The sequence below is a fragment of the Hyperolius riggenbachi genome, chromosome 12, assembly GCF_040937935.1.
Source record: "Hyperolius riggenbachi isolate aHypRig1 chromosome 12, aHypRig1.pri, whole genome shotgun sequence".
Taxonomy (NCBI): Eukaryota; Metazoa; Chordata; class Amphibia; order Anura; family Hyperoliidae; genus Hyperolius; species Hyperolius riggenbachi.
In genome coordinates this window covers 14,645,993-14,934,350 of record NC_090657.1, presented here as the reverse complement: position 1 = coordinate 14,934,350, position 288,358 = coordinate 14,645,993, and the positions used below count along the sequence as shown (strand labels likewise).

At 45.6% G+C, this 288,358-nt stretch overlaps 2 protein-coding genes and 1 pseudogene across 5 annotated transcripts; 1 reads left to right on the top strand and 2 right to left on the bottom strand.

Moving 5' to 3' along the window:
• Positions 1-71,757: 71,757 nt before the first annotated feature.
• COL1A1 (collagen type I alpha 1 chain) lies at positions 71,758-105,881 on the top strand. The gene is made up of 51 exons (XM_068263285.1): positions 71,758-71,975; positions 74,090-74,278; positions 74,409-74,440; positions 74,570-74,605; positions 75,824-75,916; positions 76,009-76,077; positions 76,324-76,368; positions 76,465-76,518; positions 81,292-81,345; positions 81,987-82,040; positions 82,574-82,627; positions 82,730-82,783; positions 82,872-82,916; positions 84,089-84,142; positions 84,251-84,295; positions 84,494-84,547; positions 84,802-84,900; positions 84,986-85,030; positions 85,231-85,329; positions 85,830-85,883; positions 85,973-86,080; positions 88,137-88,190; positions 88,353-88,451; positions 89,131-89,184; positions 89,267-89,365; positions 89,532-89,585; positions 90,298-90,351; positions 90,438-90,491; positions 90,823-90,876; positions 90,960-91,004; positions 92,460-92,558; positions 93,583-93,690; positions 93,977-94,084; positions 94,820-94,873; positions 94,959-95,012; positions 97,014-97,121; positions 97,216-97,269; positions 97,761-97,814; positions 98,563-98,724; positions 98,969-99,076; positions 99,238-99,345; positions 100,507-100,560; positions 100,663-100,770; positions 101,723-101,776; positions 101,862-101,969; positions 102,803-102,856; positions 102,963-103,070; positions 103,194-103,461; positions 103,579-103,769; positions 103,953-104,195; positions 105,249-105,881. The coding sequence occupies exons 1-51, from the start codon at positions 71,894-71,896 to the stop codon at positions 105,393-105,395; spliced, it is 4,338 nt and encodes a 1,445-aa protein (XP_068119386.1). The 5' UTR covers positions 71,758-71,893; the 3' UTR covers positions 105,396-105,881.
• A 12,498-nt stretch (positions 105,882-118,379) lies between these two features.
• On the bottom strand, positions 118,380-119,353 carry LOC137541098 (microfibril-associated glycoprotein 4 pseudogene; annotated as a pseudogene).
• A 47,579-nt stretch (positions 119,354-166,932) lies between these two features.
• On the bottom strand, positions 166,933-268,966 carry SGCA (sarcoglycan alpha). 4 transcript variants are annotated; one of them, XM_068264524.1, is made up of 10 exons: positions 268,911-268,966; positions 257,206-257,328; positions 253,165-253,313; positions 253,010-253,082; positions 246,685-246,883; positions 207,894-208,053; positions 190,921-191,120; positions 184,393-184,419; positions 173,532-173,750; positions 166,933-167,080 (listed from the first exon to the last, which is right to left on the bottom strand). In XM_068264524.1, the coding sequence occupies exons 1-9, from the start codon at positions 268,939-268,941 to the stop codon at positions 173,561-173,563; spliced, it is 1,152 nt and encodes a 383-aa protein (XP_068120625.1). In that variant the 5' UTR covers positions 268,942-268,966; the 3' UTR covers positions 166,933-167,080; positions 173,532-173,560. The 4 variants fall into 4 exon arrangements, with proteins under 4 accessions (XP_068120625.1, XP_068120623.1, XP_068120624.1 ...); XM_068264522.1 differs by having other exon boundaries at positions 268,887-268,951; XM_068264523.1 differs by having other exon boundaries at positions 246,685-246,880; positions 268,887-268,951.
• Positions 268,967-288,358: the final 19,392 nt, after the last annotated feature.

Below are 288,358 nucleotides of genomic sequence, written 5' to 3'. Positions count from 1 at the left end.
TATCCGTGGCTCCGGTTTTGATCAGGTTTTAAACAGAGCCACGGATACGTTTCCGGACCTATTGTGAACTAGCTGTTACTAGGCAGATTATGTTATATTTGACTAATGCAAATTTTTGCGTACAAAAATACACATAAAAAATGCAGAATCTTACAAGATTTTTTGAACACGAAAACTTCACGCTACAGTGGAAACATAGCCTAAGTCATTCCCTCTTTATCTAAAGAAAAAGTTGTGTTTACAGTATGTGTATCATTCAGCAAATCGAAGCCTAGATCATTGAGGCTGTGTACACAGACGAGTGGTTCCTGCAGCCTCTGGTAGACGATGGCCCTTCACGCTGGGGAAATCAGCACACACAGATGTGATGCCTGATGAGTAAGCTCGTGCTAGAATATTTATGACGAAGGATAAAAATACTGGCACTGATAATGGTAGCCAGTGGGTTACGTATGGAAAGTATGAGGTCATCTGAAAGCATCAGACACCTTTCCACCAGAGATGTCTGAAGCAGCAGTTATATGTGACGGTGAATGTCTGATTACTTTTGTCAAAATAATAATCACCATCCATCATCATCATCAGAATATATTAATTAATAATCATGCAGCAATGTGTTTGACAACAGAACTTCCTATTCATATGTTCATTGTCCAGGTCCATAAAAGTTGGGTCTTGCAGCATGTTATTATTATTATTTATTTATTTATTTATTTATATAGCGGCAACATATTCCGCAGCGCTTTACAAAGCACAGTAAGACAACACGGGAACATGGGTAAAACCAAAAAGTGTACAGCAGAGTCTCAAGCAGTACAAATATTGAAACAAAAACAGTAAACATTAGGAGGATGACCCTGCCCTTGCGAGCTTACAATCTAACGGTAGTGGAAGACAGGGCCGGTTCTAGCTACAATGGGGCTCCCAGGCAAAAGTAACTTGGGGGCCCTAGCAACACCCCCCTGCAGCCCTGAGCCGGCTCCCAGGACCCATCCCACCACCCTCCCAGCCACACAAAATCATTAGGTGTCCACCATGGATCCATCTGAAAATGGCGCCTGCGAATAATGGCGCACGGTGTTGCCGCTAATCCGTTTGCCTCTTATCGCTGTTTAACGTTAAAACCTTATTGTTATTTGCGTTAAAGCCTTATCGTTATTTAGCGTTAACACACAGAACCCTCTCTGTACCTATCCCTAACCCCTAAACCCCCCTGGTGGTGCCTAACACTAAGACCCCCCTGGTTGGTGCCTAACCCTAAGACCCCCCTGGTGGTGCCTAATCCTAAAACCCCCCTGGTGGTGCCTAATCCTAACCAACCCCTGGTGGTGCCTAACCCTAACCACCCCCCAGGTGGTGCCTAACCCTAAGACCCCCCTGGTGGTGCCTAATCCTAACCAACCCCTGGTGGTGCCTAACCCTAACCACCCCCAGGTGGTGCCTAACCCTAAGACCCCCCTGGTGGTGCCTAATCCTAACCAACCCCTGGTGGTGCCTAACCCTAACCACCCCCCAGGTGGTGCCTAACCCTAAGACCCCCCTGGTGGTGCCTAATCCTAACCAACCCCTGGTGGTGCTTAACCCTAACCACCCCCCTGGTGGTGCCTAAACCTAAGAGCCCCCTGGTGGTGCCTAACCCTAAGACCCCCCTGGTGGTGCCTAACCCTAACCCTAACCACCCCCCTGGTGGTGCCTAACCCTAAGACCCCCCTGATGGTGCCTAACCCTAAGACCCCCCCCCCCCTCCCCCCCCAGTGGTGCCTAACCCTAACCTTGACAGTGTTACATTAAATCCATTCACCGTTTTGCAGTTAAATAACGTCGTAGGGCGCTATTGATAAATAACGTTACTGTGTGCAATAACGTCTGCTGTTTGGCAAATGAACGGCACTATTGCTAAATAACGTTAGTGTGTGCCACTATTGATAATTAACGTTAGTGTGTGCCGTTTTTCTTCTTTTTTTACCTGTGCGCCATTATTATGCAGTACTAACGATAAATAGCGATAAGCGTATCTTTTTAATGCGGCGCCATTTTTATGCATAGGCGCTGTGCGCCATTATTCACTGATCCGGTCCACCATATATCCCCAAAAGCATTGTTGGGTTCGTTCTCATTATTCCCCTTCTTCTTTCTTTTACAAATTCAGAGTTTACATACAGCAGAGTCTTACATAATCCAGGCAGGACACGAGGCAGCACTGTGCTCTAAACTTCTCCCCACCAACCCCTCTTTTCCTCGTTCTCTGCCGGCAGGTATAGGATGCGGGGCCCCTACAGGCTCTGGGGCTGTAGGGCAATTGCCCCCTTTGCCTTTATGGTAGCGCCGGCCCTGGTGGGAGACACACTAGGTAAGGAGAACGGGGGGGGGGAGATGAACGAGGCAGTGAGCCTTTGCCTCTGATTACATTGGGAACAGATAAGTAAACAGGGTCTAAAAATGTTATAAGCTTGTCCAAAAAGGTGTGTTTTAAGAGTGCGTTTGAAAATGTCCAGGTTTGGAGCATGACAGGTTGTGGAAGAGTGTTCCAGATGAGGGGTGATGCTCGTGTAAAGTCCTGGATGCGAGCATGAGAGGAGGTGATCAGCTTAGAGTGCAGGAGAGGAGCTCCAGGAAGAGCATGTCTCTAAATCTAATAGAATTGGCATTATGTAACATGGCTATTTGTAAAGCTGAATACTCACCATAGTGACGCAGGAAGATGGATCCAATGACATCCCTCAGCAACGAGTGTTCCCCGATCCATCTTCCTGCTGGTGGGCCGGGTATGCGCAACATCACGTGACGTTACTTGACGGGCACAAACGGGATGTCAAACTATCGTGTTGGTCCTCTGTGACGGTCATTATAACCCTGCATCGCTAAACAGCGATCTCATGATCGTGCACCTGCACCCACGTCGTGAGATTGAAGAAACGGTCGCTCGTCACGCAATAAAATGCTGGTTGTTGGAAAAATTGATGGGAAAATTGCATAGTGGGTACAGGCCTTAAAACTGTTCCTACCAGGAGTGTTCCATCCATAGGGCACCAGGGGGAGTGGTGCACCGGGTGACTGACAGGGAGTGGGATGTCAAATGGGCCTCCCACAGAGGCCATGAGCAGGAGGGGGAAGCAGCGCAAGAAGGAGGGGCAGCGGGGACAGCGGCAGGGAGGGAAGCCAGAACCCCCCCTCACCTGGGTCCCCTCCTTCCGCACTCTCCCCTCTCCAGATATGCCGCAGGGGCGGTGGGCGGGGAATCACTCACCTAATTCCTGCATTCCAGGCGCCGGAGTGCTGCATCACAGTCTCATGCCACAGGTCTCCGTCTTCAATGTCGCTCACTGTACTTCCTGATTAGCGTAAGCACAGTCGCTGGGAGTGTCCTGAGCAGGCGCAGTACTCAGAAATCTCATACTGCGCCTGCACAGGACGCTCCCTCCTGGGTCGTAGTGGTGGAACAGAAACAAGGTGCTCTCTTTATTCTTCTTCCACATAGTAAAGCACCAAAGGTGGTGTTTTTTGACACTTATAAAGTAACAGAAGACCTATGGCTATGCTGCCATTTTCTTTTAGAATGAGAAGAAGGAAGGACCATAGATTGTTTGAAGATGCCAATATAAGCTGTGTATGGCGGCATAACATAACTGTCCCGATCATCCTCCCCCCTCCGCGGCCCCACCTTAAAACGTGGCAGCCAGGCCATCCTCCCGCACATAGGGCTTGATTCACTAACCGGCACTAAGTGTTAGCGCCGGTGTGAAAAGCCCTTTTTGGCCGCTAGTGTGCGCAAACCTACTTTGCGCGCGGCCCCGTGCACTGCGCTCGCAGCGCGGGTGCGCCGATATTAGTGCACGGTGCGACGATAACGTTGTACCCGCTGGCCCTTAAAGGGGTTCTGTGGGGGTTGTGGAAGAGAAAAACTGACACTTACCTTGGGCTTCTATCAGCCCCCTGCAGCGGTAATGTCCCACGACGTCCTGCTCCCATCCGCCGTTCCCCGCAGCCGGCACCGGGCTATTATTCGTCTGACATACAGACAAATAATGCGCGTTGCCGTGCCTCTGCTCGCGTCATCTGAGGCTTACTGCGCAGGCGCAGTACAACGGAGCCTTGTACTGCGCTTGCGCAGTAAGCTTCCGATGACGCAGGCGGAAGCGAGCGGGTGCGCGGCCACTCTAGCGCAGCCGCAGTTGGATCCCATGCCGCTTAGACCGGGGCCGGCGGCGGAGAACGGCAGATGGGAGGAGGACGGCGTGGGACATTACCGCTGCACGGGGCTGATAGAAGCCCAAGGTAAGTGTCCGTTTTTCTCTTGCACAACCCCCACAGAACCCCTTTAAAAGTCGCACCCGATGCGACGAAAATTGCACATCATAGCGCTGCTTAACGGGCACCCGGTGCGTCATTTTCGGCGCTTCGGGTGCGACTTTTAAGGGCCAGTAATGCGCACTATTATCCACGCTGCGTGCTTCGCGCACAGTGAGCGGGAATATTTCAACTGTGTGGGCACAAACCACCTAACGCCGTGGTTTGCGCACACTAACACTTGGGGCACACTAACCGGCTTAGCGCCGGTTAGTGAATCAAGCCCATAGTGTTTTGCATGTGCTCACGACTCCCAACATTGCATGTCTTGTGAGAAGAATCGGAAAACGTTAGTTAATTAGCTGCATGTTGGCCAGACTGAAGTATAAGTTAGAGGAAATGAAGAGGACCTGTCTGTGCTTGGACCCCGAGGTACATACACTACATTATGAAGCTCCACTGCGGCTGCTCTGCACCCCAGGACTGGGCCCTTAGCCATTGAGCCACCCCTGCAACTGGGGGGGGGGGGACATGGGCGCTAAGGCGCCATTGTTTCGCCCCTGACTGTGCATTGTACTCTTATATGAACTGGAAGCTTTCCGCCTGTAAAGTGACTTGAGCTTGTGGACCTTCCAGAAATGAAAGCCTGCTAAGTCACCATCAACAATTCAACCTGGTGTAATGAAAGATTTTGCAGCCCGTTATATTTTGCAACTTGAGTTGCCATAGAGGACAGTGTATAACTGCGTAGGTGTGATTTCTCTCTGTTAACACGCCGGTAATGTTTTGCAACCACGGATCCAATTGACCTAGAAGGGGGATTGTTCCCTCCAGGGGGAGTTATTAGTTGAGCAAGAAGGGGGGATTGTTCCCTCCAGGGGGCGTTATTAGTTGTGCAAGAGGAGGGATTGTTCCCTCCAGGGGGAGTTATTAGTTGAGCAAGAGAGGGGATTATTCCCTCCAGGGGGAGTTATTAGTTGAGCAAGAGGAGGGATTGTTCCCTCCAGGGGGAGTTATTAGTTGAGCAAGAGAGGGGATTATTCCCTCCAGGAGGGTTATTAGTTGAGCAAGGGTGGGATTGGTTCCTCCAGGAAGGGGGGGTTAGTTGAGCAAGAGGGGGGATTCTTCCCTTTAGGGGGGGTTATTAGTTGAGCAAGAGGGGGGATTATTCCCTCCAGGAGGGTTATTAGTTGAGCAAGGGGGGGATTGTTCCCTCCAGGGGGGGGGTTAGTCGAGCAAGAGGGGGGATTATTGCCTCCAGGGGGGGGTTACTAGTTGAGCAAGAAGGGGGATTATTCCCTCCAGGGGGGTTATTGGCATTATTAGTTGAGCAAGAGGGGAAATTATTCCCTCCAGGGGGCGTTATTAGTTGAGCAAGAGGAGGGATTATTCCCTCCAGGGGGGTTAATAGTTGAGCAAGAGGGGGGATTATTCCCTCCAGGGGGGGTTATTAGTTGAGCAAGAAGGGGTATTGTTCCCTCCACGGGGAGGTCATTAGTTGAGCAAGAAGGGGGATTGTTCCCTCCAGGGGGGAGGTTATTAGTTGAGCAAGAGGGGGATTTTTTCCTCCAGGGGGCGTTATTAGTTGAGCAAGGGGGGGATTATTCCCTCCGGGGGGTTATTAGTTGAGCAAGAGGGGGGATTATTCCCTCCAGGGGGGTTATTAGTTGAGCAAGGGGGGGTTTGTTCCCTCTAGGGGGGGGGTCAGTTGAGCAAGAGGCGGGATTGTTCCCTCCAGGGGGGAGGGGTTATTAGTTGAGCAAGAGAGGGGGATTATTCCCTCGGGGGGGGGGGGGGGTTATTAGTTGAACAAGAGGGGGGATTGTTCCCTCCAGGTGGGGTTATTAGTTGAGCAAGAGGGAAGGGTTCTGTGTGAGAATAGGGTTTGGTTGGGTTGAAATCAATGGTCAGGTTGCACTTTCTGATAGCTATAACTATAAATAAGTGCGACCGGTTGCAAAATGTGATAAAGCTGTAAAAAATGCCACTACACTGGAACGCTGGCTTCTGTATTTTCTGTTGTGTGGGGAAGAATGAATAAAGAGAGAGCTGTTTGAAGGGTTAAGTTCCACAGAGCAGGTGGGCGTCTGTACAGAAGCCTGAAGGTTAGCTGCTGCCGCATCTGTGTAACAGGATTCCCACATGGCAGGACCAGGAGTGCAGGGGTTAAAGCTGCCTCTGGGAGAATTCCTCAGAGAGTGAATTCCTCTTGAGCTTCTTCTCTCCTCCTTCAGCAGTGACATAATGTCAGAACCTGCTTATTCACACTCCAGCCTGATTAACAAATGCAGGAGCGCAGAAAGTTTCGCAAATGGTGAATCTGCTGCTCGTAGCAACTGATCAGACTTCATTGTTCAAATGCGTCAAGCTATCTGCAGTGGCGTAGCTAAGGAGCTGTGGGCCCCGATGCAAGTTTTACAATGGGGCCCCCCAAGCACTCTACACATAACAATTGATACGGAGCACCAAAACCTGCCAATGGCAACTACAGTGTCAGAGGTGCAAGAAGGGGATGGGGAACAGCTTGTTAATGATTACCACTATTCAAAGCATCTACAGAAGTGATTATTGCCAACACAGGACCAATAGAGAGCTAATACTGTAGTTGAGAGGGGGCCTTTCGAGGGCCCCTTTGACCCAAGGGCCCGGATGCAGTCACTACCTCTGCACCCCTATTGCTACGCCCCTGGCTATCTGACCGACTGCTTGGATTCTGATTCTGGTAAATGATAAAGAGGCCCTAGTGGTTTCTGGTTCCTGCAAATGTTAAAGGGACCTTGAGCAGTGACTGAAATTAAAAGATTTCACTTACCTGGGGCTTCCTCTAGCCCACCGTAGGCTGCGAGGTCCCCCGGCATCCTCCTGGCTCATCTCCATCTGCCTCTGCCGGCTCCCGTTACCGGTGACACCCAGGATGGCTTTTCCTGGATCCTGACACATGGTGTCATCACGCCGGCCACTACATGTCATCACGCCGGCCGCCATGATGCACGTAGTGGCCGGCGTGATGACACCATGCGTCAGGATCCAGAAAGAGCCGGCCGACACCCGGCCGAGTGTCACCGGTAACGGGAGCCGGCGGAGGCAGACGGAGATGAGCCAGGAGGACGCCGGGGGACCTCACAGCCTACGGTGGGCTGGAGGAAGCCCCAGGTAAGTGAGATCTTTCAATTTCTGTCACTGCTCAAGGTCCCTTTAAGGTGGCCACACATCTATCGAATCGTATGAGAATTGGTGCCACCATTGGTGTTAGCCCATCGGCCTTGGTTTACTGTTTACACCCAGACAATGTACATCATTGCTCATTACCCATTGTTTTTGTTCTTCTCTGTCTTTTTGACTATTTGTGGCATTCCTTACCCCAATTCCCCCCCCCCCCCCCCCCGGTAATGCCTAACCCTAATGCGTGCATACACGGCTCATTTAGTGCGCCGGATCGAGCCAGCGGCTCGATGCCGGCGCATCCCCGCTCATCCGCGCGTGCACACGGATCGATTGCCGCTTGTCCCCGCCAACGCTTCCTTATCACCGCTCGATTCCCTGCCATTGTCTGCTGGCGGGAATCGAGCCGGCGCGGGTCGAGCGGCATGATCGGGCCAGCTGAATATATTATCAGCTGGCCGGATCAGCTGGACGATACACGGTACAGAAACGTACCGTGTATCCCCAGCATAAGACCCAGTGATGCGAAATCCTGAGATCCCTCCTGCTGCTGCCTAACCATAATACACTCCAACCCCTCCCCTTCCAGAAGCCAAGTCTTAAGACCCCCCATCTCTATCTACCATTAATATGGCAGCTGGATAATATGGGAGCTGGTAGATAGGTAAATTGTAGGTGCAAAGCAGTTACAAATTGCAGGCATCTCTGGCAGCCAAGTCACCTGTAACAGCGGCTATTAACATAGTCGCCTATGACTGCGCCCACTTAACCTGGATGCCTCCAATGCCAAAATTAACTGCTTTGCTTTAAAGCGGGATTGTCACCATAAAAATAAAATTTCAACAGCAACTGGTCTGAGTGTATTAAATGATAAAGATGCTAATCCTGCATTCAAAATTTTCAAAACTTTTTCTGCTGTTATGGTTTGGACTTATCACATACTTTAGGAGCACTGGCCCTTTATTAGTCAGTGCTAAACAGTTGCATGCTGGGGGTTCTTTTTATCTATAATATATTCCTCCTCTTCCATTTATTTCCCTGCCTAGCTGCTTATCTGAAACACGATCCCCTGCTCACTTGTGTTTACAAGCAAGGCTGAGGTGACTCAGCGATTGGAGGAGAAAAGAAAAAAAAGTTAAGGGCAGAAATGACATCACGAGTTAGCCTAAACTGTGGGCAAAAGACATGGTTCCCACCAGGAACAGAATTCTCTTCATTTTGTATATAAAATTCACTGAAATCAAAACATGGACACTACAGTACAATGTATGTGTTATGTAAGTAGATCAAGTATTTATCTACTTATATATGTGTTTTTTCCCTGGCATAGTATGGCTGATCCTACTGCTTTAAGGTGCCCATAAACATCAGAGAGCATAGGTGTATTGCGGGAATGATAAGACTCTCCTTGGAGCAATGCTATGAGGCCTCATTCACACTCAAGAGCTTTCAGCACATGTTTCGCACTTTGCTGATCACCAAGAACAGCACAAATAATCCTCTGGGATTACTCACAATGCAGTTTTTTTTTTTTTTTGCGCATTTACAATTTCCGCTGATTTCAAATATGCTGCATGCTGCATTTTCCTGGCGATTGTATCATGAGTGTCATTCACTAGAATGAGAATCGCAAAGCTTAATTTCTAAAAAAAAATCACAGAAAATAGCAATGGAAAATCACAACAGCTATTTGCACTTCTGAGTGTGAATAGAGCCTTACTGACACACACATAAAGAGGAACAATATCATCTATTATCCGAGGTCAGCCTCAGTAAGTTACATGAAGGTACAGATACAATAGAGCAGATCGATCAAACAGACAACTATTCCAGAAAAGTGGAGCTTAGAGCCTCCAAATGTTCTTGCACTGGTTTTGATAAATCTGATAAATGTGTATGATATGGACTTGCCTGCTTTTTTTATGAACCTTTCACACCACATATATGACACGTCTGATCTTTATGTGTGGTCTGAAGTAAGTACTTCCCCTAGTAGTGAGCTCCTCACTGTGATCAGAAGACCCTAGCTAAGCTGAAACTGGGAGATTTCTGAGCTCTCTCAAATTCTAAGGTTCATACACACCAGAAACAGCCTTATCAGTCTGCCGACAGCGCGCACACACGTGCAACTGTCGGCGGAATGTCAGCCTAGCGGGAGCGTCTGACGGACCCCTCGTTGCTGGCTGTATGGCGTCTGTACGCACCTTTAAGTCCCATACAACTTTTGTTGTGAAACAAGTTGTAACAACTAAAAAAAGTCTTTTGCTATATATGCTGATAAGACTGATAAGAAGTCAAACCAACTGTTGGATGGACTTCTTATCAGTGTTATCAGCTTTTTGAACAATAGCAAAATACTTTTTTTAGGTTTTTCAACTTGTTTCACAACAAAAGCTGGTTGACAATTGTGCTGCATAAAAGACCGCAGTTGAGCGTGTGAATGGGGCTTAACAGACAAGCTTGCCAGATAGTTGGGCAGATAGTTGGTAGGTGTGTATGAAACTCAAAGGACTTATCAGACATGGATGATCAGGAGTACAATACTCTTCACATGAGATAACACCCAAAGGTGAATCTGTTAATGCTTTCTTGTGACTTAAGGTGCGTACACACGCACTACTGTAATGAACGATGTGGAGTGGATCGTTCAGAAACAGCCTTATCAGTCTGCAGAAAGACTGTACACACGCACTACTGTCGGGAGAACACCCACCCAGCGGGAGGGTCTGACGGACCCGTCGTTCATTACAGTAGTGCGTGTGTACGCACCTTTAGGGACCGAAACTACTAATTTTTCCTTCCCCCGATACAGGGGACTATACTTCGGATCAGGTGTTTTGTAGCTACACTTGTTATGGGTGTGAAAATCATGATGGCCACACCTGTTTTATGACTCTTGTAAGATGGACCCCCAAGGCCGTGATGGGCGCCAAGGGGAGACAAGGGAACATTGGGGGCCTCCTGATAGTTTCGCTGGGGGGAGGACATGAAGTGTTGTTACTCCACTGGTCTGCACTATCTAAAGGCACCAATCCAGGGCAGATGTCTAAACTAAAAGAAAGTAGAGGAGTTCCCCGTATCCACCAATCATATGTAAAGCATGGATTAGCAAATACAAGATAATGGTGATTGGTTGCTAGAGACACCTGTTTGTTAGAGATGTAGCGAACGGTTCCAGGCGAACTTTGGGGGTTCTCGTTCGCCTGGTCCAAGCGAACTTTTGCGGAAGTTCGATTCGCCCCATAATGCACTATGAGGGTAAACTTTGACCCTCTGCATCAAAGTCAGCAGGCACATTGTAGCCATTCAGGCTACACTAAGCCCTGGAGCCACTCCCCTCCCCCTTATATAAGGCAGCCTCCGGCGGCCATTACAGTCACTCGTGTGCCTGCTAGAGAGAGGAAAGGGACAGCTGCTGCAGACTTGTTCTTCTAGGGACAGATTAGTTAGGCTCTTGGCTTGCTCCTGGCTGATTGTTATTGCTAAAATAGCACCCCTCAACAGCTCTTTTGAGAGCTCTAATGTTTTCCTGATGTGTTGTTTTTTTTGTGTGTGTTGCTCACTGACATTATACAGCCCTATCTGTTGCAGCTGGACCTTGGTAATTGTTATTACTGTGCCAGCCAGGCCCTGCCTAACTATCTATACTGGGACACCTACCTATGCCTACCTAACTACTGGGGCACCTACTTACCTATACGGGGACACCTACCTACCTATACTAGGGGACCTACCTATGCCTGCCTACCTATACTGGGACACCTACCTATGCCTACCTAACTACTGGGGCACCTACTTACCTATACGGGGACGCCTACCTACCTACCTATACTAGGGGACCTACCTATGCCTACCTACCTATACTGGGTCTCCTACCTATGCCTAGCTAACTACTGGGTCTCCTAGCTTTGTCTAGCTAACTACTGAGGCACCTACCTATGCCTACCTACCTATACTGGGACTTCTACCTATGCCTACCTACCTATACTGGGACTCCTACCTATGCCTAGCTAACTACTGGGACACCTACTGTACCTATGCCTGCTAACTACTGGGACACCTACCTATGCCTACCTACCTATACTGGGTCATCTACCTATGCCTAGCTAACTACTGGGACACCTACCTATGCCTACCTACCTATACTGGGACTCCTACCTATGCCTACCTACCTATACTGGGACTCCTACCTATGCCTACCTAACTACTGGGACACCTACCTATGACTAGCTAACTACTGGGACACCTACCTATGCCTACCTACCTATACTGGGTCTCCTACCTATGCCTAGCTAACTACTTGGTCTCCTACCTATGTCTAGCTAACTACTGAGGCAACTACCTATGCCTACCTACCTATACTGGGACTTCTACCTATGCCTACCTACCTATACTGGGACTCCTACCTATGCCTAGCTAACTACTGGGACACCTACCTATGCCTAGCTAACTACTGGGATACCTACCTATGCCTACCTACCTATACTGGGTCTCCTACCTATTCCTAGCTAACTACTGGGACACCTACCTATGCCTACCTACCTATACTGGGTCTCCTACCTATGCCTAACTAACTACTGGGACACCTACCTATGCCTACCTACCTATACTGGGACTCCTACCTATGCCTACCTACCTATACTGGGACTCCTACCTATGCCTAGCTAACTACTGGGACACCTACCTATGCCCACCTACATACAAGAAGATAATAAGGTCGTTGCTTCATTGTGGACAGACCAAATTTGATCAGCTGGACAGTCACTGTTGTTCTATCATTGAGCTACCACAGCCCGGTGACCATATGGGCTTGAAAACTGCCACGGCCTACACTCTCGCCATGGTGCGCACCAGTCCAGCATGGCCGTCACTACACAAACAGCTGTTTGCGGTGCGTTACACAGTGAGTTTAGAGTGTCATTGTGAAGCGGTACTCTAATTACACTCCCTGATTGATGTATACACATGCAAGATGTTTGAAAGCACGTTAGGCCTGCAATTTAGCATTCAATGTCATTTCTGCCCTTAAAACGCTGCTCTGCGTCACATCCAGATTTTTCCCCGGGACTTTTGGCGTGTATCCCACTCCGCCATGCCCCCCTCCAGGTGTTAGACCCCTTGAAACATCTTTTCCATCACTTTTGTGGCCAGCATATTTTTTTCTATTTTTCAAAGTTCGCATCCCCATTGAAGTCTATTGCGGTTCGCGAACTTTTCGGCGAACCGAACCTTCCGCGAAGGTTCGCGAACGGAAAATCGGAGGTTCGCGACATCTCTATTGTTTGTTTGTTTTATGCCTATATCAAGTCTCTCCCATAAAGATTCTGACTGCTGCTCTATGTGATTGTTATAGTCTATATGCAGTGCGGACATCAGTACACATGGCTAGCTTGATACTGTGATTTATGGAAGTCTGTTTACTGCCTGATGAAAGCAGATGTTACAGCAGGCAGTGATATTTTTATTGTGCTTTTCAAGTCCCTCCCGCGGTGTACAGTTATGCCTTTGAGAATTATAGTATGGCTATTAATATCTATGCTGTTCTAGTAAACAGAGAGCATAGCCAGCAGAGCGGCCGGGGTACGGCCTGTACTGGAGGCTTCATTGTTTTCTCAATGGCTTCTTTTTAAAGGGAACCTGAAGTGAGAGGGATATGAAGGCTGCCATATTTATTTCCTTTTAAAGCGGACCTGAACTCAGAACTTCCTTTCTGCTCTAAAAGATACGCAACAGCATAATAAGTTTTAAAGAAAAACATTTATGTGTTACAGCCTATACAAATCCTGCAATAAATCTGCAGTTTGTCTACTTCCTGCTGTCATGGAAGCAGACATATTGTTAACATCCCGTGTTTACAAATTAGCTGCTTCCTGAGCTGACACAGCTGAGAGATCAAATTACAACTTGAGATTAGTCACAGATGAGGGGGAATCAGACAGGCTAAACTCTCTAAATAAATATGGGGTGCATTTCTCTGTTTTCCTTTTGTCCTGTGCAGGTCCACTTTAAAGAGGACCTCCATGCTAATAAAAAAAAAAAAACCTTCAGTGGCAGTAAATTTAATGCTGTAAATAACTTGGCTTTTTTTCTCGGAGGAGAGAGGGGAGGCGGGGCCAAGCAGCGGAAGTGCAGTGATGCGGGGACTTCGGGGCGGCTTCATGGGACAAGACTCCAAAGGTAAATATAACATTTCTATACAGCAGCGCTGACAATTTTCTTTTATTTATTTATTTATTTTTTTGCACGGAGATCCTCTTTAAGTCAAACGTCTGTTCTGCATATGCTTGCTCAGGGTCTATGGCTAGAAGTATTAGAGACAGAAGCAGGTCAGCCAGGCAATCTGCATTATTTAAAGGATACCGGAAGTGACATGTGACATGATGAGATAGACGTGTTTAGGTACATTGCCTAGCACACAAATAACTATGCTGTGTTCCATTTTTTCTTACTCTGACTGAAAGAGTTAAATATCAGGTATGTAAGTGGCTGACTCAGTCCTGACTCAGACAGAAAGTGACTACAGTGTGACCCTCACTAATAAGAAATTCCCCTTTTTATCTCTTTCTTGCTCCCAGAAGCCATTTTCTGCTAGGAAAGTGTTTTATAGTTGAAATTTCTTATCAGTGAGGGTCACACTGTAGTCACTTCCTGTCTGAGTCAGGATTGAGTCAGCCACTTACATACCTGATATTTAACTCTTTCAGACAGAGAAAGAAAAAAAGGAACACAGCCTAGTTATTTGTGTGCTAGGCACGGTACATACACATGTCTATCTCATCATGTGACATGTCACTTCAGGTATCCTTTAAAAGGCAATACATATGGCAGCCTCTATATCCCTCTTAGGTCAGTTGTACTTTAAGTCATTTTCCTCTATCAGAATCCGAAACATTTATTTTGCCAAGCATGATGGAGTCATGACTGGAATTGGGTTTGGCACAATACATAGCTCAATGTGGAGGATAGAGGTAGATAGATAGATAGATAGATAGATAGATAGATAGATAGATAGATAGATAGATAGATAGATAGAGAAAAGTACATTATTGCAGTTAACAGTGCAAGGAGAGACAACCTAACAAACAACTATAAACATCACGCAAGCATTACCAAAAAGAAAGCGTCTAATCAGTTAGTCATTGGGCCGGCTGACTCTTTCACCCAGCCCTGTTGGGGAAGGAAGAATGTGGAGGGAGTTCAGGGAATTTCAGATGAAATTCAATGTTGACAAGTGTAAAGTCATGCATTTTGGTTGTACCAATGGTCTAGCACCATACAAAATAAATGGGATACAGTTGGGGACATCAAACTTGGAGAAGGACTTAGGAGTACTCATCGACAACAAGTTAAATAATCGTACTCAATGCCAAGCCGCTGCAGCTAAAGCTAACAAAATTTTGGGATGCATTAAAAGGGAAATAAAAACTTGAGATGCTAGCATAATATTGCCCCTGTTTAACTCTCTAGTAAGGCCACATCTGGAATATGGAATTCAGTTCTGGGCACCACATTACAGGAAGGATATTGCAGTTTTAGAGCAGGTGCAGAAACGAGCAACAAAATTAATACGTGGGATGGAAGGTCTCACTTACCAAGAAAGGTTAGATAAACTGGGTTTATTTAGTCTAGAGAAAAGACGCCTTAGAGGAGATCTAATTAACATGTATAAATACATCAGAGGACAATATAATAGCTTGGCGGATGAGCTTTTTGTCCCTAGGCCTTCTCAAAGGACTAGAGGACATGATCTGCGCGTGGAGGAAAAACGTTTCAGCCATTTTTTTTAGGAAAGGGTTCTTTACAGTAAGAGTGATTAAGATGAGGAATGCATTGCCACAGGAAGTCGCTATGGCAAACTCTATACCTGCATTTAAAGGGGGCTTAGATGCTTTCCTTGCGTTGAAAGACATCCATGGCTACAATTACTAGGTTATGCCTAATGAGGTTGATCCAGGGATTTTATCTGATTGCCATCTGGGGAAACAGTAAAAAAGGGCGCAGGTGGCTAGTGGACAAATCGGGCGCCGCCATTCACTCCCATATTAATTATCGTTTACTGGGCGCCGAACAGGAAAAAAGGGCGCCCGAGAACAATAACGTTTTCCAACGGCGCCCGAAGATTTTTCATGTTTTATAACTGCTTGTGATGATTTACGTTTTCTATTTAAATAAAACATTATTTTAAATGTTATTCCTTACTGTTTGTAAAACATTATTATTCACGAAACAAAGCGATCAGTACGTAACGTAAATTGTAATATATTTTATGTGATTACTAAGGAGAGGGTCTTAGGTTTAGGCACCAACAGGGGGTCTTAGGTTTAGGCAACACCAGGGGGGTCTTAGGTTTAGGCACCAACAGGGGGGTCTTAGGTTTAGGCACCAACAGGGGGGTCTTAGGTTTAGGCACCAACAGGGGGGTCTTAGGTTTAGGCACCAACAGGGGGGTCTTAGGTTTAGGCACCAACAGGGGGGTCTAGCGGTTAGGGGTAGGTACAGGGAGGGTTACTTAGTATTTTTTTTTTAACGTTATTATACGTTTCACTTTTTAAACGGAAGATTAACGTTTTTACAATTGCCGATTTCATGCACATTATTTAATGATTTATAACTTTATAAAACATTCATTTTAAACGAAATACAGTACAATATATTTTTAAACGTTATCTATGCTTATCGTTTAAAACCCCGCGCCCTTTTTTCCCAGCGCCCCTTTTTAACGTACGCGCCATCTGGAGTCGGGAAGGAATTTTTTGCCTTTTGGGGCAAATTGGACCATACCTTGTAGGGGTTTTTCGCCTTCCTCTGGATCAGCAGGGATAGATGAGGGAGCAGGCTGGTGTTGTACTTTGTTCTTTGGTTGAACTCGATGGACGTATGTCTTTTTTCAACCCAAATAACTATGTAACTATATGTACAGCAAAGGTAGCACCAAACAATCATATGGTAAACATGTAACAGAGCACATGACATAAGTATTAGTGCACTAGGTATCTGCAGAATCAGGGAGGGAGGAGATGAAATAGTCCTATTTAGTTCTAAATAGAACTATTGACCTTTCCCTATCTCCCTCTGCTCTAAGAAGTTGTATTCTGCCAGGAAGACTTTTATGACTGTAATTTGCTTATCCGTGATGATTACTATATTCCTGACCAGGTACCAACAAGACAGAAGCTGTCACTTCCATGCCTGGAAATTAACGCTTTCAGGTAGCAAAATAATACAAGTAAAACAGCCTGGTTATTAATGTTTTGCACTGTACATGTAAAGAATAGCGGAGATGCCACCGCATGGGCAAGCGACATGGCGGCCATCTCCACGTTCCAGCCGGCGGCTTCTGCCGCGCAGCTACATGCTGCTGGTTCGCCTGGTCCTTCTAGTGCACACAGATTAAGAGCTACGCAAGCGCGCCAGGCGACAGGACCTTTATGCAAGTAGAAGGGGAGTCAGCTGATCAAGCCGATCAGCTGACTCCAGCTATGCTCTGGATTGGCTGAGTGACTGGGGCGGCGCTGTAGAGCTCCCTCAGGAGATCATCTTGCAGCACAGTCAGTGGTCCCTGCTTCTCAGGGGTCCACAGGCTGCAGTACAGTCTGATTCCCTGCGCCTCAGGGAATCCTTGGCTGTAGTACAGTCATAAACACTCATTCCACCTGTGACCTCACTTGCAGCACAGTCAGTGGTTCCTGCTCCTCAGGTGTCCACTGGCTGCAGTACTATCTGAATTCCCTGCTTCTCAGGGAATTCTTGGCTGCAGTATAGTCTGTATTCCCTGCTCCTCAGGGGATCCAAGGCTATTGCTTAGTCTTGATCACCTGTCCTCCAGGTGATCATACTCTCTAAAACCGTCAGTGGTCCCTGCTTCTCAGACGTCCACTGGCTGCAGTGCAGTCTGCATCCCTTGCCCCTCAGGGGATCCTTGGCTGCAGTATTGTCTGTATCTCCCGATCCTCGGGAGATAACTTCTCTTATTGCTGTTGCACCAAACACAATACCACATTAGGTGTCCTGTGTCTAGCTATACTAGTATTATTGGTGATTCTGCAGGTCACCAATAATCAGAAAAATCTGTGTTGCTGACACCAATCGTTACAGTACATATGCATGTTTATCCCATCATGTCACATGTCACCTTTGGTACACTGTAAGTAAACCAAGAGTCTTATCTATATGCCATACATACCTCACAATCCTTGCAAGATCCCTTGTAATGAATGTATCTGGATGACACTTACACTTGCAAAAAATATCTCTACCTCCTTCTGATTGCATTGTCAGTCAACAAGAATAGAGTCTGAAGAATATTTACTAGATGAAAGCTTACTGTTTTTCTTTTAAATTAGCTTATAAATGGTATTATCCTGATTCAAAACTGGTAGAGTCCTCAGACACAGGCTGGGGGCTGGAATGAATTGTCTGTGATCTGTCCACACAAGAGCAGCTTGCTAGCAAGTAAAAGATTAAAGCATGCCAGCCAAGTACATCTGTTGGTAATTTTTCTTCCATAATAGCACCATCATTTGAACAATCTGCTCTGCTCAAAAGCCTCTGAGTTCTGTTGGTAATGTTTATATATTTCTATCTTTGCTACTATCACTATGTTCCTAATCTATATATGCACCGTAGGGCGTGACGTATGCGGAAGCCGGAGCGGTAGCCCGGCATTATAAATTTACCCGATAACGGGCTTAACACCGCGCACGGAGCCTCGGAAGAAGCTCATCTCTGAGCGAAACAGCTGTCAGGCGGACCGCTGCTCCCACACTACCCCACAGCTAGGAACAGTAAAGGGTATGTCATTGCATGTATAGAATTGATGGACCTGTCTGTATGATCAGGTGAATGGATACAATAAATGACAAATATGCTTAACCTTTACATGTAGTGCCGGATGGTTCAATCTTCTTGCTATATATACATTTGATGTTTACTTCAGCATCCTGAGCACACAGAAGCTAAATACCCTGACCCCTCCTGATCTAACTGCCACCTCTATGCTTGTCCCATGACCGCAGTGCCAGTCTGTCTTTTTTTCTTTATTTTTTGAAAGTAATTTTGTTGTGTTACAGGATGACAATAAAGTGCTTGAATCAGCGCATGCGCTGGCGTACACACACGCCACTTGCAGGTGCACTCCAGTGGCTGGGAGCATTCTGCCCAAGAGCAGTGCTAGTGCGCCTGCATAGAATTCTCCTGGCCACGAGAGTGTGACCGTGAGCAGTGTGTGCGCCTGCACATGCGCAGAAGAAGCCGATCTGGCCAGGTTCCCGCCCACTACGAAGGGATCAGCTGATGAGTGGGTCAGAGAGAGGGACACAGGGATTTCTAGGGACTGGAAGAAGCTACAGGTAAGTCAAACTTTATTTTTTTAGGTTCCTTCATGTATCCTGTGAGGTCCTGAGAGAATACTAATAAATATAGGATGTAGGGAAGTATCTTCCTGTAGTACTTCTTTCTAATCGATAAATACACCTTAGCTTGGTAGTGGGGTATTAGTAAAAATGAAATATGTCACTAGAAAATACCAATCACATAGCTCCGTTATGTCACTAGAACGTACCTATCTTCTTATCACTGGCATTGTTTGGCTGTATTTGATATTCCCTGGCCTGCTTGTTGTTCATAATATCTGCATGTTATATCTGTATCTGCATGTTGTTGATATCTGCATCTCATTGATATCTGCATCGCATTGATATCAGTATCTTATTGGTAATATCAGTAAATCATTGGAATTTGCCTGACTTGCTTGCTTAGCAAATTACTGTATATTGTTGGCCAATGTTTTTCACTTAAAGGATAACCGAAGTGACGTGACATGATGAGATAGACATGTGTATGTACAGTGCCAAGCACACTAATAACTATGCTGTGTTCCTTTTTTTTCTTTCTCTGCCTGAAAGAGTTAAAAATCAGGTATGTAAGTGGCTGACTCAGTCCTGAGTCAGAGACAGGAAGTTACTAAAGCGTGACCCTCACTGATAAGAAATTCCCCTTTTTATCTCTTTCTTGCTCTCAGAAGTCATTTTCTCCTAGGAAAGTGTTTTATAGTTGGAGTTTCTTATCAGTGAGGGTCACACTGTAGTCACTTCCTGTCTGAGTCAGGACTGAGTCAGCCACTTACATACCTGATATTTAACTCTTTCAGAAAGAGAAAGAAAAAAAGGAACGCCGCATAGTTATTTGTGTGCTAGGCACGGTACATACACATGTCTATCTCATCATGTCACATGTCACTTCGGGTATCCTTCAAAGGGACCCTGAACATACAAAAAAATGAAATCTGAACTTACCTGGGGCTTCCTCCAGACCCCCATAGCCCATGAGGTCCCATGCTCCGGGTTCCCTTTGGGCTCCCGCTGGTGGTGCACAACTCTTGTATCGCCCAACTTTGCCGGGAGTCGTTCGCAACTGCGCATCCAGCTCAATCATGCGCCTATCGCAGTAAGCGTTCTGGGCAAGTGCCCTTCATTCTTTCAAGAACCGCACAGAAAGTTCACAGCGACAGCCACGTGATCGAGCTGGGCATGCAGAAGGGCCATGCATGCGCAGTTGCACACAGCCCCCAGTGAAGTTGCACCGTACCGGAGCCACCAGCAGGAAAACGCAGGTGACCCAGAGGACGCCGTGGGCCCTCACAGGCTGGGGGGGGGCTGGAGAATGTTCCAGGTAAGTTCAGATTTGTGGTGTTTTTTTGGCTCTTCAAGGTCCCTTAAATTGAATTGTCTTGATGTGGGATACAGTGGTATAGGGAGCAGTAATGCTTGCACGTACCATTGCCTGGCGCATCTAATCCATGTACAGTGACCTTTACAAACGAGTGCAGAGACTATGTTTCCCTTCCATCGCACACAGGTATGGTGCAGCACTTGGGATTTATCTGATTATCCTTCCCTGCTACTGTACTACTTTACGCATTGCTGCAAAATGTGTTTTCAATGTTCTTTTTAACAGCCTATCTCATAAATCTACGTTTATAAAATGCAGAATCATAAAATTCAAGCAGCAAGCCATTCTCACACAAAGACTTCCACAATTGGGATTTTTAAACACCATTTAACAAGTGTATCCTACATGATCCGCTGGAATGAGTTAAAGGTTTGGCCTACATAAAACCGATCTTTCAGGTATGGATGAATGTCGGTGTACTGAGCCACGTGCTAATTCATTCAAATATATTGACGGTCTGGTCTCCTGGTTCATTCTACCTCTGCACAGAGCATGCCTGGGTAAAGGGGAAAAAAATCAGATATACTATACAGGATCTTCTCAAAAAATTAGCATATTGTGATAAAGTTCATTATTTTCTGTAATGTACTGATAAACATTAGACTTTCATATATTTTAGATTCATTACACACAACTGAAGTAGTTCAAGCCTTTTATTGTTTTAATATTGATAATTTTGGCATACAGCTCATGAAAACCCAAATTTCCTCTCTCAAAAAATTAGCATATTTCATCCGACCAATAAAAGAAAAGTGTTTTTAGAGCAAAAAAAGTCAACCTTCAAATAATGATGTTCAGTTATGCACTCAATACTTGGCCGGGAATCCTTTTGCAGAAATGACTGCTTCAATGCGGCGTGGCATGGAGGCAATCAGCCTGTGGCACTGCTCAGGTGTTATGGAGGCCCAGGATGCTTCGATAGCGGCCTTAAGCTCATCCAGAGTGTTGGGTCTTGCGTCTCTCAACTTTCTCTTCACAATATGCCACAGATTCTCTATGGGGTTCAGGTCAGGAGAGTTGGCAGGCCAATTGAGCACAGTAATACCATGGTCAGTAAACCATTTACCAGTGGTTTTGGCACTGTGAGCAGGTGCCAGGTCGTGCTGAAAAATGAAATCTTCATCTCCATAAAGCTTTTCAGCAGATGGAACCATGAACCCACTTTTGAACCAAAAACAGCGGCAGAAGTGCCTGACCTGGGCTACAGAGAAGCAGCACTGGACTGTTGCTCAGTGGTCCAAAGTACTTTTTTCGGTTGAAAGCAACTTTTACATGTCATTCGGAAATCAAGGTGCCAGAGTCTGGAGGAAGAGGGAAATGCCAAAATGCCTGAAGTCCAGTGTCAAGTACCCACAGTCAGTGATGGTCTGGGGTGCCATGTCAGCTGCTGGTGTTGGTCCACTGTGTTTTATCAAGGGCAGGGTCAATGCAGCTAGCTATTAGTAGAGATGTCACAAACCTCCTATTTTCGGTTTGCGAACCCCGTTCGCGAACCTTCGCGGATAGTTCGGTTCGCGTAAAAGTTCGCGAACCGCAATAGACTTCAATGGGGAGGCGAACTTTGAAAAATAGAAAAAATTATGCTGGCCACAAAAGTGATGGAAAAGATGTTTCAAGGGGTCTAACACCTGGAGGGGGGCATGGTGGAGTGGGATACATGCCCAAAGTCCCTGGGAAAAATCTGGATTTGACGCAAAGCAGCGTTTTAAGGGCAGAAATCACATTGAATGCTAAATTGCAGGCCTAACGTGCTTTCAAACATCTTGCATGGGTATACATCAATCAGGGAGTGTAATTAGAGTTCTGCTTCACACTGTCACACCAAACTCACTGTGTAACGCACCACAAACAGCTGTTTGCGTAGTGACGACTGTGCTGGACTGGTGCGCACCGTGGCCAGAGTGTAGGCCGTGGCATTTTTCAAGCCCGTATGGTCGCCGGGCAGTGGTAGCTCAATGATAGAACAACAGTGACTGTCCAGCTGATCAAATTTGGTCTGACCACAATGAAGCAACGACCTTATTATATTTTGTGTGCCACCCCCACCCGAGACACTCAAATAGCCGGCGGTCATTGCTTCATTGTGATACGCAAGCCCCTTCACCGCGGCAAGGTAATGATCACGAAGGGGGATGAGCACATGTACATGCCTTTTGTTTTTTTGTTGCAGCCGCCCGCAGTGCAGCCAGAAAAATTAGGCAGGCATGTACACGCACCAGAAAAATTAGTGTAGCGGCCGCTGCTAGCAGCGGCCTTAGAAATTCAGGAAGCCTAGAGTCCTGGACCCTGTTGGTGGTGGCGGAGAAGGCAAGCGGCCTGCAGGCAGAGATGCTGTGTGTGGGGACTGACTTAGTCTTCGGTCGTGCAGTAGCCCTCCGGGATCCATTCCTCATTCATTTTGATAAAGGTCAGGTACTGAACACTGTCGTGACTTAGGCGACTTCTCTTCTCAGTAACTATGCCTCCAGCTGCACTGAAGGTCCTTTCTGACAGGACGCTTGCGGCAGGGCAAGAAAGAAGTTGTATGGCAAATTGGGACAGCTCTGGCCACAGGTCAAGCCTGCGCAACCAATAGTCCAAGGGTTCATCGTCGCTTTTCGCAGTGTCTACATCCACACTCAAGGCCAGGGAGTCGGCTACCTGCCGTTCCAGGCATTGGTGGAGGGTGGATCCGGAAGGACTATGGCGAGGAGTTGGACTAAAGAACGTCCGCATGTCCGACATCACCCTGAGATCGCTGGAGCGTCCTGTCCTTGCCTGCGTGGACTTGGGTGGAGGAGCGTTACTGCCAGTGGTACCTTGATTGCGTTGTGCAGCCACATCACCCTTAAACGCATTGTAAAGCATCATCGACAGCTTGTTCTGCAAGTGCTGCATCCTTTCCGCCTTGTGTTGAGTTGTTAACAGGTCCGCCACTTTGTGCCTGTACCGAGGGTCTAGTAGCGTGGTCACCCAGTACAGGTCATTCGACTTGAGTTTTTTGATATGGGGGTCCCTCAGCAGGCTGGACAACATGAAAGAGGACATCTGCACAAAGCTGGATGCAGACGTACTCTCCATCTCCTCTTGCTCTTCCTCAGTGACGGGATGCAACTCCTCTTCCTCCCCCCAGCCACGAACAATACCACGGGAACGTGGAGCAGCAGAAGCCCCCTGTGACGGCTGCCGCGGTTGTTCTTCTTCCGCCGCCTCTTCCTCCTCCACAGAAACACCTTCCTCATCATCACCATCATCAGAGTCTGACTCCTCTCCTTCCCCACACGACTCCTCTTCTTCCTCCTCCTCCTCCCCCCCTCTGTGCTGCCACAGGTGTTCTGGGAACATCGGGTTCGGGTGTAAATGGCTCCCACGACTCCTGCTGCCGTAACTCTTCTCGTTCACGCTCCTCCACAGCTGTATCCACCACTCTACGCACGCCACGCTCCAGGAAGTAGGCGTAGGGGATCAAGTCGCTGATGGTGCCCTCATCGCGACTCACCAGTTTGGTCACCTCCTCAAAGGGCTCCATGACCCTGCATGCATTTTGCATCAGTGTCCAGTTGTTGGGCCACAGCATCCCCATCCTCCCAGATTGTGTCCTTGTACTGTAATGATACAGGTACTGGGTGACGGCTTTCTCCTGGTCTAGCAGGCGAGAGAACATCAGCAGGGTGGAATTCAAGCGAGTCGGGCTATCGCAAATCAGGCGTCTCACCGGCAAGTTGTTTCTACGCTTAATGTCCGCAAAGCGTGCCATGGCCTTGTAAGAGCGCCTGAAATGCCCACACAACTTCCTGGCCTGCTTCAGGACGTCCTCTAAGCCTGGGTACTTGGACACAAATCTTTGCACGACCAGATTCAGCACATGTGCCATGCAGGGTATGTGTGTCAGCTTTCCCAAATTCAACGCAGCAATGAGATTGCTGCCGTTGTCACACACCACGTTGCCGATCTCAAGCTTGTGCGGGGTCAGCCATTGCTCCACCTGTTTGTTAAGAGCAGCCAGGAGAGCTGCTCCAGTGTGACTCTCGCTTTCAGGCAAGACATGTCTAACACTGCGTGACACCGTCGTACCTGGCATGCAGCATAGGCCCTGGGGTGCTGGGGCTGTGTAGCTGGAGAGGAGATCACGGCACCAGCCGAGGAGGAGGAGGATGGCGACAGCGAAGCGGTGGTAGCAGGTGGAGAGGAGGTGGCTGGAGGCCTGCCTGCAAGCCGTGGAGGTGTGACAAGTCGGTCCGCTGCGCAGCCACGTACTCCCTGCTTGCTGCCATCGGTCACCAGGTTGACCCAATGGGCTGTGTATGTAATGTAGTGGCCTTGCCCGTGCTTGGCAGACCAGGCATCCGTGGTCAGGTGGACCCTTGACCCAACGCTGTGTGCCAGAGATGACACCACTTGCCTCTCAACTGCACGGTACAGTTTGGGTATGGCCTTTTGTGAAAAATAATTGCGGCCTGGTATCTTCCACTGCGGTGTACCAATGGCCACAAACTTACGGAAAGCCTCCGACTCCACCAGCTTGTATGGTAATAGCTGGCGAGCTAATAGTTCCGCCACGCCAGCTGTCAGACGCCGAGCAAGAGGGTGACTGGCAGACATTTTCTTCTTACACTCAAATACTTCCTTCACGGACAGCTGGGTACTGCTGTGGGCAGAGGAGAAGGAACCGCTGAAGGGAAGAGGCGGTGTGGAGGAGGGTGGCTGTAAAGGTGCAAGGGAGAAAGTGGATGAAGACGATACACCAGAAGGAGGAAGAGGAGAAGGAGGGTGGCTCGTCTTTTGAGGGGTGCTGCTTTTCCTCAGGTGTTCTTGCCATAGCTGTTTGTGCCTTCTCTCCAGGTGACTTCGTAAGGCACTTGTCCCTACGTGAGAGTTGGCCTTTCCACGGCTCAATTTTTGCTGGCAGAGACAACAGATGGCTTTGCTCCGATCTGAGACACACACGTTAAAAAATTTCCAAACCGCTGAGCCCCCCTGGGATGATGGCGCTACGGTGGCATCAGCAGCTGACGTTGAAGGGCATGTTGGCTGGCTGGCCATAGCTGGCGATACATGGTGCCGGACACTGCCCACAGCTGTTTCTGAGGACGAGCTCCCTCTGCTTCTATCATGGAGTCGTCTGCTCCTACTCCTCTCTGACTCCTCCTCTGAACTGTCCCCCTGGTCATCTCCTCTACCGGGAACATATGTGGTATCCGTATAATCGTCATCATAATCCTCCTGGCCAGCTGCGCTTTCCTCAGACACCTCCTCAACTGCACCAACTTCAGGTGGTTCATCATCCCCCTCCTCCATACTATCGCCACCTAACTCAGACGTATGAGGTGGTGTACCTGCGCCTTCTTGTTGTTGTTGCAGTAGTGGCTGGGAATCAGTGATTTCACCACCACCACCAAATAACTCCTGCGAAGTGTCAAATGCAGCGGATGTGGTGCTTGTTGTAGCGCTGGTGGCTGCGGGAGATGAGGTGTTCTGTGTTAAATACGCAAGCACCTCCTCGCGATTTTGGGAAGTGATGGCACGTGCCTTCTTCTGAGCACTGTATTTTGGGCCAGGTCCGCACGAAATCACAGCAACATCACCTCGCACAGCCACAGACCTGCCGGTGCCTGGTGGACTTCCTCTGGGTCTGCCTCTACCTCTTCCTCTACCTGGTTTGTCCATTTTGTCCATCTCGGGGGTATGCTAGCTATATGCAGTGAGGTGGGTTCACTCAACACAACAGGTAGTTAGATGCAGTGAGCTGGGTTCACTGAACAGTAAAGGTACTTAAGATGCAGTGAGGTGGGTTCTCACTCAACACAACAGGTAGTTAGATGCAGTGAGCTGGGTTCACTGAACAGTAAAGGTACTTAATATGCAGTGAGGTGGGTTCTCACTCAACACAACAGGTAGTTAGATGCAGTGAGGTGGCCAGGTGGGTACACTCAACACAATAGGTAGTTAGATGCAGTGAGCTGGGTTCACTGAACAGTAAAGGTACTTAAGATGCAGTGAGGTGGGTTCTCACTCAACACAACAGGTAGTTAGATGCAGTGAGCTGGGTTGACTGAACAGTAAAGGTACTTAAGATGCAGTGAGGTGGGTTCTCACTCAACACAACAGGTAGTAAGATGCAGTGAGCTGGGTTCACTGAACAGTAAAGGTACTTAAGATGCAGTGAGGTGGGTTCTCACTCAACACAACAGGTAGTTAGATGCAGTGAGGTGGCCAGGTGGGTTCACTCAACACAACAGGTAGTTAGATGCAGTGAGCTGGGTTCACTGAACAGTAAAGGTACTTAAGATGCAGTGAGGTGGGTTCTCACTCAACACAACAGGTAGTTAGATGCAGTGAGGTGGCCAGGTGGGTTCACTCAACACAACAGGTAGTTAGATGCAGTGAGCTGGGTTCACTCAACACAAAGCTAGGTATATGCATTGATGAGGTGGGTTAAGTAAACACAACAGGTACTGGGGTACATGCAGTACTGGGTAGTACAATGTGCAGCTCCCTGTCACACACACAGGTAGTCACTGAATGTGCTGGGCTGCTGGCAGTGGCACACACACTATCAATTAGCAAGGCTGTGCATGCAACAAAAGTGTCAGTTTGACACACAGAAAAAAAAAATATGTACAGGATGAGCTCTGAAAAGAGCTGTTGCTGTTGATGGGTGCTTTAAAAGCAATAATAATCAGTCAGGAGCAAGCAAAGCAGCCTAGAACCTAACTAACCTGTCCCTAGGAGAAAAAGTCTGCAGCAGCTGTCCCTTTCCTCTCTCTAGCAGGCACACGGGTGAGTGTAATGGCCGCCGGACCCTGCCTTATATAAGGGGGTGTGGGGCTCCAGGGCTCAGTGTAGCCTGAATGGCTACAATGTGCCTGCTGACTGTGATGCAGAGGGTCAAAGTTGACCCTCATAGTGCATTATGGGGCGAATCGAACTTCCGCAAAAGTTCGCGCGAACCCCCTAAGTTCGCCTGGAACCGTTCGCCGGCGAACCGTTCGCTACATCTCTAGCTATCAGGAGATTTTGGAGCACTTCATGCTTCCATCATTTTTTGAGATAGGAAATTTGGGTTTCATGAGCTGTATGCCAAAATCATCAATATTAAAACAATAAAAGGCTTGAACTACTTCGGTTGTGTGTAATTGAATCTAAAATATATGAAAGTCTAATGTTTATCAATACATTACAGAAAATAATGAACTTTATCACAATATGCTAGTTTTTTGAGAAGATCCTGTATATTCCAGCGTATAAGACAACTGGGTGTATAAGACGACCCCCACCCAACTTTACCAGTTAAAATATAGAGTTTGGGATATACTCGCCGTATAAGACTACCCCTCTTCCAACGCCCACCAAATAAAAAATTAAAAAAACATCATATACTGGTGCTATGTATGAACAGATACTGGTGTTGTACTGTACGTGGTACCCAGTATATAATAGTATATAGGCGATTGACTGGTTGGATTGGTCATCTCTCCCTCTTCCTAAGTGGATTGGTCAGCTCTCCTTGTCTACCTGTTTATCAGAGCAGTATGGAAGAAGAGATCGCGCTGTGCCCATAAACACGCCTCTTTCACTCTTCTGGCCCCGCCCTTGTATCCTATTTACTTCCTTCTCCACCTCTCAGATCTCGCACTACAGTCCTCAGCAGCGAGATCTGAGAGGCGGTAACAGGATAGGGAGTATCACCCGGCATCAATGACAACGGGCGTATAAGACGACCCCTGACTTTGCAGAAGATTTTCAAGGGTTAAAAAGTAGTCTTATACGCCAGAATATATAGTAAATACTATTTTCATAACTATAATCTTATCAATCCCCCCCCCCCACCTTCCACCACCCACTCCACACACACTTCCTAAGGTGGCCACTAATGGTCCAATATCATGCGAAAAATTGTTTGAGCGATCAGAAATTCTGATCGGAAGAAAAATTGTTCACTACACCATCAACTAGTGTTGGGCGAACAGTGTTCGCCACTGTTCGGGTTCTGCAGAACATCACCCTGTTCGGGTGATGTTCGCGTTCGGCCGAACACCTGATGGTGTTCGGCCTTTTAAGTTCGTGTTCGCCCCGAACTTCTAATGGCCGCCGAACAGGGCCGAACAGGGCCCCTGTTCGGCCGAACAGGGCCCTGTTCGGCCGAATACTGCCCCCCTATGGGGTCGCAGGCATAAGGGGGGAGCATGCCCCGATCGCGGGGGGGGGGTCGGAAATTCCCCCCACCCCCTCCGCTAGCGCTCCCCCCTCTGCCCGCTTCCCCATACAAAAGTTTAAGCAAAGTACCTGTAGTGGATGGCCTGGCAGTGGGCGGCACTGTGGAGTGAGGAGGAGGAGTCCGGAGAGTGACGAGTTGAGGGAGGCCGGGCAGCGGGCGTGAGGTCAGAGAAGGGGCGGAAGTACCACAAGGGTACTTCCGCTGAACCGCCCGCTGCCCGGCCTCCCTCAACTCGTCACTCTCCGGACTCCTCCTCCTCACTCCACAGTGCCGCCCACTGCCAGGCGATCCACTACAGGTACTTTGCTTAAACTTTTGTATGGGGAAGCGGGCAGAGGGGGGAGCGCTAGCGGAGGGGGTGGGGGGAATTTCCGACCCCCCCCCGCGATCGGGGCATGCTCCCCCCTTATGCCTGCGACCCCATATGGCCCCCAAAAGATGGATGTTCGGAAAGTTCGGGGTTCGGCCCGAACATGCCGAACATCTCGGCCATGTTCGGCGAACTTTCCCGAACCCGAACATCCAGGTGTTCGCCCATCACTACCATCAACAAACAAATCTTTGCTTCCTATCTATTACAACCAATCAAAAAAAAAATCCAAATTTTGGTTTGACCAAAATCCAATCGGATCATGTGAGACCTTTCAACCCCCCCCCCCCACACACACACACACACACACACACAAACACACACACACACCACCATCACCACCACTGTCTTCTTCCGCGTCATGTGACTAGTCACATGACGTGCAGTGTAGTCACAGTGGAAGAAGAGGAAGCCTCTACCGCCAGCTGCTACTGAAGATTAGGTATGTATCGCTGAGAGCAAACGGATCCGATCAATCATTGATCAGATCCGTTTTCACTATGTGAACCGGGCCACGGACTGAGCCATCCGGAATCCGGTGAAGTGGAGACCGGATCCACTCACCAGATCCTTTTGGCTCAAAAACGCAATGTGAACTGGGCCTAAGACTACACTGGAAGAGCAAATGCCATGTTGGGTGATTAGTTGCCTCTGCACATTGCTATTATGATGATGTAGATGTCTAGAGGCTATTTTGTATGTGAAAATCAAAGTTATTCATGTGTGATGGCATCATTGCAGACATCCCACTGGCTCCACTATAAGTACCACAATAAGAATTACCCATGGAACAAAATCACACTCAGTTACGAGTTTATTCTGCACAAGCCATGAGCAACGCATAAGCAATGTGTTCCAGCTCTGTAGGTATTTCTCGTTCTTGATCAGCCCTTGTTAAGCAGAGGTGTAACTCCTGGGAGAGCAGTCCCTGCACCTGCAGGGAGCCCAGGGCTGGGAGGGGGAGGTGCAGCTCTGACAAAGACACACCCTCCACAGCTTCCTGTTATCCCAGAATGACAGCCCTGCAGAGTTGTGCAGGCAAGCTGGTCCTGTTATTATTGGTACCTATCTTGGCATACACTGCATTACCTCTTATCTCACCTGCCTTACTGTCCTAACAGCTGATGTCTCCTCGCATCAGTCACCTCTAATGCTCCTCCTACTTCAAAATACTGCTAGGTGGAGGTGCTAGAAGAAAGGATTTCCCAGGAAAACAAAGCAGGCAGAGTGGCTGTCATTTGCTTCCATGCATTGTTCTGGTCTGGAGGGGGGGGGGGGGTCCCCCATCATCTACCTACACCCCTACTTGGAAGCAAATTAACGGTTCACTTATTACAATGCATCATGTTTTTTTTTTTTTTTTTTTTTTACTGGACTGTAATACGCTCTTCTTGATCTTGTCTTCAAACCTAATGGTGAGCGAAAATAGCCTTCTCCATTTTGCCATGACTTTGGTGAAAGTTTTAGATTTTTGCCAAAATATATGGGCATGAAAAAACACATTCAAATTCATTCAGGTCATTAGGGATGGGGAAATGCATTTCCATGAAAGTTCTCATTTTCACACAAAAAGTTTAACTTGTGAAAAATCTTTACATTTTTATATAATTTTCAAGTTAGACGAAAATGCAAATTTCAGTGCGAAAAATGACTCAATTTCATCCCTACTCAAACCCCACTGTCTCACAGGCCAAATAAGCACTGGCCAGGGGCATAACTAGAAATCACTGAGGCCCCCTGCAAAACTTTGGAAAACTGAGGACCAATGTGTTTTCCCCATGCAGATAAAAACACTTAGAAAACACTTAGACTTAAAAGGAAATGTCAGGCAATCTATGCTACCCTCAGATCTACTTACCTGGGGCTTCCTCCAGCCCCTTGCAGCCGACAAGTCCCTTGTTGCAGCTCTGCTCCCAGTACATACACACACACAGAGCTGTACTATTTTACTACATGAGAGCACATGCTATATGGAGGAACAACAATTACATGCTGAACATAAGATATAGTATCAATGAATGCAAAACATTCAGAATGTCACTGATTGATACTGTTATTACGGGATCTGGGACTCAGTATGAGACAACAAGCTCTCAATCAGGCAGCCACAGTCAGACATCAATCTTACCCACTCCACTGTGTCCGTAATCAGACACCATAAGGTCACTAGCCTGTGTGTGATAAGAATCTAGGAATCTCTTCTGAGGAATTGCTGAAAAAGGGCCAGTCTACATGTAACATATGCTGAAGAGGCAGCTGCGGTGAACAGCACTACCACCGCAGCTGCCTCCAGCGCTCTGAGCGGCAGCGTATCCGGGCCTCAGGCGTCTAGCACGCCGAGGACGGAACTGTCAGTTGCACATAGGGTTGCCCTGTCGAGCGCGCGCGTAGACAGGACATTTATGCAGGGAGGAGGCGCGTCAGCTGACCGGCTGGTCGGCTGACGTCAGTGGGGACGCTCGCCGCTATCCATTGGTAGATCGCTGGGGGCATGCCAGGAGGGTCTCCCTCTGCTTCATAAGCCTTGCTGTGTCACTCGCAACTTGTCTGCTGTTGCGAATACTTCGTGTTAGCGCTCAGACCCTTAGATAGTTCCGGTGTGCTTTGATCCGGGAGGAAACCGGGGATTTCACACAAGATAGCAATTGTTTTACTGTTTAATATTGTATATGACTCTGGCTCGTTCTGACCACTCTCTTGCTAAGTGATTCTGTACCTTTGCACATCTGATCTTGTTGCCTACCCTGCCTGTTTATATCTTTCTGACTCTGCCTTCCGATTTTGTACTGCATCTGTCTGTCTGTTGCCAAACCCGATCTGTCTGACTACTCTACTCTCACCAGAGGGCCTTTGTTTTTGGTGAGAGGCTCTTTACTGAAAGTACCCACCAGCTCCTCTGGTGAGGTACAGCTCTTATCAGTATTACTGTTGCACCAAACGCCATCTGTATTTGTTGTCACATCAGCTTCTGATATACCAGTATTATAGGTGATTCTGCAGATCACTTTATAATCAGGTATATATCTGCATTATAGGTGATACTGCAGATCACCTAATAATCAGAATTCTGACGATTGCTGACACAAATCGCAAAATTCTGCAGTGTGAGACGGATGTTTTTTTATGAACCCTAGGAAGCGGGGACAGTGTACAAATTCCAAAGTGTGTATGATTCCATCCTTATCTGTGTGGTGGACACATGCAGTCAATATAACAATGGTACGAGAGCAGAATACGTTTTCTTTCCATGCCCTTAGTTGTCAGTCTTTAAAACTTTTCCCCCCACGGGGCCCCTGTGGCTTCTGGGCCCCCCTGCAGATGCATCCCTTGTGGGGTCTATTGTTACGCCCCTGGCACTGGCTTAAATCCTTCAATAATGTAATGTAGTGTAGTAGGGGTGTCTTGGAACCCTACAGGAAAAGGCACAGGACACAAAAGCCGTCTTTTGTGTCCTGTGCCTTTTCCTGTAGGGTGCCAAGACACCCCTACTACCAGTATTGTAATATGTCAATTGTGAATGTGAAAATAAGTAAGTAAGGTACTACTCACAAAGGAGGGTTGCAAGGGGCAACCGACCACAGGAAGCAGGTGGAGATGTATAACCCTGACTCCACTCGGGGTGGTCCTCGATGGACCCGGATGTGGTCGCTCTCTTGAGGAAAAAGGAGGACAGGTGTCCACCGTGGTATGAACCATGAGTGTTCTGTCTCCACTACTCGGAAATGATGTGTACTGGGGTGTACTATGCACAATAAGGGAAAGAGGCGCCCTGGTTGTATAAAAGCTTCTAAAAACAGTTTAAAATTGAGAATGGAAACGAGGTAGCTTACCTCAATGACGAAAAACTTTGTAATTTACAAAAGATTTTTATTTAGCACAGGAGACGCATATCGCGGGTCAGAGCCCGCTTCCTCAAGCCAATAACAGTGCCTATAATAGCAAAGAAAGCTCCCCAGTACAAAAAAGATATGCACACATCAAAATAAATGAATAGACGAATGATGACTGTCGCACATTGTAATTTAACATGTTAGCGCACATAATAGCAGTTGAGGTTATGCTACACATCAAAAATTACAAGTACTGTATGATCTCATACCTACCCCTAGTGCCTAGCTCACCCTTAGGTATGAGATCATACAGTAATTTTTGATGTGTAGCATAACTTCAACTGCTATTATGTGCGCTAACATGTTAAATGACATTGTGCCACAGTCATCATTCGTCTATTCATTTATTTTGATGTGTGCATACAGTGGTGTGAAAAACTATTTGCCCCCTTCCTGATTTCTTATTCTTTTGCATGTTTGTCACACTTAAATGTTTCTGCTCATCAAAAACCATTAACTATTAGTCAAAGATAACCTAATTGAACACCAAATGCAGCTTTAAATGATGGTTTTTATTATTTAGTGAGAAAAAAAAACTCCAAATCTACATGACCCTGTGTGAAAAAGTGATTGCCCCCCCCTTGTTAAAAAATAACTTAAAGGTGGTTTATTACACCTGCGTTCAATTTCTGTAGTCACCCCCAGGCCTGATTACTGCCACACCTGTTTCAATCAAGAAATCACTTAAATAGGAGCTATCTGACACAGAGAAGAAGACCAAAAGCACCTCAAAAGCTAGACATCATGCCAAGATCCAAAGAAATTCAGGAACAAATGAGAACAAAAGTACTGTAATTGAAATCTATCAGTCTGGTAAAGGTTATAAAGCCATTTCTAAAGCTTTGGGACTCCAGCAAACCACAGTGAGAGCCATTATCCACAAATGGCAAACACATGGAACAGTGATGAACCTTCCCAGGAGTGGCCGGCCGACCAAAATTACCCCAAGAGCGCAGAGAAAACTCATCCGAGAGGCCACAAAAGACCCCAGGACAACATCTAAAGAACTGCAGGCCTCACTTGCCTCAATTAAGGTCAGTGTTCACGACTCCGCCATAAGAAAGAGACTGGGCAAAAACGGCCTGCATGGAAGATATCCAAGGCGCAAACCACTTTTAAGCAAAAAAAACATTAAGGCTCGTCTCAATTTTGCTATAAAAACATCTCAATGATTGCCAAGACTTTTGGGAAAATACCTTGTGGACCGACAAGACAAAAGTTGAACTTTTTGGAAGGTGCGTGTCCCGTTACATCTGGCGTAGAAGTAACACAGCATTTCAGCAGAAGAACATCATACTAACAGTAAAATATGGTGGTGGTAGTGTGATGGTCTGGGATTGTTTTGCTGCTTCAGGACCTGGAAGGCATGCTGTGATAGATGGAACCATGAATTCTACTGTCTGCCAAAAAATCCTGAAGGAGAATGTCCGGCCATCTGTTCGTCAACTCAAGCTGAAGCGATCTTGGGTGCGGCAGCAGGACAATGACCCAAAACACACCAGCAAATTCACCTCTGAATAGCTGAAGAAAAACAAAATGAAGACTTTGGAGAGGCCTAGTCAAAGTCCTGACCTGAATCCTATTGAGATGTTGTGGCATGACCTTAAAAAGGCGGATCATGCTAGAAAACCCTCAAATAAAGCTGAATTACAACAATTCTGCAAAGATGAGAGGGCCAAAATTCCTCCAGAGCGCTGTAAAAGACTCGTTGCAAGTTATCGCAAATGCTTGATTGCAGTTATTGCTGCTAAGGGTGGCACAACCAGTTATTAGGTTCAGGGGGCAATTTCTTTTTCACACAGGGCCATGTAGGTTTTGAGGTTTTTTTCTCACTAAATAATAAAAAACATCATTTAAAACTGCATTTTGTGTTCAATTATGTTATCTTTGACTAATAGTTAACGGTTTTTGATGAGCAGAAACATTTAAGTGTGACAAACATGCAAAAGAATAAGAAATCAGGAAGGGGGCAATTAGTTTTTCACACCACTGTATCTTTCTGTACTGAGGAGCTTTCTTTGCTATTATAGGCACTGTTTTTGGCCTGAGGAAGCGGGCTCTGACCTGCGATATGCGTTTCCTGTGCTAAATAAAAATCTTTTGTAAATTACAAAGATTTTCGTCATTGAGATAAGCTACCTCATTTCCTTTCTTGATTTTAAACTGTTTTTATAAGCTTTTATACAACCAGGGAGCCTCCTTCCCCTTATTGTGCAATAATGAAAAGTGCATGTTACATTCGGCAGTGCAGTCGTATTTCACGCACCCTTATCAGTATATTTGTCATCAGGCTATCAAAGCGCAATGGTGTGAGAAAACGCGGAAAAGCCGCTGCGAGTATTCAGAGTAAGGCGGCTGATTCCGCGTTCAACATGGCAGCTTGCGCGCATGGGCCTGCATCCACTAGCCTGACGGAGCGCGGAGAAACCGCCGCATGCCCAGTGAACAAGGCGGCGGATTCCGCATCCGACACGGCGGTTTGCACGCATGGGCTTACCACTAGCAGTATGGCTGAACGCAGGGAAACCGCCGCATGCTCTGACAGTGGTGCGGCTGGTCCCGCGTTCAGACCAACAGATGCATTGCAACACATGTCTGGTGTGGCTGGGACTGATAGTCCACACAGGTTCAGAAGGACGCGTGCGCGCGCTGAGAGGCAGAGCCTTTATGGCAGTCAGAAGGGTGTCAGCTGATCTAGCTGATCAACTGACAATTCTATCAGGTTTCATTGGTCCAGCACTTAGGGGAGGCGCTGGAGAGCGCTGGTGTATATATACTGGGTGCTGGTCATTTCTCTGGTGTCTGGTGTTGCGATCACTACGTGGTAGCACTCAAGACAAGACAACACACGACAAATAACATTTATATTGCGCTTTTCTCCTTGCGGACTCAAAGCGCCAGAGCAGAGCAGCAGCCACTAGGGCGCGCTCTATTGGCAGTAGCAGTGTAAGGGAGACTTGCCAAAGGTCTCCTACTGAATTAGTGCTGGCTTACTGAACAGGCAGAGCCGAGATTCGAACCCGGGTCTCCTGTGTCAGAGGCAGAGCCCTTAACCATTACACCATCAGCCAACTGCACTCAGACCTTGTCAGTATCTGTGATATTATCTGTGTTATTATCTAGACCAGTTCCTGGGTGTTGATGATCAAGGACCTCACACCTCAGTCTAGGGAAAACTGTATATTATCTGTGTTATTATTTATACCAGTTCCTAGGTGTTGATGACCAGGGACCTCACACCTCAGACTAGGAATTAGCTTTTCCATCTAGTTATACTCAGACCAGTTCCAGGGTGTTGATGATCAAGGAGCTCACACCCAAGACTAGGCATTGTTTATTATTTGTTATGACCTTCTGCTTTCCTGACTACTCTTCTGATCTCTGATTAGGTACTTCGCTATATCTGATACTCTGTTGCCGAACTCTGCTTGTCTTAGGATTCCGCATCTGTCTCCTGTCTCTGTCCCTGATCTGTCTGTCAAGAGATAGCTCACAGACCTGGGGGTGACAGCCTTCCTTGGTGTCACTCATACTCTATCCTTCCTACTCCTAGCCTGACCCCTCCCTCGGGAGAGTCTCAGGCTTGCGGAAGGAACGTGTTACTGTGCAGTACTCCTTACTCCTTACTGCTGGGCACCTGCACCTCAGGTGCAGTCCTCAAAGTATTTCTGTTGCACCAAACACTCTTATTACCCAGGTGTCCAGAGGTTAGAGATATATCTGATTATCGGTGATACTGCAGATCATCAATAATCGGGTATATATCTGTATTTTCGGTGATACTGCAGATCACCGGTAATCAGACCCTCTCTGTGTTACACCGATCGTTACAAATGGTCCTTTCTCTAAAACACAAACAGGGGTGTGCTCACAACTAAGTATGGCAAAATATTTCACAAAACTGTTTATCTATAAGTCCAGCGCACCACCCCTTATCAGTATATTGTGTGAAGGACAGGGAAATCTCCTGGCAGAATATTTAGCAGAAAACTTCCCCTCAACTTGTCCCACAAAGTTCCTTTGCCCCTCTCTCTCTCTCTCTCTCAATATTTAATCTGAATACCCAACTCCCAGGCAAGCCCAGCGATTGGACAGCAGCCCAGGCCTCACAGCTCACACACAACTCTCACTCTTTGTGACGGTTGCTAGAAATGTTGTGCCTATATCGATAGCACTGCCATTACAAACATTCACAAATGGCAGAAAAGAACACACTGTTCATTATAAACTGTTTGTGTTTTCCTGTGGTCTAGCTACTCTATAACAGTTGTTACATTAGCGTACAGTATTACTTTAAGTTTATATGTAAAAGTACTAATAGGCTTTCCCTTGGGTGTATCCCAGAGAAACCCTTTATTAGGTTACCTTGGGGGTCTAGTTATTTAGAAATTGTGAGTTTATGTGTCCATCTCTCATAGGTTTAATCAGGCAGAGAAAGAAAATCAGCGATACATTAGATTGTTACGGCAACTAAAGTGCGCGGAGATTTGGGCACCGGCATGCCTCTAATGTGATTTCTCTATAAGGACAATCCTGGCGCACACTGTTAAATTTGGGTGCAGCGTCCATAACCAGTGTGCTGTGCCCAGTGTTAACAGTATGCGCCAGGATTCTCCATATAGCAGAGCAATTACATTAGCGGCAATGGGTGCCCATTAAGATATCGGCGTTGAGGGGGAATTTGGGCTCCTGTGGTGCCCGATAAGTGTAAGACTGGGGAGGGGGTTTTAAGAGTTAGATGGGGAGGGGATTGGGGGGATCTTAAGGGTTAGGCATGGGGAGAGAGGGGTCTTAAGGGTTTGGTGTGTGTGGTGATATATTGGGGTGCTGATGATGTTAGGGAATACAGGAACATATTTCTGTCATTTTTCTGTCTACTATGTCTGCTAAAAGCTAGTCTGGTTCTTGAAGGTGCCACCTGGGCCCAGGAAACAGTTACTGGGAGCCTGTATGTACATGTAAATTCTGTATTCTAATGTAAATGTACATTACCTCTGCCCTCATGGTCCAGCAGGGGAAGAGGTGTCTACTGCTAATTAGCTGCCAATTGAGGAAGAATAGGCTGGTCAGACTGGCTTTTGAACTCTAGAGTCAGCCCCATTATACAAAGCAAGACTACCAGAGTCTTGGGGACAGGAGAAGTTGACACCTGAAGGTTTGAAATTTACATGACAGCCGGCTGGAAGGGGTTGGAAATCTCTGCAGACTTTAAAAACGGAGACAGGAAAACTTTGATGCTAGGAAATAATGTTGAGAAAGCCTTTTGATGTCTGTTAGGATACAATCTTACCTGTTGAATTCTGCAACCTTCAAAAAAGCTAAAACAGGAACCCTTTAAAGTTCGCATATCACAGGAAGACTAGGACAAGCGTTCGGTGATGTCACAAACGGGGAAATTGCATTAGTTCCTGGGGGCTGGACATTAAGTGCCCCAGGGGACACTTCGGACTATTTAAGTTGGACCAGGACAGTCACAGGTATCTTCTCCTGGAGATAGCGCATAGCTAGGGGATGATCTCGACTCCTGGTCGAAAAAACGGCGTGCTCCCGCCAACAACGTTTAGACATTCAAGTTGGTAACGTTTTAACCCCAATTTTATTTTACGCAAATATCCTTGTGTGTATTTTTGTAACTTTTATCTTGTAACTTTTACTTTGTACTTTTTTACTTTGTTTTTGTACATCTTTTGTATATATTAAGTTCTGCATTGTTCCATGTTTTTTCTGGAATATTAAATTGTTATTTAAATAAGTTTGACTTCTGCTGTACTAAACTAACACTCATAGCCTAGAAGAGACTGCAGTGTAACTGTGTATAAGTCCATGCCTAATTGTATGCTTGAACAACACTACCATATGAAATTGTAATTGCATTGTGTGTATGGGACACTTCTGCGCTCGACAGCAGAGTGGGAGTGGCTTACAGTATCGTTCGGAACGACTGTTAGTGGTTTTGCTGCACGACAGTGTAACTTGCATTATGCAAGTTACACTGTCGTGCAGCAAAACCACTAACAGTCGTTCCGAACGATACTGTTAGCCTGCATTACAAGTCAGTGCCTGATTGTGCTGTGTTACTGTACAACTGTACTGTGTGTGTGGGTGCGTGGCGTTCCCGTATTCGGCCTAAAGCGCAAAGCTGATCCGAATACAAAATTGCGGATTGCGCGCTGGGGACTCAACAGCAGAGTGGACGTGTCTAGCAAACCGCTAGTGGTGGCAGTAAGAAGTGTTCTGAGGGGTCACAGTCTTGTTTGTAGCTTGAATAAGGCTGCTCCCCGCTTGATCTGGTCAAACCCGCAATCAGGAACCGTATACGCAGGCGTGCCGCGGGCCGGTTCCTGACAGTGTGCATGGGGTAATCTTAACCACTTCAGCACCACAGGGTTTTTTGCTTAAAAACCAGAGCAATTTTCACATTTCAGCGCTCCTCCCATTCATTCACCAATAACTTTATTGCTACTCATCAGATGTAAATGATCTATATCTTGGTTTTTTTGCCACAAATTATGCTTTGTGAGGGTGATATTTGCTTTTAGTAATTATGTTATTATCTGTGCATTTTAAAGGGAAAAATGAGAAAAAAAAAGAAAAAATACACTATTTCTCTATTTCCATGCACTATAGTTTTCAAATAAACAATGTTACCATAGGTAAAACCCACACATTGTATTTGCTAATTTGTCCTGGTTATCTCAACATTTAAATAATGTTCCTAGTACAATGTATGGCGATAATAGATTAGTTTCTGGTTTGTGTTTTTTGTTTTCTCATTGTACTCTATCAGTAATTAAAAGCCCTTATCTTCATGATTAACAGTAATACACTCTCATGGCATACATATTTTAAAAGCTAAGTCCCTAGGGTAACTATGTATTCTCTTTTCAATGCTGTCACTTTTGTTTTTTTTACAAGTATTTATTTAGGGGTATAGAGTACATGAAAATAACAGTTTTATTGCTTTTCATTCAGTTTTCCGGTAAAAAAAATCACATGACTTAGCCCTCAGTTGTCAAACAACACAAAATCTATTCTCTCACTTGTCACGGTTATTATGATACCCTATATACATAATCAGATAGCTTATTGGGCATACAGCACACTGTTTACCACAAGTACGCCTATCTACTCCCCTGAGCTTCAAGTAAAGTTTTGTGGGGAGTAGATAAGCGTAGCAAGGGAGGTAAAGTGGTTAAAGGGATACTTTAGCCTTACATAAAAAAATCAGTTTTACTCACTGGGGGCATCTACCAGCCCCCTGCAGCCGTTCCGTTCCCTCGCAGTCACTTACGGATCCTCCAGTCCCCCGCCGCCTGCTAGTTTCATTTCACCGACAGGCCTGATAGGCCTGGCCACGCGTAGTCTTCTTTGCGTTCCCGTCCACAATAGTGTCTTGCGCAGGATGCTATTGCAGACGGGAACGCTAAGAAGGAGACGTGTGGCCAGGCTTGCGCAGGCGCAGTGAGCCTGTTGGCTGAAAACGAAACTAGCAGGCGGCAGGGGACAGGAGGATCCGCAAATGACTGCACGGGACGCCTGCATGGGGCTGGTAGAAGCCCCAGGTGAGTAAAACTGATTTTTTTATGTAAGGCTAAAGTATCCCTTTAATGGTCAGACGTGGGGGGGATCTTAGAGGTTAGGTGTGGGGAGAGGAGGTGTCTTAAGGGTTAGGTCAGAATCAGAATCAGAATCAGAATAACTTTATTTCGCCAAGCATGACTGGGTCATGCCCGGAATTGTTATTGGCACAATACATACATCACGCTCAGAGAGAACATAGAGACATAGATAGAGACATCGATAGATAGCAGCGAGCCGTAGGGGCATCGGATAGCATGAGTTAACATTACATTTCGTTGCATTCCACTATACATTGCTCTGTACATTGCATTGCACTATACGTCATATTGCAATTGCCCTATACATCCCTAAGTATCCCAGTCCCCACGTGTATCAAAAAAGGGCGCCTGGAAAAAAGGGCGCGGGGTATAGACGAAATTTTAAGTTTTAATGCAAAACCATATTTTTCTTTTAAGGGGTTGTAAACGAAAATTTAGTGCTAAATAGGTTAAATAAACGGAAATGAAATGGCAAAATACCGTCTATAACAACAAACGAATTCTGAAAAGAAACGTCAAATATCGTCTATAACAAAAACGATATTTACACTTGTATTAAGCATAGCAATGCAATGGTAGGTTTTACAGATATTTGACTGTAATTATACCTAACTGTAGGCTCACACAGATCTCTCCCTATCCCTATCCCTAACCCCTAGACCCCTCTTTGTTTAAATATTTATAATTTAATAAATTGTATATATTACATATATTGTGCTGTAACTATACCTAACCTTACTCTCACACAGAGCCCTCCCTGTACCTATCCCTAACCCCTAGACCCCCCTGGTGGTGCCTAACCGTAAGACCCCCCTCGTGGTGCCTAACCCTAAGACCCCCCCTGGTGGTGCCTAACCCTAAGACCCCCCTGGTGGTGCCTAACCCTAAGACCCCCCTCGTGGTGCCTAACCCTAGGACCCCCCCTGGTGGTGCCTAACCCTAAGACCCCCCTCGTGGTGCCTAACCCTAAGACCCCCCCTGGTGGTGCCTAACCCTAAGACCCCCTGGTGGTGCCTAACCCTAAGACCCCCCTCGTGGTGCCTAACCCTAGGACCCCCCCTGGTGGTGCCTAACCCTAAGACCCCCCTGGTGGTGCCTAACCCTAAGACCCCCCCTGGTGGTGCCTAACCCTAACCACCCCCCTGGTGGTGCCTAACCCTAACCACCCCCTGGTGGTGCCTAACCCCAACCACCCCCTGATTGCATATATTATACTGTAACTATACCTAACCCTCCCTGTACCTATCCCTAACCCCTAGACCCCCCTGGTAATGCCTAAACCTAACCATCTCCACCGCACAAACACCATAAACACATATAAACAATAATATATTTAATCCTTAAAATACTTCTCTACAAATAACATGAATAAAATAATTTATATATTTGTAATAGAATAAATAGCCTTAAAATAGCCTTAAAATCAATTATACATTAATATTATAAATAGAGAAAAGTATATATAAATATATACAATACAATAGATAGCCTTACAAGCATTAGAAATCTTAAAATAAAAGTAACATTAAAAGCGATATTTTAGTAACTATAATCAACGCATTATAAGTGTAAAAAAAACCTTAAAATAACAGTAATATTAAAAGCGATATTTTAGTAACTATAATCAACGCATTATAAGTGTAAAAACAAAGTTAATACCAAAAGCGATGTGATTCTAATACAATAAGGTTGAAAACGGTATTTACGCATTATACATATGAAAACAAATTTTTAAATGATCAAAGAAGTATAAACGAAATTTTAGTTGTTATACTTTTGTAAGCGAAATTTTTAAACTAAATAATAAGTATAAAACTGATATAAGCGAGATTTAAAAACAAAAAAATAAGTATAACACAAACTCAAAACGAACTTGTAAACGATATTTGTTATAAACCTTATTCTGTAAACGAAAAAATTTGTTAACACGATCCCTGTAACCGCTATTTCTCAGGCGCCCTTTTTTCCTGTCGGCGCCGAATAGCCGATATTTTGCATTGCAGTCTATGGCGGCGCCCTTTTTGTCCACTATCCCTGTGCGCCCTTTTTTACTAGCACCTCAGTCCCCGGTGTGACACCGAGATGTCTGGCAGTTAGTCTAGGGGGCTGGTTGGTGCAGTTGACTGATCTGCCATGGCACAGGCCGCCCTGCAACTCATCGAGGCTTGCATTGATGGTAGTATGTGGGGGGAGTTAAGGAGGATGACCGCCGGGGGGAAGAACAAGATCCGATGTCTCGTGGTCTTTGTGGAGATGGCCCGAAGCATCCGGCCCAATGGCAGCAGGCTGAAGTAGCGGTGGCCTGGGTGAGGGGGATCATTTGCAATCCTCAGAGCCCTGGATTTCAGTCTATTGTTGTGTAGCAGGTCAAGAGAAGGGAGCGGGAAGCCAACGATCCTCTCCGCTGACCTGATGACCCTCTGAAGTTTGTCCTTGTGTGGGGGGTCTCAAGGGTTAGGCATGGGGGGGGGGTTATCTATAGGGTTAGGTGTGGTGGGAGGGGGGTCTTAAGGGTTAGGTGTGCATGGGGAGATCTTAAGGGTTAGGCATGGGGAGAGGAGGGGTCTTAAGGGTTGGTGTGTGGTGGGTCTCAAGGGTTAGGCATGGGGGGGGTTATCTATAGGGTTAGGTGTGGTGGGAGGGGGGTCTTAAGGGTTAGGTGTGCATGGGGAGATCTTAAGGGTTAGGCATGGGGAGAGGAGGGGTCTTAAGGGGTCTTAAGGGTTAGATCTGTGGGGGGGTCTCAAGGGTTAGGCGTGGGGGTTATCTATAGGGTTAGGTGTGGTGAGAGGAGGTCTTAAGGGTAAGGCGTGGGGGGATCTCAAGGGTTAGGTGTGGGGGGGCTGCCTATTGAGTTAGGTGTGGGGGGTCTTAAGGGTTAGGCATGGGAAGAGGAGGGGTCTTATGGGTCAGGTGTGTGGGGGGGTCTCAAGTGTTTGGTGTGGGGGGGAGGTCTTAAGGGTTAGGCACGGGAAGAGGAGGGGTCTTAAGGGTCAGGTGTGTGGGAGGGTCTCAAGGGTTTGGTGTGGGGGCCCCTTAAGGGTTAGGCATGGGGAGAGAAGGGGTCTTAAGGGTCAGGTGTGGGCATTAAGGTTAGTGTTGGGTATTAAGAGGGGGGTTCTGTGTGGGAATAGGTTAGGTTAGGACATACAAAATATTGGTAAAGTTACTGATATTCTAGTATAGTGGATAACAGAATATCGGTAAAATTACCGATATTCTATTGCCATTATTTTGCGCCCATTTCTACATGCGGCGCTGTCAGAGGTATCCTACATCAGCTAGCGAGGGACAGGCAGCAGCCAGCTCTCCAGCCTCTGTGCAGGCAGGCTGCTAGTGGTGAGGTGGCAATGTCTGTTTTCTGCTTCTACATATAGAAAAAAAATAGCATTCTTTTCTTTGCTGTCATGCTTCAGAAATGAAAGACACATCTCTGGCCTGGACAGCTTCCAGCCGCACAGAGATCCCAGAGAGGGAAGTGATCGTGCAACGTGTCTGCATGGATGTGTGGGGCTGGACCAAATTCCACTTGGATGGGATTTCTGGGCCGTACTGTGGTTCTAATTACACTTTAAACTGTCACACAATAGAGCACCATCCCCCCAATACAACGTGTCAGTGAGAGGGGGAGAAGCAGCTATGTTTCTTCATAGGAAGTCTATGATGTGCCATTCTATTTTATTCTATTCTCTTAGGCTCTATTCTGTGTTTATACATCTTCCATCTATCTATCTATCTATCTATCTATCTATCTATCTATCTATCTATATATCTACCTGTAGCTACTCTATTATCTATCTATCTATCTATCTATCTATCTATCTATCGATCAGTCTATCTACCTGTAGCTACTCTATCTATCTATCTATCTATCTATCTATCTATCTATCTGTACCTACTGTATCTATCTATCTATCTATCTATCTATCTACCTGTAGCTACTCTATCTACTTATCTAGCTATCTATCTGTAGCTACTCTATCTATCATCTATCTATCTATCTATCTATCTATCTATCTATCTATCTATCTATCTATCTATCCGTCTACCTGTACCTACTGGATCTATCTATCTATCTATCTATCTATCTATCAATCAATCTATCTATCTATCTATCTATCTACCAGTACAAACTCTATCTATCTACTTATCTAGCTATCTACCTGTAACCAGGGCCGGGCCAAGGCAGAGGCACGAGAGGCTCCAGCCTCAGGGCACAGTGTAGGAGGGGGTGCACAACTCACTCAGCTATCATTTCCCTATTCTGTTTGAAGCAGAGTCAAATAAGAAAAGGGGATACATGGCAGAGGCTGCAAGCCAGATAACTAGAGATTAAGGTGTTGGGGGCCCTGGGGTGCCTCTTAGTCTAATATCATCCATCCATCCAGTTATCTATCTATCTATCTATCTGTCTGTCAAAATCTCTAAATGTATGTATACGCACGGTGGCGTAGTGGTTAGTGCTCTTGCCTTGCAGCACTGGGTCCCCGGTTCGATTCCCAGCCAGAGCACCATCTGCAAGGAGTTTGTATGTTCTCCCCGTGTCTGCGTGGGTTTCCTCCGGGTACTCCGGTTTCCTCCCACATCCCAAAAACATACAGATAAGTTAATTGGCTCATCCCTAAATTGGCCCTAGACTACAGTACATACATTACATAATACAAACATAGACATATGATAATAGTAGGGTTAGATTGTGAGCTCCTTTGAGGGACGGTTAGTGACAAGACATTATATATATACTGTACAGCGCTGCGTAATATGTCGGCGCTATATAAATACTAAATAATAATAATATATCATGCATTTATCTTTCATCTTTTGTACCTATCTATTGTATATCTATATATGTAGTAGCAGTAGTGTAAAACAACAAAAAAATAAGTAAGCCTTTAAATGGTATCAATCTTGTTTAAAACTTCTATCTCTCTATCCGGGCCAGTAAAAAAGGGCGCACATGGCTAGTGGACAAAAAGGGCGTCGCCATAGACTGCAATGCAAAATATCGGCTATTGGGCGCCCGACAGGAAAAAAGGGCGCCCGAGAAATAGCGGTTACAGGGATCGTGTTAACAAAAGTTTCCGTTTACAGAATAAGGTTTATAACAAATATCTTTTACAAGTTAATTTTGACTTTGTGTTATACTTATTTTTCGTTTTTAAATTTCGCTTATAGGAGCTTTTACTTATTTTCCCATTTTTAATTTTCGCTTACAGGACTGTAACAAGTACATTTTTGTTTACACTTATTTTGTCATTTAAAATTTGTTTTCATAATATCGATTGCAGGGATCGTGTTAACAAAAATTTTAGTTTTGCTTAAAGGACTGTAACAAGTAAATTTTCATTAACACTTATTTTGTCATTTAAAATTCATTTTCATACGTATAATTCAAACTTATTCTATTACAAATACATCGCTTTTGGTATTAACTTTGTTTTTCACACTTATAATGCGGCGATTATAGTTTTATCAACTTACTAATATATCGCTTATAATATTACCGTTATTTTAAGAATTCTAATGCGTACGTGATTGTAAGGCTATTGATTCTATTATATTCTATTTATTCTATTATATATACTGTATATATAGTGCTGCTTGTTAATTTACTGTATGTGTTTATACATTAGGAGTTAACATCTATATATGTATCTGTTTATAGGTGTAATTATCTTTATACCCAGCTTCCTATGCATTTGTGTCTTTCTGTATTATTTGATATATTCGTGTTTCTCCTGCGCACCATTGGCTGGATCTGAGGCTAGCTTGCTTCCTGGGCTGCTGAGGTGGCAGCAAACATAACCACTGCTATAATTACCCAGCTATAGCTGTACAGCTGCAGCATACAGTGAACTGGCCATGACCGAGCACGTTACAAGTTACATGAACTATGACTATGACTATGGACCTCAAATTCCTTCATGGACATAGAAAACAGCTGGAAGAAAGATTAGGTTATTGGAAATGATGTTAGCATGTTAAGTGTACATGTACCTGAGTTTTCTGCCCGTGGCCTGTGTTTGTGGGAAAATAATGCTATGTATAAAAAATGAAAAAAGTGCCATTATTATTATTATTATTATTATTGTTGTTGTTGTTGTTTACTGTGTATAGCACTGACATCTTCTGCAGCATTTAGTACATAGTCTTGTCACTGACTGTCCTCAGTGGAACTCTCATCTAATCCCTAGCATAGTCTGTCTAAAGTCCTGCCATATTATTATTATTATTATTTATATAGTGCTGTCATCTTTCATAGCACTTTACAGAGTACATAGTCATGTCACTGACTGTTCTCAGAGGAGCTCACAATGTAATCCTACCATAGTCATAGTGTAATGTCCTACCATATTATTATTATTATTATTATTATTTATATAGCCCTGACATCTTCTGCAGCACTTTACAGAGTACATAGTCATGTTACTGACTGTTCTCAGAGGAGCTCACAATGTAATCCTACCATAGTCATAGTCTAATGTCCTACCATATTATTATTATTATTATTATTTATATAGCACGCCACTGACATCTTCCGTAGCACTTTACAGAGTACATAGTCATGTCACTGACTATCCTCAGACGAGCTCACAACATAATCCTTACCATAGCCATGGTCTAATGTCCTACCATATTATTATTATGTATTTATATAGCGCTGACATCTTCTCTAGCACTTTACAGAGTACATAGATATGTCACTGACTATCCTCAGAAGGGCTCACATTCTAATCCCTACCATAGCCATGGTCTAATGTCCTACCCTGTTATTTATGTATTTATATGGCGCTGACATCTTCTGCAGCACATAACAGAGTACATAGTCATGTCATTGACTGTCCTCAGAAGGGCTCACACACCTCTCAACGTCACTATGGCCGTGCTATATCATAGAATCATAGTGAGGAAGAATGGTGTTCAGTGGAGAGCAGACCAAGTGGCTGGAGTGGTAGAAGATGACTACCCTGGCCACACTTCAAGTGTACTCTCTGAAGGAACTATGCTACACTCAATAACTGTGTTCAGAAGGAGGACATTGTAATGATGGGAACACTCTAATGGGGGCACTGTATGTCTAAACCAACATATGGGGAGAACATTACAAATTAGGAACCATATGAGAGGTGCACCATAAGGAGAGTACTATAAAAATAATTATACAAGTAGAACATCATAAAACAACATAAAAGGGCCACCAAAATGCAGCATGTGTGCAATGTTTCCATACAACGTAATGCTAAAGCTTCATCATATTAGATTATCATCGCCTGAAAAAAGGCATGTGTGCAGGTAGCCTCTGAACAGTGGTGATAGGACATATTGACAAACGTCTTCTAAGCATGTTAGTTCCTCCTTGTATTTGCATAGAAGTGATGCCAACGACAAGAGGAATTAGATGCTGGAACCAAATGTGATATAGCACATGAATCATACCACTTGTCTGATGCATCACAAGCTACTTAGACATCGAAGAATCTGGGCACACAGTCAAACATGTCGCGGAAACGCCACAGTAGATGAATATTGTGGGCACTGCATCCTTAAAATTCACTGCAGTAGACAGTTATGGTGGTAATGATGGTATTAAGGTAAAGGTGGGTGTACTTTCTACATTGGCCCAATGGTGGCTTCGCAAGAACACTCGCTTCTCCAAAGGCAGAACAGGTAGTGGATCTGCAAAACGGCTGTCAGACCTGTCTATCGATCAGGGGCGTCGCTAGCCCCAAAGATCAGTGGCACGTGCCCCGGATCTATTCTGGGGTGCCCCGGGTGTCCCCCAGGCAGAGTCAGCTGTGGTGCCTCAATGACGGGCATGCTGGGAACTGTGGTGCATCAATCAGGGGTATGCTTGGTGCTGTGATGACTCTATGTAGGCATACTGGGTGCTGTGGTGCTATGCTGGGCACTGTGATACCTTTATGGGGCATGCAGGGAGCTGTAGTTCTTCTATGGGGGCATGCTGGGCATTGTGGTGCTTCAATGGGATGCCTGTGGGAACATGGGAGAGGGTCCACTAGAAGGTCAGGGAATGCTATGGGGGACTGACAGATAACGTGACGGCAGGTCAGCCCGCCCAGCAGAAAGCCAGACCAGCCAGCACAGAAGCCAGGTAACTCTGCCTAGTTATGTTTAAGTGACTATTTATGTGATATCCTGCATTTTTTTTTTGTATTAATGGAGAGGGGGCTTCATCCAACATTGTGCTGAGAAGGCCTACTTAGACCACTGTTAAGTTCATCTAAATTTGGCTCCATCCATGACCACACCCACACCCCCATTCTGGTATGTGGCCATGCCCATTTTCCATCTGGAGTGCCCAAAGTGCCCCGGATCTCTTAGGATCCTAGCAACGCCCCTGCTATCGATTAAAGCGGACCCAAACCAAACCTTTTTTTAATTAAAAATATTTAGTTGCATGCCTCTGACACATACAAAGATAAATAAACACTCCGTCAAGCCTATGAGCATTTCAGTGCATGCTTTCACCCTTCTCTTTGCATAACTAGGGTTATACAGGTGGCAGCCATTAGCAATTCCTCCATTGCCGGACACCACCTACTCCACCAGTCTGCCGGATTCTGTCCCGGCAATATGAAAGGAAGGGAGGGGTTCCTCCAATAAATGTAAAATATTGTATATTTGTCATCATGCAGCTGAAAAAAGGATGCTATTTATTATTATAATTTAGAAAATAGATTTTATTTCTGAACTCTTTTTTTTTTATTTGGGTCCACTTTAAACAATCTGGTTTCTTTTTATTTATGATTTTTATTATGTTGAAGAAACAAGTTAAAGGGAACATTAATTCGGAAAAAAAAGTCAACATTTACTTACGTGAGGCTGCTTCCAGCCCCCTGCGGTCTATCTGGTCACTCGCGGTCCTACTGGTCTGCATAACAGTGTTGCTGTCACCCTATTCTCTGTCCTGATTACACGTGCCTCCTCAGCCAAGCTCTTGTAAACAGTAAGGCTCTACACCTGCGCTCATACCTCCCAACTTTTTGAGATAAGAAAGAGGGACACTTACGACACGCCCCTATCCCACCTCTAACCCCGCCCTACCACCACACCCCTCATCACACCTATCACAAAGAATTCAGACTCAAAAGCTGTAGTTTTATCATTCAAACCCAAAAGGTCCTATCTATCATCAGGGGCATTGCTAGGTACCCAAGAGATCCGGGGCACTTTTGGGCCAGACGAAAATGGGTGTGGCCATGCACCATAATGTGGGTGTGGTCATGGGTGGGGCCAACTTTACATGAACTTTAACAGCGGCTTAGTAGGCCTGCCCATAAAAAAATAAAATACAGGATATCACTTAAATAGGCAATGTCACATATGTCACATATGGGACCTGCTGGGTGCTGTGCAGTGCTGTGCTGGGCACTGTGGTTCCTCTGTGGGGTATACTGGGTGTTGTGGTGACATGCTGGAAGCCGGGGTGCCTCCATAGGGAGCATGTTGTGTTGTGTTAGTCCTCACTGTTCCTCCTCCTTCCCCCCCCCCCCCCCAGCAGAGAAGCACAGGGGGAGGAACTACTTATCTCCTCCATCCGCTCTCCAAGTCTGGAGACATCCTCTGTATCTGGCAATTCTTCCCCTAGCATCCAATGATCAGACGCTAGGAGCTCTAGAGTCAGATTCCCTCTCAGACACTAGGGGGAGAAGCCCGGAAGAGAAGATGTCTGCAGAATCTGGAGACCAAGCGGGCGGAGGTGAGTACTGCCGCTCGCTGCCTGGGGGACATCCGGGCATCCCAGAATAGATTCGGGGCATGTGCCACTGATCTTTGGGGCTAGCAATGCCCCTGTGTATCATCATTAGTTTTTCTTTATTCTAACATTTGAAAATAAGAAATATAGCGACTTAATTGATGTGAATAACGTTTAGACAGGGCCGGATTTCCCATAAGGCACTGTAGGCCATGCCTACAGGCGCCTGATGATGGGAAGGGGGCCCTCTCTCTCCCCTAGTGCCCACTCCCTCTTTCCCTATGCAGAGTCCCGAGCAGAGCGTAAATGAGAGGTTACTCACTCAGCTCTCGGCATACCACTGACGAGATCTCCCTTCAGCACCACTAGCTACTTATTACTAAGGGTACCTCTGGCTACCTAATGCTAAGCAACACCTGTAGCTATGACTGGCAAGGAAAGTCAGGGAGAAGTGACAGCTGCGCTAGCCAGCATACTTGTGGTGCGGTTCGGTGGGGGTTTGTGGGCTCATGGAGGGCGGAGTCTAGGGTGCAAGACATCTGTGCCTATAGGCTCCTGTGATGTAAATCTGGGCCTGCATTTAGAGTCAATTAAACACATTTTTCAGTAGAACAATACATATTTTTACATAGATCTGTTACTGTACATGAGTCCTGAAAGAGGGACAAAGAGGGACATTTGGGGGTAATGTGCACAGTTTGCTAGGACTCTATCGGCTATGGTAACTTGATCAAGGAGGCCCGCGACCAGGGCCATGCATGCATACCAGTCCCCGACTGGCTTAGTCAGGGGCTTTACCAGCAGCAGAACGGTGCAGATCACAAGGACGGTGAGGGACGGCTGCAAGAAGCCCAGGTTAATAAGAATCAACTTTTCTTTTCTCTTAAAGTGGACCCAAATTAAAAATACAAGATTTCAGAAATAAAATCTATTTTCTAACTTATAATGATAAATAGCAGCCTTTTTTCAGCTGCATGATGACAAATATAAAATATTTTACATTTATTGGAGGAACCCCTCCCTTCCTTTCATATTGCCGGGACAGAATCCGGCAGACTGGTGGAGGAGATAAAAAACAAAACACAGGCTGCTACTGATGATGTCACAGGGGAGGTGATCTCAGCTTGTGTGAGATTTCACATAGACGACGCCCCTGGGAGGGAGGGTAGCTTATGACAAACACCCCCATAATCTAAAACCTCCTACTAATCTCAGAAGTAATGGCTGCCACCTATATAGCCCTAGTTATTAAAAGAGAGGGGGGAAAAGCAGGCACTGAAATGCTCATAGGCTTGAAGGAGTGTTTATTTATCTTTGTATGTGTCAGAGTGGTGCAACTAAATATTTTGAATTAAAAAAATGTTTGGTTTGGGTCCGCTTTAAGGTAAGGCATACAGCATTGAAGTGCACCCAAGCCAAAGCTCAGGTACAAAATCCTATACTTGCCTAAGAAGCGGGAAGCCTCTGAATCCATATGTGGCTTCCCATGACGTCAATGGGTCCCCTGTTGCCAATTGTGGACCCTCCAAAGATTACCCACAAGGGCTTGTGATCGGGGCCATGCTCCTCTTCAATCACGAGCACGGCCGTACTGCACCTGAGCAGGTGTTGTTGCAGCATAGCATGCTCGTGCCAGAAGAGGAGCGCGGCCCCATTCAGATAAAGGGACTGCTAGTGGCATCAGGGGACACAGTGGGGATCCGCATTAGGATCCAGGGGCTTCCCTCTCTTTAGGTAATTATGTGTTTCTGAACCCAAGCTTCGGCTGGTTTCACACTTGTAGCGGTGCAATCATCCTGCAGCTGGAGAGCCTGGAGCAGGACAATCACACTACCCCATTGCTCCATGCATATTACACTATGGCTAAGTCTGCCGACAGGGTAATAGTCAAAACTCTACCCCCACTCAGTGACATACTTCCTGCTGGACAGGAAGTACATCACTGCCTTACCTTCCCAAGCACGCAGCTCTGCGATCTCTCATTTACACTTACCATGTAACCATAGACCTGCATTGCTGCATAATCAGTGCTGTAGGCATGGATCATGCAGGGACGCACTGCAGAGTTTGCAGCTGGCTTTCAGCGATTTTGCTACTTCCGTCCCTCACATAGCATCGCAATAGTGTGTAATTCTCCATCGACCTACATTGCCCTCACAACAAGCTGCGGCGGGGAGAGTACCGCGAGGCATAGCGACATGTTAGTGTAAAAGTAGCCTTAAAGAGACTCTGAAGTCTCCAAAAATTCATCTTTTTATTGTAAAAACCTGTTCAACATTATTGCCCTAACTAAAACGCTACATCCCCGTGGCTAAAATCTAACTAAATCCCCCCAAACTCCCCTCGCAAAATCCAAGACTTTCTTGGTCGTGGATTTTGCTGCCCCGGGAGGCAGAGCTTTCAGCTGCCACTCTGCCTCTATGCGTGTCAATCCACGAGTATCTCCGCCTCTTCCCCGCCCCTCTCAGTGAAGGAAGACTGAGAGGGGCGGGCGGAGGCGGAGATACGCGTTGATAGACGTGTGTAGAGGCAGAGCTGCAGCTGAAAGCTCTGCCTCTCACGGAAGCGATCCCCACAGTGTGCCCTGGGGAGTTTGGGTGCACTGGCGTAACAATAGGGGATGCGACCCCTGACGTTGCGGGGTGGCCCGGGCCCCCCTAGGGCCCGCTCAGGGACTTTTGGGGGGCGGGAGGGGTCGCAGCATAAGAGGAGAGTGTGGCAGATCGGTGGGGAGGGGGGAAATTCCCCCCCCCCTCCCTCACCTCGGGCGCTCCTCCTCCTGCAATCATTGGTGGTGTTCGTGGCAGCAGCGACAGTGGTGGCAGGATGACTCATTACCTCCTTCTCACCGGAGCTCTTCCGTTCTCTAAGTGCTTAATTCAACTTCCTGTGTAAACAGGAAGTTGCACTTAGAGAACGGAAGAGCCACATTTGAATCCTTATCTCTTTGTTTACTGTTCTCTAATTACTTTCACAGCCTGCTCTAATCTGAAGCCAGAGTGAGCCATGAGGGGAAGAGAAAATATCTCACAGTGCATCTGTTAACTCTGTGTGTGCAGAGAGCTCAGAGAGTGTGTGGCAATTTTGTTTAGTAATTACCTTATTTTCAATGCATTTTAAAGGGAAAAGTAGAGAAAAAACACTGAAAAATACACTATTTCTTCATTTACCTCCACTATAGCTTTACAATAAACAGTGCTAACTATAAGTAAAACCCACTAATTTTATTTGCTTATTCATCCTGCTTATAACAACATTTAGATTATGTTCCTAGCACTATGTATGGTGACAATATTGTATTTGAAAATAAAGGTGTCTTTTTTTCTGTTTTTGTTTTCTCATTGTACACTATTGATGATTACAAGACATTATTTGCAAAAATAATAGTAATATACCCTCATGGCATACATATTTAAAAAGCCAAGTTTCTAAGGTAACAATATATGTTGTTTCTTTCATATTCTGTCACTTTGTTTTCATTTTACAAGCCTTTTATTTTGGTACAGCATATGCAAAAATGGAATACACAAGACATGGGCCTCAACCCTAAAACTTTCTCAACTCTATTCTAATATTTATTATCACAGAGTAAAATGTTACTACATATGTCTCTTGAAGTTTTGATAAAACTTTTCTAAATTTGTTCATAATTTAGAAAATGACTTTTTTATGTTGGATTTGTCCGTACCTATTTTTTAGGTGATGTGTGTCCAAGCTTTAAGACACACCAAAATGTATCCTACAACTCATCTCGGTTAAAAATGATACCATATGTGCCTCATTTAGTAACAAACTGATGGTGCACTCTCCACAAATACACTGGACGTTTATAAACGTTAAGTGGTTAAAGCTTTAATGAATGAAAGTGGATACATAGTGTAGTTTTTCACCTTTTTTCCTTATTTTCTTTTTAAAATACATAGAAAATAAGGTCATTACTAAAAACAAATATCAGCCACAAAAAGCCTAATTTTTTCCTAAATAAAGCAATATATAGATCATTTAGTTGTGATACATATTTATAAAGTTATTTACAAAGTAATCAGAGCTGAGCTGAACTGTAAAAATGACCAGGGTAGGGAAGTGGTTAAAGAGAATCTGAACTGAAAATTTGTGTCAAAAGACAAAATAAACATACTTACCTCCTGTGTAGTCTACTCAGCAATAGGGATGATCGGAACCAGCAAATTCCGTTCCGCCGGAAATCACGGATTCCGTCAGTGTTAAATTCCGTCGCTATGAAAACTCCGCTGGATTTGTACGAAATTCCGCGGAATTCCGGATTCCGTCGGAAAAATTAAAAAAACCTTTCTTTCTCTCTCTCTCTCTCTCTCTTCCTCCGAGGGTCTCATCTTCCAGGGAATTGTAGAATTTCAAAAGCCAGCTTACATACCATGGCTGGGAATTGAACCCAAGCTGGGCTGGGAATTAAACCCAGGTCTCAGTGTGTGGTAGGTAACTGACTTAACCACTATACCACCAACAACACTACATGCTGAAGCCAGCCTAGCATGTACCATTATGATCAATCCAAGAAAAAAGTAGCATGCTCAAGGATTTGTAGCATGTCAAAAGCCAACTCACCATGGCTGGGAATTGAACGCAGGTCTCAGTGTGTGGTAGGTAACTGACTTAACCGCTATACCACCAACAACACTACATGCTGAAGCCAGCCTAGCATGTACCATTATGATCAATCCAAGAGAAAAAGTAGCATGCTTAAGGATTTGTAGCATGTCAAAAGCCAACTCACCGTGGCTGGGAATTGAACCCAAGGCGGGGAACTGAACCCAGGTCTCAGTGTGTGGTAGGTAACTGACTTAACCGCTATACCACCAACAACACTACATGCTGAAGCCAGCCTAGCATGTACCATTATGATCAATCCAAGAGAAAAAGTAGCATGCTCAAGGATTTGTAGCATGTCAAAAGCCAACTCACCATGGCTGGGAATTGAACCCAGGTCTCAGTGTGTGGTAGGTAACTGACTTAACAGCTATACCACCAACAACACTACATGCTGAAGCCAGCCTAGCATGTACCATTATGATCAATCCAAGAGAAAAAGTAGCGTGCTTAACCTATTTTGGTTCCTGGACGTAGCGCGTTACCGCGCGCTCCCGCGGCCGATCGCGCGCGTGCACGCGCACTCCCGGCCGCGGATTCGGTAGCCAGGGAATCAATGTATCGGGCTATGGTGCCTGAACATTGATTCCTCTCCCCCGCTGAAAAAGAGACAGCTTCTCTCGGAAGCTGTGCCTTTTCTGGCCGTTCCCTTCCCGATGTGTCACTGTAAGAGTATGTTACGCTTAGAGTGACGTCATGTAAACAAACTCATGGCCACCATCTTGTGGCCAAAAAGTAATACTACACCTGTAAAAAAAAAATTAAAATTAACACACATTTACATTATAAATCTATTGTTTACCTCCCACCCTCCCAAAACTACCCAAATAAAATGTTTACTATAAAAAAAACAACAACATTACAATAAAAAAAAAAAACATGTAAATATTTACCTAAGGGTCTAAACTTTTTAAATATCAATGTAAAGATGAAATATTTCTATATTTTTTTTATTTTAAACTTGTAAATAGTGATAGATGCAAAACGGAAAAAATGCACCTTTATTTCCAAATAAAATATTGTCGCCATACATTGTGATAGGGACATAATTTTAACGGTGTAATAACCGGGACATATGGGCAAATACAATACGTGAGTTTTAATTATGGAGGCATGTATTATTTTAAAACTATAATGGCTGAAAACTGAGAAATAATGATTTTTTTTCAGTTTTTTCTTATTCTTCCTGTTAAAATGCATTTACAGTAAAGTGGCTCTTAGCAAAATGTACCCCCCAAAGAAAGCCTAATTGGTGGCGGAAAAAAACAAGATATAGATCAGTGCATTGTGATAAGTAGTGATAAAGTTATAGGCAAATGAATGGGAGGTGAACATTTCTCACGTGAAAACAACGGAACCTGAATGGGTTAAGGATTTGTAGCATGTCAAAAGAGAGAGAGAGTTTTTCTTAATTCCGGCAAATTTCGCGGAAATAAAAAAATTTCTGCGGAATTCCGCTTTAGAGCTATAGCAATTCTGTTCCGACTGCCGCCAGAATCGGAATTGGCCTAATTCCGTCCGGAATCGCAGAATTAAGAATTCTGCGGAACCCAGCGAGCATCCCTACTCATCAATCTCTTTCTCCTCTCCCGCGTCCCGCATGTTTACTGTGATCAGTGGAATTCTCTGTCCTCCATTTTGAAAATGGCCATTACCCCATAACAGCTTCAAACTGTCAACACTGTCAAACTGTAACATCGCCCACTTGAGCCATAGGGAAACATGGACATTGCCTTGCACATTCAGTTGTAACTGACAGCAGCCCATATATAACTGACAGCAACTGGTATATTTCAGTTCTGACAAAATATTGTCAGCACTGGAAGGGATCGCTGTAAGAAGAACATGGTGAGCTTCTGAGAGGAACTGACGGTGAGGATAGAATATATTATTAATTTGCAGCTACGTCATGTGTTTATTTTAAATAATTTTACTCAGTTCAGGTTTCCCTTTAAAGGATATCCAAGGTAAAATAAAAAAGTTAAGCTTTACTTACGTAGGGCTTCTTCCAGCCAATAGAAGTCCATCTGGTCCAGTGTTGAAGTTCCGCTGTCCCCCAGTGCGCCGCTGTCCCCTCCATAAGACCGCCGACACCAGCTGGGTCTCTAGCTTTTGCACATGGGTGGTCGTGCCCCGCCTCTCTTGGAATAGATAGATAGATAGATAGATAGATAGATAGATAGATAGATAGATAGATAGATATTGCTCCAACCAGTCAGTCAGGTTTCAGCTGTTTAATGAAAGAAGGATTCTCATTGGTTGCTCCAAATAATTGTCCCATTTTTCCTCCGCTCCTCTTTTCACCTGTCTAAAGGAGGTACACCTTTGCACCTGTCTAAAAGAGGTGGAATTATACCCCCCTCCCCCATCTTCCTTTGTTAAAGGGATACTTAAGTCAAAAATAAAAAAATGATTTTTTTACTCACCTGGGGCATCCCTCAGCCCCCTGAAGCTGTATGGTGCCCTCGCAGCCTCGCTCCGATCCTCCTGTTCCCGCCGGCGGCTACTTCCGGGTTCGGCGACAGCCGCTGACAGGCAGGGAACGAGAGTGATTCTCCGCGTTCCCAGCCGCTATATCACCCTCTATGCTGCTATAGCGTAAATGTTATACGCTGTAGCAGCATAGAGGGTGATATAGCGGCTGGGAGCGCGGAGAATCAATCGCTGCGAGGGCACCATACAGCTTCAGGGGGCTGAGGGATGCCTCAGGTGAGTAAAATTCATTTTTTATTTTTGACTTAAGTATCCCTTTAAGGCACAGAACAAACAGGTCCAAGGAACTTTAAAACACTGAAACATTGTCTTGTATAGCTTGATAAATCAGTACTTTCCCAGTGAACAGGCACAGGTGAAACACCTAGCCCAAAGATAGTGAACCCAGCAAGAACTGTAGTCCCCCAGCTGCCCTTTTTTATTCAATGGGGTGTGACTAGCACTACTCTGATGTGTTGGGACATCTTATCCTGGGCCAATTGTTCTACGGGAGGGAGAATCTTACATTTCAGGTTTAGGGCTTTTCTACTATTTTGGGATTTTACTGCTGTGTGTCTCTCCAATGCAGACTGATTATCATTTAGGTCCTTTTCCTCAGAAAATTTTATGTTTACAAGCCATTTCTTTGTGCATTTTGGTGCAATTTTCATCCAATTGTGCATTTTTTACAGATTTAAAGCGGACCCAAACCAAACATTTTTTTTAATTCAAAATATTTAGTTGCACCACTCTGACACATACAAAGATAAATAAACATTCCGTCAAGCCTATGAGCATTTCAGTGCATGCTTTTCACCCTTCTCTTTCCATAACTAGGGTTATACTGGGGGCAGCCATTAGCAATTCCTCCTTTGCCGGACACCACCTACTCCACCAGTTTGCCGGATTCTGTCCCGGCAATATGAAAGGAAGGGAGGGGTTCCTCCAATAAATGTAAAATATTTTATATTTGTCATCATGCAGCTGAAAAAAAGGCCGCTATTTATTATTATAATTTAGAAAATAGATTTTATTTCTGAAATCTTGTATTTTTAATTTGGGTCCACTTTAATGCAAATTTTTGAACAGAGGCGCCAACTAGAATAAAAACATCTAAAAAACGTTTAAAAGAGGGAAGTGAACTTACCTCCCTTGTAGATAAACAGTTATTTTCAAACAAAAGAACATTTATTGAGTGCTCCCAATTGCAACGCGTTGCGGTGGTCACAAACCTGCTTCATCAGGCAAAAAATGGAGAGAACAAGAAGGGCCTTACAGAGGCGCTTGGCCAGTATACCCTAGAGCACCCTAGAATGAAAAAACACAGAGACAATGGGAGCCCAAATGGTGCAGTACATCACAAAAAAGTTGCAGAAAAGCTTGAGGAGAAAATTGGGTACTCACAGCAAAGGAGGGTTGCAAGGGGCCAACCGACCACTACAGACAGGTGGAGATGAACCCGACTCCACTCGGGGATCCAGGCAAGCCGGAGATGGTTGCGCTCTTGAAAAAGACCCAAGGGTGCCAATGGGATCCAATGGTATACCCCTTCCACTATGGGAATGGGGAGGGGGAGTGGAAATGGCACAAAAGAGAGAAGAGGCACACAAAAAGAGATAAAACTATGTTGGAAACAATCAATAAAAAGAGGAAGGTGAGGTGGCTTACCTCAATGAAGAAAAATTCCTACGTTTTATCAATTTTATTGCACTTGCAATAAAATTCATAAAATGTATGAATTTGTCTTCATTGAGGTAAGCCACCTCACCTTCCTGTTTTTTTTGTTTTGTTTTGTTTTATCCATTTTTGGGTGCCTCTTCTCTCTTTTGAACCGATGTAGGTAAGCTTTCATACTACATGAATGTGGTAAAATTGGCAGGTCATAAGCCAATCAAAATTATATGCGTGTAAGCAACTTAAATCTTTCCAATCAAATTCAAGCCCTCAAAATTACCTGAATCTCCTGTCTTCAATTCATTTAATGAAATCGACACATTTGTATAGTCCTTCTATAGCTGATTGCTTTGTTAATATTCAATTAACTTTTTCTCCTGAGTTTACTCCTAGGAGATAATTTTTCATCTTCTGTTTACAATTAAAGATGGCCCGAACTGTTCCCGGCGAGCGGTTCTCGGTGAACTTCCGGGTTCGCTATCGCGGAGAACTGCAAACCTTTCCGGAAGTTCGGTTCGCCCCCATAGTGCATCATGAGGGTCAACTTTGATCCTCGACATCACAGTCAGCAGGCACATTGTAGCCAATCAGGCTACACTCCCTCCTGGAGCCACCCCCCCCCCCCTAATAAAAGGCAAGCAGCGTCAGGCTTTTCACTCACTCTGTGTGTCTGCATTAATTAGAGAAGGGACAGCTGCTGCAGACTCTCATGGGGAAAGCTTAGTTAGGCTCTTGTAGGCTTCTTAGCTTGCTCCTTGCTGATTCTTATTGCTAAAATAGCACCCCACAACAGCTCTTTTGAGAGCTAATCTTGTTCTTGTGATCTATTTTTGTGTGTGTGTGTGTGTGTGTGTGTGTGTGTGTGTGTGTGTGTGTGTCCCACTGACACTTGTGTTGCATAGAGAGCCTTGGTAATTTCTACTGTGTGTGCCACTGGCAGCCAGGCCCAGCACATTCAGTGACTACCTGTGTGTGTGACAGGTGCACATTGTAATACCCATCACTGCATATACCTACCTACCTGTTGTTCCAAGTGCACCCACCTACCGGCGTGAGTGCATGCAGAGTAACTGTGCCTGTCCGGTACCTGTCTGTGTGTAACAGGTGCACATTGTAATACCCAACACTGCATATACCTACCCACCTGTTGTTCCAAGTGCACCCACCTACCGACGTGAGTGCACGCAGTGTCACTGTGCCTGTCCAGTGCCTGTTTGTGTGTGACATGTGCACATTGTAATACCCAACACTGCATATACCTACCTATCTGCTGCATGCTTGTTCAGGGTCTATGGCTAAAAGTATTAAAGGCAAAGAGGCAAAGGATCAGCAGGATATCCAGACAACTGGTATTGCTTAAAAGGAAATAAATATGGCATCCTCTATATATCTCTTTTTACTTACTGTAGAAGTCCAACATAGCAGTTGTATTATACCGTGTCCATTGCCACCCCAATTCAAATTACCTTAATTACATTCCATTTTGACATTTTCACTAACAGGGACTGACTGTTACATATTGAGGCTTTTAGCATTCTACAGATTTGCACCCCTCTGACAGGTGTTGAAAAATACATTTATTTACTTGTTTAAGACACTGAGGTGTTGCACAGTGCTGCAGCAGCACTGATCACACCAGATAGTTGTTGCAAAAACAATTGGGCATTCATTTATTTTACTATTTAAGACACTGGGCTTGATTCACAAAAGAGTGGTAACTTAGCCCGGGCGTTTTCGCGCGAAGTTTTGCATTTGCGCGCAATCATGAATTTTCGCGCACAATTAACCAATTTTGCGAATTTACGCATGAAATCGTTATCGGTTTCGTGCACAAACGATAACAATTTCTTACGACAATTCGTGTTTGCACGCAAAACCGGTTAATTGCGCATGAAAATTTGTGATCGCGCGCAAACGCGAAAATCCGCACGAAAACGGCCGTGCTAACAGTTACCACTCTTTCGTGAATCAAGTCCACTGTGTTGTTGGCTTGCATTGCAGCAGAAGTGATCGCACCAGAGAGGTATTTAAAAAGGAATTGTACATTCATTTATTTCACTGTTTACGACACTGATGTGATGAACAACATTACAGCGAGTGCTACTCGGATACCCCTTTTCAAAATCCGAATTGAATTCAGATCCGGATACCCAGATATCCGAATCGAATATCAGAATCCGAACTTTTTGGTATCCGAGTAAACTCAGATATCCAAAAACAATATTCTGGATATCCGGCCGGATTTGGATATCCGGATAGAAGACCGGAAGTGACCTGAAAATGGCTTAAAATGCTTCCAAAAGCCTCTTCAAATGGCCAAAATCAAGGTCTCTCTCTCTCTCTAGCAGTGCTGCTCAGATACCCCTTTTCAAAATCTGGATTGGATCTGTACCTGAATACCCAGATATCCGATCCGGGTTGGATATCCAAGTTAAAAAGTTTCCAATCAGGATCCGAATCGGATATCCGACCCTAGTATCCGGGGTATCCGGCCGGATTCGGATGTCTGGATAGAAAAACCGGAAGTGGCCTTTAAATTGCTTTCAAAAATTTTTTTTAGGGTAAATGAGGCATGTAGCATCATTATTTTGTAAAGGGGAAAACTAATTGATGATGTGGGGACTTTAAACCCCCCCCCCCCACCAAAAAATGGCTGTCAATTAACATCAGGCCTAGGTTCCAGACAGCGGTCGTGCAGCCCACATTGTGTCCAAAGTCCAACCGCACAACGGGGACATGGCAGTTTTCAGCCCAGACACCTCCAAAAAATTGTGTTTTGGGATAAATATAGGTTGTATCAGCACAGCAGCTGTGGCCTGTGGCACCCTGGCGGTGGGAGCAGCAAAGGCAGCAGGAGCAGGGCAATGCAGCAGCAGCAGGTGTAACGTCTGCCAGGAGCATGCCGGAAGTGGCACTTGGCATGTGGCATTTGGCACTTGGCACGCGGCACTTGGCACGTGGCACTTGGCATTTGGCACTTGGCACTTTGCATTTGGCACTTTGCACGTGCCACCTGTTACCTGCAACGTGCAAAGTGCCACGTGCAAAGTGCCACGTGCAAAGTGCAAAGTCACGTGCAAAGTGCAAAGTGCAAAGTCACGTGAAAAGTGCCACGTGCAAAGTCACATGCAAAGTGCAACGTACAAAGTGCCACATCACGTGCAAAGTGCCACGTGCAAAGTCAAGTGCAAAGTGCCACGTGCAAAGTGCCACGTCACGTGCAAAGTGCAAAGTGCCACGTGCAAAGTGTAAAGTGGCACGTGACACTTTGCACTTTGCACGTGGCACTTTGCACTTTGCACTGGGCTTTGCACTTTACACGTGGCACTTTGAACGTTGCATGTGACGTGGCAGTTTGCACTTTGCACGTGGCAGTTTGCACTTTGCACATGGCACTTTGCACCTTGCACGTGACTTTGCACTTTGCAGGTGACTTTGCACTTTGCACATGGCACTTTGCACATGACGTGGCACTTTGCACTTTGCACATGGCACTTTGCACCTTGCACGTGACTTTGCACTTTGCACGTGACTTTGCACTTTGCACATGGCACTTTGCACGTGACGTGGCACTTTGCACGTGGCACTTTGCACGTGTTTGCATGTGGCACTTTGCACTTGGCAGTTTGCACGTGGCACTTTGCACGCGTTTGCATGTGGCACTTTGCACTTCGCAAGTGCCACATGCCGAGTGACAATCAGACAGCAGAGGACACTAACAGACACACTGGCACTGCTCAGCAGCACAGCAGTTCTGTAGTAAGCTAACACAGTAGTACTACTACTCTAACAACTACTAGCACTGACTGCAGTACTAAAGTACTAACTAGTAGTAACTACACAATTACACAGTAATGCTATTCCCTAATCCCTAACCTAAACTGTAGCTAGCTGGCTCCTCCGTTCACATCCCACGCCGAGGGGACTTCGGAAGTCTTTGGGAGCCGAGTCCTCCCGAAGACAGGCGGCGCACACGCGAGTGTAGAGCGGCCCATCTTCAGGAGCACTCTGGCTCCCAAAGCATTTCCGAAGCCTCTCTTCGGCCGGGAAACAGCGGTATTTGACAGAAATGGCCGAATACCGCTACGGGGGAGCCAGGACAGCAGCGGGCACCGGGAGAGGAGAGGAAATGCTCTATGGGACGCAGAGCCACCCTCTCCTTAGGTGAGTATCTGACTTTTTTTTTTAAACCGGTTCCCATTAGCTTTAAAGGGAATCTGAAGTAAAAATAAACTTATGATATAATGATTTGTATGTGTAGTACAGCTAAGAAATAAAACATTATCTGCAGAGACATAAATCTAATATTGTTTCCAGTTCAAGAAGTTAGGAGTTAGGAAAATCCAGTTGTTATGTACGCAAAAGAGCCACTGATCTCTACAACTTTCAAAGTCACAGAGTGCTCTGTCTTTTGAAGCTTATAATCTCAACTGTCTGCCTAGTGCACACCAGAGCGGTTCTGCTGCGCTTTGCGATCCACTTGCGGGTGCGGATACGCTAGGGTAATGTATTTCAATGGGCTGGTGCACACCAGAGCGGGAGGCGTTTTGCAGAAACGCATACTCCCGGGCTGTTGCAGATTTTGGATTGCGGATGCGTTTCTGCCTCAATGTTAAGTATAGGAAAAACGCAAACCGCTCTGAAAAACTGCTGTTCAGAGCGGTTTTGCAGGCGTTTTTTGTTACAGTAGCTGTTCAGTAACAGCTTTACTGTAACAATACATGAAATCTACTACACCAAAAACGCTTCCCAAAACCGCAAAATGCTAGCTGAAACGCTACAGAAAAAGAAGAAAAAGCGTTTCAAAATCTGCTAGCATTTTGCGGATCTGCTAGCGGTTTTTGGTGTGCACCAGGCCTATCTGTCAATGTATTGACAGACTTTTTCTCTGCAGAAGAAAGTTCAAAAGGTCACTAGCCTGCTCTGTGAAATCATTTAGAATGCTGCGTAGTGAGTAAACTGAAAATATTAGAGAATGATGAAATATTATAAAAAAAAGAAAAAACTATATAACTGAAAATAAAAATATGAGAATATTTTCTTTGCTACTAATGTTGTAGTAATTATCTGTACTACACAACCAAATCATTGTATCATAATTTGTTTTTGTTCCAGTGTCTCTTTAACTGTTTGCCGACAGTGTCACGCCGACGGGCGTGGCCGTGGCGGCAGTCCCAGGACCGCCTAACGCCGGCGTAAAGTCCTGGGGCTTCCTTCTGCAGGAGATTGTGCACATGCTGCGCGCGCATCTCCTGCTTGGTAGGCGGAGCTCCACTCTGCCTTCAGTCTCCCAGCAGCGATTGCTGCTCGGAGAATGTTAGACAGCGAAACCGCTGTCTAATTACCGTGTACAGCGCTGCGATCTACAGCAGCGCTGTACTGGGGACAGCCGACAGCCGTGTGACACGGCTGTCCCCTCCAGAGTCTCGGCGGTGATTGGCTGTCATAGGCTGAAGCCTATGACAGCCGATCACAGCGATTAGCTGGCGGGGGAAGAGAGGGAGGGTTTAGTTAAAAAAAAAAAAAAAAGGAAATTTACTTAAAAATAAATAATAAAATATTTACAAAACAAACAAACAAACACTGGGGGAGCGATCAGACCCCACCAACAGAGAGCTCTGTTAGTGGGGAGAAAAGGGGGGGTGGGGCGGAATCACTTGTGTGCTGAGTTGTGCGGCCCTGCAGCTTAGCCTTAAAGCTGCAGTGGCCTATTTAACAAAAAATGGCCTGGTGTTTCTGCCACCTTTTAGTATGAGTACTCCATTGATGCTATTTGTATTTACACTCCTGGGTGGCATTGCTGATACAGTCCACTCAGCTCATGCTGCCAGCTAGCAATGAGGTCCATGCTTCGTCTTGGGGCCCACATCCTTCTCCTGCTGCTGCCTTTCTGTGAAGTTGTCTTGATAATGTGACTCACCAGACCGACACAATTGTTTTGTATAGCGTGGTGGGGGTGTCTCGGCACCTTATAGGAAGATACACAGGAGACAAAAACGGGAGCCCAATAGTGTTGTATGTCAATCGTGAAAGTAAACTTAAGTAAGTAAGGTTCTGCTCACAAAGGAGGGTTGCAAGGGGCAACCGACCACAGGAAGCAGGTGGAGATCAACAGACCCGACTCCACTCGGGGAGGTCCTCACAGGACCTGGATGCGGTCACTCTCTCGAAGAAAAAGGGGACAGGTGTCCACCGTGGTGTGGACCTCGTGTGTTCTGTACCCACCCCTCAGACAAGATATGTACGGGGTGTACTGATGAAGGGAAAAGAGGCGCCCTGGTTGTATAAAAACTTCTAAAAACAGTTTAAAATCGAAAAGGGAAATGAGGTAGGTTACCTCAATGACGAAAATCTTTGTAATTTACAAAAGATTTTTATTTAGCACAGGCATCGCGTTTCGCGGGTCAGAGCCCGCTTCCTCGGGCCAATCACAGTGCCAAATGATGAAAATCCATGTAGTATAGGGCCTCAGAGAAGCCTCAGAGAGGCTCCCTATGCTACATGGATTTTCAGCATGCTATTTATTTATTTATTGTATTTATAAAGCGCCAACATATTACACAGCGCTGGTGCGTAATATGCTAGGCAGAATTTGGCTGAAGCAGGCATTTTGTTCGGTTCCATCTGTCTTGGCGAAGAATCTGGCGTATGTGCAGGTGTCACATGATAGATTCCTAAGTGAGACCATCCAACAACAGACAAGAGTTTCTTTCTTGCGCTTCTACCACCACCAGAACCCACTTCATTACTCATTGCTGCATCATCCCACCTTCCCTCTCCACTGAACAGTACATATCACTCAGACTATAGCCAAACAAAGTGTCTGTACACCACTTGTGCCTCACAGCATTGCCGTAAAGGACATCCGAGGTGAAAATAAACTGATGAGAAAAACAATTGTATCTATCCTCCTTTTCCTAAAAATGACTTTTAAAGGTATTCCACAGTTTTATTTTATGTTTAAATCTACTTTTAAAATGTTTAACTGTTTTATTGTTTTTGCTCAAAGTCACATTCATTGAAGTATGCCAGAGTGAAAATCTATGAACTATTGACCCTTTTTATCTCGTTCCTGCTCTCAGAAGCCATTTTCTGCTAGGAAAGTGTTTTATAGTTGGAATTTCTTATCAGTGAGGGTCACACTGTAGTCACTTCCTGTCTGAGTCAGGACTGAGTCAGCCACTTACATACCTGATATTTAACTCTTTCAGACAGAGAAAGAAAAAAAGGAACACAGCATAGTTATATGTGTGTTAGGCACTGTACATACCCATGTCTATCTCATCATGTCACATGCCACCTCGGGTATCCTTTAATAAACGTGAACAATATTCACAGGAGACACTGATTGTACATGTGTATGCACCTTAAAGCACCACTATCACAAAATGTGGTTAAATTAAAAGTGCATGTGTACATAGACTTACAACATTCTCACAGATTAATATGCACTATAAATTACTTTTTATCGATGTAACAGGTTTGGATTAGTCCATCTCCTTATGGGGGATTCTAAGTATTCCCTTATATTCGATATAAAAGCACTGCACAGAAAAGATCAATACAAACTTGCCAGCCCCCCTCATGGCTTGCACTCTATTTTGGCATTTGTACTGGGCAGCCGCATTCAGCAAGTGCTTTTGCAAATAAACACTACACTGAGAAGCTAGAATGAGGAGCTGGGCTAGTCCAAAACCTGTCTGATAGGTTACATTTACTACCTACTATGAATGACAGCGACATAGGAAAAAAGGTTATTTATAGAGCATTCTACTCTGGGGCAAATGTACATTTTATATATATATATATATGTACACACATGTATTTTACATTTTACAATTTTTCTCGATGGTGGTTTTTTAAAGTGAGTGTAAGGCCTAAAAAAAAAGTTAGATACATACATATAGACAGGAAAGGCTCTGAATCCTATAGAGAAGGGGTGTCAAACTCAAGAACAAAGTGGGCCAAAATTGTACAATGGGACCAAGTCGAGGGACAACCTCAATGTCTAGTGGCCACCTCTCTCCCTTATAAAGTTCCCAGGGGCCATATGCATTTCACTTTTTCACCTGAGTTTTCTCCTAGGATATAATTTTAAACTTGTCAGTAAAATGCCTTTTAATTAAGCCACCAGAAATCAAGACAATACTGTAATGATCTGCGCTGCTGTCTGCACGGGCAGACAGCTGTTTGGCCATTTTTTAGGTCTGAGTGCTGCAGGTCTCTGGAAAAGAGACCTGTCTTCACTCTGCAAGTTGCAGAGCTGCTGTTCTGGGGAGGAATTTGTCATACACTTGTCATGCAAATTGCTTAGCTGCTTCCTTTGATGGCTTGCAGTATAAATACCATTTCTTCCCAGAATTCCCTGCTGGTCATACTGGTTTGTTCCTGCTTACTTACCTGGAGTGTCAGCCTTTGCAAATCGTTTGCTAAGATTATCTTAGAGTAATTCCTTGGGAGTGCACTAGGCATTCCTTCTAGCGTAGTCAGGTTGTATTATCTGTATTGCCTTGTATTGTCTCTCTGTTGCGATTGTCTTGTCGCCAGCGGCGGTCGACAGGAAATCGCCCTGTCTCTTGGGATCGCATTCGCCCGAGCGGTAGTGGCGGTGGTTCCTTCTGTCTGGGAGTGTAGGCCAGAGCTGCAGTTGCTACTGGCTACTCCTTCTGTCTGTCTTGTCTGGAGCGAACGCTTGCTGTAGGCTCGGTGAGGCAACCGTTTAGCAAGCGTTCACGTTCTCTTTTCGTTTTTGTGTTACATCGGTTAGTTAGGGTTGGCATGCTTTGTCTCTGTTGCACTTTTCGTGCGGAGACCGAGACCATTAGCGTGCTTTGTCGCTGTTGCGCTTTTCGCACGGCGACCGCGCTTAGCGAGTGCGTTTGTTATTTTCCTTGGTGTTCTGATCATTGTTATTTGCTGTGTCTTTCTTGTCACTATTGGCAATCGCCACTCTTGCGATTGCATGCCCACTGCGTTTCCGCTGTTGTGTGTTCGCCGTCGCCAGGTGGCGACTAGATTGATGGACACACATACATTGTGTCTCTGTGCTCACTTTCTCTCTACAGGTGCATAGCACCAAAGCTGGGTTCTATCGTTTTATACACTTGTGGAGGACTTCCGCAGTGTCAGCTCACATCTTGTGCGCTGACCACGGAGATAATTCCGCAACCGTTACAAATACTCAATATAATTTAGATAGTACTTTTTCACCTACTTTTTGGTACTTTTTTAGTTGAAAAGTCATGGAAAGTTATTTTAAATAAAGATGAAAAATTGTCTCCTAGGAGAAAACTCAGGTGAAAAAGTGAATTGCATACGGCCCCCGGTGTCTGATCACCTCCCTTTCTCCCCTATACAGTTCCCTGGTGTCTAGAGGCCCCGCTCTCCCCTATACAGTTCCCTGGTGTCTAGTGCTTTCCCCCTCCCTCCCCCATATACCTTCCCTGGTGATCTAGGGTTTCACCTCCAATGTTGTTTTCCTGGTGGTCTAGAGGGGGCTAAACATAATGCAAAGTGGGGAAAACACTTGAGGGTCAAATTAAATGGCTCTGAGAGCCAGATTTGGCCCATGGGCCGCAGTTTGACATGTATGCTATAGAGCCTTCCTGCTCCTCTCTTGTACCCCTCGTTCCAGCACAATCACCATCACCCCCATTTCATTTGCAGCCTCAAGTGGCTTTGGACGCACACTTGTGTACCCGAGTACTTCCAAAGTCGGGCAGCTCTGTACTGTGCATGCACAAATGCGCTCGTAGGCGGGCTCACACGTGTGCAGTATGGAGCTGCCTGTCCTCGGAAGCACTCGGGTACACGAGTGCATCCGAAGCCTCCCAAGTGCTCACTGACTTGTATTCTACCACACAACAGGGGTGACAACGCTGGAATGAGAGGAGCAAGAGAGGACAGGGTAGGCTCTATAGCAGTGGTCCTCAAACTAAGGCCTGTGGGCCGAATGCGGCCCCCTGAGGCTTTTTTACTGGGCCCCCACACAGAAAATGTATTACTTATAGATGCGGTCAGCTACATTTTTAAATATTGGTGGTCCGCATATAGAATAGCAGTGCTGGTACCACCCATCCACATGGAAGCAAGAAAGAAGTAATTTCTCTGGTTTCCAATCAAATTCCATATCAGGTGACACTTCTATACAATTGGACTGCAGGTTGTCACCTGGGTATGCTTCCCTGTCTGGCCCTCAAAGACTTAATAATAATTCCTTTTTTTGTATAGCGCTTTTCTCCTGTCGGACTCTAAGCACTTGTGAGGCAGCCACTAGAGCGCACTCAGTAGGCCGTAGCAGTGTTAGGGAGTCTTGCCCAAAGAACTCCTTACTGAATAGGAGCTGGCTTACTGAATAGGAAGAGCCGAAATTTGAACCCAGTACACTATCCAGCCACCACTGGATATCCAGACAACCTGCAGTCCAATTGGACAGCAGTGTCACCTGATGTGGAATTTGATTGGAAACCAGAGAAGAGGTGACCCAATGCAGCGGGAGCAGGTAAATATTACTCTGCTCCCTTAGACCCCATAGAAATTTGGCTTGGAGGTCTGAGGACTCATTGTTACATACCTGGGTGGTGCCTCTCTTGCCTCTGCCTCGGCCCAGCCCTACAAAGGTAACTACAAATGTCGACTCCTGAATCCACATCCTCTATGAATAGTGCTCACAACGTATGACCAACATTTGACTATTTATGTTTGTTCATTTTAAGTTTTCATTCATCTCATAATCCTTTTTGTGTACATTTTTGGTCTCGGTTTGTCTTTTTTTTCTATTTTTGGTTTCAGGGACCAATTTGAAGCTCTGGGCCAAGGCCCGGATTTACCTCACAGGAGCCTATAGGCACAGATGTCCTGGCGCCTTAGACTTCACCCTCCATGAACCCTCAAACCCCCACCAAGCTGCACCGCAAGTGTGCTGGCTGGCCCAGATGTTACTTCTACCTTACTTTCCTTGCCCGTCATAGGTAGCTACAGGTATCCCTTAGTATTAGGTAGCTAGAAGAACACTCAATATTAAGTAGCTAGAGATGTCCCCAAGTATAAGGTAGTTAGAGGAACCTCAGTATTAAGTAGCTAGAGGTGCCCCTGATTAGAGGGAGGCGAGTGAATAATAACCTCCCCTTTTTGATTCTCATAAGGACTCTGCATAGGGAAGGAGGAAGACAGGCACTTGGCAGGGGAGTGAGCGCCTTTCCATCAACAGGGGCCTGTAGGCACATGCCTACAGTGCCTAATGGTAAATCCCTCCCTGTACCTGGAAACATAGGCTATTCACAATAAGATCACCAGCTCAGCCTTCCAAAGACATTAGAAAGGTTTTTAACTGCTTGTTGTTTGCATTAGATACAAATGGATCAAGAGAGGTGAGATTGCAGGGGGAGCTTTGTCAAGACAGGTGCATGAAAAACTGCAGCCAGAAACAAGCAGTTACCTACAGCAGCCAATCAGCTTTTAGCTGTTAAATGGAGCAGTGCTTCTGATTGGCTGTTCTGGGAAACTGCTCCCCTTTCTCTCCAGCCTCCTTTATACCTGTCTTGACAAATCACCCCCTATCTGAGAGGCGGAGCCAGGAATTAGAAGCGGCTCACCTGAAGTTATAAGGAACCAAAAGCTTATTCATCATTTTGACTTCCCAATAATGAAAAATATCTTGTTTAGGCGGAAACACCCTTTAACAGATATCGGGATAGGTCAATTGATTTTTAATGACAAGGCATGAGAAAAGATAACAGATAAAGTCACATGTATGTTTCGCTAAGCGGGTTAATGTTGTAGAATATAAAAAAATATATCCAGAAAAAGGGAGAAATGTGAGAGAAAAAATATCTAAACTCCTTTTTCCTTTTTCTTCAACTTCTGACTTTTTTTCTCCCCTTTTGAAGCGGAATTACAAAAATAGCCCAGCCTGAAAAATCTCCATTAATTCTATATCATTGTCCTGGCTTAAAGACCTCTCATTGCCTGGTCTCTGTACTCTTCCCCTCCTGCTAAACATATATTGCTCAGCCTAATTGCTGCCTCTAAAAATCAAATGACATATTTCATATATCACTGCAGATCCTCCAACGTGGCTTCTCTTAAACAGAAACAAATGTGGATTTCTGCCAAAAACTGTTTTAAAGGCAAAGGCTAACTTTCTCTAAACAGTGCAATAAAACATTATAACTTCCCTTTTTTATTGTTATTTTTTGCTTTTTTAAAAGAAAAAGTATTTACTGTTTGCAAACTCTAATAACTAAATCAGCCTGGCTGTAAACAACTGTGTCCATTTCATACTGTCCCTAGGTTTGTGTTCTATGTTAATAATAGCCATTAGCTGTATTGTCAAAAATATTTCTTCCTTTTTTTATTTTTTTTGCTGGTTTTGCATAGTGTTATTCTTTACTGAATAAAGTATGCAAACTTTTATAAAAGGGGTATTTAAGATGTGTCAATAAGCATCTCAGAAGTCAGAAGGTTTATATTTATAACTTAGTCTTTATGTATTTCAATAGACTGGGCTATAAAATACATTTATAAGTAAGAAAGTTAAACTTTAGGTTTATTTTTATACATTGTGGAAGTTTTGTTTTTATGAGAACACTTTGTTTTTTATAAGAGCTGAAATGAGCAGGTTCAGTCACACTTTGCAAAGTTTTAGAACTAGCTTGAGAAGTTGTTCATAGTTTTGTGCAGAGCTTTTTTTGTTCTGTTCTGTGTATTTTACATTTATATATTTTAAACTAAGAGTTTGTGCTGTTAAACTCTGTTACAATAAGCTATCTACGTAGCTTACAGCTGTGCATAGTGCTGCAGAAGCTCCTATTCTTTTGCAGGGAGGGGCTGGCTTTGTTTGAAGTGTTTTTTTTTTCTTCTCTCTCTCTCTCTTCTTCTGACTCTGTATGAGTTTTGGTATTGGTTAATGGGCTGGACAAAGTGTTGTTCCAACCTTAAAAAAAGTATAGAGAGTGCATGATCCCAGGACCCCACCTCTCTGGAGTGGTGGGTAGATATAAAAAGGGGGACTAGTCCAGCTGGGACACAGTAGGAAGTTTCTGCTGGGGTCTGCTCTGGAACTAAAACACTAAAACCTACCCCTGTATGACTAGGACCTAAGAAGATCTACCCCGGACCACAGAGAGTCTACATGTCTAGTTTCTAGACATGTTCAGCTTTGTGGATACACGATTACTGCTGGCATTAGCAGCAACGATCCTAGTAGCAAAATGTCAAGGAGAACATGACGGTAAGTGAACTTCCTGATGACTTTGAATTGTCCTCCAGGGATGCTCAGGCATTGGTCAGCTTCTGAAGATGTAGTGTGCACACCATGTACCAAGCTGGCTGCACCTTACATGTGCATTGAATGATGCCCTGCTGCATCACTTGTAGGTTTTATTGCATGCATCATTCTATCTGCACAGGTGTAGTGGATCTGCAGCCTCCAGCATGCCTTGCTAGCTAGCTGACAAGGCATGCTGGCGCTTGTAGTCCCAGAACATCTAGACAGCAAAAACTTGCATGATTTTTTAAACAAATGGAGTAATGATGCCAATGCCCAGTGAATGCATGGATGTAAGTTTTTAGGTGTTAGTATGGAGGAGGGGCTATAAAGTTACTTGCGTTGTATTTTGCTGGACAATGGGTGGGGTTACGACCACCTGGTCAAATTGGGGCTATAGTGAGTTAAATTGGGCAACCAAAAGCTCTAGAGGGGTGATGAGGGGGAGGGGGTGTAACAAAAGCAGAGGGTGGGATTTCTCTAATCCGGTTTTCCTGTATGGTTTAGCATGGGGTATTTTTATTGAAAACATATTATCTCATAATTACATTGGGAGAGGGGAAAAAGTGGGGAGTGCTGAATTAAAAGCCTGCATATGGTTTCCATTACATTCTGGTAAAGTCATCAGGTGGTGGAGGGGTGGGTGGGGGGCGGATTGGATCATAAAACATACGAAGGAATGATTCACCGAGGGATGTTTAACAGATTCCAGTTCTGAATGTCTAGACGTAACTTCAGAACTTGGAGAATAGGGATGCTAACTTTACATATTGGTCCAGAGTGGTGCTGCGCTGCTGCCACCTGGTGGCCACGGGTGGCACTTCACAGGTGATGCTAAACCCATTGTTACAATTTGGTTTTTGCTAAACACTACCTATCAATGAGGCTTTCTATTGTCTATTTTTGTAAGCTTTGTTGTTTAGTTTGTTTATTCATTAATAATATTGCAGAGGATGCAATGAACAAAATGTTACTTCGTAGGCATATATGTATTCTTTAGGATGATGAATGGGGACAATGGGGAACGCCATCTTGTGGCAAGAAATGGTTTTGCTTAGAACATCTGTATATGGGTGTGGTGCTTTTTGTTTTTTTCTATTATTCTTTTTCAATTCCATGTTTTGCCACAATAGTTCAGCATCTGTTCTTTGACAGTTGTTCCATATATTTCAAACAGATCCTCATTGCTAATAATATAATGCAGTTGTCCCCAAAATGCTACATTGAATTACAACTTACAGATTTTTTCTGTTTTGTATGTTTGATTCTTTATTGTCGCTGCAGGCACTGAGCGTATAACTGTCATTTATGTGCTTTGGAAACAATCCTTTCTGTCATCTTTCGCATTCTTCTGGTACCTGAGCATGTCTTATCCTGCACATCTCCAGCTGCTAAGTCCCCAAGTTCCTCCCCTCCTCCTCCTCCTCCTCCTGGTTCTCCCTCTCTTCCTCCTCCTCCTCCTTCTCATCATGATTACAGTACCAGTCTCGACTCCCACACCAAGCCCTTTCACCTTCTCAGGTTCCATGTCTCCTCCTCCTTCATGCCTGCTGCATTATTTTTCCCCCCTCTTTTGTCCCCCTTCTTGGATCAGCAAGCAGCAATGATGCACTTGGGCTTGGAAAAGACCCTAGCCTGGAAAATCTTGGTCTCTTCCAAGATATTTCATTTCTCCTGCCTCCTCCTCCCACCCACAGAACTTTTGGCAGCTTCCTCTCTTGTCACCGAGCCTGCCTGATGGGAACCAGATGAGCTTTTTAACATTTTTTTTTCCCTTGCTCCTTACTTCTAAACCAGATGTTGCTTAAACACGGTATAGAAAAAACACAGCTGTATCTCCTGCAGTTTTAACTCCTTCATCCTTGCCCTTGAACAGATCAGGTTAAGGCAAGTGTGTTTCTCACTTGTAGTAGGAAATTGACTTTGTTACAGATATAGCCTGCAACCTTTGAGTTTTGGTTAGTTTTTTTCAATTGCCGAGTGCAGCTATTTATAGCAATACCTTTGGTATATTCATAACGTTGGTTTGTTAAATGATCCTAATTTTTTTTTGCCTTGTTTTATGTTGTCTCCTGCAGTGGACTCATCAGGGTGCAATTACCTGGGCGATAGTTATAACGACAAAGATGTATGGAAACCAGAGCCCTGCCAAATCTGTGTATGCGACGACGGACATGTACTTTGCGATGAGGTGATCTGTGAAGAAATTGGTGATTGTGCCAACCCCGAAATCCCCATTGGAGAATGCTGTCCTGTCTGTAATGAAGGTAAGCATTAGAATTGGTCTGGTTTTTTTTGTTTAGGCAGTTGCCATAGATAAGATTCAGGCACTGCCCAATTATTGCAAGAATTTTTACGTTTTTAAACAGCCATTTAATTGATTCAATGTCCTTTCAGCCGGTCAATTCTCTGAAGGCCCCGTTGTTGAGGTGAGTAAGCCATTGCTAAACTAGTATCTGTGGGTTAATGAAAGCTGCTATAGACAGATAGTTATCAATCATCAATTTTTTTTCTACTGCTTTTGTTTTAGCTTAATTTCTGATTTTGTCTGTTTTTAGGGTCCCAAGGGAGATGCTGGCCCAAAAGGCGATAGGGTGGGTATCTGTCATTGGGCCTGTATACACCCCACTCTCTCTTATCTTGTCTGCTATAGTTTCACTTTAAAATGCATAGTAAAGGCATATGGATGCATGTATGACATATGGATGAGCGTATGACATTGCCTTCTACCACTACAACTTTCTTTTACGTTGTGACCAACTACTGCTGCTGTGATAGGCTTATGACATGATCCCCTACTACTACTACTGTACTTCGACCCACTACTACTATTCATACTTTCATAAGTGACCCTCTACTGCTGCTATAGGTTTACAGTGTAACCTACTGGTAATGCTTTAGATTTACGAAACAACCCACTACTACAAGTTTTGGTTTATGGCATGACCTACTACTACCACTTTATATTTATTAAGTGACCAGCTACTACTGGTGTGGATTTATGACATGATCTACCACTATTTTAACCATTGGTACGGCTGTAGATTTATGAAATGACACATGGCTACAGGTTTGGGTTTAAGATGTGACCGAATACTACCACTTTATGTTTACAAAGTGACCAGCTTCTACTATTGGTATGGATTTATGATGCAGCCTACTATTACTTTTGCTACTATTGCCGTGGCATGACCCAGGACTACAACTTTAGGTGTATCAAGTGAGCAACTTCTACTGCTACAGGTTTGAGATGTGTCCTCCTACTACCGGTACTTTATGGCATGGTCCACTACTAGCACTTTAGGCCTATGGAGTGAGCAGCTACTTCTGCTACGGATGCATGATGTGAGCTACTACCATTTTATTTCTACTATTTTATATCTACTGGAAGTTTAAGAAGTGACTGACTCTTCATGCTTGAGACTTTTGAAACAACTCAGTGCCATTGCTGCAGGTCTATAGTGTGGCCAACTCCTACAGCTGTAAATGTATGGTGGACCCTCTACTACTGCATTAGACCTATGGGCTGATGTACTGCCGCTAATGTGACCTACTATTACTGCTTTATTTAGATTTTTGCACAAGCTGTGGTCTGTAAAATGTCTCTGGGTTTGTGGCCTCTTAGGGTTACTTTCATGGTCAGATAAGAAGTGATTTGCCCCATTCGGGCCTGTACTTTGTGCACTAAGAAGATCTCAGTTGACAGCTGGCCTTTAGTTGCCCAATACTTGCTGATAGCTGTGTTCAAGAAGCACATCATTTGTTCAAGATTTTACTGTGATTATTTATGCTTGCATTCTGCTCCTACACAGGGACCTGCTGGCCCACCTGGCAGAGATGGCATTCCCGGAAACCCTGGTACACCCGGACCCCCAGGCCCACCTGGTCCACCTGGCCTTGGCGGAGTAAGTGACTTACCTGATCAGCAGAAACTTAGGAAGTCCATCATGGCAGACCTTTTATATCTCTAATTGGCATGACCTCTTTTGCTTTGCAGAACTTTGCTCCTCAAATGTCCTACGGTTACGATGAGAAGTCTGCTGGTGTCTCCATGCCCGGCCCCATGGTAAGAAGCCTGAACATTTTTTTGTCATAAATTGGCAGAACTTGGAATACTGCATGTCTACCACAAAAGTTGACCTCAGTAGGCTCTTACGAGGCCTACAGCTTAGGCTAGGAACATGGTTGACTTAAAGGAACATATTTAACTAGTTATTCACTGATTGAAATTAATGTTAAGGTAGCATGTATTGTCCTGAGTAGATGGTCTGAATTACTATTCCTTACTTTTGTTTATTTTTGCTTACGATAGGGTCCAATGGGTCCCCGTGGTCCTCCTGGCCCTTCTGGCTCACCTGTAAGTATCAAACTTGTAATCTACTTCAGAGCTTTCTTCTAAGCTGGAAGATTTTATAGACGATGAACCTAACTTGGCTATTTTTCCCTCCTCCAGGGACCTCAAGGTTTCCAAGGACCCCCTGGCGAGCCTGGTGAACCTGGTGCTGCTGTGAGTATTTTTTCTATCTAAACTATCTGGAACTTGTGGTTAAATGTGTTTGCAATCATCTTGTTCACCCGCATCTTCGTAACACTGTTCAAGTTGTTAGAAAAGACACCCTAAACCTGATAACTCTGTTAAGGTTATCTGTCTCTAGCTGTATTCTGTGGAGCCCAGGTCTAACCCCTACCCCACAGATATTTACTTTACTTTCAGTCTTTGGGCCCTTTCATGTATTTTTGACACAGCACTTTTCAGTATCTTTACGGCAGAAGTGTTACTAAGAATGATAGGCCCTATTCTTAAATTATGATGGGGCTCTGATTCCAAGCGCATTTGATGATTGGTGGGATCCTCCCCCTCTGTGGATGTAGGTTGGCCGTAGTCAACTTCTCCACCCATATATATATATTGACCAGTAAGGCAATGCTTACAGACACAGATCCCTGTAGGGAAGCTGTGCTGGGCAGTGAATATCCAGAATACACCGGCAGGACTACTGATAGCTCTCCTGCAAGGAGTTGAAGTCAGTGGCATAAATTCTCACAGGGCAATTACAGGGTGTGCATTCTGGAAGCACATTAACATTTTTTATTCAAAAGGCCAGGAACAGGGTATGGGACAAATGGCTCCCCCTTGCCCCTGGGCCCCAAAGCACCTACAATGGCTGCTATGGTTAAAGATAAGTCCCTGGATAGGAAATGATACCTCTCCCTAGTTTTTTTTTTATAATTCTTTAAACGATATCCCAAATACTTTGCTATTACTATAGCCAGGGCCTATTACTTGTCCTATGTACTCTTAACATTCAGATCTAGTTGATATAGTTCCCTACCGGACATCACTAATATACATCTAAAGGTAAAAACAAAGCATAATGCCCTTTGAGCAAGTATAGTTTTTGCAGTTTCAAAACATAAAAAAACCAAAGCAAAAACAAATAATTTAAGGTTATACATTGCTAGAGAAAGCAATTCAAACATGCTTACTTATGTGTGATGTTATATTTGTATAATGCTTTAAGCTTTTTACAATCTATGTAAAACAACATGATGAGTGAATAGCAAATCAGAATCAGATGGCCGAATTCTGAATTTTTACCTGTAAATTATTGAGACGATTTGCTAAAGGGAATGTTCAATATAAGTATATATATATATATATATATATATATATATATATATATATATATATATATATATATATATACATATATGTGTGTGTGTGTTTTAAGCAATCACGTTGGGGGTGATTTGTCAAGATAGGTACAAAGAGAACTGGAGCAAACACAGAACATGTCTCCAGGGTAACCAGTCATGTTTCAGGTGTTAAATAATGCAAGCCTTCTGATTGGTTGCTCTAGGCAACTGCATCTCTTTTGCTTTGAGTTTCCTCTTACCTGTCTTGATAATTTATCCCCCTTGAACCGAATTGTAATGGAGCCCTAGGCCTTGTAGTAGATTTGGTGCCTCTTGTGGTCCTTTGGATAAGCTGAAGTGAAGAGAGGTCAAAGAAGGAGGCAGGTGGGCTCCTTGACACCTACTAGGCCCCAAGTACCTGCCTAACTTGCCTGGTGGATAATCCTCCTACCGGTATTTAATTTTGAGCTGCCCCTAGAGCTGCTGCCACCCAAGGCCTGGGCCTTTGTTGCCCTTTCAGAAATCTGGCCCTGCCGCATCTATCTGGGCGATCAGCAGCAGACGATGATGAGATTGATGGAGAGTTAGGCGACTGTGAGAGTTCAGAACTAGTTCTTCTGTTTCACTGTATGTAACCCTACTCACTGATTGTTGATATGAGACCGTGAAATAATCTGACTAGAGTTAGTTGTGAAAAATGTTTTTCTGGTAGCTACATTGGCTTAAACTATGCACACACCTTAGATTTTTATTGCTCGAAACCATCTTTGTGATTGCGTCAGGTGAAAACCTAGAGTGTGTGCAGGTGTTTCCTGACATCTGGTTGTTAGTGTCCCATCATGTTGGAAATGTAATGACCGACCTCTATGGTTCTTGTTGCTGTTGCATAAACTTCTACTGATGGCCCACAGTGGAGCACCTCCCTCCTTTGCTCCTCCCCCTCCCCACCCCCACAGGGCAGAAAAGGCCAAGCCATGAAGTTATGATGTAAACTGTCACCTGAAATGATCAGGGACTTTACATTTAAAAGTGTGCATGTAGCTTTAGTGTTTGAAGCTGGACATTTGTCCTACATATGAAAGAACCAGAGTTATAGAAAAAATCCCACTTTCCTTATACAATTGCCATAACTATTCTGTGCTGTACAAACTATTTTAGAATTGTATTTCATTAAAAAATTACCTTTCCATTTTAAATTGTAGCCTATGACTGACAGTAAGACCCTATTGCAGTTCTTTACAACCATAGCAACAGAACTCTCTTTAGAATACTTAGTGCACAGACTCTCCCATTTAGCTGTATTAATAAGTAATTGCACAGAGCGGGAGCCATTGTTACTCATTTTCAAATCCTGCGCCAATGCATTGACTGTCGGTGCATTTTGACCCTTCTGCCTGCTAGTTCCTGTTAGAAGCACTGTGGAATGTTTGTGCTGTTTTATGCAAATAAAACCATATGGTTATTATTATTCCTTGCCATATAGATAGCTGAAGGTATTGAGAATAAGCAGATCTTGACTTTCAGGACTAGTTTGCTTCTCTCCCCCAGAATGACATGCCATAGTGGGTATGATAGATAGATAGAGAGATAGATAGATAGATAGATAGATAGATAGATAGATAGATAGATAGATAGATAGATAGAGCATTGTACTTTTAGAACCAAGTAATTCCCTTAAAGAGAACCCGAGGTGTGTTTAAAGAATGTTATCTGCATACAGAGGCTGGATCTGCCTATACAGCCCAGCCTCTGTTGCTATCCCAAACCCCCCTAAGGTCCCCCTGCACTCTGCAATCCCTCATAAATCACAGCCATGCTGTAAGGCTGTGTTTACATCTGTAGTGTCAGTCTCAGCTGCTCCCCCGCCTCCTGCATAGCTCTGGTCCCTGCCCTGTCCCTTCCCTCCAATCAGCAGGGAGAGAAGGGATGCAGGCGGGGACTGGAGTTCTGCAGGAGGCGGGGAGAGCAGCAGACTGACACTATAGAGCTAAACACAGCCAGCTCTGACAAGCTGTTTGTCAGCAGCATGGCTGTGATTTATGAGGGATTGCAGAGTGCAGGGGGATCTTAGGGGGGTTTGGGATAGCAACAGAGGCTGGGCTGTATAGGCAGATCCAGCCTCTGTATGCAGATAATATTCTTCAAACCCACCTCGGGTTCTCTTTAAATGCCAGGTGACTGTATTATTTTTTGTAACTTTCAGAGCACAGCTGCTGAGCAGATTACAGCAGTGCCTATAATCAGTGTACGATATGCAGGGATATCAGGCAGTGCATAGACAGCAGTGCTATGCACTGCACAGCAGTGTGTTCTGACAATGCACTGCTGCAAGCATCCCTAGAATGGGCTCAGCACTGCAACAGAGAGCAATGCTGGCAGCATGCACTGCAGAGCGATGTGACAGTGTAAACAGACCCTTTTAGAAAAAAATCCACAGATGTGTCATTGCATTAGGGCCTTCACTAAAAACAGGCCTGTTCATTCTAAATTATCTTCCGAGAGTAGACTGCAGCCTATTAAGAGACATGCAAAATGGACCCCATGCTTTCCTTAGATTCATTCATACACATCTGACATAGTGTGAACAAGGCCGTATCCATGTCAATGTTTTGGCCTCTTAAAGTTATTAGTTGCAAAACTTTTAAATATTTTAGACCATGTCTCCAGTGATTATTCCAACCAAGGCCTGGGACTTCTAGAGAGAAATGTCTAGAGTGACAGATTACTTGACTGACAGATGCATAGATTAGGGTCACCTCAAGGAACAATAGGTTCTGCCTGAGAGAAGTTGCTTTAGAAATACCTTTTATTTCTGCATCCCAAAAGTTAATAGCATTTCTTGTGCAGGAACCATTACAACTCCCTACTGCAGGGTAAACAATGCTCCCATTTCTGCTCCCAGCAGCTGCAGCATTAGCAGAGGGGCGGGACTTCTCCCTCCTGCACCCCAAACGTTAATAGCATTTTTTATGCAGTTGCCATTACAACTTCCTACTGCAGGGCGAGCAATGCTTCCATTTCTGCTCCTAGCAACTGCAGCATTAGCAGAGGGGCGGGACTTCTCCCTCCTGCACCCCAAACGTTAATAGCATTTTTTATGCAGTTGCCATTACAATTCCCTGCTGCAGGGTGAACTATGCTTTCATTTCTGCTTTTAGCTGCTGCAGCTCTAGGCAAGGGGCGGGACTCCTCTCTCCTGCACCCTTAAAGTTAATAGCATACATAGGCAGGAGCCATTACAATTCCCTGCTGCAGGAGGAACAATTCTCTAATTCCTGCTTCCTGCTGCAGTACCACTAGCAAAGGGTTGGGACTAATGATGCAACAGTCATTTTTCTCTCTTCTCTAGTGCTAGCTAGTGCAGCACTAACGCAGAGAGGCGGGACTGGCTATGTCACAAGCTATTATCTCTACAGTTCCATCCCAAGTGTCGTTTCCCTGCACTTATTGCAACATTGATACCAGATACATTCTGTCTTAAGCATTCTCTGCTATAGAACAGTGCTATATAAAATGCACGAGAAAAGTAGATTTTGTGCAGAATATATGCTATTTTTTTATGTGAAATGTATTTAATTAGTTTTTTATGATAATCAATTTATTCCAATTTCACAACTGATACATTGATGTTATTTTGTTTTAGGGTGCTATGGGACCCCGCGGACCCCCAGGACCTCCCGGAAAGAATGGTGAAGATGTAAGTATTTTAACGATAAACAGATGAAATATTTGGTTTAAAAGAAATGTTACTGGAGCACAAAAATAATGTTTTCAAGAAAAAGAGATGTGTTGATCCATAGATATGGTCAGTTGGTGCCCAAGCTTAAAATTATAGACATTATGGACCCAGGAAGATGAACCATTAGTCACTTATCTTGAGACTGCATTGATCTGCCTATTATTTGCCCCAGAATATAATGCTGTATAATATGATAAAATGAAAAGGTAATATAACATATACCTCAGGACTTGCCTCATGTAGAAAGTATAAATGATAAGGCTAGCAGAATCCCATATACAAGATTGTATAGCATTCTAGGAAATGCTATGGCCTGTTCTCAGCTTAGGTCACCTGTAGCTGTTGCAGGAAGGCATGCTGGGAGTTTCAATAAGTGGAAGGTCATAGGTTATCTGCCCCTGGCCTTGTCAGTTTGCCTTATCTGAACTAGCCATCTCAGGTCACCACCATTCCTTCCATGCATAAGGGCAGTCTGTGTGTTTACTAATGCTAGACTTGCTTAGCAAGACATATTTCATTAGATGAACCATATGAAGAAAATATTTTTGAGTTAGCCAGGATCTTTGTTTTTGTAATATCTTAATTTTCTTTCCCAATAGGGTGAAGCTGGCAAACCTGGCCGCCCCGGTGAGCGTGGACCTTCAGGCCCACAGGTAAGATGCTTCAAACCTTTTAACGTGTATTTTAATCATGTGCTGGGACAGGAGGGCATACTGAGGAACTACAAGATAACTTTTTGTGAACGGATAATGTTTATTGTTTGTAGACCCAGCTGGGGGAGGGATGGGCAGCAGCCTAGGGGTGCTGCAGTTATGGGCATAATATCCCATCATACATCTGGGCTATTGCCAATAATGCTTTAACGCTGAACAGAATTATTGATCTGTGTCCCCCACAGACAATAGTCGTGAAGCATACCACTAAATAAGCCCATGTGTTCCAATGTGCTTCGTCTTATACGACATACCGGTAATTCTGCTACTTCAACATAGGCATACTGAAGTTCCCCTATAGAGATATTAATAATATTGGCCCTAAAACCCCATTGTGGTTGCCCTACATGATCAGTTATCAGTCTTATTTTTATTATTATGCTGTAGATGTTAGCATCCACCAATCATTATCTACCTTCACAGCATCAAGGGTGTCCTCCAAATCTCACATTCTGATTATTTATCATTCTTAGGGTGCTCGTGGTCTCCCCGGAACTGCTGGTCTTCCAGGAATGAAGGGACACAGAGTGAGTTGTTTTCCATCATGACTGCATGTCTAGGACATCCATCCATCCATCCACCAGGATCAGGCCAAGATATCACTTTTTTTTTTCTCTCTTTCTAAATAGGGTTTCCCTGGTGTTGATGGTGCTAAGGGTGAGACCGGTCCCGCTGGCCCTAAGGTAGGTGTGACCTACAGGTGAAACACGGACTATGGCTCATTGACGATATCTTCAGGTGCTGATCATATTTCCCTATCACCACTTTTAGGGTGAACCTGGCAACCCTGGTGAGAATGGCGCTCCCGGACAAGCAGTGAGTAATGGTTCTTCTTTGATCATTCTATGGCCTCTGGTTACTAATGCTTGAAATGAACAGTGCTGAAGACATTTTAGACAGTGAACCTCGTAAGGCCTTGCAATATGTGATAAAGAGAGTACATGTATTTATCCTGCAGTATAGACCGTTAGGCTTAAGGCCTGCATCAGATGGCCCCCTTCCAGTGGTGTAGCTAAGGAGCTGTTGCCCCCCAATGCAAGTTTTATAATGGGGCCCCCCAAACACTCTATACATAACAATTGATACGGCGCACCAAAACCTTCCAATGGCAACTACAGTATGAGAGGTGCAAGAAGGGGATGGGCAATAGCTTGTTAACGATTACCACTATTCAAAGTATCTATAGAAGTCATTATTATGAGCACAGGACCAATAGAGAGCTAATACTGCAGTTGAGGGAGGGCCCTTCGGAGCCCCTCTGGCCCAAGGGCCCGATGCAGTTGCAACCTCTGCAACCCCTATTGCTACACTCCTGCCCCCTTCCATGAGTTGTGAGACACATCTCTGACTAATTTGATTTAAAAATATAGTGTAGAAAGCATTATAATGTTCAATACCTATAAATCAGTAGTATTTTTATATTGAAATCAGGCTATTTTACAGGCTAAGGTTTGGACTTAGGTGTTCCTTAGAATTAGAGTACTGGTTAAAGTGGTCCCCGGAACCACAGGCATAGACTACTGAAAGAGAAGTAATGCACAGAACATACACAGTACTGGCTGAAGACCAGACAAATCAGTATTATTAAATTAGATATCATTATACATTTGCCTTACCAGAGTATATATTCATTCAGAAGCCAGAATATGCAAAAAATGTTTACCTGTTCCTACCTGTGTTCATAGCTTATACTGTACCATGTCGTGGTAGCACCATGTAGCTTATATAGTACCATGTTCTATTGTTACCTGATCTGATAAACTTTGGGAACAGAGGAAAAAACGAAGACTGTGTCAAGTCTATGGCTGGCCTGTTGCTCAGAGTCATGTCATCATGGTTGATACATGAACCATGACTTTTTATTATGATTTTATACTAGACCTATTTCGACTTAGTTGAATGGAAATAAGGAGATAGAAATGCATTTAGATCAATGATGATGCTAGGCAGGAGGCTCTTCAATAATGTTTGCTCTTTTTATTTCCTAGGGCCCTCGTGGTCTGCCTGGTGAGAGAGGCCGTCCCGGTGCCCCTGGACCTGCTGTAAGTATATGGGCCAACCTAGCTACAATTAAACCAGGCCTGAATCAAGGATCTAGGAATGTTTTGGGAAAAAGAATGAATTTGAATGTTCTTCTTTATTTTTTGTAGGGTGCTCGTGGTAATGATGGCGCTCCTGGTGGTGCTGGACCTCCCGTAAGTAGCCCCTTTGGTTTAATACTGGGATTTACATGAGAAAATTGAAATGTTGGGGGGTAGTAGGGATAGTAAATACTTGTTCATGCTTGTATTCACATTTATAGTAGGTAGGGTTGGTATTTCTTGGGTGATGGGTAAAGACTGCAGAATAACGGAATACAGATTAAACCTCTTTGTTCCATCTCTCATTTTTAGGGTCCCACTGGCCCAAGTGGACCACCTGGCTTCCCTGGCGGTGTTGGACCTAAGGTATGATGCCACTTTCTTTACTTTAACTTCTACATGTGCAAGAATGCAAAATGGCAGGTGACAACTTTACAGTGTAGTGTCCAACTCTAATGTTTTACAAGAGCAGATACAGAATACTGAGATTTTAATTGAGATCTGTTCCTTTCTGGACTGTAGTCACTTAGTGGTCGCATGACTTCAATTTCATCCACTAGACAGTAGACATATATTTCATGACACTTTATATTCAGTGATGTATTATCTGTGTCCTACAGGGTGATGCTGGTCCCCAAGGATCCCGTGGTCCCGATGGTCCTCAAGGTGCTCGTGGTGAACCTGGTACTCCCGGTCAAGCTGGCCCTGCTGGTCCTTCTGTAAGTGGCCTTGGCACATCAGATCTGAGGTGTTCTCTTTGTCAGATGGACCATAGTACTCACTGGTATGTTCTTTTGATTTCAGGGAAACCCTGGTACTGATGGTCAACCTGGTGCCAAGGGTGCCACTGTAAGTATATTGACTAAATTCCACTTACTTCTTGCACTTTATGTCCCTTCCTGTTCTTATGCTGTCACTTCCCAATATATTAGCTTATACTTGTACCTTCATCCATCTCGCTACATGTTCATCTCTGCAATGTACTCTTAGTCTTCAAGGCAGAAATCCTTACCATGATGCTAACAGACAATCTCTCTAATCTTATATAGGGTGCTCCTGGTATTGCTGGCGCTCCCGGTTTCCCTGGTGCCCGTGGTGCTCCCGGACCTCAGGGTGGTGTTGGTTCTCCTGGTCCCAAAGGTAACAACGTAAGTATCCCTCTAAAATGTTTATTATTTGGCCCTGCGTGCATGTTTTAGACCTCAGAGACCATAATGTCCACAATTAAGGTGGCCATAGAATATTTTTCATTCATAGTCCATGTTCAAGTTGACCTGTGAAATGCTTCCCAGTTCTAACTTGAGTGACGATTGTTCTTGTTTAGTAGGGGATACATTATTGTTTTCAACCCATGCAGAGCTGTTTTTATTGGTATATAATATTAATCAGAAGAACTCATCACAAAAATGGTAGTATATAATTTCTACTGGTAAAAATAATGGTGATGTTAATGTAAGAAGAAACAAAATGGCATCATATTTCGGATGTGTGGTGAAGGTATTAGACAATGTCTCATTATAGGCCATATTCAAGGGCATCATGGCATCAGATATGATTTAGAATAAAGGAAGGACTCTGGTATTGCTAAACTAATATTGTGTCTTGAACTTTCTGGGGCACAACATAATATTGTATATTCTCTTTTTAGGGTGAGCCCGGTGGCCAAGGAAACAAGGGTGAGCCTGGTGCCAAGGGAGAACCTGTAAGTATTTTCTGCAGTCTCTATCATTGATAAAAAAAATGGTAATCTTAGTCTAGAGGCCTTGTTTCACCTGTTCCTTTGCTTTTTAGGGCCCATCTGGTGCTGCTGGACCTCCTGGCCCCCCTGGTGAAGAAGGAAAGAGAGGATCCCGTGGTGAACCTGGACCTTCTGGACCTCCCGGACCTGCTGGCGAACGTGTAAGTACCCCCAAAATGCCAACTTTGCCAGTCTTATTGGGATTTTGCCTTCAGTTACGCTTTTCAGGTGAAGGGAAGTAGGGAAAAAATCCATGAGGAATAGTCCTATTTGAGGGCATAGGTCACATGGTCTGTAAAACCGTTTGCCTTGTAGAATGTCCATGAGAACAACGCCAAAACATTTCATGTAGGCCAGTGGCCTGCATTGGAAAATGGTTTTCAGAAACGGTTTGTCCTGAGCACAAGGTGAATGCCTCAGACAAATATAACATGTCCTGGTGACAAATATAACATTATGCTGCATAACCATCTGGTGGAGGCTGCCAATGAGTGCTATACAAGCTGTATGTTAGGTTTAGGGCAGGGAAGTGCCTGTCAGAGAAATGACTAGCCAGGAATAAAGCTTATGACTCAGATAATGGCACCTTCCTTTAGAAATTCACTTAAATAAAGACTCAATGTCCTTCAAAACTTACCAAGCAGAAAAAATTTGAGCATTCCTACAACTCATGCTACTAGAATAATTCAGAGAGATAAGCAGAGGACACTTTTTTTCTGAATAGCAGTTCCATGCATAATAGCGTTAAAATTAAAGACAATAGGTTGGCTGGGCTCTACTTGGAAAAACTAGCATATCACTGTTTACACAGCAGGAGTTTTAAAACCATGTCTAAGCCAATAATAAGCAAGGGAAAAAAAGGCATGAAAATAGTTTCAGTAACTGATAAAGTTGGGTGGTGGGAGTTACTTTATTCTAATTATCTTGGTGTTCTGATTTAAATTGACAGTGGGTTCCCTATAGCATAAATAAGTGGGACAACATGGAAAATATCTGTAAATAAACAATAACTCTATGAGTTAGGCACCGGTTCACACTGGCATGGATGGAAAATTGATCTGTGTAAAAAGAGATCCATGGAACGGAATAGTTTTTAAGGGCATCAGTTTTCTACCCATGACCTTCCATTCCATTTGTGAGCGTTCAATGCTACGCATCCAAAGCAGACCCAAACTTGCGGTCCTTGCGTCGTAACGGATCGAGCGGATCTGTTTGAATGGACCATTGGATCCATTTACATCCATTCTCATCTGTTCCATTGTGGTCCGCTAAACTGTCCATTTTCTAGGCCAATGTGAACCATGCCTAATAAATACATTGGAAATATATACATATTGCAGTATCAGACTTCAGAACTTTTGCTTCAGAACACAAGCTGAAGGTGTACAGAGTTGGCCGTGGGCAGCAGGACTCCTAGAGAGGCATGTAAGCAACCTGATCAGGTGATGTGATCTGTAAGGCTCTGGTTTGCAGTGACCACTTCCTGCTTTTGGCTACACAGGAAGTAAAATAGGGGCACATGATCATGACCAGCAAATCAGAGCCTAACAAATTTATCTATCGAGCTGATTACATGTTTTTCAATGAGTTCTGCTACACACAAGGAAGTGGAAAGGTTAATAATAAAGGCTTAATCTCAAACAAGCATTGACAAATCAGGTTTCAGTTTCAGGCTGCATTTTTTTAGTCTGAAATTGTTGGTTGTATGGGTAACGCCTTAATTTTATCTACTCCTAATTTTTACTGATAGTGCTCATCTTTGGAGGCCATTTTGTGGGAAGGACAAGTGATGTCACTAGATGACAGATAGGCCGACCCAGCCCACAAAATGGCTGCTTCCAGTACAAGCAGGTTTGAAGGCATACAATTACCTTTAGTACTGAACTATAGAGTAGAATTTAGAATTCAACTACATATGACCAGCATGGAAAAACATGCCTTCATTATAAGAATAATAGCATTTTTTAGTAATTAAATTCATGATAATGAATATATACATCCAGTCAACTCTATGGACCCGAAGAGAGCAATTTGACAGATACACTTTTACATTTCTCAACTTCATAGTAGCTTCTTGGTTCTCTATGGTTGTAGCTACACTAAAGATCCTATAGACATTTAAAGGGAAAAGCAAATAAATATATAAACACACATTTCACTATTAATTTGCTGAATGTTTTACTGTAATGTTTGGTTGACCATGTCTTCTCTTGACAGGGTGCTCCCGGAAGCCGTGGTTTCCCTGGCGCTGATGGTGCTTCTGGACCCAAGGTGAGACCATCGGACAGCACTCAACATGCCATAGCATTGGCACTTTGGCTACTTCACAAGTTTTTCCACAATGACATAGTTTCTGACATCTTGCATTAAACACATAGCAAAGCCTCATTGGTATGGGTTATTCAAACCATCTCTTTTTCCCTTATTATCTAGGGTCCCCCTGGTGAACGTGGCCCCACTGGACCTGCTGGTGCCAAAGGATCTCCTGGTGAATCTGGCCGCCCTGGTGAGCCTGGTCTTCCTGGTGCCAAGGTGAGTTTCCAAACCATAGTAGAGTTAGTTTATTAGTTTGGTGTCCCTGCCTGCATTTTGTCTAGATACACTGCTGTAAAAAATGTAATCAGATTTTGGCCTTCAATACCCCCTATATTTCATTTGATTCCAGCACTTATTTAGGGCAACACTACTTAGTGTTGATGTACCTCATCACTTGACGCCCACAAAAAAAGTGGGTTAAAATTACTCCTAAAAAAAGAGTTTTACATTTCAGCAAAGGAACTTGTGTAATTTGCTGAAGAATCAAAGCCTATAGACCTGATCATTTACAAGTTAACAGCTAAAAATGTCATTATTCTGGTAGATTAGTGTTTTGTTATTCCTCCTGGAAAGGAAATATTTGATGGTTTTATTCCATAACCTTATTTTTACCTCAGATTCACTTTATAAATTATTGTTTTTAAAAAAGTGGTGCTCTAAGGCCCAACAACTTCAAGCTTCAAGTCCTATACAAGGTATAGGAGGCCTTATTTAACATGGAACAGTAATAGAGAAGGACTGCAATCATAGTCTACTAGAAAAAGAAGACATTTTAATATTTTAAATGTAATATTTAAATGTAATATTTTCTACATATAGATATTTGTTTGCTTGGTTTTCATATTGCTCCAAAACCATTTACCTGACTTTCTTCTTTATTTTCTCTCTCGTGCAGGGTCTGACTGGTAGCCCTGGTAGTCCCGGCCCCGATGGCAAGACTGGCCCAGCTGTAAGTAGGCTTTCTTCCTTTTGCAACCATCCATTCCTTTTCTCAATGAATTTGTTAGTGACCTGTTGCCTTTGTGTCATAGGGTGCCCCTGGTCAAGATGGTCGCCCTGGACCTCCCGGTCCAAATGGTGCCAGAGGACAGTCCGGAGTTATGGGATTCCCTGGTCCTAAGGGAGCTGCTGTAAGTATCTATTTCCTGTAATGTCACTACTTATTCCATAACTAGTACAATACCTCCCCTGACTACATTTTGAGATAATTATTTCCCACTAGACTAAATGATGCCCTCCACAAATTCTAGATGTAGCCAGAACAGTTATTTAACTATTTTCTACTTTCCTCCACAGGGTGAGCCTGGAAAGCCCGGTGAGAGAGGAGTTGCTGGTCCCCCTGGCGCTGTTGTAAGTATTGCAAACTTCACCTCAATTGGAACGCTCTAACATAGAATGCATCTTCCAATGGCCACATAGAAGAATGTAGATTTATCTAGTATGTGCATTGTTAGTGGAGAAAGTAACAGATACAGGAAATATGTGCTGGGTGTGCTCATTCCAATTTGCATAACAATGTCACATTTCTTCATAAAGAAAATATATCAGCCATTAGCAGCTCCATAATATCTGCAGAAGACAAAGCTATAGCTGTAATGATATCTAGTTGTGTTACAGGGTTCTGTTATTCACAATGTAAAGAACTCTGTAGTAGATATTGCTAAGCATACGATGTACAAGTGAGGCCTTCAAAAAGTCCTCTTACTGCAGAAGATTGTAATTACTTTTCGAGACCTTAACTGGAGCTAAGCCGCTCCTCAAAAAATATACTTTTCATCACTTCCTTTGTTGATATGATGATAGATAATACCCATAATAATAGGAAACCTTCAGTGCTTACAATGAAGTCCTGGGTGTTTTTGATATCTTTCTTGGTCTGTTTGATAAGACTTTGAAGTACAGTGCACCAAATCTAACCTTAAATGCATTCATTAGTGTGACAATTTCAGGTGATCTAGGGCCTATTTATTTTAGGATTGTTGCTGTCTAGTTGACTATGATAAAACTGGTGTGACTTGTCTAGGACTTCTCTCTTATGTTATCATTGCTATTTGCCTTGTAGGGTGCTCCCGGCAAAGATGGTGAAGCTGGTGCTCAAGGTCCCAATGGCCCTGCTGTAAGTAGCATTTCTTCTTCTGTATTGAAGACTTATTGCGTATTGGCTTCTTGGCAGACATAAACAGTACCTGTTCTGCTCTACAGGGCCCTGCTGGTGAGAGAGGTGAACAAGGTCCCGGTGGTCCTCCTGGATTCCAAGTAAGTAATTGTTCTTTTTCAAGGATGTTGCTAACCTTCAAAAATGTTGCCGACTTCATTCTAGCCATGATATTACCAGTGCCACCTGTAATAATATATTTAGTTATTTTCTCTACACTACACTATGTAATCCATTTAGTTTCATAGGTACTATCTGTGCAACATAACCATGATTAACTGCGAAATAATAATCAGTTAAATGCCTGCTTTAATAGTTTCAAATATGATACCCGCACATAGATAGACAACATTATCCATAAACCTGGAACTTGAACATCTTCACACTGGATTACAAGCAGTCAATAACATTGTCTATTGTTTTATCATTTAGGGTCTTCCTGGATCTCCTGGCGCTCCTGGTGAGAGTGGCAAACCCGGTGAGCAGGTAAGTTGAATTAATTTCCTGACCCCCATTCCACAGGCTTTGTATGAGATGATATTATATTAATCTGAATGTCTTTATTTTAGGGTGTTCCTGGAGATGTTGGACCCCCTGGCCCTGCTGGTTCAAGAGTGAGTATCTCATCCTACTTTACCCCACTTTTTTCTGCATTTGTATATTTTGCAGAAGCTCTGCTTTATTCTTTCTTTGGAGAATCTGATGTGTATTATCTAGATTAGAGGACCTCACTTTTTCCTTTCTAATGCCAGTTGGCCATTTTCTGAGTTCAGTATTTATACCCAATAAATGCCACTAGGATGGATATAGAGCAGATGCACCAAGCTAGTGGGCCCCAATAAATACTGTTGGTATTTAAACTGGATACACCAACCCTGTGTGTCCCAATACATCTCTCCAGAGTGTAAGGTAGATACACCAGTCTAAAGGGTACTAATAAATAACACTAGGATGTATGGTAGATACACCAACCTAGACCTCCCCAATAAATTGTGCTAGGATGTATGGTAGATACACCAAACTAGACCTCCTCAATAAATTGTGCTAGGATGTATGGTAGATACACCAACTTAGACCTCCCCAATAAATTGTGCTAGGATGTATGGTAGATACACCAACCTAGACCTCCCCAATAAATTGTGCTAGGATGTATGGCAGATACATCAACCTAGACCTCCCCAATAAATCTTGCTAGGGTGTATGGTAGATACACCAACCTAGACCTCCCCAATAAATCTCTCCAGAGTGTAAGGTAGATACACCAGTCTAAAGGGTACTAATAAATAACACTAGGATGTATGGTAGATACACCAACCTAGACCTCCCCAATAAATTGTGCTAGGATGTATGGCAGATACACCAACCTAGACCTCCCCAATAAATTGTGCTAGGATGTATGGCAGATACATCAACCTAGACCTCCCCAATAAATCTTGCTAGGGTGTATGGTAGATACACCAACCTAGACCTCCCCAATAAATTGTGCTAGGATGTATGTGCTAGGATGTATGGTAGATACACCAACCTAGACCTCCCCAATAAATCTTTCTAGGATGTATGGTAGATACACCAACCTTAGTATGCAAGGTACATCCACCAACCCAGGGGTCCTCAATAAATGTAACTTGGATATAAGGTCGATACACAAAGAAATCTCGCTTGGATGTAAGGTATATAAAACAACCTAGAGGACTATTCACCAATCTAGAAACAAAAAATATATTATTAAACTTTACCTGGAATCCTAATTTCTGATCCTATATTTTGATCGTTGATGAACTGCATTGTACATGTTGGATGAATCAAATGTGATCTCTGACTGTGACGATGTAGAAAAAAAACAAAAGATCTGTATCATAAACTTTTCATGTCCAGCCAAAGATATGTGGGAAGACCTCAATATCCAAAGGTCAAACAGGTGTGCCTATGTACACCAGAGCTGATAAATACTTATATAAAGTTTGATAGAAACGTAGTCACCATAACTCTGATTTTCCATTTCTTCTTCCTCTTGTGCTGCATTGTTCATTGTACTTTTTTCTGAAGAATACTTGTTTGACTTTTTCTAGGGTGAGAGAGGTTTCCCTGGTGAGCGTGGTGCTGCTGGACCCCCTGGACCTCAGGGACCTCGTGGTTCTAATGGTTCTCCTGGTAACGATGGTGCTAAGGTGAGTTGTTGTCTTCACACCACTGGGTACATCACTGGGTAAAGTCTTTTACAGATGTTTTATATAGAAACTGCTTGGTCCGTCTGGTGAATGGTCACCAATCAGACTTGTTTTCATTGCCAGGATAAGCCTAAAAATGTAGTTGAAAGTAATGAGCCATCAAAACAACACATCATAAAATATAGCTACATTACAGTAAGCATTGCAAGGTGGTAAACTCATAATATACCTTTCCAAGTTATGCAAATAGAGGCATCCTGACTTTATTTGCATAAGCACTAGGTGTCCACAAAACAATGCCTGCTCTTTTCCAATGGTGATTTACCAATCATTAGGGGCGTGGCTGTGTTCCCACATCAAAGAGTTTTAATGCCTACAGGTGTATTTTAGAACACTTGGTTGAGTAAAATAGTCTATACTGAGATCCTATATACAAGTTATCAGTCTTGATAAATATGTTAGCTGTTGATATTAATTAAAAAGTAGTGTTGATGATACAATTGAGAGTTAGGATCACTTTTGTTGTCAGTGTAGTTCCTGGATCTTGTATTCACTGGACCTTTCAGCTTTTTGCATTTGGGAAAACAGTTTACAATGATGTTCACCATACATGAGTTACTCTTGGTAGTAATGGCAAAGATAAGGATTCCAATTATAAAAGTTGGGTTGTGAATGGGATTTGGTGACTGAGTAGTGTTTGAAGAAATGCTCCAAGGTGCTTTCAAGTAGTCCCCAGTACCTAAAGGGAAGGTTCATTTCCCTACCTGTGTTACAATACATAGCTATTGAGTAGCAGCCAACACTTAGGAGGACAGAGTGGCTTCTCTATGGGCAAGCTTAGTTCTTCAAAGGTGTTCTAAAATATATGACATGTTTATATGTCTTTGACTCATACTGAAACTTTTTTGTTACCTTTATTTATATAATACACGCATATTACACAGTGCAATGTATGAATTCGTACATGTTCCTTTTCTTTTCTGAATCTCACAGTCTAACAATGTCTTATTTTCTCTCATAATAGGGTGAAGCTGGTGCTCCTGGAGCTCCCGGTGGCCAAGGACCTTCTGGTCTTCAGGGTATGCCTGGTGAACGTGGATCTGCTGGCCTGCCTGGTTCTAAGGGAGACAGAGTAAGTGCCAGTTCAAAATACCTCAACCACATGTGTCAATTTCCGAAAGTTCCTACCTGTTGTTCCTACTGAATCCACAATGGCTCCATTATTAGTCTCTTCTCATTCTTCTCATTCTATTCTTACACACCCTGTTGTTTTATTCCTTACAATCAGTAAAAGTTTCATTTCAGCTGTAGCTTGGAATTTTACGTCTAACTCTCATTGTCTTGCCTTAAATCTTGTCTCTCTTATTCTTAGACTACATTGCACTTCCTGCCGAGACTGACCTTTTTTTTCCTTTCAGGGTGATGCTGGACCCAAGGGATCCGATGGTGCTCCTGGCAAAGATGGTGTAAGAGGTCTGACTGGTCCAATTGGTCCACCTGGCCCAGCTGGTGCTCCTGGTGACAAGGTAAGCTGGGTATCATTTTTGCTCAAGATCACAACTTCTTAGCATTTTTATTCAAGCTACCAAATTCCACATACAAACATGTTTAAGGTACTATGATGTAAAGGAGTTGCTCCTGTTTCTGTGTTGTATTGTGACTTTAGAAGTAACATGACCAGACAGGCTTAGGCCTTTCAGAACTTACAAGAGGTAAACGTTAAAGAAATGACCTGTGACCCTCTGATACTGCTGTAGTATGCCGAGAGGGATAACAGGCCTCATTACATGCTTAGAGAGTATCTAAATAATGTCTGTTCCTTTCTCCCTATGAGATTGCTCCGTGGCGATTGTCATGAGCTGTAGGGAGGGATTAGTAACTGGGAATGTCTACACAGGATCATCCCAGGGTTGTGAGGCAAAATTTATGCAGGTAAACGTCAGTCCTCTTACAAGGATGTACACTAACGTATATGGGGGGTGCTAAAAGAGGATTCCTGCTTTCCAAGCCAAGCATGCAAGCAAAGTAATGGAAAATTGGAGTTTCCACTTGTTAAATGATGCAATGTTTCCATGGTTGAAAGGAAAAGCATCATTTTGGGATGTCTAGAAAAAAACTGCTGGCTGCAGACTGAAATAGAAGGGTCATTTTTAAGAGCTGTCATTTAGAAAATGTATTGTGTAGCATTGATAGATCGGGTGATCCTTGCATATTCCAGCCTAACACCACCTAATCCTTTTCCAATTTGTTCTCCTCTACAGGGTGAAGCTGGTCCCGCTGGTCCTGCTGGTCCCACTGGTGCCCGTGGTGCTCCCGTAAGTGCCTCCTCTTACTGCTCTCTGCTTTTGTTAAGCCCACCACAAAATGCATGCTTCTAAAGATCTCTTTCTATTCCCACAGGGTGAACGTGGTGAGCCTGGTCCTTCTGGCCCTGCTGGATTTGCTGGTCCTCCTGTAAGTACTGCTTTTAACTGTTTTAAATTTGTATGTAGCGGATAGTGATAGAGCCATTTGTTTGGAAACCATACTAAGCTGATGTTATCTACAGTTGAGGGGAGAGATTTGGAGACCTTCAATGGAGGGCATGACACCCTAGAAGCCAGGAAGTGTAGTATTAGACTAGAGCAGTCTAGTTTCAAAATCTAGAATACTCGTCAGACTACAGTCTGGCTACCCAGAAGGACAGGTGAACAAAATGTCTGGGTTTCTCTCAGGTGCCAGTCTCTCTAGAATTTTGGGTAGGGGTCACACTGCAAGGATCTTGCTGCGTAGTTGCAGATATTTCCAATAAATTGGATCAAGTCAAACACATTGTTTGGTGCTTAATGAGTTTAGTTTGCTTATGGCGTCTAGTTTCAATAGACCAATTTTTTAGTTTACATTCATAGGCTCCACCTACCTCTCTATGACCAGATAGTGTAATGGTAATGGTTGAGAGCACTGCCTCTGACATAGGAGACCTGGGTTTTAATCCCGCCTCTTCCTGTGCAGTAAGCCAGCACCTATTCAGTAAGGAAACCTTGGGCTAGGCTCACTAACACTGATACTGCCTATAGAGCGCCCCCTACTGGCTGCAGCTCTGGTGCTTTGAGTCCGGCAGGAGAAAAGCGCAATATAAATGTTATATGTCTTGTCTATGTATATCATCTATAGTTAGTACTTGTTAAGCCATAAAACTGCGGTCTGAGGAGTCAGTCATGGTATTATTATTATTGTGGATCTTTATGTGAAAGTATTTAAAGAAATTTGAAATGATAGACATAGGAGGCATTGCAGACTTCCTCACTAGCTTTGCTGTTGAGCTGGGCCTTTGCCTGTGATTCCTTCTGGAGTCACTGACCAAGAAAAAAGTGTGCAGATCAGGTTTTTATTGCTGTTGAGGAAAACTGTCCTAATTTCCCTGCCAGAGAACAGGAAATATCAAAGCAGGGACACCAACAGCAGTAAAACCCCCAAAAGTTATAACGTTATTAAAAAAATTAAAAGCTAGTGCTGATGCATCGCTTCTTATTTAGGCGATGGCCCTCCAGCAGCACCACTTGCTGGTGATATCTGGTATTGCTTTTTAATTCCGTCAGGTCAAGTTATTAGTCTAGAGTCGCAATAGTTAATTTGCAATGGATGTGTTATAGGGAAGATAATATTTTTTGTGCCCTACTTTGCAAAAACGTGAATTTAATCGATATCTGGTTCTTCAGGTAAAGTTCTAAACTTAGCTTGGCTTAGGCCTTAGCTCTTTCAGGTGCACCGTACATGGCTTAACTTGAAGCAAGCTGTGGAGGAACATATAAGATTTTGTGCCTCATGAATCAAAAGGGCCGTAAGAGAGAGAGAGAGGTGCCTGTGTTGTTCACAGCATGCAGTCTCACAATCTGAATCAAGCAAGTTGCAAACCGATGAGTGTGGATTGTTAAGGCCACAACAGATTTTTTCCCCATTTTTTGTAACCCATGCAGATGAGTGTTAATGAATTTCAACTGACACACTACATCAGAACTATAGTAAACCACAAGGCCTCAAAGCCTTTGTTGACCTTTAGAGGACTACAAACCTGGAATGTGAAAACATGCACTTCTCTTAGAGTCAACTTGCTGACTTGCTGTAGCTCTGATGATAACCATTAGACTTGTAGAGCAGCTAAAAGAAAGGCAATGGGAATATTATCTTAGAAAGCAGCATCTGATTTATTAGTCATTTCCAGGAATGCCATAGTTGACAGACTACCTATCTACGAATATGTGGGAACTGACTGTTACCATTAAAATAAATAGCACCCCTTTACCATGCAGTTAGTGTATGGTATGTTTTGCAGACCTCTTTTTATTATAGGGCAGGAAGTGGCAGGTGTGTTTAAAGGAAATGTAAAATTATGAAAAATCACAGTACACAGAGGTTTAGTCTCCACTAGTAAACACATCCATTGATCTTCTTGACTCTTATCTTTTCTCCACATAGGGCGCTGATGGTCAACCTGGTGCCAAGGGTGAACAAGGTGACAATGGTCCCAAAGGTGATGCTGGTCCTCCTGGCGCTGCTGGTCCCACTGGTGCTCCCGGCCCCGCTGTAAGGCCCTCTATAGACTCTTCAAAGCACATGCATTCATAATCAATATCCACCAGCAATATTAATGTGCCTTGTTTTTTTTTACCATTTCCAGGGTTCAATTGGTGCTCCCGGTCCCAAAGGTGCTCGTGGTCCCGCTGGTCCTCCTGTAAGTATGACTAATTTGTAACCATCTAAGAATTACATCTTAGAAGGGTTGTTGCCTTATTAGATGTCATGATGGGTAGTTTCTGGGCACCTAACAGGCTACTTTGTAAAGCAGGTCACAGTCATTCACCTTCCCCAGTTAAGTCTGCTTCATTTGCTCCTTTTTACAAATGTGGGCAGAATACAACCACATGTAAGTTCTTATAAGAATCAGATGTTCAGATGTTCCTCAACCCACACTTAGTTATTACTGGGTAAAATTCCAGATATGGATGGTGCCCATAGCCATGTCATAATGTTTATACAGACTTACCCCTGGGCATTTATTTATTCTTGACTAATGGATTCCTGTATATTAAGTACCATACTCAATATAGTATATATAATAAAGACAAGAGTCTAATAGTTATTTAATTATGATGATCCATTCTAGTTGATCACAAAATTCTTGTTGATCACAAAACGTATGCTCTATCCCTTTTCCATCTGTAGGGTGCTACTGGTTTCCCTGGTGCTGCTGGACGTGTTGGACCCCCTGGCCCCTCTGTAAGTATCTAAAGAATCGCAAATCATCTTACTTTCCTCAGTTCGGAAATTCGAAATACATCGTTCAGAGCCTTCCATTGCTATTTAATAATATGCTGTAAAGTGTCCAAGCTAAAATTTTATAAATTATGGTGCAAAAGGACTAAGCAATGTTTCCACCATTACTAAATCTACTGAGGGTTTGGGCTTTTGTCATTCAGCAGCAAATTCCATTAGCTTCGTTTTGGTTACACCTCCTCTAGGTTAATGCTTACAATGGATAGCTTCTCAGCTAATCGCCAGTAGGTCATTGCTTACAGAGTATATACCTTCTCAGCTGATCTCTTGTAGGTTAATGCTTACAGATACCTTCTTAGCTAATCTCCTGTAGGTTAATGCTTACAGAGTTAACCTACAAGTTTCTGCAAGTTTCTACAAGTATATACCTTCTCAGCTCATCACTTGTAGGTTAATGATGCTTACAGATTATATACCGTACCTTCTCAGCTAATCTCCTGTAGGTTCATGCTTACAAAGTATACCTTCTCAGCTAAACTCCAATAAGTCTACACTGTATACCTTCATAGCTAGTTAGACATTTATTTTAAGGGCTTCAAAGTCATTACTGAATCACCATAGTGCCAATCTCACATTTAGTCTTTTAACTAGATTTTAGAAGTTTTTGTTCTTTGATGAGGCAAGCAGTATGTAGTTGAGTAGTCCCTTGTCATTTTAGTGGCTTGACAAGTATTCACTTATTATTCTTTAGGGCAATGCTGGACCTCCTGGACCCGCTGGCCCAGCTGGAAAGGAAGGACAAAAAGGACCCCGTGGTGAGACTGGCCCTGCTGGACGTTCTGGTGAACCTGGTGCTGCTGGACCTCCCGGACCCCCTGGCGAGAAAGGATCACCTGGTAGTGATGGCCCTGCTGTAAGTGACCCTTTCCTACTTCTGGCCTTTGATGTTTATTCTGTTAGTCCCCTTTCCCTATCATTTATTAAGAAAAAAATACATGAAGTAATCCCTGGGATGACCCCAAGTGCACACATCAAGCACTGTGGGGTTTTTTTGTGCAACATTAGAAATAAATGCAGCTGTAAAATAAAAATGTACTTTTCTGGGGTGGGTTTTTATTGCAATATAGATACTCACATTTACTTTGACTCTTTCCCAGGGTCCCCCTGGTATTCCCGGACCTCAAGGTATTGCTGGAACTCGTGGTACAGTTGGTCTTCCCGGAGCAAGAGGAGAGAGAGGCTTCCCAGGTCTTCCAGGCCCCACTGTGAGTACCACCTTAGAATTTAAACAGCAACTTGGGACTTTGCATCTTGACACACAAAAGTCTTTATTTATAGCTTTTTTAGCTACTTAGCATGATATTACTTAGCAACTGTGCAGTTACACCACTTATGGTTTACTCTGTCCTCTATTTTAATCCTTTAGGGTGAACCCGGCAAACAAGGTCCTTCTGGCCCAAGTGGTGATCGTGGTCCTCCCGGCCCTGCTGGCCCACCAGGCTTAGCCGGACCTTCTGGTGAAGCTGGTCGTGAGGTAAGTGTTCCTGAATTTATCTCAGTATTAGTTTCCGTCATCTGAGACCCAATATCAGTGAGTCCTATGTGACTCTTTGGTGTGTTGTGATTTTAGCAAAAATCTGGCACCCAGAATAGCCATGCAGGGCACAACATCTTAAATCTAGAGTAAAATATATTGTGATGCAACCCACTGCAAAAGAAGTTCTGACTAAATGGACACCATCTTCTTAGTACCATTTAGACACAATCTATGTGTAATTAAATAAATGTAATGCTAAAACAACATTTTTCATGATGCAACATGTCTTTACAAGACTGGCATCATCAAAATCCACCAGCTTATAAGGTCTGAGATCAGGATTGTGGCTATTAACAACCCTGAAAAAAACCTAAATTACAGATATCTTAGTGCAGAGAGGGTTTTTGTCCTTCAATATAGATGGGTGATACATATAAAAATGATAATATCTGGGTCTGGAGTTTAAGCTTTAAACTCAAGAATACACTGCAGTTGAAGAGGTCTACTAAAATAATTGATGGAGCGGAGTGGTCTCTGTACACTCAGTATAACAAGTCTCTTTACTGAAGAAAAACATGCAGTTATATCATACCCCATCAGAAAATGCAGCTTATTTAGAACAGAGAGGTACACCGAGAGAATGAATACAGGAAAACACAATATCATAGAGATCCTCACTTCATTTTACTGACAGTGACATCTTGTGGTTGATTTACAATACTGCAGTTTAAAGTAATTTTGATACTGCCAACAATATTGACCTCTGCTTATAATGGTCCAATATAACCCCATGATAATATTAGAAGATGCACAATCCTTGGTGGTTATGACTAGTTATTTGTAGAATCTCAGCCTTCAGTCATGGTGGGATCATGAAGATAAAAAAAATGGGCACAGACCCAGACTTGTTTGAATCTATGTTGTTCTGTACTGAATATTAGCTGCTCTCCTGAGGAGTAAAATGTACTTCTAGTCACCTCCTTCTGTTAAAGGTAGGCATATACTGCATTATATTTTGAGGGCCACAGGCAACAGCAATGCACAAGTGGCTAGTGGCCACAGTGGTGCAATCAATATTAGACAAGATTTCTAATGAAATATAACATTTAGTGGTGCAAGGTGGCAGACCACTGACACTTGTCTTCTGCTTGTCTTCAGGGATCTCCTGGCTCTGAAGGTGCTCCTGGTCGTGATGGTGCTGCTGGACCCAAGGTATGTTATGCCAGCTAAGTTATGTTTTTGGTCATTTCATTCTGATATCCTCAACTTTGTGTTGCGATGAAGAAAGGGTCTCACCTAAATTATCATTTATAGGGTGACCGTGGTGAAGGAGGCCCAGCTGGTCCTCCTGGCGCTCCCGGTGCCCCTGGTGCTCCTGGCCCTGCTGGCCCCTCTGGAAAGAACGGAGATCGTGGTGAGACTGTAAGTATACCAACTTTTTTGTATAGTGAATTTTGTAAAGATTTTTGCATTCAGAACATATCTTGAAGCTGTTGAGAACTTTCAATATTTTATTACTATTGTTACTACTTCTTTAAAAACAAACCTGTCACTAGGTTGGGACACTAGTTTGGAGGAGTGACTGCTAAAGACACTTCTTGCATTCCAATCAATACATTGATTTAAGAGCTTGTTGGAACTTCTGTCCATGTATCTGCTTACGCAACAACATGACCCACTCCATTGATTTCAAATGAAATATCAGAGTAAGCAGTGAATCCTTATAAGTCCATGCATCAGTTGCAGTTGGAAGTGCTACTACTGTCATATTTTTACTCTGTCACTAGGTTAAGTACTTTAACCAGGTGGTAGGGGGACTTGAAGTTACACCAACAAACCCCAAACTTACCGACACTGTGAAATCTAACATTTTATTAGACCAGCACCTCCCTCCCCTCCTTCTAGCTCTGTAACCAAATTTCCCTAAATACTTTTTTTCTTGATGAGGTGACTGCAGCTTCATATTCTCCTTATTTCAGTGTACTGCTGAACCACACTGCTTTCTAGAAGGGTGGCATGGCTGAGCTCCTGTTCAACGCCTCTCTTAATTTGGATGCAGGAAGAGGTTATGGCTGAGCTGCTACTCCTCCTCAAGTTTTCTATAATGGAAGGTCAATGGAGCGGATTAGCATTGCCAGTGTTGGGGAAGGGGTTTGGACACAAGGCCCTTAGACTCTGCAATGATGAGAGTTAACAGTTAGGCCCAATTCTGAAAGTATCCCACATCCTACCACCATAAATGTCAGCGTAACTCATAGAGGTTGGTTATAAGTTACATAGGACCATTGTTGAGAGATCAATGGAGTTACTTGTTGAGAGTATTTGTGTATTCGGTGAATGCTATCTGTAACAAGTTTCTGTTTATCTTCCTTAGGGTCCTGCTGGTCCCGCCGGCCCTGCTGGTCCCGCTGGTGCTCGTGGCCCCTCTGTAAGTAGCCTTTTCATTTGCATGAACCCAAATTTTGGACAAGTTTTGAACTTTTTCTTAATGCCAGTATGTATACTTTGTGTAGGGACCTGCCGGTCCTCGTGGAGACAAGGGTGAGGCTGGAGAACAAGGAGAAAGAGGCATGAAGGGACACAGAGGATTCAACGGTCTTCCCGGACCTCCCGGCCCCCCTGTAAGTATCATGGGTTGTAGTGTTACCTGTATCCAACTTGGGGTTCTTCTATTAGGTTATATTTTTAATGATATTGTAGCATACAGTATACAGCCACTTGAGTCCCAAGCACACTTTTACCTTTCAGCCTAGTTCACAGTGCTCAGTTGCATTACAGAATAATCCTGCATGCAGAGATTGGACAAGGTCCTCCAGCACCCAAGGTTGAGACACCAAAGTGCGCCCCTCCAACTCCCACCCCAGTTGTCACACACTTACTGCTATTAGACTAAGAGGTGCCCCAGGGCCCCCAATTCCTTAATCTCTAGATATTTGTCTTGCAGTCACTGCCATGTACCCCCTTTTTTGTTTCTCTCTGCTTCAAATATGATAGGGGAATGATAGCTGAGTGAGTTGTGCGCCCCCTCCTACACTGCACCCTGAGGCTGAAGCCTCTCTCGCCTCTGCCCCGTCCTGCGCCCCCTCCTACACTGTGCCCTGAGGCTTGAGCCTCTCTCGCCTCTGCCTCGGCCCGGCCCTGCCTGCATGTCAACTCACTGCTCATACAACTCTATGGGTCTGTTCACAGTATTGCTCTGTAACTGATCGCGGTATTCTAACTCACTCACTGCATGCAGGCTTTGTATTAAAGTCTATGTCCAGACTCCATTGCAGTTCACACTCACGATAATGCATGCGTTATGCAATGCACCACTGTGAATCCAGCCTTCTTTTATATTGGGCTAATATACTTTTCAAGTGCAATTACAATTCTCATAGAATACCAACTCCACTACAAGTTTAGAGGACAATTTGCTTTCTTCAATGGCTTACTCAAACATTGTTTGTTTCAGGGTCACTCTGGAGAACAAGGTCCATCTGGTGCTTCTGGTCCCGCTGGCCCAAGAGTAAGTATTGTTTTATGTTTATAATAAGAGCAGAACAAAAATTTCTGTTGGACTGGAAGAACATACTCAAATTACTTTGATTAACATTGTATTTCATCTACCTTAGGGTCCCCCTGGATCTTCTGGCAGCCCTGGTAAGGATGGTGCTAACGGTCTGCCTGGTCCCATTGGCCCACCTGGTCCTCGTGGTCGTACTGGTGATGTTGGTCCCGCTGTAAGTATACATATTATGATTTCTTTGACTTCCACGCAGAAAATTATGTTGACCAATTCATAGAGCTTACCCTGTAAAAACTCCTCCATAATGGTCCATGACACTCTCTATCTTGTATTTTAGGGTCCCCCTGGACCTCCCGGTCCTCCAGGTCCCCCTGGCCCTCCAAGTGCTGGATTTGACTTCATGCCCCAGCCTCCTCAGGAGAAATCCGACAGACACTACCGTGCTGATGATGCCAACGTTATGCGTGACCGTGACATGGAGGTAGATGCCAGCCTGAAGAGCCTGAGCAAGCAGATTGAGAACATCCGCAGCCCCGAGGGTACCAGAAAGAACCCAGCCCGCACTTGTCGCGACCTGAAGATGTGCCACTCTGACTGGAAGAGCGGTAAGATCTCTTAGCGAATAAGCTGTGCAGATCTGATTGCCGTCTTTGTAAACGTTTTACAGTTTTTTCTTTCATGCTTACTTTCACCCTAATATAGTCCTTTCTTCTTCTCTTCAGGTGAATACTTTATTGATCCCAACCAAGGCAGTGCACTTGATGCCATCAAGGTCTTCTGCAACATGGAGACTGGAGAGACCTGTGTATACCCCACTCAAGCTACCATTCCACAGAAGAACTGGTACACTAGCAAGAACCCACGTGAGAAGAAGCATGTCTGGTTCGGCGAGACAATGAGTGATGGATTCCAAGTGAGTAAAGTGTAAAATCTAGGGCCTTTTTACAAAGTAGCCCCAGAACTACACTATGTAGTCAGATATAGTTGTATAGCAGATGTACACTGATAATTCAGCAACAGTGCATCTTAACATAATTCAGCAGTAGTGCATCTTACATTACAGAGTAGAAGAGTGATCTTTTTTTTTTCTTCTTAGTTCGAATATGGCAGCCAGGAATCCGACCCAGCTGATGTTGCCATTCAATTGACCTTCCTTCGCCTCATGGCCACTGAAGCCTCTCAGAACATCACCTACCACTGCAAGAACAGCGTAGCTTACATGGACCAAGAAACTGGCAACCTGAAGAAGGCCCTGCTCCTCCAAGGTTCCAACGAAATTGAAGTCAGAGCCGAGGGCAACAGCCGCTTCACATATGGTGTCACCGAGGATGGTTGCACGGTAAGCACTTGATTTGTATGCCCTATAACATATTGAGCCTTAAAATAAAAATGCAACTTCATTCTTCATAAAGACCTTTACCAGGTTTACGTTGGAGGAGAGGTGCCACAATATTTTAAAGTGTATTCACACTTAAGGGTACTTAAAATGTCTCAAATGGGGCCTTAATAAATAATATACCATGTAATGATTGATTTTTATCCCTTAGCTAAGATAGTGGTGTGCTACCTTTGTTATGTATAATGCAAACAAAGTGCAATTTCTATTGATCGCTGTTATTCTCCCTGCTTTATAATTGGCCTTACCTTTTCCCATTAGTCCTCTCTCTGGTTGGAAATTGTGCCCCTCCACTTCTTATCATCCTTGTGCAGATTGTATCAGCACTTCAGCAATCTCTCAGTAAAAGCTAGGGGTTGAGTCATTTTGTAATGTAAACAAAAGGAGGAACATACCTATTCTTCAAAACAGTTCCAGAGCCTCATTTTAAAGCAAACCTGAACTGAAATTAAAATGATGAGATAAACAATTGTATCTTTCATCCAACTCCTAAATATGACACTTTTTTTTAGAATCCCACAATTTTATTTTGCTTTTTAAATGCTAAAAATACAAGTAGGTTTATTGTTTTTATAGTTTTAGCTCAATGACACTGTCTTTTAGTGTTCCAGAACCCGAGTCCATGAACTACTGACTTTTTTGTCTATCAATTACCTGCAATCAAAAGCTGTCTGCCAGTCGAGTTTTATGGCTGGCAATTAGTAATAAGTGAGAATTAGGCTATAGTTCGACTAGGTCTGACTATAGAGAAACTGTCATTTGCATACCTAAATTCTTAACCCTTATAGCAAGGAAAAGTTAAAAAGGAACAGTTAAAAAAGAACACTGCTTAGTTTTATGAAGGCTTGGCACTGTACATACATATTTATTTCGTCATTTCACATATCAGTTCAGATACTCTTTAAGCATGCTCCAGCCCTCAAACATTTGACCTTAGACAGCTACTCTTCTAACTGAAATAAAACAACATATTAATGTTCTGTGTTCCTTCCACAGCAACACACAGGACAATGGGGCAAGACAGTCATTGAATACAAGACCTCAAAGACATCGAGACTGCCCATTACCGATGTAGCGCCCATGGATATCGGAGCTCCAGACCAGGAATTCGGAATTGAGATTGGACCAGTCTGCTTCGTGTAAAAACAACACAGAAATACTAGGACAGGAGAAATTCTCATGCGGACTTGAAATTGTTGTTTCTCTCATCTCTAAAACTCTTCTTGTTTCCGTAAGCATTACACGAAAAAAACAGATAGACATGCTTTGAAGAACATCTCTCAAAGGACAGACCAAAGCCCGTGTTTGTGTTCACGGGATGGAGACTTTTCACCTCTCCTGATATCTGTGCCCCCTTTGCTTACATGAATTGGCCTTCCTACGACCTTGAAGACGCCCCTTCCCCTATGGAGAAAAATGGGAATGCCCTAAATAAGACTGTCCCCGGATTTGAGATGATGAGATTGCAGGGTCCATGATCCTACAGTTCCCAGAGTCGAAGAGGAGTGAACCAAATTGTTTCATGTAATGCACCTTTTTTTTTTAAGAAAAAAAGATTTTTTTTTTTGTTTTTGTTTTTTTGTTTTCAATTGTTCAGGTGGCAAAAAAATAAATATGAAAAAAATAAAATTGAAGGTGTGTGGAGAGTGTTTTGGAATCTTGAAAGAGTTAGGTTTCTGTTCCTCTGGGTGTGAGTGTCTCCTTCTGTTTCCTCATTCCATCGTCCTTCAAGCTCCTCCTCCATACTGAGCTTCATCCTTGTCATACTGAAGGCCACAATGATCACTAAGGTTGAAGGCTCTTCCAGTCTTAGAAGGGTGAGCAGTGTAGAGTGTTTGATGTTTTTATTTTATTTTATTTTCTGAGACTACCTCACTGTCATGTCCCATTCCATTGGTGCTAAGGTTTCAATGCTTCTTTGACAATCTTCTCCACAGTAGTTTCAGTTTTTGGTGCTATAGAAAGAATCCATTTTCCATATTTATCCCCCCGTTAGACTACCACTTGAGGGATTTACGGTGCTATTTTTACAACTTCTCCCTTTCTTCCTGCTTCTCTAAACCCCATTTTCCCGTGAACACAAGGTCATGTGGTGCTGTCTGTGTTTGGTGTAATTTCCAACTTTTTTGCTTGGTCCTCAGTTTTCAGTCTTCAGTGTTTTTCCTTCTTCATCTCCTCCTCTTCCTCCTCCACCTCGTCTTACTCCTCCTTCTTCTTCCTCTTTTCTCTTCATGCTTCCCTTTTTCTATGTTCCACCTTTGTCCAACTCAAAACTAGACAGCAATACCATGGGGTTTGAACTGAAAACCAAAGGATCTGTACCTGTTTTGTAATTGTATAATAATTTGAGATGTTTTTAATTATTTTGATTGCTGAAATAAAGCATGTGATATGGTCCAAAACAGTCAATGTGATCGGTGGTCCTTCTCTATCCGATGTTGACAATGTAGTCCACTAACCCCCAAAACTAATTTAGAAAGACAAAGCATGCAAAACCAATGTACATGGACTACTAATATACCTAAATATGTGTAATAGTCTCGGTTTCAGAAATATTATGAAATACTAAGTAGGCACATTTCAATATTTTCAATACAATAATTAAAATACATTTTTTTATAACTTGATATGAGTAAAGGCTGAGCTGTTGGGACTGGAAGGAACTGAAACATTATTGTATTGCCCATAGCAATGTTTCCTGTCAGTGGTGTAGCTTATACAGTGACTAGGTCCTCAGGTCCAAGGACCCTGGTGATGTCACAATCTCTTGAAAACCACTTATCAAATTGATCAATACTTCTAGAGATAGATCATCCTCTATTAGAGTGAAACTCAAAATTGATGGGAGTTGACTGAGGTTGTGTAGTCTTATATGGTTAAAGCGGAATGAAACCCAGCATTTATTTGCTCTAAAAAAATATTTACAGCATATTATATACTACCACCATTTTACTAGTTTTACCAACTTTTTACTAGAACAGCATTCAATTAGTTAAACACAGGTCTTGAAAGTTCAGTGCAGAGAAATCTGGAAGTGTAGATAATGTTATCTTGTGTTTACTTAATTGTATCAAGTGAGGAATGTGACACATTCTCTGACTGTGCAGAAGCTCCTGGACACAGACAGAAACTCAAAGCATTTCTGCCTTCAATACAAGTTGAATAAAACCAGTTATGAATAAAATGCAAAGGCAGCTCTCATAGCAAAAAATTGTAAATATGATAACCATACGCCATATAAAAAGTAGGAAAACATGTTTTTATTGAATATTATGTCAGGGTTTTATACCGCTTTCATGAAGCCAACCTTTTAAGGGACTAATAAGGAATTGTGGGAGTCAGAAGGGGTAATGCAATCTCAACTTTTATAAAAAGTACACAATACTATTTAGCAGTTGGAGTGTTCACTGATCAGCCGATTGTAGAATTATTGCTGAAGGTAGCTGTTAATTACATCATATGCTCAGTTTCTGTTGTCCAGGTTTGTGACAAAATTAAAGTTAAGAGAAAATCACTTGCTACAATGACTTGCTCGTGTGTAGCAGAACGTAAGGAGAAGCATGTGACAAGTTTGATCAGATGACAAATTTGTAAGTCTCTGATTTGCTTTGATCACTTCATGCTTTATCCTAGACAGGAAACAGAAGCAACACATGATCATGACCAGCAAATCAGAGCCCTACAAATCTATCACGTGACCAAACTGATCACATTTTTCTCCATGACTTCTGATACACACAAGCAATAGAGTAAAATAGATCAGGATTCAGTATTACGTATAACAACAGGCATTTTGGAAGAATTCTTGGGGAAAAAAAGAGCAGTATTAAGATAGAAAGAAAGTTACCAGGAAACAAAAGCACAGAGGCTATATAAATGTCTACCTTTCATTGCCATATATTATATTAAAGAGGAACTGTCAGCCATACTATCTCAGAAAAAAACAAACACGTATAAGTAGATAAATACTTGCTCTACTTGCATAACACATGTATTGCACTGTCCACGTTTTGATTTTAGTGATTTTTCTACAGTAAAAAAAGAGAAAATCCTTCTTAGCATTTCCCATTCTAAGTGTGGCTATTTTGAGGCCAATTCTTATCTAATTTCCTCCCTTAGTCTCCTCTGCCTAATTTACCCACCCTTCACTATAGAAAGTGCATTGTCTCAGCATGAGAAATATTCGCCAATCAGAGAGGAACAGAGGTGTGGGAGGGGAAAACAGGAGGCAAAGAGGCTTCAGCCAATCAGGCTGCATTAGTTAAGTCTGAGGGGAAATAGAGAAGCAAAAAGGACAATCCAGCATGCCCTGCAACTTCCTTTTTGTGTACCAAATTTTGTGTGTACCAAATAAGAGTCAGGTAAACTGGGGAATGATCGTTTATCAACAAGAAAAGTAATAGTGATTTTAACTTTTAGATTGCCTGGTTAGAATCCTTATTACTTTTTTACCAGATAAAATTAAGAATTGATTTTTGATTTTATGTCCGACAGTTACACTTTAAAGTAAGCTAGTCTTTCATTTTAATATAGGAGAATGCTATCATATTAGTTCATTATAGTTGTGGAAGGTCACATTGGGCAGCAATGTCTATCTTGGTAACTAAGCGCAGGGGCGTAACTAGAAATCACTGGGCCCCCCTGCAAAACTTTGGATGGGGCCCCCTCCTGCCAACCTGGGGGCAGGGTGCTGTACAGAAGAGCCTGCTTCACACTGAATAGGGACTGTCTACAAATCTTTGTCTGCAAAACTTTGTATGATTTCTTATCAGTGCTTGGGCAGATGCAGTCATTAGAACAATTGTGCAGAGAGCAGAAAGTTTTTTTTTTCTTCATGCCCTTAGTTGTCTGTCTCTCTATGGCTTCTAGGCCGCCCTGCGGCTGCATCCCTTGCAGGGTCTTTTGTTACACCCCTAACTAAGTGGGTTTATTGAATCCATCTATGAGTGACACTGGGTAGTCCAGGAGACCCAAGACCCAGAACTATGGTACACAGATCCTTATTGAATGTTGTGTCTCTTATGTTCTGGGGGCCGTTTTGGACCATAGGAGACACATATTTATACTGCACTATTTAGGTTCTTCATACTTTTACAGATTATAATGATGTGCTAATATCTTCCCTAGTACCATAGAATCAATAGTCATGTCACCAATTGTCCCTCAGAGTAGTTTACAGTCTAATCCCAACCACAGTGGTATTCTGATGTTGCCCCCCCCCCCCCCAGCAAAACATTGATGGGGCCCTTCAATGGTCTCACCCTTCCCTTGCCTCCCCTCACACTTGGTGACCCTCACACTTGGTGACCCTCACAGAGGGGCCCATCTCACAAGGGTCATAAAACAAGTGTGACCATGAGGCCTGGATTTGTAATTTTTATTCACCCCTCTCCCACACCTAACAGCATCTCAAACAACACTCCCCTTCCCCCTTCACAATAGGTAGATAAATGACCCCCCACTTCCGTATAGGTAGCCAGATGCTTCTCTCCCCTCTCTCTCTCACTTTAGATAGCCAGATGCCCCACCCCCTCCCTCAATCCATGTAGATAGCTCCTCCCCTCTCTCACTTCCTGTTGATAGCCAGATGCTTTTCCCCCCTCTCTCCCTCTCTGTAGATAGTCAGGTGCTTTTCCCTCCTCCCTCCCTCTAGATAGCCAGATGCTTCTCCCTCTAACACCATCCCTGTAGATAGCCAGGTGATGCTTCCCCCCCTCTAGATAGCCAGATAGCCAGGTGTTACTCCCCCTCCCTCGCTTCCTCTAGATAGCCAGGTGCTCCCCCCCCCCCCCCCCCCGATAGTCAGGTGCTTTTCCCTCCTCCCTCCCTCTAGATAGCCAGATGCTTCTCCCTCTACCACCATCCCTGTAGATAGCCAGGTGATGCTCCCCCCTCTAGATAGCCAGGTGCTTCCCCCCCCCCCCCAGATAGCCAGGTGCTTTTCCCCCTCCCTCCCTCTTAGTAGCCATGTGCTTCTCCCACCTTTCCTTCTAGATAGCCAGGTGCTTCACCACCTCCCTCCCTCCCATTAGATAGTCAGGCGCTTCTCCACCTCCCTCCCTCCCTCTAGATAGTCAGGTGCTCCCCCCCCCCCTAGATAGCCAGGTGCTTGTCCCCCTCCCTCCCTCTTGGTAGCCAGGTGCTCCTCCCGCCTTTCCTTCTAGATAGCCAGGTGCTTCTCCACCTCCCTCCCTCCCTCTAGATAGCCAGGTGCTTCTCCCCCAGTTTCTAGATAGCCAGGTGCTTCTCCCCCAGTCTCTAGATAGCCAGGTGCTTCTCCCCTTCCCTCTCTCTAGACAGCCAGGTGCCTCTCCCCCCCCCACCATCCCTGTAGGGAGCCAGATGCTTCTCCTGCTGTTCATCACTCACCTTCCCGATCACCTCCAACACTGAAGCTTCCTCTTCCGCTTCCTCTGTCTCCTTCAGCTGCAGCGGTGTAACTCTCTCTCCAGCTGGAGATCGGGGAGGTGAGTGACAGGCAGAGGCAGCTGCAGCAGGCAACTGCAGCAGTTCGTCCAATCCCCGACTCTGTAACTGCCCATAGCCGCTATTCTTGCAAGCCTGCCAGTGACAATTTCACTTATCCCTATTCCAGAGCTACAATTTATGAACTATTGACCTTTTTTATCTATTCCCTGTATTTAGAACTTGCTTTCTGCTAGGCAAGAGTTCTATGGCGTGTAGTTAGTTATCAGGAGGGTTATGCCATTGTCTGAATACATATGAGAGAAACTGTAATTTGCATACCTTAATTCTTAACCCCTACAGTGGGAAAAATAAAAATGGAACACTGCCTAGCCTAGTACTATGCAGGAATATCACTTGACATACACATGTTTATGTCATCATGTCACATGCCAATTCAGTTATCCTTTAAAGATTGAAGCCCTTGCCCTGGTTGTAGCAGGAGGGTGCTGACAGGTAATTAAATTAGCAATTGTGTGGTTGTAGTCAGGGGTGGATTTCTGGAAAGGCCACAAAGGCCCAGGTCTAGGGCAGTTGCTGCCTAAAGGGCACATGAAAGAAGGAGCTACTGCCCAAGGAAGCTAAATATAAAAAGAGAGGGGCGGCTGTACATGGATGCTACACATGAAAAAGGGGTCTGCACTGGATCTGCACATAGTTCTGAAGAGATATCTGGTCAAACAGCTTTACCGATGGACATCGTTGTCCAGAGCCTTCCCTTTTGTGAGAGAATTATCAAACCTGAATTTTCTCACTTTGCTTTAAAAGTAGAACACTTTCCTCGATGGTTCCTAGACAAGACATGGATATTTAATCTACAGTGCTTAAAGGATACCCGAAGTGACATGTGACATGATGAGATAGACTTGTGCATGTACAGTGTTAAGCACACACATAACTATGCTGTGTTCCTTTTTTTCTTTCTCTGCCTGAAAGAGTTAAATATCAGGTATGTAAATGGCTGACTCAGTTCTGACTCAGACAGGAAGTGACTACAGTGTGTCCACCAGGGGACATATGGGGCACCCCAGATTAGATCCAGGGCACGTGCCACTGATCTTTAGGGCTAGCAACGCTCCTGGTGTCCCCCATCTCCAGGCAACATCTACAACAATGCCTGCTGTAGCTGAGTCTGAATAACCCTAATACCCAGAACAATTGCCCTAATGACTGGATCCCAATTACTCCAGGTGACAGTTATGGAGCCTACCATAAGTAGAAATTGCCAGGTATCCCAGAAAAAGTTTGCTTGGGCCCACTGCAGGTGAAGGTACTAATATTTGCTCACTAGCCTTTGTGACCTTAGTCCCCCAGACTTGCAGAGTGCCGGGAGCTGTAAACATACCCCACCTTCAATGCTGGGTCAGAACTTCTCTCCTCCTTCTACAGCACTGCCTGGTGCACAGCTGCAATAGCTCTGTACAGCTTCCACTCTTGGTGTTTCACCATGCCGTAAGACAGAACACTTGGGAAGCATATGGAGCTATACAGTCACACATCTATTTTTCTTCACTCTTAAAGGGACTTCGAGCACCTCTCATGGGCATGCCTTTAAGCCAGATGACTTCCAACAAAGTCGTGCTATGACCCCTCTGGAGGAGCCTCTTGCAATGGCCATGCGTGTCACTTCCTCTCCCTGCTTCATTCAGTGATGCACTTCTCTAACAGAGAAGACAGGGGTGACCCGGAAGTTATAACATAGCCAAGATGGCAGCTGCGATTTTTAAATTGAAATTGAACAAAAACTATTTGGTGTAGAACGGCGATTCAGGCATCAAATGAAAGAGGAGAGCACAAGCTACAGAAAGGTATGCATCTTTAAGTACTTTGCAGTACTGGTCGGAGTATTAAAGGCATGCCTATGAAAGGTGCTCGGAGTCCCTTTAACAGTCAACTTATAGAAAGAAGAGGAGATCTAATGTAGTGCAGGTGGAGCAGGTGGATATTACACAGCTACACTGCACTTACGCTGCAGAAGGAGGTGGAGGAGCTATCCCTCAAAGCTCCCAGGCTCTCCATTGATCACAGGGGTTTAGGCTATAGTTGTGCCTCTGGCTGGGAAAGGTAATGATCTGGTATGCTAGTCTGCAGATAGGTGAGGATGACAGGATTAGAGGTCACCTACTTTCAATTCATTTCTTGCAAAAGAGATAGAACTGAAAACCAGGCCCTCAAATGTGAACTTTACCTATGCTTGTTGGCCCTAGCAACTGGTCATAATCTCATTTCAGTTGAAAACCAATACTTTGGCAATAACAGTTAAAAGCAGGAGACAAATCTCAGAGGATACAGGGAAAGGACTTCCTGTGTCCATCACTTAAAGGGCCTCTGTCGCGAAAATCTTAAAATTTAAAATATATGTAAACATATACAATTAAGAAGTACATTTCTTACAGAGTAAAATGAGCCATAAATTACTTTTCTCCTAGGTTGCTGTCACTTACAGTAGGTAGTAGAAATCTGACATTACCGACAGGTTTTGGGCTAGTCCATCTCTTCATTGGGGGTTCACAGGGATTTTATTATTTTCAAAATGCACTTAGTGAATGGCAGTTGCTCCGTCCAACTGCCAAAAAAGTGTACGGTGAGCAGGGAGGCTGGTCAGCATCTTTGTATCAATCTTTTTTAGGGAGTGTCTTATAAAGAATAAAGGCCATGCTGAGAATCCCCTATGGAGAGATGGACTAGCCCACAACCTGTCAGTAATGTCAGATTTCTACTACTTACTGTAAGTGACAGCAACATAGGAGAAAATTAATGTATGGCTCATTTCACTCAGGAAGAAATGTACTTCTTATTTCTATGTGTTTTAAATTTTAAGATTTTTGTGACAATTCCTCTTTAAAGTGTACCTGAGATGGGGAGGGGGTAGTAAAAAAATGAAACATACCTGGGGCTTCCTCCAGCCCTCTCAAGGATGATCGCTTCCTCGCTATCCTCCTGCGATGCCTGCATCCTCCACAATTCAGCCCGAAAAGTCCTTCAGTCGGGGGCCAGTCAGTCACGCGCACTCCCCCTTCGCATTTCTGTGGCCGAGGAATGGATGGCGAGGGAGTGATCAGCCCCTGGAGGAGACTGGAGGAAAGCCCCCTTCCTGTTTGCAGACTATTCTGGCAGTTGTACTGAGCAACTGCCATTCACTAATTGCTTTTGAAAATAAGGAAACCCTGATAATCCCCCATGAGCAGATGGGCTAGTACAAAACCTGTCAGTTCTGTCCGATTTCTACTACCTACTTTAAACATTTCGGCACCCGGGGGCAGTATATCTATGCCCCTCCAAACTTCACTTCCGCTACCTGGGAAGTAGATATACGTATCCCCGCTGCTGTCCATGCTTCGGCTCACTTGTGCACGCGCGCGCGTTCCCGCACTCATTCACTGCACCGCCTGCTCTCCTGGAGATCAGTGAATGGGAATGCAGTTCCCATTCATTGGTCCAAGTCCCCGTTGCAATGATCGGTGGCTTCTATGAAAAGACGCGATCATTCTGAAAAAAAAAATTCCCATCCACCCTTCACTTTCTGTAAGCATAATATTACGATTACAGGATGCATAAAAAATAATTACTGAGGACAGCTTGTGGCCAAATAGTACAATTACACCTACATACATTGATTATTAGACACATACCCAGAATTACATGTAAAATTAACTCCTTTCCTCCCACACTCTACCCAAGGTACCCTAAACATTGTTTTGTATAATAAAACAAATGACAATAAAAAAAAATGCATAAATAGTTACCTTAGGGGCTAAACTTCTTTAATATTTTTTAAATTGTGGGCTTGCCAATAGTGATGGATTCAAAACTGAAAAAAGCACCTTTATTTCCAAATAAAATATTGGCGCCAGACATTGTGATAGGGACATAATTTAAATGGTGTAAATAACAATTTACAAATTGGCAAATAAAATATGTGGATTTTAATTATGGTAGCATGTATTATTTAAAAACTATAATGGCCGAAAACTAAAAAATATTTTTTTTCCAATTTCTTTCTTATTTTCCCTTTAAAAAAATTTAGAATACAATAATTTTTGGCATAATGTACCACCCATAGAAATCCTAAGTGGCGAAAAAAACAAAATATAGTTCATTTAATTGTGATAAGTAGTGATAAAGTTATTGGTGAATTAATGGAAGGAGCGGTGAAAGGTAAACATTGTTCTAGTGCTCAAAGGGTACAACCCCCCAGTGGTGAAGTGTTTAAGTGACAGCAACATAGGAGAAAAGTAATTTATACGCAGCATTCCCCAACTCTGTCCTCAAGGCCCACCAACAGTGCGTGTTTGTGGACATCCACAGAAGTAGTTAATTAATTAGCTCTGCTGCGGCACAAATTACCCCACCTGTGCATGTGTGTGGTTTACTGCAAAACATGCACTGTTGGTGGGCCTTGAGGACAGGGTTGGGGAACTATGATTTATAGCACTCTCTAGGAGAAATGTACTTTTTATTTATGTGTTTACATTTTTTTCCACGATTGGGGTCCTTTAATTATTGCTCCTTTTATGCCTACATGCAATTTTTTAAAACCCAGGTTTGCTTTAAGGTGAGCATTCCAGCACAAAGCAAGATCAGGCACAGGTGGGCTAGTACTGTGTTTTTATTAGAACTGTTTTCTTAAGGCTAATCATCATTATACAAAACTAAGTTAATCAACGGCATCTGCCTCTTTAAGGTATCTTTCATCACGTTTTCTCAGTTGTGATGTCTTTAAAGTGTCTGAAAACCAGCATTTTTACTCTACTCTAAAAGATTCCTCACAGCTTGAAAGCTACTATCCCAGATTTTTTTTTTTTTAGCAGAACATCACTGAAATGGTTAAACAAAAGCACTTTGTCCTGCTATTCAGCTTCAATCTGCATCCAAACTGTAGATAACAGTATCTTTGTTTACATTCCAATGTTGTTACAATTAGGGATGAGCGTAATGACCTAATTACGAATTTCCGAAATTTCGCGAAATTACTACAATTACGATTTTAGCAGTAATCGAAATTTCGTAATTTTCGCAAATTACGCAAATTTTCGTAATTACGATTACGAAATTTAGTATTTTAAAGTTTGCAAAGGTTTCTATCCCTCTAGATGCCTCTGTAATCGAAATTTCACTCCCGTAATGACGAATTTCGTGTCTTCAACCGAAATTTTACTGTTTCAGGTTTGTAAGTGTTTCTATCCCTCTAGATGCCTAAAATGAATAGCACAGCCAGCCAGTCAGTCCTCCTCCTCCTCCTCCTCCTCCTCCTCCCTCTCTCTCTCTCTCTCTCTCTCTCTCTCTCTCTCGTACTTCAAAACCATACTCACATTCATGACATGTCCAGGGATCAAACCCAGGCCAACCACATGGAAGACAGCTATGCTCACCACCATACCACCAAACACACACTAAATAGACTGCTAACCTAAATCTTACTTGTAGACAGTCATATGAGACACATGCTGGGTGCAGGGCTTTGTGATTGGACCATGCGATAGAGTGAGGTGCAAAAATGAAATCATGCCTAGCAGAGGATGGTTTCACAGTGCTAAATGCTAGGCTGGCTGTGGTGCAATTGGTTAGTGTGTCTGGCTGGTACAGCAAGGTTACAGGTTCAATTCCATCCAGGCATGTCTTTTCCTTTTGCGTTCAACAGTTGTCCAAACAGAGCCAACAGAGCCCCAGATAGCCATGTAGAGTTAGGTCACAGCTAGCCTGGCTGTGGTGCAATTGGTTAGTGCGTCTGGCTAGTAACAGAAGGTTACAGGTTCGATTCCATCCAGGCATGTCTTTTCCTTTTGCGTTCAACAGTTGTCCAAACAGAGTCACAGAGCCCCAGATAGCCATGTAGAGTTAGGTCACTGCTAGCCTGGCTGTGGTGCAATTGGTTAGTGCGTCTGGCTGGTAACAGCAAGGTTACAGGTTCGATTCCATCCAGGCATGTCTTTTCCTTTTGCGTCAACAGTTGTCCAAACAGAGCCAACAGAGCCCCAGATAGCCATGTAGAGTTAGGTCACAGCTAGCCTGGCTGTGGTGCAATTGGTTAGTGCGTCTGGCTGGTAACAGCAAGGTTACAGGTTCGATTCCATCCAGGCATGTCTTTTCCTTTGCGTTCAACAGTTGTCCAAACAGAGCCAACAGAGCCCCAGATAGCCATGTAGAGTTAGGTCACAGCTAGCCTGGCTGTGGTGCAATTGGTAGTGTGTCTGGCTGGTAACAGCAAGGTTTGATTCCATCCAGGCATGTCTTTCCTTTTGCGTGCGCGCGCTGCGCCATTGAACCCCATGGGGTATTTTGCGTGCGGTAAAACTTTACGCATGCAAAACTTTGTGCTCGGTGTTTGGACAACTGTTGAACTCAAAAGGAAAAGACATGCCTGGATGGAATCGAACCTGTAACCTTGCTGTTACCAGCCAGACACACTAACCAATCGCACCACAGCCAGGCTAGCTGTGACCTAACTCTACATGGCTATCTGGGGCTCTGTTGGCTCTGTTTGGACAACTGTTGAACGCAAAAGGAAAAGACATGCCTGGATGGAATCGAACCTGTAACCTTGCTGTTACCAGCCAGACGCACTAACCAATTGCACCACAGCCAGGCTAGCTGTGACCTAACTCTACATGCTATCTGGGGCTCTGTTGGCTCTGTTTGGACAACTGTTGAACGCAAAAGGAAAAGACATGCCTGGATGGAATGAACCTGTAACCTTGCTGTTACCAGCCAGACACACTAACCAATTGCACCACAGCCAGCCTAGCATTTAGCACTGTGAAACCACTCTGCTAGGCATGATTTCATTTTTGCACCTCACTCTATCGCATGGTCCAATCACAAAGCCCTGCACCCAGCATGTGTCTCATATGACTGTCTACAAGTAAGATTTAGGTAGCAGTCTATTTAGTGTGTGTTTGGTGGTATGGTGGTGAGCATAGCTGTCTTCCATGTGGTTTGGCCTGGTTTGATCCCTGGACATGTCATGAATGTGAGTATGGTTTTGAAGTACGAGAGAGAGGAGAGAGAGAGAGAGAGAGAGAGGGAGAGAGGGAGAGAGGGAGAGAGGGAGAGAGGGAGGGAGAGAGGGAGGGAGGGAGAGAGAGAGAGAGAGAGAGAGAGAGGAGAGAGAGAGAGAGAGAGAGAGAGAGAGAGAGAGAGAGAGAGAGAGAGAGAGAGAGAGAGAGAGAGAGAGAGAGAGAGAGAGAGAGAGAGAGAGAGAGAGAGAGAGACCCTTACAAACCTGAAACAGTAAAATTTCGGTTGGAGACACGAAATTCGTCATTACGGGAGTGAAATTTCGATTACGAAATTGTAAATTACGATTTGCAAATTAATTACGAAATTACGAATTTGGGTCGTAATGTTAAATTTCGCATTCGTAATAAAAGCAGTTCGAAATTTCGAAAATTTCGGCTCATCTCTAGTTACAATGTGTGTAAACACAGTCTAACAAGTGAAAAGAAACTCTCTGTGCTTCACACACAAACACACACAGACACACACACAGTTCAGAAAAGCTCAGTAGAAGATGTTAATATATAATAAAAAGCAGTTTGAATAAAATGCAATGCCAGCTTTCAGGGTACGATAAACTGCACTTTGGAAACTTGTAATTTGTAAACAGACAATATTACTTATGCACAAAAGCCAATATGATAACTGTATGGGTAATACAAAGTAGGGAAACACATTTTTATTGAATGTTATGTCGGATTTTCAGACCACTTTAATTTAATTATTCTGATATTGATTACAAACTGATTTAAGAGAAAAAAAAAAGAAAAAACAGAGTTAATACACATCACTTATTAGTGAGATATTAGGTTTCTCTAGCTGGAGCTATCTTCATCTCACTTCTCTTTAAGGAGTAGTGATATCCTTTCCAGGTTGACCACACAAGTCCAGTCGCATACTCTGTGCTGGTACCCTTCAAGTATTTCCCATTGAGATTGGCATTGTGACATGCCGTGTACCAGAAAGCTCCATAGTATGTCTGTGCACAGTTACCACTAGGATATTCATCTCTGTCCCGATCATATGTGGAGAACTGTATCCCAGAGAACCCTGCTAAACAATTCCCAGCAGGTCTGGAAGTGTCCCCCTCCTGAAATCCATCAATGTCGAGTCTGTAACCATCGTCCTCTGGAGAGATTGCTAGTGGTGAGAGGGAGAACTTGCTGTAAGTCACAAAGCGTTTGTCTTCCTCAAAGTCCTCCAAGTCTATCCTTAGACGACATGATTTATGTTGGGTGAGTAGATGAATGGTCTTCAAGCCCAACCAGTACTCTCTGTCGGCCCGTCCAAATCCAGCAGTATAGTCTGCCCATCCTCTAAAAAAGTTTACACTTCCATCAAACCTTTTCTGGATTACAGTCCAAGGGCCACCTTCACTGGTCATATCACAGTACACGGGTACTGGGGTAGAGGAACTACCAGCTGGATATATCAGGTAGACTCCATCAGACTTCAAACCCTGAGCAAACACATCAGCACAGTCATGGGGATGGCAGGTGTCTGTACAGGTGAGTATGTTGTCCTGGTTCTTGGGGGCCACATTTGTCTGGTATCCCCTGTCCAGAAGGAGAAACAGACTGAGCAGAGCTAAATAGTGCCACATTCTCATCTTGTAATACTTCCAGCCTCTGTGCTAAGTTCTCCGGGTTTCAAATACTTTGACCTGCTAGTATCTCTAGCTCTTTATATACATGCCTTCAGGATTAAGTCTGTTTTCTCAAGATTGCCCAATCGTGTCCTATGACTGACACAAACATGCCATGTGATGTTTCTATAAAAGCTTCAATTGTTTGGATACTGCTTATGTTTGAGAGATACCATCTTAGGTACACATGCTAGGTGTAATTCTCAATTTTCTGTTTATTTGAAAGAGGGATTATTGGTCAATTTATTTCCTTGAATTTGGACAACTCATCAATTCAGATTCTAAACACCCAGAGTTCAACTTTTACCCTAGTTTCTGATTTCTGCGGAGGAGGAACCCCTCAAGGCTGTTATTCTAGTGCTAGAGCTACAGACAAAGATGTTCCTGTCAGCTCTGTCCTATCTCACTCTGATGTGGGTGGGCAGGAGAAACTGAAGCAGGCAATACTGGAATCTGCTTATCAGAGGAATAGAAATGTGAAGGAGAGAGAATTTCCTACGTACTGAGCTGCTTGTTACTCCATCAGGGCCCTGGACTCTCACATGGGTAATAGCTGCTGGTGTGTTAAAGTGAATGTTAAGTGGAAAAAGACAAAAAAGAAAAACATACTCATCTAAGGAGAGGGAAGGTTCTGGGTCCTATTGAGCCTTCCTGCTCCTCTCCTGGTCCCCTTGCTCCAGCGCTGTCACCAATTGGTCAAATACTGCTCTGTGCCGCCATGGAAGGCTTCGGAAGTCTTCTGGAACCCGAGTGCCCCTGAAGACGGGCAGCTCCGTACTGCGCCTGTGCAAGCGCACTTTCTTACAAGCAGGGATAGGCTTTTGAGTAGCGTACTACTAGAATTCAGAATTCAAATGAAGTCTAATGACTCCATGTGTGACCGTGGGATGGGGGGGGTTAACCTACCCAGAAGTCTTTGGGATGCCTGCTTGGCACTCACGCATGCACAGCAAGGAGCAACCCTACTAGGAATCCTAAAGACTTCCAAAGGCTCCAGCGGCGGGGTATTCAAATGGGGGTGACATTGCTGGAACGAGGGGCCCGTGAGAGGAATGGGAAGGCTCTATAGGACCCAGAGCCTTCCATCTCCATAGGTATCTGTTTTGTTTTTGTTTTTATTTCAGTTGACATTAGCTTTAAGGTGTACTTGGACATAAATATCACAGTGCCTCTAAAGCACAGATAAATCTTCCCTCTTCTTGCTCTCAGTATTGCTCCAAACACCACAACTCTGTTATGCACATCTCAAAATTTTGGGGATTTGTAATATTCATAGTTGCCTTTATCCTCATGTAGCCTTTCTTGGATATAGGAATTAGTCTCTTGGGCAACATGTGCCATAATGGAGAGAGGTTTTTCTCTACAAACAGTAAGGAAGTATAGAGGGCCCAGAGGGTCCTTGAAGTGGCAATGGGAAGGCAAGCACATATTACAGGCAGTGAAGACCTAATGGTGCCAGCTGTGCACTGGGGGTAAAGGGAGGGTGTTGGGGTCCAATTTAAGGTAAATCTTGCATTGACCAGACAGCTATGTGGATTCCTAGTCAAGAGAGCAGGTATCACACGTCTAGTGATATGGGCAATATGGACAGTCCTGACAACATGATGACTCCAGTGGGTATAGTATCTGAACATTGTTAACTGAACCCAACAAGAAACATCCTAAAGCAATTAACAACCTGTGGCAGAAATCAGTGACAGAAGGCTGTAAGATCCTTATTGCCAGTGCTGAGGTAGGAATTCAGCCTAATGGCTCAGTTCACATTGCCATATCTGTAATATAGCACCACCCAAACATCATGTCACATTCAGGACGTCGCTAAGCTTTCAACAACATCGACCTATTGTGCCTTTTATTCCTCCCACACCTTCGTCCAACCAGGATACCTATAATCAGCCGCATCCTGCAGAGGGAACGCCAATGGACAGTGGATTTTTCATGCACTGCTTGTATGAATTGGCTTTTAGACATTGGCTTCGATTCACTGTTTGTTAAAAAATAATAGGTTGGTAAAATACCACCTTCGGTATTTTAGGCTATTTTTTTCCAAATTCACATGTAGGGTAATTTGCCGAAAAACGTCTTCAATTCACTAAGACCTGTTCAATAAAAAGTAGAAGTCCAACCAGCTGTAGATTAAGTCTACTCAGCAAGCTATGTTCTGCTACGGTGATGTTCTCCCACTTCTGGCCAGAGTTATGCTGTTTCTTCTGGTACAAGTGGTCTGCCTAAACCATGAGCCATTCCTTCCAAGTTGCTGCTTCTGTCCTCCTGTTACAGTAAGGCATCCCTTTAGATCTGCATGCCACCTCTAGTCTATATTAGTTTTTCCCTGTTTAGGTGTAAAGGGATACAGGTAAGCCTCTATGAATGTGCCCTGCTCTTGCATCTCATGTTTTGTGCATTTTCTGATGTTCCGCCCAACAGTACATCGGTACCAATGGAGTGAGTAGTTGGACAGGGCGGCTCCTCCTATTAGCTGGCTCTTTTGCCTTTCCATTTTACTAAATGGCTGTTTGTTAGTTACTGACAGTTCCAGGCTGCTTTACCCAATGCAGTAAGGCTTTGCGAATTGAAGCCAGGGTAAACAGGAGGCAGAGTGAGTCACTCTTTTTGCTGTTTCAACCACAAACCTCTCAACCTTTTAAAAGCGGGCAACACTGCTATAAGCCAGCTGGATGTAAGTTAAAGGGATACGCTATACATTGCTGGAACTGAAATGCCGATTGGAGTGCAATATATTACAGAGATGTACTGTGTTTAGAAAACAATACTCCCACTTAACAGCCATGCTTTTGGTGTATATGCAGAGCTTCTGTTTGGGTTCAAGGTGCGTTTGTAGTTCCTGGGGGGGGGGGCTCAGCGCATCTCTGATGGAGGCCATTCGGAGGCGGCCTGATGTTGCGCTGATCCACCTTTTGCGCAATTTTCAATTTTCGATTTTATTTGATTAGCCGCACCCAGGCTATGCATATACATAGGTTAGGATTTAGTTAGTGTTAGGCCCCTCCCATGGAGGATTGACTTCTTCGCAGTGGGAGGGACGAGTACTTAATAGGTTGCATGCAAGCTGTTAATGGAAACCAACATCCTCCTCTAGTGGTAGACAGGTCATGTGTATGCTCGGTGTGTATTATATCCCACAAGTGGGGCTTGCACTCTTTTGCAGGTAGGCACTTGCCTGTTTTTAAGTAGCGCTGCTCATTTCCTTGCTGTGTACTAATGTAATTCGTTTTTGGTCAACTGCTCCCACTTAACAGCCATGCTTTTGGTGTATATGCAGAGCTTCTGTTTGGGTTCAAGGTGCGTTTGTAGTTCCTGGGGGGGCTCAGCGCATCTCTGATGGAGGCCATTCGGAGGCGGCCTGGTGTTGCGCTGATCCACCTTTTGCGCAATTGTAGAAAACAATACTGATTGACACTAATGTAAAGTGTCATATATAAGCTGTGTGGTTTTGAGCCAGAGCAGCGGTCATATCATGTCTGTGAAGCTGCAGAGATATAGAACAAGAGAGCTAATTTCATGTGTCTATATTTAATTGTAAGATAGTCAGGCGGACTCTATTGGCTTTATGGCCATGGAGTTGAAGGTTGGTGCAATCAGGGTGCATTAGTCCAGGCAAGTTCAGGCAAGTAAGAAAAACCTTTTAATGTACCATGACATGTCCCTCGTCTATTGCAACACAGTTATAATAAAACATCCATATCCCTATATTGATCTTGGGACAGGATCCCAGTTTTCCTGTTCTGCAGTCAAATCATGCAATCTTTGAGTAGGGACTGTGTATACAACCACCAGGCAGTCCCCGCATCTGCTTCTGGCTGGGAATGGGGTTGGGTTTTCAGACTGCTTTACACTGTCTTTGAGTGACATATGGGTCTTTGAGTGATGTGCAGAGCTCTGATTTATAAAGAAGAAACCACTACTCTCCAGCTACTCAACTCAGCTCCTATCATGCTTTGCTGTATAACAGTGGAAAGTCTGACACCACTGTAGTAATTCAGTACACATTGATTACTAGTGTCAGTAGAACTGGAAAGAGGACACTTTGATAAAATTAGTCATTTTTACAACTTACATGTCAAAAATAGATACGCAACATCAAGGACAAAAAGTGCATATTTTATATTTAAAAGGAGCCTAAAGTGAGAGGGATATAAAGGCTGCCATATTTATTTCCTTATTAAAAAATACCTGCTGCCTTGCTGTCCTGCTGTTCCTCTGCCTCTAAAGGTAGCCATACACTGGTCGATTTGCCATCAGATCGACCAGCTGACAGATCCCTATCTGATCGAATCTGATCAGAGAGGGATCGTGTGGCTGCCTTTACTGCAAACAGATTGTGAATCGATTTCAGCATGAAACCAATTCACCATCTGTGGAGCTGCCGCTGCCGCCCGCCAGCTATACATTACCTGATCCGGCCGGCGCGAGTCCCCCGGTCTCCGCTGTCTTCTTCTCCGCTCTGGGCTCCAGGGCTGCAGCTTCACTGAACTCCCTGTCCAGGGAAGTTTAAACAGTAGAGGGCGCTCTACTGTTTAAACTTCCTGTCTGGACAGGAAGAAGTGGAGCCTGCCGGAGCCCAGCCGAGAAGGAGCAGCGGTGACAGCGGGGACACTCGCCGGCCTGATCAGGTAATGTATTGCCGCTAGCGTCGGTCGTCGGGCATTCGCACACCGCTTTCGACGCACTCCCGACCCGCCGGCAATCGAGCGAAATCTTCCGCACGGACGGATCAACGGTAACAATCGATTTCGGACGGAAATCGATCGTTCGCTCAGCGTTTGCGCAACGATTTCACAGCAGATTCGATCACAGTGATTAAATCTGCGGTATATTGGCGGGAAAATCGTTAGGTGCATGGGCCCCTTAATACGTTTAGCCATAGACCCCAAACAAGCATGCAGACCTGCTCATTTCAGGTGTGATTCAGACTGTACTTGGTATTGTTTAAAAGGAAATACGGTACATATGGCAGCCACATCTTGCTTCAGGTTCCCTTTAAAGGGGCACTATGGCGAAAAATTGTAAAATGTAAAATATGTGCAAACATAAACAAATAAGAAGTACTTTTGTTTCAAGAGTAAAATGAGCCATAAATGACTTTTCTCCTATGTTGCTGTAACTTAAAGTAGGTAGTAGGAATCTGACATTACTGACAGGTTGTGGGCTAGTCCATCTCTTCATAGGGGATACTCAGCAAGGCTTTTATTCTTTATAAAGATATTCCATAAAAAGGATTTAACCAATGATGCTGGCCAGCTTCCCTGCTCCCTACACAGTTTTTTGGCAGTTGGACGGAGCAACTGCCATTCACTAAGTGCTTTTGAAAATAAATAAATCCCTGAGAAACACCCCATGAAGAAATGGACTAGTCCAAAACCTGTTGCTTCTGTCAAATTTCTACTACCTACTGTAAATGATACCAACATAGGAGAAACGTTATTTATGACTAATTTTACTCTGGAAAAAATGTACTTTTTATTTGTCTATGTTTGCACACATTTTAAATTTTACAATTGTTCGCCATAGTGCCCCTTTAAGGTTATTATTATTATTATTTAGTATTTATATAGCGCTGACATCTGCCGCAGTGCAGTACAGAGTATATAGAGAGTGTTTTGTTTCTTCTGGAACTTGGACAGAAATTATGCTATAAAGAGTGTACTACCTCATCCCACTGTAAGCTATGTGGGTTCCAAGCAAATAGGTTTAGAGGCCTTATATTATTTGAATATTTTGTGGGTTCTTGCAGTTCATGAGTGGCACAGGACACAGACATGAGTAAAGCCGTTATAGGGAACCCGAGGTGAGAGGTATACGGAGGCTGCCATATTTATTTCCTTTTAAACAATACCAGTTGCCTGGCTGACCCCCAATCCTGTGTCTCTAATACTTTTAGCCATAAACCCTGAACTAGCATGCAGATCAGGTGCTCTGGTTCTGGGTCTGACTGGATAAGTCACATGCTTGTTTCAGGGTTGTGACTCAGAAACTACCAACAGGGCTGCCAGGCAACTGGTATTGTATAAAAGGAAATAAATATGGCAGCCTCCATATCCCTCTCATTTCAGCTTTCCTTTAAAAAGAAGCCATTGAGAAAACAATGAGGCCCCTTGCACACTTGCTTACTGTGTTGCCCCATATTGGGGCCATGGCCTAGGGCACCAGGTAGCAAGGGGGCGGGAAGTGGGCTGGCACACTCAGGCAGTTAAACTGCCAAACATGTGAAATACAGACCTGGTCCGAGGCCGTCCTGCTTCCACAGGGCAGAGTAGTCAAACTCAGTACAGGATAGGGTAAGCACAGGACAGAGGAGCATAGGATGGGGGCGCTCAACACCAGGGGAGACTCAGTGGGCAGGGTTGACAGTTGGCATCGCATCACACCTAACCTGAAGCCAATGCATGTCAGTTTCCATTGCATGCAAATTTTGCGATGTGATGCAGGAAAAGAAGCGGATACATGCTGCAGATTTCCGCAGCACGTATCTGATTCCCATAGACGGTAACAGGTGGTCGGAATACAACAGGAAGTCACCTGCGGATAGTTGCGACTCAATCTGATCGCACCAGGACAGTGGAAATGGCCCCTTACGCTTCCACAGCGCAAGTGGTTGGATGCACATTTTATGAGGAAAGGGGCAAGGATACGATTGGGGAGTTGTTTTAAAGCAGTAGGATTAGCCATACTATGTCAGGGGAAAAAAACACATATATAAGTAGATAAATACTTGATCTACTTACATAACACATGTATTGTACTGTCCACGTTTTGATTTCAGTGAATTTTATATAGTAAATGAAGAGAATTCTGTTCCTGGTGGGAACCATGTCTTTTGCCCACAGTTTAGGCTAAATCCTGATGTCATTTCTGCCCTTTACTTTTTTATTTTCTCCTCCAATCGCTGAGTCACCTCAGCCTTGCTTGTAAACACAAGTGAGCAGAGGATTGGGTTTCAGATAAGCAGCTAGGCAGGGAAATAAATGGAAGAGGAGGAATATATTATAGATAAAAAGAAACCCCAGCATGCAACTGTTTGGCACTGACTAGGAAAGGGCCAGTGCTCCTTAACCTTTTGGGGACCGACGTAGGTTGAATCTACATCCACCAGGTGGTGCTGCTGTTCTGACTGGATGTTGATTCAATGTCCACGCTAACGAACCGCCCCGACGCAATCGTGCGCACAGGAGAGGGGAGATTAAGCTGTCATATGACAGCTGGCATCTCCCCTCAGTGATCAGCAGCCATCGCGTATGGCTGCTGATCACGTGATCACTACGATCGCCAGCGGATCGTAGTGATCAATTTGATAGTTGCGGCGGCAGGGGAAAAAAGAAGAGGATCCACTCACCTCCCTGCCATTCCAGCGACGATCGGCGCTCCCCTCCGCTCTTGCCGGCATCTCTGCTCCTTCTGACGTCAGCACCGGGTCCCGGCTTGATTACCTCATCAAGCCACGACCCGGAACTGAGCGACAGTAGGAGCAGAGGTGCCGGCCGGAGCAGAGGGTCCGCTGCGGTTCATCGCTGGAGCCTGGAAGGTGAGTGATGGATGCTGCGTGCAGGGAGGACATCTGGCTAAAGGAGGGGACACACAGCCCAGCACACCACAGAGTGGATCCGGCTGCCTGACCCCCCAAACGCGCAGCCCCCCCCCCCCCCCCCCTTCAGCAAAAACGCCTGGTCCTTAAGAATGTGATAACTCCAAATCATAACAGCAGAAAAAGTTTTGCAAGTTGTAAATGCAGGATTAGCTTCTTTATCACTTAATACACTCAGACCAGTTGCTGTTGAAATTTGATTTTTATGGTGACCATCCCGCTTTATCTACACCAGGGCAATTTCCATCTGAGGAGGGGGCTATACCATAGCAGCTGCTGGCTGCACCCTATGTAATCTTCAGTGGGGCCTACAGTCATCTAGTTATACCATTGCATAGCTTCCAACTGTCCCCCTTTGGAAGCCCTGTCCCTCTGTCCCTCCTCATTTGTCCCTCTTTCTATGTAAATATATATATATATTCCTCTACTAAAAATGTGTTTGATTGGCTCTAAACTTTATTCCCATCCTTTAAATTGATATATTACTAATTTTGAAATGTTACTATGAAGGAAAATGAACCAGGAGAGAAAGGACCAGTGTGGTTTGAATTATAAAAAAACATGTTTTTCTTATGAAATTTTTATGGTATGCGTGACTAGGGGTGTGACGGGGGTGTGATCAGGTGTGGCAGGGGCGTGGCTTAAAGAGACTCCGTAACAAAAATTACATCCTGTTTTTTATCATCCTACAAGTTCCAAAAGCTATTCTAATGTGTTCTGGCTGACTGCAGCACTTTATACTATCACCATCTCTGTAATAAATCAACTTATCTCTCTCTTGTCAGACTTGTCAGCCTGTGTCTGGAAGGCTGCCAAGTTCTTCAGTGTTGTGGTTCTGTGATGCATCTCCCCCCTCCAGGCCCCTCTCTGCACACTGCCTGTGTATTATTTAGATTAGGGCAGCTTCTCTCTTCTCTCTTATCTTTTACAAGCTGGATAAATCCTCCTCTGAGCTGGCTGGGCTTTCACATACTGAGGAATTACATACAGGCAGAGCTGTCTGCACTCTGCAGGAAGAAACAGCCTGACACTTCAGTGGAAGATAGCTGCAGGGGGAAAGAAACTATCTCTTGAGATTCAAAAGGAAGGGTGTATACAGCCTGCTTGTGTATGGATGTATTTTCTATGTGTGGACATACTGTACATCAACCTAATTCCTGTTTTGGTGGCCATTTTCTTTGTTTATAAACAAACTTTTAAAAACTGTTTTTAACCACTTTTAATGCGGCGAGGAGCTGCAAAATTGTGGCAGAGGGTAATAGGAGATGCCCCCTAACGCACTGGTATGTTTACTTTTGTGCGATTTTAACAATACAGATTCTCTTTTAGTGTCCCTCTTTCTCATCTCAAAAAGTTGGGAGGTATGTATTGCTGGAATCCAGCACAAATCACAATAAAAGCAATGCATGTTCTGTCTGGAGAAAGAAAACTGTTGCTTCTGTTTCCAAGGTTACATTTCTACATCTTCACAAAAGTGAAGAAAATGCAGTAGAAAGTGACATGAAGTGCTCACAACACAGCCTGGAAGATTTGGGTCTATCAGGCCTCTGGCTGCTCTTCTCAGCTGAGGCAGCTGAACACCAGCGAATTGCTTTTCCTCTCCCCCAGCTGAGCCCTTCTCTCCTTGCAATCCCACACACAGGCCTGCCAGAGCTGATGCAGAGATCCCACACAGCACATAAGGAGGACACAACCAGAGTCTACTCACTGATCAGCCTCACATCTAACCCCTTGCTGGCTGCTGTTGACGAGAGAGGATTACAAATGTAGAACAGTTTAAATAAAAAAAAAGATTAATGGGCCTGTTTAGATAAATGGCAATCAGCTGATCGCAGGGACGGATCTAGACCAAGTTGCGCCTGGGGCAAGGTCAGGTTTTGGCGCCGAAAGGTCGGTTTTGGCGCCTAAAGGTCAGGTTTTGGCACCTAAACTGCCATTCCCCATCCAAATTTTGCCGCCTTTTTAAGAATTCAACAAACTGCGCTTGGGGCAAGAGACCCGCCTGCTCTCCCCCCCCCCACCGATATCCGTTCCTGGCTGATCGTCCTAAAATGTTATTTCTGCAGAACGATCTTCATATCTCAGTTCTCTATATTTATAGGTACAGACTAACCAGCAAGCTCATGGTGAACCAGAACTCATTGAAGTGTGTGAGGGGCTACAATGGTCCAAAAAGCCCCCCTTACTAAAATGCTATGGAAAACAAAAGTTTGGTTTCTTAAAACAGAAAGAATTTGCCATAATTCAGGTTGGAGTAAGCTTGAGATGTCTCCCAGAGCATCACTGCTGAATATATGCAAATTAACTATTGTCATCCTTAGAAGCTAAACACACCTCCAGATCTGCTGGAATGCAATGATGTGTCAGCTTGTAATAATGTGTGTCTGGAGGTGTGTTTGGCTTCTAAGGACGCCAATGGTTAATTTGCATACATTCAGCAGTGATGCATTGATCTCACTACAACCTGAATTATCGCAAATACTTTCTGTTTTAAGAAAGACAACTTTTGTGCTCTATATTTATAAGCCTCTTTCGCATTGGCGCGATGCGTTGGCCTATTTTGCCGCAGGCCAATGCAACACCAATGAAATTCTATTGGGCTTTTCATACCTTGCGATCCGCCCGATTCGCAAGAGTGCCCGATTCGCCGCAAAAGCAACAGCGCGTTGCTGGGCAACATGCGTGGCGACGTGCAGTGAACCACAAGTCGTGTAAGTCTAAGGTTAAGTAACTTTTTTTAAAAATTTCAACCCTCGCGTTGCGGCACACATGCCACAGGAAGTGAGCGCTAGAGAGCCTGACTTCCTGCTTAGCCTGCAGCCAGGATGGAGATTACCGCGCACTGCCACAATAATCTCCATAGTAATTTTTTGGCGTTGCGCTGCTGTGGAATCAGCCGATCGCACCGCACTATAAACGCAAGTCGGCAGTGTGAAACTGGCCATATATATAATCGTCTGATTAAATGATAGCTGCTTCCCTGCGACTTTCAAGAGGCAGATTTCAGTAATGACCTCCATATTTATATTGTAAAGGGAGGATGAGCAGATTGATAGTTTATCAACTGCTTTAGGCTGGGTTCACATATGACATAGCATGAAAAAGTAGCGTTTTTGGATGGTCCATTTGCGATTTTCTATTGCGTTTTTTGGTGCATTTTGCGCTTGTGTTTTTTTAACGCAGATGCCTTTTTCATGCGTTTTGCGTGTGTTTTAATGCGTTTGCAGTTCGCTAATGTAAAACACATATGCCTTTTTATATAAATTTATGCTAATCACTAAGAAGGCAACAGGAAGCGGAAACACATCAGAGATCTTTATTTTTTTATCAAAAACGCATTACAAAACGCGTGCAAAAGCTATGCATATGTGTTACCATAGACTTTCATTATGTGCGTTTTGGCAGCCATCCTGCATAATATGCAACACTACCAGCGTCTGCAGAACGCATACTGTAAAAACGCAGTGCAAGGCAGCTCCTTCTGCGTCCCATAGACTAACATTGCTGCATAAAACACAGCATTTTACGCTACGCTAGCTTTTCCGCTATGTGTGCACCCGGCCACAAAGTCCTTGCATTGTTTTTAGGCCTGTAATCGAGGTTGGGCTCCAAAATGATGCCAGGCCCCCGACTTTGCACCCATGCCCACAATACACAGCAGAGGACCAGGAACATCAGCAACAGAGGAGAGCAACAGGCAGCTGCCGATTGGAACTTTTTCCTATTCACAGAATTTGATGTGAGGTCCCTTTTAAAGTGAACCCGAGACAAAGCTAGCACAAGGAGCTATACTTACCTGGGGCTTCCTCCAGCCCCCTGTATTCTGTCTGCTCCCTTTGCCGTCATCCCACTCCCTTCTGTTGTGCTGCTGTCAGGGCTTATTCACATCTAAAATCGAAAACACTGACGGCAGCGATTTTCTATTTTTTTGTGTGTTTTTCCCCTCCCGGCGCTTACCTGCGTGCTTCGATTTTGTGTAAAGTGCTTTTCTTAGCGCTTTTGCAGAGCGATTTGTTTTTTCACTTACTGACGCAAGTCAGGAGGTGAAGTCTTTGACCCGGACAAGAATAAATACAATGTATTTATTCTTTAAAGCGTCGGGAAATCGCTATACCAAGTGCTTTTTCAAGCGCTTTGCGATTTCCCCATACCTTCCATTGAGGCAAAAGCGCTCAGAAAATGGTACAGGCAGCGCTTTGGTGAGCAGATCGGATTCAAACCGCTCAGATGTGAGCCCTCTCATAGGGAATCATTGCACGGGCGATTAGGGCGATTTTGAAAATCGCCGGCGCTTAAAAAAATGGCGAAAACGCCCTATGTGTGAACAAGCCCTCAAGGTACCTATACACTTGCAGCCTGCCTCAGGTCACTCTGCTCCCCCCACCAGCAGCAATACATTACCTCTTCCGCAAGTCCCTGCCTCATGCTGTCCCTTTCTCCGGCTTGCCTTCTTCATCTCCCCTTCACTTCCTGTCTGGTCCTGTAACGAGCCGATGCTTAAAGGGGCACTATGGTGAAAAATTTAAAATTTAAAATATGTGCAAACACAGACAAATAAGAAGTACGTTTTTTCCAAAGTAAAATGAGCCATAAATTACTTTTCTCCTGTGTTGCTGTCACTTACAGTAGGTAGTAGAAATCTGACAGAAGTGACAGGTTTTGGACTAGCCCATCTCTTCATAGGAGATTCTCAGCAAGGCTTTTATTCCTTATGAAGATATTCTCTAAAAAGGAATTAAACAATGATGCTGGCCAGCTTCCCTGCTCGCTACACAGTTTTTTTGTCACTTGGACGGAGCAACTGCCATTCATTAAGTACTTTTGAAAATAAATAAATTCCTGAGAATCACCTATGAAGAGATGGACTAGTCCAAAACCTGTTGCTTCTGTCAGATTTCTTCTACCTACTGTAAGTGACAGCAACATAGGAGAAAAGTAATTTATGGCTCATTTTACTCTGGAAAAAATGTACTTCTTATTTGTTTATGTTTGCACATATTTAAAATTTTTCGCCATAGTGCCCCTTTAAACAGTGAAGCGCCCTCTACTGTTTGAACTTCAGCTTGCCACAAAACGGGGCAGGAAGTGAAGAGGACACAGAGGACAGCACGGACTCAGTGACTCGCACCGGCGGACAGGTGATGTTATTGCTGCTGGCCAGGGGAGCCCGAATAGAGGGAGGCCTGGGGGAGCGGCGAGGCAAGCGGCGACAGCACAGGATTTGAATCGAATTCATGTTGAAATCGATTCAAAATCTGTGTGCAGTGTGTGGGCAGCCAATAGATCCCTCTGTGATCAATTCGATCAGAGAGGTATCTATCCGTTGGTGAATCTGGTGGCTATCGACCAGTGTATGGCTAACTTTAGTCCCGATAAAACATGCGCAGTCCTAGCTGTGCGCACCCCCCCCCCAATTGCGCTCCCGTAGCAGGGAGCGTTTTGTGCATGCGCAATTCATTAAGACTGTAACTGCGCTTGTGCAGAACGGTTCTGGCCACGGGAGCGCGATCAGAGGGTGCACGCAGCAGGGAACACGCATGCGCAGTGGCTCACAACCTGGCTGGATCATGGACTCCGCAGCAGCACAACAGAGTTAGCCAGATTGACATAGAGGAGCTAAAGGACTACAGGGGGTGGAGGAAGACCCAGGTAAGTATAGATCCTTGTGCTAGCTTCAGGGGCATAACTTTAAATCATGGGGCCCACCAGAGAAACTTTGATGGGCCTACGCAAGGTTTACACCCTTTCCCTTGCCAACCTCTTGTGACCTTTACAGATTAGGGCCCATCTTGCAAAGGTCAAAAAACAAGTGTGGAAATGTAACCGTCGAACCTTCAAACCCACTCACTACCTTACCTGGGGTCACCAGTCACTACCTAACCTGGGGGTCCTTGTCACTCACTACCTAAACTGGGGGCTCCTGTCACTACATACACTGGGGGGTCCCTGTCACCACCTGAACTGGGGGGTCCCTTTCACTACCTGAACTGGGGGCACCTGTCACTACTTACACTGGGGGGGCTCCTGTCACTGCCTGAACTGGGGGGCTCCTGTCACTGCCTGAACTGGGGGGCTCCTGTCACTGCCTGAACTGGGAGGCTCCTGTCACTACCTGAACTGGGAGGCTCCTGTCACTGCCTGAACTGGGGGGCTCCTGTCATTACCTGAACTGGGGGTCTCCTGTCACTACCTAAACTAGGGGACTCCTGGCTCTACCTTAACTAAAGGGCACCTGTCACTACCTAAACTATCTAGGCCAGCCAGCCCAGCATCACCACCAGCCAACCAGCCCAGAATCACTGTCAAAAAGGCCACAGCATCACCACCAGTCAGGCAAGCATTTACTTCAACCAGCCAAGCACAGCCCCCAGCATCAAAGCCAGCCAGCCGGGCCACAGCATCACCGCCAGCCAACCCAGCCACAGCATCACCGCCAACCCAGCCACAGCATCGGCCACAGCATCACCGCCAGCCAACCCAGCCACAGCATCACCGCCAACCAAGCCACAGCATCGGCCACAGCATCACCGCCAGCCAACCCAGCCACAGCATCACCGCCAACCCAGCCACAGCATCACCGCCAGGCCTTTCAGCCCGCACATCATCCCCAATCCAGCCAAAAACAGTATTGCCAGGTACAGCAGCCAGTACAGGAGAATTGAGAAGCCAGGTGAGAGGTGTCTACCATATTAAGGGGGCATTCTGCCTATTTATGTGAAATGCTGTCTATTTATGTGCCTCATGACTGCTGGATTTTTTTTGTTGGGGGTCTCATGATTGCTGGATTTGTCATGTTGGGGGCCTCATGATTGCTGAATTTGTCTTGTTGGGGGCTCATGATTGCTGAATTTGTCTTGATAGGGGCCTCATGATTGCTGAATTTGTCATGTTGGGGGCTCATGATTGCTGAATTTGTCTTGTTGGGGGCTCATGATTGCTGAATTTGTCTTCTTGGGGGCCTCATGATTGCTGAATTTGTCTTGTTGGGGGCTCATGATTGCTGAATTTGTCTTCTTGGGGGTCTCATGATTGCTGAATTTGTCTTGTTGGGGGCCTCATGATTGCTGAATTTGTCTTGTTGGGGGCCTCATGATTGCTGAATTTGTCATCTTGGGGGCTCATGATTGCTGAATTTGTCATGTTGGGGGCCTCATGATTGCTGAATTTGTCTTCTTGGGGGCCTCATGATTTGTTGGGGGCCTCATGATTGCTGAATTTGTCATGTTGGGGGCCTCATGATTGCTGAATTTGTTTTGTTGGGGGCCTCATGATTGCTGAATTTGTTTTGTTGGGGGCCTCATGATTGCTGAATTTGTTTTGTTGGGGGCCTCATGATTGCTGAATTTGTTTTGTTGGGGGCCTCATGATTGCTGAATTTGTTTTGTTGGGGGCCTCATGATTGCTGAATTTGTCATGTTGGGGGCTCATGATTGCTGAATTTGTTTTGTTGGGGGCCTCATGATTGCTGAATTTGTCATGTTGGGGGCTCATGATTGCTGAATTTGTCTTGTTGGGGGTCACATGATTGCTGAATTTGTCTTGTTGGGGGTCACATGATTGCTGAATTTGTCTTGTTGGGGGCCTCATGATTGCTGAATTTGTCTTGTTGGGGGCCTCATGATTGCTGAATTTGTCATCTTGGGGGCTCATGATTGCTGAATTTGTCATGTTGGGGGCCTCATGATTGCTGAATTTGTCTTCTTGGGGGCCTCATGATTTGTTGGGGGCCTCATGATTGCTGAATTTGTCATGTTGGGGGCCTCATGATTGCTGAATTTGTTTTGTTGGGGGCCTCATGATTGCTGAATTTGTTTTGTTGGGGGCCTCATGATTGCTGAATTTGTTTTGTTGGGGGCCTCATGATTGCTGAATTTGTTTTGTTGGGGGCCTCATGATTGCTGAATTTGTTTTGTTGGGGGCCTCATGATTGCTGAATTTGTCATGTTGGGGGCTCATGATTGCTGAATTTGTTTTGTTGGGGGCCTCATGATTGCTGAATTTGTCATGTTGGGGGCTCATGATTGCTGAATTTGTCTTGTTGGGGGTCACATGATTGCTAACTGCGAGACTATGGGAAAAGCAGAATCATCATCATATGAGACAATACCATTAAACCTACTTTTTTAGCTTTTTAAAACAGAAAATAAAACTGGGAGGTTCTGAAAAAAATGAATATATTTTTTAGGAGTAGAATGGATGAAATTGCTTATCTTGTATCATGTATGAGTTAAAACGTTTGTACAGTATTTCGTTTAACCTCATTAGCGGTAACCCCGTACTACACACGGAGTGGCCGCCGAAGAGGATCACATGGCCACAGGTCTTTTTTTTTTTCTTCTGTAAATGGTGGCATACGCTTTAGCGAGCGGTTTGCTAGCTAAGCGTATGCATAAAGTTGCTCTGGTCCCCCGCGATCGCCCGCAATAGCTTCCGCTATACGTACCCCCCAGTGTTCCTGCGCCGGCGCAGCCGCCCAATCAGCTCCAGGCTTTGCGATGATGTCGATCGGGATTGCGGCTCACGTCATGACGTAGATGACGTCATGACATCATCTCCAATCGTCGCCATAGCAACGCCGGAAGCCGACCGGTAAACTGCACTTTCTGCGAGATCAAGGTGAGGTATGGATAGCCGGAGGCGGTCGTCGGGCATACGGGGGACCAGAGCAACGTGTAGCATACGCTTAGCTAGCGAAATGCTAGCTAAAGTGTTTAGAAAATTTGGGGGGGGGGCAAAAAGCCTCCTGGCGGACGCAGCCTCAGAAACAGTGTACCACCAAGGGGGTTAAATTGGTGTTGCCACAAGGGGGCCCAGTGATTTCTAGTTACGCCCCTGACTACTACCTAAACTGGGGACACCTACAGTATAGACCTGGCTACTTATACTGTACTTAGAGGGGTGAGGGAATGTTGGGGTGGAGGGTCCTGGAGCAATGTTTGGGTGGGAGGTCCGGGGTCCTTGGGGTTGGAAGGTCGTGGGGGGGAGGGGCCATAAACATTTTTTTCTAGCTACACCCCTGGTCCCCTTACAACTCTTCCCCCCCACCCCCACTCCCCTGTAGTTACACCCCTGTGTAGCTTTGTCTCAGATTCTCAGGTTTAGTTTAAAGGACACCCGAAGCGAAAATAAACAAATAAAATAAACGATTGTATCTATCTTCCTTCTCCTAAAAATGACTTTTTAAGATATCCCACAGTTTTATTTTATGTTTAAAACTACTTTTTAAGTTTTAACTGTTTTATTGTTTTTGCTCAATGACACATTCATTCACGTATGCCAGAGCTAAAATGTATGAGCTATTGACCCTTTTTATCTCTTTCCTGCTCTCAGAAGCCATTTTCTGCTAGGAAAGTTTTTTTATAGTTGTAATTTCAGTGAGGGTCACACTGTAGTCACTTCCTGTCAGGACTGAGTCAGCCACTTGCATAACTGATATTTAACTCTTTCAGGCAGAGAAAGAAAAAAGGAACACAGCATATAAACTGGGGGGCACCTGTGTCAGAGGCGCTCACAATCTAATCCCTACCATACTCCTAGTCTAATGTCCCACCATTGCTAAATTCATGTAAATTTGGCTCCGCCCGTGACCACACCCACATCCTGGTCCATGGCCAAGCCCATTTTTCGGCACTTTTACCACCATTTTCGTCTTTCCCCCCATTTTTTGGCGCGGTGTATGGCTTCCCCCCTTTTGTGCCCCCCCCCCCCCCCCGGAAAATTTTCTGCGGACACCCATGCACCTGTATGCTACAGAAAGGTAAATGCTCATTTGTGTCCTGAAGAAAAATAAGTACTCACCTGTGTACTACAGAAAGGTAAAACCTCACCTGTGTGCTACAGAAGGGTAACTGCTCACCTGTGTACTACAGAAAGGTAAGTGCTCACCTGTGTGCTACAGAAAGGTAAGTGCTCACCTGTGTGCTACAAAAGGGTAAGTGCTCACCTGTGTGCCACAGAAGGGTAAGTGCTCACCTGTGTACTACAGTAATGTAAGTACTCACCTGTGTACTACAGAAGGGTAAGTGCTCACCAGTGTGCTACAGAAGGGTAAGTGCTCACCTGTGTGCTACAGAAGGGTAAGTGCTCACCTGTGTACTACAGAAGGGTAAGTGCTCACCTGTGTGCTACAGAAGGGTATGTACTCACCTGTGTGCTACAGAAGGGTATGTACTCACCTGTGTGCTACAGAAGGGTAAGTGCTCACCTGTGTGCTACAGAAGGGTAAGTGTTCACCTTTGTGCTACAGAAGGGTAAGTGCTCGCCTGTGTGCTACAGAAGGGTAAGTGCTCACCTGTGGGCCACAGAAGGGTAAGTGCTCACCTGTGTACTACAGTAATGTAAGTACTCACCTGTGTACTACAGAAGGGTAAGTGCTCACCTGTGTGCTACAGAAGGGTAAGTGCTCACCTGTGTGCTACAGAAGGGTAAGTGCTCACCTGTGTACTACAGAAGGGTAAGCGCTCACCTGTGTGCTACAAAAGGGCAAGTGCTCACCTGTGTACTACTGAAGGGTAAGTGCTCACCTGTGTACTACAGAAGGGTATGTACTCACCTGTGTGCTACAGAAGGGTAAGTGCTCACCTGTGTGCTACAAAAGGGCAAGTGCTCACCTGTGTACTACTGAAGGGTAAGTGCTCACCTGTGTACTACAGAAGGGTAAGTACTCACCTGTGTGCTACAGAAGGGTAAGTGCTCACCTGTGTGCTACAGAAAGGTAAGTGCTCACCTGTGTACTACAGTATACAGAAGGTTAAGTACTCACCTGTGTTCTACAGAAGGGTAAGTGCTCACCTGTGTGCTACAGAAGGGTAAGTACTCACCTGTGTGCTACAGAAGGGTAAGTACTCATCTGTGTGCTACAGAAGGGTAAGTGCTCACCTGTGTGCTACAGAAGGGTAAGTGCTCACCTGTATGCTACAGAAGGGTAAGTTCTCACCTTTGTGCTGCAGAAGGGTAAGTGCTCACCTGTGTGCTACAGAAGGATAAGTGCTCACCTGTGTGCTACAGAAGGGTAAGTGCTCACCTGTGTGCTACAGAAGAAGAAGTGCTCACCTGTGTGCTACAGAAGGGTAAGTGCTTACCTGTGTGCTACAGAAGGGTAAGTGCTCACCTGCGTGCTACAGAAGGGTAAGTATCCACCTGTGTGCTACAAAAGGGTAAGTGCTCACCTGTGTGCTACAGAAAGATAAGTACTCACCTGTGTACTACAGAAGGGTAAGTGCTCACCTGTGTGCTACAGAAGGGTAAATGCTCACCTGTGTACTACAGAAATGTAAGTACTCACTTGTGTACTACAGAAGGGTAAGTGCTCACCTGTGTGCTACAGAATGGTAAGTTCTCACCTGTGTGCTACAGAAGGGTAAGTGCTCTCCTGTGTGCTACAGAAGGGTAAGTGCTCACCTGTGTGCTACAGAAGGATAAGTACTGACCTGTGTGCTACAGAAGAGTAAGTTCTCACCTGTGTGCTACAGAAGGATAAGTGCTCACCTGTGTGTGACACAAGGGTAAGTGCTCACCTGTGTGCTACAGAAGGGTAAGTGCTCACCTGCGTGCTACAGAAGGGTAAGTGTTATCCTTTGTGCTACAGAAGGCTAAGTGCTCGCCTGTGTGCTACAGAAGGGTAAGTACTCATCTTTGTGCTACAGAAGGGTAAGTGCTCACCTGTGTCTTACAGAAGGGTAAGTACTCACCTGTGTTCTACAGAAGGGTGAGTACTCACCTGTGTGCTACAGAAGGGTAAGTGCTCACCTGTGTGCTACAGAAGGGTAAGTACTCACCTTTGTGCTACAGAAGGGTAAGTGCTCACCTGTGTGCAACAGAAGGGTAAGTACTCACCTTTGTGCTACAGAAGGGTAAGTGCTCACCTGTATGCTGCAGAATGGTAAGTACTCACCTGTGTGCTACAGAAGGGTAAGTTCTCACCTGTGTGCTACAGAAGAAGAAGTGCTCACCTGTGTGCTACAGAAGGGTAAGTGCTCACCTGTGTGCTACAGAAGGGTAAGTGCTCACCTGCGTGCTACAGAAGGGTAAGTATCCACCTGTGTGCTACAAAAGGGTAAGTGCTCACCTGTGTGCTACAGAAGGATAAGTATCCACCTGTGTGCTACAGAAGGGTAAGTGCTCACCTGTGTGCTACAGAAGGATAAGTGCTCACCTGTGTGCTACAGTATACAGAATGGTAAGTGTTCACCTGTGTGCTACAGAACGGTAAGTGCTCACCTGTGTACTACAGAAAGATAAGTACTCACCTGTGTACTACAGAAGGGTAAGTGCTCACCTGTGTGCTACAGAAGGGTAAATGCTCACCTGTGTACTACAGAAATGTAAGTACTCACCTGTGTACTACAGAAGGGTAAGTGCTCACCTGTGTGCTACAGAATGGTAAGTTCTCACCTGTGTGCTACAGAAGGGTAAGTGCTCTCCTGTGTGCTACAGAAGGGTAAGTGCTCACCTGTGTGCTACAGAAGGGTAAGTACTGACCTGTGTGCTACAGAAGGGTAAGTGATCACCTGTGTGCTACAGAAGGGTAAGTGCTCACCTGTGTGCTACAGAAGGATAAGTGCTCACCTGTGTGCTACAGAAGGGTAAGTGCTCACCTGTGTGCTACAGAAGGGTAAGTGCTCACCTGCGTGCTACAGAAGGGTAAGTGCTCACCTTTGTGCTACAGAAGGGTAAGTGTTCACCTGTGTGCTACAGAAGAGTAAGTGCTCACCTGTGTGCTACAGAAGGGTAAGTGCTCACCTGTGTGCTACAGAAGGGTAAGTGCTCACCTGTGTGCTACAGAAGGGTAAGTGCTCACCTGTGTGCTACAGAAGGGTAAGTGCTCACCTGTGTGCTACAGAAGGGTATGTACTCACCTGTGTGCTACAGAAGGGTATGTACTCACCTGTGTGCTACAGAAGGGTAAGTGCTCACCTGTGTGCTACAGAAGGGTAAGTGTTCACCTTTGTGCTACAGAAGGGTAAGTGCTCGCCTGTGTGCTACAGAAGGGTAAGTGCTCACCTGTGGGCCACAGAAGGGTAAGTGCTCACCTGTGTACTACAGTAATGTAAGTACTCACCTGTGTACTACAGAAGGGTAAGTGCTCACCTGTGTGCTACAGAAGGGTAAGTGCTCACCTGTGTGCTACAGAAGGGTAAGTGCTCACCTGTGTACTACAGAAGGGTAAGCGCTCACCTGTGTGCTACAAAAGGGCAAGTGCTCACCTGTGTACTACTGAAGGGTAAGTGCTCACCTGTGTACTACAGAAGGGTATGTACTCACCTGTGTGCTACAGAAGGGTAAGTGCTCACCTGTGTGCTACAAAAGGGCAAGTGCTCACCTGTGTACTACTGAAGGGTAAGTGCTCACCTGTGTACTACAGAAGGGTAAGTACTCACCTGTGTGCTACAGAAGGGTAAGTGCTCACCTGTGTGCTACAGAAAGGTAAGTGCTCACCTGTGTACTACAGTATACAGAAGGTTAAGTACTCACCTGTGTTCTACAGAAGGGTAAGTGCTCACCTGTGTGCTACAGAAGGGTAAGTACTCACCTGTGTGCTACAGAAGGGTAAGTACTCATCTGTGTGCTACAGAAGGGTAAGTGCTCACCTGTGTGCTACAGAAGGGTAAGTGCTCACCTGTATGCTACAGAAGGGTAAGTTCTCACCTTTGTGCTGCAGAAGGGTAAGTGCTCACCTGTGTGCTACAGAAGGATAAGTGCTCACCTGTGTGCTACAGAAGGGTAAGTGCTCACCTGTGTGCTACAGAAGAAGAAGTGCTCACCTGTGTGCTACAGAAGGGTAAGTGCTCACCTGTGTGCTACAGAAGGGTAAGTGCTCACCTGCGTGCTACAGAAGGGTAAGTATCCACCTGTGTGCTACAAAAGGGTAAGTGCTCACCTGTGTGCTACAGAAAGATAAGTACTCACCTGTGTACTACAGAAGGGTAAGTGCTCACCTGTGTGCTACAGAAGGGTAAATGCTCACCTGTGTACTACAGAAATGTAAGTACTCACTTGTGTACTACAGAAGGGTAAGTGCTCACCTGTGTGCTACAGAATGGTAAGTTCTCACCTGTGTGCTACAGAAGGGTAAGTGCTCTCCTGTGTGCTACAGAAGGGTAAGTGCTCACCTGTGTGCTACAGAAGGATAAGTACTGACCTGTGTGCTACAGAAGAGTAAGTTCTCACCTGTGTGCTACAGAAGGATAAGTGCTCACCTGTGTGTGACACAAGGGTAAGTGCTCACCTGTGTGCTACAGAAGGGTAAGTGCTCACCTGCGTGCTACAGAAGGGTAAGTGTTATCCTTTGTGCTACAGAAGGCTAAGTGCTCGCCTGTGTGCTACAGAAGGGTAAGTACTCATCTTTGTGCTACAGAAGGGTAAGTGCTCACCTGTGTCTTACAGAAGGGTAAGTACTCACCTGTGTTCTACAGAAGGGTGAGTACTCACCTGTGTGCTACAGAAGGGTAAGTGCTCACCTGTGTGCTACAGAAGGGTAAGTACTCACCTTTGTGCTACAGAAGGGTAAGTGCTCACCTGTGTGCAACAGAAGGGTAAGTACTCACCTTTGTGCTACAGAAGGGTAAGTGCTCACCTGTATGCTGCAGAATGGTAAGTACTCACCTGTGTGCTACAGAAGGGTAAGTTCTCACCTGTGTGCTACAGAAGAAGAAGTGCTCACCTGTGTGCTACAGAAGGGTAAGTGCTCACCTGTGTGCTACAGAAGGGTAAGTGCTCACCTGCGTGCTACAGAAGGGTAAGTATCCACCTGTGTGCTACAAAAGGGTAAGTGCTCACCTGTGTGCTACAGAAGGATAAGTATCCACCTGTGTGCTACAGAAGGGTAAGTGCTCACCTGTGTGCTACAGAAGGATAAGTGCTCACCTGTGTGCTACAGTATACAGAATGGTAAGTGTTCACCTGTGTGCTACAGAACGGTAAGTGCTCACCTGTGTACTACAGAAAGATAAGTACTCACCTGTGTACTACAGAAGGGTAAGTGCTCACCTGTGTGCTACAGAAGGGTAAATGCTCACCTGTGTACTACAGAAATGTAAGTACTCACCTGTGTACTACAGAAGGGTAAGTGCTCACCTGTGTGCTACAGAATGGTAAGTTCTCACCTGTGTGCTACAGAAGGGTAAGTGCTCTCCTGTGTGCTACAGAAGGGTAAGTGCTCACCTGTGTGCTACAGAAGGGTAAGTACTGACCTGTGTGCTACAGAAGGGTAAGTGATCACCTGTGTGCTACAGAAGGGTAAGTGCTCACCTGTGTGCTACAGAAGGATAAGTGCTCACCTGTGTGCTACAGAAGGGTAAGTGCTCACCTGTGTGCTACAGAAGGGTAAGTGCTCACCTGCGTGCTACAGAAGGGTAAGTGCTCACCTTTGTGCTACAGAAGGGTAAGTGTTCACCTGTGTGCTACAGAAGAGTAAGTGCTCACCTGTGTGCTACAGAAGGGTAAGTGCTCACCTGTGTGCTACAGTATACAAAATGGTAAGTGTTCACCTGTGTGCTACAGAACGGTAAGTGCTCACCTGTGTACTACAGAAATGTAAGTACTCACCTATGTACTACAGAAGGGTAAGTACTCACCTGTGTGCTACAGAAGGGTAAGTGCTCACCTGTGTATTACAGAAGGGTAAGTACTCACCTGTGTGCTACAGAAGGGTAAGTGCTCACCTGCATTCTACAGAAGGGTAAGTGCTCACCTGTGTGCTACAGAATGGTAAGTTATCACCTGTGTGCTACAGAAGGGTAAGTGCTCACCTGTGTGCTACAGAAGGGTAAGTGCTCGCCTGTGTGCTACAGAAGAGTAAGTGCTCACCTGTGTGCTACAGAAGGGCAAGTGCTCAACTGTGTGCTACAGAAGGGTAAGTACTGACCTGTGTGCTACAGAAGAGTAAGTTCTCACCTGTGTGCTACAGAAGGGTAAGTGCTCACCTGTGTGATACAGAAGGGTAAGTACTGACCTGTGTGCTACAGAAGAGTAAGTGCTCACCTGTGTGCTACAGAAGGGTAACTATCCACCTGTGTGCTACAGAAGGGTAAGTGCTCACCTGTGTGCTACAGAAGGATAAGTGCTCTCCTGTGTGCTACAGTATACAGAAGGGTAAGTGTTCACCTGTGTGCTACAAAAGGGTAAGTGCTCACCTGTGTGCCAAAGTATACAGAAGGGTAAGTGTAAGTACTCACCTATGTACCTGTGTGCCAAAGTATACAGAAGGGTAAGTGTAAGTACTCACCTATGTACTACAGAAGGGTAAGTACTCACCTGTGTGCTACAGAAGGGTAAGTGCTCACCTGTGTATTACAGAAGGGTAAGTACTCACCTGTGTGCTACAGAAGGGTAAGTGCTCACCTGTGTGCTACAGAATGGTAAGTTATCACCTGTGTGCTACAGAAGGGTAAGTGCTCACCTGTGTGCTACAGAAGGGTAAGTGCTCGCCTGTGTGCTACAGAAGAGTAAGTGCTCACCTGTGTGCTACAGAAGGGCAAGTGCTCAACTGTGTGCTACAGAAGGGTAAGTACTGACCTGTGTGCTACAGAAGAGTAAGTTCTCACCTGTGTGCTACAGAAGGGTAAGTGCTCACCTGTGTGATACAGAAGGGTAAGTACTGACCTGTGTGCTACAGAAGAGTAAGTGCTCACCTGTGTGCTACAGAAGGGTAACTATCCACCTGTGTGCTACAGAAGGGTAAGTGCTCACCTGTGTGCTACAGAAGGATAAGTGCTCTCCTGTGTGCTACAGTATACAGAAGGGTAAGTGTTCACCTGTGTGCTACAAAAGGGTAAGTGCTCACCTGTGTGCCAAAGTATACAGAAGGGTAAGTGTAAGTACTCACCTATGTACCTGTGTGCCAAAGTATACAGAAGGGTAAGTGTAAGTACTCACCTATGTACTACAGAAGGGTAAGTGTTCACCTGTGTGCTACAGAACGGTAAGTGCTCACCTGTGTACTGCAGAAGGGTAAGTACTCACCTGTGTGCTACAGAAGGGTAAGTGCTCTCCTGCATGCTACAGAAGGGTAAGTGCTACCTGTGTGCTACAGAAGGGTAAGTTCTCACCTGTGTGCTACAGAAGGGTAAGTGCTCACATGTGTGCTACAGAAGGGTGCTGACCTGTGTGCTACAGAAGTGCTGACCTGTGTGCTACAGAAAAGTAAGTGCTCACCTGTGTGCTACAGAAGGGTAAGTGGTCACCTTTGTGCTACAGAAGGGTAAGTGCTCACCTCTGTGCTACAGAAGGGTAAGTATTCACCTGTGTGCTAAAGAAGGGTAAGTGCTCACCTGTGTGCTACAGAAGGGTAAGTGCTTACCTGTGTGCTACAGAAGGGTAAGTACTCACATGTGTGCTACACAATGGTAAGTGTTCACCTGTGAGCTACAAAAGGGTAAGTGCTCACCTGTGGGCTACAGAAGGGTAAGTACTCACCTGTGTGCTACAGAAGGATATGTGCTCACCTGTGTGCTACAGAAGGGTAAGTGCTCACCTGTGTGCTACAGAAGGGTAAGTGCTCACCTGTGTGCTACAGAAGGGTAAGTGCTTACCTGTGTGCTACAGAAGGGTAAGTACTCACCTGTGTGCTACAGAAGGGTAAATGCTCACCTGTGTGTTACAGAAAGATAAGTGCTCACCTGTGTGCTACAGAAGGGTAAGTGCTCACCTGTGTGCTACAGAAGGGTAAGTACTCACCTGTGTGCTACAGATAGGTAAGTACTCACCTGTGTGCTACAGAAGGGTAAGTACTCACCTGTGTGCTACAGAAGGGTAAGTGCTCACCTGTGTGCTACAGAAGGGTAAGTGCTCACCTGTGTACTACAGAAGGGTAAGTGCTCACCAGTGTGCCACAGAAGGGTAAGTGCTCACCTGTGTGCCACAAAAGGGTAAGTGTTCACCTGTGTGCCATCTGTGTACTATAGAAGGGTAAGTACTCACCTGTGTGCTACAGTATATAAAGGGTACATTGTCACTTGTGTGATACAGAAAGGTAATTACTCACCCGTCTACTTTAGAAGGGTAAGTACTCATATGTGTGCCACCTGTGTACTATAGAAGGGTAAGTGCTCACCTGTGTGCTACAGAAGGGTAAGTGCTCACCTGTGTACTACAGATGAGTAAGTGCTCACCTGTGTGCTACAGTATATAGAAGGGTAAGTGGTCACCTGTAGTAACTGCATGGAGATAAGTGCAGGTAACAAAAGTACTTTTCCAGGCATTACACAGATATTATAGCACACTGTACATGCTCAGACCTCCCATATAAAGCTAATAAGTGCCATCATACATGACACAGAGGAGAGTGAAGGTCACAGGTAAATGCTCAGCCGTGTGTCCTCAGTATGCTGCATCCCCTATACCTCATACAAGGGAGCATTTATCCAGCCTAGCAGAGAGGAAGAGCCTGTGTGTAATTCTATCAGCAGGACAGTGGCTGAGCATACACACAGCATTCCTGGCAAGCACATGGTATAATGGGGCCATTGTACCCTGGGCCCCACCTCTCCTGAACACTGCTAGTTAAAGATGAACACTCACATCCACAAGTCAGGAGAGTAAGCAGTGCCAGCTAGGGGACCGGACGGAGAAGAGAAAAGGGGCTTCATATCAGCAGCATGGCTGGACACAGCTGTGCACAGGATCCAGGAATACAATCTATCCACAGGACCACAGCATCATCATCTTAGGACAAGAGAGTCATCATCAGCAACCAGAAGGGTCACCTCCTCCTGTGCTTTGCCTTGGAATATATACATATGGAGTGCTTACCTGAGGAGTCTGGATATAGGGAATGCATGTCGTATTCACTATTCCACTGAAGACCGCAAAGAATAATTGTTTTCAAAAATGTTATTGGACCGCAATGGATTATTGGACATATGTTGGCCATTTGATCACCTTTTTTTGACAAATCAATGCAGCTAAAGTCCTACACTTAAAAAAAATGCAATGTTTTATTCGAATTACCGGCGATGATTTTGCCTTCGATTGGAAAATCTTCCCTGCAGCTGTGTAGTCACGCTGATCTACGAGGCCTCAGCTGTCGAGCAGCTTCCCACAATGCTTTGTGGCAAAAAGGCAATCAGCCATCTTTATTGTGATGATTCTAGAGGAAGACTCAAGCCTCTAGAGTCCATTCTCTCACGCCTATAAACGTTGCTGCATTGTTGGGAGAGTATCTTACTTGCGATGGTGTTTCAGGGGTAAAGTGGTAGTTTTGAATTGAGTCATGGTGACATTATTTGTGGCACGTGAAATGGGTAAGTATATGTTGTGGCTTCACAAAACAGGGTTTGCATTTATAGTGGTCATTTGCAATATGTGTAGATGAATTGTGGAACAGAACAAGTTGTACCGGATACCAACTGAACCTATAAGTAGATTTTTTTCTTTGTCTTCCACTTTTGAATGCCTATTAGCACAACTGCACGTTCTAACCCGATATTTTACCATTTCTTCACTTTTTAACATGTTGTAACAACCAAAACCTTTACTCGAAAACCAATCCAACAAGGACCTCTTACTAGCCTGTAATGGATTTTTGTCTTGTTGTTTATTCACACCACCTTTCCTATCTTCAGCTCCTGTTAAGGTGTCCACCAACGGTCCAATTTCTAGTGAAAAATAATTCGAACGATCAGAAATTGTGATCGGATTAGTTGAACAAAATCTCAGTTTATGGGAACAAACGATTATGAACGATTATAAAAATAGTCGTCTGATTGGATTTTTGTCAAACCAAAATTTAGATTTTCTTGATTGGTTGTGATAGATAGGAACCCAAGATCGGTTCGTTGATTGTGTAGTGAAGGATTTTTCTTTCGATCAGAAATTCTGGTCGCTGGAACGATTTTTCGCTAGAAATTGGACCATTAGTGGCCACCTTCAGACAAAATTTAGATTTTCTTGATTGGTTGTGATAGATAGGAACCCAAGATCGGTTCGTTGATTGTGTAGTGAAGGATTTTTCTTTCGATCAGAAATTCTGGTCGCTGGAACGATTTTTCGCTAGAAATTGGACCATTAGTGGCCACCTTTAGACAAGAAGGACCCCCAAACAGGCTGTCTACAATACTGCCTGTGCTTAGAACTTCAGTTCAAACTGATCCGCATCCCTGTTCATTACTGTTACTTAAGAAATTGCCATTTTTTCCCAATTTGTAGTTGTTCAGATTACTTTTTATACAAACATCAATTTACGTTGTATTGTTTCTTATGCAAATCACAGAAGGAGCCACAGGTTGGCAAGGTATGCTGGGATTTGGGTAGGAAGGCATGCTGAGAGTTAACGACCATTAAAGTGTCCAATACAGCCATTTTAGCTACCATATAAGCATTTAATAATAACGCAAGAATGTTGCTAAGTGTTGTTGGTGGCTTCTGCTGCTATCCCTCCGTGAGGGATTGTTTTCTGGTTGTTGAAGGGTTAAATTAGCGTGGGGCTCCCAGAATGCACTGGGAGGGGAATCTGAGACACACTGTAGTCTATTGATGCAGGACAGCCTCCATATGTGACCTGTAGAAAGAAGTTGGCTGCATGAATTTACTTATTATGAAACTGGACTGAGGAGACATTGTGTATGTCTGGGGAGAGCGGAGAGGCCTTACATAAACAGGAAGGAGCGGGGGAGTAGGGAAAGAAAATATTGCACCATGATAGAGAGGAGGGGTTCAATTCACTGAGAATCTCAGCCTTTCCTCTTCCACAACATCTCCAAACTGCTTGCAATTCAAAAGGAATACTTTCAAATAGCTCCGTAATCCCAATTATTTCACTAATCACCATCTGAGAATGTCCCTTTTAAATTTAAAGGCTCATTGTGGCGAAAAGGATATTCTGCTACCCTGCAGCCTTTCATGCACTAGCATCAGGATACAGGAGACACTCGGGGTGAAAGGCTGGGAAGAGACACTCAGGGGTGACAGACAGGGAAGAGACACTCAAGGGTGACAGGCAGGGAAGAGACACTCAGGGGGTGACAGGCAGAGAAGAGACACTCAGGGGTGACAGGCAGGGAAGAGCCACTCAGGGGTGACAGGCAGAGAAGAGACACTCGGTGCAGACAGGCAGAGAAGAGACACTCGGGGGTGACAGGCAGAGAAGAGACACTCTGGGGTGACAGGCAGGGAAGAGACACTCGGGGTGACAGGCAGGGAAGAGACACTCAGGGGTGACAGGCAGAGAAGAGACACTTAGGGGTGACAGGCAGGGAAGAGACACTCGGGGTGACAGGCAGGGAAGAGACACTTAGGGGTGACAGGCAGGGAAGAGACACTCGGGGTGACAGGCAGGGAAGAGACACTCAGGGGTGACAGGCAGAGAAGAGACACTCAGGGGTGACAGGCAGGGAAGAGACACTCAGGCGTGACAGGCAGGGAAGAGACACTCAGGGGTGACAGGCAGAGAAGAGACACTCAGGGGTGACAGGCAGGGAAGAGACACTCAGGGGGTGACAGGCAGGGAAGAGACACTCAGGGGGTGACAGGCAGAGAAGAGACACTCAGGAGTGACAGGCAGAGAAGAGACACTCAGGGGTGACAGGCAGAGAAGAGACACTTAGGGGTGACAGGCAGGGAAGAGACACTCAGGGGTGACAGGCAGAGAAGAGACACTCGGGGGTGACAGGCAGAGAAGAGACACTCGGGGGTGACAGGCAGAGAAGAGACACTCGGGGGTGACAGGCAGAGAAGAGACACTCGGGGGTGACAGGCAGAGAAGAGACACTCGGGGGTGACAGGCAGAGAAGAGACACTCGGGGGTGACAGGCAGAGAAGAGACACTCAGGGGGTGACAGGCAGGGAAGAGACACTCAGGGGGTGACAGGCAGGGAAGAGACACTCAGGGGGTGACAGGCAGGGAAGAGACACTCGGGGTGACAGGCAGGGAAGAGACACTCAGGGGTGACAGGCAGGGAAGAGACACTCAGGGGTGACAGGCAGGGAAGAGACACTCAGGCGTGACAGGCAGGGAAGAGACACTCAGGGGTGACAGGCAGGGAAGAGACACTCGGGGGTGACAGGCAGGGAAGAGACACTCAGGGGGTGACAGGCAGGGAAGAGACACTCAGGGGGTGACAGGCAGAGAAGAGACACTCAGGAGTGACAGGCAGAGAAGAGACACTCAGGGGTGACAGGCAGAGAAGAGACACTTAGGGGTGACAGGCAGGGAAGAGACACTCAGGGGTGACAGGCAGAGAAGAGACCCTCGGGGGTGACAGGCAGAGAAGAGACCCTCGGGGGTGACAGGCAGAGAAGAGACCCTCGGGGGTGACAGGCAGGGAAGAGACACTCGGGGGTGACAGGCAGAGAAGAGACACTCGGGGGTGACAGGCAGAGAAGAGAAACTCGGGGGTGACAGGCAGGGAAGAGACACTCGGGGGTGACAGGCAGGGAAGAGACCCTCGGGGGTGACAGGCAGAGAAGAGACCCTCGGGGGTGACAGGCAGGGAAGAGACCCTCGGGGGTGACAGGCAGGGAAGAGACACTCGGGGGTGACAGGCAGGGAAGAGACACTCGGGGGTGACAGGCAGAGAAGAGACACTCGGGGGTGACAGGCAGAGAAGAGACACTCGGGGGTGAAAGGCAGAGAAGAGACACTCGGGGGTGACAGGCAGGGAAGAGACACTCGGGGGTGACAGGCAGGGAAGAGACACTCGGGGGTGACAGGCAGAGAAAAGACACTCGGGGGAGACAGGCAGGGAAGAGACACTCGGGGGCAACAGGCAGAGAAGAGACACTCGGGGGCGACAGGCAGAGAAGAGACACTCGGGGGCAACAGGTAGAGAAGAGACACTCGGGGGCGACAGGCAGAGAAGAGACACTCGGGGGCAACAGGCAGAGAAGAGACACTCGGGGTGACAGGCAGAGAAGAGACACTCGGGGGTGACAGGCAGGAAAGAGACACTCGGGGGTGACAGGCAGAGAAGAGACACTCGGGGGTGAAAGGCAGAGAAGAGACACTCGGGGGTGACAGGCAGGGAAGAGACACTCGGGGTGACAGGCAGAGAAGAGACACTGAGGGGTGACAGGCAGATAAGAGACACTCGGGGGTGACAGGCAGGGAAGAGACACTCGGGGGTGACAGGCAGAGAAGAGACACTCGGGGGTGACAGGCAGAGAAGAGACACTCGGGGGTGACAGGCAGAGAAGAGACACTCGGGGGTGACAGGCAGGGAAGAGACACTCGGGGGTGACAGGCAGGGAAGAGACACTCGGGAGTGACAGGCAGGGAAGAGACACTCGGGGGTGACAGGCAGGGAAGAGACACTCGGGGGTGAAAGGCAGGGAAGAGACACTCAGGGGTGACAGACAGAGAACAGACACTCAGGAGTGACAGGCAGAGAAGAGACACCCAGGGGTGACAGGCAGAGAGGCACTCAAGGGGTGACAGGCAGAGAAGAGACCCTCAGGAGTTACAGGCAGAGAAGAGACACTCGGGGGTGACAGGCAGGGAAGAGACACTCGGGGGTGACAGGCAGAGAAGAGACACTCGGGGGTGACAGGCAGAGAAGAGACACTCGGGGGTGACAGGCAGAGAAGAGACCCTGAGTCAGGGGTGACAGGCAGAGAAGAGACACTCAGGGGTGACAGGCAGGGAAGAGACACTCGGGGGTGACAGGCAGAGAAGAGACCCTCGGGGGTGACAGGCAGGGAAGAGACCCTTGGGGGTGACAGGCAGGGAAGAGACACTCGGGGGTGACAGGCAGGGAAGAGACACTCGGGGGTGACAGGCAGAGAAGAGACACTCGGGGGTGACAGGCAGAGAAGAGACACTCGGGGGTGAAAGGCAGAGAAGAGACACTCGGGGGTGACAGGCAGGGAAGAGACACTCGGGGGTGACAGGCAGGGAAGAGACACTTGGGGGTGACAGGCAGAGAAAAGACACTCGGAGGAGACAGGCAGGGAAGAGACAATCGGGGGCGACAGGCAGAGAAGAGACACTCGGGGGCGACAGGCAGAGAAGAGACACTCGGGGGCAACAGGTAGAGAAGAGACACTCGGGGGCGACAGGCAGAGAAGAGACACTCGGGGGCGACAGGCAGAGAAGAGACACTCGGGGTGACAGGCAGAGAAGAGACACTCGGGGGTGACAGGCAGGAAAGAGACACTCGGGGGTGACAGGCAGAGAAGAGACACTCGGGGGTGAAAGGCAGAGAAGAGACACTCGGGGGTGACAGGCAGGGAAGAGACACTCGGGGTGACAGGCAGAGAAGAGACACTGAGGGGTGACAGGCAGAGAAGAGACACTCGGGGGTGACAGGCAGGGAAGAGACACTCGGGGGTGACAGGCAGAGAAGAGACACTCGGGGGTGACAGGCATAGAAGAGACACTCGGGGGTGACAGGCAGAGAAGAGACACTCGGGGGTGACAGGCAGGGAAGAGACACTCGGGGGTGACAGGCAGGGAAGAGACACTCGGGGGTGAAAGGCAGGGAAGAGACACTCAGGGGTGACAGACAGAGAACAGACACTCAGGAGTGACAGGCAGAGAAGAGACACCCAGGGGTGACAGGCAGAGAGGCACTCAAGGGGTGACAGGCAGAGAAGAGACCCTCAGGAGTTACAGGCAGAGAAGAGACACTCGGGGGTGACAGGCAGGGAAGAGACACTCGGGGGTGACAGGCAGAGAAGAGACACTCGGGGGTGACAGGCAGAGAAGAGACACTCGGGGGTGACAGGCAGAGAAGAGACCCTCAGGGGTGACAGGCAGAGAAGAGACACTCAGGGGTGACAGGCAGGGAAGAGACACTCGGGGGTGACAGGCAGAGAAGAGACACTCGGGGGTGACAGGCAGAGAAGAGACACTCGGGGGTGACAGGCAGGGAAGAGACACTCGGGGGTGACAGGCAGAGAAGAGACCCTCAGGGGTGACAGGCAGAGAAGAGACACTCAGGGGTGACAGGCAGGGAAGAGACACTCGGGGGTGACAGGCAGAGAAGAGACACTCGGGGGTGACAGGCAGAGAAGAGACACTCGGGGGTGACAGGCAGGGAAGAGACACTCGGGGGTGACAGGCAGAGAAGAGACACTCAGGGGTGACAGGCAGAGAAGAGACACTCGGGGATGAGAGGCAGGGAAGAGACACTCAGGGGTGTCAGGCAGAGAAGAGACACTCAGGGGTGACAGGCAGAGAAGAGACACTCGGGGGTGACAGGCAGAGAAGAGACACTCGGGGGTGACAGGCAGAGAAGAGGCACTCGGGGGTGACAGGCAGAGAAGAGACACTCGGGGGTGAAAGGCAGAGAAGAGACACTCGGGGGTGACAGGCAGAGAAGAGACACTCGGGGGTGACAGGCAGAGAAGAGACACTCAGGGGTGACAGGCAGGGAAGAGACACTCGGGGGTGACAGGCAGAGAAGAGGCACTCGGGGGTGACAGGCAGAGAAGAGACACTCGGGGGTGACAGGCAGAGAAGAGACACTCGGGGGTGACAGGCAGAGAAGAGACACTCGGGGGTGACAGGCAGAGAAGAGACACTCGGGGGTGACAGGCAGAGAAGAGGCACTCGGGGGTGACAGGCAGAGAAGAGACACTCGGGGGTGACAGGCAGAGAAGAGACACTCAGGGGTGACAGGCAGGGAAGAGACACTCAGGGGTGACAGGCAGAGAAGAGACACTCGGGGGTGACAGGCAGGGAAGAGACACTCGGGGTGACAGGCAGGGAAGAGACACTCGGGAGTGAAAGGCAGGGAAGAGACACTCGGGGGTGACAGGCAGGGAAGAGACACTCAGGAGTGACAGGCAGAGAAGAGACACCCAGGGGTGACAGGCAGAGAAGAGACACCCAGGGGTGACAGGCAGGGAAGAGACACTCGGGGGTGACAGGCAGGGAAGAGACACTCGGGGGTGACAGGCAGAGAAGAGACACTCAGGTGACAGGCAGGGAAGAGACACGCAGGGGTGACAGGCAGGGAAGAGACACTCAGGGGTGACAGGCAGAGAAGAGACACTCAGGGGTGACAGGCAGAGAAGAGACACTCAGGGATGACAGGCAGAGAAGAGACACTCAGGGGTGACAGGCAGAGAAGAGACACTCAGGGGTGACAGGCAGGGAAGAGACACCCAGGGGTGACAGGCAGAGAGGCACTCAAGGGGTGACAGGCAGAGAAGAGACCCTCAGGGGTAACAGGCAGGGAAGAGACACTCGGGGGTGACAGGCAGGGAAGAGACACTCAGGGGTGACAGGCAGGGAAGAGACACCCAGGGGTGACAGGCAGAGAGGCACTCAAGGGGTGACAGGCAGAGAAGAGACCCTCAGGGGTGACAGGCAGAGAAGCGACACTCAGGGGTGACAGGCAGGGAAGAGACACTCAGGGGTGACAGACAGAGAACAGACACTCAGGAGTGACAGGCAGAGAAGAGACACCCAGGGGTGACAGGCAGAGAGGCACTCAAGGGGTGACAGGCAGAGAAGAGACCCTCAGGGGTGACAGGCAGAGAAGCGACACTCAGGGGTGACAGGCAGGGAAGAGACACTCAGGGGTGACAGGCAGAGAAGCGACACTCAGGGGTGACAGGCAGAGAAGAGACCCTCAGGGGTGACAGGCAGGGAAGAGACACTCAGGGGTGACAGGCAGAGAAGAGACACTCAGGGGTGACAGGCAGAGAAGAGACACTCAGGGGTGACAGGCAGAGAAGAGACACTCAGGGGTGACAGGCAGGAAAGAGACACTCGGGGTGACAGGCAGGGAGAGACACTCAGAGGTGACAGGCAGGGAAGAGACACTCGGGGTGACAGAAAGAGAAGAGACACTCAGGGGTGACAGGCAGAGAAGAGACACTCGGGGTGACAGAAAGAGAAGGAGTTGAGAAACTCGGGCATGATGGGGAGAAAACACGCTCCACGCTGACAGGCAGAAAAGAGACACTATGGGGTGGAGGCAAGATACTCTAGGATGAGTGGTAGAGAAGATGTTTTGAGGTGACAGAGGGAGATAAGGCTCTCAGGGGTGACAAGGAGAGAAGACAAACTCCGGGCTGAAAAGGAAAGAGAGGCCCTCTTTTGTGACACTAGGAAATGACACACTGAGGTTACAGTAGGGGATGAGACACTGGTGTCAGGGGAGGAGAGATACTCTGAGGTGGGTGACAGGGGACATGAGACACTAGTGCCCTGAATTCACTAAGCTTAACTCCTGTCTTTAATAACTCTTCTGAGCTGTTTTACAGTTATCACAATGATATCGCCATGGTGATAACTGTAAAACAGCTCAGAAGAGTTATTAAAGACAGGAATTAAGCTTAGGGCCCGTTCAGATCAGAAATGCGGATGGCCATGCGTGCGGAACGCGTGCGGACCGCAACGCGTACGAACGCATGGCCATCCGCGTTTGTGTGCGTTGCATGGCTGATCCCATCACTGAAAAGTGAATGGGACAGCCACGCGTTTTTGCAAAATCTGCGTGCAGCTTGCGTTCCCGGACCGCACAGGTCCGGAACGCATGCAGTGTGAACATCAGACATTGCACTCTATGCAATGTCTGATGTCGTGCGTTTTGGCCACCTGCACGCGTTTCCAAAACGCGTCTGGAAACGCGTGCAGTGTGAACGGGCCCTTAGTGTGGTGAAAGTGAAAAAACTCATTAAATAGAGGAGCAGAGTTTGAGTAGATACAGAAGAGCAATTCTAGGATGACATCAGGGGTTCAGAGGTCATAGAGAACAACTCTGAGCAGAGAGAGAAGGAAGATGTTTGGTAGACAGGGATAAAAAGACACTGGGATGAAAGAGGGAGAAGATATACTCCTCAGACACAGAGGTGCAGAAAGAAAGTTTGAAAGATTGAACTTAGGTTGACCCACAGTGAAGAGAGACTGGTAGAGAGGGGAAGAGAAACTCTAGGGTAATATGAAAGATGAGAAATTTAGAGGTGTTGGGGCACTCTCTGAGGTGACAAGACAGACAGAGGCAGAAATTGAAAGAACAAGACTTCTCAAAGAGGGGAAAGTGGAATTCTGGGCAGGCTGAAGAACACGACTTCTCACAGAGGGGGAAGTGAGATTCTGGACAGGTAGAAGAAGAACAAGACTACTCACAGAGGAGGAAGTGGGATTCTGGACAGGTAGAAGAAGAACAAGACTACTCACAGAGGAGGAAGTGGGATTCTGGGCAGGCCAAAGAAGAACAAGGCTTCTCACAGAGGGGGGGAAGTGGGATTCTGGGCAGGCTGAAGAACAAGACTTCTCACAGAGAGGGAAGTGGGATTCTGGACAGGTAGACGAAGAACAAGACTTCTCACAAAGGGGAAAGTGAGATTCTGGACAGGTAGAAGAAGAACATGACTTCTCACAGAGGGGGGAGTGGGATTCTGGGCAGGCTGAACAACAACACTTCTCACAGAGGGGGAAGTAAGATTCTAGGCAGGCTGAAGAACATGACTTCTCACAGAGGGGGAAGTGGGATTCTGGGCAGGTAGAAGAAGAACAAGACTTCTCACAGAGGGGGGAGTGGGAGTCTGGGCAGGCTGAAGAACAAGACTTCTCACAAAGGGGGAAGTGAGATTCTGGACAGGTAGAAAAAGAACAACATGACTTCTCACAGAGGGGGAAGTGGGAGTCTGGGCAGGTAGAAGAAGAACAAGACTTCTCACAGAGAGGGAAGTGGGATTCTGGACAGGTAGAAGAAGAACAAGGCTTCTCACAGAGAGGGAAGTGGGATTCTGGACAAGTAGAAGAAGAACAAGGCTTCTCACAGAGGGGGAAGTGGGATTCTGGGCAGGCTGAAGAACAAGACTTCTCACAGAGGGGGAAGTGAGATTCTGGGCAGGCTGAAGAACAAGACTTCTCACATAGAGGGAAGTGGGATTCTGGGCAACTGAAGAACAAGACTTCTCACAGAGGGGGAAGTAGGATTCTGGGCAGGCTGAAGAACAAGACTTCTCACAGAGGGGGAAGTGAGATTCTGGGCAGGCTGAAGAACAAGACTTCTCACAGAGGGGGAAGTGGGATTCTGGACAGGTAGATGAAGAACAAGACTTCTCACAAAGGGGGAAGTGGGAATCTGGACAAGTAGAAGAAGAACAAGACTTCTCACAGAGGGGGGAGTGGGATTCTGGGCAGGCTGAAGAACAAGACTTCTCACAGAGGGGGAAGTGGGATTCTGGACAAGTAGAAGAAGAACAAGACTTCTCACAGAGGGGGGAGTGGGATTCTGGGCAGGCTGAAGAACAAGACTTCTCACAGAGGGGGAAGTGAGATTCTGGGCAGGCTGAAGAACAAGACTTCTCATAGAGGGGGGAGTGGGATTCTGGGCAGGCTGAAGAACAAGACTTCTCACAGAGAGGGAAGTGGGATTCTGGGCAGGATGAAGAACAAGACTTCTCACAGAGGGGGAAGTGAGATTCTGGGCAGGATGAAGAACAAGACTTCTCACAGAGAGGGAAGTGAGATTCTGGGCAGGATGAAGAACAAGACTTCTCACAGAGAGGGAAGTGGGATTCTGGGCAGGCTGAAGAACAAGACTTCTCACAGAGGGGGGAGTGGGATTCTGGGCAGGCTGAAGAACAAGACTTCTCACAGAGGGGGGAGTAGGATTCTGGGCAGGCTGAAGAACAAGACTTCTCACAGAGGAGGAAGTGGGATTCTGGGCAGGCTGAAGAACAAGACTTCTCACAGAGGGGGAAGTGGGATTCTGGGCAGGCTGAAGAACAAGACTTCTCACAGAGGGGGGAGTAGGATTCTGGGCAGGCTGAAGAACAAGACTTCTCACAGAGGAGGAAGTGGGATTCTGGGCAGGCTGAAGAACAAGACTTCTCACAGAGGGGGAAGTGGGATTCTGGGCAGGCTGAAGAACAAGACTTCTCACAGAGGGGGAAGTGGGCAGGCGTAAAAGAACATAACTTCTCACATCCTATTTTCATTGGCCAGTCACTAACCAATTGTACCACCTTCATGTAGTATGAGAACACAATCAGTTTATAGTATTAAAAATGTGTTGGCTCTTATGCTAAATGGAAGTGGTAAAATTGGCCAATCATTGGACAATCAGAATTGTATGTGTGTACCAGGCTTTAGTCATTATTATTATTGATTAATAAATAACCAACATATTCCATGGCACTGTGCAAAGTAAGAAAAACAAACACAGGGAACATAATACAGACACTGGTATGCACCAAATATAGACCCCGGTGCAGTATACAGAATTGGTAAACACAGCGACAAATGTAACATGACAAATAAAATATTTAACAGATTGCAAGAGACAAAATGAATAACAAATTTGAAGACACAAAAGGGTGAGAGAATCCTGCCCTTGGAACCGGGGGGGGGGGGGATAGACAAGTGGGTAGTATACAGTATTCATACAGGCAGTGTGTTTTTAGGTTATCTAGTAAGGAATACTACTTGGCCAGAGGTTGAAGGAGGAATGGTCTAAGTTAGAGCATAAACTGCTACAATCGTCAGCACACCAATCTTCAAAAGCACATAACATTTATTGTGCCAGTTTCCACAAGATGGACCAACAATTGCTTCGGGGGCCGCGCAGGGTCCCCCTTTATCAAGGCATGTGGTTACCATGCGAATGGAACGCACAGGATGCATGGATAAGTTAACCCCCCATCTCCCATGGTCACAGCTGTTTAACAGCTAACATTTTGCATCCAAGTAGCTACTAGACTTGTAGCTACTCGGAGGAGCATCCCTGGTTGGTAGTCCACAAAGTAGTATGTTACAATGGTCCAAACTAGATATTATAAGAGCATGTATCGACATTTTAGTTGTCCTGAGTTAGAAAAGGTTGGATGCGAGATATGTTTGAGAGTTGGAGACGACAGTAGCTGATTAGGGAGACAGAGATCAGATGTTTCTGACTGAATTAGCTGCATGCTTGTTTCAGGTGTGTGATTCAGGCACTACTACAGCCAAAGAGATCAGCAGGACTGCCAGGCAACTGGACATAAATTTGGCAGCCACCATATACCTCTCAGTTCAGGTGTGATTGAAGAGAGCGAGAATGGTAAACCATTACGAGTCATGAGACCATGAGAAGGGAGAAGACAACCTTCCATATACCACTTGGCAGGCGTCTGTGTTAGTATGCCACCGGTCAGTTGGGCGCAGGACAAGCCAAATGAAGTTACTGGCAGCGTAAAATACTATTAACCCTCCGAGCTGTAGCAACTCGGGCAGACACGTAAATCTGGGTCTGGGCTACAGAAACCAGGTAGTGATAAAACAATAAATGGAGAAATACTAAAAAAAAAAAAAAAAAACTACATCGTACAGTGCCCTAGTCTAGCCAAAATGATCTAACGCCCTTAAAATAATGTACAGATCATTACACTGAAGAATTGTAGTTACCCGAATGCATGAAGGCATGCTTGGATGATACAAATAAAAGGCTAATAAAGTGTCTATGGCTAATAATTGTAAGTGTGTATGTGTTAAAGTGTATTTGAGTTAATCTAAGATAATGTTACCGTACCAAAGGATCAGGGATATTTTTAGGTAAAATTGGGCCCTAGGCAAAATTAAATGTGTGGCATCCTACATTTTCACACTGGCCAGCTGACGGTAGAGCTGCACTGGTTTAATTCTTCAAACATGTTTGTCCCCATATATTCTGATGAAGGGGACCCGCTGTGGCCCCGAAACAACTGTCAATAACTTTGTGTTGACACACGCTTTGAAGAATTACTACTTCAGCTTTAAGCAAACAATGGTGTGTTAACTTACTTTGGACTTTTTCTGTACTTTTGGTCTTGGTTAGTTTGCATACCTTTCAGTATCATCTGTACAGTGTGATGTGTAAGTCATGTACTGTAGATCAACGATAAAATCACTTTAAATGTATGATGTATGTTGTGATGAAGTGTATATCATTGTGCTTGGCTGTCAAAATAAAATATAATACACAAATAGTTCTGTTTAAAGCCTATCTGTACAACTATCAGTCATTTATTGATTCCAAGTTCTCATGTATTGTTTGCAATGATCTGAATGACTGGTTGTAGCACCTGAACACTTCTACTCCTGCAAGAAAGCTTCCACTATGCCGCAGTGTTCCCCAACCCTGTCCTCAAGGCCCACCAACAGTGCATGTTTTGCAGGAAACCACAAACTTGCACAGGTGGGGTAATTAGTGTCTCAGCAGAGCTGATCAACTACCTCTATGGATTTTCACAAAACATGCACTGTTGGTGAGCCTTGAGGACAGGGTTGGGGAACACTGCTATGGTTTCCACCATGCCTTATGCTGGGAATACACGGCTCGATTCTGAGTCATTAAGATGGCTCGATAGATAATTTCCGACACATCTGATCTCCCGCCCGATCGTTTCCGCGCTGGATTCTGCATGGAGGACAATGGGAAAAGATAAGAAAAACGAGCGGAAGATAAGAGAATCGCCTGCAGAATCGAGCACGGAAAAGAATCGGGCGCGGAATCGAGTGGCAAAATCGAGCCGTGTATGCCCAGCATAATATCCAACAGGGCCAGCAGGGGGCAGAGCTGACATAAAGCCTTACAGCAGGTGGAGGAGACGAGGGGACATGCCCAAGGTCAAATGATAGGCTGTGCCTGAGATCCCATGAGGAATACTGGAGCAGAGTTATCAAAACCAGTACAAAGACAACTGGAGCGGAATTGGTCCAGAAACGAAGCAGAGGTCCACATTTAGGATTGTAATGTGTCGCTGGGATTGCATGACCAGAGAAAGGATTCCGATTGGTCATTATGAGCATCTTCTCTGTATTTACACTTATTTGGCACTAGGCCGCCTCATTCACCTCTCCACCCGCTCCTCTGATGCAGCCCCACTGTGCCGTTCCCTCCACTGGCTGCTCATTACCCAGAGGATCCAGTTCAAACTCCCGACTCTAACATACAAAGCCCTCCATGAGTTGTGCCCTCCATACATCTCCTCACTAATCTCTAGATATTGTCCCTCCCGCAACCTTCGCTCCTCCCAAAAAATTCTCCTGGCCTCTAAGCTGATCACCTCCTCTCATGCTCGCATCCAAGACTTTACACGAGCATTACCCCTTATCTGGAACTCTCTCCCACAGCCTGTACGTCATGCTCCAAACCTGGACATCTTCGAACGCACTCTTAAAACACACCTTTTCAGACACGCTTATAACATTTTCTAGCCCCTGTTTACTTATCTGTTCACAATGTAATCAGAGGCAAAGGCTCACTTGCCTCATCCATCCCTTCCCCCCTCCCATCTCCTTACCTAGTGTCCCCCCCACTACCCTTTAGATTGTAAGCTCACAAGGGCAGGGTCATCCTCCTAATGTTTACTGTTTTTGTTGCAATATTTGAGCTGCTTGAGACTCTGCTGTACACTTTTTGGTTGTACCTATCTTCCTATCCTATGTTATTGTGCTTTGTAAAGCACTGCGGAATATGTTGGCGCTATATAAATAAATAATAATAATAGTTTTTCTCTATTTTTCCTCACATGGGTTTGGATAAATCTTGCACATTCTACATTACTAAATTATGATTTAAAATGGGGGGAAAATTCATGTATTATAACATCTTTTTCAGAAGGTGCGAAGCGGCGAAGCCATCAAGGAACAATGAGGGATTGAGCTTAATAACAATCCCAAGAGGGAAGGGGCGTTACTAGAACAAGTTGGGGAGAAGCTTTCATCTAACCCCTCAGGACATTTCACAGTACTTCACACATTATAATGGCACCTACATATGGGTCAGCACTTCCACTGGTAACACACACACTTTTTACTTATTTATAAAATGTTAGAAAATTAGCTACTGATTATTTGTTCTGTGTTTAGCGTATTTAGAGTAGTAGCTTCTTGGAGCCCCCTGGAGCCATCCTGTGCAGCATCCTTTTGAGACCCTCCGGCCAGCAGTGGTGATCACCTCAAAGTTGGCCACGCAACTCCTCACCACGCCCCCGTACACAGCAGCGTTCTGTGCATGAGCAGTACAGGAAAATCGCAACTGCGCATGCACAGAATGCTCCCAGGAAACGGGAATGTGATCAGGGTTTGCGAAGCCTCCGACTGGCTGCGACCAGTTAGCTTTGAAGGGGTTTCCGCTGCTAGCTGGAGGGTTAGGACGGAAGGACGGCGGGGGCACAAGACGACCTATTCATTAGGGCTCATCAACACTACAGAACATATGCATGAACGCGATTTCGTGCATGCATTGCCATCGCATGGAATGTACGTGGTGGTGCGCTAAAGTACATACGTTGGCAGCCGTACTCAGTAGGCTGGCGACAGGAAACATGTGCGTCGTGCGAAAAATTTTTCCCAGGCATGTTACATCGTAGCGCATGCGAATGCACAGCTGTAATTTGAATGGTAGCATGAAAGTCTGTGGACTTTTATGTTGCCGCGTGGATCGTACACAATGTGCGTTGCGTGAAAACTGACAGCGCAGCACATAGTGGGAATGAGCCCTTAAAGTATCTTGTCTGGTGCCCTTCACCAACCACTTCCTGCACCACAGACCTTCTCAGCTGTAGGCTGCAGTCATCTCAAATAGCTCAGTCTGGGCCACACCCCTTGTAGAATGAGCAGCATAAGGTTGCAGTGCCAAGCAGCAGCGCTGCCACAGGTTCTGTTGGTAACGGTTCTCATCTCCGCTCCTTCGGATTGTGCGACCACATTTTTACAGCAGGAACTTTGGCTGCAGAGCCGTCGTTGTGTCACATATAACAGGCATCATATGGCCAATCTGCTTCCTAAGGTGTCAGATACCATATTAAAATCCATGCCTTGAACTAGGCAAATCTTAAGGGGCCCATACACTGGTCGATTTTAGCCATTGATCAATTCTATAGAATCGATTGATCAAAAATGGATTCTATTTAATTCCCCATTCAATCGATTTGTGGCCGATTTTGATCAATTTGCTCTATCTGACAAGATGGAAAGTCTAGGTAGATCTGCCGCTGGCAGCAGATCGATGGCCTATGGAGTTGCATTGGATCTAATGAACCAATAATACATTTAGATCGATTTCCAATAGATTTCATTCTGAAATGTATTGGAAATCTGTTCCTAGTGTGTGGTACACATCAGATAGATTCCTGTCAGATTCGACTTGACAGGCATCTGACAGAAATCTATCTGATGGTCGAATCTGCTGCAAATCTATAAGTGTATGGCCATCTTTAGACAATCATATACTGTAATCAAGTGTGGAGGTAAAAGATAAAAACTCCACCAGAAATAATGGGATTTTAACAGGAGAGCCACAAGATGTGCAGATTCCCATTATTTTTAGAAGATTCCGCCATTATTTTTTACCATGTCTCCTCAGGGGTGGGACCTAAAGACAGCTTCCTGGAACAGATTGTATACCCACAAAAACGCTGCAATTTTTTTTTTAATCAGTGCAGTTTGAAGATCAGCTGGTTTCAGCCATGGTTATTCAGGTACATGGTAAGGTGAAACAGCATCTGAGAACAGGTAAGTGATATTGATTATAACAGGGAGACTGTAAGGCTTGGTGGTGTATTCTCCACAGTCAGCATGCAACGCATGAGCTGACGTGGAGGAGGTACACACACTAGCACAAGGAAACAGGCTATCCCTAGTATAGTGGAGGGGAGGACTGACTCCAATACGAGATTGTGGCGCACAGAGCCGGTGCAGATCCGACAGCCACAAACAATACTTTTGCGATAATGTCTCAGCGCAAAGTAGCGCTGAGCGCATAAACCAGAACTGAGGAGATCAGGACAGGTAGACAGAATGAACGCTTGCTAGCTAGCGGCTACTTAGCGACAGCAAGCGTCCAAAACCAGACAGACGGGAATGAGGCAGCCAATGCGTTGCAGCGATGGCGTGCCTCACAAAGACAGGACAGGATAGTCAGGAAATAGCAGGATCGAGATAGATGAACGTAACACAGACAAAAATACAATAAGTATGTTTTCCTAGCGTATTACAATTACAGCTATCAATGAAACTATTTGTAACGTCTGACTAACATATGTATATATCGGCAATGAACCGATATATGACATAAGCAGGAACTCTGACTAGGACAGGAGTAATACAGGGAACAGGACTCAGAAGGATTCGCTATCTCTTCGCAGAGATGAACGCAATCCACAAACGGTAACCGAACAGGATTCAGAAGGATTCGTTATCTCTTCGCAGAGATGAACGCAATCCACAAACAGAACCAGGAGCAGGGTAACTAACTCAGCACGGGTGATCACGATACGCGCAACCTACCAAAACGTGCTGGAAAGCTGACTAACTGCACACAGGATATAAACAGTTCGTGTACGTATACATCAGCGACACTGATGTATCAACGTAACACGAATACAAGGAAAATAATAAACGTGCTGGTATGCATATATATTGGCAATGAACCAATATATGATGCAAAGACCAGCAAAGTATCTTTAGAACAAGAAACACGATCGGGGGCTGAAGCAACAGCAAGACAGGCTTAAACTGAAGCTATGAAAACCCGAGGAGTCCTGCAGGAAGCAGATCTTTATACTGAGGTCATCCAATGGGAGCAGACATGCAGATTCCCACAAAGGTGAATGATAATCAGTCACAAGCTGACAGCAGGGAAAGGCAGACAAAGCTATGCAGCTTGCATGGAAATAGATCAGAACTGCCTGAGCTGCAGCACAACTACTTCCAGCAATACCTGCTGCAGCAGCGATCATGACAGAGACACCAGTTAAATTAGTATATACTAGCTGATTGCCCGGCGTTGCCCGGGTATGTACTTGGCTGGTGTTGACTCTGCATAATTTTTCTAGCCCTAACACACAATTACTCACTGACCAAGTTTGTGAGCTTTGCGGTCTTTGGTATCAATAATTTGCATTGAAATGAAAAAAATCTGATTGGCTGTTTGGAGCTCCACACCCTTTTCTGAATTTGGACCCCAGTCACCCAATAACCAACTGTACCAGGTTTGAGGCCTGTGCCATTAACAGTGCAAGAATGGTAGCAATTAAATATTCCCATTGAAAAGCAATAGGTGAAGTTTGATACACTTTTGTAGGCTCCACCCACTTTTCTGAATATTAATCTCAGTCATCCAGTGACCAACTGTGCAAAGTTTAAAAACCCTGCCATTAACAGTGTAAGAATAGCTGCAGTTTACATTTTCCCAGTGAAATTTGTATTTGTCTCCACCCATTGATGACCCGGCATTGCCCGTGTATGTATTTGGCTGGTGTTAGCTCCGGCCACTTTATAACCCTAATGGACAAACACTCAATTACCAAGTTTGTGAGCTTTGGGGTCCTTGGCATCAATAATTTGTATATTCCAATAGAAATTAAACAAATCAGATAGGCTGTTTGTGGCTTCAACCCCTCTCCAGCATTTGAACCCCAGTCACCCAATGACCAACTGTAGCAGGTTTGAGGCATCTGCTATTAACAGTGGAAAAATGGCAGCAATTGAAATTATCCACTTAAAAATCAACAGGTGAATTTTGATTGGCTATTATAGGTTCCACCCACTTCCCTGAATATTAATCTCAGTCACTCAGTGACCATCTGGGCAAAGTTTGGGAACCCTGCCATAAACAGTTTAAGAAGGGCTGCAGTTAACACTTTCCCAGTGAAATTTGTTTTTGGCTCCGCCCACTGTTTGTAACCTGGACATACAGTCACTCAATGACCAAGTTTGTGAGCTTTGGGGTCCTTGGCATCAATAATTTGTATTTTCCCATGAAATGAAACCAATCTGATTCACTGTTCGTGGCTCTGTCCCCTTTTCTGAATTTGATCCCCTGTGACCCAATGACCAACTGTACCAGGCCTGAGGCTTGTGCCATTAACAGTGCAAGAATGGCAGCAATTGTAATTTTCTCCTTGAAAAGCGGCATGTGATTTTTGATTGGCATTTTTAGGTTCCACCCACTTTTCTGAACATTAATCCCAGTCACCCAGTAAGCAGCTATGCTAAGTTTGAGAACCCTTCCATTAACAGTGAAGAAGGGCTGCAGTTTACAATTTCCCAGAAAAATCTGTTTTAACTCCTCCCACTTTTTGTAACCTGGACACACAGTCACTACACAATGACCAAGTTTGTGAGCTTTTGGGTTCCTGGCATCAAAATTGTGGTAATGGAAGCAGTTTATCCAGTAAAGAAATCTGGCTGTTTTTGCCTCCGCCCCTTTACTTAATTTGAACCCCAGACACTTAACGACCGACTGTAGCAGGTTTGAGGCCTCTGCCATTAAACAGTGTAAGAATGGCTGCAGTTGCAATATTCCCCTTGAAAATCAAAAGGTGAATTTTGATTGGCTGCTGTAGGCTCCACCCACTTTCCTGAATATTAGTCCCAGTCACCCATTGGCCAACTGTGTCACGTTTGAGAACCCTGCCAATAACAGAATGGCTGAAATCAATCTAACAAATCTGATAGGCTGTTTGTGGCTCCACCCCTTTAGTGAATTTGGACCCCAGTCACCCAATGACTGACTGTATCAGGTTTGAGGCCTCTGCCATCAATAGTGTAAGAATGGTAGCAATGTGAATAGTCCCCTTGAAAATCAATAGGTAAATTTTGATTGGCTTTTGTAGGCTCCACCCACATTTCTGAATATTCATCCCAGTCTCCCAGTGGCCAATTGTGTAAAGTTTGGGAACCCGGCCATGTTAAAAATTTAGTTGTTGGCACCGACCACTTTTTCTAACCTTGACATACAGTCATTCAATTATCAAGTTTATCAGCTTTGGGGTCCTTGGTATCAATACTTTGTATATTCCCATTGAAAAATAAACAAATCTTATTGGCTGTTTGTGGCTCCGCCACCTTTCTGAGTTTGGGCCCTAATCACCCAGTGACCAACTGTACCAGGTTTGAGGCATCTGCTTTTAACAGTATAAGGGCCTGTACACACTGCTGCGCTTTTAAAATCGCATGCGATTTTTAAATCGCAAGCCTTAATGAGAATAGGAAAAGCGCATCGCACCAGTGTGTACAGGTCTCCACGATTTTCATTATTTTTGAAAAGACCTTGCGATTGAAAAGTGCATGTGATTTGAAAAGCGCAGCGCAAGCGCAGCAGTGTGTACAGGCCCTAAGAGAATGGTAGCAGCTTAAACATTCCCTTTGAAAATCGAAAGGTGAATTTTTATTGGCTGTTGTAGGCTCCACCCACCTTCCAAAATCTTAATCTCAGTTACCCAATGACCAACTGTGCAAAGTTTGAGAACCCTGCAATTAACGATGTAAGAATGGCTGCAGTTTATATTTTCCCAGTAAAAGCTGTTTTTGGCTCCGCCCACTTTTTGTAACCTGGACACACAGTCACTCAATGACCACATTTGTGAGCTTTCAGGTTCCTGGCATCAAAAATGTGTGAATGGAAGCAGTTTATCCACCAAGGAAATCTGATTGGCTGTATGTGGCCCCACCCCTTTAGTGAATTTGGACCCCAGTCACCCAATGACGACTGTAGCAAGTTTGAAGCCTCTGCCATTAACAGTGTAAGAATGGCAGCAGTTTAAATATTCCCCTTGAAAATCAATAAGTGAATTTTGATTGGCTGTTGTAGGCTCCACCCATTTTCTTGAATCTTAATCGCATTCACCCAGTGACCAAGTGTGCCAAGTTTGAGAACCCTGCGATTAACAGTCTAAGAATGGCTGCAGTTTACATTTTCCCATTAAAAATGAACGGCTGAAATTTGATTGGCTGTTTTATGCTCCGCCCACTTTTCCTGGATTTGTAACCTCGGTCACCAAGTGACCACCTGTGCCAAGTGTGGGGACTCTGGCTTGATTACTGTGAGAATGGCAGCCTTTTACATTTTTTCCATTGACATGAATGGGTGGAATCTGATTGGCTGTTTGTAGCTCCGCCCAGGTGTGCAGGGGGGCCGCGAGACCCCAGAACATATCATCCCAGGTAGTAAGGGATCTGTGTACCAAGTTTCGTTCAAATCGGTCAAGCCGTTTTCGAGTGATCGCGGCGCATACACACACACACACATACATACACACACACACACATACATACATACATCCGATTTTATATATATAGATTACTTATATAAAAAATGATGAGGTCATTCTCTTCCCTACACAGCAGCACACACCTATAGGTTTTTATTGCAAACACATTGTATATGAAGGAATTCCATTGCTCCTCCTCACACATGTAAGAGCAGCTTCTGTACCATAAGACATCCCTCTGATCACTGGATTCTGTCAGTTTCCCTGGAAAACAAAAAAATGAAAAGGTTGACCAAAGAGAAGTAGACTCGGGGAGAGGCAGAGCCACTGACATTCTCAAGGCTTGTAGACATGTGCCACTATTTTGCACAACTATCGTCCAAACTTGATCTATTGGATGATAGTTGGACGTATGTACGCATTACAAAGGATGAGATGAGTGAGTGATAACAGGCGGTAAGCCCAATCCAACTGGCGGATCAACTCATACAACTGTTGGGCTGATATAATGCAGTTGGCAACATGTGTACAACGTTAAAAACGTAAAAGTAAAGGAAAAGGGGGTGTGGGGAGCATAAGTCATAAATCCACACTGACTAGATTAAATGAAAAAATACAAAAATTTATTAATGTCATTTTGAACAAACTTTAAAAGAAAGCACCGGTACAAACTGCCATAGAGCCTCACCCCGCATGCATCCAACAGACATACCGCTACCTAGGATCACCTAGTGTGATCAGGGATCCCAAAAACTTGCAAAACACAGGCCTGAGGAGGTTCCTTAAACAAAGCGTCCTCCCACCGGGTATACCAGACAGTGAAATGACAATGTTCCAAAGATGCAGGAAAGGATCCGAATGCAGCAGCACACAGAAGCAAACAGTCCAATTAAGGCAGTTAGCAAGCGAAGCCCAGATCAATAAAGGATGTAGCAGAAAAGGCACATAGCGTATGAGCACAGACTACGGACATACTGTACCCACTCCAGATGCAGCTTAGATGGAGTCCAGTTAGCTCCTGGCTGATCAATTTGCAGGTATCTCGACCCCTCGGCTGGAGCTCACAGCTTGGGGAGTGTCGAAGGGTCCAATGGCAGCGAGTCCATGCATCTGTGCTGCTGGGTGTAGCTGTATGGGTAGCTCATGCAGTTTGTAAACATGCAGCACTCTGCCCGACTTCAGTCCAATGGGCACCCGGGGGCTGAAGAGTGACCAGGCAAGAAGCGTGGATGGATGGAGAGCATGCGGGCGGGAGGTCACAAGGCAGGGACCGTGCTAGCAGCACGCCAGCAGCCCTGACATGTTTCGCCGGGTCTACCGGCTTTTACGAAGGGAGGCGTGGCAAAGAGGAATCCCCGCGTCCAGCCATTTATGAAGGACGCGGGCACGTTAATGTCTGCACGCGTCACTACATACGCGTCATGCGCGTCACCCGACCCCGCCTCCTATCCGCAACCAATCATGGTGCCGGAAAAACAATCCCGGCGGCTCACGGCAGAATGGCATAGCCTGCGTGATTGGTCAGGACGGAGGGGGAGAAGGGGCATGGCTGGATTGCGGGGACGAACATAAATAAAGAGAAAATAACAAAATAAACTAAATATAAACACATAATCAAGCAAAACCATTCGAAAATTAATCAAAAGTTATTTAAACATTAATTGTTGAGCAGAGACGGCATACTCGCAAAAAACCTTCAAATGTGGACACAGAAGCCGCATAAATGCGGAAATATGTCCAAAAAATATGCCAACATGGCATAGTCACTTGAAATAAAAAATAAATGGTAATAATAATCAATGCCTGCTGTGCAGCGATGTTGCATAGGGACAGACAGGGAGACACAGGTGGGAAACAGCCACAGCGGGCAAGGGGAGCACAACTAGCCCATACCAAACAGGCAGCAACGGAAAAAGGGGGGAGGGAAGAGGGGGTCTAAAGGGAAGACTATCAGTAACATGGATCCCGGGACAGAGTAAGTCAGTTAGGTAAAAAGGCCGCGAAACCAACTGTTTCGTTAAGGCCAGGATGTTCAGTGGCCCCTAGCTCAAAGATCCATCTGGACTCCTTCTGCAGGAGCAGACGATCGTAATTACCCCCTCTAATGGTTGTATGCACACGGTCGAGGCCGACAAATCGTATACCTCGAAAATCGCCCCCATGTGCGGATCTAAAATGTCTCGCAACCGGTGTGGTGGATGCAATGCTCTTGATGTTAGCAATATGTTCACCAATTCTGGATTTGAAATCGCGTCCTGTTTTACCAATGTAGAATGCGCCACATTGGCACATAAGAAGGTAAACCACAAAGTGGGTATTACAGTTTACATAGTATTGTTGTAGACGCCAAAGGTGTCCACTAGGAAGAATTACTTCCCTTCCAATGGCCAAAAACCGACAAACAGTGCATCCACCACAACTATAGGTCCCGGTTACGATACAATGGGGGCGTGTGACCGCAGTGCCCTTAAAGTGGCTCTTAACGATCAGGTCGCGGAGAGATGGTGCACGCCTAAACGTGACCTTAGGTTCAGATGTCACAAATGGCTCAATTTTGGGATCATTGGTAAGAATGTACCAATGTCGCTGCAAGATGCGAGTAATCTCTTTATATTGTGCAGAATAACGTACACATAATCGTGTAAGATTGGCCTCATCTCTCCGGGGCCCGTGCGCCACCAGAAGTGCACTGCGGTCGGCCATACGGGCACGCTGATAAGCCTGACGCAGTAAGCGATCAGGGTATCCCCGGTCCCTAAAACGTGACCTAAGATTCATTGCTTCGTTCTCAAACGCATCAGGAGAGGAACAATTCCTCCTGACGCGGAGGTACTGGCCCACAGGGATACCCCTGACAGTGTGTCCAGGGTGAAAACTATCAGCCATCAGTAAAGCGTTGGTAGCCGTATCCTTCCTGTATAGGCTCGTAGACAAGCGATGTGTACAACGTTGTTTGAACAATTTGTACTGGTTTTGAATGCAGCCATATTGTGCAGCCCGTAGTGCCACTTGCATGCGCAGTATACAAATGATTTGGTCGTTAGAGTTGGGCCGAACCTCCGATTTTAGGTTCGCGAACCGGGTTCGCGAATGTTCGCGAAAGGTTCGGTTCGCGTTAAAGTTCGCGAACCGCAATAGACTTCAATGGAGATGCGAACTTTGAAAAAAAAAATTATGCTGGCCACAAAAGTGATGGAAAAGATGTTTCAAGGGGTCTAACACCTGGACCCCCAGGTGGAGGAGTGGGATACATGCCAAAAGTCCCCGGGAAAAATCTGGATTTGACGCAAAGCAGCGTTTTAAGGGCAGAAATCATATTGAATGCTAAATGACAGGCCTAAAGTGCTTTAAAACATCTTGCATGTGTATACATCAATCAGGTAGTGTAATTAAGGTACTGCTTCACACTGACACACCAAACTGTTCACTGAACAGAACAGGTATGCAGTGGTGGGTTCACTGAACAGAACAGGTATGCAGTGCCGGGTTCACTGAACAGGTATGCAGTGGTGGGTTCACTGAACAGAACAGGTATACAGTGGCGGGTTCACAGAACAGGTATGCAGTGATGGGTTCACAGAACAGGTATGCAGTGGTGGGTTCACAGAACAGGTATGCAGTGGTGGGTTCACAGAACAGGTATGCAGTGGTTGGTTCACAGAACAGGTATGCAGCCAGGGACAAGCTAAGCCTAACTAATCTTTCCCTATGAGAGAGAGTGTGCAGCAGCTCGCCCTACTCTCACTAATGCAGGCACACGAGTGACCATAATGGTCGCCGCTGCCTGCCTTTTAGTAGGGGGGGGAGTGGCTCCAGGGGCTAGTGTAGCCTAATTGGCTACACTGGGCCTGCTGACTGTGATGTAGAGGGTCAAAGTTGACCCTCATGGTGCATTATGGGGCGAACCGAACTTCCGCAAAAGTTTGCCTGCGGGACGCGAACGCGAACCACGGAAGTTCGCATGGAACCATTCGCAGGCGAACCGTTCGGCCCAACTCTATTGGTCGTTTAGTTGGTTTGGCCGTGTGGAAATACAGGTCATGTCAACGAGTTGTCGTGCGGTTGGTCATGTCGTCGGGTTGGTTGTGCGTTTTGTTGGATGTGTGTACGAGCCTTCAGTGGCATCAAGCCTTTCTCTGCTGATCCCGGTTTACTACACCTCTCTACCTAAAGCACACTGCCAGAACTCGATACAGCAGAAACGGAGCATTTTATAAAACATACATGCTGAGGGGTTAGATTCAGTGAAAATCATCAGTAGTTTAGGTGGTTTCAATGACTTACAAGAAGATGCAGGCGCTAAATACGCCTAATGCTGACATTCAAATCCCTGCACAATCTGGGCCCTGGATACATGAAGGACTTGCTGAAGCTGCACCACACCTCTCACAACCTCAGATCAGCAAGTTCTATAAACTTGGTCACTCCCAGAGTGCACCTCAAAAAATCTGGAGATAGAGCCTTCTGTCATGCTGCCCCTACTCTTTGGAACTCCCTGCCACACCCAGTAAAGACAGCACCATCCCTGGAGCTATTCAAATCCAGACTGAAAAGCCACCTGTTTAGCCTGGCATTTCCGGACTTATAAAATTCCTCCTCTGTACCACGATGGTCTGAGCCATGCTTATGCGCTTTGAGTCCCATGGGAGAAAAGCGCTCTACAAATGTTATTTGTTGTTGTTGTTGTAATGCCAGCTTATCCCAAGGAAAAGCACAACAATGTGATAGCATTTTCAAACCTTCTCCATCAATTTCACCCTTAGGGCTATCAGAGTTGAAAATAATAATTGTTGTTTAACTTATCTGGGACTTCCAGCAATCCTCCAGCTCGCTCAGCTGTTCATCCTGCTCCTTCAGCCAGGTTGCCCACATTGCGCAGTACTGTGCATGTGTTGGCCCGTCCTTGATCGAGCTCCGGTGACCAGGCGTGCTCTACACATGCGCACTACGTCAAGCCTTGTAGATATGCATGTGCAGATTGCGCTCAGCCATGGGAGTATGATCAAGGCCGTGTGCTGCTGGGCCAACACAGGTGCAGTACTGCACGACTTAGCTGCAGGAGCGGGACAAACAGCTGATGAGGAGGAGGAGGAGGACCAGGTGGACGGCAAGGGACAAACAAGCCTACTAGAGCTGGAAGAAGCTCCAGGTTAGAAAAAAATATATATTTTCACCTCTAGCATCTTTAAAAGCTAACAAAGTAAAAATTAATCTTAAGAGATGAATATTTGTATCTGTAGCATTGATGCTAAATTGAACTTTCCTGGAGTCCCTGATTCTTAAAGGATACACAAAGTGACATGTGACATGATGAGATAGACATGGGTATGTACAGTGCCTAGCATACAAATAACTATGCTGTGTTCCTTTTTTCTTTCTCTGCCTGAAAGAGTTAAATATCAGGTATGTAAGTGGCCGACTCAGTCCTGACTCAAACAGGAAGTGACTACAGTGTGACCCCCACTGATAAGAAATTCCAACTATAAAACACTTTCCTAGCAGAAAAAGGGCTTCTGAGAGCAGGAAAGAGATAAAAAGGCTCAATAGTTCATAGATTTTAGCTCTGGCATACTTCAATGAATTTGTCATTGAGCAAAAACAATAAAACAGTTATCACTTAAAAAGTAGTTTTAAACATAAATTAAAACTGTGGAATATCTTAAAAAGTCATTTTTAGGAGAAGGAGGATAGATACAATCGTGTATTTCATTCGTTTATTTTCGCTTCAGGTGTCCTTTAACTTTGGTTTAAGGGTTAAAGAATAAGGTGTGAGGTTTGAACCAGATTTAAAAGGAACCCAAGAGGAGAGACATATTAATTTCTTTTTAAACAATACCAGTAGGCTGCCTGGCTGTCCTGCTGATCTTTCTAGCTGCAGTAGTGTCTGAATCACACACCTGAAACAAGCATGCAGCTAATCCTGTCATACTTTTGTCAGAAATACCTGTTCTGCATGCTTGTTCAGGGTCTATGACTAATAGTGTTAGTAGCAGTGGATCAGCAGTACAGCTAGGCAATGTGCCTTGCTTAAAGATAGACTGAAGTCTCTCAAATTTCATTTTAAAAATCTCTTTAATATCAATGCCCTAACTAAAACGCTGCATCCCCGTGGCTGCACACTAACTAAATCACCCCAAACTCCCGGGGCACACTGCGGGGAGAGCTTCCGTGAGAGGCAGAGCTTTGGGCTGTAGCTCTGCCTCTACACACGTCCATCTGCGGCGGATCACCGCCTCTCCCCGGCCCTCTCAGTCTTCTTTCACTGAGAGTAGCGAAGATATGCGCGGATTGACACGCATAAAGGCAGAGCTACAGCCCAAAGCTCTGCCTTCTCTGGCAGCAACAGCCGCCAGCTGCACATGTTGCTGTTTCCCGGTGGTTGGTGCACCAACCTCAGTGTGTGCCATGAATCTTAGTGCCTTGTTGATAAGTTAGCAGTCCCTTTAGTTCTTCTCTCTACAAACTTAGAATTTTACTTTAACTAAAGATGTCACTGGTGACAAAACATTTTTGAGAATGCTAAAATGTGTCCAGTTGGAGTTACCTTATTCATTGGTATATAAACAAACCTGTAAAAATGCCAGTAGGAGCTCAGTCTTTTCAAGTTGTGGTGTAATTCTACCAAAAAAAAAAAAGTGGCCTATCCACAGCAGATTGTATGACTCATGATTAAGTGCGTGTTTGAGTGTGCATTATATTTATTACTATGACGTACCATGCAGGGCAGTGATGAACACCATGCAATCACTGCTCGGACAAGATGAGAGGCACCCGAGCACCGTCACCAGCCAGATCCATCGGAGATATCCTCTGACCGGTGCGAGCATTAAACATGGGCAGCGTGGAAAGGGGCCGAGACACGTCCCGATTGGAGGCCATTTTCCGAAGCTCTTCAGTATTGGAAAAAATGGATTGCTGGTGGATCATCTGGAGTCTGTAAGATATATAAGCCTATCAGTTACCACTATAATCAACAGGAGTCACTATATAACTTATAAGACTTAATCCTTCCTAGCACACTATTTGTAAGGCAAAATCACACTTGACACTTATTCCACCACACTGGCCAGTATTTCCAAGGCTGGTTCACCGGTGCCAGACTCCAGCAGGTACACCACTCCTGCAGCTCACTGGATGCAAGTCAAGAACGGAGATGGCACACCAAAGGTTAGGCATACAACTGTATTGGAGCAGACAAAAGTGCAAGATACACACAACATGTTTCGGGCGTTGCCCTTCCTCACCTGATTGCCCGAAACATGTTGTGTGTTTCTTGCACTTTTGGCTGCTCCAATACAGTTGTATGCTGACCCTTTGGTGTGCCGTCTCCGTTCTTGAATTGCTCCCTAGCACACTAGCATACCTTGCAACAATCCCAATTTGTCCAGGACCATCATGGGTTGGGAGGTATAGTCCTGAGTACCACGCCCCCCTGCCGCTCCTTGTGTTCCAGCACTGACCTGTACCCCCCCAACGCAGCCCAGTAAATTAAAATTAGTATAGAGTATAGCGCACCATCAGTGAAGCTATATGGTTGAGAGGAGGAAAAGCAATAGGGACAAGGGCAGGGAGGGATCACTAGGTACAAGGGAAGCTATAAAGGAGAGGAGTGGTCAGTACTAGGCACCAGGGAAGCTATATCGGGAAGAGAGGGGGGCCCAGTAGACACCAGGGAATTGTAAAGGGGTGGGAGGGGGAACCACTAGACACCATGGGACTATAAGGGAGATGAACGCCACATGCAAAATTGGGGCGTGGCTAATAGTGTGGTAGGAGTGGAGCTTAGTGTTCCTTTTTCTGGCTCCAAAAGTTAGGAGGTTTACACTATAATCCGTGTTCTCCAGTCTTATTACTACGAGTACTAGGAACTCCTTACAATATAGTGTTACAACATCTACTCAGTCATTACTGTGTCGTGATGATAAAATCACAGGGGCCTATTAATAAAGATCTTCAGAAATAACATCACTTTTCTAGAGCCCTGCAGATCACCATTTTTATGAAAGTGCAGTGAAAGTAGCAGGGTAGGTTCTAGTAACAACGAGGCCGCCAGGCAAGGTTAACCCATCGACCCCGCTGACAGACAAGACAAGACAAATAACATTTATATTGCGCTTTTCTCCTTGCGGACTCAAAGCGCCAGAGCAGAGCAGCAGCCACTAGGGCGCGCTCTATTGGCAGTAGCAGTGTAAGGGAGACTTGCCCAAGGTCTCCTACTGAATTAGTGCTGGCTTACTGAACAGGCAGAGCCGAGATTCGAACCCTGGTCTCCTGTGTCAGAGGCAGAGCCCTTAACCATTACACCATCAGCCAACTGCCAGACCCCCTTCCCTAAAGTGGCATTAGGGGTCCTTTGTTACTGCCCAGTTTTTCCAAGGGCCCCAAGCAAGCTACCAGACCCCTCAACTTAACTGTGCTCGCTAGGACCCTTGGATAGAGTAGCAACTCACCTGTCCCGGCGGCCATTCGTTTCTATTTTCATCCTCACGGGGCCCCTCTCTGATCCAGTGCACGTTATTACGTAATAACATGTCGTGGCTCACAGAGAAGATGTGGCCAGGGGATGAAGATGGAAATGCAGAGTACGGCCGCCTGGACAGGTGAGTGACTACTCTGCTGAAAACTCTGCAAGGGGCCCGGGAAGCACAGTTAAGTTAGGGGAGGCAGCTGGCTTGGGGCCCTAGGGCAATCGCCCAGGTTGCCCATACGACAGCCCTGGAAAGTAGAGAAGATGTGCCACTTTCAGTGTAAATCGTCACGTTTGGGTAAGTTGCTCTTTGCTAACAGATCATGTCAATGGAGCTTCAGATCATAAGTAGCAGATTGCCATTTCTTCATAAACAGGCAGCGCAGACCGATGTATAACCACTAGATGGCACTATGGGCTCGATTCACAAAGCGGTGCTAACCCAGTTAGCATGCCTAAAAGACTTTAGGCATGATAACCATTGCACCATGCTGGTGAAAAGCCAGTTTAGGCGTGATAAGTTTAGGCATGCTAAGTTTAGGAGTGATAAGTTTAGGCATGCTAAGTTTAGATAAGTTTAGATCGCTTGCAAAGTCCCGCGCGCAAAGCAGCGCCATTAAACTTTATACAAAGTGCACCAGTCTTTGCTAGCGTAAAACTTTTGATCAGCTGTGCACTGCGGTGCTAACGCAGTTGGCGCTTAAACTTAGCATGCCTAAACTTATCACACCTAAACTTATCATGCCTAAACTTATCACACCTAAACTTATCACACCTAAACTTATCATGCCTAAACTGAGTTTAGGCATGATAAAGGGCTTTTCACCAGCGTGCTAACTGTTAGCACCGCTTTGTGAATCAGGCCCTATGTGTATGCCAGTCACCGCTATACGCATCCTTGCTGAGACAACACCAAGCAAAGGACAATATTATCCCAAATGACATGTAATCTTAGATGAATCGCTGTACATGTGGGTGTGCAACATTATCCACAGCTTTCATCTATTAACCCTTCGCACTCTCACATGCAAATGTTCAATCAAATGCATTCACAGATTCACTCATCCAGGCACCACTGTTATCCTTACAGCTAAGTTAAAAGCCGGGGTTTTAGTTCACAGAAGAATGCATTCTTATGCTTAGTCACCTATACTGCGCAGAAGTACCCAGGTAAACATAGGTGTCCTAACTCTGGCCCTGTAACATGCATAGTGCAGACATGCAAACACATTCATTGCATCAAACCTATCAATAGATTAGGAGCACACATCCTGACGTCCTCTCCTGGGACAGACAGTGCATCTTACCAATCGCACAAGGGAGCTAACGTTATGTGTCCATGTGCACCATGCGCATACACCAGCATAAGCTGTGTGCATGCTGACAAACACATACAGGGGAAGGAGGGAGTGCACTGAATTAGACCCTAGCCACAGGGGTCAGTAACAAGAAAAAATACATATATCCAGGCACAATGAATGTGTTTGCATGTCTGCACTATGCATGTTACAGGGCCAGCGTTAGGACACCTACATTTACCTAGGTACTTCTGCGCAGTATAGGTGACTAAGCATAAGAATGCATTCTTCTGTGAACTAAGACCCCGGCTTTTAACTTAGCTGTAGGGATAACGGTTGTGCCTGGATGAGTGAATCTGTGAATGCATTTGTTTGAACATTTGCATGTGAGAGTGCGAAGGGTTAATAGATTTTTGCTGTTTTCTAGCCACACCCCCTTCAGCACCCCCCTTTCCTTAATAACTTATTTAATGTCCTAACTAGATGCGATGTGCCTGGATATATGTATTTTGTTATCCACAGCTTTCAGTGCACAATCTATCTATGGAAAGACAATAAATAATTACTGCTCTCAGATCTCCACACTATACATTCCATACTAGCTTACATTATTTAAGATCTGTATAAGGTTACTTTATTATGAAGAAATTGCTCTATAGGTTCAGACCACAGCTCTCTACACCGACAACTATAAGTGATGATTCTACAGAGGGCTGTGGCTGCTGCTAACAGAGTTATGAATCACTTCCCCACCCAGGATGTCAGGCTGGGTGTGAGCAGGCAGCTGTCACTTAGTAAGGATCTATGAATGGTGGCACAGACATGTGCAGGTAACAGATTGCAATGCAGACATGCGAGTAAGTAGGACTGCAAGATAAATAAATAGACTGCATGGTGCCCCCTTATGTCCATAGTTCCCCTGGGAGGCACTCGCCTCGGGTGGGGGAAGCCTCCGGATACTATTGAGGCTTCCCCTGTCCTCCTGTGTCCCACGGCGGTCTCGCTGTGCCCCTCCGAACAGCGGGGATGTAAATATTTACCTTCCCACCTCCAGTGCAGGCGCAGTATCGGCTCTCCGCTCGGAGATTGGCGGAAATAGCCGATCGCTGTCGGCCCGCTTTACTGCGCAGGCGCAAGTCTCCTGTGCCTGCGTAGGAGAGCGGACCCGACAGAGATCGGCTATTTCCGCCTATCTCCGTGCTGACAGTTGCAACAGCGCCCCCGCTGGAGCCAGGGAAGGTAAATAAATCAGCGCTTGTCAGGCTTGTTGAGCCAGGATTGCGGGAGACTTTAGGGGGGCCAGCGCTGGACTGCCTGCAGCTACAGGGGAGGGGGAAGCCTCATTGTGACCCTGAGGCTCCGCCCTCCCGAGGTGAGTACCCCCAGGGGAACTATTTTTGTTACAGAGTCTCTTTAATACAATGTACACATACAATGGGCTCGATTCACAAAGCGGTGATAACCCAGTTAGCATGCCTAAAAGACTTTAGGCATGATAACCATTGCACCATGCTGGTGAAAAGCCAGTTTAGGCGTGATAAGTTTAGGTGTGATAAGTTTAGGTGTGATAAGTTTAGGCATGCTTGTCACAGGAGCCCTCCGTGGCTGACCGCACTTAGCCTTCTAAACGGTGCCAGCGCACAGATCGTGCGAACTCTGGTCGCAGTCAATGCGCAGGAACCGTTAAGAATTAGCCGCAGACAACTCAGAAGGGAGCCTGTGAGATATGGGTGATTACAACGTCACCCACTGGTTCATGGGATTTGCCACCACCACTGGTATGGGCCAGTGGACCCGATTTACTGACTGACTAATCCTGCGAATAAAACGGTTAAACACACGATATTCTGTCTAGCCAACAACAAACAGTAGCGTATCTTCAGAGACACGGGATCACTTCTGTGTGTGTGCTGATAAGTAGGGTAGCGGAAAGTGAATGACTTGGAGAAAGTCGTTTATTCACGCAATATAAATAATTAATATATACAGACAATTATTAAAATCAACAATCGTTAAGACAGTAATAACCAGTAAGAAAATAAAAGAAGGGAGAAAAATACTTAGTAGGTGGAAAGAGGTCCTTTAGTGGGAAAACTTGTAAAGTCCTTGGTTTCAATCAAAGTCCAGAGTTCAGACCAGGCAGATGCCAGCATATCCTCAAGCTGGCATAAATGAGTTCAAGATGTTTCAGAATGGAGGACACTGAGTTTGGGTCCTCAGCCATTCTTATGCCCCTGCTTCAGTAGGAGGGAGTGAGGGCGGGGAGCCATACACCCCCTTCAAAGATGAGATGAGCCCTCCCCTTGTACTGGGGCTAGAAATCATATCTACCCATATATGGGCTCTATCTCACAGAACCGTACAGGTCAGGGCAGATTTATTAACATTTTCAGGTCTGTCTCGATTTACCCAGCGCCCTGATACCAGACATGAGGGGTGGGACCCCTGCGGTATCATCAGGGCATTTTGAGACTGCCTAACTGGTAGTCCTTACCTCAGAATGTTCTGAAACTTCCTCAGAACCAGCACCGGGGCTCATGCTACCCTTCCCCCACGTTTGGCACTGCTGCCACCTTAGGAACCCCAGAAATATGACAGATCTGGGAAGTTATAGATATGGCTATGAGACAGAGGTTATTCCCAGGCAAAGGCTTCTTTGAAGTTTGGGGCAGCCAGCTAGGTGTCATCTCCCCTGCAGTGAGGGAGCCAGTGGGTCTGGCTTTCCCCCCAGCTAGATTGCTTCTGCCAGGATGCTTGTCACCTTGTACCTGATGGATGGCCATCAGCACAGCTTGAAGCCAGGGCCCTCCAGGGCAGATTAGGCTCATTAGCATATCAAAAGAGCCATCCTGCAGTTAAGGTGATGCTATTCCTCTGCTAAGAAGGGACTGCAGACCTCCTACACAATAAATCCAGATTGTACCGATTTGAAGCGCAATCGACGCAGGAATCGAGTGCGATCGTTCTTTTCTTCACGGGCGGTTCCAGGACGCGCCTGCGTCCCCGCAATCGTCCGTGACAGCCCCCCCCCTTGTCCGTGGCTTAGCCACTCATCCGCAAGATGTGTGGCGGCGCCGCTAGCCTGGCTGACGGGTCTCGAGTTGCCGGTACGGCGGGAAAACCTATTGGAGCCTGTGGCTCGGTTCCCCTGGACCGGTCGCGGTCGGCTACCCTCAGGGTTGACCCAACATGGACCGTTCTGGACAGGGCGTTTGCGCCACTGCAGTCGGACGTGGTGTCTGCCGGGACTGCGGACAACGGGCAGTGGGTTGGTTAGGTCAACAGCCAGCCCACGCAGGGTTCCCCTGCTGAGTGGCTGTGGACCTAAGGGAACCCCGCGGGAATCCCTGGACCTTCCCAGCTCCTGACAGACGGCACATGCTCTGCAGTAGTTTGCTACATCCCTGTTCATCCGGGGCCAATAAAACTGTTTCCGAATACCGGCAAGTGTCTTGCGGACACCTGAGTGCCCTGTCAGAGGATTACCATGTGCAGATTTCAGCACATGTCCCCTGAACGCACTCGGGACCACAAGCCATTTGGTATTCGCATGTGATCTACCGGTAGGGGGCTGTACAGACTCGCTGTACAGTCTCCCACCTTCCCAGTACACCTTGAAAGCGGCCCCGTCTGCGAGGGGCTCAGCGGCTTGCTGCATGAGCACCTCCAGGCTTGGGTCACTTTGTAGTGCGGCTGAGAATACGGCGCTGTCAGTTTCAGCCAACTGGCTCATGTCACACGAGGCCAGCGGCTGAAAGGTCTCATCCCTGCGGTCAGAGGAGGGGGAGGAGGCCGGAACCCCCTCCACCTGTTCTGAGCTCAGGTTCTGAGCAGTGCAGCTGCGCGGTACGGCTAGCACAGGTACACTGTCAGAATGGCACAGACGGACAGTACTCAAATCATCATTGCATGCAGTGATGACGTTGACAGGTATAGACATTTTTTCATTACAGACAGGTTGTACAGTAAACTCAGGTACAGTTACAGCATCATCACAATAGACAGTCTGTACCTCAAACTCAGGTGCCTTTGAAGCAGGCACTATTGAACCTGGTACCCTTGAACTGGGCACATTCAACCCACCTCCCCCTGGTGCTCCCCCAAGTGTATAAAGTACCTGGTGGTGGGTGGAGAGTCCGTCTCCTTCCGTGAGTGACAAGGCGGTCGTGGCAGGTTCATAGTAGGACACAAGCTTGCCCAAATCAGTCCCTAGCAACACAGGGACGGGGAGATCCTTCATAACCCCAACAACCCTTTCTTGGACTCCCCCCACTCCCCAATCCAGCTTCACTCTGGCGTGGGCTATGTGAAAAAGGGTGCCCTCTACTCCAGTAAGGGCAAGGGATCGGCTGGAGCTGATGCTCTCCTTTGGCACAAGGTGTGAGTGAACTAACGTGATGTCAGCTCCGGTGTCTCGGAATCCGGTGACAACTTTGCCGTTCACTCTAACCAGTTGCTGCTGGTCGGTTCGGTCGCGGATTTCCTTTCCGCGGGCAAACAGGACAAAATCTGATGAGGCAGGCTGTGGTTCACTGGCGGGTTGCCTCTGCTGTGGGTGAGGTGCAGGTGATGCAGATGATCCAGATGCTGGTGGTGTCTGTCTCCGCTCCGGGCAGTCGAACTTCATGTGTCCGGGCTGGCGGCAGTAGTGACAGATGACCTCTCCAGGCGCTGCAGGCCTGGGTGCAGCAGCTGCGCTGGGTGGCCTCTGTGGAGGACGGCTCACAGGGGCAGGAGGGTCTGCCGAGGTATTGGGCTGACCTCCTCTCCAGCTGGATGGGGCAGTTCTGCGGGTATCAGCCACCCGGGTAGTGGCAAAAGTCTCAGCAAGGTCTGCAGCGACAGTTGCTGAAGCCGGCTTGCGTTCTAGCACAAATTGTCGTACATCAGCAGGGCAAATGTTCAGAAATTGTTCCAGGACTATCAAGTCCTCCAGGACATCATAAGCCCCTTTGGTGAGGCCTAGAGTCCACTGCCGGAGTGTGGTGAGCAAGCTGCTGGCCACATCTCGGTACGAATCAGAAGGCTTTTTCTGCCAGGCCCTGAACTTTTTCCGATAGGCTTCTGGCGTCAGCTGGTACTTAGTAATGATAGCGTCTTTTATAGCAGCATAATCATTATCCTTCTCCGCAGGCAATTCTGCGAAGGCATCAAGCGCTTTGTAGCGCAGCAAAGGTGTCAGATGTCTGGCCCACTGGTCTTGGGACAGACGATACTGACGGCAGGCCTTTTCAAAAGACCTCAAAAACAAGTCAATGTCAGTGTCTTTTTCGATAATAGCAAATTTAAATTTTGCACTTACTGGAGCGGCAGTCCCTTCAGCAGGGAGGCTGGGCGTTGAACTCCGGCTGGCTTGCTGCACTTTCGCCATGTTCAGCTCATGCTGTCGTCTCTCCCGCGCCTCTGCAGATTGGCGTTCCTCTCGCTTTTGCTCCGCCATGTACTGCAGGTACTTGTCCACATCAGTTTCCATCAGCTTTTGCAATGCCTGCTGCATTACTGGATCAACATAACTGGACAGTCCAGTACTGGCCGGTTCCAGGCGAGTACTTTCAGGGGTTCTGGGGTCGGGGATCACACTGACAGCCTCCTGCGTATCTGTTGCCGCATTGCCCGCGGGTTGCTCAACCTCGGTACGCACAGGATCTTCAGTCTCTGGTTCCCCTCGACTTGCGTTAGATGAGCCGGTGTCCTCCACAGTGGACACCTCCAGCGTCCGCAGATTCTGGCTATCCCATCGGTACAAGTCCGTTATCAGGTCCTGCTGTTTCTTGCCGCGGATGTCCATGCCTCTCGCCTCGCACAGACTCTGCAGGTCGGATAGGACCATGACCTTGTAATTCCCGGACATTTCCATGCCAAATAAAAGAAAACTTAGGGGAGGGGTACTGGTTACACAGTCTCTCTGTATATATGAAAAATATATTGCACTCAGTCACTACCAACGAATTAGTTCGTTTCTCGATAGGGCTAATTCGATAGCCCTACCTGAGATACTATCAGCACACACAGATCCCAAACGCTGCCGACCACTGTCACAGGAGCCCTCCGTGGCTGACCGCACTTAGCCTTCTAAACGGTGCCAGCGCACAGATCGTGCGAACTCTGGTCGCAGTCAATGCGCAGGAACCGTTAAGAATTAGCCGCAGACAACTCAGAAGGGAGCCTGTGAGATATGGGTGATTACAACGTCACCCACTGGTTCATGGGATTTGCCACCACCACTGGTATGGGCCAGTGGACCCGATTTACTGACTGACTAATCCTGCGAATAAAACGGTTAAACACACGATATTCTGTCTAGCCAACAACAAACAGTAGCGTATCTTCAGAGACACGGGATCACTTCTGTGTGTGTGCTGATAAGTAGGGTAGCGGAAAGTGAATGACTTGGAGAAAGTCGTTTATTCACGCAATATAAATAATTAATATATACAGACAATTATTAAAATCAACAATCGTTAAGACAGTAATAACCAGTAAGAAAATAAAAGAAGGGAGAAAAATACTTAGTAGGTGGAAAGAGGTCCTTTAGTGGGAAAACTTGTAAAGTCCTTGGTTTCAATCAAAGTCCAGAGTTCAGACCAGGCAGATGCCAGCATATCCTCAAGCTGGCATAAATGAGTTCAAGATGTTTCAGAATGGAGGACACTGAGTTTGGGTCCTCAGCCATTCTTATGCCCCTGCTTCAGTAGGAGGGAGTGAGGGCGGGGAGCCATACACCCCCTTCAAAGATGAGATGAGCCCTCCCCTTGTACTGGGGCTAGAAATCATATCTACCCATATATGGGCTCTATCTCACAGAACCGTACAGGTCAGGGCAGATTTATTAACATTTTCAGGTCTGTCTCGATTTACCCAGCGCCCTGATACCAGACATGAGGGGTGGGACCCCTGCGGTATCATCAGGGCATTTTGAGACTGCCTAACTGGTAGTCCTTACCTCAGAATGTTCTGAAACTTCCTCAGAACCAGCACCGGGGCTCATGCTACCCTTCCCCCACGTTTGGCACTGCTGCCACCTTAGGAACCCCAGAAATATGACAGATCTGGGAAGTTATAGATATGGCTATGAGACAGAGGTTATTCCCAGGCAAAGGCTTCTTTGAAGTTTGGGGCAGCCAGCTAGGTGTCATCTCCCCTGCAGTGAGGGAGCCAGTGGGTCTGGCTTTCCCCCCAGCTAGATTGCTTCTGCCAGGATGCTTGTCACCTTGTACCTGATGGATGGCCATCAGCACAGCTTGAAGCCAGGGCCCTCCAGGGCAGATTAGGCTCATTAGCATATCAAAAGAGCCATCCTGCAGTTAAGGTGATGCTATTCCTCTGCTAAGAAGGGACTGCAGACCTCCTACACAATAAATCCAGATTGTACCGATTTGAAGCGCAATCGACGCAGGAATCGAGTGCGATCGTTCTTTTCTTCACGGGCGGTTCCAGGACGCGCCTGCGTCCCCGCAATCGTCCGTGACAGCTAAGTTTAGATAAGTGTAGATCGCTTGCAAAGTCCCGCACGCAAAGCAGCACCATTAAACTTTATACAAAGTGCACCAGTCTTTGCTAGCGTAAAACTTTTGATCAGCTGTGCACTGCGGTGCTAACGCAGTTGGCGCTTAAACTTAGCATGCCTAAACTTATCACACCTAAACTTATCATGCCTAAACTTATCACACCTAAACTTATCACACCTAAACTTATCATGCCTAAACTGAGTTTAGGCATGATAAAGGGCTTTTCACCAGCGTGCTAACTGTTAGCACCGCTTAGTGAATCAAGCCCAATGAATCAGCGGGACATACAGTTTTGGAACTTACTCAGATGTATTGGAATCCCGCTTCTCTCTAAAACATAAATGAAAAAAAAAAAGGATGTCATTCTCATTAGTAAATGATACATTTTTCTTCATTCTCCTACACTACGGGCTCGATTTACAAAGCGGTGCTAACCCAGTTAGAGACTTTAGGCATGATAACCATTGCACCACTCTGGTGAAAAGCCAGTTTAGGTGTGATAAGTTTAGGCATGATAAGTTTAGGTGTGATAAGTTTAGGCATGCTAAGTTTAAATAAGTTTAGATCGCTTGCAAAGTCCCGCACGCAAAGCAGCGCCATTAAACTTTATACGAAGTGCACCAGTCTTTGCTAGCGTAAAACTTTTGATCAGCTGTGCACTGTGGTGCTAACGCAGTTGGTGCTTAAACTTATCATGCCTAAACTTATCACACCTAAACTTATCATGCCTAAACTTATCACACCTAAACTTATCACACCTAAACTTATCATGCCTAAACTGAGTTTAGGCACGATAAAGGGCTTTTCACCAGGGTGCTAACTGTTAGCACCGCTTTGTGAATCAGGCCCTACCTGTCCCTAATCATACAGGCAGGCAAGGTCACTGAGCTATTTGTTGCTTGCATTCCCTGGTGTATTTAACCCTTTAGAAGCCAAATTATTCGGAGGCTTGCAAGTGCTCCATGCCAATTTATTTTAACACTTCTTTTATGTTTTACTTTTTATATTTTTTTGCTTCTAATTACAGTAATACTACTTTAATGTGTTTCCATGGCCACTTGTCACTAGGGGGCAGGGTGAGACAATAACAGAGGACTTCTGCTTTCAGTTTCTATATTTTCTGCTAGCAGAGAGAGAGAGATCAAAGCATTTCAAGAATTTACAGCACGACAAGTTCTGCTGACTGAGGTCTAAAGCAGCACACTTATCTCAAACGAGACGAGGCGCTGAGCGTATGTCTGACCTATTGATGCCATATACTCCTTGTTTTATTGCCTGATGAAGCGGGGTTAAACCTCCGAAGCGCGTTGCAACTTTGTTTTGGGGTATACCAATAAATGTACGTCTGTTTTTGAAACTGACAGTTCTAGGGCCTGATTCACAAAGCGGTGCTAACAGTTAGCACGCTGGTGAAAAGCCCGTTATCATGCCTAAACTCAGTTTAGGCATGATAAGTTTAGGGGCTCGATTCACAAAGCGGTGCTAACCCAGTTAGAGACTTTAGGCATGATAACCATTGCACCATGCTGGTGAAAAGCCAGTTTAGGCGTGATAAGTTTAGGTGTGATAAGTTTAGGTGTGATAAGTTTAGGCATGCTAAGTTTAGATAAGTGTAGATAGCGTGCAAAGTCCCGCACGCAAAGCAGTGCCATTAAACTTTATGCAAAGTGCACCAGACTTTGCTAGCGCAAAACTTTCGATCAGCTGTGCACTGCGATGCTAACCCAGTTGGTGCTTAAACTTATCATGCCTAAACGTATCACACCTAAACTTAACATGCCTAAACTTATCACACCTAAACTTATCACACCTAAACTTATCATGCCTAAACTGAGTTTAGGCGTGATAAAGGGCTTTTCACCACGGTGCTAACTGTTAGCACCGCTTTGTGAATCAGGCCCTAGGGGCCTGATTCACAAAGCGGTGATAACTCAGTTATCACGCCTAAAAGACTTTAGGCATGATAACCTTTGCACCACACTGGTGAAAAGCCAGTTTAGGCGTGATAAGTTTAGGTGTGATAAGTTTAGGTGTGATAAGTTTAGGCATGCTAAGTTTAGATAAGTGTAGATAGCGTGCAAAGTCCCGCACGCAAAGCAGCGCCATTAAACTCTATGCGAAGTGCACCAGACTTTGCTAGCGCAAAACTTTTGATCAGCTGTGCACTGCGGTTCTAACGCAGTTGGTGCTTAAACTTATCATGCCTAAACTTATCACACCTAAACTTATCATGCCTAAACTTATCACACCTAAACTTATCACACCTAAACTTATCATGCCTAAACTGAGTTTAGGCGTGATAAAGGGCTTTTCACCAGGGTGCTAACTGTTAGCACCGCTTTGTGAATCAGGCCCTAGGTGTGATAAGTTTAGGTGTGATAAGTTTAGGCATGATAAGTTTAGGTGTGATAAGTTTTTAGGCGTGATAAGTTTAAGCACCAACTGGGTTAGCACCGCAGTGCACAGCTGATCAAAAGTTTTGCGCTAGCAAAGTCTGGTGCACTTTGCATAGAGTTTAATGGCGCTGCTTTGCGTGCAGGACTTTGCGCGCGTAATAAACTTATCTAAACTTAGCATGCCTAAACTTATCACACCTAAACTTATCATGCCTAAACTTATCATGCCTAAACTTATCATGCCTAAACTGAGTTTAGGCATGATAAAAATGGTTATCACACCTGGGGCCTGATTCACAAAGCGGTGCTAACAGTTAGCACGCTGGTGAAAAGCTCTTTATCATGCCTAAACTCAGTTTAGGCATGATAAGTTTAGGTGTGATAAGTTTAGGTGTGATAAGTTTAGGCATGATAAGTTTAGGTGTGATAAGTTTAGGCATGATAAGTTTAAGCGCCAACTGCGTTAGCACCGCAGTGCACAGCTGATCAAAAGTTTTACGCTAGCAAAGACTGGTGCACTTCGTATAAAGTTTAATGGGCCTGCTTTGCGTGCGGGACTTTGCAAGCGATCTAAACTTATCTAAACTTAGCATGCCTAAACTTATCACACCTAAACTTATCATGCCTAAACTTATCACACCTAAACTGGCTTTTCACCAGAATGGTGCAATGGTTATCATGCCTAAAGTCTCTAACTGGGTTAGCACCGCTTTGTGAATCGAGCCCCTAGTGTCTGCTTTCGGGAGGCAAGTCCACCACTGCCTCCTAAGCAATTTCAAGTTTTTTTGGTATGTTTTATCCTGTTGGCGCCTCTGTTTGTTTTATATCACAGTCAAGTCCACCCCGAGTGGAGGGGTGACACCCCCCCTTTTCCTCCTGATCTACGGAGAGCGACTTCTTAATCCTAAATGGACACAGGTCTAATCCCCCCACCTGCCTATACAGTGGTTGCCTTGGAGGTAACCCAGACTTGTGAGTACATTTCTACTTACTTTCATAATTCCTTTGCCAGTAGATATTACACTATTTTGGGCTCTCTTGTCTCTTTCGAGATAACTCTATTGAAGCTGCTAAGAGCTCATTCTCATTAATAAGAGCTCATCCACACTATGGGCTCGATTCACAAAGCGGTGATAAATTATATCATGGCCGTGATATGCTTAGAGCGTGAACAGGTTTGCGCACATAAAAGTCAAGGCTTGCGGGCATTAACTTTCCCCGTTCATGCGCTAACCCATATTTTAGTGAGTGAATGGGGAAGTTAACGCGCGCAAACCTTTACTATTATTCACCCAAGCCTGTACGCGCGCTAACCCGCGTGCTAAGCTTATCACAGCTTTGTGAATCAAGCCCTTTGTGAAGTTTTGACTCGCTGCACATAGCGTGCGTTTTACGCGGGAAAATGAAAGCAGCTCACAAACCCATTCACACATTTTTTATTCATGCATTTTCATGCATTTCACCTCACTGACTAGAGTGAATGAGCCCTAATAGGTTAAGTACAGCTCAAAGCATAACTGAATCCTGATCATGTTCTGTCGCAGCAAACACAAATCCATCACACATCTCCAATCCAGTGGGCCAATTTTTTACTCATTTAGAGAAGTGATATAGGGGGTCCTAGTGAAGTGGTATGGGGGTCCTTTAACCTCCTGGTTGTTTTGATTCCATGCAGCGCACGGCCGCGGGAGGTTTTTTTTTACCTAATTGTTTTGTTGTTTTCATGTAGCTAGCCTATTGCTAGCTACATGATTCCCCCCTCCCTGCTCTCTCCCTCCCACCCTTCGGACCGCCGCCGGCATGAATACCTATCAGGAAATCCCGTTCTGAACTGGATTTCCTGCAGGGATTCCCCGGCCGCCATGGAGACGAACGGAATGATGTCATTGATGTCGTGACGTCACAAGGCGGTGATTGGCCAGGCTGCGCAAGGGGTCTGCGGGGGGGGGGGGCTTTCGCGGCGGGTAGCGGCGGATCGGCGGCAATCGGGTAAGACACGCAGCTAGCAAAGTGCTAGCTGCGTGTATGAAAAAACACACACACACACACACACACACACACACACGTAACTGCAGAGAGCTGCTGTTTTTCAAAACACCGGTTTCCAATTAAAGAGACACTGAAGCGAAAATAAAAATATGATATAGTGAATTGGTTGTGTACTATGAATAATTACTAGAAGATTAGCAGCAAAGAAAATATTCTCATACTTTTATTTTCAGGTATATAGTGTTTTTTCTAACATTGCATCATTCTATAATATGTGCAGATTACACAACGCTCAGCATTCAAAATGATTCTTTCAGAGCAGTCTGTGAAGTAATGACCTCTCCTCTAGCAGTGGAAAAGTAAATAGTGCAGGAACAGTTGAGATAATAAAAGTCAGATAACAGCCCTCTCCACAGAGAGCTTAATAGCTTGTTTGCATAGAGATAACAACTGGAGTTTCTCAACTCTTCCTGTACTGGAAACAATATGTATCTGATCTTAATGTTTTATTTCTTAGCTGTGCTACACATACAAATCATAATATCATCATTTTTTTCACTTCAGTGTCTCTTTAAGCAGGTTAATTGGAATGCTTTAGAGCAGCTTGGACTATTTGGAATGGTATAGAACTTTGGATTTTCCCTCACACTGGAGCAGATTGTGAAGGGAATGCATAATTTTGGGCTGGACACTTTTTGCTCAAATGTAAATAAAAGCTGAGAAATGGTTTTTTTTTCCCCACAATAATGCCTCTTGTACATCACCTTATCTTTTGGGAGACACCTAGGTCATTTCCCATCAAAAAATTACTTGCTGGTTGAATAAAAGTAACTAAGTCAACATTTGCCAGGGGAATGAATAATTATGGGAAGCACTGTATATATATATATATATATATATATATATATATATATATATATATATATATATATATATATACCCACAAGATGGAAATTTAGATCACATATTAATGTTGGAAACAATTAAGCTTTCTTAATAAGATTTTGTTTGTATTGTATATATAAAAAAAAAATCACATACATCAATGGTACGATTTTCTCCTTGATCTAAACAGATCCGATCATCAAGTTCCGGGGAGCCACAAACCAGCTTTAGAAGATCAACTATAAGATGTTTTGCACTATTGTGAGAAACTACTGGGGTTTTTCTTTTGTTTTTTTTTTTCAATTTATATTTTTGAATGAATTATAAAATTGTCCATCAAAACTGTACCATTAACAGGCACCTTTAGTGATCTCCATTTTATTTAATGGTAGCAGTGCAATGGATTATGGGGGAAGAACTCCACCCTCCATCAGGTCATTGCCCAAATAAGGGCATATGTTTAGTATAGCTTCATAGCTACACTGAAGTCAAACATAACTGAACTATATCATCCCATTGGCTCTAATTTTAATTGTGGTCTATTGAGGCGAAAAGTAACAACTACTTTCTCTGGGCCCAAATCACCTTGTAATGGGTCTAATTGAACACCCTTCAAGAAGAACTCAATGATGTGTTAAAGGACAACTGAAGCGAGAGTTATATGGAGGGTGCCATGTTTATTTCCTTTTAAGCAATACCAGTTGCCTGGCTGTCCTGCTGATCCTCTGTCTCTAATACTTCTAGCCATAGCCCCTGAACAAGCATGCAGCAGATCAGCTGTTTCTGACATTATTGTCAGATCTGACAAGATTAGCTGCATGCTTCTGTCAGGTGTGAGATTCAGACACTACTGTAGCCAAACAGATCAGCAGGGCTGCCAGGCAACTGGTATTGTTTAAAGGGAAATAAATATGCCTGCCTCCATATACCTCTCAGTTCAGCTGTCCTTTAAATAAAAGTGCTATCCTAATTATTGCAGCTAATATTTGAATACAATGCTCCCATTGGTTGTAATAGGGGTTGAAAGATTACTGTAAACAGTATTTTTTTTTTTATTAGATGCCTTTTTCAGTTTTCAGACATGGTACACACCATTCAATAGTTACTTCCAATCGACAAATAATCCGATCATTGACTGGAAGCAAATTCTTCGGCCAAACAGTCGGAAATCACCAATACATGGTTGTTTTATCATGTCATGAGGTGTTAGGAAGAGTTGGTCTTGTACATATCTGGCCATGTGGATATGCAACTGACTGATCAATATACTGCCAAGAGAGCAAAAGACCGTCAAGAAACAGTAGATTGGACAGACGAGCCTTTGTGTATGTATTGCTTTCTTGTTCTCTTAGTAGTAATTAGAATTATCAATTGGAATGATTGATTTTCCGAAAGATTGGCCAAGAATCTGCCCGTGTGCACAAGCGCAAACTATGTAACTTAATAAAAACCAGTTATTCCTTGTGTAATGTGTCAGGGAGTGAGATGTCATAGACCGGGCGGGAGGACCACACACACACGCTTGCTCTAGAGACCTGTTAAGGTGCAGCAGAATACTTACACTCCCTCCCTGCGGCAGCACATGATGTAAGTGAGCAGCAGGCACAGCAGCAAAGCGATGAGAGTGGGTAGCAGGAGAGTCAGGAGGTAATCTGGAAGGTAATTGATTTCCTCTAGAGAGTCCGGAGGAGGGTTAAATTCTCCTTCAAACACCAGGGCCTCTGAGCTTCGAGGAGTGGGCGATGGCTCTGATTCATCAACCTACAACATTAACACAAAGTAACAGTGAAAAAAACAGTGCAGCCTTCTATGACAGGAGCAGCGTTCAGAAATACTTTCAACAATTACATAGCAACAGGGGGAGCAAATCAGATACAAGGACCATGGCTCTGCGAGGCCCAACGTAGAACTTCTCGCTAAAGTTTATGCTTCTGAACCCCTCCTTACAGCAATGAGTGCATCAGCAGAGAGTGTGTCATAGCAGGTCTAATGTAAGTGCGGTTCAGCTCAGAGGAGTCACAAAACAACGCTCCCAGGATCAGGGGACATTATTTCTGAAATCGTTACACTGCAGATGACTATGAGGGTATGAGCAGTCAGGTGCTTGCATGGCTGTCCTTGCAGTTACACTTTAAAGTGGACCCAAATTAAACATACAAGATTTCAGAAATAAAATCTATTTTCTAACTTATAATAATAAATAGCAACCTTTTTTCAGCTGACAAATATAACATATTTTACATTTATTGGAGGAACCCCTCCCTTCCTTTCATATTGCCGGGACAGAATCCGGCAGACTGGTGGAGGAGATAAAAAACAAAACACAGGCTGCTACTGATGAAGTCACAGGGGAGGTGATCTCAGCTTGTGTGAGATTTCACATAGACCACGCCCCTGTGAGGGAGGGTAGCTGATGACAAACACACCCATGATCTAAAACCTCCTACTAAGCTCAGAAGTAATGGCTGCCACCTGTACAACCCTAGTTATGGAAAGAGAAGGGTGAAAAGCATGCACTGAAATGCTCATAGGCTTGAAGGAGTGTTTATTTATCTTTGTCTGTGTCAGAGTGGTGCAACTAAATATTTTGAATTAAAAAAAATGTTTGTTTTGGGTCCGCTTTAAAGAGAACCTGAGGTGAAAATAAACTGTGATAAACAATTATATTTAACCTCCTACTCCTTCACTTTTTTAAGCATCTCCCATGTTTTTCTTTTATAGTTAAACATTTACAAAATCGGTTGAATGTTTTACTGTCTCTAATCAGTGGCAGCCTATTAAGTGTCCCCGGCCCATATGCAATGGACTTTTTCTCCTAAGTTTTCTCATAAGTGATAATTTTTCACTTTCTCATTAAAATAACTTTTCAGCATTTTGCAATTGAAAAAGTACCAAAAGTAGTACAAAAAGTACTATCAAAAAGTTTTCTTGCTTGCTGGGGGATTAAAGGGCATTTTATTGACAAGGTTTGAAAATACAAACTCACTTTTTCCTTTTTGCTCTACCTTAGGCCCGGTCTCTTGAACTAAGGCAGTGATGGCTAACCTTGGCACTCCAGCTGTGGTGGAACTACAAGTCCCATGAGGCATTGCAATACTCTGACAGCTCTATGCATACACCGGGGAGGCAAAGGCATGATGGGATTTGTAGTTTTGTCACAGCTGGAGTGCCAAGGTTAGCCATCACTGAACTAAGGGCAAGTTGCACTCCTACTAAATGTCATAAAACACACTGCCTCTAGGTACGATTATTGTATACATACTACCCCACCTCTTGTCTCTCACTATTCCTGTAGATTGTAAGCTCACAAGGGCAGGGCTCTCTCATCCTTTTTCATTTTGGAATTTGTTATTATACTTTTTTTTTATTTTTTTATTCATCATGTTACTTTTGTCGCTGTCATTACCAATTCTGTATTTTGTATTCTGTATGTTGTATGGATTCTGCATTTTGTTACCAATTTTGTATATCGGTGTCTACTATTGTCTGTATTATTATGTACCCCATGTTATTTTCTTACTATGTACAGCGCCACGGAATATGTTGGCGCTTTATAAATCAATAATAATAATCATACAAGCACCAATTCCGCGTACTGCATTTATGAATGCTATTGATCTGCCAGGCTGCAAATACATTTTTATCCACTAGATGGCGTTACAGCACAGTCACAGGCTAACATCTCCCCTTTGTGAATCCCTGCACTGGCTCCCTATCCGTTTCAGGATCAGTTTCAAGATTCTATGCCTGGCGTATAAATCTGTGCACAAAACCTGCCCTACCTACATCTCGGAGCTTGTTCACAAGTATACAGCAGGTCTCCCCCTCCGTTCCTCCAACGACCTTCGCCTCACCACCCCACGCATTTCACACTCCCATGCCCGCCTGCAGGATTTCTCAAGAGCTGCCCCCACCCTCTGGAATGCCCTTCCACCACCCATCAGACTTGCTCCCTCTTTCAACACATTTAAGCAAGCCCTCAAAACCCACCTCTTTATGATGGCCTACCCACCTCCTACCACACAGTAACTCTCTAAGGAATATTTAACAGACCCCCCCTAGTGTTTCCACCCCTCCCTTTAGACTGTAAGCCTCTGGCAGGGTCCTCCACTCCCTAGTGTAATCTACAGGATCATGTGCTCCTTTCCTATGACAGCCTCATACTTGTATTACTGGGCCTACCTAACCAGCCCACATCACATGATCATGTATCTAGTACCCTCTCCCTTCCCTAGTGTATTCTGCATGATCGTGTGCTCCTTTCCTATGACTGCCTCATACTTGTATTACTGGACCTACCTAACCAGCCCAAATCACATGATCATGTATCTTGTACCCTCTCCATTCCCTAGTGTATTCTACATGATTGTGTGCTCCTTTCCTATGACTGCCTTGTACTTGTATTACTGGGCCTACCTAACCAGCCCAAATCACATGATCATGTATCTGGTACCTTCTCCCTTCCCTAGTGTATTCTACATGATGGTGTGCTCCTTTCCTATGACAGCCTGTACTTGTATTACTGGACCTACCTAACCAGCTCAAATCGCATGATCATGTATCTTGTACCTAGAGATGAGCGTAATGACCTAATTACGATTTTGCGAAATTTCGCGTAATTAGTGTAATTACGATTATGGCCGTAAGTACATAATCGTAATGAAGAAGGATTTCGCGAAATTTCGCGTAAGCGTAATTTTCGCGTAATTATCGCATTACAGTCGTATCATGCCGTAATTTCGCATTACACGCTACCGTAATTTCGCGTTAAACCGTAACGCTCCGTATAATATAAAAAAGCCGCCGACTTTAAGGGTTAATAGCAAAGCCCCCTTAAATGCTAAGATCCTCAAATTTGGAGAATATATTAAGGAGATCAGGAGGAATAAGAGGAAAAAAATTTTTTTCAAAAAGACCTTATAGTTTTTGAGAAAATCGATGTTAAAGTTTCAAAGGAAAAATGTAAACATTTAAAAACCCGCCGACTTTAACGGTTAATAGCAAAGCCTGCTTAAAGTTTAGGAACACCAAATTCCCAGGGTATATTAAGGGGATCAGTGGGAATAAGAGGAAAGAAGTTTTTTTCAAAAAGACCTTATAGTTTTTGAGAAAATCGATTTTTAAGTTTCAAGGGCGAAAATGTCTTTTAAATGCGGAAAATGTCAGTTTTTTTTGCACAGGTAACAATAGTGTATTATTTTCATAGATTCCCCCAAGTGGGAAGAGTTTTACTTACTTCGTTCTGAGTGTGGGAAATATAAAAAAAAAATGACGTGGGGTCCCCCCTCCCAGACCTCTTTAACCCCTTGTCCCCCATGCAGGCTGGGATAGCCAGAATGCGGAGCACCGGCCGCGTGGGGCTCCGCACCCTGACTATACCAGCCCGCATGGTCCATGGATTGGGGGGTCTCGGAAGGGGAGGGGCAGCCAAGCTTTCCCCTCCCCCTCCGAGCCCTTGTCCAATCCAAGGACAAGGGGCTCTTCTCTACCTCCGATGGGCGGTGGAGGTGGAGGAGGCGATTTCCTGGGGGGGAGGTTCATGGTGGAATCTGGGAGTCCCCTTTAAAAAGGGGTCCCCCAGATGTCCACCCCCCCTCCCAGGAGAAATGAGTATAGAGGTACTTGTACCCCATACCCATTTCCTTTAAGAGTTAAAGTAAATAAACACACAGACACTTAGAAAAAGTATTTTAATTGAACAAAAAACATAACCACGAAAAAAGTCCTTTAATATTCTTAATTAACCATTAATACTTACCTGTCCCTTTAAATAAATGATCCCTCGCAATATCCTCGGAAATGTTCTATCAGTTACAATGTAACAAAGTTATTACAATGTAACAACTTTGTTACATTGTAACTACGCCGCACCCGACGCCACTCGCCGCTCAGCCGCCGCATACGCGTCCGTGCAGGACGCTAAGTCCCCGCAGCTCCCGCTGTCCACCCCGCCCACATCTGTCACCCACATGTCACCCACATGTGGGTGACATGTGGGTGACATGTGGGAGAGGCGGGGAGGGCAGCGGAGCCGGCGGGGACTTAGCGTCCTGCACGGACCCGACAGAGCTCTGAGCTATGTAGCTCAGAGCTCTGAGAAGCATCTTTGTATTTGGGCTCCAAGGAGCCCCATTGGTCCTTAGCAGACCAATGGGGTTCCTTCAAATCAGAAGGAACCCCATTGGTCTGCTAAGGACCAATGGGGCTCCTTGGAGCCCAAATACAAAGATGCTTTCGAGAGCTCTGAGCTATAGCTCAGAGCTCTGTCGGGTCCTGCAGCGCAGAAGCGGCGGCGGCGGCGGCGGTGAGTGACGTCGGGTGCGGCGTAGTTACAATGTAACAAAGTTGTTACATTGTAATAACTTTGTTACATTGTAACTGATAGAACATTTCCGAGGATATTGCGTGGGATCATTTATTTAAAGGGACAGGTAAGTATTAATGGTTAATTAAGAATATTAAAGGACTTTTTTCGTGGTTATGTTTTTTGTTCAATTAAAATACTTTTTCTATGTGTTTGTGTGTTTATTTACTTTTAACTCTTAAAGGAAATGGGTAAGGGGTACAAGTACCTCTATACTCATTTCTCCTGGGAGGGGGGGTGGGCATCTGGGGGACCCCTTTTTAAAGGGGACTCCCAGATTCCACCATGAACCCCCCACCCAGGAAATCGCGGCCTCCACCTCCACCGCCCATCGGAGGTGGAGAAGAGCCCCTTGTCCTTGGATTGGACAAGGGCTCGGAGGGGGAGGGGAAAGCTTGGCTGCCCCTCCCCTTCCGAGACCCCCCAATCCATGGACCATGCGGGCTGGTATAGTCAGGGTGCGGAGCCCCACGCGGCCGGTGCTCCGCATTCTGGCTATCCCAGTCTGCATGGGGGACAAGGGGTTAAAGAGGTCTGGGAGGGGGGACCCCACGTCGTTTTTTTTTATATTTCCCACACTCAGAACGAAGTAAGTAAAACTCTTCCCACTTGGGGGAATCTATGAAAATAATACACTATTGTTACCTGTGCAAAAAAAACTGACATTTTCCGCATTTAAAAGACATTTTTGCCCTTGAAACTTAAAAATCGATTTTCTCAAAAACTATAAGGTCTTTTTGAAAAAAAAAATTTTCCTCTTATTCCCACTGATCCCCTTAATATACCCTAGGAATTTGGTGTTTCTAAACTTTAAGCAGGCTTTGCTATTAACCGTTAAAGTCGGCGGGTTTTTAAATGTATACATTTTTACTTTGAAACTTTAACATCGATTTTCTCAAAAACTATAAGGTCTTTTTTGAAAAAAAAAAATTTCCTCTTATTCCTCCTGATCTCCTTAATATATTCTCCAAATTTGAGGCTCTTAGCATTTAAGGGGGCTTTGCTATTAACCCTTAAAGTCGGCGGCTTTTTTATATTATATGGAGCGTTACGGTTTAACGCGAAATTACGGTAGCGTTTAATGCGAAATTACGGCATGAACGAAACGCGAAATTTAGCGTTGAAAATTACGCTTACGGTATTTTCAATTACGATTTTAATGGCAATTTCGCTACGCTAATTTCGCATCGTAATCGCAAATTTCCCATGCGTAATTATAGTAATGCGAAATTACGAAAATTTCAGCTCAACTCTACTTGTACCCTCTCCCTTCCCTAGTGTATTCTACATGATGGTGTGCTCCGTTCCAATGACAGCCTCGTACTTGTATTACTGGGCCTACCTAACCAGCCCAAATCACATGATCATGTATCTTGTACCCCCTTCCTTCCCTAGTGTATTCTACATGATCGTGTGCTCCTTTCCTATGACCGCCTTGTACTTGTATTACTGGGCCTATCTAACCAGCCCACATCACATGATCATGTATCTTGTACCCTCTCCCTTCCCTAGTGTATTCTACATGATGGTGTGCTCCGTTCCAATGACAGCTTCGTACTTGTATTACTGGGCCTACCTAACCAGCCCAAATCACATGATCATGTATCTTGTATCCTCTCCCTTCCCTAGTGTATTCTACATGATCGTGTGCTCCTTTCCTATGACCGCCTTGTACTTGTATTACTGGGCCTATCTAACCAGCCCACATCACATGATCATGTATCTTGTACCCTCTCCCTTCCCTAGTGTATTCTACATGATTGTGTGCTCCTTTCCTATGACAGCCTCATACTTGTATTACTGGACCTACCTAACCAGCCCAAATCACATGATCATGTATCTTGTACCCTCTCCCTTCCCTAGTGTATTCTACATGATGCAGGGGCGGACATACGGCCGTGCAGGCCGTGCCGCCGCACGAGGGCCCCTGAAGTTCCGTTTTCTTCAGGGGCCCATGGCATTAAGTACTTTTTTTTTTTTTTTTTAATATTTTTTTTTTTTTTTATTATTTTATTCCCGGGGGCCCCCCGACTCCTATCCTCCCTCCCTCCCTCACCTCGGGGGCCCCCTCCCGATATGCGCGGCGGGAGAGCGAGCGAGCGGCAAATGCAGGAAGGGCTCTCCAGGCATCCGCTAGAGGCCCAGCCGCTTGGTCTCCAATATGTCTCCAGTTGGAGACATATTGGAGACTCAGCGGCTGGGCCTCTAGCGGATGCCTGGAGAGCCCTGAAGACTTCCTGCATTTGCCGCTCACTCTCCCGCCGCGCATATCGGGAGGGGGCCCCCCGAGGTGAGGAAGGAAGGGAGGGAGGGAGGATAGGAGTCGGGCCCCCCACCCGGATAGCTACCCACCCGGCTACCTACCCACCCGGCTACCTACCTACCCACCCGACTACCTAACCACCCACCAGGCTTCCTACCTACCTACCCACCCGGCTACCTACCCACCCACCAGGCTTCCTACCTAACCACCCACCCAACTACCTAACCACCCACCCGGCTACCTACCCACCCGGCTACCTACCCACCCACCAGGCTTCCTACCTAACCACCCACTCAACTACCTAACCACCCACCCGGCTACCTACCCACCCGGCTACCTACCCACCCGGCTACCTACCTACCTACCCGGCTACCTACCTAACCACCCACCCGGCTACCTACCTAACCACCCACCCGGCTACCTACCGGGCTAGTTACCAACCCACCCACCAGGCTACCTACCCACCCACCCGGCTACCCGGCTACCTACCTAACCACCCACCCGGCTACCTACCTAACCACCCACCTGGCTACCTACCTAACCACCCACCCGGCTACCTACCGGGCTAGTTACCAACCCACCCACCAGGTTACCTACCCACCCACCAGGCTACCTACCTACCCACCCACCAGGCTACCTACCCACCCACCAGGCTTCCTACCTACCCACCCGGCTACCTACCTACCCACCAGGCTACCTACCCACCCACCAGGCTACCTACCTACCCACCCACCAGGCTACCTACCCACCCACCAGGCTTCCTACCTACCCACCCGGCTACCTACCTACCCACCCGGCTACCTACCCACCCACCAGGCTTCCTACCTACCCACCCGGCTACCTACCTAACCACCCACCCGGCTACCTACCTACCCACCCACCCGGCTACCCACCCACCAGGCTTCCTACCTAACCACCCACCCGGCTACCTACCTAACCACCCACCCGGCTACCTACCGGGCTAGTTACCAGCCCACCCACCAGGCTACCTACCCACCCACCCGGCTACCCACGCACCCACCAGGCTACCTACCTACCCACCCACCGGGCTACCTACCTACCTACCGGGCTAGTTACCCACCCACCCACCAGGCTACCTACCCACCCGGCTACCTACCCACCCACCCACCAGGCTACCTACCCACCCACCCACCAGGCTACCAACCCACCCAATCAACCAGGCTACCAACCCACCCACCCACTCACCCACCCACTAGGCTACCTATCCACCCAACCACCCATGGGAGCTGCGCGCCGGATGGAGGCTGGGACAGGAGGTCTGCTGCTGCAGGTTAGTAAATGTTTTTGTTTTATTTATATTAGCAGGTGTATGTTCTGGGCAGGTCTGCCACATGATTGCATGTATTTTCTTCGCAAATCTGCCGACATGATTGCATGTATTTTCTGGGCATATCTGCCGACATGATTGCACGTATTTTCTGGGCATATCTGCCGACTTGTTTGCACGTATTTTCTGGGCATATCTGCCGACTTGATTGCATGTATTTTCTGGGCATATCTGCCGACTTGTTTGCACGTATTTTCTGGGCATATCTGCCGACTTGTTTGCACGTATTTTCTGGGCATATCTGCTGACTTGATTGCACGTATTTTCTGGGCATATCTGCCGACTTGATTGCACGTATTTTCTGGGCATATCTGCCGACTTGATTGCACATATTTTCTGGGCATATCTGCCGACATGATTGCACGTATTTTCTGGGCATATCTGCCGACATGATTGCACGTATTTTCTGGGCATATATGTGTATTTTCTTGAGAAAACCTGCACAATTATGTGAATTTTCTGGGGAAAGGGTCACCAAAACTTGGGCCCACTGTCTTTGCGTTGCACTTTTCAAGGGAACCTGAGGTGAGAATAATATTGAGGCTGCCATATTTCTCTCCTTTTAAGCAATACCAGTTGCCTGGCTGCCGTGCTGGTCCTCTGCCTCTTATTCTTTCAACCATAGACCCTGAACAAGCATGCAGCAGGTCAGGGGTTTCTGACAATATTGTCAGAACTGAGAAGATTAGCTGCATGCTTGTTGCTGGTGTAATTCAGTTTATTACTGCAGCCAAATAGATCAGCAGGGCCGCCAGGCAACTAGTATTGTTTAAAAGGAAATAAACCCTCACCCCGGGTTCGCTTTAAGTTACAGTTAGCTCCGCCCTCATCCGGTCATTGCCACGCCCATTTTTTTGCCGCGGCGCTGCGCGCCGCAGGTTCTGTCCACTAATTTTTGCCGCGGCGCGCTTAGCGCGCCGCAGGTTGTAGCCACGCCCATATTTTGCCGCGCCGCAGGTCATAGGGGGCCCACAATTACAATTTTGCACAGGGGCCCACTGCTGGCTGTGTCCGCCACTGACATGATGGTGTGCTCCGTTCCAATGACAGCCTCATACTTGTATTATACTGGGCCTACCTGACCAGCCCAAATCACATGATCATGTATCTTGTACCCTCTCTCTGTTCCTTAGTGTATTCTACATGTTCATGTGCTCCTTTCCTATGACAGCCTTGTACTTGTATTACTGGACCTACCTAACCAGCCCAAATCACATGATCATGTATCTTGTACCCTCTCCCTTCCCTGGTGTATTCTACAAGATCATGTGCTCCTTTCCTATGACAGCCTCGTACTTGTATTACTGGACCTACCTAACCTGCCCCAATCACATGATCATGTATCTTCTACCCTCTCCCTTCCCTAGTGTATTCTACATGATGGTGTGCTCCTTTCCTATGACTGCCTCGTACTTGTATTACTGGATCTACCTAACCAGCCCAAATCACATGATCATGTATCTTGTACCCTCTCCCTTCCCTAGTGTATTCTACATGATCATGTGCTCCTTTCCTATGACAGCCTCGTACTTGTATTACTGGATCTACCTAACCAGCCCAAATCACATGATCATGTATCTTGTACCCTCTCCCTTCCCTAGTGTATTCTACATGATGGTGTGCTCCTTTCCTATGACAGCCTCGTACTTGTATTACTGGACCTACCTAACCAGCCCAAATCACATGATCATGTATTTTGTACAATTTGTATGTATAACTTTGTTCTATGTGTATAACCCTATGTATGTCATCCTTGTATCATTGTATATATTTATTGTCCAGCGCTGCGTAATATGTTGGTGCTTTATAAATACAATAAATAATAATAATAATATACTATTGATTTCAAATACCAAAAGACCACTACAGAATTTACAATGGACAACAAACACTGACTAAATAATTTATAAATAAATAAATGTTGTAAAAAAATAAGCAATTTTATTCATCACGTTGTTTTCACTACAGTTCCTCTTTAATAGGGCCAGAGACTGGAGAGATCACACTTGCATCTGTGGGAATCGCAGACAATTCCCCACAAGCGTCTTAACTTCCATTTTTTTTTAATAGTAGCCATTGATTTCAATGCAAAAACGTGCGGAAAATGGTGCTGGTTGTAACCTTTTTTTTCTCTTTTAATGCTATGCGGAATAGCACATGCCTCTGGAAAACGCAGCAGCACCCTAGACTATCATTTTGGGGTTGATTCACTATAACAAATAGCGTGCCTTAGAGTCAACAGGCCTTATCAGAGTTAGCACGCCTTATCAGAGTAGCACAGTAAGCGCTATGAACTTATGCCTGCTAATTGGCAATGGCGAGAGCTCCACTCGTCCTGCCCTGAGCCCCTGCGGGTCCAATCACTTTAAAGGACATTATCCTCGCACTTTGATAGGCTCAATAGGCTGTCTGTCACTCGACTGGAAACTTGACAGGCAGCCTATTGGGCCAATCAAAGTGCGGGGATAATATTGTCCTTTTAAGTGATTGGACCCGCAGGGGCTCAGGGCAGGACGAGTGGAGCTCTCGTCATTGCCAATTAGCAGGCATAAGTTTGTAGTGCTCGCTATGCTACTCTGATAAGGCATGCTTACTCTGATAAGGCACGTTAACTCTGATAAGGCATGCTATTTGTTATAGTGAATCAACCCCTACATGCGATTCTCCATGCCGTTTTTGTTAGTGGCAAATGCTGCAGATTTTCTCAAGTCTGACTCCTACCTAAGAGAATTAAAGTGTTTGGCATCAGTTCCTGTTGTTCAGTCCTTGTGTTTTGAGCCGTTGGGGGGATACGGAACCGCAAATGCAACCAAAGCTGAAAGCTATACGCAGCATCTCAGAAAATCGACCGCAATGCTCACAGAATCGCAGGCAATGGTAAACGCATTGAGATGGGTGCTTCCATTCATTTCAGTGCGGGATAAGGTGGATCCCGGCACTAAGACTGCTGAGCGGAACAGAGATCCCTCTTTTCCTTTGGTCTCTTCCTGCTGGAAAAAACTTCTAACTGCCAGTACCTCTCTGGTCACCACTGCTGACTTCCAGTCAATGGCTGTTAGAAATCTATTACAATGGAAGGTACCAAATGTAGGGGGGTGTCCTTTCCTTGCCAGCAGCCCTGCTGGTAGATGAGAAGGAATTGTCACATTTTGTAAAGTGCCATTTGTGACTATTTTTCTTACACAAAGCATATTGGGGATTTTATTATATTCCTAGTATTGAATGGCTGCAGCAGAATTGTGATAGGAGCAGACAAGAGGTGCTGGCTTGTCAGTCGCACTGCTGGATGAGGAGGCCACATGGTCCTCAGAGAGTCTATAGACTATTATAGCGAGCAGTCTAATCACTTCATCACAGTATGGGCTTGATTCACTAAAAAATATAGCGTGCCTTATCCGAGTTAACGCACCTTATCAGAGTTAACACATCTTATCAGTGTTGGCGTGCCTTATCAGAGTAGCATAGCCAGCGCTAACAACGTATGTATGCCTGGTTATTGGCAATGACAAGAGCTCCATCCGTCCTGCCCCGAACCCCTCCGGGTCCAGTCACTTGAAAGGACATTATCCACGCACAGTACTACTGCACAGGCGCAGAACGCTGCAACAAGGGAGCACTAGGCGGAGCCACGCATGCGCAGAAGAGTGCAGCTGGCTACATTATCAGGAGGGGGATTAGAAGACAACAGAGTGGCTGGAGAGGACAGAGAGGGACTTCACGCACCTCATGGGGCTGGAGGAAGCCCCAGGTAAATATAGCCATTATCTTCATCTCAGGTTCTCTTTTCAAGTTCCTACTCTGGCTATTGTGTGGAGATGGGTAGAGTTTCCCTTTAGCTATGTTCTAGAATGGTCCGTTAGTGTTTATTGTTGCCAGGGGCCCACTTTTATTTCTTAACGTTTAGACACATCACTTCTATTATTTTGTTTAAGAGATATACAGCACACTAGAGGGATATGATGAGGCCAACAGAAAACAAACAAACCTGTATAGTGAATCCAACGTCTGTGAGGGCTCTGCTACTACCACCTGGTGGTCAAAAGTTGCAAATGCATTGCTGCTGTTAAAGTGGACCTCTCATTCTTACGCAGGACAGGAAAATATAAAGAAATGTACCCTGTATGTATTTAGAGAGTTTAGCGTGTCTAATTTCCCCTCATCTGTGACTAATCACAACTGTAATTCGATCTTTCAGCTACGTCAGCTGGCTGCCTCGGCAGAGCAGTCAATTTGTAAACACAGGATGTTAACCCTATGTCTGCTTCCATGAAAGCAGGAAGTAGCCACACTGCAGATGTATTGCAGGATTTATATCAGCTGTAACAAATAAATTATTTCTTTAAAGATTATTATGCTATTGCTTATCTTTTAGGGCAGAGAGGAATTTCTGAGTTCAGGTCTGTTTTAACCACCCTGGCGTTCTATTAAGATCGCCAGGGCGGCTGCGGGAGGGTTTTTTTTAAATAAAAAAAAAAACTATTTCATGCAGCTAACTGAAAGTTGGCTGCATGAAAGCCCACTAGAGGGCGCTCCTAAAGCGTAATTCCGATTGCCTCCGGCGATCAGAATTAACAAGGAAAGCTGCAATGAGCTTGTTTTGCTTGCCTCGTCGCCATGGCGACGAGCGGAGTGACGTCATGGACGTCAGCCGACGTCCTGACGTCAGCCGCCTCCAATCCAGCCCTTAGCGCTGGCCGGAACTGTTTGTTCCGGCTGCGCTGGGCTCCGGCGACTGGGGGGACACTCTTTCGCCGCTGCACACGGCGGATCGCCGCGCTGCGGCGGCGATCAGGCAGCACACGCGGCTGGCAAAGTGACGGCTGCGTGTGCTGCTTTTTATTTGAAGAAAATCGGCCCAGCAGGGCCTGAGCGGCAGCCTCCGGCGGTAATGGACGAGCTGAGCTCGTCCATACCGCCAGGATGGTTAAAGGGACACTTAAGTCAAACAAAAAAAATGAGTTTTACTCACCTAGGGCTTCCAATAGCCCCCTGCAGCTGTCCGGTGCCCTCGCCGTCTCCCTCCGATCCTCCTGGCCCCGCCAGCAGCCACTTCCTGTTTTGGTGACAAGAGCTGACAGGCTGGGGAAGCGAGTGATTCTTCGCGTTCCCAGACACATTAGCACCCTCTATGCTGCTGTATGGTATATGATATATGCTATAGCATCATAGATGGCGCTATTGTGGCCAGGAACGCGAAGAATCACTCGCATCCCCAGACTGTCAGCTCCTGTCACCAAAACAGGAAGTGGCTGCCGGCGGGGCCAGGAGGATCGGAGGGAGATGGCGAGGGCACCGGACAGCTGCAGCGGGCTATTGGAAGCCCCAGGTGAGTAAAACTCATTTTTTTTTTGTTTGACTTAAGTGTCCCTTTAAGTAGCACTTGTACTGTATTAATAACAATAATGCTATTGGGTTGAAGTGCCAGGAGTGTCAGTCATATCTACACATGCATCCAACTGTACTTTAACCACTTTACCCCCGCGCGTACGTATTTCTCCGCCCCTTTTTCCATCCTTTAAAAACCAGGGACGGAGAAACACGTACTTTCCGCGTTCCCGTCGCTGCCCGCGCTCCCGCTCGTAAACACGCCGCCCGCCGCTAGTAAAACCGCCGCCGCCCACTTCGCCCAGAGATCAATGAACGGGAAAATCCATTCCCGTTCGTTGATCTAAGCCCCGCAATGATCAGCTGCTCTCCTATGGGCAGAGCGATCATTGTGAGAAAAAACTCACGTGTCCAGCCTCCTTATTCTTCCTCCAAGCTTCCGGAAGGAAGCTTGGAGGTCGCATTAAAACAAAAACTTACTGTGGCCATCTTGTGGCCAAATAGTAAACTACACCCTACACATTTTTCACATACAAATAAATGACTTTTACACATAAAATTAACTCATTACCTCCCACACTCCCCAATTTTTTTTTTTTTGTAATTAAAAAAAAATTAAAAAATTAACAATTAAAAAAAATACATAAATAGTTACCTTAGGGGCTGAACTTTTTAAATATTTATGTCAAGAGGGTATAACACTGTTACTTTATAAACTATGGGCTTGTAATTAGGGATGGACGCAAAACTGAAAAAAATGCACCTTTATTTCCAAATAAAATATTGGCGCCAAACATTGTGATAGGGACATAATTTAAATGGTTTTATAACCGGGACAAAAGGGCAAATACGTTTCATGGGTTTTAATTACAGTAGCATGCATTATTTAAAAACTATAATGGCCGAAAACTGAAAAATAATTATTTTTTCCCCACATTTTTCCTATTTTCCCATTAAAACACATTTAGAAAAAAATAATTCTTGGCATAATGTCCCACCTAAAGAAAGCCTAATTGGTGGCGAAAAAAAACAAGATATAGTTCATTTCATTGCGATAAGTAATAATAAAGTTATAGACGAATGAATGGAAGGAGCGCTGAAAGGTGAAAATTGCTCTGGTGGTCAGGGGGTAAAACCCCTCAGTGGCGAAGTGGTTAAAGTGGATCCGAGATAAACGTTTACACATTGCATAATTGTGTTCCTTTCATATAGTTTATAGGGCATTCCTTAAGCCAAATACTTGTTTTGTTTTAATACTCTAATTCCCTATAAACTAAACAAGCCACGCCCACAGCTCCTTTTGTGCCTTGGCACTGTAGCAACGGCTTATGGGAGCTTAGTCTGGGCAGCAGGAGGAGGAGGTGTTACTAGCCAGAGATTTCAGAGGCAGAGGGGAGGAGGGAGCAGGAGAGAGGAGTGAGCTGGGGGCTGGAGATGCAGTTGCAGCTTGCCTGTGTGTAATGTGACAAACAGAACATGGCTGCCCTCATTGTATCACAGGAAGAAATAATCATATTCTGTTGAGGCTATTTTCAGCTAGATATGCAGTGTAAACTATCTAAACTTTAGATACGATATATAGACAAGTTACTTGTTATAGTTATTTTTTCATCTCGGATCCACTATAAAGTTTAAGACAACCCTAATCATGACATACCAGATGATATCCCCATAACTGCTTATGAAATGCAAGGGAAGTGATTGTCTATATTCATTTACACAGTAGACGCACCAATAAATCCAACCACAGCTGATGCCACAGTCCATACACCATCATTTCCACAGTGTATATGGATCAGTATCATCCACTGTATTATGCAACAGTATCTCAGTTGCTATGGCTACAGTATGCATGTGACAACCTGACCTCACCCCTATACACATCATCTGCTGAGCCACTGAGCCTAATCTACAAAACCATCTCAGAGACCTCCATTCATCTCTTGAGGGGAAGTCACAAGTAATCCAGAAATCCTGACCTGGAGAAATGGAAATTGCCTGTTAGGAGGTGATGGATTGCAGCTCTCTCCTGGTTTAATATGGATGACAGGATAGTAAATTGGCAGATATGAGAACTGTAGGCTGTCCTTGCTACAGATTAGAGATGATCGCGTAATCCATAACGTAGTTGTGTGCGGACGAATATGGCGTCATGCGGAAACATTTCCACATCAATCCGTCAAATGCGCATGCATGGAAATCTCTTACGCATACGTTTCCCTGTTCAATGCCTAATTTGAACATCCATACGCGTAAAAATAGACGCATTAACACATGTGTAGTTGACTTCGCAATACATATGTAGTCTACGCGCCGCGGCCGTATTTATGCATAGCGGTACTACGTTATGCATAAATTTTTAAGCGTTATTTTGGAACTACGAATTGAAACTACGATGCATAGGCCTCAACTACAACGCGTAATTACGCATATGCGTAGAGTACAAGCACCACTACTACAGATATTGCATACGACAGCAATCACGCAAATAACAATTCACAAACCTTTAGGGTAGGGTCACACTAGGCAGAATCGCATACGCGTTTTCCACTATGTGGTATGGAAAATGCATAAGCGATTCTGCCTAGTGCGTTCCTACCCTTAAGGTGCGTACACACATGCGACTATAGTCGTTTGTAACGATCGTTCCCCGATCTTTACCAACGACGATCGTTACAAAAAACGAACCACCGACTATTAAGGCAAACGACGAACGAGCCAAATCGCTACAAAAGAAAGTTCTGTCTCGGCGGATTTTAACCAACGACGATCGTTTGCAAAAGTAGTACATCGTTGGAAACGGTCGTTTGTACTAGGCTTGACATGCGCATTTCACTATTTCTCTGTGAAACTTCTCATTTTTATGCGCAGGCGCAATAGTTGCTTTACGTGATGTAACGTTCGTTCTAACAATCAGATCGTTACACACCTTTTAAAACTATCTTTACTTAGGTCGTTCTTTCATCAATTAAAAGTTCGTTCGTCGTTCTCAACGAACGATCGTTGTCGCATGTGTGTACGTAGCATTACACTACCCTGAGTATGATTTGATATGATGCAGCTGAGGTTGGCAAATCCTGCTAAATAGCAGAGAATGTTTAATGAATTAATTCTGTCCAGGTTTGCTGAAGTTTTCCCACAAGAGGTGCTTGGATATCTGTGGAGATGTGTTAGTTGTTTGGGCATCTTGTATGCCATCTGGTGGTCAAGTCTGGTAGTACAGCTCCTACTTACCAAGCTCACATTGCACCAGTCTATGACAAAGTCCTGTGTTACAAGTTCAGGGCATAACTCTGGACTCTGCCCTTCCCGGCACTGCTGTCGGACGAGAAGCTTCTGGGTGTCATAAAAACACTCTGGGAAGGGGACTACAGATCCCAGCTTTATGAAGACCCTGGAAGAACAAGAAGAGAGTGGTAGATGTAGAAAAAGTAAGCTATTTATTTATTGTATTTATAAAGCGCCAACATATTACGCAGCGCTGGACATTAATTTAGGTTACAGACAATATTTAGGGGTGACATACAGCAATATGACAATACAGGAATACAAGAAAAACCAGATCACACAGCACAGTATGAGTACAAGGTAATGCTTAGTCACTGGAGGGGAGCATGGAGATTAGGCAAGTTAGGTTCACTCAGATGCACAGTACTGGAGGTGCATGATCAGGTAGGATACAAAAGGAGGAAGACCCTGCCCAAAGGCTTACAATCTAGAGGGAGAGGTAGGGACACGAAAGGTAGGGGACCAGAGTTCAGCTGCAGGTTTAGAGCACTAGTGAGGGGGAAGGGGGTAGGCCAGAGTGAAAAGGTGAGTTTTGAGGGCCTTCTTGAAGATGTTGGAGGGGGCTGCCCTAATGGGTGGAGGTAGGAAGTTCCATAGCTATGATGTCATACACTACATCCAGATGACTTTCACTACCATGAGAACTATGAAGGGACTATTCTCAGATGACTGGGATGAATTTTCGACACAAGTACAAAGAAAACTGGAACTAAAGTGAAGCCATAGTCCAAAGCAACCAACCAGGCTGGGAAATGAAACAAGGAGTCTGATTCTGGTTATTCTGGTCAGCCATTTTTCTTCTGCACCACATTGTACAGCAATTGCAATCCTTTTTTTTTTCTTCTTTTTGGTTCTGGGTAGCAAGATCGCTGCAAAATCGCTTGCAAATCGTTGCACAACCAAACTATTATGTGTATGGACATCTTAACCACTTCACCTCCAAGGGTTTTTCCCAGAGCAAAAAAAAACGAGAGCAATTTTCACCTGTAAGCACTCCTTCCATTCATTCGCTTATAACTTAATTACTACTTATCACAACCAAACAATCAATACCTTGTTTTTTTCACCACCAATTAGGCTTTCTTTGGCGTACTTTTTGCTAAGAATTATTTTATTCTAACTGCGTTTTAACAGGAAAAATAAGAAAAAATGGAAATATGCATTATTTCTCAGTTTTCGGTCATCACAGTTTTAAAATAATACATGCAACCGTAGTTAAAATCCACACATTTTATTTTCCCATTTGTCCTGGTTATTGCAACATTTAAAAATGTTCCCTAGTACGATGTATGGCGCCAATATTTTATTTGGAAATAAAGGTGCATTTTTTTTAGTTTTGCGTCCATCCCTAATTACAAGCCCATAGTTTAAAAAGTAACAGTAATATACCCTCTTGACAAATTTATTTATGTTTTTTTAATTATAAAGCTTTCGTTTTTTTACAAAAATTCTTTTGGGGGGGGGGGGGGTAACTATTGGGGAGTGTGGGAGGTAAAGGGTTAATTTTAAATGTAAAAAAAAAAATCCTTTGAAAGTTAAAAAAATGTAGCGGATAAATGTGTGTAGATGTAATTTTACAACTTAGCCACAAGATGTCTTCACGCATTAGTTTCCTATGCGTAGTATTACTACGCAAACAGGAAGTAATGCGTGTCTGTGTAAGTATCAGCGTTTGTGAACGACAACGCCATCTCATTAATGGCGGTGGTCATTCACACGGGGACTTAGATCAATGAATGGGAATCGGTGGCGAGAACAAGCACAGGAGCGCGCGGGGGGGGGGGGGGGGGAGTGCGCAGAAGCAAGGAACGTAATAGTTACATCCCTGAGAGATGATATGGAGAAATGCAGGGACGTAGTTACTCATCCCGGGGGAGGGGAAGTGGTTAAAGAGGAAGTTCACTTAACGTATTCTCCCTAATCCCCTCAGATGTCCTAAATGAGTCCCCTCCTGTCTACAACTGTATTATTTAAAGAGAAAGTCCGACCAAGAATTAAACTTTATCCCAATCAGTAGCTGATACCCCCTTTTACATGAGAAATATTTACCTTTTCACAAGCAGACCATCAGGGGGCGCTGTATGGCTAATATTGTGGTGAACCCCCTCCCACAAGAAACTCTGAGGGCCGTGGTACTCCTGGCAGTTTCCTGTCTGTGAACCTTGCTGCATTGTGGGAAATGGCTGTTTACAGCTGTTTCCAACTGCCAAAAAAGCATGCAGCAGCTACATCACCTGCCAGCAGTAAAAATGTCACCATGTAATAAATGTCAGAATGTAAATCAGGGAGAGGAAAGATTTTATAATGGGCAACACTGACTAAATCATTTATACATAATTATTGTAAAAATGAAGCACTGTTTTTTTATTACATTATTTTCACTGGAGTTCCTCTTTAAGCCTCGCACACAGGCCTGAGCCAATAATCAGGTGTGTGTAGGACTGCGGGGGACCCCTCGACCGCAACCCGTGAGCAAGCCCCCGAGTGGATCTACTCAGTACTCACCCCTAGCGATGCTGATCCTCCGCCGATCCCATTGTTGCCGCTGATTCCCCACCCGAGTGACATCACCCATGCGCTACTTGTCATCCCTCCGTTGTCCCCCCACCCCCCTCATACAAACACAGTGTGTCGTCAGCTGCACAGCGGACATGAGTGTGTGCAGCACGGCTCAGCGATGTCACCCCCGGGAATCAGGTCTGTGTGCACACGGCTTTACATTGCTGTGATCTGATGTCGCATATCTGCGGTCTGATATCGGCAGATCAGGTCTGATAACTCCTCTTTAATCCATTCCCTTCCTGTCCTGTAATCTCACACCTGAAGTATAAATTAGGGATATCAGTCTAGTGATGATCGATGTGCTAATTACGATTACGCAAAATTACGCATACATTTTTGCAATTACGCATACACGTAATTACAAATTCGTAATTCAATTGACTTTGTATACTCATTGGTAATTACGCATGAATTTATGCGTACTTTACGGGTAATTTTGTGCCGACTTTGGTGGTGAATTGCAAATAACTAGGCTGTGTTCCTTTTTTTCTTTCTCTGTCTGAAAGAGTTAAATATCAGGTATGTAAGTGGCTGACTCAGTCCTGACTTAGACAGGAAGTGACTACAGTGTGACCCTCACTGATAAGAAATTCCAACTATAAAACACTTTCCTAGCAGAAAATGGCTTCTGTGAGCAAGAAAGAGGTAAAAAAAGGGGAATTTCTTATCAGTGAGAATCACACTGTAGTCACTTCCTGTCTGAGTCAGGACTGTGTCAGCCACTTACATACCTGATATTTAACTCTTTCAGGCAGAGAAAGAAAAAAAGAAACACAGCATAATTATTTGTGTGCTAGGCACTGTACATACACATGTCTATCTCATCATGTCACATGTCAGTTCAGGTATCCTTTAAAAAAAATGAATTGAGCTGAATGGCTCAGTCTGCTGTTTGGGGGGGGGGGGGTGGATTTGTGCCACACGGAGCAATCCTCAACATTTCCAGGTGTCCAGGCCATGGCTGTTATTCTCTGCTGCAGTATGACAACTCTGCCTTCATCTGCCGCATCTTCCCTGTGGTGGTTGCCAGGTGATCCAGAGGTAAAAACCACAATTTCTGTATTCAAAGTGCACTTACAAAGTACATTTAGCACGAACGTTCCAGAAATCTCCATTAAAAAGGGACCCTAGTACCTGCTCCCGCCCAACGAAACCGACAGGTACCATCCTAGTAGCTGTAACACTTTTTACAGTCGCCTGCTGCTGCTCCCTGCAGGGCATTCCATCTACTGTGCAACAGGAAGTAGGCAGCTTGTCTACTGGGCAGGCTATCTACTACCCGCTGAGTAGTGAGGAGCTCCACCTAGCAGCTGAAGGAAGTACTGCGCGGTATGCAAGTAAATACTGCCTGCATAAACTGCAGCAACTGCTCAACACCCAATAGCTGTAAGTGAGGTTGGATGGGAGCGGACAATTGGGGGCCTTTGGGCAGTGTTGGGGGTGCAACGATAAGTGCACTTATGCCTTAAAGAAAACCTGTAACGAAAAAAACCTCCCCTGGGGGGTACTCACCTCGGGTGGGGGAAGCCTCCGGATCCTATTGAGGCTTCCTCCATCCACCTCAGTCCCATGGAGATAAAGCTCCCCGAACAGCGCAGGCGCAGTATCGGCTCTCCACTTGGAAATAGTGGATCGCTGTCGGCCCGCTCTACTGCGCAGGCGCAAATCTCCTGCCCCTGCATAGTAGAGCGGACACGACAGAGATCGGCTATTTCCACCTATCTCCGTGCTGAGAGCCGCAACAGCGCCCCCGCTGGAGCCAGGGAAGGTAAATAAGTCAGCGCTTGTCAGGCTTGTCGAGGTAGGATTCCGGGACACTTCGGGGGAGCCAGCGCTGGACTGCCTGCAGCTACAGGGGAGGCGAAAGCCTCATTGGGACCCTGAGGCTTCCCCCTCCTGAGGTGAGAACCCCCCAGGGGAACGTTTTTTTGTTACAGAGTCTCTGTAAAGTGTACCTGTAGTGGCAAAAGTTCCACAAATCCATACATAGGTAGAGGGAAGCCTTTGGATAACCCAGAGGCTTACCCTGCCCCTTCCTCCTCGCTTCTTGTACAAGAGCACAGCTGTGAGCTTAGGGGTGTCCCAGCGCTGGTACAGCAAGGAGGAGGGGACAGGGGATCCAGAAGCTTCCCTTTACCAAGGTATAATTTTTGCCATGTATGATGCACTTTTTGCCCCCCAAAAATAGTGAGAAAAAGCCACTTCATCTTATATGCCAAATACCGGGAGCCCCTGACTTAAAAACACCCGCCGATACAAACCGCCACGATGTTGGGGACCCCCCCATGTTGTCCTCCACTCCTTCCTGTATAACTATAAGCAGCACAGCTTACCTCAGCCATCAGCTCCAGTGGTGATCAGAGACTTCTTCTCTCCCCCACTGTTCCCCTAGTGCTGGCTTGGACACATGGGGGACAGATGGACACACATGGGGGACAGATGGACACACATGGGGACAGAAGGACACGCATGGCGGACAGTAGGACACACATGGGGACAGAAGGACACTCATGGGGGACAGAAGGACACTCATGGGGGACAGAAGGACACACATGGGGACAGAAGGACACTCATGGGGGACAGAAGGACACACATGGGGGACAGTTGAACACTTATGGGGGACAGAAGGACACTCATGGGGGACAGAAGGACACACATGGGGACAGAAGGACACGCATGGCGGACAGTAGGACACACATGGGGACAGAAGGACAGTCATAGGGGACAGAAGGACACTCATGGGGGACAGAAGGACACTCATGGGGACAGTTGGGCACACATGGGGACAGAAGGACACTCATGGGGGATAGAAGGACACTCATGGGGGACAGAAGGGGACACATGAGGTACAAGGGGGATACAATAATTAGGGGAGAACAAGAAACTCCTGGAACATAGACGCACCAGGTTTAGTATATTTCTTTCCCCTGGTTTTTCCCTCTGAACCTAGGTGCATCTTATTTGCTGAAAAATGAGGTAAGTATCTGCGTCTTTCAGAAATAAAAATATGGTGCCCATGCGGGCTGCAGTATGTGGGACGCACGAAAAGAACCCTTAAAAAACGTGTGGGGGAACACATAGCAAACATTAGCAGAGGTTTTAGGGCACATAGTGTATCAAAACATTTTTTGGAAAAACATGATCGTAATCCGGCATTATTGAGATTTTGTGGGGTGCAGAAACTTACAACAAGATGGAGAGGGTGCCATAAAATTAGGGAGATATCAAAAATGGAGACCAGGTGGATCTATGACCTACAAACAATGTCTCCGGGTGGATTAAATGTCGAGCTAGACATTAACTGTTTTATAGCTGACGATTAACATCATAATTAGGGTGCATCTTAGCTCTGCCTGTTATTCCTTCTGCAATGTGTGTTGGGGAGGTTATTAACGGGTAGAGTAGAGTTGGGCCGAACGGTTCGCCGGCGAACGCGGAAGAAGTTCGGTTCGCCCCATAATGCACTGAGGGTCAACTTTGACCCTCTACATCACAGTCAGCAGGCCCAGTGTAGCCAATTAGGCTACACTAGCCCCTGGAGCCCCACCCCCCCTTATATAAGGCAGGCAGCGGCGGCCATTACGGCCACTCGTGTGCCTGCATTAGTGAGAGTAGGGCGAGCTGCTGCAGACTGTCTCTCATAGGGAAAGATTAGTTAGGCTTAACTTCTTCCTGGCTGCATACCTGTTCTGTTCAGTGAGCCCTCAGCCCACTGCATACCTGTACTGTGATCCTGCCACTGCATACCTGTTCAGTGATCCTGCCACTGCATACCTGTTCTGTTCAGTGAGCCCTCAGCCCACTGCATACCTGTACTGTGATCCTGCCACTCCATACCTGTTCAGTGATCCTGCCACTGCATACCTGTTCTGTTCAGTGAGCCCTCAGCCCACTGCATACCTGTACTGTGATCCTGCCACTCCATACCTGTTCAGTGATCCTGCCACTGCATACCTGTTCAGTGATCCTGCCACTGCATACCTGTTCAGTGATCCTGCCACTGCATACCTGTTCTGTTCAGTGAGCCCTCAGCCCACTGCATACCTGTACTGTGATCCTGCCACTCCATACCTGTTCAGTGATCATGCCACTGCATACCTGTTCTGTTCAGTGAGCCCTCAGCCCACTGCATACCTGTACTGTGATCCTGCCACTCCATACCTGTTCAGTGATCCTGCCACTGCATACCTGTTCAGTGATCCTGCCACTGCATACCTGTTCTGTGAACCCGCCACTGTATACCTGTTCTGTTCAGTGGACCCGCCACTGTATACCTGTTCTGTTCAGTGGACCCGCCACTGTATACCTGTTCTGTTCAGTGGACCCGCCACTGTATACCTGTTCTGTTCAGTGGACCCGCCACTGTATACCTGTTCAGTGAACCCGCCACTGCATACCTGTTGTGTTCAGTGAACCTGCCACTGCATACCTGTTCTGTGAACCCGCCACTGTATACCTGTTCTGTTCAGTGGACCCGCCACTGTATACCTGTTCAGTGAACCCGCCACTGTATACCTGTTCTGTTCAGTGGACCCGCCACTGTATACCTGTTTAGTGAACACGCCACTGCATACCTATTGTGTTCAGTGATCCTGCCACTGCATACCTGTTCTGTGAACCCGCCACTGCATACCTGTTCTGTTCAGTGAACAGTTTGGTGTGTCAGTGTGAAGCAGTACCTTAATTACACTACCTGATTGATGTATACACATGCAAGATGTTTTAAAGCACTTTAGGCCTGTCATTTAGCATTCAATATGATTTCTGCCCTTAAAACGCTGCTTTGCGTCAAATCCAGATTTTTCCCGGGGACTTTTGGCGTGTATCCCACTCCGCCATGCCCCCCTCCAGGTTTTAGACCCCTTGAAACATCTTTTCCATCACTTTTGTGGCCAGCATACATTTTTTTTTTCAAAGTTCGCATCCCCATTGAAGTCTATTGCGGTTCGCGAACTTTAACGCGAACCGAACCTTCCGCGGAAGTTCGCGAACCCGGTTCGCGAACCTAAAATCGGAGGTTCGGCCCAACTCTAGGGTAGAGCTGGGTGCATTATATCAAGCTTATAGTATGACAGTTCCACTAGCTCGATTTGGGTTATGTATAGTTTTTATAATTTTTATATTAATTTTTATAATTATGTATTTTATTCTTACCAGTATTTTAATTTTTGGTATTAGGAATAGGGGTGATGCATGATTCATGAATTACTGAGGCTGTGGCAATATAAATAGGGGATAAGCTTTCTACAATTTATACATTTGTTGGCTGGATATGAGGACTGGGAGTTAAATGTCGCACAGTGGCTTATCCGTATTTGAGCCCTTTGAGCCACCGTCTAAAGCAAATTATCAAAAAAAGGGAGGCTTAACAGAGGATTATGGGTATCGTAGTCCGAACTGGTACGGATTTCTGTGCAAATAGACACTTTGGGCTCGATTCACAAAGCGGTGCTAACCCAGTTAGAGACTTTAGGCATGATAACCATTGCACCATGCTGGTGAAAAGCCAGTTTAGGCGTGATAAGTTTAGGTGTGATAATTTTAGGCATGCTAAGTTTAGATAAGTGTAGATAGCGTGCAAAGTCCCGCACGCAAAGCAGCGCCATTAAAGTCTATGCAAAGTGCACCAGACTTTGCTAGCGCAAAACTTTTGATCAGCTGTGCACTGCGGTGCTAACGCAGTTGGCGCTTAAACTTATCACACCTAAACTTATCACACCTAAACTTATCATGCCTAAACTTATCACACCTAAACTTATCATGCCTAAACTGAGTTTAGGCGTGATAAAGGGCTTTTCACCAGCGTGCTAACTGTTAGCACCGCTTTGTGAATCAGGCCCCTTGTGTGCACTTAGACCTGAATACAATTACGTAAATCCTGTCGGAATAAATGTTTGCAGTATCTAAGGTAGTGTAGAGTTTACTTTATCACTGGTGGGTATTATTAACATTTCCCTTATCTAAATACTAAATTCAAAGGAAGGTGCCAGATGAAGAAAAAATCGGAGTTTGGGAAGGCGGAAATACCGCTGTACCCAATAGCACTCTGGGAAATGTAGGCTTTTGAGAGATGCTGCTGAGCATTGTGTCCGTTTGCATTGGTATTCAACATATGGGGAATCAATCACGGAGGATGAGGAAGTGATGATTGAATTATGCACCACCCCCGTGACATCGTAGATCATGTGATAATGAGGAGGGTGTATATAGCGTCCCCTCGCTCCGATTGGCAGTAGCCCCTGATGAGTCATTTGACGAAACCGGTTGGGCGTGGCTTAAGGAGCGAGGGACGCTGGATGAGCTCAAAGACCTGTTCTGATATGCGCATTTTTTACGTCTAAATTGTGAGTGCACTACTTTTTAATATTTTTATTAAATAAGGTTTTACACTATGGTTGGCCTTATTTGAGCCCTAGGAAATATTGCTAACTAAGAAGCAGAAGTTGATGTTACTACAAAAGTGATCGTTGCTGGTCTGTACTGGGTCAGCCTGGCTATGCGGTGAGAGGCTTTATTGATTGTTTGGTGAAGGGCTTTACTGTTTGGTGACGGAGCACTGGGAGCTAGTGTGATACCTGGAAGCACTGGTGCAGTTGTAAGACGTTCTGGCCATACAGAGTTACACTATTGCAGCGTTTTTGTCTCTTTTTTTGAGTGATTAGAAAAACGACATGCGGAGATATCAAGCTACTACTGGCTGGGCCACAAACGAGATTTGCTGATCCTGAGAGGGGCAGCTGACATATCTGGTGAGCGTATACTGAACCTTTATACTTCAGGAGAAACGTGGAATCTATTTTTGCTCAAAGGAACTTTGGGAGAAATTTATGTGGACTTTCTGTGTCTGGACTCTCTTTTCTGATCCTTAAAGAAAACCTGAACTGAAAATTAAAAGTCAAAATAAGCATACACAAGTCATACTTACCTTCCATGTAGTCTACTCCTCAGTGTCTTTCTCCTGTCCCGCCTCCTATTTGTTCACTGTGATCAAGAGAATTCTCCGTCCTCCATTTGGAAAATGGCCATTACCCATAACAGCTTTCTGGTCAGCAAACAGTTAAACTGTAACATCGCCCACTTGAGCCATAGGGAAACATGGACATTACCTGGTACATCTGTTTTCCTCTCAGCTATAACTGACAGCAACTGATATTTTACTGACAACAACTGACATATTTCAGATCTGACAAAATATTGTCAGAACTGGAAGGGATTATTGTCAGAAGAAAATGGTGAGCTTCTGAGAGGAACTGATGGTGAGGTAACTATGTAATGTTCATTTGACGTTACCTCATGTGTTTATTTTAAATATTTTTACTCAGTACAGGTTCTCTTTAAGGGACATTAGTGAATATGTTATGTATTTTCTTCACAGCGTATAATGATTAGGAATTTCAGCAATCTGTAGAGCGCCCCTATTTTACTATTTATCTGCGTCTTTCGCCTAAATTTCGTACAGGTTTGCCTTAAAGAGAACCAGAGATGAAGCAACCTCCTGTATTTTACCTTATAAATCAATGGGAACATGACAGTAAACACCTAATCTGCTCTTTGTTACATTGTTCTCTGTTTAATTTGCCTGTTATCACCTCTAAGATAAGAATCCCGACTAAGCAGTCGGTCTAGCTTTGCTACAGAATAATTATAGCTGAGACTGTGTTCTTTGCTGTCTTCAAGTCCAAGCCTGCCCCCTGCTGGCTGTGCTCAGGAATCATTATAGCTGAGTCATTATAGCAAAGCCAGACTCAATGCTCAGTCCGGGATTCTTATCTCAGCTAGATAACAGACACTTTTAGCAGTGAGGATGGAACAGAGAGCATGGTAAATGTTTTCTCTAATGTTCCCACTGATTTCTATGGTAAAATACACAAGGGTGCTTCGTCTCTGGTTCACTTTAAGTAGAGTGACCATATTTTTGTGGGTCCAACCTGGGACGGGGGGTGGGGGGGGGCGGCGCGCGCAGCGCGCCGCGGCGAAAAGTGGGAAGGAGTGAGGAGCACGCAGCGGCGAAGACTGGGGGAGGGGGGCTGCGGCGCGCGCAGCGCGCCGCGCCGAAAAAATGGGCGTGGCCATGACATTGTTTGGGTGGAGCTAACGTAATGATGTAACAGCGAGGCATAAGAAAGCAGTGTTTACGCCATGATGTGGACAAACGAGACTTTGTATCATGGGTGTGCAGAAACTGTGTGATGCTAATAGTATACCGTAACCACAAAGCAGCAAACATAGCCATCTATGACCATTAAATAATAAATGCAGTAACAGTTACCCCGGACACCAGAAAATAAACGCAATAGGCAACATGTCAGTATAAAATAAATGCAATGCGGGCAAACATGTCAGTACAAAATAAACGCAATGCGGGCAACATGTCAGTACAAAATAAACGCACTGCGGGCAAACATTTCACCAGAAAAGAAACGCACTGCGGCCAAACATTTCACCAGAAAAGAAACGCACTGCGGGCAAACATTTCACCAGAAAAGAAACGCACTGCGGCCAAACATTTCACCAGAAAAGAAACGCAATGCGGGCAAACATTTCGCCAGAAAAGAAACGCACTGCGGGCAAACATTTCGCCAGAAAAGAAACGCAATGCGGGCAAACATTTCGCCAGAAAAGAAACGCACTGCGGGCAAACATTTCACCAGAAAAGAAACGCACTGCGGCCAAACATTTCACCAGAAAACAAACGCAATGCGGCAAACATTTCGCCAGAAAAGAAACGCACTGCGGGCAAACATTTCGCCAGAAAAGAAACGCAATGCGGGCAAACATTTCGCCAGGAAAGAAACGCACTGCGGGCAAACATTTCGCCAGAAAAGAAACGCAATGCGGGCAAACATTTCGCCAGAAAAGAATTGCACTGCGGGCAAACATTTCACCAGAAAAGAAACGCACTGCGGCCAAACATTTCACCAGAAAACAAACGCAATGCGGCAAACATTTCGCCAGAAAAGAAACGCACTGCGGGCAAACATTTCGCCAGAAAAGAAACAATGCGGGCAAACATTTCACCTGGAAAAGAAACAATGCGGGCAAACATTTCACCTGGAAAAGAAACAATGCGGGCAAACATTTCACCTGGAAAAGAAACAATGCGGGCAAACATTTCACCTGGAAAAGAAACAATGCGGGCAAACATTTCACCTGGAAAAGAAAGCATTTACTCACCTGGCAGAAGTGTCCGGCCTCTGGCGCGCTGCTCCGTCCCGGGACCGTCTTCCTCCTCCTGCTCTGGTCTCCCGCGCTGACAGGGCTACGGCAAGATGGCGCCCGAAGCCCTGTACTAGTGACACAAATAGGTCTCCAGTACAGGGCTTCGGCAGCCATCTTGCCGTAGCCCTGCTCGCCTGCCGGTGTCGGAAACAGACACCGGAAGAGGAGGCTGGAGCGGGGCTGCGGGCAATGAACTGGCACGGCGTCTATAGACACCGCTGCCAGTTCATTGAGGAGAGAGTGGCCAGAGTCCCGAGGCCGGGACGTCCCGCTGCTGAAAGCGGGACGTTTCCCGGGACCTCATGCAGCCTGGGACAGCGGACCCCGAATCCGGGACGTGTCCCGGGCAATCCGGGACGTCTGGTCACTCTACCTTAAGAAATGTTTTCAAACACTGATCTCATTTGTGTAAGATAACAATTTGTATTAGAGAGCTGAGCTCACAGATGCCTGACCTCAGCTAGAGCCTCTGCCCGTTCTGTGTTACTGTAATGAGCAATGAGGAGGTTATCAGAGCAGGCAGGGCAGCCGCAGCCTTAATCCTCACATCAACAACATCTGGGCAACATTAATGCTTTCCTCCATTCCCAGCAAGTAATCCCCGGCAGCGTTTACCACCGGTTACCGCCACGCTCTCCTGACCAGGAGGCGAATATGCTCTCTCAGGGCTGGAACCCACAGGAGAGATTTTTTGAGCATTTAGGGAGCGTGATAAATCGATAGCGATTTCCCTAAACGCTCTGCCAATGTAAATGGATGGTGCAAATTCCACAGAAGCGATTGCGATTAGCAAAATCGCAAACGCAGGACATGCAGCTTTTTGGGAGCGTTAGCGCTTCAATGTAAAGTATATAATCGCTCATCAAAACCTGAACGGAGCGACTTTGCTAGCGTTTTAAAGTTACTGCACACTGTAACAAAATTCAAAATAATTAAAAGGACCAATCAGACTTTAAAACGCTAATTGCTAATCGCTACACAACCGCTAGCAAATTGATTACACTTTCTAAAATTGCTCCCTAAAACGCTCATGAAAGCGCTTACAAACTGCTCATACAAAACGCTAGCGATTGCGATAAACGATAGCGTTTTGTAGTGGGTTCCAGGCCTGACAGCTTTGTCTAGTGACAGCTAGTGTAGCAGTTGTTTATTTTCAGTCTATTCCACCTTGCTCCAATTTTATGGCCAATAATATATTTATAAATACTTAAAGCAATTCTGAAATGAAGACTAAAAGTCAAAATAAACATACGTGGGTCGCAATTACCTCACGAGTAGTCTGCTTATCAATCTCTTTCTCCTCTACCGGGTCTTGTTTGTACATGTGATCAATGGAATTCAACATCCTCCATTTTAAAAAAGGCGATGACTAACTTCCTTTTCAGCACACTATTAAACTGCAATCTTGCCCAGATGAGCCATAGGGAAACATGGACATTACCTTGCACATTAGTTGTCCTTTCAGTTGTAACTGATACATAGCTGACAGTAAGTGATATATTTCAGTTCTGACAAAATCAGAACTGGAAGGTGTTGTTGTAAAACGAAAATGGTAAGCTTCTGAGAGGAAATGACGGCATGGTAAGTATGTAATATTTATTTGCAAGCACATAAGATAAAACAGAAGCGCTCTATGCGTGAACGTTTTATTGCTGTTAAAAATAATTAAAATTGCACTTACAAGATGTAAATGGTATAAAAGCATATCGCCCGTCATCAGGGCTAATGAGGATTCCCTTTTTCCCTCTCCTTCCTCCAATTCCCAATTGGGAACAGTGCTTTTCAGCGCTGCTAGATTTGGGCGCAGCCGGCGCCTCCATAGACTACAATAGGAATCACTCCTATTGCAGCGCTCAGTGAGTAACGTCGGGTCCGTCAGAAGACGGAGCCGAGGTTGCTTAAAAAACACAATAATTCGGCCTCCAGCAATCGCTGGAAGCCGAATTATTTCATTTCCCCACTATCCATGTCGGCCTGGAGGGGGAATAGTAATATAAATGGCCCGGACTTGTGCAGAAGCAGGATCAGCCATATACCGCTGTATCCAGCGCCCAAGTCTACCGCGCTGATTTCAAATGTACTCGCTGTGGCCAGTAGCAGGGATGTTGGGTTGGATCTCAGACCTAGGGGGTGCGGTGGGGTCGTCGGGTCCTCTCTTACAGTGCCTGCAGCATCATGACGCTTTTTGGCGTACATACGCCTTCATCAGATATTTGCAAGTACATCATGGGTTCATTTTATATAATAGTATGCAGTTCAGGTTCCCTTTAAGTGGGGCTAGACATTTTTTTTAATCATATTGAGCTATCAGTATAGGTGATCAGCAAAAGTCTCATCTTCAGTCAAAGATCTACATATACCAACAAAGGCCCAGTGCACACCAAAACCCTCTAGCAGATCCGCAAAACGCTAGAGGTTTTTGAAGCAGATTTTCAGAGCGATTATAGGCATGTTTAGGGCCCATTCACACTTGAGCGTTTTGCCGGCGATTTCGGCAAAACGCTCAAACGCTAGCGCTTTTCAAAGCGCTAGGGTAATAAAAGTCTATGGGCCCGTTCTCATTTGGACGATTTGCACTAATCGCCGCAAATCGCCGAAAAACGCTAAACGCAAACGCGTAGCCTGCACAATTTTCAGGCGAATTCCCGGCGATCGCATTTTAGTGCTACAGAAGCGTAAAACGAGTTCGCTAAAAAATCGCCAGGTGTGAATGGTGATTTTTTTGGGGGGCGTTAATCGCCAAAAAAACGCCAGAGCAGAATGCTAGCAAAATCGCTAGCGTTTTGCGATCAGCAAGTGTGAGAGGTTTTCTAAACATGCCTAGTGCTTTTTGGATCGTTTTTGTGTTGCAGATTTCATTTATTGTTACAGTACAGCTGTTACTGAACAGCTTCTGTATGGGCCCATTCACACTTGCATTTACAAAACGCCGACCATTACAGCCGGCGTTTTGCAGGAGTGATTTTTTCAGAGGAAAAATCACTGAGGGGCTCACAATCTAATCCCTACCATAGTCATATCTTGTAGTGCATGTATTGTAGTCTAGGGCCAATTTAGGGGGAAGCCAATTAACGTATCTCTATGTTTTGGGAGGAAAACGGAGTGCCTGGAGGAAACCCACCCAGGCCCAGGGAGACCATACAAACTCCATGCACATAGTGCCCTGGCTGGGATTCAAACCAGGGACCCAGCGCTGCAAGGCAAGAGAGCTGACCACTATGTTACCATGCTGCCCTTTGCATTGCGGCGTTGCGTCCATGCAAAAAGGGCGTCGGGGAAAAAAGGGAGCGTGGTGTAAACGATAAGCGGTAATTGCGTTTACGAAAATATTGTGTTGTATTTCGTTTACAGTAATGTTTTACAAACTAAAAAACCTTTAATAATGTCTAGAACATCACAAATTGTGAATACGTTAATCTTCCCTGTTTTTAATTTGAAACGTATAATTATAATATATAATATAATATTGTATAATACTGTGTATAACCTTCATGTATCGTTTCTTCATGTAATAAAATCTTATATATTTTTTTCATGGTTATAAAAAATATTTTAAGTACTGTATATTCTGGCGTATAAGACTACTTTTTAACCCTTGAAAATCTTCTGAAAAGTCAGGGGTGGTCTTATACGCCGGGTGTCATTGATGCCGGGTGATACGCCGCATCCTGTTACCGCCTCTCAGATATCGCTGCTGAGGGCTGTAGTGAAGTGGTGCAGGCGCACATGTGTGAGATCCTATCCTTTTACCGCCTCTCAGATCTCGCTGCTGAGGATTGTAGTGAAGCGGTGCAGGCGCACATGTGTGAGATCCTATCCTGTTACCGCCTTTCAGATCTCGCTGCTGAGGACTGTAGTGAAGCGGTGCAGGCGCACATGTGTGAGATCCTATCCTGTTACCGCCTCTCAGATCTCGCTGCTGAGGACTGTAGTGAAGCGGTGCAGGCGCACATGTGTGAGATCCTATCCTGTTACCGCCTCTCAGATCTCACTGCTGAGGACTGTAGTGAAGCGGTGCAGGCGCACATGTGCGAGATCCGATCATGTTACCGCCTCTCAGATCTCGCTGCTGAGGACTGTAGTGAAGCGGTGCAGGCGCACATGTGCGAGATCCTATCCTGTTACCGCCTCTCAGATCTCACTGCTGAGGACTGTAGTGAAGCGGTGCAGGCACACATATGCGAGATCCTATCCTGTTACCGCCTCTCAGATCTCGCTGCTGAGGACTGTAGTGAAGCGGCGCAGGCGCACATGTGCGAGATCCTATCCTGTTACCGCCTCTCAGATCTAGCTGCTGAGGACTGTAGTGAAGCGGTGCAGGCGCACATGTGTGAGATCCTATCCTGTTACCGCCTCTCAGATTTTGCTGCTGAGGACTGTAGTGAAGCGGCGCAGGCGCACATGTGTGAGATCCTATCCTGTTACCACCTCTCAGATCTCGCTGCTGAGGACTGTAGTGAAGCGGTGCAGGCGCACATGTGTGAGATCCTATCCTGTTACCACCTCTCAGATCTCGCTGCTGAGGACTGTAGTGAATCGGTGCAGGCGCACATGTGTGAGATCCTATCCTGTTACCGCCTCTCAGATCTCGCTGCTGAGGACTGTAGTGAAGCGGCGCAGGCGCACATGTGTGAGATCCTATCCTGTTACCGCCTCTCAGATCTTGCTGCTGAGGACTGTAGTGAAGCGGCGCAGGCACACGTGTGAGATCCTATCCTGTTACCGCCTCTCAGATCTCGCTGCTGAGGACTGTAGTGAAGCGGCGCAGGCACACATGTGTGAGATCCTATCCTGTTACCGCCTCTCAGATCTCGCTGCTGAGGACTGTAGTGAAGCGGCACAGGCGCACATGTGTGAGATCCTATCCTGTTACCGCCTCTCAGATCTCGCTGCTGAGGACTGTAGTGAAGCGGCGCAGGCGCACATGTGTGAGATCCTATCCTGGTACCGCCTCTCAGATCTCGCTGCTGAGGACTGTAGTGAAGCGGCGCAGGCGCACATGTGTGAGATCCTATCCTGTTACCGCCTCTCAGCTCTCGCTGCTGAGGACTGTAGTGAAGCGGCGCAGGCGCACATGTGTGAGATCCTATCCTGTTACTGCCTCTCAGATCTCGCTGCTGAGGACTGTAGTGAAGCAGCGCAGGCGCACATGTGCGAGATCCTATCCTGTTACCGCCTCTCAGATCTCGCTGCTGAGGACTGTAGTGAAGTGGCGCAGGCGCACATGTGCGAGATCTGAGAGGCAGAGAAGGAGGTAAATAGGATACAGGGGCGGGGCCAGGCAGGTGAAAGAGGCGTGTTTTATGGGCACAGCGCAATCTAATCTTCCATACTGCTCTGATAAACAAGGAGACAGGGAGAGCTGACCAATGCAAACAGTCAGTCGCCTATATACTGTTATACTGTATACCTAGCCCTAACCCTTGTGTGGTGCGGATTCGTCACGGAAAACATGTAAACAAATTTGCATGCAAATTCGTTTGCGTTTGTATTCGAATTTTACTGCAAATTTTGTGTACGTTTTCGCATGTTTGAATGTATGCGATTTTAACCATGCAAGTGCCTGTGTGCTTTTACCCCCCCCCCCTCCCTTGTGGTGCCTAACCCTGAGACCCCCCTGGTGGTGCCTAAAGGAGCGTACACACGTCAAAGTTTTCCAAATGACCGGTCGTTTGGACGTCAAATCGGGCGTGTGTGCAAGCGGTCATTCAGTTGATAACGCTGGTTTGGACAGAAGCGCTTGGCGGATCGGTCAAAACCAACGTTATCAGCTGAACGATTCAGACGTACAAACGACCGTTCGTTTGGAAAAATCCGACGTTTGTATGTATCTTAACCCTAAGACCCCCCCCCCCCCTGGTGGTGCCTAACCCTAAATCCCCCCCCCCCCCCGGTGGTGCCTAACCCTAAGACCCCTCCTAGTGATCGCTTTATTGTGTGGATAATGGTTCTTTTCTATTAGCCGGGCGCATCCACTAGGTGGCGATAAAACTCCACCAGAGCTACATCTTTCCCTACTATCCATGGCGGCCTGGAGGGGGAATAATAATTAACGCCACCTGGTGGTTGCGCCCGGCTAACAGAATTGTACCTAATGTTTTACAAATAGTGACTGTAAAAAATATATTACAATTTACTTACTGATTGCTTTATTATGTGAATAATAATGTTTTACAAGCAGTAAGTGATAACATTTTAAACGGTTTAGTTAAATACGATACATATGTTTAGTATTGTTGTAAATGTAATTCGTCACGGGCGCATTTTGTAAACTTAAATCATCACAAGCGCAGTTTGTCCACTTGCCTCATGCGCCCAAATTTCCTGCTTCCTGCGGCGGGACTATGAAGCATACAGTCAATGAAAAGTATGCTTCACCCAACGAGCGCCACTGCGAACGTGTCCTAATAGTAAAGTATTGAATAGGCAGCCTACACACACAAAAACAGCTTGCTATTGCCTTATATGCAAAGGGGTTGCTTAATTACCTATAACGCAGGCAAACAGCTGTTACTCGTGCTTATAAATAAACGCAACCTCCTCACAATCCATGCCCGCTATGCGCCCTAGTGGCAGCATAGCCTGCGTTAGCTGGCAACGGCTAATGACTTCACTTGCCGCACAGTAGTGGGGTATGGCTACCGCAATACTTCACTAGCTACTATGTTAACATAGTACGATAAAGCAGGTAATGACTCAACCTCAAGGACACACACAATAAAAGCAAATATTCCCAGAGTATGGTTTAAGGCAGTGGCTCATATGCAATTAAATTTCATCTGAGTTATCTCCTATGAGATAACTTTCATCTTCTCTTTAACCACTTGAGGACCACAATGGTAAACCCCACTAAAGACCAGGCACATTTTAGCTAAAATGGCCACTGCAGCTTTAAGGCCAAGCTGCAGGGCCGCACAACACAGCACACGAGTGATCCCCCCCCTTTTCCCCCCACCAACAGAGCTCTCTGTTGGTGGGGTCTGATCGCCCCCCCAGTTGTTTATTTATTTTTTTTAAATAAATATGTTCACGCTTTCAAAAAAACAAAAACCTTTCCTCTGCCTCCCCCAGCCAGCCTCCCTCCCTCAGCCAGCCTATCACAGCGATCGGCTGTGATAGGCTTCAGCCTTTCACTGCCGATCGCTCTCTTGTCCCCCACGGGGACAGCCGTGTCACACCTCAGCCATGCACAGGTAGGGTAATTAGTGTCTCAGTTAAGAAAAGGTGGGGGCAAAGGCTGGGCGTCCCTAAACACCTGCTGCAATTGAATGGCTAATCGCACAGGCATACACCGCCTCTGCTAGACTGAAAAGTGCATGCCCTGCATCCAAGACAAGCGCTAACATTTATTAAACTAGGAGGAACTTTAGCTTCCAATATGGTTAGCATGCAAAGTATATTATACTAGACACTTGCGCCACGGTGAGGCAAACCTCCGGGCAAGTGACCTAACCTAAATTTAAAACCTTGGGAGCAGCTAAGCAAAAAAAATGTGTAAATTACATTTGGTTGCCCGGAAGAAGCCGCTCTTTGCGGCGAATCGCGACGGCTCCTGTCACGCACTCCCTCCTGTCCAGCACCACCGGTAAGCTTCTCCCTCTTCTGGCTCCCACACCACTCGGATTTCCGCAAGATTGGGCTTCCAGCCCTGTACACCCTTTCTTCTACACCCAGGCAGCCCGGCTTTGCCGCTGCACACACGTTTCTCACTGTCTCCTGGCCAGTGTCCTCATCACCTGTTTACACACGCTGCCTGGGGTTGCTACTCTGCGGGCACTCTTTTCACTGCCTGTACCACTGACAGGGGACTAAGATTGTCATCCCCTCTTCATTTCTATCTTTTCACCCTGTTTCTTACAGGGTGTCTTACTGCTTTTTTCCAGCCTCTCTTCACTTCTTCACTTGCAGCCATCCGGTGTGTTCTGTTGTACAGTCACGCATATGTATGTGTGTTATTGATCCATATATTATTTATTGATCCATATATTGTTCATTGAGGGCAGTTCATTCTTTATGTGCTCTTGTTTTTATGGTTTTATTTACTGTATGGTACAAATAAAGGCTTTTTTGTATTTTTCTACTACATATGTGTGGTGCGGTTCTTGCAGGGCCAGTCCTTTCTCTTTTCAGTGTTACATAGCATTATTGGCCTTTCTGCACACATTTATCTAGTGACATGACTATATACCCATTAGCCTACTTTATCATTTGATGGTGCTTGTCCATTTTTCTTTTTTATCTCTAAATTACATTTGGTTGAACATTGAGGAGAACGCCAGCGCATACCACTAAGGCTGCATCTGAAATTACCACCAGCTCAGTGTGCAGCACCTAAATAGATTTTCTGCACACTTTGCATTCAATTCAGATGCAAATCATATGCAAATATGCTACTACTTATTATGCAAACAGGAAACTCAGGAGCAGGGGCTGGGAGCAGCTAACCTGACAGTTACATAGTTACAAAGTTAAGAAAAGGTGGGGGGAAGGCTGCGCGTCCCTAAACACATGCTGCAATTGAATGGTTAATTGCACAGGCATACACCGCCTCTGCTAGACTAAAAAAGTGCATGCCCTGCATCCAAGACAAGTGCTAACATTTATTAAACTAGGAGGAACTTTAGCTTCCAATATGGTTTGCATGCAAAGTATATTATACTAGACACTTGCGCCACGGTGAGGCAAACCTCCGGGCAAGTGACCTAACCTAAATTTAAAACCTTGGTGTAACGATCGGTGTAACACAGAGAGGGTCTGATTACCGGTGATCTGCAGTATCACAGAGAATACAGATATATACCCGATTATTGATGATCTGCAGTATCACCGATAATCAGATATATCTCTAACCTCTGGACACCTGAGTGATAAGAGTGTTTGGTGCAACAGTAATACTTTGAGGAGAGCACCCGAGAGAAGGGTGCTAAACAGTGGGAGATACTGCTTGAGATCAGGTTCCTTCCACAGGTCTGAAGCTCCCCAAGGGGTGGAGCTAGGCTGAGAGTGGGAAGGACAGAACGTGAGTGACACCAATGAGGAAGTGTCACTGACAGAACTGCGAACTATCTCTTAACAGGAGATAGAGTTCTCGAGGTCGGACAGGCCAGGTCGTTAACACACGGACAGATAAAGTACAGAGACAGTATACAGGGGCAGAATCCTAAGACCAGCAGAGTTTGGCAACAGAGTATCAGAATGACAAAGGTACAGAATCAGAGATCAGAAGAATGGTCAGAAAAGCAGAAGGTCATAACAAATAATCAACAATGCCTAGGCTTGAGTGTGAGCAGTGCAGTTTCTAGGCTAAAATGCACCCAGGGCGAGTGTGTAAAAATTGCGCCCCCCCCAAGCAAGGTATGGGTGCCCACAGTATAGGTAAGCCAGGTCTAGTTGCACTTAGTATAGGTCCCCCCAGTATAGGTAGCCAAGAATAGGTATCCCAGTATAGGTAGCCAGGCATAGGTGAGCCAGTATAGTTGCCCCCGCTATAGGTTAGCCAGGTAGGTGCCTCCAGTATAGGTAGCCAGTATAGTTGCCCCCAGTATAGGTTAGATAGGCAGGCGCCCCCGGTATAAGTTAGTTAGGTAGGTGCCCCAGTACAGGTTAGCTAGGTGGGTGCCTCTACTATAGGTAGCCAGAATAGTTGCCCCCAGCATAGGTTAGATAGGTAGGTTCCCCCCAGTATAGGTTAGATGGGTAGCTGCCCCCCAGTATAGGTTAGATTAGGTAGGTGCCCCCCAGTATAGGTTAGATTAGGTAGCTGCCCCCCAGCGTAGGTTAGATTAAGTAGGTGCCCCCCAGTGTAGGTTAGATTAGGTAGGTTCCCCCCAGTATAGGTTAGATAGGTAGGTGCCCCCCAGCGTAGGTGAGATTAGGTAGCTGCCCCCCAGTATAGGTTAGATTAGGTAGCTGCCCCCCAGCATACGTTAGATTAGGTAGCTGCCCCCCAGTATAGGATAGATTAGGTAGCTGCCCCCCAGCGTAGGTTAGATTAAGTAGGTGCCCCCCAGTGTAGGTTAGATTAGGTAGGTGCCCCCCAGTGTAGGTTAGATTAGGTAGCTGCCCCCCAGTATAGGTTAGATTAGGTAGCTGCCCCCCAGCGTAGGTTAGATTAAGTAGGTGCCCCCCAGTGTAGGTTAGATTAGGTAGGTGCCCCCCAGTGTAGGTTAGATTAGGTAGCTGCCCCCCAGCGTAGGTTAGATTAAGTAGGTGCCCCCCAGTGTAGGTTAGATTAGGTAGGTGCCCCCCAGTGTAGGTTAGATTAGGTAGGTGCCCCCCAGTGTAGGTTAGATAGGTAGGTGCCCCCCAGCGTAGGTTAGATTAGGTAGCTGCCCCGCAGTATTGGTTAGATTAGGTTGGTGCCCCCCAGGGTAGGTTACATTAGGTAGGTGCCCCCCAGGGTAGGTTAGATTAGGTAGGTGCCCCCCAGTATAGGATAGATAGGTAGGTGCCCCCCAGCGTAGGTTAGATTAGGTAGCTGCCCCCCCCCTTCCAGTATAGGCTAGATTAGACAGGTGTCCCCCCAGTATAGGTTAGATAGGTAGCTGCCCCCCAGGGTAGGTTGGATTAGGTAGGTGCCCCCCAGTATAGGATAGATAGGTAGGTGCCCCCCAGCGTAGGTTAGATAGGTAGCTGTCCCCCATAATGGAGGGGGGAGCCGGAGCCGCTGGGAGGGCAACCCGACCTCTCCCTCCCTCTCCTGGGCCGCCCTCCGTGCTCCCCCCTCAGATGTAGAGCACAGCAGCAGCAGCAGCAGCCAGGGAGGAAGCGCTGTAAACAACATACCTCCCTGCGTTCCAAGCGCTGCTCTCTCGCCGCCGGTCTCTTCCTCTCTGCCTATACGATGATGCACACGCTGGTTCCTGTTAGCCGGAACTAGTGTGTGCATCATCGTATAGGCGGCAGAGAGGAAGAGACCGGCGGCGAGAGAGCAGCGCTTGGAACGCAGGGAGGTTTGTTGTTTACAGCGCTTCCTCCCTGGCTGCTGCTGCTGCGCTCTGCATCTGAGGGGGGAGCACGGAGGGCGGCCCAGGAGAGGGAGGGAGAGGTCGGGCTGCCCTCCCAGCGGCTCCGGCTCCCCCCTCCATTTCAGCGCCCACCTCCCAACAGCGCCCCGGGCGGCGGCACGGGCCGCACGGCGCTAAAAACGGGCCTGAGTATGAGCTCCTAGATTCTCAACACTCCTGGAACTAGACTAGATAATAATAATGATACAGATGGTACAGAGTTCCTAGACTAAGGTGTGATTTCCTTGGCCATTAACACCTTGGAAACTGGTCTAGATAATAACACAGATAATAATACAATTCCTAGGCTAAGGTGTGAGCTCCGTGATCATCAACACCTACGAAACTGTCTAATAAACACAGATACTGACAAGGTCTGAGTGCTACCACGTAGTGATCGCAACGCCAGACACCAGAGAAATGACCAGCACCCAGTATATATACACCAGCGCTCTCTAGCGCCTCCCCTAAGTGCTGGACCAATGGAAGTTGCTGAAATTGTCAGCTGACCGGCTTGGTCAGCTGACTCCCTTCAGACTGTCATAAAGGCCCTGCCTCTCTGCGCGCGCGCGTCCTCCTGAACCAGTGTGGACTATCAGTCCCAGCCACACCAGACATGTGTTGTAATGTTCCTGCTGTGTTGAATGCGGAATCCGCCGCACCGCTGTCCGTGCGTGCGGCGTTTTCTCCGCATTTAGCATTACTGACAAGAGTAGGCCTATGCGTGCTACCTGCCGCGTCGGACACGGAATCCGCCGCCCTGTTGTCTGGGCATGAGGCGGTGCGCGCTAGCTGCCATGTTGAACGCAGAATCAGCCGCCTTACTTTGAGTACTAGCAGTGGCTTTTCCGCGTTTCCTCACACTTGGGAGCAGCTAAGCAAAAAAAATGTGTAACTTACATTTGGTTGAACAGCAAGGAGAACGCCAGCGCATACCACTAAGGCTGCATCTGAAATGACCACCAGCTCAGTGTGCAGCACCTAAATAGATTTTCTGCACACTTTGCATTCAATTCAGATGCAAATAATATGCAAATCTGCTCCTACTTATTATGCAAACAGGAAACTGGGAGCTTGGAGCAGCTAACCTGACAGTTACATAGTTACAAAGTTAAGAAAAGTGTCTCAGCTACATGGAATCCACCTAGCTGATACTAATTACCCCACCTGTGCATAGGTGAGGCTGCCTGCAGAACATGCACCGTTTGGGAGTCACAAGGACAGATTTGAGAAACACTGGTTTAACCATTTGGGGACCGCCCGCCTAACCCCTATTAAGGACCAGGCATTTTTGCATGGGATAGGGGGGGGGGGGGCGCGTTTGGGGGGTCAAGCAGCCGGATCCCCAGTTTTGTGTGCTGGGCATGGTGTCCCCCCTGTAGCCGTGTGTCCCCCCCTGTGTGCAGCAGCCTTCACTCACCTTCCATGCTCCAGCGATGAGCTGCAGTGGACCCCTCTGCTTCGGCCGACATCTCTGCTCCTACTGCCGATCAGTTCCAGGTCGCGTCTTGATGAGGTCATCAAGCCGGGACCCGGCGCTGACATCAGAGGGAGCAGAGATGCCGGTGGGAACGGCAGGGAGGTGAGTGGATCCTCTTCTTTCTCCCTTACCACCGTCAAAGTGGTCACTACGATCCGCTGGCAGCCATACACGGTGGCTGCTGATCACTGAGGGGAGATGTCATATGCATAGCCGGCCTTTGATATGAGCGACCGGAGCAGTTGCTCAGGGCGCCGTCTTCCAAGGGGGCGCCTATAGCTGGTTACCTATACTGAGGGCAGCTACACCTGATTTCCTATACTGAGGGCACCTATAGCTGGCTACCTTTACTGAGGGCTCCAACACCTGGCTACCTATACTACAGGCACCTACGCCTGGCTACCTATGGGGGGATGGAGACCTTCAACTGACTTCCTATACTGGGGGCACCTATGCTTGGCAACCTATATTGGAGGGAACCTACACAGGAGATCCTATTCTGGGGGCACCTATACCTGGCTGCCTACCTATACTGAATCTGAGGGCGATTGGGGGGGGGGGGGGGGAGGGGATAGCCGCACTGCGGCTATAACGCGTGGTGCAAATTGTCAGTGCTGTGCTATCATTCTAAATGGGGGGGGAGGCGGCTAACTGTCCCACTGATTATTTTTATTAATATTCCTGTACGGTTCTAGCCTTCATTTCTTCATTTTTAAGTGTATTCAGGATAATGCACTCCTTCCATCCATTCGTGGTTATTAATAGTATTTTTCCTATTATACATATGTGATGTGTTACTGAGATCTGAGCATTTGGAGTGATGTGTCACAACGTCAAAAAGTTTGGGAACCACTTTCCTAGGAGATATCTCAGGAGAAAAGAGGAATTGCATATGGGCCTGTGTGTGTGTATACGTGCGTGCGTGTATATGCACGTGGGAAGAGGGTGAAGAGGGGGCACAAAAATCAGTTTTCGCTCAGGGCGCTGTGAAACCTAAGGCCGGCCCTGGTCATATGACAGCTTAATCTCCCATCTCGGGTGCGCACAATCGCGTCGGGGAATGGTAACAGTGGCTGGCGTAGATCCTATGCCACATCAGCCTAGAACAGCCACAAGTGCTGCGTAAGATCTAATGCAGACGGTCCCCAAAAGGTTAAGGAAAGAGGACTTTAGGGATCGCAATCATTTTCCCTTTTTAAAAATATGCCAATTGCCTGGCCACATTGCTGATCACCTGGCTTCAGTAACTTGTGAGCCACACCTGGAGGAAGCCAGTGTAATCATCATAGCGTCATACTCACTCTGGGTCAATGATTCAGAAAACGTTAGTGCCCATTCAGAGACAATTATCCCCCATCTGCTGTAAGGCGTCATTACTGCAGCTGCTAACTGCTTGCATTTACAACCAGTCTCATATAGCACACTAGAGCTAAAACTAACTGTTCTCCAGAGTCAAGACAAGTGGATAAGCAAATACGTCAACAGTTTCTATATAGCAGGGGCGTCGCTAGCCCTGTTTTAGGGGGGCACGTGCCCCCAATCTTTCCTGGGGTGCCACGGATCTCCCGGCCGCCGCTGCCCCCTCTGTCAGCGGCTCCCTCCAGCCGCCGCCGCCGCGTCTCAGACCTCAGGATCAGGCGGCGAGCCGGCGACCAATCGTGCGGGCGCTAGGACCCAGCGCCCGCACTGATATGCGGAAGTGACATCACTTCCGCATATCGAGCGGGTGCGTCCAGCGCCCGCTCGTACATCTGGTCGGGTCGCCGCTGATCCTGAGGTCTGCTGAGAGGTAGGGGGGGGAGCGGCGGCGGCTAGAGAGGGGGCCTCCCTGTCACTCACTCACTCACTCCCTAAAGGGGCTCCCTGGCACGCACTCACTCCCTAAAGGGGCTCCCTGGCACGCACTCACTCCCTAAAGGGGCTCCCTGGCACTCACTCACTCCCTAAAGGGGCTCCCTGGCACTCACTCACTCCCTAAAGGGGCTCCCTGGCACTTACTCACTCCCTAAAGGGGCTCCCTGTCACTCTCTCACTCCCTAAAGGGGCTCCCTGGCACGCACTCACTCCCTAAAGGGGCTCCCTGTCACTCACTCACTCCCTAAAGGGGCTCCCCTGGCACTCACTCACTCCCTAAAGGGGCTCCCCTGGCACTCACTCACTCCCTAAAGGGGCTCCCCTGGCACTCACTCACTCCCTAAAGGGGCTCCCTGGCACTCACTCACTCCCTAAAGGGGCTCCCTGGCACTCACTCACTCCCTAAAGGGGCTCCCCTGGCACTCACTCACTCCCTAAAGGGGCTCCCCTGGCACTCACTCACTCCCTAAAGGGGCTCCCCTGGCACTCACTCACTCCCTAAAGGGGCTCCCCTGGCACTCACTCACTCCCTAAAGGGGCTCCCCTGGCACGCACCCACTCCCTAAAGGGGCTCCCTGGCACGCACCCACTCCCTAAAGGGGCTCCCTGGCACGCACCCACTCCCTAAAGGGGCTCCCTGTCACTCACTCACTCCCTAAAGGGGCTCCCTGTCACTCACTCACTCCCTAAAGGGGCTCCCTGGCACTCACTCACTCCCTAAAGGGGCTCCCCTGGCACTCACTCACTCCCTAAAGGGGCTCCCCTGGCACTCACTCACTCCCTAAAGGGGCTCCCCTGGCACTCACTCACTCCCTAAAGGGGCTCCCCTGGCACGCACCCACTCCCTAAAGGGGCTCCCTGGCACGCACCCACTCCCTAAAGGGGCTCCCTGGCACGCACTCACTAAAGGGGCTCCCTGGCATGCACTCACTCACTAAAGGGGCTCCCTGGCACGCACTCACTCACTAAAGGGGCTCCCTGGCACGCACTCACTCCCTAAAGGGGCTCCCTGTCACTCACTCACTCCCTAAAGGGGCTCCCTGGCACTCACTCACTCCCTAAAGGGGCTCCCCTGGCACTCACTCACTCCCTAAAGGGGCTCCCCTGGCACTCACTCACTCCCTAAAGGGGCTCCCCTGGCACTCACTCACTCCCTAAAGGGGCTCCCCTGGCACGCACCCACTCCCTAAAGGGGCTCCCTGGCACGCACTCACTAAAGGGGCTCCCTGGCACGCACTCACTCACTAAAGGGGCTCCCTGGCACGCACTCACTCACTAAAGGGGCTCCCTGGCACGCACTCACTCACTAAAGGGGCTCCCTGGCACTCACTCACTCCCTAAAGGGCCTCCCTGTCACTCACTCACTCCCTAAAGGGGCTCCCTGTCACTCACTCACTCCCTAAAGGGGCTCCCTGTCACTCACTCACTGCCTAAAGGGGCTCCCTGTCACTCACTCACTGCCTAAAGGGGCTCCCTGTCACTCACTCACTGCCTAAAGGGGCTCCCTGTCACTCACTCACTGCCTAAAGGGGCTCCCTGTCACTCACTCACTGCCTAAAGGGGCTTCCTGTCACTCACTCACTGCCTAAAGGGGCTTCCTGTCACTCACTCACTGCCTAAAGGGGCTCCCTGGCACTCACTCACTGCCTAAAGGGGCTTCCTGGCACTCACTCACTGCCTAAAGGGGCTTCATGGCACTCACTCACTGCCTAAAGGGGCTTCCTGGCACTCACTCACTGCCTAAAGGGGCTCCCTGGCACTCACTCACTACCTAAAGGTGCTCCCTGTCACTCACTATCGGGGTCCCTGTCACTCACTACCTAACTGGAGGCGCCTGTCACTCACTAGCTAACCTGGGGGTCCCTGTCACTCACTACCTAACTTGGGGGGGCTACCATATTAAGGGGGCATTCTGCCTATTTATGTGAAATGCTGTCTATTTATGTGCCTCATGACTGCTGAATGTGTCTTGTTGGGAGCCTTATGATTTGTTGGGGGCCTCATGATTGCTGAATTTGTCTTGTTGGGGGCCTCATGATTTGTTGGGGGCCTCATGATTGCTGAATTTGTCTTGTTGGGGGCCTCATGATTGCTGAATTTGTCTTGTTGGGGGCCTCATGATTTGTTGGAGGCCTCATGATTGCTGAATTTGTCTTGTTGGGGGCCTCCTGATTTGTTGGGGGCCTCATGATTGCTGAATATGTCTTGTTGGGGGTCACATGATTGCTAACTGCGAGACTATGGGAAAAGCTGAATCCTTATCATATGAGACAATAGCATTAAACCTACTTTTTTAGCGTTTTAAAACAGAAAATAAAACTGGGAGGTTCTAAAAAATTGAATACATTTTTCAGGAGTAGGATGGATGAAATTGTTTATCTTCACAGTTTATTTTCAACTTGGATTTTCCATAATGTTCATGTATGAGTTAAAACGTTTGTACAGTATTTAGTTTAAATTGCTGTTGCCACTTTGCGATAGATACCGGTAAGTGACTTTTGGGTTGCAGTTTGGGCACTCGGCCTCCAAAAGGTTCGCCACCACTGTCCTAATCTGATGTCCCACCATTGCTAGGTTCATGTAAATTTGTCTCCACCCGTTACCACACCTATATTCTGGTCCATGGCCCACCCATTTTTTGGTGCGGCGCGATAAGCACGCCACACAACGTGATCGTCATATTTTTGGCACGCTAGCTGCAGTGTGCTGAATTCTGCTGCCTACAGTATGTACAGTATACGCTGTTCTCTAGTGCTTGCACTGTGTGCTGATTTACCTCCAGTGTGTACAGTGTAAGGTGTTACTCTGTGCCTTTATTGATTGTAAACCAGCTGTATTGTATGCTGATCCCTGCTACTTTCAGTATGTACAGTATTAGCTGTAAAGCCTGGTACACACATACAATTTTGATTAGCCAATTTTAGCTCTGTTCATAAAATTCATTGTCTGTTGGCCCACTTACTGCACGGGGGTGGGAAATTGGGGGTCAGTGATTGACCAATCAAAATTGTATGTGCGTATACATCTTTGATCTATGCCTATACTGATTGTAAATGATCGAAATAAAGGACAGGGGGCTCCGTCCAATATTTCGATGGGCAGGCCCGTTATCCGTAGCTTACACCGCTGCTAAGTTCATGTACATTTGGCCCCACCCATGGCCACGCCCACTCACCGCATGGCCACGCCCATTTTTTGCCCTCCCCTCCTGGTGCCCACAGGTGCCACTGATCTCCAGGGACCCTAGAAACGCCCCTGCTATATAGTCTTGTATGGGACACCGCATACGCTATGTATGTTGACGGGCACATTGAAAGATTTTAGAAATGGACTTAAAGAGAAACTCCGACCAAGAATTGAACTTTATCCCAATCAGTAGCTGATACCCCCTTTTACATGAGAATTCTATTTCCTTTCACAAACAGACCATCAGGGGGCGCTGTATGACTGATATTGTGGTGAAACCCCTCCCACAAGAAACTCTTGAGTACGTACTCCTGGCAGTTTCCTGTCTTGGAACCTTGCTGCATTGTGGGAAATAGCTGTTTACAGCTGTTTCCAACTGCCCAAAAAACATGCAGCAGCTACATCACCTGCCAACAGTAAAAATGTCACCATGTGATAAATGTCAGAATGTAAATCAGGGAGAGGAAATATTTTACAATGGGCAAACACTGACTAAATCATTTATACATAATTATTGTAAAAACGAACTACTTTTTTATTACATTATTTTCACTGGCATTCCTCTTTAATTCTTTCTTATTAGTACCGATAACAGAAATTGGACATGATATATTTCCTTTTTGGATTCTGCACTCTTCTTGGTCCATGCCACCTGCGCTCTACTGCCAGGTATAATACATTAAAATCAGCAAAGACACTGACCCTAATTTAACCACTTGACCACTGAGGGGTTTTTCCTCTTTAGGACCAGAGCAATTTTCACCTGTCAGTGCTCCTCCCATTCTTTCAGCAATAACTTAATTACTACTAATCACAACGACTTGATCTATATCTTGTTTTTTTTCACCACCAATTAGGCTTTCTTTGGGGGGTACATTATGCTAAGAATGATTTTATTCTAAACACATTTTGATTGTAATAATAAGAAAAATGGGAAAAAAATCATTATTTCTCAGTTTTGGCCATTATAGTGTTAAAATAAAACGTTCTATTGTGGATAAAACTGACCAGAACGTCAACCAACGTCCATCATGGGCCCTTCTTCATCTGCTGTATTATTGCTTCATTGGTGCTTTTGCTGCTTATTAGCGCTATAGGTGTTTAGAATAGTGGAGGTCATTAACAAACTGTTCCCCCTCTGCTTAACCACTTGAGGACCATGGGCTCAAACCCCCCTAAAGAGCAGGCCATTTTTTACAAAATGGGCCACTGCAGCTTTAAGGGCTCACTGCAGGGCCGCACAACTCAGAACGCAAGTGACACCCCCCCCCCCCCTCTATTCTCCCCACCAACAGAGCTCTCTGTTGGTGGGGTCTGATCGCTCCCCCAATGTTTTTTTGTTTTTTTTATACAAATGTTTATTTATTTATTTATTAATAAATGTCCCTGTTTTTTTAATTATTTTTTCTTTATTTCCCCCTCCCTCCCTCCCATAGATCGCAGCGCAGATGGTGGTGTCGCCGTCTAACAGTCTCCTAGCAGCGATCGCCGCTGGGAGGCTGAGGCGGAGCTCCGTCATTCATGCAGAGATGCACACGTATCGGCACGCGCGATTTCCTGCAAATCCCCACCCCAGAACTTGACGCCAATTGGCATTAGGTAGTCCTGGGGCTGCCACTTTGATCACGCCCACTGGCGTTAGGCGGTCTTTAGGTAGTTTTAAACTAAGCCTGAACTGAAAATTATAAGTCAAAATATACATACACACGTCATACTTACCTCCTGTGTAGTCTACTCCTCCATCTCCTTCTCCTCTCCCATGTCCTGTTAGTCCTCTGTGATCAATGGAATTCTCTATCCTCCATTTTGAAACAAAATCTAGTCAGAACTCAAAGGGATCGTTGTTAGAAGAAAATGGTGAGCTTCTGAGAGGAACTGACAGGGAGGTAAGTATGTAATATGCATTAGCAGCTACATCATGTGTTTTTATTTCAAATAATTTTACTTGTTTCAGGTTCCCTTTAACCACTTGCGCACCCCCTAGAACGAGTATCTACGTCCCTGTAACACACCACTACAGCTCACAGGGATGTAGATACTTGTCTGTTGCTGCTGCACACTCCCAATCGTTCCCATGCTCGCTCCCGCAGTTCCCATTTATTAAGTCCCCGTGTCAATGATGGCCAACGCCAACATCAATGAGATGCCCGCAGTCACTGTATTTACAAGAGTAACATATTCACACATTACTTCCTGTCAGCGTACTAATAGTACGCTCAGGAAAATGAGTGAGGACATCTTGCGGCCAAATAGTAAAATTACACCTACATACATTTTTTTTTTATTAAAAAACCTACACATACATTTAAAAATTAACCCCTTAATTCCCACCCTCTCCCATAGTTACCCAAATTAAACTTTTGCATTAAAAAAATGACAAGAAAAATACATAAATATTTACCTGAGGGATTGAACTTTTTTAATATGCACAGTGGCTTGCAAAAGTATTTGGCCCCCTTGAAGTTTTCCACATTTTGTCACATTACTGCCACAAACATGAATCAACTTTATTGGAATTCCACGTGAAAGACCAATACAAAGTGGTGTACACGTGAGAAGTGGAACGAAAATCATACATGATTTCAAACATTTTTTACAAATAAACAACTGCAAAGTGGGGTGTGCGTAATTATTCGGCCCCCCAAGTCAATACTTTGTAGAACCACCTTTTGCTGCAATCACAGCTGCCAGTTTTTTAGGGTATGTCTCTACCAGCTTTGCACATCTAGAGAGTGAAATCCTTGCCCATTCTTCTTTGCAAAACAGCTCCAGCTCAGTCAGATTAGATGGACAGCATTTGTGAACAGCAGTTTTCAGATCTTGCCACAGATTTTCGATTGGATTTAGATCTGGACTTTGACTGGGCCATTTTAACACATGGATATGTTTTGTTTTAAACCATTCCATTGTTGCCCTGGCTTAATGTTTAGGGTCGTTGTCCTGCTGGAAGGTGAACCTCCGCCCCAGTCTCAAGTCTTTTGCAGACTCCAAGAGGTTTTCTTCCAAGATTGCCCTGTACAGGATCTTCTCAAAAAATTAGCATATTGTGATAAAGTTCATTATTTTCTGTAATGTACTGATAAACATTAGACTTTCATATATTTTAGATTCAAATACACACAACTGAAGTAGTTCAAGCCTTTTATTGTTTTAACATTGATGATTTTGGCATACAGCTCATGAAAACCCAAATTTCCTATCTCACAAAATTAGCATATTTCATCCGACCAATAAAAGAAAAGTGTTTTTAAAACAATAAAAGTCAACCTTCAAATAATTATGTTCAGTTATGCACTCAATACTTGGTCGGGAATCCTTTTGCAGAAATGACTGCTTCAATGCGGCGTGGCATGGAGGCAATCAGCCCGTGGCACTGCTCAGGTGTTATGGAGGCCCAGGATGCTTCGATAGCGGCCTTAAGCTCATCCAGAGTGTTGGGTCTTGCGTCTCTCAACTTTCTCTTCACAATATCCCACAGATTCTCTATGGGGTTCAGGTCAGGAGAGTTGGCAGGCCAATTGAGCACAGTAATACCATGGTCAGTAAACCATTTACCAGTGGTTTTGGCACTGTGAGGAGGTGCCAGGTCGTGGCGAAAAATGAAATCTTCATCTCCATAAAGCTTTTCAGCAGATGGAAGCATGAACCCACTTTTGAACCAGAAACAGCGGCAGAAACGCCTGACCTGGGCTACAGAGAAGCAGCACTGGACTGTTGCTCAGTGGTCCAAAGTACTTTTTTCGGATGAAAGGAACTTTACATGTCATTCGGAAATCAAGGTGCAAGAGTCTGGAGGAAGACTGGGGAGAGGGAAATGCCAAAATGCCTGAAGTCCAGTGTCAAGTACCCACAGTCAGTGATGGTCTGGGGTGCCATGTCAGCTGCTGGTGTTGGTCCACTGTGTTTTATCAAGGGCAGGGTCAATGCAGCTAGCTATCAGGAGATTTTGGAGCACTTCATGCTTCCATCTGCTGAAAAGCTTTATGGAGATGAAGATTTATTTTTTTAGCACGGCCTGGCACCTGCTCACAGTGCCACAACCACTGGTAAATGGTTTACTGACCATGGTATTACTGTGCTCAATTGGCCTGCCAACTCCCCTGACCTGAACCCCATAGAGAATCTGTGGGATATTGTGAAGAGAAAGTTGAGAGACGCAAGACCCAACACTCTGGATGAGCTTAAGGCCGCTATCGAAGCATCCTGGGCCTCCATAACACCTGAGCAGTGCCACAGGCTGATTGCCTCCATGCCACGCCGCATTGAAGCAGTCATTTCTGCAAAAGGATTCCCGACCAAGTATTGAGTGCATAACTGAACATAATTATTTGAAGGTTGACTTTTTTTGTTTTAAAAACACTTTTCTTTTATTGGTCGGATAAAATATGCTAATTTTTTGAGATAGGAATTTTGGGTTTTCATGAGCTGTATGCCAAAATCATCAATATTAAAACAATAAAAGGCTTGAACTACTTCAGTTGTGTGTATTTGAATCTAAAATATATGAAAGTCTAATGTTTATCAGTACATTACAGAAAATAATGAACTTTATCACAATATGCTAATTTTTTGAGAAGATCCTGTATTTGTCTCCATCCATCTTCCCATCAACTCTAACCAGCTTCCTTGTCCCTGCTGAAGAGATGAACCCCCCGAGCATGATGCTGCCACCACCATATTTGACAGTGGGGATGGTGTGTTCTGAGTGATGTGCAGTGTTCGTTTTCCGCCACACATAGCGTTTTGCGTTTTGGCCAAAAAGTTCAGTTTGGTCTCATCTGACCAGAGCACCTTCTTCCACATGATTGCTGTGTCCCCCACATGGCTTGTGGCAAACTGCAAACGGGACTTCTTATGTTTTCCTGTTAACAAACAAAGGCTTTCTTCTTGCCACTCTTCCATAAAGGCCAACTTTGTACAGTGCATGACTAATAGTTGTCCTATGGACAGATTTCCCCACCTGAGCTGTAGATCTCTGCAGTTCTTTCAGAGTCACCATGGGCCTCTTGACTGCATTTCTGATCAGCGCTCTCCTTGTTCGGCCTGTGAGTTTAGGTGGACTGCCTTGTCTTGGTAGGTCTACAGTTGTGCCATACTCCTTCCATTTCTGAATGATCGTTTGAACAGTGCTTGTGGGATGTTGAAGGCTTTGGAAATATTTTTGTAGTCTAAGCCTGCTTTAAATTTCTCAATAGCTTTATCCCTGACCTGTCTGGTGTGTTCTTTGGACTTCATGGTGTTGTTGCTCCCAATATTCTCTTAGACAACCTCTGAGGTCATCACAGAGCAGCTGTATTTGTACTGACATTAGGTTACACACAGGTGCACTCTATTTAGCCATTAGCACTCATCAGGCATGGGCAACTGACTGCACTCAGACCAAAGGGGGCTGAATAATTATATACACCCCACTTTGCATTTATTGATTCTTAAGAAATGTTTGGAATCATGTATGATTTTCATTCCACTTCTCACGTGTACACCACTTTGTATTGGTCTTTCATGTGGAATTCCAATAATATTGATTCATGTTTGTGGCAGTAATGTGACAAAATGTGGAAACCGTCAAGGGGGCCGAATACTTTTGCAAGCCACTGTATGTCAAGAGGGTAAATTACTGTTATTTTTTAAATGATGGGCTTGTTGTAATTAGTGATGCACACAAAACTAAAAAAAATGTACCTTTATTTCCACATAAAATATCGGCGCCATACATTGTACTAGAGAGAAATTTTAAACGTCGCAATAAATGGCGCAAATGGGCAAATAAAATGTGTGGGTTTTAATTACCATAGCATGTATTATTTTAAAAAATTATAATGGGCAGAAACTGAGAAATAATGATTTTTGTTAATTTTTTACTTATTTTTCCTGTTGAAAAACAGTTAGAATAAAATAATTCTTAGCAGAAATTACCACCCAAAGAAAGTATTTCTTTTGTGTAAAAAAAAACAACAACAAGATGTAGATTGTTTCATTGTGATAAGTAGTAATAAAGTTATAGGCAAATGGAAGGAGCGCTGACAGGTGAAAATTGCTTTGGTTTTCTAAGGTGCAAAAGCCTTGGTGGTAAAGAGGTTAAAGGATACCCAAAGTGACATGTGACATGATGAGATAGACATGTGTATGTACAGTACCTAGCACACAAATAACTAGGCTGTGTTCCTTTTTTTCTTTCTCTGTTGGAAAGATTTAAATATCAGGTATGTAAGTGGCTGACTCAGTCCTGACTCAGACAGGAAGTGACTACAGTGTGACCCTCACTGATAAGAAATTCCAACTAAAAAACACTTTCCTGGCAGAAAATGGCTTCTGAGAGCAACAAAGGGATAAAAAGGGGAATCTCTTATCAGTGAGGGTCACACTTTAGTCACTTCCTGTCTGAATCAGGACTGAGTCAGCCACTTACATACCTGATATTTAACTCGTTCAGGCAGAGAAAGAAAAAAAGGAACACAGCCTAGTTATTTGTGTGCTAGGCACTGTACATACACATGTCTATCTCATCATGTCACATGTCACTTCAGGTATCCTTTAAACCTCTATGACACCGAAGCTGTCCTTAGCAGGCTTTATCTATCAATATTTATGAATAAAAAGCTTGATGGGTCCCAATGTAAAACTCACGATGGGGCCCATATCTCTTTAGCTACATCCAAGAAGTACAGTGCTTCTGTGTAGAATGCCAAACATGACAAGGAAAAGATGAAGCACACCTCTGAGAATTGTTTGGAAGCACCCGCTGCCAGGGAGTTCATTTAGTTCTATTTTACCACCTGACTGACATGCCGCTGAACAAACATAGCCCCCAACCATCCCGGATTGGTCAGGATTCTCCCGCTTTGGGGGGGCCCTCCCGCTGTCCCGGGCCCCCCCTCTTGAATCCCGGCCGGCTGGGCAGATAATGGAGACGGAAAAACTGATCGAGGCTCCAGCCGCGGTAATGAGGCATGCGGGAGCTTCACTGCTTCCTCCCTCCTTCTCTCTGAATACCCCCCTTTGTATGTCTGTGTCCCCCCCTCCTGTAGGCAGAGTGAGTGCAGCGGAGCGGGCAGTCGGGTCCTCTTACCGCTGATGCACGCGTACACTGTCTCTGGCATCCGACTACCATGTGCTTCCTGTTTACTATGACGTCACAGGAAGCACATGGAGGTCCGATGCCAGAGAGACAGTACGCGCGGCGTGCATCAGCGGTAAGAGGACCCGACTGCCCGCTCCGCTGCGCTCACTCTGCCTACAGGAAGTGGAGGGGGGCACACAGACATACATAGGGGGGTATTCAGAGAGAGGGAGGGAGGGAGGAAGCAGTGAAGCTCCCGCATGCCTCATTACCGCGGCTGGAGCCTCGATCAGTTTTTCCGCCTCCATTATCTGCCCAGGCAAGCCCCCCCAACCTAAAAGTGGCACCCTCCTCCCCACCCACAGGCACCCTTACCCTCCTCCCCACCCACGGGCAGGGTGTATGAGGGTATACTTATAAAAAAAATATAAGGGTATAAATATTTAATTTAAAAAAATCTTCAAAAAACGATGGTAGGCGTGTTGGGGGTATGGTTAGGGGGTGTGGTTAGGGGTGTGGCCAGTGTCCCGGTTTCTTATTTTAAAATGTTGGGAGGTATGGAACAAACACCAATAACAACCACCATTGTGTTCTATACATTCCTACTGTATGAGCACTGTTTTTCTGACAGCAAGCAATGGTTTATTGTTGAAGAAAATGCTAAGAAAATGGGAGTCTGAAGGACTTTGTGATTTAGTCCTTGGAGGCAGAGGATCTACAACACAGCTTGGCGTTTTTCAAAGGAAGTCCACGTTCCCCCACTGTGAGTTTCCTTAGAAACTGGAGAGTGTGACGGTAATTGTCAGCATCTGATCTGCATGTTCATTTTGGTCAGAGACTGAAATAAAGGGCACAGCAAGCAGGAAACTACCATCTTTTGTGTGTGTGTGTGTGTACGAGCGCAGTATGAGCGCAGTATGGCCGCAGTATGGCTGCGCTTGTATACAGTGAGAGAATAACTTCTCCAACAATTGCTTGTCAGAAATGTTCTGGAGGTCCATGTGTGGCAACAGTGGTCTGCAGGAGGACACGGGAGGAACTAGAGGCTTCCCTCTTCATAGGTAAGTACTGTACCCCATCAGTGCACTGTATATGCAGACAGAGGTGCCAAAAGAATACAATTTACTAAAAATGTTAAAATGAGAGGAGGCAGAGGTGGACTTACCTCCTCCAAGCAGACACACAAAGAGACTGTTGTATATATTCAAATCAACCAGGATTCATTTGTATACTCCAAAAAGTGCAAGTGCAACGTGTTTCGCAGGCATCTGCTTCATCAGGCAATAAAAAAAATGGAGCATGTACTCATACAGGTCTGGAGCAATGCTCAGCGCCTCTGCGCACAGATGCCTGCAAAACGTGTTGCACTTGCACTTTTTGGAGTATACATATAAATCCTTGTTGGTTTGAATATATACAACAGTCTCTTTGTGTGTCTGCTTGGAGGAAGTAAGTCCACCTCTGCCTACTCTCATTTTAACATTTTTAGTAAATTGTATTCTTCTGGCTCCTGCATATACAGTTCCTGTGTCCACCCTTGGTGGAGGGGTGTTGCCCCGTATTTCCTATCTACAGAGAGCGACTTCTTAATCTTAAGTGGGGACAGGTCTTATCTCCCCACCGGCTGATATAGGGTTTACCTGGATGGTAACCATTAATTGTGAGTACCGTATATCTGCATACTTACCTCTACATATCCATTCTACCAGTACACACTACACTATATTGGGCTCTCGGTGTCTCCATTTTTGAGTATCCCATCAGGTTCGCCTTGAGAACACTATAAGGACAGTGTAGCTGGCTGCTCAGATGCAGTTTTATTGTCCTTGCAAGATTGTTTCTGCCAGCGTATTTTCAGTCTTTCAGCAATCTGTGCCACGGTAACTCTTTTGTGGGGTTGGAAAGAATGGACAACTCTTTGCTTCGAGCATTAATGAGCTTTGAATGTAGATTCCCAGGTTTTCCTTCCTTGGACCACTTTTAGTAGGTACTAACCACTGCATACCAGAACAGCCCACAAGATTCGCCACACTAGATATGCTCTGGAGCTGTTACAGTTTGGTCCTTTTTAGACCTGTTCAGATCCTTAATTTTGACAATGTTTCTTCTTCCAACACATCACGTTCAAAAACTGGCAGCAGGCGAAAAGTCTGTTTTTGAACGTGATGTGTTGGAAGACGAAAAAGTGTCAAAATAAAGGACTTATTATGCAAAAGCTAATTGTTCAAGGTCCCTTGCTGAAGTGCTATCTTTTTGTAAAAACGGGTAGGCAAGAATGATAAAACAGCACCGCCGAATTATTTTTGGTGTACAGGAACTGGTGGAACGTGGCACAACAGAGAGGACACACACAAGGCTGTGTATACATACCCCTCTTTATGCCCCGGGAGTGGCAGTGGAACCCGTCCGCCCTTGTCCAGTGCTGAGGTGATATTGATGACCGACAGCCTCGGGGTGCTCCAAACCAGCTGAAAGGGGACTTGGAAGTTGTGCTGGGCCTCCGGTGGGAGCATCTCTTCTACATCCATGTTTTCTACCAAAAACTCTGCTTGATATGGAGGAGGCTCTACTAGAAATGAAACATGTTAGAGAACAGCCCATTATTCCCAGCATAGAAAGTGGGAATTGATTTGGATTGGATCTCACGTAACAAGAATGGTCGTCATAAAATGTGATTGAGATGTCAATTGACCTCACAAAGGAGGCAGCTACTAGCAGCTGATCCAGTTAAAAAACAGCTGAGTTCATTAGTTATGGAAACAAAACATACACGGACAAGGGTGTAACTAGAAATCACTGGGCCTCCCTGCAAAACTTTGGATGGGGCCCCCTCCTGCCAACCTGGGGGCAGGGTGCTGTACAGAAGAGCCTGCTGCACACTGAATAGGGACTGTCTACAAATCTTTGTCTGCAAAACTTTGTATGATTTCTTATCAGTGCTTGGGCAAATGCAGTCATTAGAACAATTGTGCAGAGAGCAAAAAGTTTTTTTCTTCATGCCGTAAGTTGTCTGTCTCTCAGGATGGGGCCTCCTATGGCTTCTTGGCCCCCCTGCGGCTGCATCCCATGCAGGGTCTATTGTTACGCCCCTGCACACGGACACTGGGAGCCCAATCTGGTGAAGTATAGCCAGGTATATGGCAATGTTGTGTCTGATAAATACAGTGCAAGTATGGTTGTTCCAGGAGGCAACCACTCATATGGATATGTGGGGAAGTACGGTACCCACTGGGCCTTTGGATAGGCTGTGGCTGTGGCAACTCTAAAAAAGTGTTTACTCCACAATGGCCTCTGTCATAAACCTGGGGGGCCCCCCAACAGATACCCCGGAACAAAAATTGGCATTAAGGGACCTTTTTTGCAGCTAGTATAGTCAGGGTGTGAAGTCCCAATCGGTCGGAGCTCCACATTCTGGCTATCCCAGCCTGCATGGGGGACAAGGGGTTAAAGAGTTTCAGGAGGGGGGACCCCACATAATTTTTTTTTTAATTTCCCAAACTCTAAACATAAAAAAAATGGACCCCCTGGAAACCCCATCAGGAAATGTATTGCTCTTTCTTTTGATACATGTAAAATTACACTACCGTTAGGTTTGCTACTAAAAGTGACATTTACCGCATTTAAAAGTATACTTTTTTCCTTCGAAACTTTATAATCGATTTTCTCAAAAACTATAAGGTCTTTTTGAAAAATATTTCTTTCCTCTTATTCCCAATGATCTCCTTAACATAACCTGCAAAATTAGGGTTTCTAGCATTTGGGTGGTTTTGCTATTAACCGTGGGTTCAAGGTGCGTTTGTAGTCTCTGGGGGGGCTCAGCACATCTCTGAGCTGAGGCCATTCAGAGGCGGCCTGGTGATGCGCTGATCCCACTTTTTCTGCGCAATTCTTAATTTTACTGGTAGCGCGACCAGGCTATGCATATGCATAGGTAGGATTTAGTTAGTGTTAGGTCCTCTCCCATAGAGGAAAGACTTCTTCGACAGTGGGAGGGACGAGTACCTAACAAATTGCATGCAAGCTGTTAGTGGAAACTAACATCCTCCAAGTGGTAGACAGGTTGTATGTGTGCTCATTGTGTATTTGTATCCCATGAGTGGGGTCTGCACTTTTTTGCAGGTAAGCATTCATCTGTTTTTAAGTAGCTCTGTTCATTTCTTTGCTATGTTTGATTTAATTCTGGTCAGCTGCTCCCACTTGTTAGTTTTTCTTTGGTGTATATGCAGAGCCTCTGTTTGGGTTCAAGGTGCGTTTGTAGTCTCTGGGGGGGCTCAGCGCATCTCTGAGCTGAGGCCATTCAGAGGCGGCCTGGTGATGCGCTGATCCCACTTTTTCTGCGCAACCGTTAAAGTCGTTGAGTTTTTAAATGTGTATTTTGTTTCCCTTTGAAACTTTAAAATCGATTTTCTCAAAAACTATAAGGTCTTTTTGAAAAAAAAATGTTTTCCTCTTGTAGCCACTGGGGGCCCCTACAGGCTCTGGGGCCCTTGGGCAATTGCCTCCTTTGCCTCTATGGTAGCGCCGCCCTGGCCTCTGTGGAGCAAATCCATTGGCAAGGGTTACCATAAAACAGAGCTTCTGTATGTAATATACTCGAAAGGTCCTACCTTGATAAATAGAGAAGGTTCACAGAGCTGCTATAACAAGTAGGTAGTTACTTTCAGCACTACAGGACATAAGGGCCCGTATGCAATTCACTTTTTCTCCAAAGTTTTCTCCTTGGTGATATTTTTACAACTTGTCATAAAATGTCTTTAAAGGGGAACTGAAGAGAGAGGTATATGGAGGCTGTCATGTTTATTTCCTTTTAGACAATACCAGTTGCCTGGCAGCCCTGCTGATCCTCTGCCTCTAATACTATTAGCCATAGCCCCTGAACAAGCATGCAGCAGATCAGGTGTTTCAGTGGTTCAGACTTATAAGTCTGATCTGACAAGACTAGCTGCATGCTTGTTTCTGGTTTTAATCAGATACTACTGCAGAGAAATAGACCAGCAGGGCTGCCAGGCAACTGGTATTGATTAAAAGGAAATAAACATGACAGCCTCCATATACCTCTCTCTTCAGTTCCCCTTTAAAGCCACCAGCAAGCAAGGAAGTACTCAACATACATTTTCTAGTCCCTTTTAACCAACTTTTGGGTACTTTTTCAATTGTAAAATTCTGAAAATTTACTTAAAGAGGAGAGGAAAATTATTTCCTAGGAGATAAATCAGGTGAAAAAATTAATTGCTTATAAGCCAAGGTCTTAAAGGAGTTCTGTGGGGGTTTGCTAAGGATAAAACCGCCACCTACCTGAGGCTTCTATCAGATATCTATCTGATAAGACGAATAGTGCGCGCTGCCATTCGCGTCATCGGAAGCTTACTGCACAGGCGCAGTACGAAGTTTTCTTGTACTGCGCCCGCGCAGTAAGCTTCTGATGACGTGGGCGGGAGCGAGCAGGCGGAGCAGCCGCAGTTGGACGGCGTGCCGCGCTAGACCGGGACCGGCGGCGGGGAATGGCGGATCGGAGGAGGATGACGTGGGACATTACTGCTACAGGGGGCAGATAGAAGCCCCAGGTAAGTGGCGGTTTTTATCCTTAGCAAACCCCCACAGAACCCCTTTAAAGAGACTCTGAAGCGAGATAAAATCAATGCTTTTAACTTTTATTAATGTTAAAGCGGTTTAAAACCCTGACATAATATTCAATTAAAACAGTTTCCTACTTTTTATATGCCATACGGTTATCATAGTTGCATTTTTGCATAAGTATTATTATTCATTTAGAAATTATAGGTTCCCAAAAGTACAGTTTTTTGCTTTGTTAGCTTCCTTTGCATTTTATTAATAACTGGTTTTATTCATTATGTAGTGAAGGCAGACATGCTTTGACTCTCTGTCTGTGTCGAGCTGCTTCTCCACAGTCAGAGAATGTGTCACATTCCTAACTTGATACATTTAGGCTTCTTGCACACAGGGACGTTACAGGCGCACGTTAGTGCAGCCTGTAACGCTCCCCCAACGCACAGCAATGTAACACAAGTGGGCTGTTCTCACTGCCCACGTTGCGTTACATTGTAACGCAGCAAAGTGCTGCATGCTGTGCGTTTTCCGCGGCTACGCCGCGTTAGACTGTTTGCACATGCTCAGTCATGTTGGGGAGGAGGGGAGAGCGGCCGGGCACATGGCTATTTAATATTCACTGCACTCAGTGACATGCAGTGTTTACTTCCTGGAGCGGCCACTCTGTGCGGCGATTGGCCGGGCGGGACCACGTGATGCTGCTTGCGTCCAAGACTACGCATCACGGCATCACGGACGCCAGAGTGAGCTGCACAACGCGGCTCACTCCGACGTCCACACCAGAGAGCACCAGGCGTTGCGTTAGGGGCACGTTATGTGCCCTATAACGTCCCCTAAACGCAACGTCCTGGTGTGTAACTAGCCTTAAGTAAACACAAGATAACATTATCTACAAGTTCAGATGCGTCCACATTTCACTGCACTGAACTTTCAAGCCCTGTGTGTAACCATTCTAATGCTGGTCTAGTAAAAGAAAAAAATTCTGGTTGCCTATAATATGCTGTAAATAATGATTTAGAGCAAAGGAAAAATGCTGGGTTACTTTAAGCAGTGCACTATAGCTAGAGCTAAAATGCTGTGTCCCCGCGGTAAAATGAGGAGTTTATACTCCCCAAATTCCCTGTGCTAACTGCGGGGAGCGCTTCCTGATTGAGGCAGAGCTTAGGGCTGTAGCTCTCCCTCTTCGCGCATCAATCCCCACTGATCGCCGCATCTCTTCCGCCCTTCTCAATCTTCCTTCACTGAGAGGGGCGGGGTAGAGGCGGAGATCCACTGGCAGATAGACGGGCATGGAGGCAGAGCTACAGCTCAAAGCTCTGCCTCCCTGGGCAGCAAAATCCACGACCAAGAAAGTCATGGATTTTGCACAGGATTTGGGGGGTATAAACCCCTCGTTTTGACGCGGGGATGAGGCCTCACCCCCCTCCCCAGGCTCCCCCGGTGCTTTGCTTGCCCTCCATAAATCATCAGCCGAGCTAGCGACACACAGCGTGTCGCAGCTGGTTGTTTACCTTTGGAAATCTGGCTGCTCCCCCGCCTCCTCCATAGTGCCGGTCCCTTCCCTCCCCGCTGATTGGAGGGAAGGGACGTGGGCGGGGACCGGAGCTATGGAGGAGGCAGGGGAGCAGCGCAATCGCGATTTTAACAAAAACGAATTGCGGTAGTGGAAATGACCTACCGCGATTCCTATGTTAAAAAGCAAACCGTAGCGATTTGAAAATCACTTGCGGTTTGCGATTTTGCAAATCAGCAATTGCAAACGCTGTAGTGGAAAAGGGCCCTTTGGTAGGACCTTTCTAGTATAGTACATATAGAAGCACTGTTTTATAGTCATTATATACCTTTTTGGGTGTCTCCAGCTGTGTTCATTGGTCAGTGATTTGCTATGAGAATAAGGCGCATCTAGGTTTAGAGGACAAAAAGTTTTTTAGCAAATATATACTAAACCTGGTGCTTCCTTGGTGCAGGGACATCTTGTGGACCTTCTCCCCCAATTCCCCCCCCCCCCCCCCCGCAATTATTATGCCCCCTTGTACCTTTTATGTCCCCCTTGTAGCTTTTGTGTTCCCGTGTCCTGCTTATGTCCTTCTGTGTATCCGTGCGGAACAAATACACAGCAGAAGCAGCAGCATGTCTCACCTGCTCCAGCGTTTCCATGCAACAAGCGACATCTTCTCTACCTCACTGCTTCCTCTAGTGCCGGGAGGGAAGATGTCACTCATCGCTTGGAGACACTGGAGCAGGTGAGATACGCGCTGCTGCTTCAATGCCCATTATTATTATTATATATTTATATAGCGCCAACATATTCCGCAGCGCTTTACAAAGCACAGTAAGACAACACGGGGAGCATAGATACAACCAAAAAGTGTACAGCAGAGTCTTAAGCAGCACAAATATTGCAACAAAAACAGTAAACATTAGGAGGATGACCCTGCCCTTGCGAGCTTACAATCTAAAGGGTAGTGGGGGACACACTAGGTAAGGAGATGGGAGGGGGGGGGGGGGGGGTGGATGAGGCAAGTGATCCTTTGCCTTTGATTTCATTGTGAAATGAAGGGCCCTCCCTCAACTACAGTATTAGTTCTCTATTGGTCCTGTGCTCATAATAATCACTTCTATAGATACATTGAATATTGGTAATCATTAACACACTGTTCCCCATCCCCTTCACTATGTTTGCATTCCGTAGACTACGCATTAAAATATGCAAGCTTAGCGTAGTGCGAAGCGTAGTTGATGCGACCGCTTATGCCCTTATGCGGAAAAATTTACGCAATAATCTGCTACCTATGTGCATATATAAACTAATATAAGCGTACATTCCACCTTCCAATGCGGAATTGTATGCGTATAAAAGGGCAATAATATTTCTGCGCATGCACAATGATCCATACAGATGCAGCTACCGCACGTGTAGTTGACTTCGCAATACATACGTCAACTACGCGTAGCGGGCAAAGCTTCGCATAGCGGGGCTACGACTACGCGGAAATACGTAGGTGTAGTTCTTAAACTTCGCCTACAAACTACGATGCGTAGTTGCGTACTACGACGCGTAGATTCGCACTGGTGTAGTTTACGAGAAACCCTGATTACATGCCACATTGGACAAAGAGTTCCTTACCTGTTGCATTTTGGATGTTGAAAATGATCTTTTCTCGCAGTATTTCAAATGTTTGCCTATTATATACGGTGAGCTGAAGAAGAGAAAACACTATTCAGACAAAGCCTTTTCATGTACTGCAAAGCAAGCAGGATTCACATAGGTAAATACTGTACCTGTATGGTGTGTTTCCCTGGTTTGGTCGGTGTGCCGTACAGATAGGCGTTGTGCCAAGGGGACCGCTGGGTATAACGCAGCCATCTAGGCAGGTCAGGGAAGCCTTCCAAATTAGCACGAAAGGAGACAGCAAAAGGCTGCCCATTACCTGGGGAGAGCATGCAAGCCTGGTAAGTTTGTTTACTTGATGAACTTGTAAATGCAGTCGACATTAAAGTGGATCCGAGGTGAACTTTTACTCATTGCATAATTGTGTTCCTTTCCTATTGTTTATAGGGCATTCCTGAAGCCAAATACTTTTTAGTTTTTGTTTTAATACTCTAATTCCCTATAAACTAAATAAACCACGCCCACAGGTTTTCAGAGAGCCTTGGCAGTAGCAAGGGCTCATGGGAGCTCAGTCTTGGCAGGAGGAGGAGGAGGTGTTACTAGCCATTGATTTCAGAGGCAGAGGGGAGGAGGGGGGGGGATTAGGTTTTTTTCACAGTCTGAGTGCTGATGGTGCAGATAAGCCTGCCTGTGGGTAATGTTTACAAGTAACATGGCTGCCCTCATTGTATCACAGGAAGAAATAATCATTTTCTATTAAAGATGTTTGCAGCTAGATTTGCTGTGTAAACTATCTAAGCTTTAGATAAGATATATAGACAAGTTACTTGTTATAGTTCGTTTTTCATCTCGGATCCGCTTTAAAAGGCAGCTGGCCATGGGAAAGGGAGGATTCTGGACCATTGGGGAGGACCAAACAGTTCTGGGAAGCTCCTCCTATATCCTGGCTGGGTATTTCCAAATAAATAACATGGGAGCTTCAGGCCGGGTGCACACAGAGCAGAAACGCTAGCGTGTTTTATGCAGCAATGTTAGTCAATGGGACGCAGAAAAAGATGTGGAGACCTGCGATTTACAGTACGCGTTTCGCAGGTTTTGTTGCATATTATGCAGGCTGGCTGCCAAAACGCACATAATGAAAGTCTATGGTGATGCATATGCATAGCTTTGTAATGCGTTTTACATGCTTTTTTTTCTGCGTTTTTTGGTTATGTCAATTGTGATGATGTATTTCCGCTTCCTCTTTTCTTCCTGGTTATTTTGCATAAAATGCTGGAAAAAAAACGCATTCAAAACTCATGCAATACGCATACTGGGCGGAGTGCCAAAAAGGTAATAAAACCCCCCCAAAAAAGACAAGAAAATGCACACAAACGCATCTGTGATTCGCAACAGCAAAAAGCAAAATACATTACAAAATCGCAAACGCGGCTGCATAAAACGCTACTTTTTCACGCTATGTCATATGTGAACCCGGCCTCTACTGGACATCCCTCTTCTGTTGTAGAAGATGTTTCGCCATTTCTTTACAGACACATTTTAAACTCTAAAGAAGAAGTGAGGAAGTTACTCAGTAGAAGTGATGAAATGTCTTCTAAAAGAGATTAAAAAAAGGGCCCAGTTGAAACAACTTAATTTTTATTTAGAGGGACTGAGGCCGGAGACATTTAATAGAGGATGCTGCTGATAGTTACAAAATCAGTAATGTTACAAGTATTCCACAATTCTACAAATGTTACAATTACAAGTATTCCACAAATGACTTGCTTGATGCCTAACCCATTTCTTTCGAAGCAAATACCAATCTATACGCCTATCATTATCCCCCTGCGCTGGAGCCGGGAAGGTAAATATTTACATCCTCGCCATTCAGAGGGGCACAGCGAGACCGTCGTGGGACACAGGAGGACGGAGGAAGCCTCGGTAGGATCCGGAGGCTTCCCACACCCGAGGGGAGTACCCCCCAGGGGAGCTTTTTGTAGTTACAGGTTTTCTTTAAAACCCCTATTTAAACGCTTAAATGTGCCCATCAATTATACAATCTTGATTACACAGTTTTATCAAATATTTGTAGTAGAAGAGTAAACTGAGTAAATATACAGTGAATGGATGCTTTAGGTTAGTCTTACTTATCTTGGAAGAACCCTAGTGAACCTAACCCCAACCTCCTCCTCTTCCCTCTATCCTCCCCTATCTCCAAACACTAACCCACCTAACTAGGGCACTACCTGAAACTCCGCTATATAATAGATGAGCCTGTATCCGGATCACCTCTTTATAATAGCTGAGCCGCAGAGCGGGTAACAATTATCAGAAGCTCAGCTATATAGTAGCCCTGGCATCAATGACCGGAGCTCAGCAATATAGTAGCTGAACTTCTGGAGCTCCGATATATAGTATCCGAGCCACTGAGCTGTATAAGTCGGATCAGAGGAAAATGGCGCCTATTGCTTAATAGTGGCACCGCATGTAATAAGCTTAACGTTATTTACCGTTAATAGGGTATAATGATGGCGCACAGAAGAAAGAGGGCGCACTGTGTCTATATTTATCAATAGCGCCTACTATTAAACAACGTTTTTTTGTTGTTTACCGTCAGGACGCCAAATATTAAACGTTATTTAATGTAGCTTCGGGCAAAAAAATATAAAACCAGTTTTAATGTTATTTACCGTTAGTACGGCAAACATATTTCTATTGATCTGTTCTCTAAACGGTAAATAACGTTAACACAATAGATCGAGAATTCTTAAAATAAAAATTAACGTTATGTAATTTCTAATGTTCAGCGCGTGTTGTAATCTGTAAATTTCTCAAAAAAAAATTAACGTTATTTAACGTTATTTGGTTCCTGTGTAATGCACATTGCTTTTATCATTAAATAACTTTCACACAGTTTGAATGTGCACTGCGCCAAGGGAAGAAATATTCTTGTACCTATATCTCATTTAAAGGATACCCGAAGTGACATGTGACATGATGAGATAGACATGTGTAGGTACAGTGCCTAGCACACTAATAACTATGCTGTGTTCCTTTTTTTTCTTTCTCTGCCTGAAAGAGTTAAATACAGGAAGTGACTTCAGTGTGTTAAATATCAGGTATGTAAGTGGCTGACTCAGACCTGATTTAGACAGGAAGTGACTACAGTGTGACTCTCACTGATAAGAAATTCCCCTTTTTATCTCTTTCTTGCTCTCAGAAACCATTTTCTGCTAGGAAAGTGTTTTATAGTTGGAATTTCTTATCAGTGAGGGTCACACTGTAGTCACTTCCTGTCTGAGTCAGGACTGAGTCAGCCACTTACATACCTGATATTTAACTCTTTCAGGCAGAGAAATAAAAAAAAGGAACACAGCATAGTTATTTGTGTGCTAGGCACTGTACATACACATGTCTGTCTCATCATGTCACATGTCACTTCGGGTATCCTTTAATTATGATGGGTATATTGTGAATTTTAATTGTTTGTTATTAAATGTAAATTAACCCATGGTGATTGTGTAGAGGTTTTTTGTTTTTCTTTTGTAATTTAATTGCGATATTAACGCAAATTAAGTTAATGAAATTCCTGTAACGTAAATCACATGTCATCAAAAATTTCGAAAATATAATCATGTTGTTAACGATAAAATACTATAATAATGCTACAAAATAACCATACATATTATGGACGTTAATTAACTACACACGCAGCATATCAATTCAATTACCTCGCATAACGTTAAGTTTTATTAAATATGATCAACGTTATACTGATTTGAAAGTAGATAAGTCAGGTTAAAAGTACGAAAAGTTATTACCATTAATTAGCAATAAGCTAAATAATGGTGAATAACAATAACGTTTTAACGTTAATTATCAATAAGCTGTAAACCATTAACTGCTTATCTTAAATCACGATTAGCGCAAAAAGAATTAGCGGCAACACTGTGCGCCATTATTCGCAGGCGCCATTTTCAGATGGACCCGTATAAGTCACAAATTATCTTAGTTGGCAGTACACGCCGCCTAAATATTGCACCCATTTCCACTGCTACGACTGGGGCAGTTCCGCACAGATGCTGCAGGGGCTTTGCTGAAGTTATTTAATGATAATTTTGGGTCACAGGAAACTCCTTTTCCGATCCCAATTACACTCCATGCAGGGAAACTGTCCACTCACTGACAGATGTAAACTTAGGGCTCAAGTTGGCCTTCATGGGACTTACCATTTGTATCTAGAAACCTCTGCTGGTAATCCTTAGCATCCAGGTTGTGGACAAAGAGGGTGCCCACTGCCGGGTATACATTCTGATCACCATGGCCTCCAGCCAGGTACAGCCACACAAGTGCTAGATGAAGAGAAGAGATGAGAGAATATGAAAACGCCTCATGCACTAATCCAGGCCCGGATTTACCTCAGAAGAGCCTATAGGCACAGACGTCCTGGCACCTTAGACTTCGCCCTCCCTGAACCTACAAACCCCTGCTGAATCACACTGCCAGAAGTACCCTCCTTTTCCACTAGCGGCATTTGCGATGCTGAATTGCAAAATCGCAAACCGCTAGTGATTTTGAAATCGCTACGGTTTGCTTTTTAACATAGGAATCGCGGTAGGTAATTTCCACTACCGCGATTCGTTTTGGACTCAAACGCGATCGCACCACGGAGCGATCTTTGCCGCGATTTTGCTATGCAGTGCATTGCATAGCAAAATCCTGAACGTAATCGCCGGGAAGTTTCCTGCACTTGCGATTCAGCAATCGCTAGCGTTTAGCGCGAATGCTAGCGATTGCTAGTGGAAAAGGGCCCACTTTGACCTACAGTGTCGTTTCAACTTATGCATCTGAGCAACTTTCACCTCCCATTCATTCGCCAATATCTTTATCACTACTTATCACAATTAATTGATCTATATCTTGTTTTTTACGCCACCAATTAGGCTTTCTCTTGGTGGTACATTTTGCTAAGAATTCTTTTTTTCTAAATGCATTTTAACGGGAATATTAAGAAAAAAATGGAGAAAAAATCATTCTTTCTCTGTTTTCAGCCATTACAGCTTTAAAATAATACATGCTACCATAATTAAAACCCATTTATTTTATTTGCCCATTTGTCCCGGTTATTAAACCATTTAAATGATGTCCCTATAACAATGTATGGTGTCGATATTATAATTTGGAAACAAAGGTGCATTTTTTCAATTTGCAGCCCTCACTATTTACAAGCTTATAGTTTAAAAAAATTATAGTAATATACTCGCTTGACATGCATATTAAAAAAGTTCATACCTTTAGTTAACTAATTATGTTGTTTTTTTGGTTTTCTTTTTATTAAAAATGTATTTGGGTTTTTTTGGAGTGGGGAGGTAAACAGGTGATTTTAAGTGTAATTGATTGTGTATGTAAATATGTAAAAATTATGTATGTAGATGTAGTTTTACTATTTGGCCACAAGACGGCCACAGTGATTTTTTTTAATTTTTCGGCCTGTAAGCGAGAGCTCTCGCTTACAGGAACAGAAGGGGTGACGTGGGACATAGAAAAATTGCGGCTTTCCAGAGAAAGCCGTCAGTTTCTCTTAGGGGGACATAGATCAATGAATGGGATCTGTATTCCCATTCATTGATCTCAGGGGTAGCGGAAGGTGGCGGGAGCGCGCGTGGCGCCGCAGCAGCAGTGCAGGCTATCTGGACAGATATATCCGTCCAGATAGACCTAAGTGGTTAAGTAGTTAGAGGTGCCACCAAGTAGATAGCTAGAGGAACCTCAGTATTAGGTAGCAAGATGTGCCCCTGACTGAAGGTCAGACTCAGGAAGATTTTGTCAGTAGAATTCCGAGAGCAGGGTGAGTAACCTCTCATTTACACTCTCATCAGGACTCTGCATAGGGAAGGAGGGAGGAAGGTGTTTTTAGAGAGGGGAGTGAGCTGCCTTTCCATCATTGGGCGCCAGTAGGCAAGTGCCTACAGTGCCTTATGGTAGCTCCAGCCCTGCACTAATCTCACACCCTGCCCTATGCCTAACCCCAACCTTCCCTCTCTCTTGTGACTGACCCCAACCAGCCTCCTCTCATGTGCATAACAGTAGTACCATCCTGCACCTCATCACTGCCTCCCACAATAGGCCTAATCTTAACCTCGCAACCTACCTTAGAGAACCACCATCACAAAAAATTATAAAATGTCATATGTACTCACACATGTACATATACACTTGACCTGGAGTAAAATTAACTATACATTACTTTTTTCCTGTGCCACTCTCACAGTAGCAAGTAAAAAATCTGACAGGTTTTGGACTAGTCCATCTCCCCATGAGGAGATGGACTAGTCCAAAATCTTTCAGATTTTTACTACTTACTGTATATGACAGCAACATAGGAATCATGTAATTTATAGTCCATTTTACTCTGGGAGAATTGTACTGCTTTTATGTATGTAATGTATGTACATTAAATGTTACAGTTCTGCGCAATAGTGGTCTTTTGACCTTGCAACCTTGCGGGGGAAGGAGGACACCGTAAGGAAAACGGGAAAGCTCTATAGGACCCAGAGCTTTAATCGTCGACTTATATGAGAATCCTCAGCACATGCATTAAAAAAATGACTGAGGTCATCTTGTGGCCAAATAGTAAAACTACATCTAACAGCATTTTTTTAAATGCAAAGCCCTATTTTTACATGTTTAATTAACTCCTTACCTCCCACACTCCCCAATAGTTACCAACTTTTTTTTTTGTAAAAAAAAAAAAAAATTACACTTCAAAAAATACATAAAAAGTTTTCTTAGGGACTGAACTTTTTTAATACGTATGTCAAGAGGGTATATTACTGTTACTTTATAAATGATGGGCTTTTTGTTAGGGATGGACGCAAAACTTAAAAAATGCAACTTTATTTCCTAATAAAATATTGGCGCCAGACATTGTGATAGGGACATCATTGAAATGGTGTATTAACCGGGAAAAATGGGCAAATAAATTACATGGATTTTAATTATGGTAGCATGCATTATTTAAAAATTATAATGGCCGAAACCTGAAAAACAAGGATTTTTTCAATGTTTTTCTTATTTTGCCATTAAAAAACACTTAGAATAAAATGATTCCACCCAAAGAAAGCCTACTTAGTGATGAAAAAAACAAGATATAGTTCATTTCGTTGTGATAAGTAGAGATAAAGTTATTGGCAAATGAATGGAAGGAGAGCTGAAAGGTGAAAATTGCTCTGGTGCTCCAGGGGTAAAACCCCTCAGTGGTGAAGTGGTTTTAAAATCGCTTCAGACTTGCTTTAAACTGCCATCCGGGTAATGCTTTTAAAAACAGACATCCCTGAGAATCGCCCAAGAGGAGATGGACAAGTCCAAAACCTGTCGGCTCTGCCAGATTTTAATTGCTTACTTTTTTCGCTGGAGTGGTCCTGAAGGACACCTGAAGTGAAGTGAGAGGAATATGGAGGCTGTTATACAGTACTTATTTCCTTTTAAACCAGGGGTCTCAAACTCACGGCCCGCGGGCCATTTGCGGCCCTCGGTACAATATTTTGTGGCAAGCCGCGGCAAAAGCAAAAGAGACACGGAAGCGAACTATTTTACCTTATAGTTCGCTTTAGTGCTCCCAAGTAACCCGCCGCATCCCCGCCGCTAAACGAGGGCTGCAGAGCCCCCAAATCCCCCGGGCAAACATCCACGACTGCGCTGAGGGGCAGAGCTTCCAGCTGTAGCTCTGCCCCTCCTGACGTCAATCGCCGAACGGATCGCCGCCTCTCCCTGCCCCTCTCTGTGAAGGAAGAGTGAGAGGGGCGGGCAGAGGCGGCGATCCGGCCGCGATTGACGTCAGGAGGGGCAGAGCTGAAGCTGAAAGCTCTGCCCCTTCCAGGAAATGCCGTCGGATTGCCCCTTGGGCGATTTGGGGGCTGCAGCCCTTGTTTTGCGGCGGGGACACGGCGGATTACTTGTAATGGGAGCACTGAAGCGAACTATAAGGTAGGACACTTCATGTTCGGAAGAAATAATTAAAACTAAAAATAATGACATTTGAGGACTTTTTTTGTGAAAACCCTTATGCGGCCCAGCCTCATCCTGACTTTGCCTCCTGCGGCCCCCAGGTAAATTGAGTTTGAGACCCCTGTTTTAAACAATACCAGTTGCCTTGTCATAGCGCTTGCCTTTCTCATGCATTCCCATCACATGGATTTGGACAGGAGTGTGAGCACGATCACAAGTGGGGTGGATCAGACAAGCAAGCACCTGCGGGTCACAGGTCAGTAACTTCATAAATTGTGGACGCAGCTGAAGCAATTTGTGGGGAAAAGAAGCCTTGCGGGTGTGATCAGGAAAACTGGTAAGACTCTGCACACTTGCCCCCACATCTCTGTAGCCTCCATTTCCAAACAGCAATTCGCCTCCGGTATACTTTTAAAGTGGATCCGAGATAAACGTTTACTCATTGCATAATTGTGTTCCTTTCACATAGTCTATAGGGCATTCCTCAAGCCAAATACTTTTTTTGCTTTGTTTTAATACTCTAATTCCCTATAAACTAAACAAGACTCGCCCACAGCTTCTCCAGAGAGCCTTGGCACTCTCAACCTTAGTAGCAAGGGCTTATGGGAGCTCAGTCTGGGCAGGGTGAAGAGATGTTACTAGCCAGAGATTTCAGAGGTAGAGGGGAGGAGGGGATAGGAGTTAAGACAGGCTGAGGGCTGGAGATGCTATCAGCTTACCTGTGTGTAATGTGACAAACAGAACATGGCTGCTGTCATTGTATCACAGGAATAAATAATCATAAACTGTTGAAGCTGTTTGCAGCTAGATTTGCTGTGTAAACTATCTAAACTTTAGATAAGATATATATATATATATATAGACAAGTTACTTGTTATAGTTAGTTTTTCATCTCGGATCCGCTTTAACTTGTTAAATACAGCAGAATTAGTTATTTCTCTCTTTAGGACTATACGCAAATGTAGTAACCAACTTGGTAAAAATAAAGATAATGAACACTTTATTGGAGGTATGAGTTTAGGCCAGTGATGGCTAACCTTGGCATTCCAGCTGTTCTGGAACTACAAGTCCCATGAGGCATTGCAATACTCTGACAGCTCTAACCATAACTTGGGGAGGCAAAGGCATGATGGGATTTGTAGTTTTGTCACAGCTGGAGTGCCAAGGTTAGCCATCACTGGTTTAGGCTGTTAGAGGCGTATCTCTGTATCTAGGCAACTGCATGATTGATTGGCCTGGGAAGCGCAGCCATGCAAAGCAAAATATGTTTGCTTAACAAATCTAGGTTTACCTCATTACATGTGAGGAAGTGAAATGTGCACTTTAATGAAACGACAGAACCCCACAAATGGTTGGAAATAGAGTCCCTGACTCAGGAACCCCCAAGCAGCACACCTTCCGCCCTCCTACGTCCACCAGCACAATGTGCCAAGGATGATTCAGAGACAGACAGCAGATCAGTACATGATGTATGCATACACCTTCTGCGCCTATTACATCTCCCCATATACACGGATATAACACATGCAAAACATCAGCTCCCAGCCCAGGCATTTCACTGAAACAAAAGCATGACTTGCCAAGCACAGCAATCACATTTATAGTTCTTTCTGGAGGATGAGGCTGTCCTCCAAGAGATGATTATAAATACACCCATTCACCCACACAGGCTGCCATGTATTTATATCTCTGAGATATATATAGATGTGAACTGGCAAATCTGAGACATGGGGGGATTACAGGAAGAAAGAATGGGAGAGATAGTAGAGGTGGGAGAAGAGAAAAAGGAAAGGACAGAAAAGTAAAAATAAATAGTGGTGTGGGAAGAGAAATAGAGGAGGAGGGTGGCAGATAAGTAGAGACCTAAGGAATAAGAAGGGAGAGATAGAGAGGGGGGAGGGGGGGGGGGGTCAAGGAAAGAGAAATAGAGAGGGGGAAGAATGAAAGAAAGCCAAATGGTAAGATGGAGTGGAAGAGAAATGTGACAGTGGAGATGGAGGGATGTCAAAAAGAGATGGAGGAGAGAGAGAGATGGGGAGACAGAGAGAGAGAGAGAGATGGGGAGACAGAGAGATGGAAGCAAAAGAGATGAGGTAGAGAGAGATATCGGGAGACAGAGAGATGGAGAGACAGAGAGATGGAGGAGAGAGAGAGATGGGTAGATAGAGAGATGGAGGAGAGAGAGATTGGGAGACAGAGAGATGGAGACACAGAGAGATGGAGGAGAGAGAGAGATGGGTAGATAGAGAGATGGAGGAGAGAGAGATTGGGAGACAGAGAGATGGAGACACAGAGAGATGGAGGAGAGAGAGAGATGGGGAGACAGAGAGATGGAGGAGAGAGAGATTGGGAGACAGAGAGAGAGAGATGGAGGAGAGAGAGAGATGAGGAGAGAGAGAGATGGGGAGACAGAGAGATGGAGGAGAGAGATGGAGAGGGGAGAGAGATGGAGAGACAGAGAGATGGAGGAGAGAGAGATTGGGAGACAGAGAGAGAGAGATGGAGGAGAGAGAGAGAGATGGAGGAGAGAGAGAGAGATGAGGAGAGAGAGAGATAGGGAGACAGAGAGATGGAGGAGAGAGATGGAGAGGCAGAGAGATGGAGAGGGAAGAAAGATGGAGAGACAGAGAGATGGAGAGACAGAGAGATGGAGGAGAGCGAGACATAGAGAGATGGAGGCGAGAGAGATGAGGAGACAGAGAGATGGAGGAGAGAGAGAGACAGAGAGATGGAGGCAAGAGAGATGGAGAGACAGAGTAATTGAAGAGACAGAGAGAATGAAGAGAGAGAGAGATGGGGAGAAAGCAAGATAGATGAGAGAGATGGAGGAGAGAGACAGAGATGGAGGCAAAAGAGATGAGGAGACAGTGAGATAGAGGTGAGAGAGATGGAAGTGACAGAGATGGGGTAAAGAGAGAGAGAAATATATCGGGAGACAGAGAGATGGAAGTAAGAGAGATGGGGAGACAAGAGAGATGGAAAAGAGAAATATAAAAGAGATATGAGGCAGAGAGAGAAATCGAGGAGAGAGAGAGAGAGAGATAGAAGAGAGAGAGAGAGAAAGATAGGGAGACAGAAAGATGGAAGAGAGAGAGAGAGATAGGGAGACCAAGAGATGGAAGAGAGAGAGAGATTGGGAGACAGAAAGATGGAAGAGAGAGATAGATAGGGAGACAGAGAGATGGAGGAGAGATATGAGGCAGAGAGAGATGGAAGCGAGAGAGATGAGGAGACAGATGAGGAGAGATGAAGGTGAGAAAGATGGAGAAACAAAGAAATGGAGACGAGAGAGATTCTGTTTCAAATAACTTTTCAGAACTCTGCAATTGAAAGTGTAAGAAAAAGTAGACAAAGAAGTACTGTCAAAATTATTCTATTTTGTTGCATTCTGGTGGCATAAAAGCATTTTATAGATTAGGTGAGAAAATATCACTTAGGAGAAAACTTAGGGAAAAAAGTGGATTGATTAAGGGCCATGGGCCCAATTTTTCTTCTAAGCTTTCTCTTAGGTGGCACTTTATCAATAAAATGCATTTTAAGCCATCAGCAAGAAAGAAAACATTCGGAATAATTTTGAAAATATTTTTCACCTACTTTCTGGGACTTTAAATTGTACCAGAGATGGTACACTGGTCATTATTTATACTTACCTTTGGCTTCCTCCAGCCCCATAAGCACCTTGGCTTTAGAGATGTCGGCGAACGGTTCGGGAACTGTTCGCTGAGGAACCCCTCACCCTGTACTTCTTCCGGGTCACTATGACCCGGAGTAGTACAGCTGCGCTGGGCCGGCGGTGCGCGTCCTTGATTGCGCGCCTGTTGCCGGGCACGTTCTGTGCATGTGCATGACGTCATGAGTGATTTCACGCTCATGTGCAGAGAGTGCCCGGCAAAAGGCGTGCGTTTAAAGACGCGTACCGCTAGCCCAGCGCAGCCGTACTACTCTGGGTCATAGCGACCTGGAAGTAGTGCAGGTCCATAGAGATTCGCTGGCGAACGGTTCGCTCGCATCTCTACTTGGCTTCCCTTGCTGTCCTCCTCAGGTCCACTGTTCTGACACTGCGACTCCCAGACAGACAACAGACAGACAGACGGAATGCTCAGCCAATCTAGTCGCTGTTTCAGCGACGGCAACATTCACACTGAGATAGACAAGACCAACAGGTAGGAGCGTAACTAATGGCAACCGCTGCTATAGTTCGTCCTCAGGAACAAGGCAAGAGCAAGGCTAGAAGGAATACTACCAGTCACCAATGTGGTGCTGGCAGAATCCAAACTATCAGGATCAGAAGGACTTTACTGACCCCCACAGGTCAGCAAACGTCCAGCAGACATGAAAATACAGAGCAAGGCATTATACATTTTTACAATAACAGCTTTCACAGCATGGACCCAACGACAACTCAGAGAGCTGAACGCTATGTCGGGCGGGGTCTGAAATGGGAGGCAGACTGTTATGTCGGCATCAGCCAATGGATGCAGGCATGCAAATTCCCACACAGCTGAATGGTAATTACGCAATCCTGAGCCAGCTTGATCACAAGCTGTCAGCTGAAAGACTCTCATAACAAATACATGTAATACTATGCAACGACATGCATGTCGGAAATCCAGGGATATCTGGCTGCAGTTCAACCTCAGCAAGCAAAGGGAAGTGTTATGACAGCATCCTGAGCTGCTCTGAACTGCAGAGTGACTGCAAATGACAATTAAACTTATTGCGAATGCGCAACTGAATGCAAGCAGATAAGTCAGAACTGCCTGGTTGCAGTCCCACTGCAACCGACAGAACATGCTACAGGAGAGATTGTGACAACTGAGGCCTGAAAAGTCATTTTAAATCAGAAGACAAAACATTATCTCCTCGGAGAAAACTTAAGAGAAAATTTGAATTGAATAAGGGAGGGATTGGCTAAGGGAGAAACAAAGAGATTAAAGAGAACCCAAGGTGGGGTTCTCACAACAAAATCCCCATACAGAGGCTGGCTCTGTCTATCGAGCCCAGCCTCTGTTGCTAATCAGATCCCCCTAAATCCCCCCTGCACTCAGCCAGACCCCATAAATCATAGCCGCGCTATTCGGCTCTATAGGCAGAGCCAGCCTCTGTATGGGGATTTTGTTGTGAGAACCCCGCGACGGGTTCTCTTTACGGCCCATATGCAATTAATTTTTTCACCTGAGTTATGTCTTAGGAGATAATTTTCATCTTCTCTTTAAACTAAATTTTCAGCATTTTTTAATTGAAAAAGTACCTAAAAGTTGGTGAAAAAGTACTATCACATTTAGTTTGAGTATTTTCTTGCTTGCTGGCGGCTTAAAATGCATTTTATGACAAGTTGTGAAATTAGCACCTGGGAGTAAACTCAGGAGAAAAAGTGAATGGCATATGGGCCAGAGAGAGAGAGATGGGAAAGTTGGGGACAGGTGAAAGGAAAGAGACAAAAGGTGACAGCGAGATGAAAGAATACAGAGGCCCATATGCCATTCACTGTGTCACCTGAGCTTTCTCCTAGATCATATTTTTAAATGTGTTGATAAAATGCCTTTTAAGCCACCAGAAAACAAGAAAATACTCAAAATAAGTTTGATGGCTCTTTTTCATTTACATTTCGGTACTTTTTTAATTGAAACGTGCTGGAAAAGTTGTTTTAAATAGAAGGTGAAAAATTATCTCCTAGGCCAGGCCTGGGCAAACTTGGCTCTCCAGCTGTTACAAAACTACAAGTCCCACAATGCATTGCAGGAGACTGACAGCCACAGTCATGACTCATAAAGGCAAATGCATTGTGGGACTTGTAGTTCCGTAACAGCTGGAGGGCCGAGTTTGCCCGTGCCTGGCCTAGGAGAAAACTCAGGTGAAAAAGTGAATTGCATATGGCCCAGAGAGAGAGATGGGAAAGTTGGTGAGTGGTGAAAGGTGAGAGACAGGGCCCATATGCAATGACATTTTTCACCGGAGTTATCTCCTATGAGATAACTTTCATCTTCTCTTTAAACTAATTTTTCAGCATTTTACAACAAAAAGGTATCCAAAAGTTGGTGAAAAAAGTGCTATAGACAAAAAAGATATTGGGATGCGCAAGGGCGTTGTCACATACCTCTACCACTGCCCCTAGGGACTGAGGGAGCCACTTCCTGTCACCAATACTTGTATAGAAAAAACTTCCAGGAGATGTCTTCAAAAAGGAATACCAAATTTTATTGAAAAAACACATCACAGGTGACCACATAAAAACCCCCTATCCCCCCATAAAACCATACATGGCCGTGTATGGGATCAGTGAATAATGGCGCACAGCCCCTATGCATAAAAATGGCGCCGCATTAAAAAGATACGCTTATCGCTATTTATCGTTAGTACTGCATAATAATGGCGCACAGGGAAAAAAGAATAAAAACGGCACACACTAACGTTATTTATCAACAATGGCACACACTAACGTTATTTATCAATAGTGGCACACACTAACGTTATTTATCAATAATGGCACACACTAACGTTATTTATCAATAGCGCCCTACATAAGCCAAACTGCAGACGTTATTTAACTGCAAAACGGTGAATGGATTTAATGTAACACTGTCAAGGTTAGGGTTAGGCACCACTGGGGGGGTCTTAGGGTTAGGCACCACCAAGGGGGTGGTTAGGGTAAGGTACAGGGAGGGTTCTGTGTGAGAGTAGGGTTAGGTATAGTTACAGTACAATATACACCACCAGGGGGGTGGTTAGGGTTAGGTTAGGCACCACTAGGGGGGGTTTAGGGGTTAGGGATAGGTACAGAGAGGGTTCTGTGTGTTAACGCTAAATAACGATAAGGCTTTAACGCTAAATAACAATAAGGCATTAACGTTAAATAGCGATAAGCGGCAAACGGATTAGCGGCAACACTGTGCGCCATTATTCGCAGGCGCCATTTTCAGATGGATGCCCGTGTATACTACAAGTCAGCTGACCTCATACGCTTCCATGCATACTATACCCAACCACACCATAGATGCACAACACATTCATTTTGAGTGTTTTCTTGTTTGCTGGTGGTTTAAAAGGTATTTTATGACAAGTTCTGAAAATATCACCAAGGAGAAATCTCTGGTGAAAAATGGAATTGCATAAGGTAAGGTAAGGCAGATGAAAAGAGAGTGAAACAGAATATAAGAAGAGAGAGAGGGAAAGCTATAGAGGGAAGCAAAACAAAGAGACAGAGGAGAGAGAGAGAGGAGCTCGCAGTCTTACCCCTACCGCAGAATGATAGTCAGTCAGTCAGAGAGACAGAGGAGAGAGAGAGGAGCTCACAGTCTTACCCCTACCGCAGAATGATAGTCAGTCAGTCAGAGAGACAGAGGAGAGAGAGAGGAGCTCGCAGTCTTACCCCTACCGCAGAATGATAGTCAGTCAGTCAGAGAGACAGAGGAGAGAGAGAGGAGCTCACAGTCTTACCCCTACCGCAGAATGATAGTCAGTCAGTCAGAGAGACAGAGGAGAGAGAGAGGAGCTCACAGTCTTACCCCTACCGCAGAATGATAGTCAGTCAGTCAGAGAGACAGAGGAGAGAGAGAGGAGCTCACAGTCTTACCCCTACCGCAGAATGATAGTCAGTCAGTCAGAGAGACAGAGGAGAGAGAGAGGAGCTCACAGTCTTACCCCTACCGCAGAATGGAAGTCAGTCAGTCAGAGAGACAGAGGAGAGAGAGAGGAGCTCGCAGTCTTACCCCTACCGCAGAATGATAGTCAGTCAGTCAGAGAGAGGGAGGCCAAGTTTGATAGAGACAAGGAGGGAATGGGAACACAAATACGTGACTTACATGGCAGTTAGTAGAAGACATGATTTAGGCAAGATTACAGGACTTTGGGGTTGACGTTACATGAGGGGGTGACAGTGACAAACACGCTTACACACACATACGCAAATAGTATAGCTGTGACATGCCTGTCAGAAGAGCCACTCTCCCAGATGCCATATCTGCTGTGACTGCTGAGGGGACAGACAGGGGCAGAGTGACAATGGCAGCTGAGGAGGGGAGGAGAGAGCAGCAGCACACAGGGTCAGTGACATGCCACCCTCTAACCGCAATGTTATTTAGACTTTGCCCATTTTAAAGTGTACCGGTCACCATTCTATGCCAATCTGAGGGCTGGACCAGTAACCAGCCGTTCCGCACCTCACAACACAGGTTTATGGGGATGATTTACCCTTCTGCAGACTGTGCTCCTGAGTACGTCACGCCAAGTACTTTATATGCTTGCAGTAGAAAGAACTTGTGCCAAAGAACACGGGGGGAGGAGCCACAGAGGCTCAGCAGCTTTATCACTATGCAGGACAGACATATACCTACACAGTGCGGTGTGTGTGTGGGGGGGGGGGTTTCCTCCAGGCACTCATGTTTCCTCCTACACCCCAAAACATACATTTAAAGTGGACCTGAGCTCTGAACTTCCCCTCTGCTCTAAAAGATAAGCAACAGCATAATAACCTTTAAAGAAAACATTTCTTTGCTACAGCTGATACAATAAATCTGCAGTGTGTCTACTTCCTGCTTTCATGAAACTAGCCATAGGGCTAGCCTGTTCTCTCTACACCAGTTGCAGAATCTATCTGCATACATATGAAATCTCCGCCGGGAGACTTGGGCGCAGGATACAGCCGGTATATGGCTGATCCTGCTTCTGCACAAGTCCCGGCGGCAGTAATTACTATTCCCCCTCCATGGTGGGGAATAATGTAATTCGGTTTCCAGCTACTGCTGGTGGACAAGTAATAGGGTTTTAAAAGTAACTTCAGCACCGTCCTCTGACGGCGCCAATGTTACTCAGTGTACGCAGCTATAGCCGTAGTTCCTATTACGGCCTTTGGTGGCGCCGGCTGCACCCAAATCTCCTGCGCTGGATTCAACGTGCTCTACCTCCTGGCGGTAGGCCTGCTCGTCGCCCTCACTGACAAGGCCAACAATTGTGGTATCGTCTGCAAATTTGATGATATTGACAGAGTTTTCTGTGGATGTGCAGCTATTTGTGTATAGCGAGAACAGGAATGGTGACAAGACGCAGCCCTGGGGAGCTCCAGTGTTGGTCACTCTGGGTCTGGAGGTGATGTCACCTAGCTTAAAGTGAACCTCCAGACTAAAAATTGACTCAGCAGCACTGAAAAGGCTTGGTGTTTCTTTAACAGTTTCACAGCATCAGAACTTTGTTTCTCTTATACAAGCCTCTTTTTTAGCTGCACAGAAGAAAACTGCCCGGGCTTTTTTCCCCTGATGCTGTGCAAAGCATGATGGGATTTCTGATTTTGTTGTTCTCGTTCTGCTGTTTTGGTGCAAATGTTTTTTTTACATTTTGAATTTGACATTTGAAGCCTAGCGTGTGCAGCTGGGAGGGGTTATCAGGACAAAGGACAGTTGGAACAGTGCCTCCTTGTCACCTCCTTTCAACCAAAAAGATGGCTGCCCCCATGACAAAGATGGCAGCCCCCATGAATCACAAACATTTGCCTGTTCTTTTAAAACGGTGTGGGTCAGAGATTATATTACCTATCTATTCGAATTAACATAACTAATGTAACTTAATGACAGTATGTTTGTTTAGGCTGAAGTTCCCCTTTAACAACCTGGGACCTGGCTTAGAGAAAGTCCATGATCCAAAGACGGAGAGTTGGATGGACATTGAGCTCCGTAAGATTGTTATGCAGAATGCGGGGGGCAGATGGTGTTGAAGGCCGAGCTGAAGTCCAGGAGAAGGATCCTGGCATACGGGTCCGGCCTGTCCAGGTGATCAGTGCTAAACTCCAGGCACAGAAAAGTTTCACCATTTGACTCAGTAAAAAAAAAATCAACATCTTTTATAGAATAAAGCCTGTAGCAAAACTGATAAGACTGAAGCAGCTGCAACTCAACATTGCACTGGGTTTAAAAACTCAATCTTTCCCGTTAGGGCTCTTTCACACTTAAGGTAGCCATACACCTGCCGATTTTGCACAGATCGATGCATAGATCGATCTTAAATTTCTTCCCAAAAAGGCGGAATCGGTCTGAAAGGAATCGATTACGTGGCCTTTTTGTTTTCGATTCATTTCCGATCGATCGCGTTTGACTCTACCGAAATTAGCCATCGACTTCTTCATAATGCATCCGATTCATGTTCGATCGAGTATGCAAAAGCTAGAGGGGGGTTGCTACATGGGTGGGGTTAACTACAGGGGCTGCAATGCTGCATGGTACTTGTAGTTCACACACTGCCATTCCTTGCACTAGGGGTGCATCCGGATACGCATTTTTTGCTGGTCCATGACAACACTGTGTGAGATAAACCGCCGAAAATGAAACATTCCAGATCCTTTGCCGTACATAGGTACACAGACAACACTTCAATTGCAACCTCTTGTGGTAAATACATTGCAATACATTGTAGAGTCTGAAAATGGGCCTGAGTTACAAAAGCAGTTTGCACTGCTAAGTGGCCGTTTGCGCGCGCATACACGCTCGTGTTAGCAGTAATGCAAAATTTTGCATGCGCTACAAAGCGCAACGGCGTCAGTTTGCTAGTGCACACTGCTTTTGCAAAACAGGCCCATTGGAGTACTAGGAGTACTACTTGTGTGCAGTGCAGGACAGCTGCTTCAATTTTATATAACAGAAACTCTGTTTGTAGCCATACACCTGACACCAGCTCTGCACTGAAAAAAATCTCCCTACAGCCGCTTCCATCCCCTCCCCTCAGCACATCCAAGCCCCTCAGCACATCCCCTCCCCTCAGCACATCCACGCCCCTCAGCACATCCCCTCCCCTCAGCACATCCCCTCCTCTCAGCACATCCACGCCCCTCAGCACATCCCCTCCCCTCAGCACATCCACGCCCCTCTGGACATGTCAATCAAGGAATGATCCTACTGTAGGAACACCCCCCCCCCCCCCCCTCCAATCGCACGCTTGTACACGGATCGATCGAAATGTAAAAAAACTACTATCGATGCCCCACAGATCGATTCAAATTTCCCGCACGGTACGATCGACGGTTCGACCCTTATCAGTTTGAAATCGATCGAAAAGAGCCCCAAAAGGCAACTGATTTTGTACCGATTTGATTCCTATATCGGATCGATTGGTCGAATCGAGCACAAAATCGTCAGGTGTATGGCTACCTTTAGGGCTTGATTCACTAAACTGTGATAACTCAAATAGCACACCTTATCAAAGATATCACACCTTATGAAGAGATATCACACCTTATGAAGAGATATCACACCTTATCAAAGATGTCACACCTTATCAAAGTTAACACGCCTTATCTTTGATAAAGTGTGATATTTGAATTATCACGGTTTAGTGAATCAAGCCCTTAAAGTGAACCTAAAGCCTACCAAAAAAAATGAGATTAACTCACCTGTGGCTTCCCTCAGCCCCCTGCAGACGATCGGTGCCCTCGCAGCTCCGCTCCGATGCCTCTGGACCCGCCGGCGAGCACTTCCGGTTTGCTATTGCGACCTCCTGGCCGCAATAGCAGCATAGGGGGCGATATACAGGCTGGGAATGCGAACAATCACTCGCGTTCCCATGCCTGTCGGCCGGTGACGGCCAAACCGGAAGGGTTCGCCGGCGAGTCCAGAGGCATCGGAGCGGAGCTGCGAGGGCACCGATCGTCTGCAGGGGGCTGAGGGAAGCCCCAGGTGAGTTCATCTCATTTTTTTTGGTAGGCTTTAGGTTCACTTTAAAGTGAACCAGAGATGAAGCACCCTCATGTATTTTACCGTATATATTAGTGGAAACATTACAGAAACACCTACCCTGCTCTCTGCTTTATCCTTCACTGCTCAGCCTGCCTGTTACTGAGCATTCAGTCTGGCTTTGCTCAGGAATCATTATAGCTGAATCTGTGTTTTCTGGTGTCTTTTCAAGCCCAAGCCTGCCCTCTGCTGACTCTGCTCAGAAATCATTATAGCTGAGTCTGTCTTCGTTGATGTCTTTTCAAGCACAAGCCTGCCCCCTTCTGGCTATGCTATAATGACTCAGCTATAATGATTGAACAAAGCCGGACTGAATGTTCAGTTGGGGATTTTATCGGTGCTAATAACAGGCAGGCTGAGCAGTGAAGGATGAAACAGAGAGCAGGGTAGGTGTTTTCTCTAATGTCCCCACTGATATATATGGTAAAATACATGAGGGTGCTTCGTCTCTGGTTCACTTTGAGCCCCATCTACACCATACAAATTTTTTGTCCGATTCGATTCAATTCGATTCAATTCATTGATACGATTCAATCCAACATGTCCGATCGGGATCGGACATGTCGGATTGAATCAAATTGAATCAATGAATGAATCGAATCAGACAAAAAATTGTATGGTGTAGATAGGGCTTTAGTCTGTTCTGTTGCGGCGCAACTAACAGTATCATTAACAGTAGCATTGAAACAAAGTGTTGTGCGTTGCGATGTAACGTCCGTTTTCCGCAATACGGATGTGGGAAAGGGGCCTTAGGCCTCTTTCACACTGAAAAACTGATGCATTTTAACTGATCAGTAGTTCCATAGCAGTGCATTGTGCAAAAGCTTTCAGCCAAAACGCGTAACTGTGAAATGAGCCGTAGGGAAACATGCACATTAAAGGGCCACTCTTCTTACATGTTCCTGTCACTTACAGCAAGCAGTAAAAATCTGACTGGCTTTGGACTAGTCCATCTCTTCATGGGGGATTCTCAGGGTTCTCTTTATTTTCAAAAGCACTTACTGAACGGCATTTGCTCAGTCCAACTGCCAAAATGTTGTCAAGAGAGTAGGGAAGCTTGCTGACATTGTTGTATAATTCCTTTCCGGAGAGTGCTTTTGTAAATAATAAAGAAGATACTGAAAATCCCCCGTGAGGAGATGAACTAGTCCAAAACCTGTTAGATTTCTAATTGACAGCAACACTGGAGATTAATTATAATATATAACCCATTTTACTCTGGAGAATACAGTAGCTTGCAAAAGTATTCGGCCCCCTTGAAGTTTTCCACATTTTGTCACATTACTGCCACAAACATGAATCAATTTTATTGGAATTCCAAGTGAAAGACCAGTACAAAGTGGTGAACATGTGAGAAGTGGAATGAAAATCATACATCATTCCAAACATTTTCTACAAATAAATAACCGCAAAGTGGGGTTGTGCATAATTATTCAGCCCCCTGAGTCAATACTTTGTAGAACCACCTTTTGCTGCAATTACAGCTGCCAGTCTTTTAGGGTATGTCTCTACCAGCTTTGCACATCTAGAGACTGAAATCCTTGCCCATTCTTCTTTGCAAAACAGCTCCAGCTCAGTCAGATTAGATGGACAGCGTTTGTGAACAGCAGTTTTCAGATCTTGCCACAGATTCTCGATTGGATTTAGACCTGGACTTTGACTGGGCCATTCTAACACATGGATATGTTTTGTTTTAACCTTTTGCCGACCGTGTCACGCCGATGGGCGTAGCCGCGGCGGCAGCCCCAGGACCGCCTAACGCCGATCATCATTGGCGTAAAGTCCTGGGGCTCTGTTTTGAATTAGATCGCGCGCACGCTGTGCGCACAGCTCATTCTCGGAGGGCGGAGCTGCGCCCCCTCTTCAGTCTCCGAGCGGCTATTGTCGCTCGGGAGACTGTTAGACGGCGTAATCGCCGTCTAATTACCCATACACCGCTGTGATCAGCAGCAGCGCTGTACTGGGGACAGCCGTGTGACACAGCTGTCCCCTCCTGAGCCACGGAGGTGATTGGCTGTCATAGGCTGAAGCCTATGACAGCTGATCACAGGGATTGACCGGCGGGGGGAGGGAGGGAGGGGGGTATACAAGAGGAAAAAAAATACACTTTTTATTTCAAAAAGAAACAAATAAACAAACACAAATAAACAAACAAACACTGGGGGGGGGGGGGGGGGGCGATCAGACCCCACCAACAGAGAGCTCTGTTGGTGGGGAGAAAAGGGTGGAGGAATCACTTGTGTGCTGAGTTGTGCGGCCCTGCAGCTTGGCCTTAAAGCTGCAGTGGCCAATTTAATGAAAATGTGCCTGGTCTTTAGGGGGGTTTAACACTGCAGTCCTCAAGAGGTTAAATCATTCCATTGTTGCCCTGGCTTTATGTTTAGGGTCATTGTCCTGCTGGAAGGTGAACCTCCGCCCCAGTCTCAAGTCTTTTGCAGACTCCAAGAGGTTTTCTTCCAAGTTTGCCCTGTATTTGGCTCCATCCATCTTCCCATCAACTCTGACCAGCTTCCCTGTCCCTGCTGAAGAGAAGCACCCCCCGAGCATGATTCTGCTACCACCATATTTGACAGTGGGGATGGTGTGTTCAGAGTATGTGCAGTGTTAGTTTTCTGCCACATAGCATTTTGCATTTTGGCCCAAAAGTTCCATTTTGGTCTCATCTGACCAGAGCACCTTCTTCCACATGTTTGCTGCGTCCCCCACATGGCTTGTGGCAAACTGCAAACAGGACTTCTTATGCTTTTCTGTTAACAATCCCTTTCTTCTTGCCACTATTCCATAAAGGCCAACTTTGTACAGTGCATGACTAATAGTTGTCCTATGGACAGATTCCCCCACCTGAGCTGTAGATCTCTGCAGCTCGTCCAGAGTCACCATGGGCCTCTTGACTGCATTTCTGATCAGCGCTCTCCTTGTTCGGCCTGTGAGTTTAGGTAGATGGCCTTGTCTTGGTAGGTATACAGTTGTGCCATACTCCTTCCATTTCTGAATGATCGCTTGAACAGTGCTCCTTGGGATGTTCAAGGCTTTGGAAATCTTTTTGTACCCTAAGCCTGCTTTAAATGTCTCAATAACTTGATCCCTGACCTGTCTTGTGTGTTCTTTGGACTTCATGGTGTTGTTGCTCCCAATATTCTCTTAGACAACCTCTGAGGTCATCACAGAGCAACTGTATTTGTACTGACAATAGATTACACACAGGTGCACTCTATTTAGTCATTAGCACTCATCAGGCAATGTCTATGGGCAACTGACTGCACTCAGACCAAAAGGGGCTGAATAATTATGCACACCCCACTTTGCAGTTATTTATTTGTAAAAAATGTTTGGAATCATGTATGATTTTCGTTCCACTTCTCACGTGTACACCACTTTGTGTTGGTCTTTCATGTGGAATTCCAATAAAATTGATTCATGTTTGTGGCAGTAATGTGACGAAATGTGGAAAACTTCAAGGGGGCCGAATACTTTTGCAACCCACTGTATGTACTTCTTAAAGTGGACCTGTACTCTTGCACCGGACAGAAGGAAGCCATAGAGAAATGCACCCTGTGTGTATTTAGAGAGACCACTACACACATAACAGACTATTAGTGAAACAAGGGCTGGGGCTGCTGTGTTCGGAGGAGCTGGAGGAGTAACCGCAATGTGTCAATATGAAAAGTGACACATGATCAGCCAAAGTGACAGCTGTCAGGAGACCGATGTACAGCTGTCGCTGTGTTTCTGCACTAGCCATTTTTCACAGACTGTTCTGTGTCCTCTGCTATCACCGCCTGCTTCCATCTACAAAGTATCCCTTCCAAGGATCAATAACAAAAGTGATGTCATGCAATCAGATACAGAATAGACCTTATTATGTAACTAGCTGTAAACAGAACAGAGTATAATCTCATCTTATGAGGGAAACGTGCTTCCAGTTTGGTGAATTTGGATGATACAGTGCGGCACCAAGAAGGGGGGAACTTTATGTGGGAGGTTAGGGTTAGGTATTAGGAAGAGGTTAAAGGCAACTGGAAGTGACAGGCATGTGGAGGCTATAAATCTAGACTAGACTCCTGCAATTCTCTTTTGTCTGGCCTCCCCTCTAACCGTACTGCCCCACTTCAATCGGTAATAAATGCGGCAGCCAGACTGATACACTCTTCTCACCACAGCGCCTCCACGACTCCACTCTGTAAAGCCCTACACTAGTTCCCCATCAGCTTTAGGATCAATTTCAAAATCCTGTGCTTGGCCTACAAATCAGTGCACAAGACCTACCCGACCTACATCTCTGATCTGGTCCACAGGCACATACCAGCCCGCCCCCTCCGATCCTCCAATGACCTGCGCCTAGTCGCACCACGCATAACTCAGTCACACGCACGATTGCAGGGCTTCACCAGGGCTGCCCCTACTCTCTGGAACTAACTCCCACCAGCCATCAGACTCGCCTCCACCTTTAATACCTTCAAACAAGCTCTCAAGACTCACCTCTTCACGCTCGCTACACCAGCTACACCAGCACCATAATACGTTCTGTTAGACACCCACTCAAAAGATGCACCTATTGTCTCCACTCCCACCCTTTATGCTGAATACACACGATTCGTTCCCGTATCGAATGCGCCGCTCGATTTCCGACGATTCGATTATTCCCGAACATTTCCGAGCGCATTTCGATGATTTTTAGGTCGATTGCCATGTAAAGTATGGCAAATCGACCTGACGATCCATCGAACCGCGAATCGGACATGTCGGAAATAAACGAAGCGACGGGAATCGAGCGGCGCATCGACGGGAATCGAGTGCGGGAACGAACCGTGTGTATCCAGCATTAGATTGTAAGCCTCTGGCAGGGCCCTCCTCCCTAGTGTTTCCTGCTTGATTATGCAATCTTACTGTCAATCACCCCTCTTGTGGACTAGAACAGTCTCTACTTTGACACTGTACTGTTATCAAATCATTTGCATCATCTTGTTTTGTTCTGAATTTCCTGTATGTCCTACCTTGTATGTTACCCCATTTATCTATTGCAGGACTGCGTAATATGTTGGCGTTTTATAAACACAATAAATAATAATAATAATATAAATCCAAAGTAGCGATAGAACGGGGTTTTGGAGTATCCCCTTTTGGTGGCATCAGGCAATCCTGCTCATATGCAGCTCTGTGGTCAAGAGATGAATCTCTTGACCTGAAGAAACGGAGTGTGTCTCCTACGGGAAACGCGTCGTCTGTCAGCCCAATAAAGTTACTTTTAGTCACTTTCTGTTCCCCTGTAGTCCTTTGATATAGTCACGATAAGCATTGCCTAGCAACAGCGTTACTTCTCAGCCCTCCTTACAGCCACCAGCGGCACTGAGACATGCTGACATCGTTGGATTCCCTCCAAGGTGACTAACGGTTGCGTCCAGCTACACCGCGCCTCCCTTCCTGCATCCTGGACTTCTCGCTGAGGTCTGGTGCCCGCTGCTGACTGGAGAGCCCGGTCCTCGGCTGTCATCTAAGAGGGAGACAAGCTGACTCGGGCTAATTCTTACCAACAGCCACTACATTCCAGGTGAGACCTGTCCTGGATAGGACGGTGCAGGAAAAAAGGGCGCCAGCTGAGGGTGGGTGAAAAGGGCGCCGCCATAGACCTTAATGCAATGATCGTTAATATAGCAAAAAAAGCTGAAAAAAAGTGCCGCAAAAAATGTTGTTAATAACAATAGAACATTATAGTTTTTGTGGTAGTTATCGTATTAGAAGTTTATAACGTTATAGTTTTTGTCATATTATTTCATTAATAAGTACAGATTTTACGTTTTCAAAGGTATTATCATTAATATATGTAAAATGGTGTTTCTGCAGAGGGAGTGGTTAGGGTTAGGCACCACCAAGGGGAGTGGTTAGGGTTAGGCACCACCAAGGGGAGTGGTTAGGGTTAGGCACCACCAGGAGGGGTTAGGGTTAGGCACCACCAGGAGGGGTTAGGGTTAGGCACCACCTAGGGGGGGTTGTTAGGGTTAGGCACCACTGGGGGAGGGGTAGGGTTAGGCACCACCAAGGGGAGTGGTTAGGGTTAGGCACCACCAGGAGGGGTTAGGGTTAGGCACCACCAGGAGGGGTTAGGGTTAGGCACCACCAGGAGGGGTTAGGGTTAGGCACCACCTAGGGGGGGTGGTTAGGGTTAGGCACCACCAGGGGGGTGGTTAGGGTTAGGCACCACCAGGAGGGATTAGGGTTAGGCACCACCAGGAGGGGTTAGGGTTAGGCACCACCAGGAGAGGTTAGGGTTAGGCACTACCGAGAGGGTGGTTAGGGTTAGGCACCACCGGGGGTGGTTAGTGTGAGGATAGGGTTGGGTTAAGCAGTATTTATGAAAAACGCAATGACATTTAACGTTAATATTTATTCGTTATTATATCTCGTTTGTTTTTTGCAACAGTAAATATTGTTAATAAAGCTTGACAAAGATGGTTCTCGTTATCAAATTTCGTTAATACCTGGCGCCAAATTTGTTAATAAGTCGGGCACTTTTTTCATGGCACCCTTTTTTCATGAACGCGATAGGACAGTGTCATTGCAACTTTTTGCCAGTCTTAGAGCGCTCTTTTTGTTTGTTTTTAGCCATACATCCAAAGTAGGGTCCTCACATACACAGGTTGAGTGGAACCAAAGATTTCAATTCTTCCAAAGTGCAATTACATAAGCATCTGAGCGTCACCTTCGGGCTGATTGGTCCCTTGCCGTCTTGCCATGTCGCCAGTATCCTCTGCTAGGCAGCCCAGCAATTTTCGTAAATCAGGGCGTACTGCACGTGTCATCATGCTCTCGTTGCTGGGAAAGTTCTGCATGGCTGCCTGAGCACGATGGGAGAGCGCATGCAGCTGGACTGCGCAATCACCGACTTGCAAAATTACAAGTGGAGGATCCAGGCAGCGTGGGAAGATGGTGAAGGACCGATAAGCCTGAAGGGGGCTGGAGGAAGCACAAGGTATGTAAGAAGGCGAATTAAAGTGAGCGTTGCTTTTTCTGCAGGAGGGTTTTTTGATCACTTTGAGTCCCCTGTACTTTCCTAGTGGTACCCCGAGGTGCTTGGGTATTCTGTTACACCTACACATTTAATACAAACTAAAGCCTGGGGCCCACTGTCAGTGTTTTTTGGGAGATTTCCAAATAGTGGAAGTCAAACAATTTTAAACGACATTACCAGAGCAATCATGATTTGGCTCTGCAACCATTAATGCAATCGCTCGTGGACCGCTCCTAAAATGCTGCATGCATCGCTTTGCAACCGCTCCACTCCAAGTCCAAGTCCAAGGATCACTTCCATACGGTTCCAGTGCTGCATCGTTTTGCTGATGCACAAGCACTGCCAGTGGGCTCAGGGTAGTGTTGGGCGAACACCTAGATGTTCGGGTTCGCGAACGTTCGCCGAACATCGCCGCGATGTTCGGGTGTTTCGCGCCGAACTCCGAACATAATGGAAGTCAATGGGGACCCGAACTTTCGTGCTTTGTAAAGCTTCCTTACATGCTACATACCCCAAATTAGCAGGGTATGTGCACCTTGGGAGTGGGTACAAGAGGAAAAAAAATATTTGAAAAAGAGCTTATAGTTTTTGAGAAAATTGATTGTAAAGTTTCAAAGGAAAAACTGTCTTTTAAATGTGGAAAATGTCATGTTTCTTTGCACAGGTAACATGCTTTTTGTCGCCATGCAGTCATAAATGTAATACAGAGAAGAGGTTCCAGGAAAAGGGACCGGTAACGCTAACCCAGCAGCAGCAGCACACGTGATGGAACAGGAGCAGGCGCAGGAGGAGAAGGCCATGCTTTTTGAGACACAACAACCCAGGCCTTGCATGAGGACAAGAAGCGTGCGGATAGCATGCTTTTTACCGCCATGCAGTCATAAATGTAATAAAGATAAGAGGTTCAATAAACAGGGACCGGGCGTCAACGCTAACCCAGCAGCAGCAGACGTGATGGAACAGGAGGAGGCGCAGGAGGAGAAGGCCACGCTTTGTGAGACACAACAACCCAGGCCTTGCATGAGGACAAGAAGCGTGCAGATAGCATGCTTTGTACCGCCATGCAGTCATAAATGTAATAAAGATAAGAGGTTCCATAAACAGGGACCGGCAACGCTAACCCAGCAGCAGCAGACGTGATGGAACAGGAGGAGGCGCAGGAGGAGAAGGCCACGCTTTCAGGTGCAACTCAGGCCTTGCATGAGGACAAAAAAATGTGTGCGCAAAGCAATGCAATGAGTAGTTTTCAGGACACAATGGGCTATTCGGAGGAGCTATTCCCACCCCCACAATCTTCTACCTGTGAAAGGTCAATGGAACAGCCACAAATGTTGTGCCCGGATTCACAACCTTTTTCTGTGGAAAATGCACCTCGCACTGAAATGCAAGGCGAGGCCGAGGATGAACATGACGTCAACAACTCAACATGACGCAAAATGGGGGCGGAACAGAAAGCTGCTTTCAATGTTTTGAAGGCCTTAATTGCCTCCGGTGGCCAGTTAGATGCATCATTCATCACACCCAAATCCCAGAGCAATGTGTGCAGGAATTTGAATCTCAGGAGGTGTACCGAGATCATCTGGACAAGTGACCAAGTGACAAGTGACAAAGTGACCAGTGACAAAATGACAAAGTGACAAGTGACAAAGTGAGAAGTGACAAGTGACAAAGTGACAAGTGACAAAATGACAAAGTGACAAAGTGAGAAGTGACAAGTGACAAAGTGACAAGTGACAAAATGACAAAGTGACAAGTGACCAGTGACAAAGTGACAACTGACAAAGTGACAAAGTGACTAGTGACAACTGAGAGGTTGTTCTGGGGAGCTCCACTGCACTCAGTCGCATATGAGGAGAGGTCTCGTCGGGACTGCTGATCCTCCTCAGCTTGCTCAAAGCCTTGAGGGTTCCTGAAGATCCTCTGCTCGGAGTTCGCCGGGGTTCAGCTTGGTGTCGGGGTCGGCGGCGTCCTCCTCACTCCAACGTGGCAAATCTTCTGTTGAAGGAAAAAAAAAAAAACATTGTTAAAAGTCCAGTACCGCTTCTGAAGGACTCACCAAGAGATGCAGGAGCGCTTCAATCTAGCGCACCATCGCTCGCTGGGTGATGTCCCTGCCTACGCGCTGGAATTCTACGCTGCACATGCTAGCACGCTTTTGCGCAGTGCCGAGGCGCATTCCAGCAGCTAGTAGCTACCAAGCTTCTGTGGATCTGATTGGGCCACCATGTTGGATCTCTGCCAAGTCCTCCAAAATTTTGAGCAATCCACGTTGCTTGTGACTGAGCAGTGACAACTCTACAGTCAGCATTACAATACCACTGCTGTGTTTACTGAAGAAATCAATGTTGAAGATGGAAACCGCTGGCATGATGCAAGTGGGGGATTCTGAAAATGAAAACGATCAGCGTGATGATACCAACATCAGGCAACCTGGTTCAGGAAACGCTGGTTCCAGCTATGACAAAGAACAGGACGAGGAACAGCTGGAGTTGGAGCAGGAATTGGATGCCCCCACTGCCGAGGGACAGAGCGGTGCACGTTGGACTTCCACAATTTAGCGTGAAAAGGACAGCAGAAGAGGAAGAAAGTGATGCTGGTGACGAATATGGTGCATCACAACAATCACAACGCTTACAAGAACATGAAGACAGAGGAGTCTGGCAGGACTCTCTGGCACACATGGCTCAATTCATGCTAGACTGCATTGAACGCGGCCCGTGCATTATTCACTATTCATTATTATTCATTATTCTGGAATCTGGACAACACCAATTACTGGGTTTATACCCAGTTTATACAAACACAATGTTAAAAAACTGATTGAAGAAAGTGTCAGACAGGTCAAAAATGGAACAATTCCAGCAGGCCCTTGAGGATGGAGACTTTAGAGAGGAGATTGACATCCTCCTCCTTCTCTAGCCAGTTGTACGCCGACAGACTGACTTTAGCAAACCCAGGAGGACCAGGAGGGCAGCAAAGAACACAAGCTGCTGCTAGTGCCGAAAAGGGAATGGTATTGGCAGTGTCCTTGGAGTGGGAACATTTTCTGACACCCATGCAGCAGCCCACAGAACAGCAATCGGGCAGTTCCACGTCCTCCAACACCAATCGCCTGGAGAAGATGGTCAAGGTCCAGGACTACATGTCAGATGGCGTAGCTGTGTTGAACAATCCATCTGCAGACAGACGGTGAGTGTGACAGGCAGCACAGAAGGACCATGGCAACTCACTCATAGTACCACAGTTTGATAGTGCTGCCCAAAAAATTATATGGATCCGTGGACCCGGGCACTGCGGGCAGTACTGGGAAGTGGGAACGCAGATTTTAGTACCTAAACACACGATACAACATGTTTTCTGGGGTCGGACTCTGAGGCACATACAGATGGTCCCGATCATCATCCTCATCATACAACTCTTCTCCTGAGTCTGACCCACCCACCACCTCTGCCACCCCAACATCCCCAGACACAGACCCCTCATCGTCCTCAACATTAACTTGGGATGCTGGCCTGAGCCAGACCTCCTCCTCAGCATCAGGCCCCATCATCTCCTCAATGGCAGCCCTCATTAATCGTTCTGGCGACGGACCGATGGACACAACATTCTCCTCCGGAGAGGGCTGCTGCTGACCACTGGCTGCTGGGGTGGATGTTATAGCTTGCGTGGGGCGTTGGCTGTTGCTGTTGTTGGGAGTGCTGCTCACAGCGGAGGTCTCTGAGGAACTCATGGTGAGCTCATATAGTGGTTGGCGGTGAGTGGAGTATTACTGATCCCAGCAATATACACACTGACTGGCAGAGTACGCAATGCTATATAGTCTGGCTGAGCGGTGTACACAGAGTGGCAGTACACACAATGCTATATAGTCTGGCTGAGCCGTGTACACAGAGTGGCAGTACACACAATGCTATATAGTCTGGCTGAGCGGTGTACACAGAGTGGCAGTACACACAATGCTATATAGTCTGGCTGAGCCGTGTACACAGAGTGGCAGTACACACAATGCTATATAGTCTGGCTGAGCCGTGTACACAGAGTGTCAGTAAACAATGCTATATATAGCGTGGCTGAGCGAGGTACACAGTGGCAGTACACACAATGCTATATAGTCTGGCTGAGCGGTGTACACAGAGTGTCAGTAAACAATGGTATATAGTCTGGCTGAGCGGTGTACACAGAGTGGCAGTAAACACAATGCTATATATAACGTGGCTGAGCGAGGTGCACAGTGGCAGTACACACAATGCTATATAGTCAGGCTAAGCCGTGTACACAGAGTGTCAGAAAACACAATGCTATATATAGCGTGGCTGAGCGAGGTGCACAGTGGCAGTACACACAATGCTATATAGTCTGGCTGAGCCGTGTACACAGAGTGGCAGTAAACACAATGCTATATATAGCGTGGCTGAGCGAGGTACACAGTGGCAGTACACACAATGCTATATAGTCAGGCTAAGCCGTGTACACAGAGTGTCAGAAAACACAATGCTATATATAGCGTGGCTGAGCGAGGTGCACAGTGGCAGTACACACAATGCTATATAGTCTGGCTGAGCCGTGTACACAGAGTGGCAGTAAACACAATGCTATATATAGCGTGGCTGAGCGAGGTACACAGTGGCAGTACACACAATGCTATATAGTCAGGCTAAGCCGTGTACACAGAGTGTCAGAAAACACAATGCTATATATAGCGTGGCTGAGCGAGGTACACAGTGGCAGTAAACAATGCTATATATAGTGTGGCTGAGCGAGCGGTGTACTACTGTTCCCAGCAGCGACACACAATGACTGGGGGGGACCCTGGCTAGCGTGGCTGGAGAGCGAACTACCCTGCCTGCCTACCCAAAGCTAAACCCACAGACAAATGGCGGAGATATGACGTGGTTCGGGTATTTATTTACCCGAACCACGTGACCGTTCGGCCAATCAGAGCGCGTTTGGGCCCGAACCACGTGACCCGTTCGGCCAATCACAGCGCTAGCCGAACGTTCGGGGAACGTTCGGCCATGCGCTCTTAGTTCGGCCATGTGGCCGAACGGTTTGGCCGAGCACCGTCAGGTGTTCGGCCGAACTCGAACATCACCCGAACAGGGTGATGTTCTGCAGAACCCGAACAGTGGCGAACACTGTTCGCCCAACACTAGCTCAGGGCTTAAAGTGGTCTGAAACTCCGACATAACATTAAATAAAAATGTGTTTTCCTACTTTTTATTACTCATACAGTTATCATATTTGCTTTTGTGCACAAGTAATATTGTCTGTTTACAGATTACAAGTTTCCAAAGTGTAGTTTATCTTGCCCTGAAACCTGACATTGCATTTTAATTAAACTGCTTTTATTATATATTATGATCTTCTAATTAGCTGTTCTGAGGTGTTTGTGTGCTTATAGCACAGAGAGCTTCACAGAGAGCTCCTTTTCACCTGTTACACTGTGTTTACACACATGTATCAACATTGGAATGCAAACAAAGATACTGTTATCTGCAGTTTGAATGCTGATTTGAAGCTGAATAGCAAGACAAAGGCCTCAATTCACTAAGATCATGCTAGAGATAATAAAGCAAGAGAAAACTTACCTCCACACGTGAGAGAGTTATCTTACCTCTTCATTCCTTAAGTTACCTCTCCTGTAGTTAATTTACCTCCTCTGTAGTTAATTTACCTCCTCTGTAGTTATTTTCACATGCAGCTAATTAACAGCCTGTCTTTAACTCTGGAGTTATTTTAAGGATTGGAGAGTTAATTTAAAGACAGAAGAGTTAACTTTAGGCTTGCCTGAGGTAAAATGTTTCCTGAATACTACATGCCTTATCACCATGGTAACAACTCTAGAAGAGTTATTAAAGACAGGAGATAAGTTTAGTGAATTGAGGCCTTAGTGCTTTGTTTAAATATTTCAGTGATCTTCTGCTAAAAAAATTCTGGGACAGTAGCTTTCAAGCTGTGAGGAATCTTTTATAGTAAAGTAGAAATGCTGACACCTATAAAATGAGAAATAATTCAGTTTACACTTTTGTAGGACTGAGCTCAGGCAGGATAATAAGAAGCCCAAAAAAGTGGTCATACATCTAGTAGTGATGATGGGTCGATTCAGCCAAGAGACAGATTTCTCTCTAGGTGCGTAGCAATAGACAATGCAAGGGATGCAGCCACAGGGGGACCCAGAAGCCACAGGTGGGCCTGTCCTGAGAGAATGAGAACTAAGGGCAAGGAGAGAAAAAACTTTCTGCTCTCTGCACAATTTGTTTTAATGACTGCATCTGCTCAGTCACTGATAAAGAATCATACAAAGTTTTGTAGACAAAGATTTGTAGACAGTCCCTATTCATTGTGCAGGAGGTGGGGGCCCCATCCAAGTTTTGCAGGGGGGCCCAGTGATATGTAGTGACGCCCCTGTTTCTCTCTGATCGAATCAGAATACACTGGCAACCATGTGGGGTACGTGTGTGTGAGACAGTGCAGAGGCGGAGCCAGTGGTGGACGTGGACAGGTAATATATTTTTGCACGGGGGCGGGGCACATTTACACTGGGGGGACAGCGGCAGGGGTTTCGTCACTCATTCCAATATCGCACACCGTTACCGCCATGCATCCGTTCGAGCACAACAGCCCTATATCTTGTAGCATGTTGGATCAATACATGTGACCAATTTCGCACCGAAATTGGTCACATGGTTAATCGGGCATGTTCTTGGCAGCACCGATTTTTTTCCGCTTCGATTATAATAACTGAATTGGATGGTCAATAGTGTTGGGCCAAACAGTTCGCCTGGCGAACCTCTCTGGGCCTCTTACTACTTCCGGGTCGCAATGACCCGGAGTAGTACGCCTGCGCTGCCCGGCGGAGCGCGTCCTAGATCGCGCTCCTGTTGCCGGGCACTCTCTGCGCATGAGCGTGACGTCACTCATGACGTCACGCACATGTGCAGAGAGTGCCCGGCAACGGGAGCGCGATCTAGGACGCGCTCCGGCGGGCAGCGCAGGCGTACTACTCCGGGTCATTGCGACCCGGAAGTAGTAAGAGGCCCATGGATTTAGAGATGTTCGCCGGCGAACGGTTCGGGAACCGTTCGCCACATCTCTAATGGTCAATAGGCCGCCAAGTCGCCTGAAGTATGGCCACCTTAAAGGATACCTGAGGTGACTTGTGACATGATGAGATAGACATGGGTATATACAGTGCCAAGCACACAAATAACTATGCGGAGTTCCTTTTTTTCTTTCTCTGTCTGAAAGAGTTAAATATCAGGTATGTAAGTGGCTGACTCAGTCCTGACTCAGACAGGAAGTGACTTCAGTGTGACCCTCACTGATAAGAAATTCCAACTATAAAACCCTTTCCCAGCAGAAAATGGCTTCTGAGAGCAAGAAAAAGATAAAAAAGGTGAATTTCTTATCAGTGAGGTTCACACTGTAGTCACTTCCAGTCTGAGTCAGCACTGAGTCAGCCACTTACATACCTGATATTTAACTCCTTCAGGCAGAGAAAGAAAAAAAGGAACACAGCATAGTTATTAGTGTGCTAGGCACTGTACATAACCATGTCTATCTCATCATGTCACATGTCACTTCGGGTATCCTTTAAAGCTGAATACCCCCTACCCGACGGAGGAAGATGGATCCAGCGACGTCCCCTTCGCCATGAGCATTCAATGATCCATCTTCCGGCCAGCGGGTATGCGTGATGACACACAACGGGCGTGAATGGGAGGTCAAGCGATCACGGTACTTTGCGCCAAGTTGTTAGGAGTCTTAGGCTAGGTTTCCACTTGCGCGTTTTGTTAAAGATTTTTTGTTTACAAAACTTGCATTCGTTTGGCAACAAATTTTTTTCGAAACTGTTCATATGCAAAAAAAATTCTGAGGTCCTGCTTAATTTTTTGGGGGATATTTTGCGCGTATCAGCCGCGATTCGCGTATAATGCTTTGCAATGGCATTGCATAATCATGCAAATTTTTGCGTTATTTGCACAAAAATTCACATTAAATAAATGGTTACAGGAAGTTGTCAGCAGTCATGACTAAGCTGTTACTAGGCAGATTGTATTAAATTTGACTAGTGCGAATATTCACGTGCAAAATTTCGCATAAAACGCGTACAAATTTACATGCAAATTTTCGGCAATCAGAAAAATCTTGTGCGATTTTTCGGGTGCAAAAATTTCACACTACAGTGGAAACGTAGCCTAAGAGAACCGATCCGGCATATCGGTCGTTATCGCTGCGTGATGCTAAACGACGTTCGTGTGATTGCGCGCCTGTACTCCTGTCGTCAGAATGCGGAGACGATCACTCAACGCTCAAAGTATTTCCGGTCATCAGACAAAATCATCGGGAAAATCGCATCGTGGGTACGGGCCTTTAGTCTATGTTCACATTATAAATCGCCAGCGCTATCGTAATCACTGAGCGAGTTATTGAACTTCTGTAAAAGCGCTTTTGCCTGCGCTTTGAAGCGCTTTTCTAAGCGCTTTTGATGAGCGATTGAGATTTTCACTTCCTGACATCAGTCAGGAAGGGAACTCTTTGACCCAGAAAAGAATAAAATGTATTTATTCTTAAAAGCGTTCGGGAAATCACTACACAAAGCGCTTTTTCAAGCGATTTTTGCGATTTCCCTATACCTTTCATCGAGGCAAAGCG

Bases quoted from the DNA above. Each gene is read 5' to 3' on its own strand.
- COL1A1 (XM_068263285.1), top strand. From the start codon at position 71,894: ATGTTCAGCTTTGTGGATACACGATTACTGCTGGCATTAGCAGCAACG. The intron at 82,784-82,871 runs GTAGGTGTGACC...CACCACTTTTAG, and splicing joins CCGGTCCCGCTGGCCCTAAG to GGTGAACCTGGCAACCCTGG. The intron at 90,877-90,959 runs GTAAGTTGAATT...TCTTTATTTTAG, and splicing joins GTGGCAAACCCGGTGAGCAG to GGTGTTCCTGGAGATGTTGG.
- SGCA (XM_068264522.1), bottom strand. From the start codon at position 268,941: ATGGCATCTGGGAGAGTGGCTCTTCTGACAGGCATGTCACAGCTATAC. The intron at 253,083-253,164 runs GTACAGTATTTA...TCTCTTCTTCAG, and splicing joins CAGGGAAACACACCATACAG to CTCACCGTATATAATAGGCA. The intron at 208,054-246,684 runs GTATGTATACAC...TTGTTCTTCCAG, and splicing joins CTCCCGGGGCATAAAGAGGG to GGTCTTCATAAAGCTGGGAT.